At 35.4% G+C, this 247,426-nt stretch overlaps 1 protein-coding gene across 13 annotated transcripts; it reads right to left on the minus strand.

Moving 5' to 3' along the window:
- Positions 1-9,827: 9,827 nt before the first annotated feature.
- Positions 9,828-233,083, minus strand: itpr1b (inositol 1,4,5-trisphosphate receptor, type 1b). Of its 13 annotated transcripts, none has more exons than XM_030135517.1 (64): positions 232,923-233,083; positions 226,303-226,416; positions 212,185-212,255; positions 192,973-193,088; positions 190,626-190,712; positions 189,774-189,932; positions 183,764-183,862; positions 183,548-183,631; positions 183,268-183,414; positions 183,056-183,160; positions 180,730-180,774; positions 180,560-180,589; positions 178,037-178,191; positions 165,945-166,044; positions 165,704-165,864; positions 164,495-164,636; positions 163,558-163,716; positions 163,277-163,449; positions 161,641-161,760; positions 160,584-160,775; positions 159,322-159,573; positions 159,095-159,236; positions 158,850-159,003; positions 156,818-157,011; positions 156,350-156,488; positions 155,706-155,760; positions 154,950-155,115; positions 154,698-154,865; positions 153,298-153,363; positions 153,071-153,208; positions 150,785-150,910; positions 150,498-150,698; positions 148,840-149,091; positions 146,480-146,605; positions 146,188-146,316; positions 144,047-144,064; positions 143,655-143,681; positions 142,975-143,095; positions 141,990-142,174; positions 138,125-138,273; positions 135,429-135,540; positions 132,963-132,998; positions 119,904-119,939; positions 116,790-116,837; positions 115,824-115,953; positions 108,633-108,817; positions 89,118-89,301; positions 87,228-87,490; positions 84,236-84,436; positions 75,511-75,621; positions 73,864-73,959; positions 73,644-73,778; positions 72,114-72,221; positions 69,871-70,063; positions 61,473-61,595; positions 45,733-45,908; positions 43,210-43,374; positions 41,183-41,372; positions 39,215-39,328; positions 38,332-38,480; positions 36,115-36,280; positions 33,257-33,417; positions 13,593-13,754; positions 9,828-10,994 (listed from the first exon to the last, which is right to left on the minus strand). In XM_030135517.1, exons 2-64 carry the CDS (start codon positions 226,392-226,394, stop codon positions 10,908-10,910), a joined length of 8,376 nt encoding a protein of 2,791 aa, XP_029991377.1. In that variant the 5' UTR covers positions 226,395-226,416; positions 232,923-233,083; the 3' UTR covers positions 9,828-10,907. The 13 variants fall into 13 exon arrangements, with proteins under 13 accessions (XP_029991377.1, XP_029991373.1, XP_029991371.1 ...); XM_030135513.1 differs by having other exon boundaries at positions 69,853-70,063; XM_030135511.1 differs by having other exon boundaries at positions 69,832-70,063.
- Positions 233,084-247,426: the final 14,343 nt, after the last annotated feature.

Raw genomic sequence — 247,426 nt, forward strand, 5'->3', positions numbered from 1 at the left:
TAACGACTAGAATTAGACCATTATGAGGCTGCATTTTAACCCTTTCATGCATAGTGGCCACTAAAGTAGACAGTTATTCTACAGCTGTTCTCTTGTATATTCATGGATTTTGTTTTTTTAGTTCCATATCAGCCAACATATTAGACACTTATGCACCATCTCATACGCCGACATTCATACCATTACTGTAACTTTGTTGTTCTAGATCACAGGTGTCAAACATGTGGCCCGTGGGCCAAATCCGGCCCGCCAAAGGGTCTGATCCGGCTCGTGGGATGATATTGTGAAATGCAAAAATGACACTGCAGATATTGTAAAGTAAAAGATGTACAGATTAACCCTTTCATGCATGAATTATTAGAACCTTAATCAAGATTTTTTTTCCTGAGTGTTTTTATTCCTCTTTAGGCATGAAAAAAACCCCAATGTGATTGAATTTTTTTTTTTTTTTTAAATCAACCTGTTTTTCATGGAGTTACAAAAATGTCCACTCAGCTACACCATGAATTTTATTCTTGAAGCAAAGAAACATGTATTTAACCCATAAAGACCCAAACAGCCACCAGTGACACAAACCATCTACTGATCTAAACTGTTTAATACCTGTTCATCCACTAATCCTATCAATACATGTAAATAATTGGTGTAAAATACAGTCATTCATCTTTTCATGGTCATCAGATATGACCCATTTGAATGTTCAGAGGCTCAGTAGTTACCATGGAAACACCGTCATCTTCTACAACATTGATTCACCAGTAAAACCCATGGAGTTGGATCAGTTACAGTGGATGGACACACTTTATGTTCAGCTAATGATATATTTTACTGAAAAAATCAGTTTTTGCTCATTTTTCACCGTTTTCATAGAATTACTCAGAGTTTTTATGAACAGCTACGTGATCTGTGAATTAAATATAGGAAAACACAGGATTTACACCAAAAAATGCAAAATACAGAGGATAATATTGTTTAAAAAATTGGTGATAAATCAGTTAAGAAAAGTACAAATAGAGAAAAATTAATTTGGAAACTGCCACAAAAATAACACCAGGTCTTTATGGGTTAAAACCCAATATCATAAAGTGATATGAAAACAGTGAAATGAAACCATGTTTAATGCAGCTAATCTGATGTTTTCTCACATTTTAACATATTCTAATACTAGTTATTACTCACTTCATGGAGATAATATGCAAAAAAATAAATATTAACAATTGATTTCCACTCAAGAACCAATCAAGAACAGCAAAGTTACAATAATGGTATGAATTGCAGTTTATGAGATGATGCATAAGTGTCCACTGTGTTGGTTGATATGGAACTAAAACAACTAAACCCATGAATATACAAGATTAAAGCTGTAGAGTAACTGTCCACTGTAGTGACCACTATGCATGAAAGGGTTAATATGATCTAAAGTGGGTCATATCCTATCATAATTATCTATAAATGATGACAACTCTACAGTTTTCTCTTTGTTTTAGTGTAAAAAAGGGAATTAGATGAAGATGTTGACATTTATAAACTATACTTTGACAAAATATGTGAATAACCTGAAAAATAAGTGCATTTTTACCAATATTCTACCTGTTACTAAATGTTTTGCGTATCTGTAGATCCACTGTGATCTGTACGTGTATAAATGATAAACACAGGCATATTTTTGTTAAAATTGCACTTATTTTTCTAAGGACATTTCAGTTTGTTCATGTTATTCACATTTTTACAGGATAGTCTGTAGATTTTCGTCAACATTTCCATCATGTAATTTCACTTTTTTCACTGTAATTATTGATTAGTCCAGCCCACTTCAGATCATATTGGGCTGAATGTGGCCCCTGAACAAAAATGAGTTTGACACCCCTGTTCTAGATAAACATGTTTGAGTGTAAATCAGTTGCTTGTTACTGTTATTAGATTGCAATGAACAAAAAGTTGGTTTTTTTTTGCATATTATCTCCATAAATTGAGTAATAACTTGTATTAGAGTATGCTAAAATGTGACAAAACATCCAATTAGCCATGTAAAAAAAAAAAAAAAATTGGATAAGTATATATTTCATAGTTTTCACACAGCATATCAGTAAATACATGTTTCTTTGCCTCCAAAATTAAGCACATGGTGACGAGGTGAGTGGACATTTTTGCAACTCCATGAAAAATAGGTTCATAAAAAATGTTTCAGTGCATTTGTTTTGTTTTTTTTCATGCCTAAAGAAGAATAAAAACACTAAGGAAAAAATCTCGATTAAGGTTCTCATAATTCATGTATGAAAGGGTTAATATAGTTCCATCCTCTATGATACAGGAGTCAAACATGTGGCCCGGGGGCCAAATCCGGCCCACCAAAGGTTCCATTGTGGCCCGCGGGATGAAAGTGCAAAAATGAACCTGAACAGTCCAGGTTGTCCAGGTCATTTTGGTTCAGGTTCCACATACAGACCAATGTGATCTCCAGTAAAAATAACAACACAATAACCCATAAATAATGACAACGGCAAATTTTCTTTGTGAAAAATTACTTGGAAAAAATTTAAGTGAAAAAAAAACAAAAAAACGTTACAGTGTGAAAATATTTACATTTACAAAACAATTCTTTCACAATAAAATGCAAATAAATACATAAATAAAACAAAGATGAACAACCTGGAATGTGCAATTTGAACAATATTCTGCCTGTTACTAAATGTTTTTGTGCGTTTATGGATCCACTGTGATCTGGAGTTGTGTTAAAAATAAGAGATGGAAAATTGTAGAAACTGTTCAAATTTTAGTTCCAAACTCCAAAATTTTAACAATATTCTGCCTGTTACCAAATGTTTATGTAACATTGTGTGTAAATGTACATGTATAAATAATAAGTTGAGGCATTATATTGTTAAAATTGCACTAATTTTTCAAATGACATTTCTGTTTTTTCAGGTTATTCCCATCTTTTTTGTAAAATGTTAATATTTTCATAATTTAATTGTTTTTTTTTTTGTACTAACAAAAACAGAAAAACTTGGATTTGTCATTATTTATAGGTTATTAAGTCATTATTTTACTGGTCTGGCCCACTTGAGATCAAATTGGGCTAAATATGACCCCTGAACTAAAATGAGTTTGCCAGCCCTGCTCTATGATCAGTGACACAAATAAAGTGATGAATAAATTAAAACAAATAAAGTGATTAACCCATAAAGACCCAGACATCCGTGATTGTCCAGAACTATGTATGGATCTAAAATGTTCAATATCTTTTGATCCACTAATCCTATCAGTACATGTAAATAATTGGTTTAAAATACAGTTATTCACCTTTTCATGGTCATCATATACGACCCATTTGGACGTTCAGAGGCTCCGTAGTTACTGTGGAAACACCGTCATCTTCTACAACATTGATTCACCAGCAAAACCCATGGAGTTTAATAAATGACAGTGGATGGAGACACTTCGTTTGTGTTCAGTTAATGATATATTTTGCTGAAAAAGTCACTTAATCCTCCATTTTCTCTGTTTCTGATATAATAATCTTTGAATTTACTCTGAGATTTTACAACCATCTACATGATGGGTAAATTAAATATAGAAAAATACCTAATTTTTACTAAAAAAAAACATGCTAAATAAAGAGGATAATATTACAATAAACTGTGATAAATCACTCAAGAAAGGGCAAATATAAAGAAAAAATCATTTGTAAACTGTCAGAAAAGTCACATCGGGTCTTTATGGGTTAAATATAATAAACTTGGTTAAAACTAAATTTGTATATTATTCATTAAATTAATTATATAGATGTATATTAAACCTGACAGGGGTATTAATTTCCTTATTTATGTATTTATTTTTTTATTCTATGTATTTTATTTTTTTCAGTGACGTTACAATGTTTTCCGCATTCATATGTCACGCGCTCGGTATCGTTTCATATTGTTCCGTACACCGTGGCACGTGCGTCCTGCGGCGGCTCGGGAGCGTGGCCGCCGGGTGATGGTGGTGGTGTAAGGGGGGGGGGGGGGGGGGGGGGCGTCGCCGTGTTACGTTTGTGCACCGGCTGTACCGCCGCCGTTAAAGCCGCCTGCTGCTGTAATAATACAGTCACGTTGAACAGCTCATGGCCGGAGAACACGCCCACAGCGTGACGTCAAGACGAACGAGCGTCACCGACTGCTCCCGAACGGACCCGAATGGTTCCGAACGGTCCCGAGCCGAGTCGGAGTAAAGATAAACACACATGGATCCTGGATTAGACAAAATTTCACACAGTATTTTAACCACTAATGCATATTATTTGCAAATTTTTAGATTTAGAAAATAAATGTAACTTCTGTAATAATGAGTCTGACACTTTAATACACTTATTCTAATAATGCAACCATTTATTACCCTCTGGACTAAAGTGGTAAAATATATATAGTGTAAAGTCAGACACTCCATTGTAACTGATTATAAGTCTGTTATTATTATGTTTTATTCACCAAGACTGCAGCATTTAGTACATTATAAACTTATAATATTGTATTTTTTATTATTTATTTTTAATCTATTCTTGTATTTTTTTTTTTTTTTTTTCTGTATAGCACTTTGGTCCACTGTGGTTGTTTTAACCCTTTCATACATGAATTATAAGAACCTTCGTCAATATTTTTTCTTTAGTAATTTTATTCCTCTACAGGCATGAAAAAAACCCAAAACAATGCGATTGAAATATTTTTATGAACCTATTTTTCATGGAGATACAAAAATGTCCACTCAGCCGGACACCATGCATTTAATTTTTGAAGCAAACATGTATTTAAAACTCAACATCAGAAAGTGATAAACTGTGTGAAAACTGTGAAATTATTTTATTTTTATTTTTTTAATGCCGCTAATCTGATGTTTTCTCATATTTTAACATACTCTAATACTAGTTATTACTCACTTCATAGAGATAATTAAAAAAAAAAACAAAAAAAAACCCAAAACCTTTTGTTTAAGACAACTGTTAATTACACGCTTTCTCTGTTAGAGGGGTACATCTGTGGAATAATCTGGAGCAAAACTTAAAAATGTCTTCTTCAATCTGTGCATTTAAGAGGATGTATAAATACACTATAGTAACAAACTATAGAACATTAGAAGTACGCATAAAATAAGATATTATAGTTAATTGGTTTTCATGATAGGAAGATACTATCATATTTACTGATCATTGCATTTGGAGTAAATATTTGGGGTGGATATGTATATTATAGTTTATATAGAAAACGGCTGAATATTGCAAATCTGATTGTGTATGAGGTGACTAAAAAAAAAGTGTATATGAATGGTTTTTATGGATATTTTGTGTTATTGTAAAAAATATACAGAGGAAAATGTGTGTTAACAAAGTAAAGGAGGCGGATCTGGTTTGATTATTAGTTTGTAAAAAGGGGGTGGGAGTCAATAAGTTATACTTCTTCCCACTCCTTTTCGAGCGCAAAAAAAAATTGTATTTATTTGTTTTGACCATGTTGTATGATTCTTTGTTATCTGATTATTCTATGTGCTCAAAATAAACTACTACTACTACTACTACTACTACTACTACTACTACTACTACTACTAACTATTAACAATTAATTTACACTCAAACATGTTAGTGCAGATCAGGTTTATCAAGAACAGCAAAGTTACAGTACTGGTATGAATGTCAGTGTATGGGATGGTGCATAAGTGTCCCCTGTGTTGGCTGATATGGAACTAAAATGACCAAACCCATGAATATACAAGAGAACAGCTGGAGAAGAACTGACCAGTATGCATGAAAGGGTTAAAGTGCTTTACAAATAAAGTTGGATTGGATAAATGTAGAGTGTTGAAAATAACCCCCAGTTTACACAGAGTCCTGGATGAATTTGAACACTACATACAGACTCCCCAAAATATGATAAAACCATCAAACTGTATGAAAAAACGTTTAAGAATCCCTTTGTATGTATTTGTTTGTACGTTAAGATTGTTTTAAGTTCTTGTGGCCTTGTCGATTGTCCGTTTGATCTTTGTTAATTGTAATCTTTGAAATAAACATAAAAAAAAAAAAAAAAAAAAAAAATATATATATATATATATATATATATATATATATATATATATGTATACAGGGTGGGGAAGCAAAATTTACAATATTTTGAGGCAGGGATTGAAAGACAGTGTATGACCAATTAGTTTATTGAAAGTCATGAAAATTTATTTGCCACAAGAAAACTGACATAATAGAAAATGTTTTTATTCTATGTGTCCTCCTTCTTTCTCAATAACTGCCTTCACACACTTTCTGAAACTTGCGCAAGTGTTCCTCAAATATTCGGGTGACAACTTCTCCCATTCTTCTTTAATAGTATCTTCCAGACTTTCTGGTAATAGTTTTGCTCATAGTCATTCTCTTCTTTCCATTATAAACAGTCTTTATGGACACTCCAACTATTTTTGAAATCTCCTTTGGTGTGACGAGTGCATTCAGCAAATCACACACTCTTTGACGTTTGCTTTCCTGATTACTCATATGGGCAAAAGTTTCTGAAAAGGTATGGATAATAGTGTTAGGTATGATTATGACATCAATATATGTTTGGTTTCAAAACAATTGACGTAGTGCCTGCTGAGAAAAAACAACTAAATGTTCATTGTAAATTTTGCTTCCCCACCCTGTATAAATAAATTTGAATGTGGACTAGTTTTAACAGTTTCACAAACCTACATTAAATATGCACCAAATCACATGTTATATTCAACATATTCACATTTTAATAGATTTATTTTATACATGTTTGATCTAGAGGAGATTAATGAAATACAATAAATCACATGATTTTCTGTATAAATTCAGTTTCAGACCCTTTCTGATACTCCGTTTTTCTAATATTAATTGGTTTGAAATGCAAACATTTCCTGTGTCTTTAGCCTCATTTGCACAGAAGTCTGTTCAAGTTTTGTCTAGAGCTACTTAAAAAAAGAATTAAAACAAAAATAAGAATAAAAGCCTTTTGTATGTCTTTGGGTCCATTTATTGTGTTTCAGTGCTTTGAGAAGCTGGTGGATGTAGTGGTGGATTGTTTTAACATACACCGTTTCAGAATATAAAAACTTCATCCTGATGTACACTAAAAAAAAAAAAAAAAAAAAAAAAAAAAATTTATAACTGTGTCAGAGCTGTATGTATATATATATGTGTGTGTAGACACAACACTGGTGTAGGTTTTGGGGGTATGCATGATCTAAATACAGCCTATAACAGCTGCATACTGTGAAATTTTGTACATATTAAGAACTTATTTTTTATTTTTTAAATCTTTTTTTATCATTATAATTTTTTTTTTTTTTTTTTTTTACTTTTTTTTTTTTCCCGGTAGCTTTATTCTACCTTTAACAGCTGCATACTGTGAAATTTTGTACATATTAAGAACTTATTTTTTATTTTTTTAATCTGTTTTTATTATTATAATTATTTTTTTTTCCTTTTTTTTTCCCGGTAGCTTTATTCTACCTTTAACAGCTGCATACTGTGAAATTTTGTACATATTAAGAACTTATTTTTTATTTTTTTAATCTTTTTTTGTTATTATAATTATTATTTTTTTTTTTTTTTACTTTTTTTTTCCCGGTAGCTTTATTCTACCTTTAACAGCTGCATACTGTGAAATTTTGTACATATTAATAACTTATTTTTTATTTTTTAAATCTTTTTTTATTATTATTATTTTTTTAAACTTTTTTTTTCCGGTAGCTTTATTCTACCCTACTTACCGTTTATATATTCTATTTTATTCCTTATTTTTCTTATGCTACAAACTTAGACCTGGGTAACTATATTTCCTTCTATCATGTACCATTGATCGAATGACAATAAAACAGTCTGATATTTAGACCATGTATTTTAACCCTGCACCCCCCAAAAAAGTATAGAAGAAATGCCTGAACATCACTCATCGCTGACCTTTTACACTTCCTAAATCTGACAGAAAATCTGTTGTGCAAACTTTAACATGGACAACAGATTCAGTTTTAATCTGTTGCACAACCCCGAAACACAGAAATTTATGACAGTAAATTAAATCTTACTGAAACACGTTATCAGCTCATATGTTTTGCAGCTTTAGCAAATTGATGGGTCTATAAACTATAATTAAAACTCATTTATCATCATGTGAATCGGTGTTAAATGCACATTTACACTGAATTCAGTGTTTTCCTTTACATAAATATGACATTTAAGGCCTGAAAATGATACAGAAAAGGCATAAATCAGTCCATAAGTATCAGCAGAATACCTAAAATTAAGTGTTTGAAGCTCAAAATCATTAGGTGACTATTTTGGTGCAGAAGGATTTTTAATCTGTTTTAATCTATTTATCCCACATAATATATGTGCATTTACTGATCTAAACTGTTTAATACCTGTTGATCCACTAATCTGATCAATACATGTAAAATAATTGATGTAAAATACAGTTCGTCATCTTTTCATGGTCATCAGATATGACCCATTTGGATGTTCAGAGGCTCCGTAGTTACCGTGGAAACACCGTCAAATGAACAAAAATGAATAAAATAATCCACAAACTCAATAAAATAATCAACAAATTGAACAAAAATGAGCAAAACAACCAATAAAATGAACAAAATAACTAATAAAATGAACAAAAATAACAAATAAAACGAACAAAAATGAACAAAATAACTAATAAAATGAACAAAATAACAAATAAATGAACAAAATCAACAAAATAAATAAATCAACAAAAAACAAAATATTCAACAAATTGAACAAAAAAACAACAAACTGAACAAAAATGAACAAATAAAAAAAAAAATGACAATAAAAACCAATGAAAAGAACAAAATATTCAACAAATTGAACAAAAAAAAAAAAAAAAAAAATCAACAAACTTAAAAATTAACAGAATAACTCTACACCACTGATTCACCAGTAAAACCCTTAAAGTTACTGAAAAACCCACTTTTTCTTCTGTTCTGATGTAACAACCTTTGAATTTACCCTGAACGTTTATGAAAACCTACATGATCAGTGAATTAAATACAGGAAAACACCTGATTTTCACTGAAAAATGCAAAATATAGACGATAATATGTTAATAAACAGTGATAAATCCTTTTTGAAGTCACTGTAAAAACACTTTAAGGTTATATAAACGTATCTGTAGTTACATGACTTTAACATTCAGGCCTGAACCTGAACACATTTTATTTGCTGCAACATTCACTGACCCCGATTTCTCTGTTTAATGGACCCAGATTAAATACATATAGTGTTCCTACTTTTATTATTAAATGACAAACTTCAGCTGCGTAAAGTCCAGGCGTTGGACGTTTGTGAACATGTGACCGTAGTATTTCAGACTAAAAGGCAGAACGACACCAGCTCATGTGAGAAACGGCAACTTGAACGAATTCGTAGAAGAAAAAGCGGTCATGGGAGCGTCAGTAAATGAGGATGTATGCAGTTTAACACACGTCTAATTACACACATTCCACTTGTATTATCGTCATTTACTGGTTTCCGGTTCCAGGCACAGATAGTTTCTGGGAAATAAGAAGACGATGAAGCTCAGATGGAACTTTTGTTTGGTGTTAGACCTGTTTTCATTGCATTTATTTTAACATTTATGTATGTTTTCTGTATTTTCAAAGCCTTACCAGTGGCGATAACATGATATTAGACACAAACACTAACAGATATGAGTAATAACGAACAGTATTAGTCAAAAAAAAAAACCCATTCCTGCTGTTGTGTATGTTTGCAGAATGTAAAAATCACTAAAGAGACAAAAAAAAAAAGTGCAAGAAGTAAAGGATAAACACATGAGTTTTAATAAATAATTCTACTTTAATATACAAATGGACTGTGCTTCGTATTTTAATTAATCTTAACATTCATCTCATTTTCTATACAAAAGCAAAGACAAGCGACAAATTCAAAGTCGTACAAAAAAAAAATCCAACTGTAGCGTGACATCTGAATGAGGACATCAAGCGAACAGAGTCGAAATGAGGGAAAAAACAAAACAAAAAAACAAAAAAAAACAAAAAACAGGCACGTATGGAAAGTGAGGAAATCTAACGCAAATAAATACAAGTTCCACAGCTCCTGAGCAAAATGTAAAAGCATCTGTATCTGACGGACGGTCCCGACAACAATCTAAATCAGTTAAATAACGAGGAAAAAATTAGCGTAAAATAAGAAAACTATTCGTATATATTGCTCTCGCACAATATACTACCTCTAATGAGTGCACGTTACACCCAAAAGTACATGTTTTTTTTTTCGAGAAATAAGAGGAGAAAAGTAAAATAGAGAAGGCCAGCTTATTAAATATTATCTCTACATTAGTTTAAGTAAAGACAATCATAAACTCCCTATTATATCCGGTGACAGTGAAGGTAACATTGGCTTTTAATACGACGTAATTCGGAATGGATCACCGATGAGGTTGCATATTTAAGTTTATATATTGCACAACATACAAAAATAAGACATTTAATACTGCTATTCAGGCCGGAAATATATATATATATAAAAAAAAAAAAAAAATTAAATAAATTAAATCACATTAAAAAAAAACAGAACAACAAACGTCCAGTCAGATTTGTTGTGTGTTAACTAGTAAAGGCCATGTGATGAGTTTTTTTTTTTTTTTTTTGTTGGTGGTGTTTTTTTTTTGTTTTTTTTTTGTCTACGTAGAAAACATTTGGCACCAAACAGACCGAACGGGCCGGGTGTTACAGTTTACAGTAACACATGCGTGGGGTAGAGCTACACATCGCCTTATGACTAGCTAAGTTACAGTGTTTCCCTACCGTTACAAGTTACACTCACACTCAGTGCAGGTTATGTTACGTGCAACACGCCGCCGTGGCCACCGAGCCGCTCGGTCCTACGCGGGCTGCTGGGGGTTGACGTTCATGTGCTGAGGGTGTCCCAACAGGCCGATCCGCTGCTTCTGCTTCCTCTGTTCTGTCATCTGAAGAGCGAAAACAGGCTTTTAGCTTTTTAATCCTCCTGCTTCTGCACTGATTCACTCTCAAAATCATTTTACAGAAACAAAAAAAAAAAAAACCAAAAAAAAACCAAAACCAGGCGACGCTCTCGGCCGACCGTTCTCAAATCTCAATCTCTGACGAAAGCAGCAGAAAACAGTCGAGTAATACTGAAACCCGGGCGAAAGAAATTTCAGACATCGAGAAAAGCGCATGAGTCATAACAGAGAAGCAGACATTTATAACAGAGTTGAGTTTATTTAACCCTCAAAGAGTAAAAGCATCGGCTGATCTAAACTGTTCAAAACCTGTTGATCGATTAATGTGATGGATACATGGAAATAATTGGTGTAAAATGCAGTTTGTCAACTTTTCATGATCAGATATGACCCATTTGGATGTTTAAGGGCTTTGTAGTTACAGTGGAAACAGTCAAACGAACACAAATGACTGAAATGATCAACTAAATGAACCAAAATGAACAAATTAAGCAATAAAAATGAACAAAATAACCAAAAGACAAACTAAATGAACCAAAATGACCAAATTAATCAATAAAAAAGAACACAATAACAAAAAAAAACAAATAAAATGAACCAAAATGACCAAATTAATCAATAAAATAGAACAAAATAACAAAAAACAAACTAAATGAACCAAAATGAACAAATTAATCAATAAAAAACAACAAAATAACAAAAAAACAAAAACAAAAACAAAATGAACCAAAATGAATAAATTAATCAGCAGAACGGACCAAAATGAATAAAATAATTGAGAATTTGAACAAAAAGGAACATAATAATCAACAAATTGAATAAAATAATCAGCAAAATAACCAAAAAACACACAAAATGAACAACAATGAACAAATTAATCAACAAAAATTAAAAAAAGTGAGTAAAAAAACCAAAACGAATAAAATAATTGACAAAAAGAAAACAATTACAAATTGAATAAAATAATCAGTAAAATTAAAAAAAAAAGATCCAAAATGAACAAATTAATGAATAAAATGAATAAAATAAGCAACAAAATGAACAAGAGTGAATAAAAAGAACAAAATAAACAAATGCAACAAAAAAAATAAAAAAACAAAAACAAAATGAACAACATAATTCAATAAAATTGAACAAAAAACAACCAAAATGACAAAATTAATCAACAAAAACAACAAAACTGAAAAATAAAGAATAAAATAATTGACAAAAAGAAAAAAAAAATCAAAAAATTCAACAAAAATGAACAAAATAACAATCAAAATGAACAAAAATGAATAATATACTCAGGTTTGATTCAACACACATCAGATGTTTCTAATAGTTTGTGCTACTTCTCGTCCTGGGGTCAAAGGTCACACTTTAACCTTTAAAACCCATTTAACTCAGTTTATTGTATCTTTTAAGGCTGTGCACATATTTATTGTCTTTTCTTATTGTATCTGAAGAAAAGAGAATGAGAAATAAATACGTATGATCATTTAAACCCTGAAAACACAACAAAACTGAAGGTGGAATTAGACTTTTACACAGAACTGTATAGGATCAGTAAATTAAATAAAGGGAAATACCTGAAAATATTAGAATAAACTGAGATAAAACACTGAGGGTTAAACAGAAGTCGCATCTTGACACTGAACCACAGGATTAAAAGTGAAAAGACAAACAGGTTTTGTAACGAGTGTTCCGAGAGAAATAATCGTGCATTAGTGAAAACACATGTTTGTAGGAAAATACTTCACTTTTTTTTTATTTATTTTTTTTTTATAATGTTCTGATTAAGGTAATTTTCTGGAATGATTGGACACAGAGGACGTTTGTTGAACAGCCTGAATGGACGCCTCGGTCACAGATTCCTTTATAAGAAACTCAATCAGATGAAAGTTTGTGATTTCCAAGAAGCGTCCGGCGTGTGTCCGTGAACGTGTCCGGAGCTGAAGCCGTGCACGAATCTGGGCTGAAACGTGGCCGATGCTGCTGCTGCTGCTGCTGCACTCGATTTCAGCATCACAATAATCATTTCCTCTTGTCTGGGTTAAAATGTCTGTGTCACATTCACTTCCTCACACACAGTTCTCATTTCGAGGGTACAGATATTTATACGTCTCTGTTTACTAGGAACGCCGGATCGCAGAAATTGTGTAATTTTAATGTGAAAGCCGAAGTTAAGGAGCAAATTCAGCAGAATGAAGTCAGAGCGTTGTGTTTTCAAGCAGTTACGAGGGTGCGTGTCCGACGAAGATGAAGGACTGAAGGAGGAAACTGAAGTTGTTTTGGTTTTAAATAAATAAATGAGTAAAATGAGGGATGATAAAAGTCTGGTTTAAGCCAAATGTTACGAAATCAAGAAACCTCCAGATGGTTTGTTTGTTGCTGAATGATGCAACGAACGTCACGTTGACAGACTTGAACTATGACTCATCACATCCTGGATTCACTAAAATCAAAAGGTCAACAAGCGGCAAACAAACAAACAAACAAACAAACACACAGACGATCAAACCGCCGCTGTTGAAACCCCACCCCACCCACCCCATCACGGCGCCTCCACCCACCCCACCCCACCACGGCGCCTCCACCCACCTGTTCCTTGAGCTCGGTCAGCTGACCCGACAGGTTGGACACCAGCTTCATGGTCGACTCCAGCTTCTCTTGCAGGTTCCGGATCTCGTTCTGTTCGCCGTCGGCATCGCTGCTCACCAACGACATGGCACGCATCCGAGGAAACCAGTCCAAGTTATGGTCCTGGAAGAAGAATAAAAGAAGAAAAAGAATAAAATAAGAATAAGAATAAAATTAGGAATAGATAAGACTAAATAAGACAAGACCAAGACCAGTTAAGACTAAGACAAATTAATATAAGACCAAATCAGTTCGGATCAGATCAGATAAAATAAAGACGAAATAAAACAAGATTAAGACTAATATAAGACAAGACTAAGGCTAAGATAAGACAGGATAAATTAAGATGAGACCAAAATAAGACAAAGACTAAGACCAGTTAAGTTACAGACTAAATCAAACAAAATTAAGACTAATAAAAGACAAGACTCAGACTAAGATAAGAATAAATAAAATAAGACAAAGAGTAAGATAAGACTAAGACTACATAAGATTAAGATAAGACTAAATAAGATAAATTAAGACTAAAAGAAAAGACAAGACTAAGATAAGACTATATAAGATTAGACTAAGAGTAAAACAAGACAGACTAAATAAAATGAGATTAAGATAAGACTAAATAAGACAAAGACTAAAATAAGACAAAGATTAAATAAGAAAAGGTTAAGATAAGACTAAATAAGATAAGACTAAGAGTAAGATAAGACTAAGACTAAATAAAACAAGATTAAAATAAGACTAAATAAGATAAGACAAAATTAAGATAAGACTAAATATGACAAAGACTAAGAGTAAAATAAGACTAAGACTAAATAAAATGAGATTAAGATAAGACTAAATAAGATAAGACTAAGAGTAAAATAAGACTAAGACTAAAAAAGACAAGATTAAAATAAGACTAAATAAGATAAAACAAGATTAAGATAAGACTAAATATGACAAAGACTAAGAGTAAGATAAGACTAAGACTAAATAAAATGAGATTAAGATAAGACTACATAAAACAAAGACTAAGAGTAAGATAAGACAAAGACTAAATAAGAAAAGGTTAAGATAAGACTAAATAAGATAAGACTAAGAGTAAGATAAGACTAAGACTAAAAAAGACAAGATTAAAATAAGACTAAATAAGATAAGACAAGATTAAGATAAGACTAAATATGACAAAGACTAAGAGTAAAATAAGACTAAGACTAAATAAAATGAGATTAAGATAAGACTAAATAAGATAAGACTAAGAGTAAGACAAGACTAAGGCTAAATAAGACAAAGACTAAGATAAATTATGTCACATCTTATACACTGTATCGTCATAGTTAAATGTATTTTTGGAGCCAATAGTTCAATAAAAGACATGCAGTATACAAAATAAACTATAAATATAAATGTATATGTAAAAAAAAAAGTAGCTCTAGTACGCATCAACAAGTTACAGTATTAGACAAAGCAAAATCCTGTAGTTCTTTAAATAAAAATATTACATACCAAAAACCTGCATTAATTATTTCTAACAAAGTGGTGAAGAACAATAACATACTGTTTGGATCTATTTTGTTCCGTTTATTGTTCGTTTCGGTGTTTTATGAAGCTGCTGGATGTAAAAATAGTTTATTTTTATGAGCATTTTTGAAGAACATACGAGTGTGCAGATGTGACAGATGCGCATGAGGTGCATGTGCAGTGTTTTTAAGGCTCAGAGTCGAACAGAACGATGGCTTTGGGGTAAAAAACGTCTCCGTTTTTGCACTCAGACGGTGAAAAACGACGGCCAGATAATAGAAAGGATTACAATGAGCGGATATTATACTCAATTTCTGCAAACTGCTCTGACTGTTCATTGTAAATTTAACTCCTTATGTCCGGGTTGAGTAGAAGATGCTTCGTCACATCCTGTTTGTTTGGTATTTGTCATTTTGGGTCGTGGGTCGTCTGTGATTTGACACTAAAAGAGGAATCAAACGACTCATGAGGGACTTTCCATATGACACTCATGGGATACGAAGGCATTCTTGAAATCACTCGTAACAGACGGTTCACCTATCACTGATATTTTTACTCGTACAAGACTCAGTGTGGCAAATGGCAACTGTGACAAAAAACCATGGGTAAACTAAGACGGCGACAGACACTTCCTGATTTGATTTAACAGAGAAACGCAGCTTCTGACTCTGACTTCAGACATAAAACGGAATAAACCGGTGAAATCAAACTGTCTAGTCGAGCGTCTGGTTCTGATTTGGTTTCAACGCACCCTTTAGAAAGATCAACCTTGGCACTGGTTTCTATGAAGAGGAAGTCGGTTTTGTATCCACTGGAACAAATGAGACGTTTGACATATGAGGCCGATTCCGACCAAAGTCTAACACATAGACCTTATCAGTTCTGTCGAAGTTCTGCAGAAGCTTCATCAGAGTCAAACTGAAATCACATCCACTGTGGGCAGTTAATGGGTATTTAACTGAAGAGAATGGTACCTGTAGATCGGATATTGGGACTGAAAATGGGCATAAATGTGGTGAAATTATTAAATAAAAGGATGATTTGAGGGAGTTTTAATATTGTATTTAACCCATAAACACCCAGTGCTACTTTTGTGGTAGTTCCCAAATGAAGTTTTCTCTGTATTTAACCTTTCATAAGGGATTTATCTCCATTTAATATATTATTATCCTCTGTATTTTGCATTTTTCACTGCAAATCATGTATGTAGTTTCTTATATTTAATTTAGATGTTCATGAAAACTCAGTTAAAGGAGTGATATTTTGCTTTTTTTAAAAAATGGAATTATGCATCTTAAAACATTAGCACTCTAGTAGCAAAATTACTGGTTGAATTCATACCAAATTTGGTTTATAGACTGCCAGTAACTCAGAATAGATGCGGTTACATTTTGGGAAAAGCAGGTCAAAGTTCATATTTTAATGAATTTTTAAAATCTTTTTTTTTCCCCATTTACTTTCAATGGGTGAAATTTCAAATGCCTGTAGCTGCAAAACTATTGGTAGAATTTATACCAAATTTGGTTTATAGATTGCTAGTGACCCAGAATATATGTGATTACATTTTGGGAAAAGTAGGTCAAAGTTCAAATTTTTAATAAATTTCTAAAATCTTTTTTCCCTTCATTTACTTATAATGGTTGAAATTTCAAATGTCTATAAAAACATCAATTTTATTTCAATTTACTTCAAACTTGGCACATATATAGAGGCAACTGATATGCTGACATGAGCACGTGCATAGACATGATGACATCAACTGGATCGCTGCCAAATTTAGCTACAACACGTCCAAGGGGCGGGGTTTGTTGTGCCTGGTAAAACTTGTTACAAAAGAAAATGAAAAGACAGATCTGTGGAGATAATTACAAAATGGAAAGTAGACAATGAAGTGTTTTTTTTTTTTTTTAATACTGGCGTCATTACCATACTTTCCGGACTATAAGCCACACCCACCCTGTCTCCAACATCTCACCATCAAGTCATTGATGCCAAGCTTACATGCAGCAGCCCTATTTCCTTCTTCGTCAGCCGGATTGATCGTTAGCCCAGAAAACATAAATTAGCTGCGTCATTTTAGAGCCGCGGGTTCACAGTGCGTGGAAAAAAGTAGCTGCTTATAGACTTGAAAGTACAGTAGTTGCATGAAGCCCATCCAGATGGTACTGGATTTGTTTCCATGTTTGCTGTATCAGAGCCTCATCAGTGGTGTCAGTGGCATCAGTGATCTTTGGCTTCAGGTCGTTGATGTCCCGTATCTTTGTTCGATACACAATATTGGTAACATAACACCACAGAAATAAATCCAGGGGAGTGATATCTAGTGAAAGAGGTGTCGAAGCAATGTGGGCCATCCCTTCCAATCCACCGATCTGGACATGTTTGATTTAGGAACCCACCAACATACAGAACCCAATGTGGTGGTGCACCATCTACCTGGAAAACGATGGTTAGTTGAAGGTCATTCAGTTGTGGTGACACATATTCAGCCAAAAGGTCAAGGGAAACATTTGCACTAATTGAACTCTCGAAGAAAAATGAGCTGATAATTGAATTGCGTAGAGCTGCAACCGATTAATCGCCTCAAAGTGATCCAAAAAAATCATTCAACCGCAATTCTCCTGAATCAAAGCGTTGTTTCCTTCATTTCTCTGCTGTTAAACATTGGTTCCACTGTTGTGTTTCACACGGACGCTTATTGTGATGCACACAGAAGCTTCATTTCAGGAAAACTGCAATAGAATATCTCCCTTCAATCAATTTGAGTCGATTAATCGAATCAGGACTTTTTGCGTTAACTTCAAGCACCTAGTCGATTAATCGGTTGCAGCTCTGCAATTGCAAATGATCCAACAATGTGATTAAAAACTTCGATAACCATTGAGTACATGAAACAAATCTGATTAATGTATCTCATCAGTTGCTTTTGTAGTTTTTTAAAAATTAAACTTGCCACATATATAGAGGCAATTGATATGCTGACATCACCACACGCACAGACATGATGACATCAGCTGGATTTATGCCAAAAGAAGCTACGATATGTGTGAGGGGCGGGGTTTATTGTGCCTGGCACCACTTGTTTTTATTTATTTATTTATTTTTTTGACATTTGTCATTTTTATTTATCCTCCAAAAAACACAAGAGTAGGTTTTATTTGTGACGATTAACTCCCCGAACTTGAAGTGTCACAAGCTTTCGTGTGCTAATGACTTTATTTTACTGAAATAATCCAAAGCAGATGGAAAAATATGACGCTAAATGTTAATTTGGGTTAGCTTGAAAAAGTATGTCAACCCTGCAGCAGCAGAAGTTACACCGTGCATCCAAGTAAATGTGACGTGGTTGAAGTGAAGGGGTGACTTTTCATGTTTTCATGCGACTGTTGCATTCTTTCACACTTCCATCTCCTCTGACACTTGACCACGACATGCCGCTGTTACCGTCCGCCGTCTGAACCGGAGTCACGTGAACGCACCCATCTTTAACTCTCTACAACGTGAGCCCACATCCCCCTTCGCCGCCGTCCTCGACCTGCAGAAGCATCGGCGACATGAATGAAAGGGAGGATGTCGCCGCTGAGGTCACCAGACACAAACGGCAGCAGCGGCGGCGGTGGCGGCGGGGAGGCTGAAGCACCGGTCTGGAAAAGTACCTAAGGTTTCAGTGGTCGGTTTGGACTTGTAGGGTCCATGAGGTGGCCGTCAGGACCGCAAACCTGATGTCCTGGGTCAGACGGCGGGTAGAGGGGAATCACACGACAGTAAAACGAAGAGCAGCGAACAGTCATTCTGAGACGAGGACAGGACGGCTATGAGCAAGTTCCACTTCCTGAATGCAAACAGAAGCTGTGTTTACTTAGTTTACCTGCTCCCTCCCCCTCAAACACACTCACCACAGGCAAACACAGCTGCATCCTCTCACACACCAGCCTCACGTCGATCTACTTTGAACACGGCTTTAATATAAATGACAGAACGCAGGCCTTTAGACCCTACAACCACATGATTAGAATAACACACAACATTTCTGCACACTGATCATGTATGTCTTTAATTATCATATTGATAATATATTGTCTAGTGCATACTGTACATATTACTGTTCTAATTTTGTGTCTTAATAGAGTGTTTTAATATGCATATTTGGTATATTCAGTGCTATATATAGTTTTATACAGTATAGTTATATAATTATAGTATAGTATAGTTTTATATAGTTTTTGTGTTTCAGGTACATGGGCCAGACGTGGCCATTGAACAGGCCACATTTACATCTATCTATCTATCTATCTATCTATCTATCTATCTATCTATCTATCTATCTATCTATCTATCTATCTATCTATCTATCTATCTATCTATCTATCTATCTATCCATCCATCCATCCATCCATCCATCCATCCATCCATCCATCCATCCATCCATCCATCCATCCATCCATCCATCCATCCATCCATCCATCCATCCATCCATCCATCCATGGTGAAAAATAGCAAAATAGCAACACATACAGGGTGGGGAAGCAAAATTTACAATGAACATTTAGTTGTTTTTTCTCAGCAGGCACTACGTCAATTGTTTTGAAACCAAACATATATTGATGTCATAATCATACCTAACACTATTATCCATACCTTTTCAGAAACTTTTGCCCATATGAGTAATCAGGAAAGCAAACGTCAAAGAGTGTGTGATTTGCTGAATGCACTCGTCACACCGAAGGAGATTTCAAAAATAGTTGGAGTGTCCATAAAGACTGTTTATAATGGAAAGAAGAGAATGACTATGAGCAAAACTATTACCAGAAAGTCTGGAAGATACTATTAAAGAAGAATGGGAGAAGTTGTCACCCGAATATTTGAGGAACACTTGCGCAAGTTTCAGGAAGCGTGTGAAGGCAGTTATTGAGAAAGAAGGAGGACACAGAATAAAAACATTTTCTATTATGTCAATTTTCTTGTGGCAAATAAATTCTCATGACTTTCAATAAACTAATTGGTCATACACTGTCTTTCAATCCCTGCCTCAAAATATTGTAAATTTTGCTTCCCCACCCTGTAATTTATTTTTTTTGTCAGTGTAATTTACTTTGTTAACATTCTGAGCTAAATGTTAACACAGTTTGGTGTTTTTCTTAACTTTGCTGCATATTCAGACGTTGAAAAGAATATTTTATCTTATTCACGCTCTAGATTTGTGAAGTAATCTCCTCTTTTTGGAAGTTTTTGACAAATTAAATAGATTAAAACCACTGCTGGCATAATTCTGATCTTGCTGAATATGAGCTCTATCTATCTATCTATCTATCTATCTATCTATCTATCTATCTATCTATCTATCTATCTATGCATATATATATATATATATATATATATACACACACACACACACATACATATATATATATATATATATACACATACATACACACAGGGTTATTCAAAAAGAATGAACCGATTTCATGACGCATTGCTTCAGTTCTCAAGCACCATCATGGAATGAGTCCGTGACCGTTTGAAAGAAGAGTTTTCTCAGTTATGAATGGCTGAACAGGGGCGCCAGGGGTGATGGATTGGTCTGAAGGGGGCCCAAGAACTTGCTCTTTGTGCTTGACCTGTGAGATCCCCAGACTTCACCGTGTGTGTGATTTTTTCTAGTGAGGCTACGTAAAAGATCGCGTTTATATTTCACCACTACCCACTGACCTCGATGACCTTAAACGTCAAATAACGACAGCGATCAACTTGGTGGATCATGAAATGCTGATACGCATCTGGGAGGAATTCACTTATTGCATTCATGTTGTCTGTGCTGCAGGTGGTGGACACACTGAACACTTGTAAGACAGGAAATAAAAGTTGACTGTGAGTAGAATACTTGTGTCTTGGCTGGAGTTTTCTATTGCTTTTCCTTATTAAAATATTGTGTAATGAAATCAGTTCATTCTTTTTGAATAACCCTGTATATGTACTAGTGCTGTCAAATGATTAAAATTTTAATCAGATCAATCACAGGGTTGCTGTGGTTTAATTTAGATTAATCACAATTAAAGATCATTGATTTTTAAGGCATATTAATTGCGTTCCATTTTGCATGAGCAAACAAACTCAAGAAAGAAGGGGATATATCTGCACTTAACGTAATTATTAAACACCTTCAACTGTTTCAACAAAACAACTAAAAACAGCTGTTCCGTCTTGGTTTTTTTGTCCTCATATTTCCATCCAGAGGGCCGACGTGTGGTTTATTGTCTTCCATCTTTATGGGTTGGTTCTGCTGCCTGTCACTACTGGATTAACTGCCCATTTGTTCATACGCAACACTAACTCTTTTTGGAGAAACTGACCCATAAGCGTTGGCAGAGTCATTCAGTGCTGCAGATGGGTTAATTGCGTTAAAATTTTCAACCAGATTAATCGCGATGATGGATTAATCCATGTCAATGCATTAATTTTGACAGCCCCAATACATATATACATATATATATATGTTTGTATATTTAGAGTTTTATATATTTATATATTTTTTGTTCTGTTGTATTGATAATTCCTTTCCTGTGACTGAAACACCCAATAATTTCCCTTTGGGATTAATCCAGTATTCTGATTCTGATTAGATCACGTTGTAACATATTCATAGTGAGTATCATGTTGGATTTATTCATTATTTTGACTTATATTATTACCTTTGTCCCTGAAAGTAGAACTAAACACTGTCTGTGCAGGATAAAATTACACATAAACACAACAAACACTGTGTTATTTTACAAAAAGGATGAACCAGTTTTTCTTGACTTCCATGTTCTGCAAAATCATGTTGAAATAAACCCTGGTAAACAAAGATGAATTGACATTAATTAATTTAAATTAATATGGCTGTGGGGGTGGTGGTGGAGCCAAGCATACAGAGCCTGAGGGGAGGACACCATCACCTTCTCACATGACCTCAAACTGATATGAATTGATATAAATTATAATTAATATCTAATTATTTAACCCTTTTTTCTGTTATTGTGGCTGCCTTCGTCGTAGCTACAGTAACACTAGCAAATTAGACAATTAGTATTTTTTTTACTATATATTGTTGTGTCGTTATTATCATTATTCTAATAATTATTTGCCCTCTCACTCCCCTCCCCCTCTCTCACTTTCATTCATCCCCCCTTCCCTTTTCCTTATCACCCCTAATCAATCTATACTGTTTAGTTGCTCTTTACATTATTATCTTTTTTACTGTAATATGATTGTTGTTGTTTATTATTATATTTTGTTTGTTTATTTGCTTGATTTGTCTTTTATTTGTTTTTGTTTTTTTCTTCCGCTATGTATTGTTAACTGTATCACTAAAAAAAAAAAAAAAAAAAAAAAAAAAAAAAAGATGAACTTGTGCCGTCTCTTTTATTCCTCAGCAGAAATGAGTGAAAATCTAATCACACTTAGGATCACACTTATGATGTTACGCTGACATTTTTTTTAAACTTTGTGCATTGAACGCACAAGTAGTTTCTCAAGGAGGTTAGAGGAAAAATAAATAAATAGCAAAAGGCAGCGCACAAGTATTAAATGATGTTTAGTTAAAAAAAAAAAAAAAAAAAAAAAAAATCACTGGTGTTCTTGTTCTGCTTCACAACGAACACAGACTAAAATCAGATGATACGTTTTTGAATTTTAGAATGAATGAGGAAGAGGATGACGCTGAAAATAAAAGATAAGATATTTTAAGAGTATGGTCATAATGTTATGAGATTAGATTCATGATTATACAAGTTAAAAAATGAGTGTCAAAAGGATCAGTTAAACCTCAGAAGTCTGAATCTGTGGAAGTCTTTCTAACTTCTCCTACGTCTAAAAGATTATTGAGTTATTTGTGAAACCAATACTTATTTTATTTTATTCCTTATTTTAACACAAGTGACAGACGGATCTCTGATGTTTCCTCTTATTTATGACTTTATTCTTAGAAAATCAAAAGACTTTTCCATGAAATACTTGGACTTTATTTCTGCAACATTCTTTTTTTTTTCCCCTCAAAATAGTATGACTTTATTCTCATGACAATACATTTTTTGTGAAATATTATGCCCATTTTCTCACAATGTTCTCTCCTGTTTAAGGTTAATGCACTGGTTCTCAACCTTTTTTGGTTCGTGACCCCATTTTAACATCACAAATTTCTGATGACCAGACATTCAAAACGGATAATTTTTTTTTGCGAAAATGTATTTGTTTTTGATCATGTAATAGTTTGCTATACTATGCTGCAACATTAATTTTAGAGGATATTTAGTCTATATAATGTATATTATTATGGACGGAGGCAGAAAAGCCAGGTGGAGATTACTGCACAAAGTGAGAATTTGATTTTCCTTGGTCCGGATATGTAGAGTCAGTCCAGCTAAACTATGAATTATGAAAGAGCTGCAGCATCTGAAACCGACCACAATGAACATTTGACAGATAAACAGAACCACAGTGCTTCAGTTTCAAACTCACAGTTTGTCTTTTATGGATTGGGATTGTCTCCCTCAACTCACAATATATTTTTTATTAGTAAGTTTTATTTTTGATCAATTACTAGAGATTTCAGGCGACCCCATTTGAATTCCAGGCGACCCCACATGAGGTCCCGACCCCACGGTTGAAAAACAATGGGGTAATGTATATAGCACACTGTCCCTGTCTAGGTAAATAAATAAAATAAGAAAAAAAAGGACACAAAAAATTGCGTGAATATAACTTCCGCATAAAAATTGACCTAATGGAAAAATGGCAATTTCGCCAAAACTGTTGTTTTTCAATTAAAAGTTTTTGCGTTTGCAAGAGGTGGTTTTTCTGGTGTAGCGCAATTGGTTTATCACATAAAACTGCAATTTTGATGAACATTTCAGGAAATGCTGATACTGGCACAAGGAACAAATGATTAAATTTTGGTGGTGATGGGGGCGGGGGGGCACTGATCTGGCTTGGTAGACGTCTGCATTCTCTGAGTGCTTTTTTAATCTGCATAATCTAATTCTGCAAATCATAGCCTGTAGACGAGCATGCTGGGAACAATGCACCCTTAACTATGATGACTTATTTATTTATTTATTTACTGTATTTATTGTACGATGTTTGATTGATTGTTTTGGTGATATGTGAGATATGTACACTTCTGTTGCAACATTCTGTTGAGACATTAAAGATTTTTCAATTCAATTTTTCATTCATTCTGTAAAGCCCTGTGAGGCGACCTTGTTACCATATCGGGCTCTACAAACAAAACTGAATTGAATTGAATAGTAAGACCGATTATCGATTAATTCCATATTGTTTTCATTGTTGCAAGTTGTGTTTTTTTTTTTTTTTTGCAACAGCTGTGAAACTTCTGTGTGAAATAAGACAGTGTTGGTCGTTTCCCCGTTTTCAGGATCCCGAAAGCACACGTGCGTTTTGTTTGACGACATCGGCGGTGGCGGCCCGTCCCTCTTTCCATCCCCAGTGTTTACAACTCAACGCTGTTCCAGTAAACGGAGAAGCGCCGCCACGGCTTCGAGACTCAACGTTGGGCCGGTTCGATGGAAATGACGGAAGTGCATTTTTCATTATTAAAACCACAAAGGGGCCGTGACAGAGAAACAGGATGCACTGTGGTTAAAACAGCAACAGAAAACGTCACAGTCATGCCGCAAGCCACCTGACGAGCTCACAGCCCACTAATATACGCCCAGAAAATAAAACCTTCACACATCTCCTTCACGCACACGTACACACGAGTGACAAAAACACGCAGCGTTTCCAGGGTTTTGGTTTGAGTCGAGGATGTTTCGGGTCGTGTTTGGACTTCAGAGGAATTAGGGCAAAGAATGTGAGAAAGTTATCATCTTTTGGCACCTCGGACGTGACATTTCACCCAGAACCCTGCAGCATTGACGTCAGTCCCAGTCATTGTCAGACTAGTATGATTATATATACACCCCCCCTCCTTATACTGTTATTTCTCCCACATTAATACAGCATCAAATCAAGCAAAAACAGGTGGGAGATGAAAGTAGAAGAACGATTCACATAGAAACTGAGCGATCACATGAACGACAGACACACAGGCAGATTTATAGATTTATCCCACACTTCTGTAATAAATGAATCATTTCAAACGTACATTTTTGCAGGTTTATGCAGAATAAGGATCAAATATAAACCTATTTTCACATGCACTTTAATGATATTTATGCAAAAATTCTATTTTAGTTTGCACCTTACTGTTTGGCTGTCCAGATATTATTTTTTTTACCAGTTCTGTGTTTATACTTGTAATTTATTATATATAGTGTGCTCTTGTAATCTATTTTTATTCTTATATTCTACTGCTATCTATCTATCTATCTATCTATCTATCTATCTATCTATCTATCTATCTATCTATCTATCTATCTATCTATCTATCTATCTATCTATCTATCTATCTATCTATCTATCTATCTATCTATCTATCTATCTATCTAGTGCTTTTTTACTTTTTTTGTGTGTGAATTTAATTGAAACATTTTTTAAATGACCAGACATAGTTTTATTTACAAATGGCAAAAATGACAAAAAAAAAAAAAATAAAAAAAATCCCTAACGTTTTGTTTGTAGTGTATCTATCTATCAATACTGGGCATAGTGCAATATAATGAATGTGTAATGTATGTGTATATGTGTACATGTATGTGTGTATATGTATGTATATGCATGTGTGTAGATGTGTATGTATATACAGTATATGAGCTTGTTGTAGACTGACTACCTCCTTGCGGCGTATTTATTTATTTCAGTTTATTGTCTCCTGGGTTGGTTTTTATGCACTTACACATATATATATTTTACAGAATTATGTGTTTTTTCTAGTATCTTTTATCTGACTTCCTGAACGACCGTGCAAAAGTTCCTATGTGTATATGTATGCACAAATGACACATAAAATTTTTAAATCTTTGAATCTATCTCTCTATCTATCTATCTATGGTGAAAAACAGCAAAAAAGCAACACATAATTTATTTTTTTGTCAGTGTGATTTACTTTGTTAACATTCTGAGCTAAATGTTAACACAGTTTGGTGTTTTTCTTAACTTTGCTGCATATTCAGACGTTGAAAAGAATATTTTATCTTATTCACGCTCTAGATTTGTGAAGTAATCTCCTCTTTTTGGAAGTTTTTGACAAATTAAACAGATTAAAACCACTGTTGGCATAATTCTGACCTTGCTGAATATGAGCTCAGATGGCATGAATTTTGTTTCGGTTCATCTTAAATTGTAAAATCCTGCATATATTGAATTAAAATTAAGAAAATTAAGAAAACAAATCATGAAATCAGACGCTATTAAGAGTGTTTTCTTCGGTTTTCATGTGTTGTAATATTTTTAGAAATACGATTTCAGTGTTTTTGCATCTTTTAGCAATAATTTTAACATTCACTCAGGACAAAATCAGCCTTGAAATGTTAAAGAAATTAAGCAGAATTTAGTTAATTAATTTTTTTTCTCAACACATAAACTTATTATATCTAACAATATATCATATTGTTGGGTGTAATTCAGTTACTGTATTATGTATTTGTTGTGGTTTGATGTTAAAATTAGGAAAATGGTATTGTTTGGTATCAAGTTAGTGATAAAGGTGCAAAAGCACTGAGGGATAGGATTAAATAAGTTTATACTTCTTCCTACTCCTTTTCGACCATGCAAAATTTAGACTTCTATGTGCCTGGAGATAGATTCTGTCCATTTGAATGTTTTATTTATTTATTTTTTTGCATGTTTGAAATAAATAAAGACAAATTATAGTAGCAAATCCGTTGATGCCGCTTCACAAATTACACAGTGGGAATAAAATTCAAATCAAACATATCACATAAAGCTTCCTACAAACTACTAACTCAGATTAGAATTCTATCTGCTGTATTTTTAACAGGGCTGCAGTATGTGAAGTATGAGGGGGTTTTTTTTTGTTGTTTTTTGGGTTGGGCTGTTTTTGGAAGAGTCATACTATGACCAAATCGGGGGATTTCTGCTGTTGCACATGTGATTTATCAGTTTAATCAGTCTGCGTTGAAGTTCCAAACTGGCCTGAAGAATGTGATTTTAAGGACAGAAAGGCAGAATTGTGCACATGATGTCATAAACATGTAAGACAAGCGAGCGTCTGTGAACGCCGCGACCTCGGTGCAGAGTTCAGACGATAACGCACCGAGGCCCGAACATCAAACACCTCCATGTGAACGCCGAGGCCGAGGGAGTCAGCTGACGGGTCGACGGGGTCAGTCACACCTCCCGCCTCGACCTCGTTACCTAAAAACCCACCGCAGCGCAGCCTTGACCGACTCATTGAGACTCAGTGGGGGTTATCTGCTGAGAGGACGGGGTTTAATCCCACGTCAGGTGACTCCTCACAAGATGCAGACGTGAACCGAAGGCGCTAAAATGGCATCGAATGAGAAACTGTGTCACAAACCCAAATGCGTCAGGGACTCAACCACTTCAGAAGAAGGGGCTTTCCTCCAGCAGCTACAAATGCTTCCTAATCACTCACAGACGATGCATGATGCAAGAAAACGATCAATAATCTGTGTGTTTTAGATCGTTTTCATCCAGATTTCCACCGAGGCGTAAAAATCCGAATTAAAAAACGTTCATTGTTTCCGTGTTTTCGCTCATTTAAATGACGCAGTGAGTTCACTTACGGCAAATACTTATTTTATACAAAACATGACTCAAATATCTTAAACTAGCAACACAAAATCAACCACAACCTGCTACAAAAATGATTAGGTGATGCAATTTTACATCATATTCTAATATAATTTCCCTACGACATCGGCGGCTCCATATACAGGGTGGGGAAGCAAAATTTACAATGAACATTTAGTTGTTTTTTCTCAGCAGGCACTACGTCAATTGTTTTGAAACCAAACATATATTGATGTCATAATCATACCTAACACTATTATCCATACCTTTTCAGAAACTTTTGCCCATATGAGTAATCAGGAAAGCAAACGTTAAAGAGTGTGTGATTTGCTGAATGCACTCGTCACACCAAAGGAGATTTCAAAAATAGTTGGAGTGTCCATAAAGACTGTTTATAATGGAAAGAAGAGAATGACTATGAGCAAAACTATTACGAGAAAGTCTGGAAGATACTATTAAAGAAGAATGGGAGAAGTTGTCACCCCAATATTTGAGGAACACTTGCGCAAGTTTCAGGAAGCGTGTGAAGGCAGTTATTGAGAAAGAAGGAGGACACATAGAATAAAAACATTTTCTATTATGTCAATTTTCTTGTGGCAAATAAATTCTCATGACTTTCAATAAACTAATTGGTCATACACTGTCTTTCAATCCCTGCCTCAAAATATTGTAAATTTTGCTTCCCCACCCTGTACTCTTATTCCTGGTGTTCTTTTGTTGTCAGTTTGGTTTATTTTATCATTCTGAACTAAATGTTAACACAATTTGGTGTTTTTTTCTGAACTTTGCTGCACATCCAGATGTTGAAAAGAACATTTCATCTTGTTCCACCTCAAAATTTGTGCAATATTTTTCTCTTTTTGGACATTTATAAAAATTAAAACCACATCTTGCATTGTTTTGATTTTGTTGAATATGCACTCGTTTTGTTTTGTATTAATCTAAAGTTGCAAAATCCAGAAAGAAAATGAAATCAGATGCTTTTAGAGTGTTTTCTTTTGTTTTTATGTTGATCAATATGTACATTTCAGATATTTTTCATCCAGATTTCCACAGAGATGTAAAAATCCTCCTGGTGGAACATGTGCATCTGAATGAAAACTGTTCATTGTTTTCATTTTTTTGTTCATTTAAATGATGCAGCGAGTTCATTTACAGTGAATATTTACTTTATACTGAACATGAGTCAAGTATCAGATGTGTTTTTTTGGAAGTATGGTTTATTTTAACATTCTGAGCAAAATGTTTCCACAGTTTGCTTTTTTTTCTTAACTTTGCTGCATATTCAGATGTTGAAAAGAACATCTTATCTTGTCCAAACTCTAGATTTATGAAATAACTGACTCTTTTAGTTGCGAAATCCTGCATATATTGATGTAAAATGCAGAAAATTAAGATAACAAATCATGAAATCAGATGCTGTTAGAGTGTTTTCTTTTGTTTTTATGTCTTGTTATATTTCTTCTTAAAATGATTTCAATGTTGTTCATTTTGTCGGCATTCTGAGTGACAAATTTCCGCATTTTTTGGAACTTTGCCACATATTGAGATGTTGAAAAGAACAGTTTATCTTGTTGGACCTCAAAATTTGAGAAATAATCTTCTCTTTTTGGAAGTTTACGATAAAACCACTTTTTACATTGTTCTGATCTTGTTGAATACAAACTCAGCCTGTGCTTGTTTTGTTTCTATTAATTTAAAGTCGCAAAATCCAGAAAGACAATGAAATCAGACACTTTTAGAGTGTTTTCTTTTGTTTTTATGTCTTGTCATGTTTCTTTTTTTTTTTTTTTTTTTACAGGATTTCAATGCTGTTGTTCATTTTGTCAACATTCTGAGTGAAAAGGTTCTATATTTTTCACAACTTTGCTGCATATTCAAAAATTTGTGAAACAATCTTCTCTTTTGGAAGTTTATGACAGATTAAAACCACATTTGACATTGTTCTGATCTTCCACTTACTTTGTTTCTATTAATCTAAAGTTGCAAAATCCAGAAAGAAAATGAAATCAGATGCTTTCAGAGCATTTTCTTTTGTTTTTATGTTGATGCATGATGCAACAAGATAACGATCAATTATCTATTTTATACATTTTTCATCCAACTTTCCACAGAGGTGTAAAAATCCTCCTGGTGGAACATGTGCATTCAATGGAGAAATAAAAAACTGATTATTGTTTCCATGTTTTAATGATGCAGCGAATTCATTTACAGCAAATATTTGTTTTCATTTGATTTTCCGTCGACACGCCTCAACACCGCCACGAAACAAAAACCACAAGAGTCGATGTTTAGCTGAGGGTGTGTGTGTGTTTAATGATTAAAACTAGTCGTGGCTGCTTCGGGGGATTAACATATTTTATGTCGATGCCTGACTGCATCTGAATGTTAATTCTCCATTCACAAAGCTGACTGGTGTGATAATACTTTGGGAGGATTCAAGGTCACGGAGGCAGGGATTACATAATGCAGTCCTGGGGCAGATCAGGTAAAAAATGTAAAACACGCCGTTAAAAACTATATTGAGCAGAAATAACGAGTCCTGGGCCCGTCGACTCCATCCACACCGATGTAAACCTGATCTCCGAGCGTCTGCTGCTGCTGCTGAAGGTTAACCTCAGTAAAGACCACAAGGACAGCTGGTTCAGCGCTGCACGCTTCTGCAGACACAGTTCATCAGGTCTGCAGAACATTTACCTGTTATAGCAAACAGGGCAAAGGCTACGGATGAACCTCGTTACTCTACACAGAGGTTTCAGCATCTTCACTCCCTTTGAGGAAGACACGAGGCTTGATTTTTGAACTTACATACTATATGTAATTTTCAACCAGAATTAGGATCAGATTTGCGCACAAAGCTGAAGGTAAAAATAGCTCCAGATCCAATAATAATAATGTTTGATGTGGGACCAACAGGAGTGGATGTTAGTACTAAACAGAGTGTTGTTTCGAGGTTTGGGACACTACTGGCCAGACGTCTGATTCTGTTCAACTGGAAGAACAAAAATCCTCCAAGTCATCAGATTCTGTTGGAAGACATTATGCAACACTTACATTTGGAGAAAATCTAATTTTCACTAAAAAATAATGTAAACTTATTTTATTCAATTTTGCAACCCTTTATGGTTGATTTTAATATTAAGTAAGTAGGCTAGGCAGACCCCCTCCCCCTCCCCCTCCCTTTTTTTTTATGTGTGTGTGTACAGGTGAGTGCTGGTGTAGTGCTCTTGTTCTGACATCACATATATTGGATACTGTATATGACTTTTTTATATTGTCATTGTTCTAATTTCAATAAAACGAGTTTAAAAAAAGCCACTGCAAAGGACATTCAGAGAAAAAAATGAAAATGTATACGGGGAAAAAAAAAAAAAAAAAAGGACCAATGTCCCTGTATCTCAGCATCATGTTCTATCAAGTGTCAATACCAAGTTGAATGTGTCAGGTTCTGTTCTATGTTAGACTCCTGTGGTCTGGATGCAGGAGATCAATCTCCCAGTAGAAGTGGGTGGTACTTTCACTGGAGGAGAACTCCACTAATTCAATCAAAGTCCATATATGACTTCTATCAGTGATCAATAGGACCTATACTGATATCTGTAACCACTTACATGTTAGAAGCATCAAAATATGGACCATTATAAGTAAAGGCAGATGATTAATATTTAAGAAATTCATAAAAAAAATTAAAAAAATCTAAATTTCTAAAAACTGTGACCTTTGTAGACATTATCCCGAGGAAGCAACAAATAAAATTTGACATGAATCCAACCTATAGTTGCAGAGAAGAAGATTGTTGAAATCTACACACATTGGTAACCTTGTGTTTGACCCTTCAAGGTCACTCAAGGTCAAAGGTCATGGACCCAAATTAAAGTCCATATATGACTTTCTATCAGTGCTCAATAGTAATAATATTTATATCTCTAAGCATTTCCATGTTATCAACCATTAAAATATGGACCATTATAAGTAAAGGCACATTTTTAATATTTAAAAAAAAAATCATCAAAAATTTCAAAATCAAAATTTGTCAAAACTGTGAACAAACTTTGTAGACATTGTCCCAAGGCAGCTACAGATAAAATGTGAAATGAATCAGACTTGTAGTTTTGGAGAAGAAGATGTTTGAAGAAATTATAAATATGACAGTATATTAATACATAGTGATCTACTTCTCCTCATTATCTTTAAAATATTATATAATGTGTGAAAAAAGTATCTCTTTGCTATTTAATGAGCTGCAGTATGTATTTTAAAACCCCTTTAGCCCTATCAGCCCACCGGCGGGCCTAAAAAATTATATTAATATTCATCTACTATAAAAATATAATAAATCAGGACAATGGATGTTTTTTTCAACTTTTGCTCAAAGTTTAGACCCTAATGTTAATAAAAGTACATCAAAAGTGTATTTTCGTGCAAACTTTAATGTTCAAACATGATTTTTAATCTTTGTGGGGTGAAATATACGCTATTAAAAAATCTCTGACACAAACAATTAATTTATGCATATCATTGTCAATCCAGCCGAAAAAATACACAGGCGAGGATAAAAAATTCGAACTTCTCTTTTAGTTTGTTACAGTTTAATCAGGCATAGTAATAGATACAATATTTTAGACAAAGGGAATAGATTCTGTGAGGTCTCTAAATGTCCATAGACACCAAGAACATCCGTATGAACCGTATTATTGTGAAGTAATTCTTCATTTACTTTGGGTATGTCTTTTTAGGCGTTTTTCCCCTGAAAATATGGTCAGGGTTTAACAGGTTAACAAAGTAAAAATGAACATAAAGCAGAGTTTGTACCGATGCATGATAGCTTTATTGTTATATTTTACATTATTATGTAAGATGTCGTGTATTATAGTTATATTTCACTATATTAGATGAGTTATGGGTTATGTCGGCTGTAATACACTGTTGCCTATAAAGCTGTATTCATTGTATTTTTAGACACATTTCTGTTTTTACACATCAGTAATCAACTTTGACTAATGACTGAACTTCTGTCTAGTTCTACTAATTATCTATCTAGAATAAATCCCTTGGTGACAATGATTTAATGAAAAGATGTAGAAATATATTATTCCAACTTAAGGGGAAACAGTGTCGTATTATCACGGTATCTTAAATTGTATTTTTTTTTTATTGACTTTCTTTATTAGAAGCAATTTCACAGGCAATGACAGTGCAATATGATAGAGGACTTCCACATAAATTGTGTTTTTTAATCATTCTCATTTCTCTTTTATTATGTTTCTGTTTCTAAATGATGCGTTCATGCTTGTGATTCTGTAACATCTTTCCAGGAATGACTTGTTGAACTGTGGCGCATCTGCGAAAGTGTTTATTAAACCAAAAATTAAAAAAATTAAACATACACCTAATGGCGTCCAGAGTCTTACCCTGATCATTTCGGCCACGTAGCTCTCGGGGCCCGTGTACTCGGTCGAATCCTTCACCTTCACCAGGACGATGAAGAACAGGTAGTGCCACATGTTGTGTTCCACCTTAATGTGCTCCTCGAACGTGACCGTCTTATTGTCGAACTTATCTCGCTCAAGACCTGAGGGTAAAAGGACAAACAAAGAGTGCATTTAAGTATGTGACCTTTACATACCAACGTCACACAAACATTCTTGTGACAAAAATAAGAAGGAAAAAAAAAAAAAAAAAACCCCACAAGAGGAAATTGAGTCACGAGACAATGTGCTCAGTGATCCATCTGCATTCTTAGACTGATTTCTAAAGTAAAAAAAAAAACTTCTGTGATTTCTTAACATGACCTGTGGCCACTGATGCAACAGCAGTAATGCGCTATACACTATATGGACAAAAGTATTGGGACACGTTGAATTCAAGTGTTTCTTTTAACAAGCATCTGGGATACAAAACAATAACGACAAATATCATAATATAGTTTTATATTGGGATAAATATCATTGCATTGGTTCGTTTGGTTTCAATTATCTTTGCTTCCAAAATGCCTCAGAGAGGTTTTTTACTTTATGTCTCTCCACATTGATTTTTTTTTTTTTTTATCCATGACTATGATTTTAAATGTTCTACCATTAAATTTCTAAAATATTTTTCATACTCTGACTGTAAATAATAATTTTCTACCACAACTAACCATCTACTTTCTTCACATCTGACTTAGGAAGAAAAATCTCCCATTAAACTTGTAGGAAATATTGATGTTTTTATCTCAAATCATCACAAACAGGATATCTTTCAGCTGTGGGCATGATGTGTCCCAATACTTTTGTCCACATAGTTTATAAACATCAATATTTCCTGTAAGTTTAATGGGAGATTTTTCTTCCAAAATGAGACGGTTAGTTGTGGTAGGAAATTATTATTTACAGTCAGAGCACGAAAAATATTTTATACATTGTTTTTTTTTAATCCTATCTTTATTTGGAATGAACAGGTAAATTCACCAGGAGATCAACATTGTAAAATTAAAAAAAAAAAAAGAAAAAAAAAAAGACAAATGTCATTCCAGCTTTTGTTTTGAGTCCAGATGCACTTCACCCAAAAATGAAAAGCCTCAGATCGTGGAACCAAGTTCATTCGTCCTTGTAGTGACCACTGTCCTTCAATATCTTAAATTTCCCAGCAATTGCACTCAGGTAATCACAGTGGATATACATGATCCTCCAAAGGATGATCTGGTTTGCACAGAATAAACATAGCTATATGGGGCTCATATCCTCCTGAGACTCGGGAAAGTACAAGTTTTGGCTTTTTTTTTTGTATTAAATAGTTGCCTTTATTGGAAACAGCACTATGCAACAATTTTTTCATGCATTTTTAAAATTTTTATGAAATGTCCTTTGCAGTGGACAGCGTTTTTTGTTTTGTTTTTTTTTTTTTTTCCCAATAAAGCTATGAAACTCTTGTCCCCTACATGGGACAAAAAAGTATTGCTGGGTCTCAGGAGGTTAAACTCACTTAAAGAACACTCTGATACAACTTAATTAAAGATTGAACAACATATACGGAACTGTGTACAGAAATCGAGGGGTGGGGGTGGGGGGGGTGTCTCCTGCCTCCGCTGTTATAGAAATGATCATCGATAAGCAGTCAGAAATTAAATAAGTATGCTACAAAGAAAAATATTATATTTTAGAAATTTTGAGGTAGAATGAAAAAAAAAAGTCAGTGTTGAGAGAAATTAAATAAAAACCAACTCTATGGTGTTTTGGAAGCAAAGATAAAAATGTAAACTAAGCATGGCAATGCAATGATATAAAAAAAAAAAAAAAATTTCTAAAATATTTTTTGTGCTCTAACCACAACTAACCGTCTTACTTAGGAAGAAAAATCTCCCATTAAACTTACAGGAAATTTTGATGTTTATAAACTATGTGGACAAAAATATTGGGACACATCATGTCTACAGCTGTAAGATATCCTGTTCATGATGATTTGAGATAAAAACATCAATATTTCCTACAAGTTAAATGGGAGATTTTTCTTCCTAAGTGAGATGTGAAGAAAGTAGATGGTTAGTTATGGTAGAAAATGAGTAAGAAAAATATTTTAGAAATTTAATGGTAGGACATTTAAAATTATAAACATGGATTAAAAAAACAAAACAAAAATCAATTAAGTAAAAAACATCTCTGAGGCATTTTGGAAGCAAAGAAAAAAAAAATCAAACTAAACTAAGCCATGCAATGATATTTACCCCAATATAAAACTGTATTCTGACATTTGCCATTATTTTTTTGTATCCCAGATCCGTTAGAAAAGAAACGAATTCCGCGTGTCCCAATACTTTTGTCCATATAGTTTATAACTGGAGGAGGCCGGTGTCTGAGTGACTGCATCGTCTAACATGGTCAAGACTCATGGCAACAGGAAGAAACACTCCTCCACAACAGCACCTGCCATGACTAACACGCCATTCTGGGAAGAGGAGGCGTTTCATTGTTTACACTACCCAGAAAAACAGCCCCCATGTTGCAAAGAGCCCTGATGCAAAACTGCAACACATCAGCCGAGAAGTGAAGTCGCACTGTATCCGAGTCAGAACAGACCCTCGGTAAAAACGTAGGCAATCACACCTGAACCAAGATGGATTTCACACCCAAAGTATCGATTATAGCACTGATATAAACAAAGCACTTCAGATTTTAACAGTTCTTAGAAAGGAGCGAAGAAACGATACCATGAATAATGGGAAAATATAAGTCAAAGGTCATGAGTCATATTCCGTAAGTGGCGCCGCCGCTCTATATCTCGACACACTCACCGCAAATAAAACAAGTCGTCTTCAGGATTTCCTCCTTTTTCTGTTTCTCGCTCCTCAAGTCGGCGAACGTGTCGATGATGACACCGAAGATGAGGTTGAGGACGATGATGATGACCATGAAGAAGAAGAGCAGGTCGTAGATGACTCTGGCGGCGAAGAGCGGCTCCTATAGAGGCGAAGATGGAGAAAACGGACCGACATATTAACACCGTCAGAGTCAAAAACAGCACAATAAAGCATTTAATCTGAACTACACTGAATGATTATTTATGTAAAATAGTGTGGAACCCAGCGTAATATCACTCTGGAGTGACTCACCGTGCCTCGTTTGCACCGAAAACACACTCATAAAGGACATAAATCATCATTACATGTGAAACAAAACCTGACTCGACTGAAATCAGTAGAGAATTCACATGAGCGCTAATCTACCGGAGGTTTACGTAAGTACATATGAGTCACGGCCTCGTGCGGGTCAAGCTGCAGATCTAGTGCAGGTTTGGGTACCGTACCAGCTCGTCTTCATCCTGGATAAGAACCATTAATGCTTTTTCGAGCAGGTTTGGAGTTATGAAAGACTATAAGTGAGGTCACGTTAGCCCTTCAGTCTAAAAAAAAAACCCACGTGGTTGTTTCAAGTTTATAGAATAGACTTGAAACAACGCTTTACTGTCATTTTTGCGGGAACAATGAAGAATCTGTTTAGAAGCAAACACTTAAAATGCAAAAAAGAAAAAAAAAAAAATCACACAAAATACTGAGAAATATTGGCTACAAAGATAAAATATTAACTCAATTTACAAATACTACTAAAATACTAATGAAATTTACAAAAAGCTAACTCTATAGTACAGATAAAAGAAATATGTACAACATATAAGGATATATACAGGTAATAAACAGGGTTCCTACAGGTTTCTATAATTACATCTAAGACTTCTTAAGACCTTTTTCAGACTACTTTGAACAGAATTTAATGCCCATTTCATGGACATTCTGGCAAAAAATTTGCGACTCCTAGAATTCAGGAAAATGTATGTATGTAGTCCAACGCATTGATTTGTCACCGGGGGCTACAAAGTTAGCGATTACTGGTTCCCAATTTCCATATAAATTGTCAAGTTGGAACTGAGTAAACTAAAGTTACTTTCTTTGCAGCTTGGACACTTAACAGACATATTTAAAGACAATACAGCGAACATATTTATGGCAACATAACTTAAAACCTAGCACATTAAATTTAATACCTTTTAAACACTTTTTAAGGTAGTAAAAGCATATTTGTAAATTCAAGGCTTCTAAGACTTTTTAAAACCCTGTGGAAACCCTGAATAAAGGATACAGACAAGGTAAAATTAAAAACAAGGTGCATGGGTGGGATTATGAACAAAAAAATATTGGGACACATGCTGGGGCGGCGTAAAACTTTAAGGGTGTCAGAAAACTTTTTGCATATACTGTGTAATTGTATCATCACCTTCTTAAAATAATTGCCTAAAAGTAATTTTTTCACTAAAAACAAACAGAAATTGAGTATTTGATGATTTAGGCAAAAAGGTCATTTTTGTCAATTACTTTAGAAATATGACGATATGACATGTGTCTTTGTTTTTTTTGTTTTTTTTTAGTCCCGCCCCCACACCTGAATTCAATGTGTCCCAATACTTTTGTCCACATTCAGGACATAACATAATAAAACTGTCAAGAATTTAGTTTGCTTATTTTTTTTAATTAAAAGCAAAAAAAAAATCCTTTGCATTTGTTTGTGTCTGTCAGATGCAGCCATGCCTTTTTTTTCTACTGTATTTTTTCCAGATTTTGTTCTTCCGAAAGAGGAAGAAATTGAGTATTTGATCATTTAAGTCAAAGTCAATGTTATTTATATAGCGCATTTAAAACAACGGAAAGTGCCCACAGTGCTGTACAAAGTTGTAGATACGAATGCAATACTACTAAAACTACTAAAATAAGAATAAATACAACATATATTAAAACCGCTAAAAAACAAATACACAGTAATATGTAGATTTAGGATTTTAGCCTAAGAGATTGAACCAAAAAGGTCACTTTTGTCAGTTATTTTAGAAATGTGACGATAGGACATATGTCTTAATATTTTTTTTTAGCCCCGCCCCCACACCTGAACTGTCCCAATACTTGTGTCCATAAACCTTGACTGGTCTGGTCTTGTTGTTTTTGCGTTCCTGGTCTTCGTACCTCTTTGGACGGTTTCCGCAGGACGTCTCCGACACCTCCTCCACTCCTCAGGCCGTGACTCAACACAGTGACGATGCACATGAGGAGGGAGTCACATGTCCGCTCCTTGTCCTCGATCACCACGGCCGACGGCTGGACGGCGAGGGACGCTACGAGGGACACATCGGAACATTGAAGTGTCAGATAGTGTTTCTGTTTTACGGGCTGAATGCAAAGCTTTGTCTGCCACAGGACAAACACATACACTTAGACTAGAATACCAACTTAATATAACGGCCAGTTTAAGCAGGGATGTTCTGAAGGTCATCAAGTCAAGTCACCAGACGCCGTAATTAGCCGTTCTGGTGGTGATGGATAAACGAGGTCACGCCAAAACCAGGATTGGACATGGTCTGCTGGTCAATTTTAAGGTGCTGCCTGTCTTTGATGGGAAGCTTTTCCCTTTAAGGTCATGGAGTTTACAGGGTCTCATTGTTTGCAGTAAGAAGCGCCAGCCGCCACCGACCAAACCCATCGACCCGCTTACACCTCACAGCAATAAATCCTCGACTTTTGACCCCTCAAGCCCCTCCGGCGGGTTTCAGACTCCCCGGTTTCATCCAGACCCCCTAAAATCTCCCCTCAGCAGACCCAACCTTGTCTGATCCCATGACTGCTCATAGACGCCCAGATTTACAGGTCAGGGGGACGAATCAGCAAAATCAAAGACGTCTGCGAGGACATAAAGACCTTAACGTAGTCACACACAGAACCAGGCATTCGCAGACACACAGTCATGCACGTAACGCTTTGGGAATCTGCGGAGATATGTGCATGCACAAACATGTGGATTCAGACTTAAAAGAACCCGGTGACCCTGTAACTTAACCTCATCCTCAGTCACCTTTCACTTCTGTCCACGTACCATCCATCACGCCTTCTGTTGAACAGTTTTCTCCGTTTTCTTTCTGACAAACTCCGCCAGAGAAGAACTCCCCCACCATACTCGCCCCATGCTCTGTTCACATCAATCACAAAGCAAACACAAAAACACACAAGTCAGGGGTGTCAAACATAAGGGATGAATTTACAAAGTGCAAAAAATTACATTTAAGACAATAACAGTCAAGGACGTCCAACTCCTTTTATTTCAGGTTCCACATATAGGACAATATGATTTCCAGTAAAACAAGTGGTGCCAGGCACAACAAACCCCACCCCTCACACGTATTGTAGCTTATTTTGGCATCGATCCAACTGATGTCATCATGTCTATGCATGTGCTGATATCAGCATATCAAGTGCCTCTACATATGTGCAAAGTTTGAAGTAAATTGAAACAAAATTGATGTTTTTATAGGCATCTGAAATGTTGCCCATTATAAGTAAAAAGGAGAAAAAAAAGATTTTAAAAATTCATTAAAAAATTTTAAGTTTGACCTACTTTTCCCTAAAATGTAACCACATGTATTCTGGGTCACTGCAATCTATAAACCAGTGTTTTTCAACCTTGGGGTCGGAACCCCACTTGGGGTCGCCTGGAATTCAAATGGGGTTGCCTGAAATTTCTAGTAATTGATAAAAATTAAAAAAAACTTATTAATAAAAAACATATGGTGAGTTTAGAGAGACGATCCCAATCCATAAAAGACATGACAAACTGTGGGTCTGAAACTGAAGCACTGTGGTTCTGTTTATCTGTCAAATGTTCATTGTGGTCGGTTTCAGATGCTGCAGCTCTTTCATAATTCATAGTTTGAGTTCTTGTTTGTTCAGTATTAATTGTCAACCTTGTAAATCCAAGCTGGACTGACTGTACATATACTGACCAAGGAAAATAAAATTCTCACTTTGTGCAGTAATCTACACCTGGCTTTACTGCCTCTGTCCATAATAATATACATTATATAGACTAAATGTGTCTAAAATTAATGTTTATTTGCAGCATAGTAGAGTAAACTATTACATGATCAAAAACAAATTAGTTTTAGCAAAAAAAAAAAAAAGTATCCGTTTTGAATGTCTGGGGTCACGAGCCAAAGAAGGTTGGGAACCACTGATATAAACCCAATTTGGTAGGAATTCAACCAACAGTTTTGCTGTTAGAGTATTAACAAACAAACAAACAAACAAAAAAAACAACAAAGAAACAAACAAACCAAACCAAAAACAATACCCTTTGCCTCCCCTTCGGAGGGTGGGGTAGTACTAGTATAATAACCTATAAATAGTGACTCCAAATTTTCTTCTTGGTTTAATGTGAAAAAATAATATTACATTATGCCTCTAAATAAAGATAACTCCAAATTTGTCTTTGTTAAAGTGCAAAAAACCCCATTAAATTAAGAAAATACTTACATTAAGTCCCCTTTATCAATAAAATATGAACCTGAAATGTCTACAGAAAATAAAGAGAAATTTTACCAATATTCTGCCTGTTACTAAATGTTTTGTGCCTTTGTAGATTTGATCTGTAATGCACATGTATATATGATAAGTGGAGGCATAATATTGTTAAAATTGCACTGGTTTTTCTTAAGAAATTTATTTTTTTTCAGGTTATTCACATCTTTTTTGTTTGCACAGTTTGTAAATATAAATATTTTCAGAATTTAATGCTAATTTTTGCACTAAAACAAAGAAAAAAATTCGGAGGTGTCATTATTTAGAGGTTATAGTGCTATTATTTTACTGGTCGGGCTCAGTTGAGATCAAATTGGGCTGAATTTGGTGCCTGAACTAAAAGGAGTTTGACATCCCCGACATAAGTAAAAAAAAAAAAAAACAAAAAAACATTTGACTCGTCTTATTCTGTGTGTCTTCAAAGTCTGGGTCAAACAGGGCCACTCATTGGACCTGGGTTTCATCATACCTAGTGTTTTATTGGGTATCCTGTCCACAGCCAGAATGAAATCGTCTTTAAAGAAGATGTAGCCCACAATGGAGAAGAGGTAGACGAGGATGAGAGCCAGCACGGCGGTGAGGACGATCGAGCGGCCATTGCGGGTTACGCTCTTGATCACGTTCAGCAGGGTCTCCTCACGGTAAACCAGATCAAACAGCTGTTAAGAGGAGGTGTTCGGAGACACAGACAGACTGTGGTTAATCTGGGCATGAAAATCAGACAAGTGTGTGCAGTTGTCGACGTGTTGGCGAAATGGAGGCAAAGGTGAGCGATGCACAACTGAAAAGAGCTGCACATTATGGGCTTTAATGTGGTGACGCCTTTCAGATGTAACACTAGAATGTGATAGTGACTCAAACATGCACCTTTAAGACCAGTAAAGTCTAATTTTTATGACGTTTTTCAGTGGAAAGGTTAATTATGCACAAAAAAGACGCAGATTCCAACGTATGCCTGCATGAGAATATATGTATATATGCACTATATGGACAAAAGTATTGGGACACATCATGGCTACAGCTGTAAAATGTCCCGTTCATAATGATTTGAGATAAAAACATCAATATTTTCTAACGTTTAATGGGAGATTTTTCTTCCTACGTGAGATGTGAAGAAAGTAGATGGTTAGTTATGGTAGAAAATTATTTACAGTCAGAGCGCCAAAAAATATTTAAGAAATTTAGAGATAGAACATTTAACCCTTTCATGTATACTGGTCACTACAGTGGACAGCTATTCTACAGCTCTTCTCGTGTCTATTCATGGATTTTTTTTTTTTTTTTGCACATATCTTTATTAAAGTTTTAACACATTACATATGTTTGTTACACATGAATTGGTAACATTGTGTAGATCTCCCCTGAGCGTAATAGTTATAGTTTCCAAGCAATTTATCAGTAAATACATGTTTCTTTGCTTCAGCAATTAAATGCATGGTGTCCAGCTGAGTGGACATTTTTGCAACTTCATGAAAAATAGGTTCATAAGAATTTTTTTAAAAAATTATTATTACTATTTTTTTATGTTTTTTTTTTTTTTTACTTTTTAAAAATTTTTTATTTATTTTTCATAAGAAAATTTTCAATCGCATTGTTTTTTTCATGCCTAAAGAGGAATAAAAACACTAAGGAAAAAAATCTTGATTAAGGTTCTCATAATTCGTGCATGAAAGGGTTAAAATCATAGTCATGGATTAAAAAAAAAAAAAAAAAATCACTGTACCCAAATAGCCACTATTGACCAACAGCATCTACTGATCTAAAATGTTTAATACCTTCTGATCCACTATTCCTATCAATACATGTAAATAATAGGTGTAAAATGCACTTTGTCGTCTTTTCATGGTCATCAGATATGACCCATTTGGACGTTCAGAGGCTCTGTAGTTACCATGGAAACACTGTCATCTCCTTAAACATTGATTCACCAGTAAAACCCATGGAGTTGAATCAATGGCAGTGGATGGAGACACTTGCTTTTATGTTCAATTATTGATATCTGCTGAAAAAGTCACTTTTTCTTCAGCTCTCTCTGTTCCTGATATAATAACCCTCGACTTTAATCCGAGCTTTTATGAACATCTACATGATTAGTGAATAAAATACACAAAAATACCAGATTTTACTGAAAAAAATGCAAAATGCAGCAGATGATATAATAATAAATTGTGATAAATGATTAAAGAAAAGTTCAATATAAGGAAAAAAACTGCTTTGGAACTGCCACAAAAGTAGCACTGGGTCTTTATGGGTTTAGTAAAAAAACCCTCTGAGGCATTTTGGAAGCAAAGCCAACAATTTAAAACAAACTAACCAAAGCAACGCAAGGATGTTTGTCACAGCGTAAACCTATACTATGATATTTGCTATTATTGTTTTGTATCCCAGACCCCTGTTAGAACAGAAACACCTGAATTCAACGTGTCCTAGTACTTTTTGTCCATATCGTGTATTTATGTTTTGTGCTGTTTTGTTCTGATTTGTGTGCTCACGTACCAGCAGGCTGTAAAAGAACACATGGACAAAGACCCCCAAGCTACAGATGATCAGGTAGAGCAGGTGATACAGGAACTCCACGTCCATGATCATGGCTTTGTAGCCGCGAGTAAAGGTTCCACGGTTCCCAACGAAGCTCATCAGGAAGATGACTTTGTTACATAACTGCAGAACAATGGACAGAACAAAGAGGCGCTGTAATGTGTCGACTGTGGAAAAGGGAGGTTTGCACAGTGGGAATATTATTGACAGATGTGAAAAAGATTTACTAATTGCTTTTTGTAGAGTAGGGCTGGTTCAGAAACATCCAGTGTCAGTAGAGATACCCTGGCTTCCATTCATGTTCTTTAACAAAACAGGAAATTACAGCACAAACTACAGTACAAATCATGTGTTTCTATGCAGTTAAAGCAGTTTCACAGCATAAATATATAACCTAATATCTGTTTGAGTATCCTGGTGTTCATTCAGTCAAGGTCATTTTAGAGCAGAGACAAAAAAAAATCCTACTTACTACACCTTGAACTTATCTGTTAACATCATATCTAGACTCGTAGTATTTTTTTAGTGTCGGCTATAGAGATAATTTGCATAAACTATATATAATTAGTAGACGTAGGAGTTGTCACATCACGCGTTTTGTCTGAACTACTGTTTTGAAGTCAGTACTTTGTCATTTGGCAGTCATCACGTTGGATTTTTGGAGCCAGAAGTGACCATATTTGGACAAAAGGGGCAGGACTACAGCAGCCTGAGGTGAGCTAATGCTAATGCTAATGCTAGTTTACTGACTTGGTAAAACAGGGAACGTCATAAAAAAAGAGAATAAAAGAGTAATTTTAGTGGGGTTTTTTTTGGCTACTATCATTTTTTTTTGGATAAATAAGAACTTCAAAAGTCCATCTTGGCAGGTCCTAAAGCTAATTAATGTTAGAAAAAGTTAAAAACAAATACTTATTGGAGGGTCCAAATAAAACAAATGAGAACAGAATCAGTGCTGAAAAAAAAAAAAAAAAACACAGAAAGTTTAAGAAAAGTTTAGTGTAAGTCTGTGGCAGTCAGGGCGTTTTACTGCAGCATCTACTGGCTGTCAGCTGTATTGGAACTTCCAGATAATTTGCATTGGTTTCATTTTGGAGCCTCTTGGTTGTTTGTCTACTTTGCATTTCTTCAAATATTTAAAGTAATGATTATAAAAACACGACGTCTTTTCAGTGTGCAGCTGCAGCTCACAAGTCGCTTTTCCATTGACCCTCAAATTGCGCGACTATAACTTGCGCATAAAAATTTACCGAATGGAAAAATGACAATTTCACCAAAACTCTAATTTTTGCACTGGCAAGAGGTGGTTTTCCAGGCATAGTGCAAATAGTATATCATGCGAAACTGCAATGGAAAGATGTTTTTATGAAACTAAGGTCAAGTGATATTAAAAAACGTATGTTGACGGACGTTACAGCAAGCAAAGAAGAAGAGTAACCTGCTGCGGTATGTGTGGACACATAAGGAAACTAATCATTTCTTAATTTAGTACGGGATAGAGGGGTAATATATAATAATAATGAATATATCTGTAAATGAACACCATATTTATGTTCGTTGCCATGTTTATGGAATGACTTCTCCTGTCATCTTGTGATAATAAATAAACAAATCATCGTATTTGTGATTTAATAAAAAACTGACATTAAGAACTTCTGTTTTTTTGACATTTAGTAAATATCGGTAAAGTTTTACACAGATGTCCAATGGAAAAGCAGCTACAGGCTGTCATTGTGTTTTCAATGAAAAAACTTGCAGACCGTGGAGGTGAATAAAGACTGAAACAGTTGGATTATTCCAGCTGAGTACATCCTGTGAGCCAGACTTTATAAAATCCAAAAATAGACATGCATACTGCTTATACAATCTGAGTATTTATTCCAAACCTTTAACCCTTTATTACATACTTTAACAGGGCGAGTACTGGTGTAAATACAGCATTTTACAGAGCAATGCATTATGGGTTGTTTAAGCATTAATGTGGCTAGGCTAGTCCGTGTATTCAAATCTGTTTGTTGTGACTCTTTAGTCTGTCAGATCTAAAAAGTTCATTTCACTTTAACCTAGGGGAGTTTGTGTAATGTTTCCTGCTTTTGAATAGTGCAGTAATGACGGTTTTACAAAGACACTCAAAGCAACAAATTAGTGATGACTGTGTTATTATGTGAAGTTTTAAAATGACTCATGATTCATTATGACACATGCCTGCTGTCATTTATCGACAATGACATGTCTTTGTAATGTTACTTTAGACAATAGTGGTGCTTTTCCTGTATTTACCTGGAAGTAATTACGTAATTTGTTTGGTCGTATGAAACTATTCACGTTCAATACCCGCCCTGTAGCTTCTCCAAGGTTAAACCGGTGCGTCTACATGCCTTCTTTTCACGGTTAAGTGTGTTTAATGTGTAGTAAATGCGTGGTATGCGACTATCTGTTGACCTGATCGGTTTAAAAGCTCATGTTCATCAAAACACTCACATTAAAACCCCCGAGCAGCAGTAACGTGGGCTCTAGTCCGACAGAAAAGATGAGGCGCAGGATGGTGGAGGCGATGAGCGCCCGGATGCCGTGAGGCTGAGGCAGGACGATGACGATTGCCAAGGAAACCAGCATGGCCATCCAGAGGAGGGCGGAGAGGTGGGGCTCCAGAGTACCTGAAGACGAAGAGGCAAGAATTAGACTGGAATGGAGGACCGAAACTGATGTAGAAGGAGGGTATTTCCACAAAGCCAACAACAGGCTGCACCATCATGACTAATAGCTTCATATTCCCACAGTTGCATTCCCATCATACTGCACATTAAATGGCCTAAGCGAAAACAAGATTCTACCCCGTTCTCTGGACTCTGTTTTTTTGTTTTGGCTGATCATAGAAGCAGAATGAAGGCGCATATTTTCACATTCTATTGTTTTTGGCTCTTGCAGCTTTAAATAGTGATTTCCCGATCTGGATTTTTTTGCTTGCGATCCGATTTTTTTTAGGATTAGTTTTGCCGATACCGATCTGATACCAATCCGATACAGACTATTTACAATAAAAATCTGTTTTAAATTTGAAGTCATTATGTATAGGTTAGTATGCTATTATTTTACTTGAGATCATAATTGGGCTGAATGTGGAAGCTGAACAATAACAACTATGACACCTTTGACTCTGAATAACTTTAGTATAATTTTTGCTCTTTCCAAATTCTTACTGTGGGCCAAATTAGAACCTTTGGCAGGCCGGTTTTGGCCCACATGCTTGCCACTGCTGTAGCTGGTCTATGGACAAGTCCGTCCATGTTTTATATGGGGGTGCGTTCTGCACCGTACGTTAGTGATGCGCACATCAGCGGGTTACTCACGGGGTGGGTTGGAGCAGGTCAAAAGAATGTCAGTGTATTTGTGGGTTGGGTTGGGTCGGGTCGAGTCAAATAATTCCACAAAAGCCCCAAGGGATGAATAAAAACCAGACTCGTGCATCACGTTAAAGTGAAAGTGAAACCTTTAGACATTTTACTATTTCCTCTAAGCCTCCTGCTGTTGTGCAGCTAATTTTCCTTTCCCCTACCTTCGGAAACTTTAATTTGAGGGAGCAGGATGTATGTTTACCCCCGCCCCAGAATCGGGTCTGAATCGACCCGATCTCATGACCAAATCCGATCCGATCTTCTAAAAAATGCCAGATCAGCAGCTGACACCCAACTGCAGATGGAATCGGGACATCCCCAGATTTAAAGGGGTCATATTTTGCTAAACCCACATTTATTAGTCTTTGGTTCATTTATTTGTGTATTTGGACCCTAACAGTTCAAAAAGTTTGAATCTTTATATTCATTTTGGCAAAAATCGAATGGGTTTCTACAACCTGTTTTAATTGCTGATTAATTTGTTACGCTTTACAACTAGTTATGTCACAACATTTGCACATATAAGGTCAAGACTTCTGATGAACATTTCTCAGAGTACAACATAATTACTTGTCAGCAGCAGCAGCTGTAGTAAAAACTGAAAATATGTCCAAACTTCGAGGAGATTACCTAAAATGTTCAGTTGTTGGTTGTATTAACGAACACAAGTGGCTGAACGGGACAGAACAGCACGGTCAACAGCCTGGAGGGCGGATGAATTTCATTGTGTAAAGGATCAGGATTCAGATCTAAGAAGAACACAATGACCTCTGATAACACCGGATCCAGAACCAGCATTCATCTAGACCTTATACAACCACATGGGTCAGGATCACTGTGGAGAACCTTTGTCAAACTGCACAACACAGAGTTAACATCCTGTACTGTTTTAAAATATTTCTTTTTTGGGATTTTAAGTTAATGTTATCCACCTTAAGTTTATAAACAGGTACATACAGGTTCATTCTCCTTCAATAATACCTCACCGCTAATAATATGTCATATGTGTTAATGCTAATGCTGATACTAGGTACTGTATGTGGATTAAATGGATGGATGGATAAAACTTTCAGGGATAATAAAGCCAGTTAACCTTTAACCCTAAACGTGATTTAATTTATTAAAGTCCTTTCAAAAACTGCTGGTTCTCACTCATGCTTTCAACAGGTTGGGTTGAGTGGTAACACGTGTTGAAATGAACAGAGATCATCGTATTACATGTTGCATAAGGTTGGTGAAGAGGTGAACTGAGGCCCAGGACCTCAAAGCTCTGTGGAGAACAAACGACGGACTTCATCTGTTCTATTATGGACAACATCATGTGAATACACAGTGGTTTACAGTATAAGCGCCACTCTTGGTTTTTAAGTACTGCGCATCAATCCCTGCACATCAACAAAGTGCTACCATGAGCTCAGTGGATCGGTGTTGAATCCTGACCGTCACGTTGAAAGGAGGCTGCGTCGCTGCTTTGTTGATGCCAACACTTCCTCTGTGTTATGTGATTTACTGAACTTTGAAGGCAGTCGAACAGGTTTTCAGGCGTCCGATCTATGCGACTGCCTTGATTTCTTTCCTTTTGATGCCTCCTTCTTCTGTGAACAGATCACATGACAGGTAGCCGTTACATAACCCTGGTTGGCTAAAAATACACTTGGCTGCAGCTCAGTTCATTAGGGACGGTTCTGGATACTGCATTGTAAGGCCACCCGGAGTGCCCGGACTTGGCAGGAAACCCAGACACGGCAGCTTGGACGTCCCACACCTACCGGCCAAGGCCATTCATCTCTCTTACCTAGCTTACTCTGCAACTGTCAGCTGATGAGAAACTGCCCTTTACTCTAAACCACTTAACACTAGACCAAGATAAACTCCACGTACGCCCTAATGGTCCTGCTTCTTCTTGTATTATTACATCTGAGCAGAGCTGATGGTAAAGATGTTCAAGGTTGTTGGATTTTAACTGTAAATGTTAAGGGCATTCTACAGACTATTATCGGGAAAAACTGGTTCTAATCGGGAAGGGTTACTACATCGACCGCTAAATGAATATCCAGTATCGTGGGTTTTCTAGTTTTTAATTCATCTATTTACTTGAGGGAATGGATGTCAACCACAGTTACATCACAGTTGATCCAGTTACATTTAAAGTAAGGAGAGCCTAATCGCAAAATCGAGATCATTCCTCTGGAGGCTTTTCTTGCACAACAAAAGCTCAAAATGCGGCCTGTTTCCACTGGCCCAAAAAAGTCCCACACTCTAGTATTTCATTGTCAACAGAATGGATTCACCATGAAATCTTTCATGCCATGCAGTCCTTATGTAACGTCACTAAAGTTACATAAATTTTTGTCAAGATCTTGTATTGATGAAGAGGAGTCAAACCATTGTGCAAAGTCTTCTCCATCACATCCTGTAGATTCTCAATGTGGTTCAGGTCTGGACTCTGTGGTGTCCAATCTAAGTGTACACGATGTCTCATGCTCCAAACCACTGAATCCTGGTGTTTTCATCTTGGAATATGAAGGTGTCGTCAGCATAGAAAGAAATCCACTGATGTTCAGACCTGGTTATTCTGTATATTCAGGTTCAACTAAACTAATTTTATGGAACCTAGACCTGAACAGCTGAACCAACCCCAGATCATAACACTGCCCCAACAGGCTTGTACTATAGGCACTGGGCATGATGGGTATCACTTCATCTGCCCCTCTTCAATCTGGAACAGGGTCAGTCTGGACTCCTCAAACCACATGACCTTTATCCACTTGTTCTATTCTAAGATTTAGTTGAAATAAATTAGCAGTACGTAATACCGATTCATGACAATTAGTAATTCATTTAACGTTTTATTATAATATAGGGACAGATAAAAACATAAAACATAAGACTACAGTGAAAAGTTTGAGCGACAAAATGCATTATGGGATAAAAAGTGCAGATGTGTGCATGGCTGTAGTCATTCACCTTTCAGATACTGAAGTTTGTTGGTTTAATGCTGAAGGTGACATATTTAAATGAGTTAGATTTATTTTCTATGCATAGTTCTAGTTCTTTCTGCGCAAATTTATATGAACAGTGATTCATTACGATGCTGACTGGAAGAATACAGATATGCTAATTAATACCTGGATTAACAAATTGATTTGCATATTTTAATTTGCATATTGATAATGTAATGTGTTAATATCTAGTTTTAATGTAAATGTAGCATCTAGCTTTACTTTGACGGTTCATTTTATTACAACTTGTGTTAAAATAATTATTAACTTGTCATTGCTTTTCTGTTTGTTTATTACAGTTTCACTCAGCTTTTTACCTCATTTTTCCATGCATGATAATTCTCAATAAAGGGTCAAAACAGGTCTGACTGTTCAACTATGTTAAATAAAACCTGTAGCATGAACAGTTCACCACTGAAACACAGTCGAACCTTTAGTCGGTAAATGCAGTTTTATGGCAGATAGTTTTAGTTCAAAAAGAGGCTGATTTTGAGTCATTATCTTCAGAAAACCATTGACCAAAATAGTAAATTGTCCCAAAAATTTTTAAAAAGTTGAGATTTCATACATTGTCCCTGTAGCTGAGCTGTAGTTGATACTTCCATTTGAAGCTACAGCAGGAACCAACTAAAACACACTTCCTCCTGCAGCTTTCAATTCTTGGTCCAAACTGAAAAGACTAAATATAAACATGAATAACCTGATTTTCTACATCCAGAGAAGATGGTAGAAGATGGTCAGTCAGGTCAATACATAAACGAAAAGCACTTTACAAATATGAATAGATTTCAGTTTTATTTGTTTTTCCAATTTTTTGATCCTTTTTTGCATCTTCTTTGGTTATTTTCTTATCTTTTACACCTATAATCAACAAGATAGTGAGATAATGTGATATACATTATAGTTTTTTGGTTTTACCTGCATAATTTTTCTGTTTCGACTCTTTGCTTCTCTTTTTTTTAAATTGAGTAAATAAATAAAAGCAACTTGATTTGCAAAATTTTGAAACGTGTTTATGAAATTTATGCCAAAAGTGACCAAAAAAACTCCTGCACAGTGATGCTTTAAGGTTAAAATACATGAAGGCATTCCATGAAAAAGGATTTTACTGGAGTATTTGACTTCATTCAAGGGTTCGGATTCACTGGTTTTGGTTTATTCAGCGGTTACACGTTTGTTTATTAATGAGAAACATTAGAGCTTATTAAACCAGGAGCACATAGTGAGTGCTGACGTGTGCATATGAACATTAACCCACAAAGACCCAAACCTCCACTGAGGACCAAAGGCATTTACTGATCGAAACTGTTTAACAAATGTTGATTCACTAATCCTATTAGTTATTATAAACAATAGTTAAATAGAAACAATGAATAGTAATAAAATGTCATTTCTGTTAGTTTTCTCCAACTGTTTCTACTCAAATACCTGCAGTGAAGTGATCATGTAATAATTGGGATTGGCCTACATGCACAAAGATTAACCCTAAAACACCTAAACAGGCTTTACTGATGTAAAATAACATCAACCACTAATCCTATCAATACATGTAAATAATTGTTGGAAAATGCAGTTTTTTTTCCTAAATAATACAAATTCATTCTTGTAGCAGAAATAATTTTTTTCTGCAAACACCTTTAGTTTGCAAAATATTACTTCATTCTCATGACTTTTTGATGATATACTGCAACATTATTTCTTAAAAGTTGACCTGGTTTTGCAAATATCACAACTTTTTCTGAACTATTATGACTTTATTCTATAATGTTACGACTTTCTTGTCATAACATTAAGATTTTTCCTTATATTTTTCTATTTTTTTCATCTCCAGTGTGGTCTAATCCAACTTTGTACTAGTTCAGATGTGCTTTTATGCTTTTCACTCAGGGACTTATGGGACGTTAGCAATGTTTTTTAAATGTCAGAGCAAATAATACAGACTTAAAAGTGTCCCATAAAGACCCAAACAGCTGCTGGTGACCAAAATCATCTATTGATCTAAAATGTTTAATAAATTCTGATCCACTAATCCTATCAATACATGTAAATAATTGGTGTAAAATGCAGTTTTTTTTCCTAAATAATACAAATTCATTCTTGTAGCAGAACAACTTTTTTCTGCAAACACCTTTAGTTTGCAAAATATTACTTCATTCTCATGACTTTTTGATGAAATACTGCAAAATTATTTCTTAAAATTTGACCTGGTTTTGCAAATATCACAACTTTTACTGAACTATTATGACTTTATTCTACAGTCTACTCTCGTTAAACCGCCCGCCGTTATACCGCCATTTCCGCCTATCGCCATCCGCCAGCCCAGTTCCATGCACAAACAACACTTATACCATTGATTTCCCGACCGTTATACCGCCAGCGTGATTGCCATCGAGTACACATAAATTTTAACAATGCACTGAAACAAACGCGCCAGACGCTGATCGCGACAAGCTACGAGTAGGTCTACGGAACGGCCACCGTTCATTTATCGCAGAACACTCAGTAGGTCAGGATGTCGGGAAGAGGACGTGGGATTAAGCCAAAGCCTCAAGATGATGGGGTGTCATTTCCCGACACGGTATAATAATGCTTAAAATGTTTCCCCACTTTAAATGATCCCTTACAACATAACAGAATCAAGAGTTATTTAGAAACGCAATTAGAACGGGTTAACGGAGGCAGCATAGACATCATATAGTAAAGACATGCACATTATGGACGCAACCTGTTGTAACGCCATTTTCGCTATACCGCCAATTTGGCCGTGAACGGAAGTTGGCGGTATAACAAGAGTAGACTGTATAATGTTACAACTTTCTTGTCATAACATTAAGATTTTTCCTTATATTTTTCTATTTTTTTATCTTCAGTGTGGTCTAATCCAACTTTGTACTAGTTCAGATGTGCTTTTATGCTTTTCACTCAGGGACTTATGGGACGTTAGCAATGTTTTTTAAATGTCAGAGCAAATAATACAGACTTAAAAGTGTCCCATAAAGACCCAAACAGCTGCTGGTGACCAAAATCATCTATTGATCTAAAATGTTTAATAAATTCTGATCCACTAATCCTATCAATACATGTAAATAATTGGTGTAAAATGCAGTTTTTCATCTTTTCATGGTCATCAGATATGACCCATTTGGAAGTTCAGAGGCTCTGTAGTTACCGTGGAAACACTATCATCTTCTACAACATTGATTCACCAGTAAAACCCATGGAGTTAGATCAATGACAGTGGATGGACACACTGGGTTTATGTTCAGTTAATGATAGATTTGCCGAAAAATTCCCTTTTTCTTCAGTTTTCTCTGTTTCTGATAATAATAACCCTCAACTTTAATCTGAGTTCGTATGAAAATATACATGATCAGTAAATTAAATATAGGAAAATACCTGATGTTCACTGAATAAACACAAAATACGGAGAAATAATAAATGGTGATAAATCACTTAATATAAAGAAAAAAATATTTTGGAACTGCCACCACAGTAGTTCTTTGTCTTTATGGATTAAATGAAGCGATGAGTTCAGTTCTTAATGTTCTTCTTCTCAGGTATAAAAAACTCAAATATCGAAAAAGCTAAAAAAAAAAAATAGTTGCTTTTTCTTCAGTTTTCTGTGTTGCTGATAAAATAACCCTCAACTTTAATCTGAGATTTTATGATCAGTGAATTAAACATAGGAAAATACCTGATTTTTACTGAAACAATGTAATACACAGAGGGTAATATTACAATAAATGGTTCTAATCACTTAAAAAAGGTTAAATTTAGAGGAAAAAAAAATCAAATGGGAACTGCCACAAAAGTAGCACTGGGTCTTTATGCGTTAAAAAAATGTACATTTAATGTTGGCTTCCAGGCTGAAACAGACATGATTTAACTGTTCGCCCACTGATAGATGTGTCCTGGCATGAACTGCTAAGCACTCAGGAGCCCTTTGACCCGGGTAACCACATGAGAGTGGTAGATCTAAAGCTAACAACCTCTTTTCTCCGTCTCTTCGACACCGCTGAGGAAGTTCAAACAAAAGGGACCTCGCTGTTTGACCCCGGACAGAACAATTGAAAGTTTATGCGGATCACAATGTGAGTCTTCTCTCTGCGACTCTGAACTGGAACAATGGAAGCCTTCAGCGTCTGCGGCTTCTCACATCCTCACAAACACTGGCCTCAAGGAGAAGTGAGAGAAAAAGGAAAGGAAAGAGCGACGGCAAAACAAACAGAAATACGAGACGGCACGTTGTCTGTCAACCCCCCGTTTGGTTCCGTCGTAGTTACTTTTCTATCTCTGCTGAAAAACTTTATCGGGGAAGTAATCCGCTTTATTGCACCTTGTGATCCGTGGAGAATTTCTCGACCTAAATCTGTAAATTCACACCCAGATCTGAACTGAACGGGGGTTAATATGGTATGAAAGGTCAAATATGCAGATGCACAAAAAGAATGAATCACCACTGTTTTTTCTGCACTTTGCATTTTTAGAATGTTATCAATGAACATGTAAACGGACTAATTAAACTCAAAATCAAACTAATTAAACTATTAATTATAAGTCAAAATCATGATGATGAGGCATACTACATGGACAAAAGTATGTGGACATGTTGAATTCAGGTGTTTCTTTTCTAACAGGGGTCTGGGACACAAAATAATAATGACTAATGTCATAATATAGTTTTACATTGGGATAAATATCATTGCATTGGTTAGTTTGGTTTAAATTGTTATCTTTGCTTCCAGAATGCTTCTTTTTACTTAATTTCTCTCAACATTATTATTATTTTTTTTATGCATGACAACGATTTTAAGTGTCCTACCTCTAAATTTCTAAAATATTTGTCATGCTCTGACTGTAAATAATACTTTTCTACCACAACTAACCATCTACTTTCTTAGGATGAAAAAATCTCCCATTAAACTTTAAGGAAGTATTGATGTTTTTATCTCAAATCAGCATGACCAGGACATCTTACAGCTATAGACATGATGTGTCCCAATACTTTTGTCCATATAGTTTATAAACACTAATATTTCCTTAAAGTTTAACGGGAGATTTGTCTCCCCAAGTGAGTCCCTTTGCCACAATTTGCACACGTTTTATATTGGGATAAATATCATTGCATTAGTTTGGTTTAAATTGTTATCTTTGCTTCCAAAATGCTTCAGAGATGGTTTTCACTTAATTTCTCTCTAAACTGTTTTTTTTTTTTTTTTTTTTTTTTAAATCCATTGTCTCCTACCTCTAATTTTCTAAAATATTTTTCAAACATTAACTGTAAATAATACTTTTCTGCCACAACTAACCATCTACTTTCTTCACATCTCCTACTAAACTTTAAGGAAATATTGATGTTTTTATCTCAAATCATCGTGAACAGGACGTCTTACAGCTGTGGACATGTGTCCCAATACTTTTGTCCATATAGTGTACTTATATAAATGAATGTGACAGCTACTGTGCTGCTGCTCTTATATAAGTGTAAAAATAGTTTAATTATGCAACTGTACTGTTTTTCTGTTTGCTAATCCTGAACATGACAGATATGATGTCATAAAACTCTAAATAAACCATGTACGACAGCCAGAAAAAGGACACAAGTAAAAAAAAAAAAAAAAAAAAGTTAAGTGAGAAGATTTGACATAACATATATTAGAAAATTAAAAGTTAAATAGAAATGATGATAATAAAATGCCATTTCTCTTAATTTTCTCCAACAGTTTCTTCTCAAATACCAACAATAAGGCGATTATGTAATAATTGGGATTGGCCTACATGCACAAAGATTAACCCTAAAACACCTAAATAGGCTCTACTGATGTAAAATAACATTTCAACCACTAATCCTATCAATACATGTAAATAATTGGTGTAAAATGCAGTTTGTCATCTTTGCATGGTCATCAGATATGACCCATTTGGACGTTCAGAGGTTGCGTAGTTACCATGGAAACACCGTCATCTTCTACAATATTGATTCACCAGTAAAACCCATGGACTTGGATCAATGACAGTGGGTGGAGGCGCCTGTTTTACTTTCAGTTTTCTCTGTTTAGATAAAATAACCTTTGGATTTATTCAGAACTTTAATGAACATTTACATTAGATACAGGAACATACATGATTTACACTGAAAAATGCTAAATTCAGAAGATAATATAGTAATAAAATGTCGTAAATGACTTAAGAAAGGTTAAAGATAGAGAAAATTACATTTAGAAGGCACAGAAAGTCTACATCTTTAAGGGTTTGAGATATAAAATGGAAAAAAGAAAGAGGAGGAAGTCAATTTAGGGGTAAATCTCATTTTTGTTTTCAGTGGATGGAGACGGTTGTTTCTATGTTCAGTTGATGATATACAGTCACGGAAAAAAATCATTAGATCACCCCTTGTTTTCTTCAGTTTCTTGTTCATTTTAATGCCTGGTACAACTAAAGGTACACTTGTTTGGACACATATAATGATAACAACAAAAATAGCTCATAGCAGTTTAATTTCAGAGCTGATATCTATCCATTTAACATGGTTTTCTTGATAATAACCAAAATCACTTCAGTTCTTACGTCAATATCTATGGCATTGTACTGACAAAAACAGTGCTTTTAGGCATTCCATGTTTTCTTTTCGGTCTGTTTTAGTCACATGATACACACAGGAGTTAGTACTGGATTGTATAACCATTGTTTTTGATGACTTTGGATGGTCTAATAATTTTTTCCGCTGAAAAAGTCACTTGTTCTTCAGTTTTCTCTGTTTTGACACTAAGGTTTTACAAGATCAGTGAATTAAATATAGGAAAATACATGATTTACACTGAAAAAAAGACTAAATGCAGAGGAAAATACGATGATAAGTAGTAATGGATGGTTTGGGAAAGAAAAATTCGACACAAGAATAGCTCTAATGTTAACATAGTTATAAAAAGAGGCCATTTTGTGATTTATGTGCGGTCAGAATAAAATAAATAAGCGTGTGGTTCGTCCTTGTTGCGTCATGTGTATCTGCTGGTTATCAGGCAGGTGTCACTTTCAAACTCTATCTCTCGCCTAGAGTTAGTAACATGGTATTACGTTTCCTGCTGCAGATTGTGCCCTTATGAGGATACCACGGCATTTATGTAAGACAGGACACACAAACACGCATGAACTGCACGCAGACACACACCTCATTACCCCAAGTGACACACGCGGCGAGGAAGATAACCCTGTGTGAGAATGAGGCCGGACATCTGATAACATGTTAATTCACAAGTTGGTTTTCGGGCTGAGAAAAGCAGCGGTGTCAATAAACGGGTCAGAACCTAATTATGAGCAAATCCGTCTTGGTCTTTTGTGCCGGGGCTGCAGTCGGAGATCCAAATCTTCGGCTTGAATTACATTCTCATCACACCTCCACTTGTGGTGAAACTCGCTTTGGTTGGGAGGTGATAGGCTACACCCAAACCACAGGCACGGGAGGACAAGGCGTACACGGCGGCGAGCTCTGATAGAAAAACGCTACGTATGAGCGTGTTCCAGCTGCTGACAACACATATATGAGCACTCTACGGTTTAATCTTAAAGGAGTGATATTTAGCTTTTTTAAATGGAATTCTGCATTTTCAAACATTTCCCTGTGGTCTACATGAACTGTAAATGCTCTGCTTGGGTCGAATTCTTCATTAATTCAACTCCACAGGTCCATCTTCAACCCTATTTCTGAGTAATGACACCAGAAAGGTGTTTTTTATTTTCTTTTCTTCTCTTTTTGTATGGGCTCGGCTGGCTGACAGGCAGCCGTCTGTACCGATAAGGCAGCAGCCGACTCCAACTGTACTCCCAGTCATCATTGCCCATTTTTCCTGACACCATTGCTTGTGTATTCTCTTTTATTTGGACATTTTACCGGGGAGTATCTCACACTACTTTTTCTTTTTTTTCTACTTGTCTTGTCCAGCGTCCTAACAGCAGAATAGTAGTCTGGTTCCTCCCGGTGCTGAACAAATTTGCTTTGCCAAGGGTAACTTCATAAAGTATATGAAGCGCCCTTTGATATTCTACTGTGTTTATCGTGAGTTTTGTTGAACCACATTTCGATGCCGGACCTGACATGGGGGGTGGGGGGGCAGAAGAAGAAGAAGGGGAGAGAACAAGAGAGAAGAAGGTGGCGAAGACCCTCACAAGAAAGTATCAACAATACAAACAGTAACAACCATGGAGACAATTATAATGATAATAACTAGAAAGGTGGATTTGAGCGCTGGCCCCCTAAATGCACATAAGCCACTTTAGGCCCCGCCCCCTCCAGGTTGTTGCTTTCTGTCCCGTTCAACCAACAACTGAACATTTTAGGTAATCGGCGTCTAAGTTTGGACATACTTTCAGTTTTTACTACAACCACTGCTGCTGACAAACAATTATGTCGTACTCGGAGAAATGTTCGTCGGAAGTCTTGACCTTATATGTGCAAATGTTGTGACGTAACTAGTTATAGACGTAACAAATTAAGCAGGAATTAAAACAGGTTGTAGAAATCCACTTGATTTTTGCCAAAATGAATATAAAGATATTTTTGCAGCACCTGGAGGGTTCAAATTCAAACTGTATGAACTATTAGGGTCCAAATACACAAATAAATGAACCAAAGACTAATGAAAGTGGGTTTAGTGAAATATGACCCCTTTAAGACACTGCGATACACGATATAGACACCTGTAAATTCATGCCCGGATCTGAGCTGAACAGGGGTTAATATGGTAGGAAAGGTCAAATATGCAGATGCACAAAAAGAATGAAATGCCATCGTTTTTTCTGCACTTTGTATTTGAGAATGTTATCAACGAACACATAAACAGATCAAACTAATCAAAATAATAATTATACGTCATAATTGTAGTAAGATGATGAGGTACACTATATGGACAAAAGTATTGGGACATGCTGAATTCAGGCATTTCTTTTCTAACAGGGGTCTGGGATTCAAAACAATAATGGCAAATGTCACAATATAGTTTTATATTGGGATAAATATCATTGCATTAGTTAGTTTGGTTTGAAATGTTATAATTGCTTTCAAAATGCCTCAGAGATAGCTTTTACTTAATTTCACTCAACGTTGTTTTTTTTTTTATCCATGACTATGATTTTAAATATTCTATCTCTAAATTTCTAAAATATTTTTCCTGCTCTGACTGTAAATAATAATTTTCTACCACAACTAACCACCTACTTTCTTCACATCTCACTGAGGAACAAAAATCTCCCATTAAACTTTAAGGAAATATTGATGTTTTACCTCACATCAGCATGAACAGGACATCTTACAGCTGTAGACATGATGTGTCCCAATATTTTTGTCCATATAGTTTATAAACATCAATAGTTCCTTAAAGTTTAATGGGACATTTTTCTTCCCAAGTGAGATGTGAAGAAAAGTAGATGGTTCGTTGTGGTAGAAAATTATTATTTACAGTCAGAGCAGGAAAAATATTTTATAAATTTAATGGTACAACATTTAAAATCATAATCATGGATAAAAAAAAAAAAATAAAAAAAAAATCAATGTTGAGAGAAATTAAGTAAAAACCATCTTACAGCTGTAGACATGATGTGTCCCAATATTTATGTCCATATAGTTTATATTATCAATATTTCCTTAAAGTTTAATGGGAGATTTTTCTTCCCAAGTGAGTCGCTTTGCCACAAAAGGGACTGAAAAGAAAGAAATTGAAAAGACTTTGGCAAGCAGAGGTCAAAGGTCATAGTGACATCACATACATATTTGGAGTCTGTTTTATAATATTGTGTTTTTGTTACATTTTCATTTATGTTGGATTTGCACGCATTTCCTGTCCATCCATCAAATATCCCAGCATTCTTTGGGGATTCTTTTTCTAATTTGGGACAAACGTTGAGTGTCAGGGATGAATTAATTTAATTTAAGTGGCCAAAGGTCAAAGGTCAAGCTCTCATGAATGCAATATTTCAGGACAGACTGTCTTCTTTTTTGGGACAAACATTCATTTGGTACTGATTACATCTTGGTAGCCAAAGGTCAAAGGTCAAGGTTGTTGTTACCTGTGAAACACAGTTTTACTCGGAACTGAGGGAACAGCTTGAACAGATTGCGACGTTAGGGTAACAAACACATGTGACTGAACTTATGGTTGTAGTTGAAATCAGATAAAATTGATGGAAACATGCCTCCCTAGTTCTGATGAAGCTGTGTGGTTTTCATCGGTGTCCTCTTGACAGCACCTGATGGTACATGAGATAATCTACACTCGCATTAAGAAAGTACATTTACTGGCCAAACTGACTAACGTGCATCATGTTTCTGATCTATTGGTAATTCATTCGTTGCCAAATGTTTCTAGTTGTTTCTTTATGACACCATTTACTTTTACAGCCGTTTGTTTCTGCTGTCCCAACTTTTTGGAGATGTGTTAGTCATATTTTTTCTTAAAATGGTCAATTTTCTCAGTTTAAATATTTTTTTCTGTTTTAAGTATTCTACTGTGAACAAAATATAGGTTTATAAGATAGAAAAATCCTTCTGTTTCATTCATTATTAACTATTTCGTACTTGCCGTTGCATAATCCCTGCAGTTCAATGCAGAGATGACCATAAATAGTGTTGAAAAAACATTCAATTGTACGTCATTTATTTGATTTGAAACTCACTTTCCGAGGCCAAAGAGTGAGTTTTTACTCGAAGTTTCTGGATATGGTTATTTTTACTGTACATGTCTAATGGTTCCAGATGTCAGTCTCCTAAATTACAGACGATAAGGAAAAGAAGTTGATCTGAAACCTGCTACAAGTACAGGGTGGGGAAGCAAAATTTACAATGAACATTTAGTTGTTTTTTCTCAGCAGGCACTACGTCAATTGTTTTGAAACCAAACATATATTGATGTCATAATCATACCTAACACTATTATCCATACCTTTTCAGAAACTTTTGCCCATATGAGTAATCAGGAAAGCAAACGTCAAAGAGTGTGTGATTTGCTGAATGCACTCGTCACACCAAAGGAGATTTCAAAAATAGTTGGAGTGTCCATAAAGACTGTTTATAATGGAAAGAAGAGAATGACTATGAGCAAAACTATTACGAGAAAGTCTGGAAGATACTATTAAAGAAGAATGGGAGAAGTTGTCACCCGAATACTTGAGGAACATTTGCGCAAGTTTCAGGAAGCGTGTGAAGGCAGTTATTGAGAAAGAAGGAGGACACATAGAATAAAAACCTTTTCTATTATGTCAATTTTCTTGTGGCAAATAAATTCTCATGACTTTCAATAAACTAATTGGTCATACACTGTCTTTTAATCCCTGCCTCAAAATATTGTAAATTTTGCTTCCCCACCCTGTATGAAAAAATCTAATCGAGATCTGAATTTTCATGGTCCTGGATCCAGTAACAATTGCATTAACTGTCACTGTGGGGTAATTAGGAATCACAGATGATAGAAAATTAACCCGATGTTTTTTTACTTATACAACATGCAAACACAAAACCCCAAAAATTAAGTTATGTGAGAAATGTCGAACTTTGTTTTCTCTTTTATTTTGGCCATAAATGTCTCTAGATCGGCACATGAATGTTACAAGTGGTAAATGGGCTTTGTGGGATTTCAGCGCTGTTTGACCTTGATTATACAAAAAGAGTCCCATTCACCCGTTTGCACACATTCTGGGAACAACCTGGGGTCATTTCCTTCCCCAAGGGCCAGCGATGATCGATATTTTCTCTACTACTACCCAGAGAACACAACCACAAATCCCTGGAAAGCTGACTAATTATTCAACAAACTGTAATAAAGGTAACCACACTGACCTCCACGGACTCCTTCCAGTGGGTAGAAAAAGGCCACGAGCAGGTTCATGAGCACAGCCAGGTTGAAGGAGATGCTGCTCCAGAAGGACATGTTCCTGGAGCACCAGTAGAGGATGGGCTGGGCTGCAAAGGACGGCCAAGAAGCAAATGAATGCATGTAGTTGGACTGAAAGACCGACGGAACCCCAACAGCATGCACCTACATTTACTGTCTATATACAGGGTGTCCATAAAACCACTTTACAATTTAACACATTTATTAACCCCCAAAGTGGAGGCAAGGGGTATTGCTTTTGGTTCGGTTTGTTTGTTTCCTTGTTTGTTAATGCTCTAGCAGCAAAACTACTGGTTGAGTTCATACCAAATTGGGTTTATAGATTGCCAGTCACCTAAAATAGATGTCATTACATTTTGGGAAAAGTTGGTGTAAGTTAAATTTTTTTAATGAATTTTTTAAATCTTTTTTTTCCCCCCATTTACTTATAATAGGTGAAATTTCAAATGTCTGTAGCAGCAAAACTATTGGTTGAGTTCATACCAAATTGGGTTTATAGATTGCCAGTGACCCAGAATAGATGTGGTGACATTTTGGGAAAAGTAGGTCAAAGTTAAATTTTTTAATGAATTTTTAAAATCTTTTTTTTTTCCCCATTTACTTATAATGGGTGAAATTTCAAATGTCTGTAGCAGCAAAACTGTTGGTTGAATTAATACCAAATTGGGTTTATAGATTGCCAGTGACCCAGAATAGATGTCATTACATTTTGGGAAAAGTTGGTGTAACTTAAATTTTTTTAATGAATTTTTTAAATCTTTTTTTTCTCCATTTACTTATAAGGGGTGAAATTTCAAATGTCTGTAGCAGCAAAACTATTGGCTGAATTCATACCAAACTGGGTTTATAGATTGCCAGTGACCCAAAATAGACGTCATTACATTTTGGGGAAAGTTGGTCAAAGTTAAAATTTTTTCTGAATTTTTAAATTTTTTTTTTTTTTTTTTTGCCCATTTATACGGAAGCGTATAGGATTCACATGAAAAAATAAAAATCGGCCCTGCTTTTCTGAATTAACGAGATAATTACCATTTACTTACAAATGTCTATAAAAACATCAATTTTGTTTCAATTTACTTCAAACTCGGCACATATTTAGAGGCAATTGATATGCTGACATCAGCACATGCACAGACATGATGACATCAGCTGGATCGATGCCAAAATAAATTACAATACGTGCGAGGGGCGGGGTTTGTTGTGCCTGGAACCACTTGTTACAAAAGAAAATAAATAGACAAATCTGTGGAAATCATTACAAAATGGAAAGTAGATATTGAAGTGTTTTTTTTTTTTTTTTTTTTTTTAAATACTGGCACCATCAGTTGCACAAAGCACATCTATACGGTACTGGATTTGTTTCCATGTTTGCTGTATCAGAGCCTCATCAGTGGTGTCAGTGGCATCAGTGATCTGTAGCTTCAGGTTGTTGATGTCCCGTATCTTTATTTGATACACAATATCTGTAAAATAACCCCCCAAAAAAAATCCATGGGAGTGATATCTGGTGAGGGAGGTGTCGAGGGAATATGGGCCATCCCTTCCAATCCACCGATCTGGACATGTTTGATTTAGGAACCCACCAACATACAGAACCCAATGTGGTGGTGCACCATCTACCTGGAAAATGATGGTTAGTTGAAGGTCATCCAGTTGTGGTGACACATATTCAGTCAAAAGGTCAAGGGAAACATTTGTACTACTTGAACTTTCGTTGAAGACACATGGACCAAAGATTCAACTGCAAATGATCCCACAATGTGATTAGAAACTTTGATAACCACTGAGTACATGAAACAAATCTGATTAACATATCTCATCAATTGCTTTTGTAATACGTTTTTAAATTGTGAAGACACTTTGTGGACACCCTGTATTACACGCTACGAAGCTAATCACAAAACATCTTAGAAAAAAAAATGACGTGTTTCACACCAAACAGGAGATACATACGGGTTCGGATCATAAAACACAAAGATAGTAATGATTTCATTTTATTCAATTTTTTTTTACTGTCAACTGAGGATTTGGTCCAAATCTAATCAATCCAAAGCTGAGAGCTGAACTTTTTCAGGGTGAAACACATCAAAACACATTAATCAACCTCAATGAAAAGGGGATTGTGTAGTTTTACACAAACTCAAATGGTTTAAAACTGTAATGAAAGGATTCACTTTGAAGGGTGAAAATCAGGCAAAAACCTTAATCTATTTAGATGCACCAAACTAAATGTCATGTACATTCACGCTCTAATGCTCTTCTATTTGTAGACAACTTACATATGAACAAGCATATGTGCACACACAGCCTACTCAGGCCTCGGTCAGGAGATTGTTATCGTGCTTTTAAAGGCTATTTTGAGCCAAGCTGTTAATTACAAAATAGGAACTGAGGGTGGGGGCTTTTACTAACTGCTCCGACTATTGTCATGCAGTGGTTAGCACAAGAGGAACAACATATTCTCCACATTCTGTGCTGATTCATTCAGATAGTGGAGAGTTGTGTATAGTCACACGTTATCATTTTATATAGAAGCCACCTCCTTTGAGACCCGATCATGAGATAAGACACAACATGCTACTCCACCAAGACAAGAAAACACAAAAACACTAGTCACTCCGCTGCAGAAGTTGATATATAATCAGCCAAGGGGTCAAAACGAGGCCTGCTGGGAAAAGCTTTCAGCCCTACATCAAAGTGTACGCTGGTTTACTGGTTTTATGCTCATGGTTAAAAAAAAGAAAAAAAAAAAAGAAAAAAAAAAAAGAAAAAAAAAAAGGGGAATCACGAGAACTTTTATTTTTCACAAGATTGTTGCTGACTGTCTCTTTTCTGTGATAATAAAAAAATCCATTTAAGTCTTGGCTTTCTGTTTCACACGCGGTTTCACAGTCCAAAACCCTGCATTGATTTAAAGCTTTGGATCGTCAGTTAAAAGGCAGAAGTATGTGACATTTCTGGCCTGAGTTTATAAAGCAAACTGTTCAGACTGTTCATGACTAAACCGAACTGTGGGAGTGAGTGGAAAAATGGAAAAATAAAACATTATTACCTGATTATATCACACCCAAACCATTGCAAAATTCTGCAGGAATGTGCTGTCTGCAGGTTAGTGAGAGGCTGAAAGTTTGGTGTGGATGTGTTTTTTTTTATTTTTGTTTAATCTCTCATAACATAACATAAATGTAAAACGAGGAAAATGGAAAATCCCAACAAAGAGCAGGGTCTCTAAATGCACCACTACACATTGGTAGAGGGTCAGAAGGGATGATTAAGATGCTTAATGATCTATATATTTAGAATCCATTTAGAATTAACTTCGTATCTGTTTACCCGTTGGATGTATGTTTGTCCCTTGGTTGTTTATTGTAAAGCGCCTTTGAGTACTTAGAAAAGTGCTATATAAAAGTGATGTATTATTATTATTATTATGATTATTATTATGATTATTATTATTATATTTATTCTTTAAAATATTAAAATATGACCTAAAATTACCCTTAGTGCTTAGAATAAAGAGCTCTAAAGTTCTGCCAAAAGATGCCAGTGTCGTCGACTGTAGATATATGAAGTGAGTTTATTTACAATGACGGGTCGGGGGATTTTTTGTGACCACTAGAGGGAGTAGTGAGTCACTTTGTCGGTCTCCTCTGATGAGGAAAACCCTAACCCTAACACCAACTTTGACCCAAGCGTCAGAAAGTGACCACATGGATGAGAACCATAAAGAAACAACTTTTAGAGTCAAAGAAAAGAAGTGATAAAAATAGAATTATTGTTTTCTCCACAAGACTTGGCTGTAAATGTTAAAGGGGTCATATTTTGCTAAACCCATTTTTATTAGTCTTTGGTTCATTTATTTGTATATTTGGACCCTAATAGTTCAGAAACTTTGAATTTGAACCCTCCAGGTGCTGCAAAACTATCTTTATATTCATTTTGGCAAAAATCGAGTGGATTTCTACAACCTGTTTTAATTCTTGCTTAATTTGTTGCGTCTATGACTAGTTAAGTCAGGACATTTGCGCATATAAGGTCAAGACTCCCGACGAACATTTCTCCGAGTACGACATAATTGATTGTCAGCAGCAGCGGTTGTAGTAAAACCTGAAAACGTGTCCAAACTTCAAGCCGATTACCTAAAATGTTCAGTTGTTGGTTGAATGGGACAGAGCAGCACGGTGAATAACCTGGAGGGGGCGGGGCCTGAAGTGGCTCATGTGCCAGTACTCAAAACGACCTGTCTGGTGTCATTACTCAGAAATAGGGTTGAAGATGGACCTGTGGAGTTGAACTAATGAAGAATTCAGACCCAAGCAGAGCATTTAGAGTTTATGTAGACCACAGGGAAATGTTTGAAAATGCATAATTCCATTTAAAAAAGCTAAATATCACTCCATTAAGAATGGAGTTTGATGTTGAAATGTCAGCTTTTTTTCTACATGGGTGAGTTTGATTATGAGGTTTAGGATGGTATAAAGTTATTATGGGATGTTTTTATCTTTGCTAGGTTGCTGTTTGCTGATCCACTGTTCAGACTAAACTGTGACAGTTCTCACGTTGTTTGTTGGATTCCAAACAGATCTTTAGTTCAGCCACTGACAACACAAACCATACGGAAAACAGGTGATTTGCGGTTTTACTGCGGCTGTTTTCAGTCTAAAAACAGAGCTAAGCTAACAGAGCTATAATGTAAACTATCAGCTGATGCAGCATGTGAAGATTATAAGATAGTGTTATTTTAGCGACAGTTAAAATAAGCGTCTATGAGTTTTAGTTTGAAGATGAAAAATTGATGATACCATAAAACAGATGTGTGGAAACGATAAGCTTTATTATACTTAATTCAATGACTGATACAGTCTGTGGATACTTAGCGCTGATTTTGTTGGTGGTTTTGGTAGAAGTAAGTGTGTTCTCGTACCAGACTGACTCCTGTTGGTAACAGTTTGGAATATCAATACTATACAGAACCACTTTAAAGAGCACGTAGGTTAAGGAAAATGTCACATACTTTGCCTTAAAACTTTTTGATTCAAATACTAATACCTTGCTTCTGATACCTTACATTGCCCATTTTAACATACAGGAAACTACAACACACATATATTAAAATTCTGAATCAAAAGATATTCTTCAATACATGGTCATATCTAAGCAATTCAATCAGTGCTGTTTACATACTGAAGTTTGTAGACTTGCATCGACCAAGTCTGTGCTCTGTCAGAAGTGACTCTGACTTTCTAAAACTGGCAGGTATTTGAAACAGGTCGACCCGTTTATCTATTTAAGATCGAACCGGTTCAGAGTATCCTGCTGACTGTGTAAATCACAAGCTTTAACTAAATCTGGAGTTTATCAAGTCACATCTATCTCTGCACAAGACCTAAAAAGGATAGATAGGGTGGGGAAACACTGAGGAACCTTAGATCACAATCTCCTTGCAAAATATTAAGATAAAAAGAGGACAAAAAAAAAAGTTTAAGTGATTAAGAAAACACAAAAATGGACAAAGGGACCACACGTATCATGCTCATTATCCAGCTCTCACATAACAGCTTTGTAGAGTATACAGTATAATGTTAGTCCTTCTTAGCCTTTAATTAACTTATAACATATTGTAAGTTAGTAGATTTATAAGTTGCATATCAAGGTTTGCATGCTCTCTCCAATTCCATCCCTCCAGGGTTCATGTCAAAAGACGAGCCCATTTTTAACATATTGACCCTGAACCGTCACTGGCTTTAGCTGTTAGAGGTTCTTACTGAAGTGTCAGCACATTTGGGAAATTAATACAGCAAGGAAGAAGGTGGATTTTATAGGTGAAATCCATCAAATCTTTCACCTACAGGAAACACAATGTCACTGTCTCATAAAATGTCACAGTGTTATGTTGTGTTTTTAAATTATTTTACTGGAGTTCTGCAGTAAAAGTGAAGAAGTGTGTGATTTTTGTTGTTAGTTCTATAAAAGTTCCTGTTCGGCATCAGTGGAATCAGACAGTGGAGGATTTTATCTTGCATCATAGTGTTGTTTTTACACCTGATAAAGCAGGTACTGTACATTTACAGGAACCAAAAAGAAGGTTTTGTGTCTTTTCCTGCTATAAAACAGGGCCAGTAGCATCAGGAAATTCTGTTTAAGTGTCAAAATACTCACTTGAAGGAGAAATACATGTAAGCCTTTCACAGATAACTGGGTCTGATTAACTATGTTTCTTGTAAAACTGTACAGTCACTGTCCTCAGGCTGATGGGGAGTCGAAGGCTGCTTTTCCACTGACATCAGTTTACCTAATCTTGACAACATTCCTGCATTTCCAACAACATGACAGCAGATCCCGTCATATACTGCTTTTAGTACTGATTTGCAAAAGTTCTGAGCTCAACCAATACTAAATGCGATGTAAAAACGATGAAAGATCACAAATTTGTCTTCGCTGCCTTAACATATATTTATTATGTAGCCTCTTCCTTGTTAAATCTACATCTAAATTGCTGTTCTTGTACAAACTTTAACTTAGAATCTAAAGTTTCTTCTAAAGTCCACCATCGCTTCTTCACCTGTAGCTGCACTGATGACAACATGACCATAGTTTACACTGTGTTGTTATGGCAACCAGCCATGCTGAGGAAGTACTACAGAGAGTCCAAGTCCCGCCTCTTCCTATTGTGTCCCATGGGACTTTGTCGGAAAAAATTTGTATGTTCAAAAATTCATGGGAAGGAATGCTACTAGGACCAAAAAAGAGTTTGATCGAAGTGCTTTTTGGAAAAAGGGATTCATAAACTAGATGGAAGGCTGGAAGAAAAGTCCAAGGCACTCTCTTTAACCTCCTAAGACCCAGCTATGGGTTTTCCGTCCACATTTGTGGACAAGTTTCATAACTTTATACAAAAAAAAAAGAAAAGAAAACTGTCCACCACAAAGGACATTCCATAAAAATTTTAAAAACTGCATCTGAAAAAAACTGTTGCATCATGATGTTTCCAATATAGACACAAAAACAAAAAAAGCTTGTACTTTGCTGACATTTCCTGGGTCTTAGGAGGTTATGCAAGGAAGTCAAACACTTCCTGATGAAGGCTGGAAGCCAAAATGTGTAGAAGTGTTTTTAAAGGTCTATATATGACCATGCCATGAACATAAAGGCATTTTAATGCTTACAGAGTGCCTTGGAGTTATCTTCAGTTTGTCAAACAAATTGTATGTATTTGAGTCAATTTTTGGATCTTCATTGAATTATTCCATCGTGTCCACATATATTTGTCATTTTAACTTTTACAAGTGAGTAAGGTGTACACGTGCTGTAAAACTACTGAAGTATCAGGCTGTGAAAATCTGTAAATATAACGACTACACACCTGAAAGTCATGGAGGTGATGTCATAACAGTCTCCATCCATGATCTGTACAGAGTCTGAGGATGGAACCATTACAGCTGTCTAAGTCTCTCACACTAAAGGTAGAATGTTCCAAAATAGCTGTCGTTTTGGTGTTGGACTGGCCTCATGCCAGAAGAGATGCAGTCCATTCAGCTGTTTAACACTAAACTAAGTGTTTCTTTACTGTATTCTGCCACAAATGGTGATGTTATTGACTTGTAAAATTAACTTGACAAACATATGTATAACTTGTGGCACAATGGCAATGGGATCAAATTATTTTTCGTCTCTCTCCATTGAACACCATTTGTATTTTTGTGAAGTTTGGTCCCATGAAGCCAAGTGGGATGTGTGGGGCTTCGACTCTATACCTGCAGTGGAAATGCAATGTGTAGAGGCCAAACAGAACTGAGCTAAACTAAGTTAAGTTGAGCTAATATCAGTGGAAATGCAGCATACTAAAACGGTATCCATGGCACTGACTGGAAGGGGGTGTGGCCAGCAGCAGCTCATTTGCTACTGAAACGACCTGTTTTTTTTAGTAAACAGACCCAGAGGAATGACTGATCTTTAGAGCTGAAACTTAAAATCCACTTTCCACGGACATGAGAGACTTAAACTAACTTGTTGAAAGCCATGTTGTATAAAACTGTTCAAGTCTTTCTGTGTTCCCTTAACAAATTTATATCTGAAAACTGTTTTGATCAAAGATAGTGTATCCTGGGTGAAAATCTTCCTGCTGTTCCTCTTAACACACATCGCAGAAATCCACATTTCTCCGATGTGTGTTGCATATAAAGGGCTTACGTCTGTGTGTTTCATTTGGAGGTGGGGTGGGGTTGTCATAGGCCCGGGAGGGATGCAAGAGGAAAGTGTGTAAACCAGGCACTAGGAGATAAATAGTAAAGGAGGAAAACGCACAGGGAACGGTGTTTGTGTTACCAGTGGCCTCTTGAGTACCTCGCAGCTTCTTCTGCCAGTTCATCTCATTGAAGAGGTCCTCAGAACGCAAGAAGAAGTCATTAATCTTACTGCCTTGTTCGTCCCGTTCTGTGGTGTAATAGACACGAAGCTTGGACTCCTGGGTAAGAAACTCGCAGATGTTGGGGACGGGGAAGACGATCTGCTCCATGGTGCGATCGAGTCGGACGATCTGGACACAACCACAGCGACATGATAAACCTCAACCAAGCCCTGAAGTGACTGTTCACTGATGATATGAATATAGCTTCATAGGCCCCTTTTCCACCAACATTCCCAGGAACTTTTATCACCAGGAATTTATTTACCTGGCTAAAATAATTCCTGGTAATCTGTGTGGTTTGTTTCCACCTAAAAGCTCAGCTGAGTCAACTCAAAGTCCCGGTGAATTTCTTTTGAGAGTATTCGGCAAATACGTCATAAATGTCAGGAGAGATTTACGATCAAAAGTCAGTTTTGTTTCTGACTGGACTGTTTACTACACTTACCTATTATTTTATTCATATATTCCACTACTTTTGTGCAGGTAAGACTTTGGTAAAACCTCTTTCAAGAACCGAAACACTTCATCCACATGAGTGAATGTTTGTTTTCACAATAAATCTGAACATTTTCACAAATCTGACTTCAATATTTCAGCATTTGGGCTGAAATATGTCTTTCTGCTGAGTTTTAGGATATAATGGGCCTCAGTTATAAAGCTGAGATCGTCATGAACACTTTGATATAAAACACTTGAGTACTGCGTTATTTGCAAGTACTTTAAAAAGGTGAATTAAAGAAATGTAAAAATCAAGAAAATACCATAAAACTCAAAGGGTTAAATATTGCAGGTAAGTGTGGAACACAACAAGTGTGTTCCACCAATCAGCATTCTTCAGCACACAGCCCTGCCCCCAAGAATTCCGATAAATCTGAAATGTCCCACCCCCTAGTAGGAACTTAAAAAAAAAAAAAAAAAAAAGTATGGGGTCAAGGGAAAGTTTTTTTACCCAGGAAATTTCTTTGTCATCATTTTTCAAAATCCCTTTAAAGTTAAAATTCCTGCGGTGGAAAAGGGGCTTCAGATGATTAACCCTAACCCTCAAATTTACTACCCTCTGGTTACCTTCTTGGCAGAAATGTACACACAGAAAAACTGCTATAAAACCATTATACATCAATATTTTTTTGTTATAAATCTCTTAAACAATTTCAGCCCTGCTCAAAACTACCTAACATTTTACAATTTTCAGGATTTTAACCCTTTAAATGCCAATTCAATAATATGAAATAATTGAACTAGAAGCACTCGGAGAGCGCAGACCTCCGCCAAGGCTGATCAGTGGCCCCCCCCCGTGGGCCCCCCCACCCCCGATCACCACCAAAATTTAATCATTTCTTCCTCATCCCATTTCCAACAAACCCTGAAAATTTCATCCAAATCTGTCCGTAACTTTTTGAGTTATGTTGCACACTAACGGACAGACAAACAAACAAACAAACAGACAAACAAACCCTGGCAAAAACATAACCTCCTTGGCGGAGGTAATGAATGATTTGCAACCAAAAACACCACATAAAATTGCATGTCTTTCATATAATAAATTGTAGGGGGATGGAACATTGTGATTAGAGCCTTGGATATGTCAAAGATGAGGAACAAAATTGATATGATTGCATTAATATGCATGAATGTCAAGCATCAGCTTACAAATTTTTTTTTTTTAAATATTTTTTTTGCTTTTTTCCCCTCCAAAAATCTCTTTAACAACTTCGGCCCTGCTCAAAACTACCAAATAATTTTCAGGATTGTAACCCTTTAAATGCCAGTTTAATTATTTGAATTAGAAATTATTTATTACAAAGTTGTTTAAGAGATTTATAGAAAAGAAGCAAATAAAAAAGCAACAAAAATATACTGATGTATGATTTTATAGCAGTTTTATTTGTGCCTGTACATGTTTGCCATGAAGGAAACCAGATGGAGCAAAATGCATCATGGGAGTATAAAACAAATGTAAATGTAAAAGACACTGTATCTCGAAAATATAACTTAAAAAAAAAAAAGTTCTTGCCAAATTCCATGCCAAAAGTTGCAACACGGCCAAAATGATCAACAAATTACAAAGAAAAAAAAAAAAAAAAAAAAAAGAGAAAAATGTACAAAAATGGCCGATGAGGACTTCAGGGTTAACTACATGTACCAGCTGGTCTTACATGGACCTGGACCAGCCACTGACCTCAATCTGAGCCGTGTGTTTGGCGTAAAACTCCAGGGCCTCGTCGCCTTCTCCGTACGTCCCACCGGGCTTCAACATGGCCTGCAGTTCCTTGTTGTGACGCGCTAACTGCAATGACAACAGCCTCCAATCAGTGTTACTTGTATCATTTACTGTCTGTGTTCAGTCCCGGTTTCCCGGTGATGCGTTCACGTGTTGCACTACTCATTCCATTGCCGGTATTAATGAGGGTACAGTACATGTCGTTTATTCTTTCTAAATGCCGGGTGTTTTGTTCAAGGTGTGGACTGACAGCGGGTGTTGCATAACTCTAATTGTTGCCTAATTCGTGCGTTGAATAGACGCTGTGTTATTGAGCAGCTCGACGCCGTGGGCTGAGAAAAGAGATGAGTGTAGAATGGCAGGTATCACATGTCTCCGACAGCCGCAGGAAATGATGTCAACGTACAGTAACAGCAAAGACACAAATAATGCGTTAATAATTCATTAGTCACATCCTACATTCTATAGTCACGATACAGAGATTAATCAGTCAGTAGAGTTGAGAAATCTGTATTACTATTTTACTTTCATTTCAGTTTTTAATTTAATTTTTACAAGTGAAAAAGACAGTTTTAGTTTCTATTTTTATCTTGAGGAATTGACTAGTTTTTTCATTTAGTTTCAGTCTTAGTTTTTCAGGATTTATGAGGAAAACCTGGATTTACAAGAATCTACATCATATAAATGCATTTTGTTTTATATAAATATATTCGTATCGCTTCACATTTAATGAGTTTGTTCTTTTAACGTGTGTGTGATGTGTTACTGTGTACGTGTTGTGTACTTTTCATGTCTTGTGTTATTCTGTTATTCTATTAAGGTGCAGACGGAGATTAGTCTGACGTTAACTCTGGAACAGTTATATTCAATATTATTCATGGTTGGTGAAAAAGTAAAGAAAAATAAAGAAATGAGAAATTAAATAAAACTAAGAAAAATGAAAGAAAATAAAGTGAAGGTAAATAAAATACAGAAAAGGGGAATCAGAAATAAAATAAAGTGAAATAAAATTAACAAAAATGAACTAAAATCAAATAAAATCAAAAGATAAAGTAAAATAAAATGAAAAAAATACAATAAAATGGTGGCTGTGAAGTTTAGGTGATTTTCCAAACTTCCTACTGAACTAAAACACCTTCAGTTCTATGTATGTTCTTGTTCATATTTACTTTTATTCCAGTTTATTTCAGGGTTTTCTCTTAGTTTTTCTTTCCTATAATAATCCTTTTATTTAACCCGTTATTTATTACATTTTTTTCCCCTATAATAACCCGTTATTTTTTTTTTTTAGTTTTTCTTTCCTATAATAATCCCTTTATTTAACCCGTTATTTTTTAGTTTTTCTTTCCTGTAATAATCCCTTTATTTAACCCATTATTTTCTTTCTCCTATAACCTGTTATTTTTTTGTTTTTCTTTCCTATAATAATTACTTTATTTAACCCATTTTTTTTTTCCCTATAATAACCCGTATCTGTTCGTCTTTTACCTGATGTGCTAAGATATAGATGTTGTGTCCGACGTTGCGTGGAGATGCTGAATGCTCCTCCTCTCCGTCCTCTCCCTCCGCTGGCTCCTCCACCTCGATCTCACCCTGCATGTAGGCCTTTTTTATCACTTCCACCTGCAAACACACCGACCGGTCACACTCCGTCTACGTTAACACACAACCCGGGGTGAAGATGTGAACCGTGTGGAGTCGTACACACCAGCTCTTTGGGCCTCATGTTGTACAGAATCCTCTCGGCGTTCTCGCTGTCGTGACGACTCTCCATTATAGCGAGAAGCAGCTTGGAAGCGTTATTCTACAACAGATAAGACAAGTCTTACAAGCTCCGTATCACACACAATCTGTAAAAAACATTAAAGAGGAAACACAGCTTTACATATCTATTTTGTAGGTCTGGGTATCATCAGTGATTTCATTAACCGATTCAATTCTGATTCTATATTCTATTTAATTTCAGATTCAGCTCACTTTAATTCAATATTATTTAACCCTTACGTATCACTGTAATTTACTACCCTCTGGCCACCCTTAAGCCAAAAATATACATGCAAAAAACACAATAAAATCTTTATATATCAATATTTTTTTCTGCCTATTTCTGCATAAATCTCTTAAATGACTTCAACTCTGCTCAAAACTAGCAAATGTTCAATAATTTTAAGAATATTAACACTTTAAATGCCAGTATGAATATGTGAAACCACTTGTTTTATTAAAAAAACATAATACATACAATACATTGTGGAAGATTAACAATAACACTGACTTCATTGCATTAGTAGTTTTTGTTCACTGCAAGACCTTTATGGCAAAAAGTCACTCATTGACTTAGACTGAAACCACATTTTTTAATCTCACGTAAAAAATACAAATGAAATCCGCAGTGAAATCAGTATTATTGCTGATCTTATATGAGCTCATTTGAATTACTTCATATGCTGATGATACTTTAATCTACAGCATCATTTTTGGTAAGATCATCATAGTTTCGTAGCAACAACAGACTAATTATTGGTAATAATGCTTTTAATTTGATACAGTAAAATACTCTCTGCATGTCATCACTTGCAATTTCCTTATGGACACTGAAAAAATTATAAAATTACATTTCTTTGCATTAGGGATGCACTGACACTTTGACTGAACATCACTATTGGCTAATATTTGTTGATATCGGTATTGACATGTCAGATTCACCAATGGCAGAGTCACATATTTATCTCTCATGTTTTATTAAAGGTTTTTCCATAAAGTTGTATGTTTTTATCTTTTACCAAAGATAATGTAATGAAGGACTAAAAGACTTTATTAGAGAAACTACTTTTATATTTATAATAAACATTTCCTTGTTAATGGGGCATAAATAACAACAAAATCAATGAAGAAACAGAAAATAACATTGGTATCAGCATTGTGTGTCAGACAAAATGGTTAAATATTGGTGTCGGGCAAGAATTTTGCAATCAGTGAATCCCTGTAACACGGTGGTCAACAGCAGGATTATACTGTTGATTATATCATTTAAATTTGTAGAAGTGAACACTGTGCTTAAATAGCATGAGATTACATCAGAATTTTATCCATATTTATTTATTTATTATATTTTCCTGTAATTGAGAAGCTGTATTTATTCATGGTGACTTCGCCCTTGGCCTTGATTAGAAACCTGGCCTGAAACTGAACCTCGGCTTTTATTTGAGGAAATGTGGTATTTTTTTTCATCATAAATATGTCTAGTGACAGGAAATGTGACAGTTTCATGTGGAATAAGACAAGCACACAATTAAAGGACAAAAGAGAGAATAAAAAAAAAAAAAACAGTGAATGAACAAGATTTTTGACCCACTTTGAGTTCCAGGACCAGGTCCATCCTCTTCTTTCCGAGGGGATTGATGTCATTGAGGATGAGGGCGATGATGATGTCGATACCGTTGCATTCATGAGTGGCGATGCAGTTCTGAAGAAGGAATGAAATCCAATCAGATTAAAATCGGAGAAGGTAAGTAAATGCAAACAGTAGCAATAATCGGGTTAGAAGAACGATCCTCAGTACTGATGTAGAAGTAGGGCTGTTTTTAGTAGTAGTAGTAGTAGTAGCAGTAGTTTATTCCGTCCTTAATTACTTTACCCAACAAACAAAAAAACATATCCATTGTTCCATATACAAAGCAACCGAAAGGCTTTAGGCTGAAGTTTAGACTTATTTTGCCTAACCCTATTTACAATTAACGCAATGTTTCCATATGAAAACAAACAAATGAAAAAATTTTTCAATGTAATCATTGCTACATATACAACAGAAGAGAATACATATTCAATTTTATTTCAGGTAAATCATGTCCTTATCTCAACTACCAATATTGATCTAGTCTTTTAAACAAGTATTTTCTTTGGTCAATCCTGAGCTCTATATTTTTGAATAATAGTTCATTTGTACATCTTTTTAAAAGTTTTGTTTTAGACTGTTTTAATCGATCTTCCATGCCATTCCAAAGATTAACCCCTCTAATGGAAATACATCTGCTTTATTTTATTTGTTCTTGCCTTAGCTTTAAAAAAAAAAAAAAAAAAAAATGCCGGTTCCTCTGAGGCTATACTGCTTTTTCCTGCATTCAAACATCTCCTGGATGTAAGGAGGGGGGATGATTATTGTGTGCCTTGTACATCACTACCACTGTATTAAGGTCAACAAGATCATGTATTTTCAGTAAAAACAAGACTAATGACTTATTACATTAAAAATACAACTTACAGCCATGTTGGAGACTTTGTAATCACATGGATTCAGATCACACACGCACATGTTTTGGAAATGCACAAATATTCAACCCTTCTGGGTGAAAGTTCACTCAGCTCTCGGATGTGTTGGGATATGCAATCCAAAATTCTTGCCTTGTTCTTTACCTCGGACATTTGGAAGAAACAGTACATAAAAAAAGACAGACAACTCGTCAAGATCCTCCTGGTGGCCGTGAAGAAGGCCATAATAAAGTACTGGCTTACGACTGATGCTCTGTCTTCACCCTTTCATGCATGAATTATGAGAACCTTACTCAAGATATTTTTCCTGAGTGTTTTTATTTGTCCAAGGCATGAAAAAAACAATACAATCCAGTTTTGTTTTTGTTTTTTTTTTTCAAAGGAGTTATAAAAATGTCCACTCAGTCAGACACCGTGCTTTTAATTTTTTAAGCAAAGAAACATGTATTTAAAAGTTAATATCAAAAAGTGATATGGAAAACTATGCAATAAAAACATTTTTATGCTGCTTATCAGATAATTTCCCACATTTTAAGATACTCTAACACTAGTTATTATTCACTTCATGGAGATAATATGCTCAAAAAACAAAACAAAAAAAACAAACAAAAAAAAAACTGTTTTGTTTGTTGATTTACACTCAAACATGTTAGTCCAGATCAGGTTTATCAAGAACAGCATGGTTACAGTAACAGTGTGAATGTCAGTGTATGGGATGATGCATTTAGTGTCCACTGTGTTGGCTGATATGGAACTAAAACAACAAAACCCATGAATATATAAGAGAACAGCTGTCCACTGGAGTGACCACTGTGCTTGAAAGGGTTAAACAATGGCTTTCAATTACACAGTTGAGGACAAAATTATTAGCCCCCCTATGCAATTTTAAGTTTCTTCAAGATTTTCCTAAGTACTTTTTTAACAGAGCAAGGAATTTTCAACATAGCATTTCTGAACATACTAGTTTTCTTTAGAAGGCACAAATTATTTATATTTGCACACCAAAACAGCATTATTTAGAAAAAAACTAAAATAACCAGGAACTATTATTAGTCCCCTTTAAGAAATGACCATTTATTAAGTCATGGCACAAACCACTTTTGTGCAATGATGTGCTGTGACTTCACAGGTGATGTGTTTAAAAGTGATCAGGTGAATCAAGTGATTTCATTTAACATTTAAGCTAAAACATGGCATAAAAGCCTCAGTATGGCTCACTGAGCTGTCAGTTGAGAAAGCACCATGCCCAAAACTAGAGAAATCCGTTTGGACCCGAGAAAAATGATTATTGATGTAGACAAAGCAGGAGAGGGATGCACAAAGCAATCCAAGCATTTCCAAGTGTCAAGAACTGGAGTGAGAAGTATAATCCAGAAATTCAAAAACAGCCACACAGTACAGAGCAAGCCTTGCAGAGACAGGAAGTGAAAGATTTCTAAGACCCTGGAAAGAAAACTAGTGAGAGATGGGTCTAAAGACCCCAGAACAACTGCCAAGACACTGGTGAATGACTTCACCACATCAGGAATCAGTCTCTAAGAAGACAGTCACTATAGCTCTGAACTGGAATGGACTGAGAGGATGCAGACCAAGACAAACTCCACTTTTGAAGAAGAGACACCTTTAAGCCAGACTTAAATATGCTCAGGACAACCTGGAGAAACATTATGCATACTGGAAGTGTGTCCTATGGTCTGATGAGACAAAACTAGAGCTCTTTGGCCATAGAGGCAGCGTTTATGTTTGGAGAAAAAAGGGAGAGGCATAGAACCCAAAGAACACTGTCCCTACAGTGAAACATGGTGGTGGGAGTATTGTGTTGTGGGGATGCTATAGTGAATCTGGAACTAGAAATCTGGTCAAGGTGGAAGGAATCATGAACAAAGAAAGATGTGGAGATTTTGAAAGAAAACCTTAAGCAGTCAGCAGTAACACTGGGTCTGGGTCATTTTCTTCATCTTCCAATATGACAACAATCCAAAACATACATCTCTCTTGGTGAAGAGCTATCTTCAGAAGACCAAAGTGAATGTAACTGAGTGGCCTGCACAGAGCCCTGACTTAAATCCCATTGAAAATATTCGGGGTGACCTAAAAAAGAACATCCATGCCAGAAGGCCACCAAATCTGGAGGAGCTGGAAAGACTTGCCAAAGAAGAATGGGCTGGGATTCCTCAAAAAAAGTGTCAGAGACGTGTAATAAAAAAATACTATGACTGCAGGCTGTTATCCAGCAAAAAGGAAACACAATTGACTATTAGGATCGGGGGGCTAATAATTTTGACCCTGGTACTTTTTGTTTTTTGTGGAATATTTTCATTTCTGTGTGCAAACTAAAATCATGTAAGCATCCAAAATAAAACTAGGATATCTAAAAAAGCTGTGTTAAAAATGTGTTGCTCTGTGTAAAAGCACTCGGGAAATACCTTTAAAACAATGACATTTTTGTAGGGGGGCTAATAATTTTGTCCTCAACTGTAGATGTTATACTTGTCATGGAACATCTCACATGTAAACTGAAGTTGAAAGAAAATTTCTTTATATAAAAAAAACAAAAAAAAAAAACAGGGGAAAATGGCTGACATTCAGGGAAAAATGTGTCTATTATGGGACCAAATCACACTCTGACACAAACACAGGCTGTTCTTTTCATTTGTTTGTTTTTCTGTTCTTTTGTTTCTTTTCTTGCTTCTCAACCTGAGGAGATTGTATTGTATTATACTGATAAAAATGAGAAATAAATAAAAATTGTACCAAAAAAAACAAAACAATTTACAGCCACTGAATATATTATCCATTTCTATCAAAATATGTCGCAGATTTACCACTTCTGACATTACCTTTAATAATAAAAGCTCTGAATATATACACACCGTTTCATTGAATGTAGTCATAGTTTGACCCAAGAGAAATAACCACAAATAATATTAAATAGTAATATTATTTTAACAAAGGGGATACGGCCCTGAATGAACTGGACGCTGAAAGTTATTAAATGATGCAATTCTCCACCGTAAAACATCTGTGGAAACTGTTGATATAATGCAAATACAAAAGTGGATGAAATATATGACATTTATTTCATGCAGAAACGCTTCCTACTGAGGGCTTAACTGACAGCTTTGTAAACACCCAAACAGACAACACTGTCCAACAGCTGCCTATGAATATGCAACAACTTACTGACACCAGAAACGTCTGAAAACCAGTAAATAAAACATGCCTCGATGGTTAATTGTGACCAAAAAGGAAACGCAACCCACTGTTTCACTTTCCAAAGAACTATTACAGCCTTAAAAAAAACACATACAGTTTTGTTCCATTACCTATTCATCATATTAATTATTAATAGTGATATTACAGGAACACGTTTTTATAGATACTATTAAAAGGGAGTGAAAGTTAAAATTGTTGAAGTTTAAGTCAATTCTGAATCACTAAATATCGCTAAAAGTGTATTTCCTGTAATTACTTTTTGGACTAGTCACTTCATCAGGCAGTTATTTAGTTTAGTTATTTATTCTGATGTTTCTGATGATCTGAACGTTGGGGAAATGAGTTCTGAGCCTCTATGACACTGAATTTTACTTTTTTTTTTTTTTTTGCACTCTTATCATGACATGCTGCAGTGGAAAAAAGTTTTCAGACCCCCTTAAAATTTTTACAAAATTTCAAATATTATCATGATATATTTGCAGATTTTTTTTTGGTGTGCATTTTAAAAGGTGTGGGTGCATGAGACAGACACAAAAAGGCAAATGATTTTTTTGTGTATTATTAACCCTTTCATGTATACTGGTCACTACAGTGGACAGCTATTCTACAGCTGTTCTCTTATACATTCATGGATTTTTTTTGTTTGTTTGCTTTTGCATATATCTTTATTAAAGTTTTAAGACACTACAAATCTTTTCTGACATGAATTGGTAACACTGTGTAGATCTCCCCTGAGCATACTCTCATCCCCAGAACTACAACCCCCCCGAGTTTTTTACACAGTTTATTCGTAAATACATGTTTCTTCGTTTCAAAAATTAAATGCATGGTGTTCAGCTGAATGGACAGTTTTGCAACTTCATGTAAAATAGGTCCATAAGATCATTTTTATTATTAATAGCAGAAGTAGTATGTCCTTTTTTTTTTTTTTTTTTTTTTTTTAACTTTATTTTTTGTTTTTTTATATATTTTTTGTTTATTTATTTATTTACTTTTCATAAGAAAATTTTCAATTGCATTGCTTTTTTCATGCTTAAAGAGGAATAAAAACACTCAGGAAAAAAATCTTGATTAAGGTTCTCATAATTTGTGCATGAAAGGGTTAAAAAGAAAAATAAACAAATAAATTCTTCACAGTTTCCACGTGTCACAATACTTGGCACAGTTCAGTGACTTAAGAGTTTTTCTTCATGCAATATACCACAAATGCGTGGGGTGAACAACAACATTTTTCCACCCCTGCAGAGTTCTTTTACTACCAGATGTCTTCCACTGAGATGCACCTGGACAACATCTTATTACCTGACCTCACTCTATAATGATACTGGAGTTAGTGTATTTGGCACTGGCAAATTCAAAACTATACATTTTTATATCTGTACATTTTCTTAAGTCAAATTATTATTATTTCTATTTTACCGATCTAGGAGTATCTGCAAGATTACATAGAAGTAATAGCAGTAAGTTTCTGACTAAAAAACACACTAAATAACAAAATAAGTGGAGTAAAAGTAGGGTTAGATAGTAGTAAATGCTGCACAAAACTAGGATATTAACCCTTTCATGCATGAATTATAAGCACCTTAATCAAGATTTTTTTCCTGAGTGTTTTTATTCTCCTTTAGCCATGAAAAACAACAATGCAATTTAATTTTTTTATGAACCTATTTTTCTTGGAGTTAAAAAAACTGTCCACTCGGCTGGACATCATGCATTTCATTTTAGAAGCAAAGAAACATATATTTACTGATATACTGTGTAAAACTATGAAATAAAAACATTTTTAATGCTGCTAAGCTGATGTTTTCTCACATTTTAACAAACTCAAATACTAGTTATTACTCACTTCAAGGACATAATATGCAAAAAAACCCAACTTTTTATTTAAAAAAAACAAAAACAAAAAAAACTGTTAATTACAGTCTAACAACAATTAGCTTTTTTTTTTTTTTTACACTCAAACATGTTACTGCAGATCAGGTTTTTCAAGAACAGCAAAGTTAGATTAATGGTATGAATTGCAGTGTTTGGGATGATGCTTAAGTGTCCACTGTGTTGGCTGATATGGAACTAAAACAACAAAATCCATGAATATACAAGAGAATACCTTTGAACAGCTGTCCAGTGTAGTGACCACTGTGCATGAAAGGGTTAAAAATAAAATCAACAAATAAGAATAAAGTAAAGGAATAGTCTGTGAATAATAATAATAATAATAATAATAATACTCAACTTTCAATTACAGTATTTTTTGTCGATATGTTCATGATATTTAATATTTAATGCAATATAAAAAACAGAATAAGTTAATTCTGTCTTTTCTGCCTCTAAATAGTGAGTTTTGTGTGGTTTAGCGGCTGACGCCTCCAGCCCTGTTAGAGGGAATTGAAATCAGTTCAGACGGTGGCTGTTTTTAGCTCGTTTCTTGTTCAGTCATGTCAGTTTCACACCCGCCATAAAATGACCCTGTGTGAGCAGAGGACGCCGCCGTCATGTGACTAAAGCTAATGTACGCCAAAGAGTAAACACAGGCTCGGTGCCCAGAATGGGATGGCGTTGGAGAATAAAGAGAGAAATGAGATGAAGCAAAGTGAAGAGGCTGCAGAGGCTCAGATACAGAACAACACAAAGAAATAACGGACCTGAGTAAAGGTTATTATGTACTCTGCAAGAACAGAGAAAATTGGTCATGCTCTGAGAAGAAAAAAATGTAATTATCTTCTTTTGAAATGGGCATGGTTAAAAAAGGTTAAAGGTTAACTCAATTTATCATCCTCAAAGGGGAATTTAGTCTGTGCATTTTACCCATCCTGATCCACACACAGTACCTAGCATTAGCATTAGCAATTACCACACTGATGTACACTTCTCGTAGTAATTTTTTTCCTCGTTACTTCAACTTTAATAAAATAGTAACAAGAAAATCAAACTTACGGATAACTCGTTTTATTAACCCCATGAGGAATTTTGGTCTCATTCACATTTGGTCGCATTTTACCCATAATACACACACAGTACCTAGCATTAGCATTTAGCACTTTGATACTTCTTGTACCTTTTACATTACTGGTGATTTTAGTGCTAGTAGTGTTTTTAACATAGAGTTTTAAGTATGATTTCAGGACTGACTTCTACTGTGTTTTAGTATGTTTTTAGCGTGGCTGTGTGGCTGAAATTTCTACTTTCTGTAACTTCTACCGCTGCTCTCTAGGCCAGGACACTCTTGCAAAAGTGATTTTTTTCCTGGTTGAATTGAAGTTGATAAAATAATTACAAAATTAAACTTTAAGTGCAACTCACTTTATTATACCCGTGAGGAAATTTGTTCTCTGCATTTTACCCATTATATTCGCACAGTACCTAGCATTAGCATCATGATTTAGTGTTAGCATTTAGCACATTAGCATTTAGCACGATGTATAATTCTCATAACTTTTACATTATTAATGATGTTCTTAGTGATGTTTTTAATATGGCGTTTTATGTATGATTTTAGCACTGACTTTTACTACGTGTTTTAGTGGTTAAATAAAGATTACTAAAATAATAACAATAAAATTAGACTTTAAGGGTAACTCGTTATATTAACCCCCGTGAGGAAATTTAGTCTTTGCATTTTATCCATAACAAACACGGTACCTATTATTAGCATTATGAGTTAGTGTTAGCATTTCGCACACTATTTAGCACGTCGATATATATTTCTCATAACCTTTATATTCTTGGTTATGTTCTTAGTGATGTTTTTAATCTGGTGTTTTATGTATGATTTTAGCACCAACTTTTACTATGTAGTTAGTGGTTAAATAAAAGTTAATAAAATAATATAACAATAAAATTAAACTTTAAGGATAACTCGCTTTATTACCCTGTAAAGAAATTTGGTCTCTGTATTTTACCCATAATACAGACACAGTACCTAGCATTAGCATTATGAGTTGGTGTTAGCATTTAGCACATTAGCATTTAGCACGTAGGTGTATAATTCTCATAACTTTTGCATTATTAATGATTTTCTTAGTGATATGGCGTTTTATGTATGATTTTAGCGCTGACTTTTACTACGTGTTTTAGTGGTTAAATAAAGATTACTAAAATAATAACAATAAAATTAAACTTAATTAAGGGTAACTCGCTATAATAACCCCCATGAGAGGAAATTTAGTCTTTGCATTTTGTCCATAATACACAGACAGTACATAGCATTAGCATTATCAGTTTGTGTTAACCTTGAGCACATTAGCATTATGCACGTTGATGTAACTTACATTATTGGCGATGTTCTTAGTGATATTTTTAATATAATATTTTATGTACGATTTTAGCTCTGACTTTTACTTTGTGTTTAGCGGTTAGATAAAAGTTAATAAAGTAATAACAATAAAATTAAACTTTAAAGATCTCTGCATTTTACCCATAATGCACACATAGTACCTAGCATAAACAATTAGCCTTTTTTAATGATAGTTCTGTGCTTGAGTTTCTCGTGAAATATGAAATGTTTTGGCTAAAATAAAATTTATTCTTATTCTCGTCACCTCAAGAAAATGAAGCCAACTCTCTGTTCTTTTCTGTACTAAGCTGGAGCTGCTCACCTGGTTCTCGTGACAGGGACCCTGGCAGTACTCAGTCAGACTCTCCACGGTCTGGTTGATGAGGCCCACGTTCTTCTCGTTGATGTAAAGTCCCAGAAGCCCCAGCCCTCCGGTGGTGCTGCCGCAGATACAGTCCAGGAACTGAAGCGTCTCACACACCAGGTTATAGTTGTTCTTGTTGTTTTGGTTGCGCAGAAAATTCTGGAGTTAGAAATAAATAAATAAAAGCAAGGGTGTGAGAAAATATCAATAAAATGATATTATTTACATATAAAGATCAGTTCATTTTGTGTCATTGGACCAAACTTTCATTTTTACTGAGATTTTATGTGAATAGTGTTTTCTATCACATACAGTATGGCAATTTATTAAATTATAATCAAGTTGCCCAAATTAAAATCATTTATTCTCCAAACTAAGAGCCCCTGGAGGTTAACTATACCACATACAATTGTTTTTCATAATCTGCCTGTAAATTTAGTCTTTTTCCTTTTATTTGCCTCATGCTTGTTCCCAAACAAAAAACACAGAAATGCAGGTGATGTTTAGTCAAATCAGACTAAAACATTAACATTTTGAACCTTTACAAAAAGCCATACCTGCCGTCTTCATATTCTCTAACACGATGATAAAAATGTTCACATCAGCCGATAGTGACGTTTTTATTTTATCCAGTAAAGTCAAACTGGTTTACCTATAAAACGACATTAAATACATAAAAACCAATGTGAAAAATATCAGTGAAAGATTGTATTCTCATCACAGGTTATCATGATAAAAGGTAATGCTTTACTTTATTTTATTTACTTACTTTTATTTACTTAATTGTTGGAACATTTGAGAAATCTAAAAATTAATAATTAATAGGAACTAAAATGTCTGTTCAACATCAGAATTTTTTTTTTTTTAATTTTTTGACAATGTAAACCAAATAAAGACCAAAAAATATTTTATTGTAATAATAATAATAATTATAGCTGTTGATCTCGGCAACAACATAGTATAAAAATAATGTTAATTTTTATCATATTTCACTTGTAGCTGTTCTTGATCTTGCTTATTTAGTTATTTTCTATTTAAACTACCTTAATGATTCTAAAATTCTCAGTTGTTTTACAGCCTTTGCATGTTGTGTGCTGTGGTTATTGTTTAGGTTGTATCGTTGTTTCCTGTGTTTTTTCAGTTTTACTGCAAATGATGCCATCACTTCAGTACAGATGAGTCAGTAATTAAAGGTACAATCATATTTTCTATGTGATAATAACTCTACAACCACATCTTATTCAAAACTATATCGTCATCCTCAAAGGAACTGAAGATGCTGATCATATAACAGTAAGAGCCGAGCTGATCAGTCATGACCTCAGGACTTGATGAGACGTTCAGCGTTAAATTTTAACCTACATTTTTTCTACACAACGTGTGTGTGGTGAGAATTCATTCCTCTTTTGTTTGCAGTGACCACAAAAATACTACACTGATATCAAATATCACTGGTAAAAACAGCAGCATCATCTTAATTCTACAATATAACCACATAATTTTAATAAAACAACGTTTGCACACTTATTTATGTACAGTTGTGGAAAAAATTATTAGACCACCCCTTGTTTTCCTCAATTTCTTGTTCATTTTAATGCCCGGTACAACTAAAGGTACATTTGTTTGGACAAATATAATGAGAACAAAAATAGCTCCTAAGAATTTAATTTCAGAGCTGATATCTATCCATTTTCCATGTTTTCTTGATAATAACCAAAATCACTCCATTTCTTACATCAATATCTATGGCATTGTACTGACAAAAACAGTGCTTTTACGCATTCCATGTTTTCTTTTCTGTCTGTTTTAGTCACATGATACACACAGGAGTTAGTACTTGATTGCCTAACCATTGTTTTTGATGACTTTGGATGGTCTAATAATTTTTTCCATGACTGTATATTTCTTTTAACCCATAAAGACCCAGCCAGCCACCAGCAACCAAAAGCAACTACAATGTAAACTGTTTAATAACCTGTTGATCCATTAATTCTATCAATACATGTAAATAATTGGTGTAAAACACAGTTATTAATCTTTTCATGGTCATCAGATAAGATTCATTTGGACGTTCAGAGGCTCTGTAGTGAACTTGGAAACAGTCATCGTCTATAACATTGATTCATCAGTAAAACCCATGGAGTTGGATCAATGACAGTGGATGGAGATGCTTGTTTACAATCAGTTATTAATATCTTTGCTGAAAAAGGGACTTTTTCCTCAGTTTTCTCTGTTTCTGTTATAAAAACCCTCAACTTTAATCTGAGTTTTAATGAACATCTACATGATCAGTGAATTAAATACAGGAAAATACCTGATATACACTTAAAAAAAAAACACAAAATACAGAGGATAATATTATAATAAATGGTGACAAAATCACTCAAGAAAGGCTAAACACAGAGAAAAATTAATCTGGGAATTGACACAAAAGTAACACCGGGTCTTTATGGGTTAATTATCATATGATAACATACTGTCTAGTACACATTGTATTGTATTTTTATTCTACCTGAAAGGAGCAAGTGTAATGTACAATTTCCCGCCTGGCATTAATAAAGTATTCTGATTCTGATCTCAGCTGCAAAAATAAATCGATGGTTCGCCCACACTGGGTCACGGTGGGTGAGAAGCAGACACATTCGCTGTGTTTTAACTGAAGCCTGACCCGGTTTAATAGACAAACAGAATCAGTGCAAGTAGGAAGTGGAGTGTCTGGTCCATTACTAAACACCAACACACTCCTCATAGTGAAACCAGACCACGACGCCACTCATGGAAACAGCTGCATCAGGAAGTTCTGCACATGGTGCCTATTTTCACCACGGTTTCGTTTCTGTATAAGTGAGTGTGTTGATAGAAATTCAGAACAGTCAGTAAATGTAATCATGGGGGGATTTATGCAGGATGTGACACCAAACAACAAACCCCCCTGGGGGTAAATCCTGACCTGCAGGTCTCTGTTGTGGTTCTCACAGAGCAGCTGCATGAGGCGCAGGATGGGCTGCATGATGGTGATGATGACGCTCATCTCGCCTTCCTCCTGGCTCTTATCGGCGCTCGGGAGGGGGGCGCCGTCTGCCGCCGCCTGGTGCTCCTCGGCCTCGGCCTCACGGCGGTATGTGGTGAAGGCCTTTTTGGTGACGGCGGTGGCTTCGACCAGCTGCTCCTTCACCTCCTCGGTGACGACTGCCACCATGGGGACATCTTTGACTGAAACAGAGACCGGTTCAGAAAACGCTGTTCTCACTTAGACGCACGGATTTAAACTGAAATATTATCATCTGCACTTCCTGCAAACAACAAACTGTCAGATGAAGAAAAAACAAACAGGAAACCACGTGCAGCATTAAAATAGACGTTAAAGAAAAGTTCCATTCGGACAAAAATGTCAAAAACTCCAATGTGGCTTCAGGCTTTTAACTATCAACCTCAAATATTCATTCATTTGCTGAATTTCAACCCACATTTCAACCATATTTATTGGAAAAGAAAATGAAAAGAATTATTTTTAATAGAGTCTGATATTCAAAAACATCCCCCGGCAAAAAGCATTAAAAATATCAAATATTGATATTATTTTCCACTTTCATTGAGTAAAATGACCTATAGCAACCAAACATTCAGTCATTTGCTGAATTTTAACCCTAAAGCAATGTTTGTAGAAAAGAAAATCAATGAAACTATTTTTACATTTTTATTAGAGTCTGGGATTAATCTTTGATTCAATAAAACACTGATTTTGAAGGAAAAACTCAGACTTGTTAAAGGATGAAAACATCTCTTCCTAAAAACTAATCAGAAAAGCACACAAACAAAATATGAATTAATTTTCACCATTTTAACTATTTAATTCCTGTGTTTTCTCTATGGCAAATGAGGCATTCATGTCAATATATTCAGAGATTAAATAAAGGTTGTAATGAGTAAGAATAAAAATAAATATTAAATTTAATTAAAAATGGGAAACTGGTATGATTCAAGACATTTCTCAATATTACTATGTTATTATTAATTTATCAATATTATAAAATAGGTTTCAGTATTGGAGATTTCACATATTAGCAACAATAGGTATTTTAGAGACTGAAAAACTATGACTTCAGTTAAATAAAGTGGTTTACAGTCACAAAAACACTCGCTCTTAGCCAAAATTACAATCAAACTATCAAAAAAATGATTAATATTGAGACTTTTAACCCTTTAAACGCCAATTTTATGACACATTGTGCATTTAAACTGCTATAATATATGCTATATTTCTAAATATTGCTATATGTTATGCTATTACTAATGTTACTATATACTGTCAATCATTTTATTTGCAGTAACTGGTACATCTTTGGCTCATAAAGCAAACATGAAGAAAAGGCTCAACCAGAGAAAATGTATAAACAACTTGGACTTGCAGGTGAAAGCCTGATTTAACAGAATGCATGATTTTGAGCAATTTTAATGTTAAAATTGCTGTTTTAAAATGTTTAAATGAAATTTTGCCCATTATTGCAAGAGTTGTTATTATATCTGAAAACCCAAAATATTAACAAGGAAATCACAGCCTTAAGAAAACTCATGCTCCGTGCTATAAAAGGGCTGAAATGATTGACAAAAGTGACTTAATAACAGAAAAAAATAAGATTTTAATGTCACACCACTGTATACGCCTGAAGTGCAGATATGAGAATACATGAGCTGCAGGGTTTCACTTTCATCACGTAGGATGTTTCGACTTCGGGTACACAAACAGACTAAATGCCATAACCACACAGGGCGACATCACGCCCGACTCTCCCTGCGAATGTGATAAACTTCCACTGATGCCTAAGCCGTGACCTCCGACCTTTCTTTCGTGCCGGTGTGTCTTTGTCCGGCGGCTCCTCGTCCTTCTTCTTGCTGCCCAGGTCACTGGTGTTGACTGTCACCGTGGCTTTAATCTCCTGCTGGGCCAACTTCATCCGCTCATAAAACACCTTGAAGAACTTTTCAGACTTGTTGTCGCCCGTTAAACGCTGGTAGAACGAACGCTGGAGACAAACACAGGAAGAGGACGACAGTTCATTAATGAATGGGCTTTATTTACAGACACATCAGCAGCTTTTTAATGGAAGAATTAACTGAGTACTACCTTTATGAACTGATGCTGAATATTTCTTAGTTTTCTCCTTCTATTCCATTATGTCTCAGAGGTAAATTTGCCCTTTTTTTTACTCCTAATCTTTAGGATTAAATTTTCCTTTATAGGTTAAATTGAAAATTCATTTCCTTCTTAAATTAAAACTCTTACAGTCCTTTTTGGATTATCTGGAAAATGCATCGTCACAAAGCTAAGAACAGGCCTGTTTTACTGAGCTCAGAAAATCTTTAGAGGAATAGCAAAACTACGAATGAGGGGTTGACCTTTACAGTTACAGCTAAAAAATTCTTTTATCAAAACAAGGACCAAACTTTGTGGAAGCGATCATCAAATCAAATCAAATAAATACCTATTTTCAACAATATGTACTTTAGTTTTGAGGATAATACGTACTATTATATACATTACGGATGCACTGAATGCAAAATTTTTGTTAGATACCAATATTAAAAATGACATTTTGGCCCATACAGATGTTACTTTTTTTTTTGTTATTTATTCTCTTAACAAGAAAATCTTCATTATAAACATAAATAAATAAACTTACAGTCATGTTAACTTTGACATAACTCTATATTACTATTATATAGTATGTTCATTAATGTGCAATGTCCCATCTAAATCAATCAATCAATCAGTTACTTGATCAATTTAAAAAATATACTACTACCAATAATTATTCAATTGTTACTATATGTGATGCATTGCTGTAGATTACAGTATCATCTGCATATAAACTAATACAAATGAGCTCATAGACTGTATATAATTATTGAACAAAAGAAAAAACAACTGTTGTTTTGAAGTTAGTTGTTTAAATCTGGCATCACCATGATGGGTTTTTGGAACCAGAAGTGACCATATTTGGATAAAAGGGGCAGAGCTGTAGAAGTGTGAGGGGTCAAGGGTTACTTAATTCTAAACTTCATCAAACACTGCGTAAAAAAATCATTCTACAATCTGATTAGAGTAAACTATTAACCAAAATTACAGATGATAAATATTATAAATTATTACATTATAAATAATATAATTACTGACTAAATAAATAACTCGAGTGGCATCACAACCTTCCATTCAACCAAAGACTTGATCAATGGAAGAAAAATTTAATGATGGATCAGATCACTTAATGGGGGTGAAAGAAAAAGGATGAGACCCAAATGAATCCTGGAAAAAATTACAGATGTCAGCGTCTAGTGACCATCAGTGCTTCTGTCTCATTTTAGAGTCAAGGTTTGTGTCCACATTTACAACAGGAAAACACAACGAACAAATGAATACAGCAGTAAAATGAATCCATAAACTTCAAATTTAATAGTAAAACAGTGACAGGGACCGCCAAGACTACTTTGACTTTAGCAGTTTGAGTACAGTCCTGCATAAACAGATCAAGAGTAAAGGTATAAGTTAACTAGATTATTAAGAATTTGCAAACAGTGCTGCAACAATGAATCGATTAAATTGATCAAAATTGATTCTTAAAAGAGTTGGCAATGAATTCGGCAGAAGATTTGTTGGGTCTTGAGCAAGTTAGTAGTGAGGCCTGCACGCTGTGTAGTGTAACAAAGGTAAACACAAAGCAGTATGGCTGAGGCTTTGGATGCTGGGCAGCCCCGTTTGGCTGAAACATAGTGTGCCTTTTATGTAACAAAACTTGAATATGGAGAAAAAAATAGCCAAAATCCCATGGCGCAGCACGTTTTGGGTAAATGGGGCTGCTGTGGCCACCGTGAACATGATGTAAACCTATCTTAACCCCTTTAGCCCTATCAGCCCGCCCGTGGGCCGAAAAAATTATATTAATATTCATCTACTATAAAAATATAATAAAACAGGACAATGAATGTTTTTTTTTTCAACTTTTGCTCAAAGTTTAGACCCTAATGTTAATAAAAGTACATCAAAAGTGTATTTTAGTGCAAACTTTGATGTTCAAACATGATTTTTAGTCTTTGTGGGGTGAAATATACGCTATTAAAAATCTCCGACACAAACAATTAATTTATGCATACCGTTGTCAATCCAGCCGAAAAAAACAGGTGAGGATAAAAAAATTCAAATTTCTCTTTTAGTTTGTTACAGTTTACTCAGGCATAGTAATAGATACAATATTTTAGACAATGGGAATAGATTCTGTGAGGTCTCTAAATGTCCATAGACACCAAGAACATCCAACCTTATTATTGTGAAGTAATTCTTCATTTACTTTGGGCATGTCTTTTTAGGCGTTTTTCCCCTGCAAATATGGTCAGGGTTAAACAGGTTAAGATAGCCTACGTGTCGTGATTACATTAGCTTGCTAGCTAGTTAGCCACTATGATTGTGATTATAACATTTTCATGCATCTCCGTTTGTGAGGCCACCAGACTAACGTTACCTATCATTGACTGGAACTAATACAAAAAATGCTAGCTTGATAACCGCTAGCCTATAACCGGGGCTGGTTGACAACTATATCGTGCTAGTCTCTACCCATGACAAGTCTAAGTAGCGGGCTAGCGCTCACTAACTATACCCGAAGCCATTGCGGGAATGTAATCATTTGTGACTTGTCTGCAGCCTATATTGCTTTGGATTAAATGCCGATCTTTGAGAATTGAGTCTATTGTGTTTATCCGATGAGTCGATTAGTTCTTAAAATAGTCTACGGATTAATAAATGTTTAAAATCATGATTAGTTGCAGCCCTATTTGCGAAAAAAAAAGTGGTGGGAAGGCTCGTTTTGGAGGAACATGTCGACATGATGGTATTAACCCTCCGGTATCCGGGTGCGCTTTTTAGACACACTTTGCACCTCGTGTTAAAAAACTTCATATTATTTTTCACAATTTAAATAAGGTTAGAATTCAAAAGTTGTTCATTTTTGCATGATCTTTAAAATTCTGGCCACCAACTAAAATTTGCACATTGTAAACAAAAGAAAATTACGAGACTAGCATCTGTCTCCCAAGTGTGCCTAAAACGCACCATTTCTTCCATTATAACCACTGTTTTTGATCCAAAAGCCATTAAGGCATAAATCATGCTTTTACTGATACCTGAGCTTCCGTTGAGAGGTGAGGGTCTAAATTAATTTATTAATGTTGTTAATGTTGCTGTTAATCACTGACATATGCCAGGCTGCAAAAATCAAATAATATGTAATCCAGTTTATATGTAGTATTTTGAAAAAAAAAAAAAAAAAAAAAGTGTTTTTTGCATCAAAAACTGTAGTGGCATCATGATGAAAAGAGATCATTTAAAGGGTTAAAAAAATGTAAAATGCATGATTATTTGATATGTATGATGATTAGGGCTGACCTTGATTTACAAAAAAAAAATTAAATTAGAGTAGAAAAATAAGTCAATATATAATATTTAATAGTTTGATTTATGGGTGTGCATTTTACGTACACTTGGTGACAGATGCTAGTATTTTTGAACATCTGACCTAGCGCCAAAAATAATAATGCAAATTAACCAATGTTGGAGTTAATCATTGACATATGCCAGGATAAAAAAAAATCAAATAATATGTAATCCACTTTATATGTAGTATATTGGAAAAAAAAAATTGTTTGTGTTTTTTGCATCCAAAAAAATGGTTTGTTTACATTACAAACATGGCATTTAAAGGGTTAAAAAATGTGACAATTATTGAATATTTGGTATTTTATTTACAGCTCAAGTTGATGAAATAGAAAAAAGTGTAAAAGAATTAAAAACAAACTATGAAAAATTTTTTGACATTATTCCACAGGTGTGCCAAAAGGGCTCACTTGGTGCTTAGTAAGGGCCTTGCTGGACGGGATACCGGAGGGTTAAAATGAATAAATCCATATGCAACAAACTGGTACAGAAAAAAGAAACCCGCCTTTGTCAAAACCTGTGATTTTCAGGCTGTAGTTGGAGCACACACAGCAGCCAGTCTGACGAGTGAAAGTACATTCTGCTGATAATACATAATATTACATAATGTTTTAATACAGACCCTTCATAGTGAGCTATTCTTCCACATTATCAACAGTGTATGTACCCGGTTATCAACATACCAACGTTCTCAAACACAATGACACAACAGGAGGCATTTGCTATTTTGCAGCCACTTCTTATCATCGACTTATTGTATTTTTCTGCTGCTTTCGGAGCCAGTGTTTCTGTTTGAAGACGTTACATAATCCTCCTGGTGCTGCCAAAAAGCGAGCTGTAAGGGCCTCGCTGTGTTCACCTGATTTTACACTCATCTGCTCTCTGCCCTCTGGCCACAACACGGTTCCGACATCTTTATGACTACATTTGAGCGTTGACACTTACATGCAGACGAGCAAGAGCAAACAAGGAAAAGACAAGGTTTGAGATGTACACTATATGGACAAAAGTATGTGGACACGTTGAATTCAGGGGTTTGTTTTCTAGCAGGGGTCTGGGATACCAAACGATAATGATAAATGTCATAATATAGTTTTTTATTGGGATAAATATCATTGCATTGCATTTGTTAATCTGAACTGAACAGGGGTTAATATGGTATGAAAGGTCAAATATGCAAATCCAGAAAAAAAAATGAATTGCCACTGTTTTTTTCTGCACTTTGTATTGAGAATGTTACAAATTAACATGCAAGCTGATTAAACTAGTAATTATAAGTCATAATTGTAGTAAGATGATGAGGTACACTATGGACAAAAGTATTGGGACGCATTGAATTGAAATGTTTATTTTCTAACAGGCGTCTGGGATATAAAACAAATGTCATAAAAAAAAAAAAAAATATTGGCGTACATATCATTGCATTGGTTAGTTTGTTTTACATTGTTATCTTTGCTTCCAAAATGCCTCAGAGATGGTTTTTACTTAATTTCTCTCAAAACTGTTTTTGTTTTCATATATGACTATGATTTTAAATATTCTGCCTCTAAATTTCTCAAATATTTTTCCTGATCTGACTGTAAATAACCATTTCCTACCACAACTAACCATCTACTTTCTTCACATCTCACTTAGGAAGACAAATCTTCCATTAAACTTTATGGAAATGTTGATGATTATTAACTTTATAAACAAAAATATTGGGACGCATCATGGCTACACCTGAATTCAATGTGCCCCAATACTTTTGTCCACATAGTGTACCTGTGGAGATGAAGACGAGTGAAGTTGAAGATACTAATTGTTGGACACAGTGCAAGAACCATTAAAGACCCAAACATCCGCTAGCAACCAAAACATCTACTGATCTGAAATGTTTAATACCTGTTGACCCATTAATCCTATGAATACATGTAAATAATTGATGAAAAATACAGTTTGTCATCTTTTCATGGTCATCAGATATGACTCATTTGGACGTTCAGAGGCTCTGTAGTTACTGTGGAAACACCGTCATCTTCTACAACATTGACTCACCAGTAAAACCCATGGAGTTGGATCAATGAAAGCCATCGTAGACACTTGTTTTATGTTCAGTTAATCCAATCCAATCTAACTTTATTTGTAAAGCACTTTAAAACAACCACAGTGGACCAAAATGCGGTACAGAAGAATAAATAAAAATCGAAATAAAGAGTAAAATACAAGAATAATGATATAGTTAATGACATATTTTAACCCTTTCATGCACGAATTATGAGAACCTTAATCAAAAATTTTTCCTGAGTGTTTTTATTCCTCTTCAGGCATGAAAAAAACAATGCGATTGAAAATTTTCTTCTGAAAAAAAAAACAAAAAAAACATTAAAAAAATAATAATAATGAAAAAAAAATTCTTATGGACCTATTTTTCATAAAGTTACAAAAATGTCCACTCAGCTGGACACCATACGTTTAATTTTTGACGCACAGAAACGTGTATTTACTGATAAATTGTGTGAAAACTATGGGGAGGGCTTGTGATTCTGGGGGTTTATGCTCAGGGGAGATTTACATAATGTTACCAATTCATGTCAGAAAAGATATGTAGTGTCTTAAAACTTTAATAAAGATATGTGTAAAAAAGAAAAAAAAACAACAACGAAAAGAACAACAAAATTTATGAATATACAAGAGAACAGCTATAGAACAGCTGTCTACTATAGTGACCAGTATACAGGGGTTGGACAAAATAATGGAAACACCTTAAAAAATCAACAAAATATAATTTAATATGGTGTAGGTCCGCCTTTTGCGGCAATTACAGCCTCAATTCTCCGAGGTATTGATTCATACAACTTGTGAATTGTTTCCAAAGGAATTTGAAGCCATTCTTCAGTTAGAATACCCTCCAACTCTTTTAGAGACGATGGCGGTGGAAATCGACGTCTTACTTGAATCTCTAAAACTGACCATAAATGCTCAATAATGTTGAGGTCTGGGGACTGTGCCGCCCATACGAGATGCTCAACTTCATTAGAATGTTCCTCATGCCATTCTTTAACAATTCTAGCTGTATGGATTGGGGCATTATCATCTTGAGGTGAAGGTGTTTCCATTATTTTGTCCAACCCCTGTACATGAAATGGTTAATGAAAAAGTCACTTTCTCTTCAGTTTTCTGTTTTTTGACATAATAATCCTCAGGTTTAATCTGAGCTTTTATGAACATCTACATGATCAGTAAATTCAATACTGGAAAATACCTGACTTTTACTGGAAAATGCAAAATAGAGGATTATTTCATAATTAATGGTGGCTTATCACTTAAGAAATGTTCAATATAGAGAAAAAAAATCATGTGGGAACTACCACAGAGGCAGCACTGGGTCTTTATGGGTTAAGCTCACTTAAGTCTAGATAAGAGATTTATGAAGTCGAGTTGAGGAAAGAAATGTTCAGTGTATGGCTGAACTACAAAAAAGTCTAGCTTGTGCATGGATCTGTTGTTTTCCTTCAACGCGCTCAAATGTTCTGTCCCATTTTCCTCCCGACAATCCCTGCTTACATAAGACCTGTAATCAGCTGAGTGGTTACAGTGAGGGCATACTGTGCCTCGTCTCTAACGCTGTTACATCAGCCCACAGAGGCAACAGGAGAGGGAGAGACGCGGGGAGAAAGGAAAACCCTGCCCTACTTTTCGATGCCAGAACGGCACGAAGCGAGCGTGTGGCGTGAGAGGAGGAGGGAGGGTCCACAAGTGGAAGGAGAGGTGGTGGTGGGGGGGCATGAGGCGAGCAGGAGTTATCACATACATAGTTTCTGGGGCAGCTTTGAAAGTCCGTTACATAAGACTCTTTCCAGGTTTAGCTCAAGTGCCAAGTGTCTGAGAGACGAGAAAACACATGCAAACGGTGGCAAAACATGCAAAAGCTCAGCTCACGGTCACCTGATGGCACCTCCTCAGGGAAGTATGACACTTACCGCATTCACTGAATTTGACTTGTTTTCCTCCTAGTGTTTATGCAATAGCTTTTTCTTGCTTGTTTTTCCAAGATCAAGATGTTAACCTCGTGCTGTTGACGAGATAGGGTCATTCATCGATAGTGATCTGATTATGAGGCTGCAGAAAGATTATGCAAGATGGCAGACTTCACCAGACAGAAACAACAGCCACAAGACAACGGCGTTACAAGACACCCGTAAAAAAAAAAAAGACCTCATGACTGTGGTCGTAAAAACTCAATTCTGTCACCGACGCAATGGGAATAAACAATACAACACTTCTGACATGTCGGCCTGAGGAGAAAAGTAGAAAGTGCAGAAAAGTCACACTGGTTTATCGTGCTTATCAAAAGTATCAGACAGATGTAACCAATAGTATTTTAACATCAGAAATGAGAAATTTAAGCAGGAATAAGCCTCAAGTTCTAGAAAAAACATACTTAAATGTGCTTTTAGCCTCCTCATCGTGCTTTATGTGTAAAATAAAGCAATTTCCTTCAATAAATCTGCAAGATTTGGTGAAAAACTAAACTTATTTGTGGATGATACAGTGATTTATGCATCAATCAATTAAAATGCACAGATTATTCATCATTTCCATGTTCGACCGGCTTCAATGCTTTTATTTCGCATGTTTTACTTGCTCTGAATCCAGAACATCAGCAGACACCGGACCTTCACATTTCAGCCACAGGTCAGAACGCTGACACTGCATCTTGATTGATTGTTCTGCTCTACTTTCAACCCTGACAAAGTGGTTTTTCGTTTTACTTAATTAACAGTAACAGATGACAGGAGTCGCCGCAAACTGACGACGCATCTTGTGATGTGAGGAGGAAGATTTCCATAGGGACTATCTTACGTAACATAACGGAAGATGCTCCGATAAGTGACTGCTGTGAAAAATGTGCGTCGAATTGAGTCCTACTATTATCCGCTGAGTCATTCTCTGAGGGAAACGGTCAGTTTACGCTGTCAGCTTTTCCCCCTGAGACGGCTTATCGTTGTGCGTACACGTCCCACTACGTAGCCCTTAAGCCTCCTGGGAGTCCAAGTGCTGATCCGGTCATGCTCAGCACAGCAGGTTCAGGTCTGATTCTATCATTCAATACATTGGCATTGTGGGTGGGGGGTCCTTCTGCACTCTGCACTACTTTCCTTCTCTATTCCCCATCAGCTGCCACCCCAGGTTTTGGCATCAACAGTCTGGTTACATAAGGCCTGTTTATACCACCACCAGTGTCTCACTTTCTTTTTTTTTTTTTTTTTAAATTGCGTCTCCTGCCTTTCCAGCCTGACACCTTGCTGAGCGACAAAGCCACGTCTGTGGTGGTAACCACGGTGATCTGTGCTTTAAAGCGCCGCTGATGCCAGATAAGACGTGGAAATGAAAACCGAAAAACACACATGATACAGAACGTGCATCCCCAACCCCGACATGAGCGGGATATTAAGACAGTCGGTATGTTCATAACAGTCGATGCCTGGAAATGCACTTCACGCAGGCTTTTTAAAGCCTTCCGAGAGGTGAACAGTGAACTTGAACCGAGCAGAGGTGGATGGGTGGGGGGAGTGTAAATCACGCTTGGATGAAGTTGAGTGTAGCAGCATGCCACAACAAGCCTATTGAGTAAGAGCGGTGGCACCTGTTTGCTCCTGTGACAGTTGGAAATCTGAGGTCACGACATGTTGACTAGATGGATGGGCATGGCGGTGGCGATGTGTCCGCTCGTCTTCTATTACATAAGGCACATAAACAAGACTCTCTCTAAGGGCTGTTTTTGGAATGAGCTTTCTAGGCTCTAAGTATAACCTGAAGTGTGCATGTGCTGATACGCATGCAGGAGCGGGACGTTACGGTGTTACATGTCTACTCGAGTTACACTAGTAGCCGCTCACACACCGCTTATCTTCGAGATACGCTGAACAACAACCTGGAGGCCAAGAGTGGGATGTGGGTATCGCACAACGTGTTATCTACAGTCTGATCTGTGCAGCCTCAGGGTGTTTATGTCGACACATGTAGGTCAATAACTCATATCCGACAGGTGGATAGGAAGGAAAATGCCTGGATTTGTCACAGATCGATTGTTTCTGCATTATTCTCATCTTAAATCCATCTTTTCTTGTTCAGTTTTAACCCTTTAACCCATAAAGATCCAAACATCCACCATCGACCAAAACCATTTACTGATCTCAACTGTTTAATACCTGTTGATCCACTAATTCTATCAATATGTGTAAATAATTGGTGTAAAATACAGTTCTTCATCTTTTCATGGTCATCAGATATGACCCATTTGGACGTTCAGAGGCTCCGTAGTTACCGTGGAAACACCGTCATCTTCTACAACATTGATTCACCAGTAAAACCCATGGAGTTGGATCAATGACAGTGGATGGACACACTGGGTTTATGTTCAGTTAATGAGAGATTTTGCCGAAAAAGTGACTTTTTCTTAAGTTTTCTCTGTTTTAGTTATAAAACTTAAACTTTACTCTGAGCTTCTACGAACATCTCCATGATCAGTGAGGTAAATACAGGAAAATACTTGATTTTCATTGAAAAAATACAAAATAAAGAGGATAATATTACAATAAATGGTGATAAACCACTTAAGGATGGTTAAAAATAGAGAAAAATTCATTTGGGAGCTGACACAAATGTCACACTGGGTCCTTATGAGTTAAAGCAGGGGTGTCAAACTCATGTTAGTTCAAAGGGCCACATTCAGCTAAATTTGATCTGAAGTGGGCTGAACCAGTAAAATAATAACATGATAATATGTAATGTCGACTCCAAAATTTTCTCTATGTATTAGAATAAGCAAAATTAAACAATGAAAATGTTTACATCTACAAACTATCCTTTCAAACAATGTGAATAACATGAACAAACTCAAAACATAAGTGTAATTTTAATATTATGCTTCAGTTGATCATTTTCACGTGTTCATTATAACTTACAGATCACAGCGGGTCTACAAATACACAAAATATTTAATATCAGGCGGAATATTCTTAAAATTGTACTTACTTCTCATAAAACATTTCAGATTGTTCATATTTGTTCAGGTTGTTCACATTTTTTTGTGAAATTATGCTCTGTTTTAGTGTAAATACATGAAAATATTTACATTTACAAAGAAAGAAATCTGGAGTTGTGAGTATTTATAGATTATTATGATAGCATTTTACTGATCTGACCCACTTGAGATTGAATTGGTCAAAATGTGGGACCTGAACTAAAATGATTGTTAATATCTTAGTGTAATTTTTTGCATTTCACAACTTCATCCCAAGGGCCAGACTGGACCCTTTGGCGGGCCGGATTTGGCCCCAGGGCCACATGTTTGACACCTGTGCTTTAAAGTATCAAACCAACCAGCATTCATTCATGTTACTGAATTTTTTAACATTAGTTTTCACTGTAAGTGTAATAAATCTTTTAATCAACTTCAGCCCTGATGATAACTATCAAATATTCATTCATTTTTGGGGATTTTATCCCTTTAAGTGTAATTTCTCAGGTTTATGCACTGTTTTTTTAATTAACAGCTAAACTCCCCCAAAATTAAACATTATCCATGTAATACACAGTATGGGGATTTTTTTCCTACTTTTCGCAGTCTGTCATTGCTCATTGATTGGCTCAAGTGTTGATGCATTTTTATTTATTTTTCATGTCACTTTAACTGTGCTAAATGTTCTCATCGACTTCAGTCCTGAAGTTGACCATCAAATATTCATATTTTAGAACTGCAACCCTTCATGTGCCATTTTAATTATGCAAGACAGAATGTGTCACAAAAATGATCGCTGTTGCAAAATAATTCGCAATTTATTTGTGTTTAAATGGGCCGGTTCTGCGTGTAACGCGAGTGGACACGATGGGTTACACATGAAACCTGAAATGAGACTGAGATTCATGAAAAACCCACATGTCTGGATTAGAAAAAACACTAGGTTCGACACATTTAACTCAGTGTCTTTATTTGTAGCAGTATGTAAGACCATTTCAAGCCATGTTTTCAGATCAAATGGTAGCTTTTCATGTCCCAATTTTGGTCCGATTTTTGAACCCAATATTTTATTTAAGAATTCATTAATTATGGGATGGCTCAGAGAAAGAGTATAATTGTTTTGCATTTATCTGAGGTCATCATTAGCTCCATCCTGGGGGGAAATATGTCTAAATTCCTCTTTTATTATTGGGTCTAAAAAGCTGGTAAAGTGCCAGGTACCAAAATAAACCCAGTTTCATAGAAGCACCAAAATGGAGAAGTTTAGTTTGTTTTAGGTCATATTCATTTGGGACAAAACTCTAGGGGCTGTATGAACTGGAAAACATGTTTGTTGCTGCAAAGGCGGGGTCTAATAAAAAGGATAAACAAGAAAAGGGATAATTCCTGTAATTCAGCTCATGGGTCTGTAATATTTATCACCTGATGTTCCAGTATGTGGCAGAAAAACATCTGAGGAGTCAACGTGGCCTGATGTGGGCACACAACAAAAGAGGAAGCTGGGAAAAGACCGGTAGGACGGCGCCCTGACCCATTTCTGTCTGAATTCACTAATACACTTAGAGCCTCCCTCAGGGCTGCCATATCACATCCAGCTGCCACAGAGCCCTGAGCCTGGATCAATCCACCCAGACGCCGCCACACTCTTCATATTTCTTTCTTTTACTTCGCTTCTTTTCCCTCAGAAATTCGTTGGCTGGGCTTCGACCCTGGATTACTTTAAAAACAAACAAACAGACTGCTTGAAGAACTCTGCGGGCATGTTTTTGTCCTGTTTTTCATTCAGACAACAAGAACCCTTCTGTCCTAAAAAAGGGGCAGGACAGCCGTCGTTATGTAAGACGGGGAAATGTGATGCATCTGCTGATATGTTGTAAATTCACTCTGGACCATACATGATCCCTCAACAAAGCTCGCTTGTCCTTGTATCGGGCTGAAGCGGAGGAAAACACCTCACTTTAAATCATAAAACAAGAGGCTCTTTTAGAATTAACCCTCATCAAACATAATCAAGTACTGTGCTCATTAACTTCACTTTGAGGTTGTTCCTTCCATGCCAATGTGAAATGGCAAAACTATAAAGTATATGCAGACATTGGTGCCATGTAAATACAATTAAAAATCACTGACAAAAAAAAACAACAAAAAACTTGTGGATTCTTCAGCCGGCACAGACAGAAGGAGACACTGTTGTGGCAGAATTTTGTCCAAAATTAGGGCTAAACAAAATGTAAAAACTAAACAGATATCATTTTCATCTGCAATTATTTTGCAAAACACTGCAGTAAAACAACTTAGAAATAGTCTCAGACACTTGGGTATCTGTTGTAAACTCCATTATTCAAAATTGTGCAACAACATTTTGTTATGTTGCTAAACATACACCATTTCCTGTCAAGTTGGAGTAAAATATTTTTATCTCTTATCAAGAAATGATTGTGACAATGAGATATCCTGTTGATAGTTAAGTGTGACTGGGCCTTGGTATGTAATCATTACACCAGGTCAAAGGTCATTACTGATGTGTATAACCAGGAATAAAAAAACAAATGTGTCTGTAAACACAATTATTCCAACTGTGCAGTTTCAAAATGATCAATCATTAAAAACACAAAAGTAAAAGTATGAGAAAAAAACAGAAGCAGGTCTCATGTAATTAAAGGAAAATAGAAATAAAAAATAAAAATTTAGCAGCTGGAATTTGAGGTTTCTCATTTTACAAGGTGCCCCTGAATGCACCTGAACGTCCCTGTGCATGTGATGCAGCTGATTGACAGGAAATATACATTGCCTGTTAAAGGTGAGGTAGGAGATCCTGGAAAAAACGTTTCGAGCAAGCTACATTTTGAAAATACACTATTCAAAAGTCCAAACCCCTGTCTTCAGACTTCCCCCCGTAGCCATGCAGAGGGGGGAGGGACAAATGGCAGTAGAATTTGATAGACATATCACCATTCAGTCATTTTGATGGGCTGGTTAAAATGATTGGATGGTGTTTTGTCAGTCCTGTCCGTTCCACAGGTGATGAAATTATTTAATTTTTGTGTTAGAGCATTTAATTAATTGGTTGCAATCGGGGTGTGAAGGGGATTTTAAGCAATATAATAAAACATGCTCCAGGAAAACATCACCTACCCTACCTTTAAGCAGCGATCTGATTGGCTGAAAACACTCACAGCAGGTTGTATGAGCCGCTAATGAATAATACCCTGATGAAGTTAAATGTGCAGGTTCTAAAGGCGATGGATGATTATACCTAAAATCAAAGTTGGGTGATTGATCAATAATGTTTATTAACACTGCCTCTTGGGTGAGTATGTTTAATGCCTGAAGCTGAAGGTAGAGGGTTAATTTGCTAAACTTTACAATATATATTAACATGCAGTTATAAGTATTTTTATCCTCTCAATGTAACAAGAGATATTACGTAATTAAATGAAGGAAAACAAGAAAAAAAAATATAGAAACTGTCCTGTTTTAAACAACATTTTTGGGCATTTGAGTACCGATTTCTGAATTTACCTGGTGTACTTGAATGCAGCATTATGCCTAAAGCTGTTCATGGTATGGACAATGTGCAGTGAATGCATCTCTGTTCGTTTATTATTTAAAGCTACGTTCACAAGGCCAGTCTTAGTAGTCATTTCTGATTATTTCTCAGATCTGTTTTATTCTATTCACATTATACTTTAAAAAGTGTCGAACATCAGATTCCAATGTGAGCTGGTCTCAGTCCTGAACTGAACCACATCGACAAAACCAGAGGAACTACAAGTGTTTAAATCACTTTCTTCAGTAAAACTATTAAGATACCTGTGGACAAACTCAGCTGCTCATAAAAGTAGTGCATTCAAAACCTTACTTTTAAGCTAAAATATATATTATGCATATTCATTTTGCAGTAAAATGGTCTCTGTCTGTGTTTTAGTGTTATATCCAATGCATTGGACTAATTTTTCAGAGCGTCTCCTTCCAGTGCAGAGTTACACCTTATTTATTTATTTATTTTCCTAGTATTGATAACATCTTTACTGATAGTTTTTATTTTACTTGTTTGGAGCAACTGTAATACAACAGTTACCCCTGGGATTAATAAGGTATTCTGATTCTGATTTAAAGCCTCAGTTCTGATCTGACTCTGCAGACCATTCACTTTACAAAAGATCAGATCTGTGTCTGATTCAGGACCGCATATGGAAGTGGTCCAGATCAGGTTTCAACAGATCAGATTCCATGAGATTTGCTCTGTTCACACTGTCATTAAAACAGATCTGACCCATGAAAAGATCCAATTTGGGTTTTTTTTCTACATGACTACTTCATAACAAATATCCTCCTGTCTGTATATGGAACATTTACTGATCAAATGAAAAATCTACCCATACTCGTTATCATATAAATAGACGTAAAATTATTTCCATCTCGTTTGCTTGAACCCATAAAGACCCGGAGCTACTTTTGTGGCATTTTCCAAACAAATCTTTCTATTTTAACTTTTTTCCCCTCCAAGTGATTTATCACCATGTTTTATAATATTATCCTCTGCATTTTGTGTTTTTTCACTGAAAAGCGTGCATTTTCCTATATTTAATTCACTGATCATGTAGACGTTCATAATAGCTCAGTTTAAAGTTGAAGGTTATTATATCAAAAACAGAGAAAACTGACGAAAAAGTGACGTTTTCGCAAAGATATCAATAACAGAATCTAAAAACAAGCATCTCCATCCACTGTCATTGATCCAACTCCATGGGTTTTACTAGTGCATCAGTGTTGTAGAAGATGACGGTGTTTCCATGGTAACTACAGAGCCTCTAAAAATCCAAATGGGTCATATCTGATGACCATGAAAAGATGAATAACTATTTTTCACCAATTATTTTAACGTATTAATAGGTTTAGTGGTTCAGAAATTATTAAAAAGTTTAAATCGGCGACACGGTGGTGCAGTGGTTAGCACTGGTGCCTCACAGCGAGAAGGTCCTGGGTTTGATTCCAGCACCAGTTGACGGGGGGTGGGACCTTTCTGTGTGGAATTTGCATGTTCTCCCCGTGTCTGTGTGGGTTCTCTCCGGGTACTCCGGCTTCCTCCCACCATCCAAAGACATGCACTGATAGGTTAATTGGTTAATCTAAATTGCCCATAGGTGTGAATGTGAGAGTGATTGTTTGTCTCTATACGTCAGCCCTGAGATGAACTGGAGACATGTCCAGGGTGTACCCCACCTTTGCCAGTAATGCCCCATTTCCACTACGTGGTATTGGCTCGACTCAACTCGGCCTTTTTTGCGTTTCCATTACGAAAAAGGACCTGGAATCTGGTACCCGGTACTACTTTTTTTGGTATCACCTCCGCCGAGGTTCCAGGACTGGGGACCAGATACTAAAACGTGACGTGTACACACCGCAGACCACAGATTGGTCAGACAGTTTTCTCTGTGGCCCTCCGTTTTACAAAAAAACAGATGCGGAAGTTGACAGTAAATATAGCGGTACATTAATCTACATGACAACAGCCCAAAACTACACCATGGTCGGTCGAGGAGATTCAGTCTTTGGTGGCCGACGTAAAAATTCAGACGAGACAACACGCAACAAGCGAGTTTATCAGCGACTCTCTGAACAGACGACACGGAAGTAACGCGCTGCAACACTATGACGACCAGGTACTGTAAAGTCAGTAGTATCTTGTAATGGGAACGCTCTCCAGGAATACCGAGTCAAGCAGAGCCGAGTCAAGCTGGTTCCACGTAGTAGCTGGGATAGGCTCCAAGCGACCCTAGTGAGGATAAAGTGGGTTCAGATAATGAATGAATGAAAGTTTAGATCAGTAGATGGTTTTGGTTGCCAGTGGCTGTTTGGGTCTTTATTTGTTAATATAAAAAAATGCTACATGTTCTAAAATACACTTTTTTTCCCCCCATTCCTGACTGTTCTGATATTCTTTGAGCCACATGTGGCCTGCAAACCACCGGTTGATCATCACTGGTCTACAGTAACTCAAGCAAGACAAAGAGCTTCGCAAATATTTACAGTGGCCTGGGGGGGTGAAAACAAACCAACAAAGACCCACACCCCGTGAAAAATTTCTTGCCACGGGGCCACTTTCGGCTGTGGAAACTAAACTTCTGCATGATTAGAAATGAAATCAAACCCTGTTTCCGGTTAATTATTCGATCTGACCCGGGGTAAGTGAGACTGCACAGGAGGGTGGGGCTGATCCTCAGGTAACATCAAAGTATTGAATGTTTTCTCTGAGGGGCCGGGGCCGTTTATTGCCCTCTTTTCAGCAGCGGAGCGTGACCCAGTTTAAGAGTCCAGTTGGAATGTTAGGGGCCCGAGGCGTTGGGCGTCATTCACTCAGACCGGCAGCAGCTTATGTAACAGGAGTCATGTGAGCGCCTTTGTGTGCTCTCTGGGAAGTCAGCCCTTGTCAGGTAACGGCGCTATGCAAATACGAGTCGATTATGCAACGGGGCCTGTTTATGCAAGACAAAACACAAGAGCACGCATATGCAAACCACACAAACCAGAATACACGGAGGCAGCACATTCATCCACAGCACAGTCGCACACACACAATTCTAGTACATGCATGCACACACAAAAAAAACAAAACACACACACACATCAGCCCGCAAGGTTGAAGTAAATGCATCTGCAAACACAGCAGCTCTGTCCTCTCTCAACCCTTGGGCTGTGAGGTGGCGTTGCCGTGGCAACCTCCGCCTGGCTGCGGCGGTGACGTATCGGGTCGAACTTTTCCCAGCAGGCAACTGTTCCTGACGACGCTTTCTACGGTCCATCCATGAACCGAACTGCCTTCCCTTTAGATCAGGGGTGTCAAACATACGGCCCGTGGGCCAAACGCGGACCGCCAAAAGGGTCCAATCCGGTCCACGGGATGAACTTGTGGAATTTATCACACTGATGATATTAACAATGAAGGATGTTAAAATGATTTGGTTCAGGGGTCACATACAGACCAATATGAGCTCAGGTGGACCAGACCAGGAAAATACTATCATAAAAACCTATAAATAATGACAGCTCTAAACTTTTATTGAATCTTTTTATGAGGTTATTCTAATAGTCTCATTTTAACTTGCATTTACATGTGCTAAAGTGTTATTTCTGCACTATATGGCTTTGAAATATTACTTCTACTGCTAATTTATGACTTTCTTTTACAGCAGGGATGTCAAATATAAGGCCATTGGGATGAATTTGCAAAGTGTAAAAATTACCTTGAATATATTAACAGTCACAGCTGTTCAAAGGCACATTCAGTCAAGGCCACCAGTGGGTCAGATCAGTAAAATGCTCATATCATAATAATGACTCCAAATTTTATCTTTGTTTTAATGAGAAAATATGCAAAAGTAAAATCAGATTATGAAAATATTTACATTTACAAACTATCCTTTCACAAGAACTGCAAAAAAACCTATGAACAACCTGAACTTTCTTAAGTAAAACAAGTGCAGTTTTAACAATATTCTGTTTACTACTTAATGTTTTGTGTATTTGTAGATCCACTGTGATCTGTGAGCTGTAATGCACGTGTGTAAATGATAAACATAAAAATATTATGGTATTGTTCTTAGAAATTTCAGGTTGTTCATGTTATTCACATTTTTTTTTATTTTTTATTTTTTTATGAAAGGACAGTTTATGATTAAATACGTTTGGATTTTAGATTAGATTTAGTGATTTATTCCGAATATGCAATTAAATATAACATATATGTGTACAAGTAAAGCATAAATAATAATGCAAAAATCAATAATCAAGACTATCTTATAAAGAAAAACAGTACAATCGTTTCATTTACATGCATGAAAAGGGGTGGAAAGAAGTGCAACTTATTTAATCCCACCCCTTCTCCATAAAATATTAATAATATATATTTATCTCCCTCTTCCTTTTACATAAAACTTTTATATATATATTCACACACACACACACACACACACTCATACATCCTTATACACAAACATACAAATACACATACATGCATACATATATAATCTTTTCCCTGTTGTGCATGTTCATAAGGTAATTTTACTTTTTTTTGCACTAAAACAAAGAGAAAAGTTTGGAGTTGTCTTTGTTTATAGGTTTTTATGTTATTATTTTATTGGTCCGACCCACTTGAGATCACACTGGGCTGAATGTGGACCCTGAACGATTTGATTGATTGATGTATTTATTCATATAAAACATATTCAAAAAGGAGTGAGAAAAAGCATAACTTATAAACTCCCACCCCTTCTCCTTATATAATTAATAACAGTAATAATCTTCCTAGTCTACGCACATCTATACTATATATTATAATATGCCTGATACATATTATTAAATAATTTGGTTTTTGGCTTTATATTATCATGAACAAATATAATATGATTTACATGAACATACAGTACAATAACATATATATAAACACATATTCATACACAGATATATACATATATTATACTTTAATATGTTTGATGCCCCTGCTTTAGATACAGAACCAACCTCAAAGACTTTAAAGCACATACAAAGATAATCTAGTTCCCAGTTGCCTACAGGCTGCCATGTGAGTATCTTTTCTTTTTCCATGTGAAGTCATCCTCGGCCACGTCGTTTTTCCTCCCTGACAGAAAAGCAGCTCCGGGGCAACAAGTTAAACCCTTGACACCACAGCTTTAAACTCGGCAGATAACATCTAGTTGTTGGGATTCTACTCATGCCTATCTGAAGGGAATGCTTTTATTAGTCTCACTTAACTGCAGGTTAGACATGTGAGTTTTGGAGCTCATTAACACTTTACCGACTGTTTACGGCGTGAACTGCTGAACTCTGTGAACTCTGCTCACCTGGATGACCGTGTTCCCACCCTCCAGCAGCGCTATGGCCAGCAGAATGCTCTCCTGGAAGATCCGGTCGCTGGTGGCGTTCATGATGAGGTCGATGACCAGGTCGGAGGCTCCTTCTTTGTCCAGGTGGCACTGGACGTCGGCCAAACTCAGCTCCCCGCGACCGCCGATGCCAGAGCTGACCACTGAACAAACAGGTGAGAAGAGACAGAACGTTTTATGAATGCAGATGGAGGTCAGAGGTCACTTCATTGAGATTTTGGACCAATGTGCATCTGTTCAACATCATCCTAAAAATAGGACCAATGTTCCTGTATCTCACCAACATGTTCCATCAAGAATTAAGTTAAGAAGTTGAATTTGTGAAGTTGTCAGGTTCTGTTCTACGTTAGAGTCCTGTGGTCTTGAAGCAGGAGATCAATCTTCCAATAAAAGTGGGTGGTACTTTCACTGGAGGAGAACTGTACTTATTAAATTAAAGTCCATATATGACTTCCTATCAGTAGTTGCTTTTACATTGACCCTCAAATTGCGGGATTATAACTTGCGCATAAAAATGTACCTAATGAAAAATGACAATTTCTCCAAAACTGCAATGGAAAGACCTTGTTCCGCAACAAGAGTCACATCAATAAAAAAAAAAAAACAAACAGATGTTGACGGATGTTACAACAAGCGAAGAAGAAGAGTTTTAAAAGAAACATAGCGCGGTATGTGTGGACACACCAGGAAACTGAAATTTTTTTTAAATTTAGGACGGGATAGAGGGGTAATATACAGTATAATAATAATGAATATATCTGTAAATCAACACAATATTTACGTTCATCGCCATGCTTATGGCATGACTTCTCGTGTCATCTCGCGATAATAAATAAACAAATCATCGTATTTGTGATTTAATGGAAAAACTGACTTTACGCACTTCCGTTTTTTCGACAATTCGTAAATTTCGGTAAAGTTTTGCGCATATGCCCAATGGAAAAGCGACTACTGATCAATAGTAACTATACTGATATCTCTAACCATTTCTGTGTTATAAACCATCAAAATATGACCCATTATAAGTAAAGGCAATTTTTTTTGTATTTGAAAAATTTGTCAAACATTCAAAAATCTAAATTTCTCAAAACTGTGAACAAACTTTGTAGACGTTGTCCCAAGGAAGCTACATAAAAAAATTGAAAACAATCCAACCAGTAGTTTCGGTGAAGATTGTTGAAATGTAGACATTGGTGACCTTGAGTCTGACCCTTCAAGGTCACTCAAGGTCAAAGGTCATGGGCCCAAATTAAAATCCATATTCAACTTCCTATCAGTGCTCAATAGTAACTATACTGACATCTCCAACCATTTTCATATTAAAAACCACCAAAATATGGACCATTATGAGTAAAGACACATTTTTTTATATTTAAAAAAATTTGTCAAAAATTCAACAAGTCTAAATTCCTCAAAACTGTGTACAAACTTTGTAGACATTTTCCAAGGATGCTACAAACAAAATTTTCAATAAGCCCAATCAATTGTTTCATTGGCGAAAATGTTTGAGGAAATTGCTAATGAAGACAACAAAGACACAACGCCCTCAAGCTCATCGGCTGGTGAGCTAACAACAATAAACACAGTATGACGGAATATCTTTAGTAAGACCATCCCTCCAGTAAAATTCGCAGGTTTTATTACTTATACGATAAACAAACAATGTAATAAGACACTCTGTCCACGGATCTCTGTAATAAAAGTTGTTCTTTCCCTGGCAGTTCAAATTATGATGCAATAACTGTAGTATCTCAGGAACGCTTTGACAGAACGCTGCAAAATCTGGCACTGAACGTCACTTACACCAAAGGATGAACTGAAAATGGTTTGCTGTCAAAAGGCCAAAGGTCAGGGTTGTCATGTGACCTCAAGTCTGGCCATTCTAGTGATAATGAACATAAACTATGACATTACACCTCCAGCTTGTAGGACCTCCCAGTCCCATTGATGCTAAATATTATCATGATAAAAACGTTCATGTCTGCTGTTGTCATTATTAATAATAATAATAATAATAAATGTAAAATCAATATTTATTTAGATATAGTGCAGATTATATTATGACAATTACTTATTTATTATTTCTACTACTTTACTGGTTATTATTTCTACTAGTACTTTCTGATGTGCCTGTTTTTTCACTGCTGTTTTTGTATCTATTGTTATTTTACTATTTTCTTGACAAATATCTCTAAAGGAAGGAGGATGTTGTCAAAATCAGATCACTGATCTGCCTTGGGGGAAGTCTGCGCTCTCCGAGTGCTTTTCTAGTTTGTTTGTTTGTCTGTTAGATAACTCAAAAAGTTGAAATTTTCAGGAAATGTTGATACTGGAACAAGGAACCAATGATTAAGTTTAGGTGGTGATTCGGGGGGGGGGGGCTGATCTGTCTTGGCAAAGGTCTGCGCTCTCCGAGTACTTTTCTAGTTCTTATGTTGTTTTATTGCGCTCATTTTAAACTACAGCACTTTGTGATTTTTATATGTGAAAAACACTTTATAAATAAACTTTATGTACTTACTTCTTTAAATATTTCTTTTGTGTGTACATTTAGTGTTGTGCTGCTACTGGGACTTTAAAGGTTCTGCCCAAGGGATCTATAAAGTTCTATCTAATAATAATAACAACAACCTCATAAAAACATTAAAGATGCTCAAATATAAAGCATAAATAACAGCTTGAGCAGTGCAAGGCATGTTTATTTAGTTTCCCTTTCGCTAAAATGTGTACAGTGTGACGCATCCACAGGTGTCGGCCTCGGTAAACAAACCCCATAAAACGACGGGAGCACGCGGTCGGTGGTGAGTGTACGCCTGCTGCCGGTTACCACGGTCACCCAGGGAATCGGTGGTGAGATAACAGCCCCCGTCAGAGCCATCTCTGGCTGGACGAGCCTCTGAATCAACAACACATCCCATTCTAGACGGGCGCTAGGCTCTCTGGTCGCCTGGCAACAACACGGCCTACGTTATGCTGAGGAGACCGCCAGTGGGTTCGGCGGCGGAGACGACGGCCAAGGGCTCAGACGAGTACAAGGCCATGACTGTGAATACGATCTGATTCTGTGTGTGTTTTTTTCCCTCTGCTCTAAAGCATCACCAATGAAGGGTGAGTCATATCTGTGATGAGAGACACGCAGCGACCCACCGGAATGAATAAATGTCACTTAGGAACAATCTATTCAATTTGTGAATGTCAGTCTCGCTTTAGCAAAGACAGAAAAGAATAGATGGAAGGGCGGCGACAGGTAGAAATGATAATCACAGAAATTATTGTCTGCACGTGTGCATCATTCTGCACAATTAACACAACACATGCTATAACAGATGATTGTCCTGGTGGTAAATGTTGGCCAACGATAAAGTTACCCTGTGTTAGAGGAGTGATATTTTGATTTCTTAAATGGAATTATGCATTTTCAAACATTTCCCTGTGGTCTACATGAACTGTAAATGCTCTGCTTGGGTCTGAATTCTACATTAATTCAACTCCACAGGTTCATTTTCAACTCTATTTCTGAGTAATGACGCCAGAAAGGCCATTTTGAGCGCTGGCCCTTTAAATGCACATGAGCCACTTTAAACCCCGCCCCCTCCAGGTTGTTGGCTGTGTTGCTCTGTCCTGTTCATCCAATGACTGAACATTTTAGGTAACTGGCTCCAAGTTTGGACTTATTTTCGGTATGGGCTACAGCTGCTGCTGCTGATAAACAATTATGTCGTACTCGGAGAAATGTCTGTCGGAAGTCTTGACCTTATATGCGCAAATGTCGTAACTAGTTATAGACATAACAAATTAAGCAGGAATTAAAACGGGTTGTAGAAATCCACTTGATTTTTGCCAGAATTAATATAAAGATAGCTTTGCAGCACCTGGAAGGTTCAAATTCAAACTGTATGAACTATTAGGGTCCAAATACACAAATAAATGAACCAGAGACAAATTAAAGTCGGTTTAGCTAAATATGACCCCTTTAACAGTAGTGATGTCACGATCTGGATTTTTTTGCTTCCGATCCGATTTGTTTTGGGATTAGTTTTGCCGATACCAATCCAATACCAATCCGATACGGACATTTTTACAATCAAATTTTGATTTAAATTTGGAGTCATTATTTACAGGTTATTATACTATTATTTTGCTTGGGATCACAAATGGGCTGAATGTGGAACCTGAACTAAAACAAGTATGAGACCTTTGACTCTTAATAACTTCAGTATACTTTTTGCACTTTCCAAATTCAAACTGTGTTCCAAATTAGAACCTTATTTTTGCCACTCTTGTAGCGTGTCTATGGACAGGTCCATCCTGGTATTAAATGGGGGTGCGTTCGGTGCCGTGCATTAGTGATGTAGTGAAGCAGGTTCCTCACGGGTCGGGTTGGGGGGGGGTCAAAAGAATGTCAATTTATTCGCGGGGCTGGTTGGGTCGGGTCAAATAATTCCACAAAAGCCCCGTGGGTTGAAAAAAAACTCGACTCGCGCATCACAACTACACCTCATAATGAGTACTAGCGCAGAGCGAAAGTGAAACTTACAGACGCTTTACTCGCTCCTCTAAGCCTCTCGCTTTTGTGCAGCTTTTCCCTACCATCGGAAACTTTAATTTGAGGGGGCAGGAAGTTTGCGTGAAATATTTGCAGAGAAGTAATTTTTGTGTGTTAAAAGGTGTGGCTGCATCAGACAGACACAAACCAATGCAAATACACATAATGAACAGCCTTCTGGTCCATGAGGGATAGATTTACTGAGTCTAACATCTAATTAATTTATATCAGATTAAAACTGCTTAACTTTAAACTTCTAGTATTAAAAAAATATGCTAAAAAATGCCCAATCAGTGTGAAATAAGGAACAAAAACCTGGATAAAATACATATTTACACCTTGCTTTTGTCAGTCAATTAATTCTCTATGGAGCATAAATCAATAAAAGCTTTAATTTTTCAAGACCATCCAGCCCAGTTTGATCTGAAGTGTGTTGAACCAGTACAATAACAGCATAAGCCTCAAATTTTATCATGAAATATTTGTGGAAAAGTCGTTTTTGTGTCTAAAAAGGTGTGGCTGCATCAGATACATCAGATAGACACAAAAAAATCCAAATATTAACATTTTTTTCAACACATAATGAAGAGCCGGGCTGTGTGCAAACATCCCATTTTACACTGAATGGACAGCTAGTGGTCCATTAGGGATAGATTTACTGAATCTAACAATAAGTTTATATCAGATTAAAAGTGTTCACACCAACTTTAAACCTCTAGTATTAAAAAATATATACTGAAAAATGTCCGATAAGTGTGAAATGAGGAACAAACCTGGATAAAATACATGTTTAGTTCTTGCTTTTGTCAGTCAATTAATTCTCTATGGAACATAACTCAATAATAGTTTTATTTTTTCAAGACCATCCAGCCCAATTTGATCTCCAGTGGGTCGAACCAGTACAATAATACCATAAGCCTCAAATATTATCATGAAATATTTGTGGGAAAAGTCTTTTTTTGCGTTTAAAAATGTGTGGCTGCATCAGAAATAAACAAATGCAAAAGGTTTTTAATATAATAACAAAAAAAAAATTACCAAACTATCAGTTTCATCATGTCACGTCCTGGATGTGTTTAATTATCTGCTAAAACATCCAGTTTTGACCTCAATGGAACTGAGCATGTGCAGAAAGGAGGATGTGGGTTTGGAGAATCTTCTACTACTACTACTACTACTACTACTACTACTACTACTGTACTACATCAACAAAATTTGATTGACTGATTATTTTACTTATTCATTTTTTACTATTTTTTGATAATTTTGTTGAGGAAGATCTCGGACAAAACCAAACCACACATGTTCTAGTCACGAAATGTGCTGTTTTTGACACATTTTTCTTTTGTTTTCATCACATACAAATAATAGAACTGTCTGGTTTCTTAATTATTTGTAATATGAGTAAAAAAATTATACAAGAGGGAGCATGTACGTTTGGAGAATGGAACAAAGACTTAAGGGTGATTCTTAATGTAATATATCACAAATGCATGGGGTGAAAAAAATCTTTTGCCCTCCATTGTATTTTCAGTTAGGAACAATGATTATTATGAACATTTTTTTTCTCTTTTGTGCTTATTTGCTTCATATTATCAAACAAAACCAAAATATTTCAGTGTTTTGTTGTTTGGAGGAGTTTAAGACCATAAATAACCCTTATTATTAAGAGTCTGCTCTAAATGTGAAGTGTCAGGAGACAACTTTTGTTATGATTTGGTGCTATTTACATAAAACTTGATTGACTGATTGATTTTATTTATTTCTTTATTCTTATTTGGTGGAGGAAGATCTCAGACAAAACAAAACAACATGTTCTACTCATGAAATGTGTTGTTTTTGAAACATTTTTCTTTTGTTTTCATCGCATACAAATAATAAAACTGTCTGGTTTCTTAATTATTAACATTTTTTTCTCTTTTGTGTTTACTTGCTTCATATTATCAAACAAAACCAAAATATGTCAGTGTTTTGTTGTTTGGAGGAGTTTAAGACCATAAATAACCCTTATTATCAAGAGTCTGGTCTTGACCTGCTTTAAATGTAAAGTGTCATGAGTCAACTTTTGTTATAATTTGGTGCTATTTAAATAAAACTTGATTGATTGATTTTATTATATCTTTTTTATTCTTATTTGATTATTTTGTTGAGGAAGATCTCAGGCAAAACAAAAAAACAACATGTTCTATTAATGAAATGTGTTGTTTTTGACACATTTTTCTTTTGTTGTCATGCGTACAAATAATAGAACTGCCTGGTTTCTTCATTCTTCAAGTAAAAATCCTACAGAAGTGAGCATGTGTGTTTGGAAAATGGAGCAAAGACTTAAGGGCGATTCTTCGTGTAATATATCACAAATGCATAGGGTGAAAAAAAATGTTTTTCCACCACTCTATGCTGATATTTTCCTGTGAAATTTATTCACTGCATCTGAACCTAACACCACATTAACAAGACGCTCTGGCGGTAATACAATCTCCATGCACTGTTTTTAGTTCCTGTGCTGGGTGTATTTAAAAGGTGTTATTTTCCTTTATTAATGACGTGTGGCTGACGTTCGTGCCCGTTTTGTCAGAGGCGGTGAAAGCACACGTTCCACAAACCTGTGGGGGATTTTCCTTGAGCGCTGGGAGTGATTGGACCGTTGCTGAAGGTCGTCAGACTGTCACGTCGCTGTCCAGGTTTGACATTCCCGTAATATCGATTGACCAAGATCTGGCGCAGAGCTTCCCCCTGTCAGAGAGAATGGAAGTTATCAAATGGACTTCAATTACAGCTGCTGCGTCACAGAAATGGACCTGGAACCCGGTTTCAGAGCTGATGTTCTAATGTAGCGGTGTAAGATTACAAAAATAATGCAAAAATACACTTAATCAATAGGGTAGAGTTACAAAGCATTTGTATACTTCAGATATAGATGCACAAACACACAAACCCGCAGCCAGATGGGACTTTTCTGGCTTAAAAGTCTGTTTTTAAAACTATCTTTGCTCAATTAAAATGGAAACTGGAGCTGCAACTTTCAACTGATTGGTTGCTGATTATTTTCAGTTTTCTGACACTAAACTGAGTATCTGTGGATCACGAGTCACTCAAGGACATCATTTCCATCTTTTTTTCACCATTTATGGATATTTTTTTTTAGACCAAATCAATTAATCAACAAAATAAGTACAACTTTAAAAGTAAAAATATGTAAATAACAAATATAGTGCATCATAACCTTAAAACCAGATCCTGGAAAAACTGTCTGTCTTGGAACAGGAGAGAACAAAATAACCCCATCTCTCTTTGACCTCTGGCCTTAATGATAAGTGATGAGGTCACGCTTTGTGCCCCGCCCACCTCATCATATCCCACATTATTCAGTCGTCTTAAATGACCCCAAACACCATCACAGAGCATCCCAGAGGATACGAACGCCCACAGTTAACACCTACATGTCGACCTGCCTCATATGTTACATGTCACAGGGGAGTGCGTGAGCGTCATGCGGTGAAAGCAGAGTGACCGCGAGGCCAAGAAGGAGGTCTGGACCAGAGCACCAAGGGACCGAACTCAGCACCTACCCTCCTCTGATCCTCCAGTTGCTTCTGTGGCAGGTTGGGATCAAGCTCCTTAAAGGTGAGGTGAGTTAGCAGAAAGCAGTAAAATAAGAAAAAAAAAAAAAAAAAGTTGGAAAGGAAATTTGGAAGAGATTAGAAATCAAAACAGGGTGTTAATACAGTGCAAATTAGTTACTTTACTAGCATGCAGGAAACAGGGTGCAAATCAGATCGTGCAGTTAAGAGGGAAGTGTGAGGTTGAAGTCATGCAAGGCTTCATGCAGGAAGGACTGCAACTCATCATCAAACACCACAAACATTTATCATCAGGAAAGACTTAGGACTTATTCAAGACTAAAATACATCAACAATAACATGTTTTCAGCTGAGAAAATTCTGCATTAAGGTGCACATAATCATTTACTGGTTGCATATTAACACATATTTTAGTGTCATATTGGTTCTTTATTATTATTATTATTATTAGTCAAGCATTTATTAATGACTTTTCCTGCATGAACCATATTCTACAACTACTAGGCCATTAACAAAAACAACAAATTATTAGTTATTGATAAAAAGAGAGGAAGGAAGGATAATTTTATCTCAGCTCAGTTTGGGCCTTAGAAGATATAAGATACAAGAATAATTACCCCAAGTTTACAGTTTGTTATAATTATGACATAATTGTATAATACATTGTAGTGTCAATTTTATATCAGGATTAATTCTATATCCTCCTGAGACCCAGAAAAGTGGAAAATTTTAGCTTTTTTTTTACATTTAACAATTGCCTTGATTGGAAACTGCATAATGCAACAGTAGTTTCAGATACATTTTTTAAAAATTATTATTTTATGTATTTTACTTTTTTTAATGGAATGTCCTTTGCAATAGACAGCATTTTTTAAATAAAACTGTCAAACTTTTGTCCCCTACAGAGGACAAAAATGCATTGCTGAGTCTCAAGATGATATTCTTATTTTTGATATACATCAAAAACAGGTGCACATAGGTTAAATATCCTGTCAGTTTTCTTGACCTGAAGTTGGTCCCAAGATGTCGTCAATGATGCTAATGCTAAAAGTTAATGCTAATGCTAAGTGCTGTGTGTATTATGGGTAAAATGCTAAATCACTAAATTTCCCTACAGGGACAATAAAGTGAGTTAACGTAACATTTTTGCTGTCTGTAGGGTTAATTTTGTTTGCAGTGTCAAATAAAACACCAAATGGCTGAGTGTTTTGTTGTTTTTGAGGTACAACACGACCCTTCACTAAGTTCCAATAATTACAAATTGCTGTGATAAAAGTCGTAAAACGTTAGATTGAGGCTAATGTTAAGGAATAGATGAGCTATACCAACAGTATGGAGTTGATTTGACCTACAAAAATTCAAAGATATAATGTTAGCTAATGTGAGCTAGCTTAGCGTGCAGTTAGCAAAGACAGTTGAGCTTCTTTAAGTTATTAACATTAGCCTTAAGTTAGGTAGTTGTGTATCATTAGAGGTTGAATAATACTGTAACTAACACTGAGACTGTTTTCAGAAATGTTTTTCATAGGTGTGATATCCGTAATGAAAAACTAACAACTGTGCTAAGCTAGCTAACATTAGCTAGTGTTCTTAAAGAAACTGAAGGAGCTTTTATTAATCTTTATTAGGGCCAGATTATGTAAGTAGCTCTAAATACACATTACAGCTTCAGAATAGAAAAATTACTTAACTAGTAGTAGTAGTAGTAGTAGTAGTAGTAGTAGTAGTTTAGTTTGAGCACATAGAATCATCAGATAACAAAGAATCACGCAACATGGTCAAAACAAATAAATAAAATTTTTTGCGCTTGAAAAGGACTAAAAATTAAACTAAAATATATCTACTGTCAGACTTACATGTTTCATTACAGATCACATTATAAAAATAATATTAATAAATAACTGTTTAATGTCAGTGTGTCCTTACGGTCCCTTTCAGCTACATGATATTAAATTCCGACTTTAACTGTGATAAAACAGTGGCTGGTAACATTTGGAATGGATCAATAGCAAATATTAACAATTAACAACATGTATATTAAGTGACTAAATATATAAATTTATGGGTTCCGTCTTTGGTTCCTAGTTACGGTTGCTGACATAGGATTAGACACTAGCGGTTTTTGGGAGGGGCTTAGACAGTGGTCAATAACAACTGTTGGTAATGTCGTATTTATCCAGATAGTTATCGATATTTACTGGTATCAAAATTCTTACCATGATCACAGTTTGGTTTAAAAAAAAAAACAACAAAATTTAAATGTAGAAATACCTCTAAATTCAGTCTTTTTACTCAAAATATTCTGTCTAAAATGAAGGCTTGCTTAAGTAATTCACATGCGGTTTCTTATAGTTGCATCCAATTCATATTTTACAGTGTGCAAATACTGTAACACACCATCTTCTTAAGTGTTAGGACAGGAAAAAGGGTTAATATGATAGTCAGAAAAAAGCAAAAAAAAAGAGCAGATATGGCACTAATATGCATGTTAATAAGATACGGTGATTAAGTGCACCTTTATAAGCCAAGTGTTACCAAAACTCTTAAAAACAGTCCACTTTTTAATATTCCACACTGCGCACACTGTGACTCCTCCATTAATTCATTCAGACACGGTGGCAAATGAGCCCAGTTTATTTACATAATAAGATGACAAGCTGCCAAAGAGGGAGAAACACAAGCCATGAGAATGAGGAGAAAAAAAAAAAAAAAAAAAAGAAGTCCTACCCAGGTTATATAATGGAGCCGTGAGCTACTGACACACACTGTAAGCACTGATCTGGCATGGAAAATCACCTCAACCCCCCCCCACGCACACACTTAAAGAAGGTCAGGGAATAGGACTTAAAGAATCGAAAAGGTGGAGGGAAAAGATACACGAAAAGAGGAATAAATGAGACAAACAAGGGGTTGAGTCGTGGCGTAATTAGCGTCGTATACGAGGTCTGAGAGGCAGGAAACACACATGGATGGGTTATGGGTTGTGACTCTTATCTAAGTAGATAAGGAGATGTTTTACACCGAACACATGGGGTTAGTATTGATATGACCAAGCCGTGACCCATATTATCTGACCGCAGACCAACATGAGCGTTAACACACCTCAGCGGGGACTTCAGGATCTGGTGGAGGTGCCAGCTGATCAGAAAACAGAAGGATGGTGTTAGTTAGAGTTTGAGGATGTCATATTAGTTACGTTGCCTTTGCTCCTCCCCTGAAGCAATGATGCAGCAGGACCTTGATACACTCAGCATCTAGAGCTTGCGAAGCGCACGAAAAAAAAAAAAAAAAAAAAAAAATGTCGCCATCTGTGATTTTGTCGACGAATTGCTTAAAGTGCGAAGCGATTACTGCACTACTTCGGTGTGCATCTTGTATTTGTACTGTATGTGTTTTATGGACACGTTGATGAGATAGCATGGGCGACAAGCAACATTTAAACTACTGCAGCGGGAAAGCGGAAAACATGAATGCACAAAAAACAAAAAAAGAAAAAGAACAAGATGTGTCTGGACCACATCATAGACTAATGTCTGTACTTGATCTGATGTTTTTTCATGTTCTGTGGTTCAAAACACCCATTTAACCGCCTGCTGCAACATGCAAAGACCCTCTCCTCCACATGACAGTGCATTTATATGATAGAAAAACAGCAAAAAACAAAACCAAACAGACGAATGTTGAATGTTAATGTTAATTCCCCGACAATCAGCTGCAATTTTCGATCCAAAATCTGCACAAAAACAACCGTGACCTGTCTCACACAAGCTGCGATTGGTTACAAAAACACATTTCGCTTACATAATATTTTATGAAGGTATGTTTCAAACTAGACGAAGCAGCTAAACTGGTTCGACAATAGTGTAAACACAGCTCAGCTACTGGAAAATGGTATTGAAATTGTAGCTGTTGAAGGAAGTAAGCAACTCTCCTTTATTATTATACATTTATATATACGCTCATAAACAGATGAGGCCAAACATGGGCATATTGCATGTCTCTATAAGTAACTCAGTCATGCTTGTTTCGCTGATTAATTGTGCAACTGGACAGGAATTTCCCCATAACAAGCCTCCTTTTCTATGAGCGCATTGATTTCCACAGGAAAATCATGATGCATCGAGCGCAAAAACGGAAGCAGAAGTCGAGACGTCACTGTTTTTAATTCAGACTGTAATGCAGCCGGCTCTCAGATGTATAATCTGACCTGGTTTGCAAACAGTTGGCATTTGTTGTTCGTATATAAATGAAGCGTGACGATGGGAAGCTTGGCCTCGGTTCTGCAAAACATTATCTCCACTTGTCATGCTTCCCAGAATGGGCGATGGTATCTTTACAGTGGCAACAGCGGGCAAATAAACACGACAAGAACGAGGGCGTTCGTGGATTAAGACACGGTTAAGGTCATGTGAGTCTGCTCACGGGGAAAATACTGTACATTCCTACGGCACGGCGATCTGCAACTGTGAATGCTTCTTTTCCCCGCTCTGGGGAACACAAGTAAAAGCCTAAATCCTAAAATAGCCGGACGCAGAGAGGCCTGCTATACGTCATCTCAGGGGAAGTCATGAAGGAAACAGACCGCTTTATAATCTAAAAATTATCTCGAGAGGGAGAAGGCCAGAGGGACCGGTTTGTGTATCACACTGCTCAGAAAATAACACTGGCTGTCTTCCCTGTACCAGAGTCAGCCCTGGTACAATTAGCAGATGTTATGTTGGGTAAAGTCCACATTGGCAGGACCCCAACCCACCCCCCCAGCAGGAGGGAGGGAGAGAGAGAGAGAGAGAGAGAGAGAGAGAGAGAGAGAGAGAGGGGTGCACCCCAGCCACCGGCTCCTGGAAGACACTCTGCTGCACTTTTATTGCCAATTATCACTGAAGGTCGCACATCAGTGGAGAGTTTAAAATTCCAGGAAAAAGAATGAAAATTGCCGGCTCTTATGTAACCGCTGCCTGAGAGCTGGCCGCGGGCCATGAATCGTGCAGTGTTAAAGTTAAAGGAAACTGGGACAGCGCCGCGCCAGGCTGGTGAACGCCTGCAGCTCCCCCTGACGACGGACGGCCAAACGACAGGACGGATTCTCCTCAGTTCACCCACGGTAAGAGGTGGCGGGGTAAAGGAGGACAAGCGCAGTTTGGCAGAGGTAGAGGAGGGGGGGGTGGATAAGGGGATATGTCAGCCGCGTTACGAAAGAAAAGACAGCAGCGGAGCCGACAGAGAAGGCGGAGTGAACAAAGTGATAATGTTTGATGAGCAGACGTGCGGTTTGACCTGACAGAGGTTAAGACAAGAAAGGAAAGTCATTTAGAAAAGTAATGTCTCCAAATAAACCATGGTCTGAATACTGAGGCTGATATGAAGCAGGGTTATTAGAGGTAAACAAAGATGACAAAACTAAAAATACGGACGTCCATATATGGGCAAGGTCAAGGGTGTCACAGATGGACAGCCCACTACTTTTTGATTCATATCCTTTTGACAAATATTACACATAATTGTAAAGGTCTAAATGCCATCTTAAACATGCTCAAAGGGCAAAATTTAGTTTCAAATATTTTTAAATGAAAAATATCAAAAACTACTGTGTCATGGACGGACAAAAAATTAACATCTATTTTTTGCAAGAATTATGAAGTTCTCAAAAGTGAAGTTCCTATGATATTTTCATCCTAAAATGTATTCAGTGTATACCTTAAACCCTCTATTTTACAACCAAATAATTGGTTAGAAGGAAAAAAACATTTGATCATACCTAAATAGCAAGAGTTTTGACCAATGGAAGCTTCACGGACGGACGACAAAAGTAAATATATATATTTTTTTTAATTTCAATTATCAATATCATACTTTTTTTTTTTTTTTTTTTTTACAATATTTACAACATAAAAATAATATTAACATTACATCTCAATGCATTTTGCATAAATACATGCATTTATTAATTTTAAACACTGTGTTTAGAATATGACATAATATAACACTGGGTTACAAAAAAATGTTTTTTGCAAGTTGTCTAGGTTTTTTCAGCTGAATTAGGACCATTTTGCACCGCTAAATCCAAAAATGACATCTGTTTTTCTCAATCAGGTCAGGTTTTTTTGCTAATTTGATTTTGAAAAATTTGATCTTCTCACAAAATTGATTACATTTTTGGGACTTTATCAGTTGATTTTTTATATAGTTCTCACCCAAAATAGGTTTTAAGAGAAAAAAAATCAGTTTCCAACAGGATTTCTGTTAGGTACAATGGTGTATTCACCGCAGATGTAGCAGAATACGTCTGGCTTATTTTTGCAAGATCTTCTAGTCCAAGCCATTTCATTCACCTGTAATATTAAAAAAAACATTAATCATAAATTGGCAAAAGTAAAATCTTCACAACTCGTTTATTGCAAGAAATATGAAAGAATTTTGTATCATATGATGTGAAAATGCCCATAAATGTAAGCAAAAATGTTAAAAAGCCAATATGTAGCATAGTTCAGAAAGTTGATCTGATTGAGCAAAATTAATGGGATTTTTGGATTCAGCACACCAAAATTATCCTGAATCAGCTCAAAAAACTTAAACAATAAATTTGTTGTTGACCAGTGTAATAGTCAAATATCAATTAATTTGGAATAAATTTAGTTTACTTATGAGAGTTTATAGAATGAACCCTAAATGTATGCAATCAAGTCCTAACTCCTGTGTGTATCATGTGACTAAAACAGACAGAAAAGAAAACATGGAATGTCTAAAAGCACTGTTTTTGTCAGTACAATGCCATAAATATTAATGTAACAACTGAAGTGATTTTGGTTATTATCAAGAAAACATGAAAAATGGATAGATATCAGCTCTGAAATTAAACTATGAGCTATTTTTTTTGTTGTTATCATTGTATTTGTACAAAAAAATGTACCTTGAGTTGTACCAGGCATTAAAATGAACAAGAAATTGAAGAAAACAAAGGGTGGTCTAATATTTTTTTCCGCGATTATAAAAGGTTTCTGTGTTGAGTTTGCTTGTTTTAGGATTCCTCAAATTTCCCCCATCACCAAAAACAGGAGCATAAACGTTAATTCTCTTGTCAAAACATTTATAAAGACCTGGAGTTGGTCGTCGAGCGCCTTCAATTGCAGCTCGTCGCTAATGTGGTAAATGCTAATGCTAACTGCTAATGCTAGGTGCTGTGTGTATACGAATTGGTAAAATGTAGAGGTCAAAGTTGACCATTAAAAGTAACTACAATGAAATAAAATTGCTTTTAACCCACAAAGACCCAGTGGTACTTTTCTGTCAGTTCCCAATTTAATTTTTCTCTCTATTTAACCTTTTTTAAATGATTTATCACCATTTATTGTGATATTATCATCTTTATTTTGCATTTTTTCAGTGTAAATCATATGTTTTTCTACATCTAATTCACTGATCATGTAAAAGTCCATAAAAGTTCAGATTAAAGTTGAGGGTTATTTTCTCAGAAACAGAGAAAAGTGAAGAAAAAGTGGCTTTTTCAGTAGACTATATCTTTAACTGAACATAAACCAAGTGTCTCCATCTACCGCATTATGTCAAACTCCATGGATTTTACTGGTGAATTGATGTTGTAGAAGATAACGGTGTTTCCACGGTAACTACGGAGCCTCTGAACATCCAAATGGGTCATATCTGATGACCATGAAAAGATGACGAATTTCATTTTACACCAATTATTTACATGTATTGATAGAGTTAATGGATCAGCAAGTATTAATTAGTCATAATATTACCTGAATAAAGTCTTAATTTAATAATAATAATAATGAAAAAATAAATAAACATTTCCTAAATAATGAAATACTTGTTCTTTTGGGTAAAGTTGTAATGATATTCACAGATTCAGACTAATAAGGTTGTATTTTTATGACGTTATTCTTATAATACGAGGTTTTTCCTCAAAATATTGACATTAACTTCAGGATATGACTTTTTTTCTGAAACATTATTCTCAAAGTCTTTCTTTCTTGTTTTTTTCCTTTTGGATTACTTTCTTCATTCATGTATTGTATTATTGCATTGACTTTGTGAATCGCTTTGATTATTTTATTCCTTTTTGTTAATTTATGTTCATTTTGTTGACTGTTTTGTTCCTTTTTTTTTTTTTTTTTTTTTAAATCAAATTGCGTTTTTTTTTTTGTTTTTTTTTTTTTAAATAATATTATAATGCAATGTAATGTAAAGACTCAGTTTCCAAACCCTGTGAGGAGCGGTGTTCTTGTGGAAAACTGGTCATGAGAAGTTGCTTTACTGAATTTTATAAGTTTTATACTAAATAAATCGGTGAGGTAAAAAAAAAAAAAAAAAAAAAAAAAAAAAGGCGGTTTTGGTTGACAATGGAAGTTTGGGTCTTTATGGGTTAAACTCAGCTTGGGTTTCCTCAATATTGCACCTTTAATAAACAGTTTTAATTGTGAATCACATCTGATCGTGCATTGTTTCATTCGACCTTTTCCATCATCTACAGTATAAATCAATAATTTCCCCATAATACCTCATAAATTAAGACTCCCTAAACACAGTCGGTCTTCCATTTAGATCTTTTTGGATCCTGTTGGGAAGCTGTCCTGGTTTGGGTTCATGTGGACCCCTTTGCAACAGCTGACTACATCTTAGAAAATCTTGGAAGAACTCCACGCGTTCAGTGTAAGTAATCGTATGCCAGTACAGCACATGATTGGCTTCAGATTCACGGGTACAAACTGTCTCTGGTGGTATGTATGCCCTGGTCGGTGTAAACAGTCACATGGGCTTATCCATCCTGGGTGTAAACAGCATAGTTGGCTCTGGACACGTCGGTGCAAATAGCATCCGACTATAAATAACCTACAGAGATGTGAAAGCCAATGAAAAGTAGCGTCAAACTACTGAAACACTAATAATTACACTATAATGACTAATATACAATAAAATGAGTTTTTGCTTTTCGACTCACTGAAACTAATGTAAAAATCTACCACGTGAATAAATGAGTATTGGAATCAACACAAACACATTCTCCCTCCCATATTAAAATAGTATCCATTACATCGCCTACGTGTTTTCTTCTCCGTCCCTGTGGAACTGTCTGCCTCCACACATCAGGCAGGTATTTAAAGAAAAGCTGAAGACCTACTTGTTTACGACTAAATTATCCTCGAGACGAAATGATGCATTTTTTTCCTCCGTAACAGAAAAGAGTTTCACAGCCTTACATAAGAAACTGTGTCCACTGCAAAAGATATTCCATAAAAAAAATTAAAAAAAACCTAAAAAAAAAAACCCCAAAACAATACTGTTCCATTATGTTTACATTAACCCATACAGACCCAAACATCTACCGTCTACCTAAACCATCAACTGATCTAAACTGTTAAATATCTGTTGATCCTTTAATCCTATCAATACATGTAAATAACTGGTGTAAAAGGCAGTTTGTCGTCTTTTCATGGCCATCAGATATGACCCATTTGGACGTTCAGAGGCTCCGTAGTTACCGTGGAAACACCGTCATCTTCTACAACGTTGCTTCACCAGTAAAACCCATGGAGTTGGATCAGTGACAGTGGATGGACACACTTGTTTTACTTTCGCTTAATGATAGATTTAACTGAAAAACTCAATTTTTCTTCAGCTCTCTGTTTTGATATAATAACCTTTGAATTCACTCTGAGCTTTGATCAACATCTACATGATCAGTGAATTAAATATAGGAAAATACATGATTTACACTGAACAACGCAGAGGATAACATTACAATAAATGGTGATAAATCCCCTAAGAAAGTCTTACTGTCTTTACTGAACTGTATTTTTACTCTTTAATCTTTTTCTTGTGCAGCACTTGAACGGAAAGCACTTTATAAGTAAATTTATTCTTATTAAATTTATTACATAAGTCTGGTTCATGGTTACGCACTCAGAACCGTCCTCACAAAAGCTTCTTACATCACCACATGCTTGAAAGGAACACAGTTATACTTTTAGTACCTTTTAAATTATTGATGGTACTTTATATGTGTGTTTTTAGTTTAGTGTTTTATATATAGTTTTAGAACTGCATTTTACTATGCGTTTTATGTATGTTTTTGGCGTGGATGTATGGATGAAATCTCTATCGTCTGTAACTTCTGCTGCTGCTGTCCGGGCCAGAACACACTGGAAAAGAGATTTTTAATCTCAAGGTGTCATGTTTTTCATGGTTAAATAACGGTTAATAACAATAATGCTAAAAAATAATCAACAAAATGGAAAAAAAGAACAAATAATGAAAAAAGGAACAAAAAGTAATCAACAAAATGGACAAATAATGAAAAAATGACCAAAATAGTCAACAAAATGACCAAAATAACAAAAAAGAAAGAAAAAAATGACCAAAATAACCCCAAAAAGGAAAAAAAATTACCAAAACAATCAACAAAACAACCCACAAAGAAAAAAATATTAAAACAATCAACAAAATAACCAAAAAAGAAAAATATGACCAGTATAACCAACAAAATGAACAAAATAACCAAAAAACTAAAAAAAAATTACCAAAATAACAAACAAAATTAGCAAAATAACTAAAAAAAAAAGAAAAAAAGGACCAAAATTATCAACAAAATAACCAAGAAAATAAACAAAATAACCAACAAAATTAGCAAAATAACCCAAAAAAGAAAAATTTTTACCAAAATAACCAACAAAATGAACTAAACTAAAACATGACCAAAATAATCAACAAAATGACCAAAATAACCAAAATATGACCAAAACAAACAAAAAAAAACAGAAAAAGAAGAAAAAATCAGCAAAATAACCAAAACAATCAACAAAATAACCAGAAAAAGAAAAAAAATTACTACAATAACCAACATAATGACCAAAATAACCAAAATATGACTAACACAATCAAGAAAATAACCAGAAAAAGAAAAAATGAACAAAATAACCAAAACAATCAACAAAATAACCGAAAAAGAAAAATATGACCAGTATAATCAACAAAATAAACAAAATAACCAAAAAATTAAAAGAAATTACCAAAATAACAAACAAAATTAGCAAAATAACCAAAAAAAAAGATAAAAATGACCAAAATAATCAACAAAATAACCAACAAAATTAGCAAAATGACCCAAAAAAGAAAAAAAACGACCAAAATAACCAACAACATGAACTAAACTAAAACTTGACCAAAATAATCAACAAAATGACCAAAATATCCAAAATATGACCAAAACCATAAAAAATAACCAGAAAGAGAAGAAAAATTACTACAATAGCCAACAAAATGACCAAAACAATCAAAAAATAAACAGAAAAAGAAAAAAATGAACAAAATAACCAAAATATGACCAAAATAATCAAGAAAACCAGAAAAGGAAAAAATTAACAAAATAACCAAAACAATCAACAAAATAACTGTTAAATGAAAAAAAAAAATACTACAATAACCGACAAAATGACCAAAATAACCAAAATATGACCAAAACAATAAAAAAATAACCAGAAAAAGAAGAAAAAAATGAACAAAATAACCAAAATATGACCAACACAATCAAGAAAATAACCAAAAAAAGAAAAAATGAACAAAATAACCAAAATATGACCAAAATAATCAAGAAAACCAGAAAAAGAAAAAATTAACAAAATAACCAAAACAATCAACAAAATAACCATTAAATGAAAAAAAAAAATACTACAATAACCGACAAAATGACCAAAATAACCAAAATATGACCAAAACTATAAAAAAAAACAGAAAAAGAAGAAAAAATGAACAAAATAACCAAAATATGACCAACACAATCAAGAAAATAACCAAAAAAAAAAGAAAAAAAATGACCAAAATAACCAAAACAATCGACAAAATAACCAGAAAAAGAAAAAAAAATTACTACAATAACTGACAAAATGACCAAAATAACCGTAACCTCTCTCTGATTTCAATAGATCTGGACAGTGAGGGTGGCACGAGGGCCCGTGTTATTTTATCACGTTTCTATTTGTGGGAGGTTGAGATATCCCCGGATCCTGGAGGGTGATGTGGTCAGGGTAATAGGAGTGTAACGGACAGCTGCACTCATCCCATGGGGGGTCGAGGGGTCGGGCTGGGGGGGGGGGGGGGGCAGGGGTCAGAGGACACCGGGGTTACATAACAGTGACAGTGCCAGTTCGTGGTGCCAGTGTGGGTCCTGCCCTTCTCGTTCACACATGCCGCCGCCTGTCACTCGTGCACCGGCTGCTGTTGTTTACGAGGCGGTGTGGATGAATGACGGTGACACGCGGCATGTGCAGCGAGGGCGTCTGTGTACATTCTTCAGATACTGCGTTTGGGAGGAGTCGTCCAGACAAAGCGGCGATCTCTGAAGAAGAACAGGCCTGTTTTTGTGGGAGCCGGGGATTTCCACGAAGGGAGGGGGACCGAACACAGTAACCCAGAGCCCGGAGTCGCTTCCTGGCTGACTCTGGAAAGACCCTTTCCCACATTTCTCCACATTTCTCCACGGCCTCGTTCACTTCCCTTGTTCCTGATTAATTGACTCGTCCGTCGTCAGCCTGTTTCTACGTCGTCACCTTCCTTTCCTGTCCGAGCTGATCCTCATTGTCTCGCTTTGTGCACTTTTCAGCTGTGGCCACATTAGAGTTGGTGCTGGTTATTCCAAACACAACAATTCCACGCCAACTCATTTTCCACTTTCTCCGGGATTTCACTGTTATTACACAGACTTCAACACTGCCATGGGAGGTAACACCCGCCCCCCCCATCCCCCACCACCATCACCACCACCACCGCACACCTACTTCTAAAAACACAAAACAAAATCTACAAATCATCAGTTTATGAATTAGTCACCAATTATTAAATTAATGCAGTATTTGACACCAATTATTTACATGGATTGGGAGAATTAGTGGATCAACAGGTATTAATTAGTCATAATATTACATGAATAAAGTTGTAATTTAATAATAATTCAAATAAAATAAACATTTCGTAAGTTTCCTAAATTATGAAATACTTGTTCTTTTGGGTGAAGCTGTAACAATATTCACAGATTCAGACAAATAAGGTTGTATTTCTATGACGTTATTCTGATTTTATGAGTTTTTCCCTCAAAATACTGACATTAAGTAAACATTATTCTCAAATTCTATCTATCTATCGATCCATCTATCCATCCTTCCTGGTTACTTTCTTGTCATTGTGTGAATTCTGTCTTTATTCATGTATTGTATTATTGCATTATCTTTTGTGAGCTGTTTTGATTATTTTTTCCTTTTTGTTAATTGCTGTTCATTTTGTTGGTTTTGTTCCTTTTTATTAAATTGTTTTTTTTTTCCTTTTTTGTTCATTCCAATTCTTTTTTTTTTATTATTTTGTTCATTTTTCTTCATTTTATGGAATATTTCATGATATTTTTTGTTCATTTACTGTATTACTGCCATCACTTTTCTCCCTTTTATCTAAAAAAAACAATAATTTACAAAACAAAATATAGTACTGACATAAATGTTCCTTCGACATCTAAAGCCTGTGTCCATTTCTACATTCATTCTGTTGTTTCATCAGCCCAGAATGTCCCAAAAATCCTGAATTTCCCAAAAGAAACTGGATGTAGTGGAAGTGTATTGTTTTCTAAATTAGAGGTTAAGATCTCCGGTGTGTTTTCTAGTCCTCGTCTACATGTACGTTTCAACAGAGTTACGATCTGTCACATGGAGAATACAGGGACTGACCAGCAAAAAATGTCTGGAAGAGCAAATGCAACCAATGTAAAAAAAAAAACAAACGGTAATAAACAAACACAAACTGCACAGCGCTATGTTTCTATTGAAGCCACTAGTTTCTATTTCATTTCTACTGTAGTTACATCTACCAGGTGATGAAATGAGGGATCTACCGCTACAGACACTGAGGCTGTGGTTTCCTTTGGGTATCTTTTAGCCAGACTACAGCATTTTCACTCTCAAAATGGCTTAATCATCAGCTGGGTTTTGATCTGGTTTTATACAATATAAACTAATCCATCATATTTATCAGTACAAATCAGTCTGAAATTCCAATTAAAATATCTGTTGAAATAAACTATGTGTTTATTTGCTTTAAAACTTGCAAACACCGACCATTTCTACACAAGTAAATGACCAGTGGAGGTTATAAGTATACATTTGTTTTTCATCTGGATTTATATGGATTATATTGAACAGAATATTTTAAGTTCGATATCTTATTAAAACAGAGCAAACTTCATATATTAATGGTTCTACTGTTAAGACGACTGCCAAATCAGAAATATCTCAGCATTATTTATGGCTTTTCTCCCTTTCTGTCTTGTCTATATATGTTTGTGTGACTGTATGTTCTGTGTATTTTTGTAGGTTGTGTATGCATTTTTATTTTTTGTGTGTGCAATTAACCTTACTTTTCTTTTAATACCTTTATATACTAGTCAACGTTTGCTCGGGATCAGTTTTATATTGCACAATAATTGATGTTGTATAATATTTTGGGTGACATCATATATTATGTGTGTACTTTGGCTAGTCATGTAAAGAAAAATGGACCAAAAGGTAAAAAAAACATACATTTTTCTTGCACTTTCAGGCAAAAGGGTGATACAACCCTAGAAATTAGAGTTCACAACAATTACTCTTCCAATTTTGTTTTCACTGAAACCACTCAGAATGTTCTGAAACACATACGGTGTGATGTCAATAATGTGTGTGGCCACCATCCGCATCCGCAGGCTGTACTCCACTGGGAAAATAAACTGTCAAGCTTCCAGAATTACACCCCCGAATATAGCAAAGTTATAGTCCTGATCCCTAGCAAATGTTGACTAGTGTATTATCACTGTATTCTTTGGTATCCCATGACACGTTCTTATGTCTTGGGCTCACTGTTGGTATTCTTACTCTGAAAATCCGTTCCAGTAATATTGTACAACCTGAAACACCTCTGTTGGACTTAACCCTGTAAAGCCTGAACCATTTCATCACTAACAGAAAATTCCAGTTCTATGAAACTGGAGCCTTTATTGGTCCTTCTGAACAACCCAAAAAGAATTTTTTCAAATATCAGTTTCCATGTATGAGTTTCAATTTTGTATCATATTTGATCCATCGAGTCTCAATGCTCAAATATTATTATTTTTGAACAAACAAAAACATAATATAACACAGACACGTCTAACAAATTGGTAATTCTATATATATATATTTCTATATTTTAAATGTATTATTATGTCATAATAATACATATTTGAAATGTATTACGTCTATTACGTCTATTCTGTTGTTTTTACTTGGTATTTTTATTTCACTGTTTTAACTGCATAGATGCTTTTATGTCTTTTTAATCTAGTCATGTATATTAGTCAATTATTTTGCTTTTTATTCTTCTGTACAACATTGTCTTAATTGTACAGCTGTTCTATGTTTTTAATCTATTCTTGTATTTTTCTTTCATTTTTGGTTTTTTCCCTGTAAGTCACTTTAGAAAAAAAGCATCTGCCAAATGCATAAATGTAATGTAATGTAATTCCTTTTTGAAATTGGCAAAGTTCTGCCTCCCAACTCATTAATGACAGTCTTGTAGTGTCACTGGAAAGGCCTCTGGTGAACGAATTCTTCCCCCATGGTGGATTATCTGTGTATTGCATGTATCTAATTGTATACATCAGGTTTTTCATGAAAAAAAATATCACACTGATCATGTAGAGGGCTTCAAAACTCATGTATCAAATATGATACATTTGGCATTATAGGGTTAATTTGTTAAGTGGCAATGAAAATGAAAATAAAAATAAAAATTTGATCGCAAAACAGTAAAAAACAGTATTTACGGTTTTCATACAGAGGTAGATGAAGATGGATTGAAGTAGCTGTTCCAAAACTCATCTAATGGCTGTATTTAACCGAATATGCGTTAAATAAAAACAGTGATACATACTGGATCTGATTACGAACCGAGCTGATAATCAGTCAATCCCTAATTATGGCGGTGCTAGTGTTAAACATGGAGTTCAGGAGGAGCTTTTACGGGCAACAGGACAGGGAGGGATGGACTAATGTGGCCGACACATGGGGATGTGATGCTACGAAGCCTAGCTGCAGCAGAAGCACAATGAGTTAGTGGTACATCACATGAGTAGTAAAGAAAGTGATCAACCTCAGCCACATCCATCTCATCATCAAAGGCAATCAGCTGGAAGAGAAGAGGACCAGAGGGTTAGTGGAGAGGAGCGTTATCAGAGAGTTCAAGCTCACATTCACACTGGAGTTAGTGAAAACAGGGAGGAGGACGGAACGCCGGAGCTCGGAACGTCAGTGGAACACATTTACAGATCCATAGAGGTGCAGCGTCTGTGTTAAAGTATATACTAAATACCTAAAGGGTTAATGTTAAGGCCTTTTTGTGCAGACACTTGTAGATTTGAGGTCGGTGTCTTATGTGAGCATCAGTCCGTAAGATAAAATTATATTAATATTAGAGTTAAAATTAAGAATCAAGAGTTAAAGAAGTGATATTTTGCTTTTTTATTTTTTTTAAATAGAATTATGCATTTTCAAACATTTCCCTGTGGTCTACATTAACTGTAAATGCTCTGCTTGGGTCTGAATTCTTCATTAATTCAACTCCACAGGTCCATCTTCAACCCTATTTCTGAGTAATGACACCAGAAAGGTCATTTTTGAACGCTGGCCCTTTAAATGCACATGAGCCACTTCAGACCCTGCCCCCTCCAGGTTGTTGGCTGTGCTGCTCTGTCCCATTCAACCAAACAGCTGAACATTTTAGGTAATCGGCTCAAAGTTTGGACATATTTTCAGTTTTTACTACAACCACTGCTGCTGACAAACAATTATGTCGTATTCACAGGAAATGTTCGTCGGAAGTCTTGATCTTATGTGTGCAAATGTTGTGACGTAACTAGTTATAAAACTTAAATTAATCAGGAATTAAAACAGGTTGTAGAAATCCACTCATTTTTCCCAAAATTAACCCTTTCATACATAGTGGTCACTACAGTGGACAGTTACTCTACAGCTTTACTCTCGTATATTCATGGGTTTTGTTGTTTTAGTTCCATATCAACCAACACAGTGGACACTTATGCATCATCTCATAAACTGCAATTCATACCATTATTGTAACTTTGCTGTTCTTGATCGGTTCTTGAGTGGAAATCGATTGTTAATATTTATTTTTTGCATATTATCTCCATGAAGTGAGTAATAACTGGTATTAGAATATGTTAAAATGTGAGAAAACATCAGATTAGCTGCATTAAACATGGTTTCATTTCACTGTTTTCATATCACTTTATGATATTGGGTTTTAAATACATGTTTCTTTGCTTCAAGAATAAAATTCATGGTGTAGCTGAGTGGATATTTTTGTAAATCTATGAAAAACAGGTTGATTTAAAAAAAAAAATTCAATCACATTGTTTTGTTTTTTTTCATGCCTAAAGAGGAATAAAAACACTCAGGAAAAAAATCTTGATTAAGGTTCTCATAATTAATGCATGAAAGGGTTAATATAAAGATAGTTTTGCAGCCCCTGGAGGGTTCAAATTCAAACTTTTGGACCTATTAGGATCCAAATACACAAATAAATGAACCAAAGACTAATAAAAGTGGGTTTAGCGAAATATGACCCCTTTAAAATCAAGAATTAAAATTAAGAGTTGAGTTATAAGATAAGATAAGATAAGATAAGATAAGCTTTTATTAGTCCCACGATGGGGACATTTGCAGTCATGAAACCCACTGAGTTTTTTTTGTTTTTCTCAACTCAATAAAGCAGTAAATCCTGTGAGATTTACATTAACAAAAAAAAAACAACCAAAAAAACAAAACTTAATGTTTCCTGCTTAAAATGTATTTCTTCCCCATTTCTTGCAGAATTCTGAGTATTATTTCTCTTATTTTACCTCTGAAAAGGGTTTTTATTTCATTTCTAACGAACACAAACTCTAAATTCCACTCCTAAAAAATAATTGTTGAATATATAAGTACAATAAATATGTACATCCCATTTAACTAAAACAGGAAACGGCTCATGACACAACATTCCACAGAACTACACATGGTTAAAAAAAACTCCCACAAAAATCTGAAAGCAGAAGTTATCGCCTCAGTTTCAAAACACAAAGATTTAATTCAACGTTTGGCTCGACTTTGTTTCAGCCTTTGAGGCCAAAATGTGGTTATTGTTGTTATTGTTGTTGTTGAAACAAACCTGGTCCCGTTAGTACAGAGTTCATTAGTAGCTGATGGATGTTACATGAGAGTAGGGTCATGCATGTTGTTAATCATGTTATTTCAGTTAATATTTACACCTGAATTACTTGGACTGAAGCCATAGGTGAGTCTATTTACTGTGTTCATTGTGTGTGACTGTTCACCATAAAAAAAACCCAGACTAGATTAGACACAGTGTGATAATCCTACATGAAAAGCTGAATTAAACATGAATCACTTCCTGTTTCAGCGGATCCAGACGCGGCCAAGATAAAGTCATTAACCGCGGTGACTTCAGGGCAGATGTATCCTGAGACGTCAGTTACTGGACGTGTTTTCATCTGCGGTGACTCACAAAAATACGGTGGAAAAGCAGGTGAATGTGTACCTTTTCTCCGTAGCCGCGATCCTTGGTCATCATTTCCCTTAAGGTCTGCAGGACTTTAATGCACAAGCGCTCCTCGTTCTCCTCCAGGAGCTGTTTGGTGTGTTTGATCAGTCTGATCGGGGAGAAGAAATTCAAATTAATCGAATAAACACACGAAACGCAACCCCTACTATAAAACACAGGGTTATTCTGAGCGACTGCGTTTCAGTTTTAACAAGAAAATTTGATGATACCGTAATACAGATGTGTGGAAACGATAAACTTTATACTTTATTCAGTGACTGATTCCGTCTGTGGGATACACAGGGTTGATTCTTTGGCGGTTTTGGTAGAACTAAGTGTGTTCTGATAGCAGACTGACCCCTGCTGGTCAGAGTTTAGAATATCAATACTAATAACACTGGTCAACAACAAATTTATTAAGTTTTTTGAGCTGATTCAGGATAATTTTGGTGTGCTGAATCCAACAATCACATTAATTTTGCTCAATCAGGTCAACTTTCTGAACTATGCTACATATTGGCTTTTTAACATTTTTGCTTACATTTATGGGCATTTTCACATCATATGATACAAAATTCTTTCATATTTCTTGCAATAAACGAGTTCTGAAGATTTTACTTTTGCCAATTTATGATTAATGGTTTTTTTAATATTACAGGTGAATGAAATGGCTTCGACTAGAAGATCTTGCAAAAATAAGCCTGACGTATTCTGCTACATCTGCGGTGAATACACCATTGTACCTAACAGGAATCCTGTTAGAAAATGATTTTTTTTCTCTTAAAACCTATTTTGGGTGAGAACTACATAAAAAAAAAAATCAACTGATAAAGTCACAAAAATGTAATCAATTGTGTGAGAAGATCAAATTTTTCAAAATCAAAGACCTGATTGAGAAAAACAGATGTCATTTTTGGATTTAGCGGTGCAAAATGGTCCTAATTCAGTTGAAAAAACCTAGACAACTTGAAAAAAAACTTTTTTTGTAACCCAGTGTAATCAATTAAAGACCTAGAACTAAACATGGAGAATCAGCGTTCAGTTTCTATGCTCCGTATATCTGGAACAAACTACCAGAAAATATCAGGTCTGCTGAGAGTCTGAGTTCTTTTAAGTCAAGGTTAAAAACTCACCTGTTCACTGCTGCCTTTGACTAAAAGGGTTTTTACTTTTTAAATTTTATATTCTCTTTCGAAACTCTGCACTGCAACTCTTACTTTAATACGTGTGTGTTTTTATATTTTTGGATTTTATGTGTCGTTTTCTTACTTGCTGTTTTTAATCACCTTTTACACGTTTCTTTTATAATGTTTTAAATGTGTCTCTTTTTCCCTTGTCGTTGTATTTCAATGTCCTGTGTGAAGCACCTTGAATTGCCTTGTTGCTGAAATGTGCATGTAAATAAACTTGAAATCGGTCAGGAACAGACACTTCAACAGAAATTTTAATCATAATGAGGAGATTTGTGAACTGAAAGTTGGATTTTTTTTTTTTTTTTATTAACTCCTTGGTCCACTGAAAAAACATTTGGGAAACATCCTTATTACAGTCTCTGCTTAATGCCTGACCTTATTAACTCACCCTTTTCTCTCTCTTTTTTTTTTTAATAGATGTGGGTCTGTAATAATTCTTACATAATCGTCACGTCAGGATCATTTTAGATAACGGTGATAATTATATATAATTATTCAATAATTGTCTGCATTCATCTGCGTAAAAACAGCTGGAGAAATTGACAAAAATAACTGATTTTATCATTATTTCCACTTTGTTTTTCCAGTGTTTGACTGTTGCTCTTTTACAAACACCACTTCATTGCAAATCACTCTTCTTCTTCTGTGTTTTTATGTAGCAATAGTGGAGTTTGTTACATCTGCTATGTTGAGTTTTTAATCAACAAAAGGCAAATGGACATGTTTCCAAATTCAGTCTCATCTAGGTGGATAATTCAACTATTACTAGACATACAACACAACGGGTGAATGAATAATATAATTAACTGCAATTACTGTAAATGAGAATCATAACACTGGTCAACAACAAATTTATTGTTTAAGTTTTTTGAGCTGATTCAGGATCATTTTGGTGTGCTGAATCCAACAATCACATTAATTTTGCTCAATCAGGTCAACTTTCTGAACTATGCTACATATTGGCTTTTTAACATTTTTGCTTACATTTATGGGCATTTTCACATCATATGATATGAAATTCTTTCATATTTCTTGCAATAAACGAGTTCTGAAGATTTTACTTTTGCCAATTTATGATTAATGGTTTTTTTAATATTACAGGTGAATGAAATGGCTTCGACTAGAAGATCTTGCAAAAATAAGCCTGACGTATTCTGCTACATCTGTGGTGAATACACCATCGTACCTAACAGGAATCAAGTCAAAAGTTTCATAAAGTGTGCTTACCAATCTTATTTTGGTATTAATTATGATATTTTGTGAGAAGATCAAATTTTTCAAAATCAAATTAGCAAAAAAATCTGACCTGATTGAGAAAAACAGATGTCATTTTTGGATTTAGCGGTGCAAAATGGTCCTAATTCTGTTGAAAAAACCTAGAAAACTTGCAAAAAAACATTTTTTGTAACCCAGTGTAATGTGACAGCCTTAAATGCATGCTAAAAAACTAAAAAAAAAAAAAAAAAATTCAGTGCACACACGTCAGATGTCGAAACCTACTTCGATATGAAACCTCCGCTTTCGCATTTTTTGCGAGCGTCCGTGTTCTCGGGGAAGAGCAGCTCTGGACGATGCAGGACGTCCACCAACACCGAGAGTTCAGCCTGGACCAGAGGCCTCAGACGATCCTCCAACGCCGACACGATGTCCTGGAAGAGCACAGGTCCATGGAACCAGGACGTAGACAGCACCGGGAATGAACAGAATGGAAAACTAGGAGTTAGAGGAGAAAAAAACCAAACACTGACAACTAAAACAATTAAAGATACCCGACATACTTATAATAGTTATGAGAGAGGCCTCCACATGTTAGACACCATGTCACATATAAGCAATTAGCAGCATTTTGTTTGGTACATGACTAGTTTGTGAAAAAGGGTTGAACATGTTACATATGAAACTTGTGAAAAATATCAATAGCTCCTCTCTGAAAATCAGTTTGTACTCCTGTACTTGTGGAGGGCTGCAAAATGTTTTTTTTTTTTTTTTTTTTATTCAAGAAAGGAAAAACAATGTATAATGCATTTTAGATACAGTGTCTGGAATTGTTTTTCTTAGTTTAACCAAATGAATCCCGTCCCTCCCACCCTTCCCACATACATACAAACAAACAAAACAAAGTAAAAAAAACCAAAAATAAATAAATAAATGGGGGTGCACACAATAATATAACTCATGATATGGGTAAATTAAATAAAGGACACTTTCAAGCGTTGTTTCTAGCTTCCAGGGTATATGATGCTACGGGAGGGTGTTGATTCTATCAAAATACAAAATTAAGGGGTCCCATAACTTCTGGAACTTTCCAATGCTGCAAAATATTAATTAATATTAAGATTTCTACCTGTTATTTACTGACTTACACAGAGAAGTTGAACAGAAGATTATTCAGAACTGTGTTTTGTTTTGTTGTTTAATTCAAATTTGTATTCAAAACAGTCTCACAACATTTTACACAGGACATCACTGACACAAAGAACACTATTCTTTTAAAGAAAAAAAGGTGTCAATATTGCTCATTGAAAGAAAGAAAAAGAAAAAAGAAAAACAGTTAAATTGTGAATCATTGTTGCATGAATATTGTCATAAATACAGACTTTCCAGTGCAATACAGAACTTTGGAGTAATTAGTGAAAATTAAAGCTTTTCATGGTCATTCTACTTTTGCAGAACAATAACATGAATAGTATAAAAATTATATAAGTAAACAACAACTGTGGGTTTTAACATTCAAGTTTTAAGATATGAGATTTAAGACCTTTATTTGTTTCCGGAGGGGCCATTGTTTCTGTCGCAGTCACAATTAAAACAACAATTTAACAACAATAAACACCAATTAAACACAGATACACACAAACCGGAGTTTAAAAATCTTTAAAGGTCTCCATTTTTTAATTCATTTTTTAAACCTAGAACACTGTTTATATGTCGACAAGGTGAAAAAACAGAGAAAAATATCTGTTTTGCAAAATATTTGTATTAATGTGTACAGGTCCTTACTTTAGAAATATTCCTCAAGTAAATATATCACTTAAATCTTATTGAGTTTAATCTTTTCCTCCTGCTTAAACTTTTAAATTTCACTTTAATCAACCCTCACACACCATCGTATGGATATAATGGAAGCTGGCTGTATTATATTTCATATTTAGTATACTAACTCTGTATATCCCATTAAACCGGATCAGATTTTTGGCTTTTTGAAGCGCATGTAGATATAATTTAGCATATTTTATTAAAATAATAATAGTAATAATAAAATGGGATTTCTTTCTAACAAGCTTATATTTCACCCAATGCTTGCATTCCTATCATCAGTAAAAGAGATGACATGCTAATATTTTGTTATGTATATATATTATTTCTAGAATTGAAGGGGTTTAATAGACAGGACGTAACATAAAACACATTAGACGAGGTATTTTCAGTATGATGCACCTTCACATCCCACTCTCTAATGCACTTCCTGTCGAGAACTGGTGTGAAAAAATGCAAATAGGAGGTGTTGGTGCTGGTGGTTATAGTATTTCATGTGGGTTGTCTGATAAGTGTTTGAAAAAAAAAAGATAAGGAAGAGGTAAAACAAACAAACAAACAAAGCAGAAGTTTTATTTTAAATGTACTATTCTGTTGGTGGAGAACCAAGGATGCGACCCGGTCCGGACTGGACTGAACTGGTTCAATCTGGTGGAAACGTTTAATGGAAATAAATGTTGATGGCAGAGATGGAAGAGATAAGAGGAGAAGTGAACCACTGAGGGCAGAGGCTTCAGACTTCCACTGAAAACTGAGTCATGATTTACAAGAAAAAATGGAGTACCAGCCCATTTCCACAGTATTTTATTTACAACTGTTTCCAGACACACTGTAACTGTTGACGTATGTGGTGTTTCTTAATCAGTCCTCCTCTTCCTATACTGAGGAGGTGGAGGCGACTATAGATGTTTAATGTAGGCGCTTTTCCACTGACCCTCAAATTGCGCAATTATAAAAGTTTACATGATGAAAAACGCCAAAACTCTTGTTTTTCGATTAAATGTTTTTGCGCTGGCAAGAGGTGGTTTTTTGGGCGTAGCGCAAATGGTATATCACGGATAACTGTAATGGAAAGACCTAAAAAAAAAAAAAAAAAAACGGATGTTGATGGATGTTACATCAGGCAAAGAAGAAGAGATTTAGAAGAAACATGTCACGGTATGTGTGGACACACCAGGAAGCCGAAACATTTTTTAATTTAGTACGGGATAGAGGGGTAATAATATAATAATAATAACAATGAATATATCTGTAAATCGACATGATATTTACGTTCATCGACATGTTTATGGAATGGCTTCTCATGTCATCTCGCGATAATAAATAAACAAATCATCACATTTGGGATTTAATGGAAAAACCGAAATTACGCACTTCTGTTTCTATTCCGACATTTAGTAAATATCGTTAAAGTTTTGCGCAGGTGTCCGATTAAAAAGCAGCTTGTGATGACGTGAAAGCAGATGTCATCTTAACTCTGTAAAGCCTGAACCATTAAATCATTGACAGAAAATTCCTGGTCTTTGAAACTGGAGCCTTTATTGGTCCTTCTGAACAGTCAAAAAATGTCAAATATCAATTTCCAATGTAAGAGTTTCAATTTTGTATCATATTTGATACATCAGGTCTCAATGCTCAAATATTACAAACAACATAATATAACACAAATATGTCTTAAAAAATTGGTAATTCCTTTTCAAAATTTGCAAAGTTCTGCCTCCTTCCTCATTAATGACAGTCTTGTAGTGTCACTGGAAAGGCCTCTGGTGAACGAACTCCTCCCTGATTTATATCCTGGTACATATTGATATCGTCTGATATGAAAAAATTTATAGTGATATGATTTTTTTCCCATATCACCCAGCCCTAATCACAATATATAATTTTTGTTTGGAAAATATTTCAGCACTTTTGTTTTTACTTTTTTAAAAATTTAATTTTACCTTTATTTAACCAGGTAAGTTAGTTGAGAACTGATTCTCATTTTCAATAACAACCTGGACATATAGAGACGAACAACCAGTTATAGAGACAAACAACCAAACATTAACACATTCACACCTATGAGCAATTTACTTTAACCACTTAACCTATTACAGAGTGCTTGCTCTTTGTCCAAATAAAAATTCCAGACATTTCAAAACTGCTGCAATAAAATTTCATCTTATATTATCTTGAATCAAACAGGATCAATAAATTCTTTGTCTCTGTTGACACTGTTGAGGTTTATGTCCCAGGAGGCATAGCAAATGGGCGGGCTTCAACTTTCTATAAGCGTCTGAATAACGTAAGAGGTTTAGAAATAAATAAAAGTAGACTGGTGACCGACCTGCAGCCTCTCGATAATATTCCTGTAGTCTTTGGAGGTGGTGATGCCGGAGTCTCGTCTGGAGGTGTTCTTGGCCGACAGCCTCCAGTTCAGGATGCTCTTCTGAACCACGTTATTGGACTTGACAAACAGGTTGTTGACCTGACTGTCCAGGTCCACCGGGATGGCGATGGCTCTGCTCTTAGCTGGACAGACACAACGGGCAGTTTAATGACTTAAAACTAATCACAGAAGAAGAATGGTATTGTTGGTATAATTGCATTTTGATGGTTTAATATATATTGATGTAACATAAATATATGTAATAATATATGACATAATAGTATAGATGGAGTAATATATGGTGTATATTTGTATGTATGTGCGTGTGTATAAGTATATATCTATATGTGTGTATGTATGTATGTATGTATGTATGTATGTATGTATGTATGTATGTATATGTATATATGTGTTTGTGAATAGTTGTATATAAGGGGATGTACAGGAAATGTATGTAAAGATATAGTGTATATGGATATATGTATGTATGTATGTATGTATGTATGTGAATATATACGTAAGCACGTACTATATGTATGTGTATATATGTATGCATGCATGTATGTATGCAAGTACATATGTATGTATGCACGTGTACGTATGCACATATGTATGTGTATGTATGCGTATGCCTGTACGTATGTATGTATGCATGTATATGTACATGTATGTATGTCTGTGTAAGTGTAATTTCAGTCCTGGATGTTTTTCTATATTATTAACTGATAATGTACTCATAGTCTGTGAACTGTGGGAGTAGGACCATGTAAGGACAGGCTTCGTCCTACTCCCTTTCAGACAGAACTATTGGTACTGTCTATACTATGTTTGTTTTCTTCTTGCTGTTGTTGCATGTTTGAAATAAACAGTAAACAATAAACAAACATACAGTAGAGTTTGTAGAGTTGAATAATCCACAGTTGGAGGTGGTGTGGTTTCTTACCTACGTCTGACAGGACTTTAATACAGGCCTCCACTGATGCCTTCTGAACAGGGTTCAGCCAGTTACAGTGATAAACCCTGAACACACCCTGAAGCAGCTGCACAAAGACCGGCTGACGAGTCTGAACATAGAAGAAAAACTAATTACAGACCAGCGTAACGAAGCTCTGGGCCATGACACGACCATCATGTGTCATACTGTGTTTGACTTTGCCTTTAGGGTTTACAGGCCTGTGTACAAGTCCAATAATCTGTTTGTTGGTTTAGTAAAGTTCACACATATGCATTTGTCTGTGGATTTAGATCCAATCTGATTTATGTCAAGTATAAACAGCAGGAAAAACACATTTCATTGACCCCCCCCCCCCCCCCCATTTGCAAACCTTTTGGTCACGATTGTATATATATTTATATTTTTGGTCATATTTCCCTGAATTACAGTAAAGACCACAAGACAAACACATGTAAACAATAGGTGTAACCTGTGAAACCAACCATCCAAGTGTTCAGAACCTCATTTGTGTCAGAGTGAGGGTACTATGGTGGATCCTACGGTGGGGGGGGCGGGTCCTTTAGGTCCATCCGAATCCCAACACAACTCACCAAACCCAGTGTAAAACTACCACCACAGAACAACAGTACATCTACCAGCGGACACAGCCCTAGGGTGCAAATAAATACCTCCGATATCTTTCCGAGAAAGGCCGCCTGTTGCAAGAGAGAGAGGGTTGCAGCTGGTAAAACCTCATTATGCAGAATTCTGAGAAAGTCTAATTAGTTGCGTAAAGGTCGGTTAGCTAGTTCTACTGCAGCCGATCATATGGTCAGAGTTAAAGGGATTTGGCATTCTACTGTACGAAGGATTAGTGGAGAAGTTGTGGGAAGTAGGGCACTACCTCAGCATTGCATCAGTACGTCATGTGCACCACATCCCAGAAAACCTTGTGCAACGCAGCACAGATCTGGGAACAGCTGAGTCTGTGTGTGCTGACTAAGCTATGAAAATAAACCACGTAACTTTACACCAATAACAGGAAAACACGTACAGTTTGAGGGCAATCACTGATACTTACATACATATACCGGGCCATCTATGCAGGCGGAAGAAGGTCATAAATAAAGGATATGAAGCACAAGTAGAACTGTTTACACACACTTCTGTTATTTATGAATGAATTTCAGGTCTGTGTCATATTTACTGGGCTATATCCGTTGGAATGACTTTAATAATTATAAATAAAAGGATATAGTTAAAAAGGATGTGTTTTATGGAGAGATTAACATTTATACTGAGGGTGCAAGATGAACTTTACATAATAAGATGAGTCATGCTCTTAAGTATATTTGCCTTCATTCATGTTTGCTGTGGTTCAATATTGTTATTGAACGTGTGCCATGCTGCTGCTACACTGTCATTTCCCAGTTTGGGATAAATAAAGTACATCCATCTATCTATCTAAATGGATTAGTTTCTTTAAACACAATTAATATGCGGTTTGTCTCATAGTCCTGTGAAATACTATATAAACTGCTGTTCTAAAAATGCAATTAATTAACTTGATTGCTATTTAAAACCTGTAACCTAAATTATCATTACTATTAGACTGTGACTGTTATCTGTTGCCGATTGTTATTTGTTGCCGATTGTTATTTGTTGTGTTCTGCATGACAAAATGATAAATCCCTAATAAAAACTAAGTGTCCAAAAAAAACAAAAAAGATGTGTTTTCTCCGTGTTCCAAAAGTACAAACAGAACTGGGAGAGAAATCTGTTAAATGTTCTGGTTCCACTACCTGAAAAACCTACAGAAAGAGACAAAAATGAAGGATCTGGTGTCTTTAAAAACATTGAAACTCATTTTAAACGAATATGAAAAGAATGACTCTGGATGTACACGTTTTCAAACTGACTGAATCGGGTTCTGCTTTGAGATGATTTTAAGGAACATTGTTATACTTTTCGTACCTTTACGATTACCGGTGGTGTTTTAAATGCATGCTTTAATTTAATGTGTTATGTATGGTTTTAACACTGAGTTTGACTGAATTTTCAGTCTCAACAAGTCATTTTTTACTGGTTAAATAAATGTTAATAGGAACAATACTACAAATAATGATCAAAATGAACAAAAATGTCAACAAACTGAAAGAAATGAATGAAGTAACAAAAAAATGAAGTATGGTTTTAGCCCTGCATTTTACTATGCGTTTCATGTACGTTTTTAATGTGGATGTATGGCTGAAATTTCTACTTTCTATATCTTCTGCTGCTCCTGTATTAACCAGAACGCTCTAGAAAAGACATTTTTAATCGCACAAAGTAATTTTTTTCCTGGTTAAATACTGGTTATTATTATTATTATTATTATTATTATTATTATTATTATTATTATTATTATTAATAATAATAATAATAATTCAACAAAATGAACAAAACAATAAAAAAAATCAAAAATGACCAAAATAATAAACGAAATGAACAACACCCCCCCCCCCAAAAAAAGAACAAATATGACCAAAATAACAAACAAAATGAGCATGTATGTAATGAATGTTTTTGTATCGTTTTAGCTCAGTGTTTTACTATGTTTTTCCCTTGTCTGGAAAACACATTTTTAATCTCTAGTAATAATTTTTTTCCTGGTTAAATACAGATTATTATTATTATTATTATTATTATTATTATTATTATTATTATTAATAATAATAATAATAATAATAATAATAATAATAATAATAATAATAATAATAATTCAACAAAATGAACAAAATAATTCTACAAATCAAAAATTAACAAAATAATAAATGAAATGAACAACATAACACCCCAAAAAAGAACAAAAATGACCAAAACAACAAACAAAATGAGCATGTATGTAATATATGTTTTAGCACGGTGTTTTATTTACTATGTGTTTTTCCTATGTCTGGAAAAGAGATTTTTAATGGTTTTAATGGTATTTTAATCGTATTTTGCATTGTAAAGCTCTATACGACTCACTCTCTGTATAAAGCGCTCTATAAATAAAACTGACTAACTTACTTAATCTCAAAGGGTAATTTTTTTCCTGGTTAAAGAAAGGTTATCATCATCATCATTATCATCATCATCATCATCAACAATAATAATAATAATAATACATGAGAATTTCTCTAAACCGTGGTATTTGTAGACTCCGGTGTTAATTGTTGTGTTACTAGTGTATCCGATTACCTGCAGACTCGTGCTCTGGTCAGAGAAAGGCGAGCTGAAGAAACACGTGACAATGCTCATGACTGTCTCAGTTACATAACGCTCCAGCATGGTGTCCGCATGCTTCCTGTCGCTGGTGTTGTTGCACACCTAAGGCCAAGACAGAACAGATATGAGCATGACGCACAGCCAACGGCTCACACTTCCTGCATGTGGGCCACAGGTAGCATATGTTCACAACAGGCCGCCGTGACATAATCGACTCACAACGACACAGTTCAAGTCCAACTTTGTCCGACGTGTGGCGTCTTACCCGACAAATGTCCACCAGGAAGTTCTCAAACAGCTTCCACATGTGGTTGGAGGTGTAAATCTCCTTCATCTCCACCTCGGTGTCCACGTAGCAGTGGTTCAGGAAGTTGATATAAGCGATTTTCACCTTCAGCCATGGACAAAAATAAATACAGTCAATAAAAATGATGAAGGGCATCCTGCAGAACCTACATTCCTGTCTCACATCATACGTGCAGTAGAGGTGTGTATTGGCAAGAATCCGGAGATACGATACAAATTGCAATACCCGGATCACGATACGATACATGCCGATATATCACGATGCCGTTAAGAAGGCAATATTTTTTTGTTTGTTTTGTTTCAAACTCATTTTAAACGAATGGGGAAAGGATGAATCTGGATGTAGATGTTTTTCTAACAAAATCTTTTCTAAATCTGTGATTTCTAAATCACGCTGCTTTTAACTAGGCAATATTTTTTTGTTTGTTTTGTTTCTTGTTTTATAAAGATTATTTCCTGGAAAAATTTGATTACAACAGAAATATGCACAAATACTAAACAAATTTGTGTTTGATAAGAGCAGGATCTAATTCTATATCATAAAACCGTCCTCTGTTTTAAAAAAAAAAAAATCTAAAATATTTTACCAATAAATAACACTTTAACATCTGGCTTTACCAGTACAAAAAGCCCACACAAAAATGAATAAATATTATGTTTTACAGACATTACAGTTTAGGATCCTGCTCAATTGGTCATATTCTATTTGAATGCATAGTGTACCTTCTGTGAATCACCCGACGTCATAACATTTTTGTGCAAGGAACTAACATCTGCCTCTTTCAGACAATAAAAAGTATAAATGAGATTGCCAGCAAAAAAGTGATCACTAGGAAATGGTTGACAGACAAGACACCCTCGCTGGACGAATGGAAGGACCTTGCTAAAGAAATCGCTCAAATGGAAGAACTCACCTTTACACTAAGACTGGACCATGACAAATTCAAGGAATGCTGGAGACCGTGGATAGACTTTATAAATACTTAAAAAGAACATACTTGACGCCCATTGTTCAATTGCTACTCAATTGTTCTCTTTGTTTGTTTGTTTTTTTGTTTGTTTTTTTTTGTCTTGTTTTATAAAAAACAAAACTATCAATGTATAAAATATGTAAATCATGCATTCTAAACCAAATAAAAACTTGAATAAAAAAAAAAAAAGTATAAATGACTTAAGAGTTACATATCACAAATGCATGGGGTGAACTACAACAATTTTCCACCACTGTATGACGCATATTTGACACTGGTTTTCTTTTCCAGGTCATGTAACACATTTCCTTCAAATCATTCGTGCTACAACTTGTATTATGTTGTACTTAGGAGATATTTCATGTGATAACTGGACTCTGAAAGATTAAAAAAAAAACTGTTGTTGATGCTTTTGGCAGTGAGTAAAAAAGACTATCACTAGAAAATGGTTAAAGCCTGAAGCACCCACAACTGAAGAATGGATCGATATCATACAGCACATTTATATTCTGGAGAAGTTGACATTTTGTTTTAAGGGTCAAAGGGAATCTTTCTTTCACTATTTGGTCAAAATGGCCAAACTGTGTAAAACCTGTAATTGCTGTGAATTGAATATATCGGTTATGTGAAATCATTTAAATGATATACATTTCTGTTTAGGTTAGTGTAAACATACACACCTTCATGTGTTTTATCTTGATGATGATGATGATGGTGAAACGGTGCAAGCCCTCTCCTCCCGCCAAACTTGTTATATTTGTTCTATATTCTACAAAAAAAAAAAACTTGGACTAACGACTCACGCTTTCATTCACATTTGAGGTGTGGACAATGAATTGTACCCGAAAGGGAAGTTTTGTATGATTTGCTTCTCTGAATAAACAAAGAATGGAAAAAAAAAATACAAAAAACTTGCATTATGTTTGTGAGTCCTTGGAGAATATGTTATAAATACTCAATTAAGTAATAATTATTGTATGAATCTGTGTGTTATTTAAGTCTCTTTTAGGGAAAGTTGCATATTTTGCCTAAATATTCAATTCAAGGACTCAGATTTTTTTTATTGTAAATTCACTAGATGACATGCAGAGAATTGCGATACCTTTTCCCGCCTTATTACTAATAAACATGATTTTTTTGGTTTAAAAGGAGGTAAAAGTAGAATAAGAATAAGTAGTGGCGTAAAGAATAAATTATAATAGAATATAATGCGTACATATAAAAATCTAAATTAGCTTAAGATGTGGAGAAAACCCATAGTTGGTGAGTTTCTATGAAAGTTTTTACACTCTCCTGACGTTATCGACTGAACACAATAAAATAAATGAGTAAACGTCGTTGTTCCCACCTCGGGGATGCAGTCTTCATGTGTGACCACCCGTACGATATCATCCAGGGGAAGCAGTGAGTTGCATTTGATCTCCGTGTAGACGTTCTTGCCCTCGGTGCAGACGGCGAGCAGCTCCACCAGGTGGATGTGGTACATCAGCGGGCTGTTTTCATCCATACGGTCCCGCTCAGATCGCATCATCTGGACCAGCGTCTGGAAGGAGGCGCGGTCGTTGTAGAACACCAGAACGTCCTCGCCAGAGTTCACCAGCTGAGGAGAACGGATGAAGTTAGTACTGGAGTATCACAGACACCATCACTGTTATGATTAATATTCTACATACTATTGAAGATATAACAGTTCTCTGTAACCCCCCCCCATATCACACCATGTGCAAGTGCAATTATACTGTAAATATGTATAGAATATTTCAATTTAAATCTAACTTTATATAAACAGATTTCTTTTCTCTCTTTATATTTCATGTTTCACACTATATTTTCAGCCTGTATTCCTTGAATTTTATTTAGTGTATTTCCTGCCGTTAACCCAACAGTGGGGTCAACAAAGTCTTATCTTATCTTGGCCTTAGTCTTGTCTTATTTCATGTTTGTTTCATTTTATTTAGTCTTTGTCTTGTCGTATTTAGTCTGAAATTAATTAGTCTTTGTCCTATCTTATTTAGCCTGTTTTTATCTTATTTAGTCTTAGTCTTGTCACCTTATTTAGTCTTTTTTTTTTAAATCTTAATTAGTCTTTGCCTTGTTTTATTTAATCTTAGTCTCATTTAGTCCTGTCCTATTTAGTCTTTTTTTTTTTTTTTAAATCTTATTTAGCATTTGTCTTGTTTTACTTAATCTTAGTCTCATTTAGTCTTGTCTTATTTAGGCTTCGTCTTTTTATTTAGTCTTAGTCTTGTCGCCTTTAGTCTTGTCTTATTCAGTTTAAGTCTTACTTTACTCAGTCTTAGTCTCATCTTATTTAGTCTCGTCTTAGTTAGTCTCAGTCTTGCATTATTTACTCTCATGTTATTTAATCTAATCTGATTTAGTCTTAGTCTTAGTTTATTTAGTCTCATGTTATTTAATCTCATCCTATTCAGTCTCAGCCTTACGTTATTTCGTCTTAGTTTTGTCTTAGTCTTATCTTATTTAGTTCTGTCTAATTTAGTCTTTTCTTATAGAGTCTTATCTTTTTAGTCTGGTGTTATTTAGTCTTAGTCTTGTTCTATTTAGACTAAGTCTTATCTGATTTAGTCTGGTCTTATTTAGTCTTACCTTATTTAGTCTCATTTTATTTAATTTCCTCTTATTTAGTCTTAATCTTGTTTCATTTAGTCTTAGTCTTGTCTTTGTCTTATCTTATTTAGTCTTTGCCTTGTTTTGTTTTGTTTAGTCTCATCTTATTTTGTCCTATTTTATTTAGTCTTAGTCTTGCCTTATTTAGTCTCATGTTATTTAAATGTATTTTATTTAGTCTTATCTTATTTAGTCTTAGTCTTGCTTTATTTAGTCTTAGTCTTGTCTTTGTCTAATCTTATTTAGTCTTTGTCTTGCCTTATTAAATCTCATCTTATTTAGCCTCGCTTTAGTCTTATCTTATTCAGTCTTAGTTTTATTTAATCTCATTAATCTCATTATCCACGTCTTGTCCATTTCCTGTGGTTTGAGACTCACCTCGGCCATAACGATGTCCTGACACTTCTTAATGAACTTGTTTTCGGCTTTTACGATCGTCTGCAGGAACTTGAGATACTGGACGTGTCGACCGTGAGACTCGATGCAGTGGACGAAGTGTTGAACCACGCGCTCGTTGATTTCACTGCAGAGCTGGAAGTTGTTCATGAAGATGTGCTGCATGGTGACAGCCTCCAGGATCTGACAACGACAGGGTGGAGGTTCAGACATGACAGGAAACCATCCATCTACAACAGTATCCTGAGGTAGTTCTGTTTGTTCCTCACCCCCGGGTTCAGAAAGAGGTTTATATGCTTATGCAGGAGAGCCTGGTTCTGCTGATTCCCTGCACAGAAGTTCTGCAGGAACTCGTGAGCCAGTTTCATGATCTCCTGCATTCGGACGTCCTCACCCTGTTACACAGAAAAACACAGTGGTGTCACACTCATTCTAGTTTAGGCGTCACGTTCAGCCCAGTTTGATCTGAAGTGGGTCGGACCAGTAAAATAATAACATAATAACCTATAAATAATAATGACTACGTTTTTATCTTTGTTTTAGTGTAATAAAAAAAAAACAATAAGAAAGTGGTGCCAGGCAAAACAAACCCCGCCCCTCGCACATATTAGTCGCTTTTCCATTGACCCTCAAACTGCGCAAATATAACTTGCGCGTAAAAATTCACCAAATGGAAAAACGACAATTTCGGCAAAAGTCTCATTTTTCGATTAAAAGTTTTTGCGCTAGCAAGAGGTGGTTTCTCAGGCATAGCGCCAATGGTGTATCACGCAAAACTGCAATGGAAAGACCTTTTTTCGCAACTAGAATCAGGTGAATTAAAAAAATGGATGGTGACGTACGTTACAACAAGCGAAGATGAAGAAGAAACGTGTTGGTATGTGTGGACACGCCAGGAAACCCAATCATTTTTTAATTTAGTACGAGATAGAGGAGTAATATATAATAATAATAATGAATATATCTGTAAATCAACACCATATTTACGTTCATCGCCATGTTTACGGAATGACTTCTCATGTCATCTCGCAATACATAAACAAATCATCGCATTTGTGATTTAATGGGAAAACTGACATTATCCACTTCTGTTTTTTCGACATTTAGTAAATATCGGTAAAGTTTTGCGCAGATGTCCAACGGAAAAGCGACTAATGTAGCTTATTTTGGCATCGATCCAGCTGATATCATCATAACTATGCATGTGCTGATGTCAGCAGATCAATTGCCTCTATGCAGTCGTGGAAAAAATTATTAGACCACCCTTGTTTTCTTCTTATTTCTTGTTCCTCTTAATGCCTGGTACAACTAAAGGTACATTTGTTTGGACAAATATAATGATAACAAAAATAGCTCATAGTAGTTTAATTTCAGAGCTGATATCTATCCATTTTCCATGTTTCCTTGATAATAACCAAAATCATTTCAGTTCTTCCATCAATATCTATGGCATTGTACTGACAAAAACAGTGCTTTTAGGCATTCCATGTTTTCTTTTCTGTCTGTTTTAGTCACGATACACACAGGAGTTAGTACTTGATTGCATAACCATTGTTTCTGATGACTTTTGATGGTCTAAAATTTTTTTCCATGACTGTATGTGTGCCAAGTTTGAAGTAAATAGAAAAAAAATTGATGTTTTTATAGACATTTGAAATTTGGCCCATTATAAGTAAATGGGGAAAAAAAAAAGATTTAAAAAATTCATTTAAAAAAAATTTGAACTTTGACCTACTTTTCCCAACATGTAATCACATCTATTCTGGGTCACTGGCAATCTATAAACACAGTTTGGTATGAATTCAACCAATAGTTTTGCTGCTCGAGTGTTAACAAACAAACAAACTAACCAAAAACGATACCCCTTGCTTCATCTTCAGGGGGTGGGGTAACTATGAAAATATTTTCATTTGCAAGCTATTATTAAAAAAAAAAAAAAGATGTGAATAACCTGAAAGAAGAGAAATTTTGTAAGAAAAATAAGTACAATTTTAACAGTATTATGCCTTTATTATCATTTAAACATGTGCATTACACACAATGTTATACAAATATTAGGTAACAGGCATAACATTGTTAAAATGTTGAAGGTTGGAATTAAAATAAGAACAATTTCTATAATATTTCATCTCAGATTATAATCACAGCGGCTCTACAAATACAAAAAACATTTAGTAACAGGCCGAATATTGGTAAAATTGCACTTTATTTCAGGTTGTTCATATTTTTTCAGGTTATTCCCATTTTATGTAATGTAATTTAGAAAGTATTTTCATAGTGTAATGTTATTTTTTGTACATTAAACCAAGAAAAAAAATGGGAGTAGTCATTATTTATACCTTATTATGCTCTTATTTTACTTGACATCATATTGGGCTGTATATGACTCAACATCCTTGATTGTTATTATCTTCGGTGTAGTTTTCGCAGATTGGAGATTTTGCCAGATTGGAATCTTTGGCGGGCCGGTTTTGGTCCACGGGCTGCATATTTGACACCTTTGACTTACATGTGTAAATTATGCATATTTGAGGCGTTTAGTTGTGGGTTTGTACCTTTTCATATGGGATCTGTAGGAGCTCCAGGACCACACTGTGAGCTCCCATGTTCCTCAGTAACCTCTGCTGCTGCTTCTTACTCTTCTTCCCTGAACTTCCCTCCTGGACACACAGCTTACTGAGCCTCAGCAGGATCTGAACACGCACACACAATCAGGATTTAGACTAAAACAAGCAAAGCACAAACATAAGGAAATACACCGTGGAAATGCAGACGATCCTACCTCTTTAACAACCCTGTAGTTGTAGCTGCTGGTGCTTTCTGTTTTCTTCTTGTCCAGAGAATCGCACTGTTGAACAAGGAACAAAAAATGGGGAAATTTTTTTTTTTAATATATTAATGCACATACACTGATACAAACACAGGCAAAGCGGTTTTAATGCTGATTATCTCATTCCAGTGGAGCCTGTTAGATATATTAGACACCAGGTGAACATGCAGAGCTTCAGTTTTGTTCATTTAGTTGATGACTTTCTTCATATTTGTTAATTTTTTTTAACACTCTCTTTTATTGTTTCTTTTTTAAGAACATTGCAGCAGATATGGACATACAGAAGGAAGACAAAAACAGTGGATTGTCATGTCACTACAGTTTGCTCCAGTGTTATCAATAAGATCGTCCTTATCCTGTCGTTGTATAAACAGACCATTTGTCCCACTTTTGTCCACATTGTTCTTCTTTAGTCCTTATCTTATGAGTCAACAGTTCCATTACATACATCGCACTCATAAATTTTTGCCAGTCATGCTGTGTTGGCGAATCTGCTTTGTTATATTTGTTCATTTTTTTATTTTTATTTTTTTTACGTTTTGTTGACTATTTTCTTTATATTTGTTCATTTTGTTCATTTTTATATATTTTTTTCCTTTCATATTTGTTCATGTTGTTGACTCTTTTTTTATATTTCATTTTGTTTATTACTTTGTTCATTTTTGCATTCCCCCCCCACTTTCATACTTGCTCATGTTGAATATTTTCTTTATATTTGTTTATTTTGTTGATTATTTGCTCACTTACATCAAGTTTTTTGGACTATTTTCCTTTAGTGTTTAATATTTAGTTCATTTTATGGATTATGTACTTAATTTGTGTCCATGTTCTTGATTTTTTTCCCCCACATTTTTATTTATTTTGTCAGTTATTTTGCTCATTTTGGATAATTATTGTCCTAATTGATTATTCTGCTCATTTCTTTTTTTTTAAAATTATTTATTCATTATTGTCCTTACTTTTGATTGTTTTTATTTATCTTTTCTTTTGAATTATTTGGTCATTTTTGCTCATTTTTGTTTCTTAATTTTTGTTGGAGGTGGACCTTCATGGATCAGATTTATTTGTCCAAAACCTCCCACAGATGCTAAATGGTCCTGGGATTGGGATGTCCTTCCTTAGTCCATTTTTGGTCGGTGCTAACCACTGCAGAAGAGGAACAGGAAATATACAAAAAGCCAAGCTACTGACAGAAGCAATAGACATATTATATAAAAGGATATATTCAGGCAGTATAGGATATGTACAAGGTAGAATTAAAAATAAGGTGCATAAAATAATCAATATCATTAACTCTTCTCCTGGCTGGTTAGTGTCTGTTGTAACGATTGCCCATTAGTTGAGTTCAGTACCTTCTTTTTGCTATCAGACTCTGACGGTCCATCTCCATCCATCCCATCTTCTCCTTGTCTCTTATAAACCCACAGTTCAGATTTCTCCACAATCGATCTCAGCTGGTCGAGGTCGGACTTGATCTGCTTGTAGTTGTCCACGTCCTGACTGGTCACCAGCAGCTGGACCTGCGTTCAGATGGAGGCAGAGTATGAAGAAGCTCTGACGTCCATGTGGAGGTTGTGTTGAAGTACTAACGTGCCGATTTCTACCTGTTTAAAAGCCATGAGGACTTCCTGTCTCTGGCTGAAGTGCCTGAAGAGCAGGTGAAGGGCTCCGGACACGAGGGGGGGGTAGTCGTGCATGGTCAGGTGCAGCAGGACTCTGAGGAAGGTCCGGCCGCCGTGGTCATCCAGGTCCAGCGGAGTATTCTCCTCACTAAACACACATGAAGTCATAAAGACCCAAATATCCACTGGAGAAACAAACCATCTACTGATCTGAACTGTTTAACACCTGTTGATCCACTAATCCTATCAATACATGAAAATAATTGGTGTAAAATGCCTTTTCTTATCTTTTCATGGTCATGAGATATGACCCATTTGGACATTCAGAGGGTCTGTAGTTACCATGGAAACAACATCATATTCTATAACATTGATTCACCAGTAAAACCCAAGGAGTTGGATCAATGACAGCGGATGGAGTCACTTGTTTTTACGATTAGTTATTGAAATATTTGCTGAAAATGTGAATTTTTCTTCGGCTTTCTCAGTTTTAATACAATAACCTTTGAATTTACTCTAAGTTTTCATTAAATATTATAAACTAAATAAAAGAAATTGCATGATTTATGCAAAATACAGTGGATAATATTATAATAAATGGTGGTAAGTCATTTAATAAAGGATAAATAGAAAGATTCATTTGGGAATTGACACAAAATTAGCACTGGGTTGTTATGGGAGAAGTCAAAGTCTATGTTGGTTGGAAACGTTTTGAGGTAAAAGTGAGCGGTGAATTACCTTCCTCCAAAGATCCCCTCAGCCTGTTCCTCGATGTTCTCAAAGTCCAGATTTCCTAAAGTAAAAACACAAAACATGACTGCAAAGACAGACCATATTTTCAGCTCACACTTTTTTTTTTGTTGTTTTTTGGTAGATTTTTTTCTTTATTGAAAAGCACAGGTTATCACATGACCTTCAATTACAATCTGACAAAACAGGAAAAACTAATAAACAATAACATAATACAATTGTTGTAGTACAGGATTGTATATAGAACAGGTTGGTTGGCATAATAACCATGATCATGCAAAGAAAATTACAATGAAACACTTAAGACTTTTTTTTTTTTTTGACATATACTGTCTACTTCTTTCAGAAATTTCAGAACTATTTTCCCAGAAGTTTTCTTTTGTAATATCACTGAAAATGCTGTAGTTCCATATGCTGACTGCCAAAGCTTGCCAGACGTAGCAACAGTAACTAAGGAGGGGTGGTGCTTAGTGAGGGGTCAGTTGAGAGTGTAAGAAAATGTAGAAACAGACTGAGGAGCCCCATGAGAAAGACTAAGTTTAAAGAACAATCTAAAAGAGGAGAAAGTACCTACAGCAGGAGCACATTTCAACATCTTAATGGTTATTATTTTAAGTCATGTGACTCCATACCGGGCATCTGACCCGCCACATTATTGGTTCCATTCTGGACAGTGGTGGTTTCAGCCTGTTGGTTGTTCTCATCGAACTCGCGTTTAAAGATGCAGAGCAGGCAAGAGATTCTGTAGTCGAGTCGTACGTTCAGAATGAACTGAGGGAGAAGAACAATGGAATAAAGCCACCATTAAAGCCATTGTAATTAATTAAACTGTAAACAATATATAAAACAATGATAAAAGGAAGGTTGAATGAAACAATGATACAGAAAAAAGCAACATAATGATAAAACCAAGTAATGTCGGATACAAGTGCAACATTAATAATACACTGAACTAAACTGTTAGAAATAAATAGAACATATACAAAGAATAAATACAACAAAATAATTTACTGTAAGAAGTCATTTTAAACCAGCCTCCTTATAAAAACATGTGAGTCTGATCTAAGTATGTTGTTCTGTTTAATTCCCTGTAGTTTCACCTGCAGGATCTCGATGATCTTCAGCTTCGTGTCCATGACCATGATGTCTTCTCTCTCCGGCTCCGTCTGGGTTTTAACCACGTCGCCCTCAGGCTGATGAGTGGGCGTGGTCGGCAACAACCCGCCCCCTCGCAGAACCACCTGGGTCATCAGCTCGCCGACACCGTGGATGGACTTCATCACATTACTGCCTCCTGCGAAAAAGATTGAGATTCATGTCAAATTTTACGGAACGATCCAGTCTTTTATTCTACTCTGCAGGGGCGAAAATATTGATACCACTTTCTAATCAAGGGGTGTCAAACTCATTCAGCCCAAAATGAGCAACTGGGTCAGACCAGTAAAATAGTATCAGTGAAAAAAGTTAAATTACATTATGAAAATGTTTACATCTGCAAAACATCCTTTAAACAAGTGGTGTCAGGTACAACTAACCCCGCCCCTCGCACATGTTGTAGCTTATTTTGGCATCGATCCAGCTGATGTCATCATGTCTATGCATGTGCTGATGTCAGCAGATCAGTTGCCTCTATATATGTGCCAAGTTTGAGGTAAATTAAAAAAAATGTATGTCTTTATATACATGGGAAATTTCGCCCATTATAAGTAAATGGGGGAAAAGATTTGAAAAAAAATCATAAAAAATCTTAACTTTGACCAGCTTTTCCCAAAATATAATGACATTTATTCTGGGTCACTGGTAATATATAAACCCAACTTGGTATATATTCAACCAAGAGTTTAGCTGCTACAGTGTTAACAAATAAAACAAACAAATTAAACCAAAAACAAACAAAAAAACTTCGGGGGCAGGGTAAAAATGTGAATGAACAACCTGAAATTCCTTACGAAAATAAATGCAATTTAAAAAAATATTACTCTTCATTTTATCATTTATACATGTGCATTACAACTTACAGATCAGAGTGGATCCACAAATACACAAAATATTTAGTAACAGCCAGAATACTGTTAAAATTACACTTATATCACTTAAGACATTTTAAGTTGCTCATATTTGTTTAGGTTATTCACATTTTTTGTGAAAGGATAGTTTGTAAATGTTAACATTCCCATGTAATTGTACTTTTTTTTTTACACTAAAACGAAGAGAAAACTTAACGTTGTCATTATTTATAGATTATTATGATAGTGTTTTACTGGTCTGATCCACTTAAGATCATATTGGTCTGAATGTCGAACCTCAACTAAAATGAGTTTTACATGTTCGACTGTTAATATCTTCAGTATAATAATTGGATTTCACAAATGTATCCCACGGGCCACGCTGGACACTTTGACAGGCCAGTTTTGAGCCATGGGTCATATATTTGGCACCCCTGTTTTAGGTGATCAGAGAAGAATGATGACAGGGAAATAGCGTAGAGGAAGACGAAGCATGAAAGTACTCCACTACATGTAAAATTTCTATATTTCAAGTAAAAATCTGTGAGTATTATCAGAAAAATGTACTTAAAGTGTGAAAAGTAGACACTGCGCAGTAAAATAAATATTATACGTGATGTTTTTAGATTCATTTTACCGCTGTATTGCTTAAGTGACGGGTTGAGCTAATTTGTGGTTCATTATTTACACAAATATAAGACAAAACATCAGGAACTCAGACTCAATGCAAAACTTCAAATCACGACTCAAAACTCACCTGTTCAAACTTGCATTTTCTTGAGCCCCTCTTTTCTCTCTGTTCTTTTTGTCTTGTTTGTTTGTGAAGCGTCTTTGAGTGTCCAAAAAAGCGCTACATAAGTGTGATGTATTATTGTTTTTATTATTATTATTATTATTATTATTATTATTATTTTTATTATTATTATTAGTAGTAGTAGTAGTAGTAGTAGTAGTAGTAGTATTATTAGTATTATTATTAGTAGTATTATTATTAAGATCATCATAAGATATAAGGACAAAAATATTGCCGTATGTTTGACACCCTTGGTCTAATCAGTTATAGGATAATGACCTATTCATATTAATAAAGAACGTTGATTAATAAAGTGTAATTTGTGAACGTTACCTTTGTTTTCCTCGCCCTTCTCCATCTTGTTTATGGGGTAGATGGTGCTGACATGAACACAGTCTAAAATGTTCAGTAATATCTTCGTCAGTCGGAGCAGGTCGCTGAAGTTGTAGAAACCGAAGTAGATGAGGTTTCTCGCCAAGTTTACGACCTACAGGAGCAAATATCACAAACATGATTTATGTTTTCGTTAAACCGATGTGACTCGCCGTTTGTTAACGTCGATCCCGAGGAGGCCGTACCTCGAAGGTGAGCTTGTTTTTCTCCTTGTCAGAGAAGGGAATGTTTTGTGAAACCACCTCCCGCAGGTAATTTTCCACAAAGTCCATGGTGAGGCAGAACCGCTCTTTGATTTCATCCCTGGAGGTTCCGTCGTTGTCGTAGCTGAAGGTTACAATGAAAATTACATCCAAAGACGCGCACTGAGACTCTTTGAAATCATCGCTAAGAAAAAAGAAATTAAACTTACTCGTCAATCGCAATTTTGGAGGGAATCTCGGACCACAGACGAGCGTATTTGACAGGAGTGACCTGTTCCTGAGGGTCTCGGTCGACGTGCATGTGCAGCATCAGGCGGCAGAAGGATGCGCGGAGGTCAAAGGGCAGGTCTTCATCGGACATACAGCGAAGGATCAGATCCACATCCAGCTGACCCGAGATCTTATTGATGGCCAGGTACTGACGGTCCAGACACATCCTGGCAAACAGGTTCAGCTGACACCTGTGAGGAAATCAAATGCACGACTGTAACTATCACACAATATCAGAAGTAGATGCTCTTCATCTTTACGATCTTTGAGTGTTAATTTGTGACTGAAACCGGCTAAAACCTCATTATTCTGTAGTTTCTGTCATGGGGTTCCACAAGGTTCACTACTGGGTCCTGTCTCAATTACAATCTAATATAAGTGTAATATAAAATGTATAGTAAATTTTAACATATCTATATGAAGAGGCCTCAGTTTGTTAAAACTAATGTTACAATAGTTTCTGGGTCTAAACAGTCAATAACAGCGAAGCCAGTATATTTGTTTAATATGACTGTTTTCTTTAATGAGACACCAGTTCGACCTGAATTCTGTTACATAACTCAAATGCAGTGATTAGTTTCCACTGTCAGTGTTTTACCTGCTGTAGATTTTAAGTCTAAGTTTCTTAAAGGGGTCGTATTTTGCTAAAACCCACTTTTACTAGTCTTTTGTATATTTATTTGTGTATTTAGTGACAATTCAAAAAGTTTAAATGAAGATAAATTAGAATAAATTACATAAAATCCAATGTCTATCACACCTGTTGGATGGAGAGGGCCATTCAACTTTAGAATACAGGTCTGTATATCCATATATCTAATAATGTTGAGTATTGTAGCTGTCATTTGTAATAACCTCCTGAGACCCAGCAATGCATTTTTGTCCTCTGTAGGGGACAAAAGTTTTACTTAAAAAATGCTGTCCATTGCAAAGGACATTCCATTAAAAATAAATATATAAATAAAAATAATTTAAAAATGTATCTGAAAAAACTGTCACATTATGTAGTTTCCAATCAAGACATTAAGAATTGTTTAATGTAAAAAAGCTAAAACTTTAATTTTCCTGGGTCTCAGGAGGATAAATCTCAGGGCTGAATTACAAACAGCGTCAAGGGAAGCGGGTCACAGTGGGTCATGAATTAAAATGTTTTAGATCTGTGTGTCATGTATCATCTCCCTACACCTACTAAAAGTTTTACCTGTAGTAACTGACCACCTCCTGGTCTTCCTTCTGGCCCTCCTTGGCGTCCTGGGCCAGTTCCCTGATGCTCTTACTCCTGATCTCCTTACAGTTGTCTTTCCAGAACAGCCACACCTCCTCCTCATCCTCCGCCTCCAAAGGATTCTCCCCGTTCGGTGTCGCCTCAATCTCAAACCTGGACAGGACCAATCTGAAAAAAAACAACACATTTTTAACACTTGCACAATCATGGGGATAAAATAAATTGGCTTTTATTGTCATTGTGTGTGCAATGAAATTAGGAGTGCTGCTCCAGTCAGTCCAACAATATGAAGAAAAAAAAACATTACATAAAAAATAAGACTAGAGTGAGTATAAAATCACAAAAAGGAAAATAAGAAAATAGAAAATTGTTGCTGTCAGGCAGAAACCTCGTAGGTCCATTTATGGTCCTTTTTTTTGTTGTTGTTGTCATAAAATTATTCAGTTGGTCAGTCTTCATGTTGGCCTGATGGTTTTAGAACTATTTAACTAATGAAAAGTGTTGAAAACGGCTTGTGACTACAACTCTTAACTCCATTCATTTATTTACAGTATACATCATGTTTCCAGTTTCCTGAAAAATAACCATTTTGGACATAAGAGGTTTCCACCCAACAGCACTGATGTTGAAATTTTACAATAAGTAAAATAAGAATCAAACTAAAGGTAAAATAAAATACAAATAGACATAAAATATGAATAGACACAATAAAAGCAATATTAACAGTATGTATATCTATTAGTGAGTCTATAAAAATAGTACATTTATGTGTATGAAAAAACAATATGAATAAAAAAACAATAAGTAAGAAAATAAGAACAGAGAGAATATAAAATTACAAAAACTAAAAATTAAAATAAGAAAACAGAATATAAAATTTTACAAAAAGTAAAATAAGAATCAAACTAAAAGCAGAATAAAATAAATAGACATAAAATATGAATAGACACAATATTAACAGTGTGTATATTTATGAGCAGGCCTGTAAAAATGGTGCAAAATGTGTCAAAACCACATAAAGTGAAGCTCTGACTTGGTTTCAATGAGGATGTCGGCGTTGGCCGGGTCCAGCACGGCATTGCAGATCAACTCCTGCGTTACAGGGATGGATTTGTTCATGGAAACGCAGAGATCAGACAGGTAGTCCAGAAACCTGGGCACAAACCACAGAACACCACACAGAGTAAATATTTAATTCATAAACGAGTACTGTACATGTCAGGACGACGTTACTGAACCCATGAACCTCATTCAGTTTTTTAACAGGTGAAACTGTCGAAGCCGCCTTCATGTCGACATCTGGATCAGCCCCAGTCACATCTCATTAACAGTCCATGACAGAACTCAAACACACACAGAAAGTGTCAGAAAAATAACAAAAACTGCCAAAGACACACAAACATGTTCATTCATACTCTATAAACAACAGAATACATTTTAATTTTTTAAACTCCATAGATGACTGTATCTGTAGGTTTGAGGAAGATGAATTTCCAATGTTTTAAGATGTTTTTCAAGGCGACTTTGGTCAAATTTCAGACGTTATATGCACATAAATAAAAGTCCAAAGAGCCTCATACTATTTAAGATCCAAAAATAAATAAATGCACTACAATACACAAAAAATACACGCAAAAAAACACTAAAAAGAATCAACTAAAATATACAAAAAATAGCTAAAATACACTTTAAAAAAAAAGCAAAAAAAAATGCATTATAGATATTCTGAAACACTTCAAAAAAAAAAAAAAAAACTATGAAAAAGATGTTTTCAAGGCATCTTTGGTTCAATTTCAAATTCATTCATTCACATAAATAAAAGTCCAACAAGCCTCAAAGTATTTATACTCTAAGATCCAAAATAAATGAATAAATGCACGACAATACATGAAAAATACACACAAAAAACAGTCAACTAAAATATACAAAAATTAGCTAAAATACACTAAAAAAACAAAAAAAATGTACTAAAAATATTCTAAAACACATATAAAAACTATAAAAAAGATGTTTTTCAAGGCATCTTTGGTCCAATTTCAGATTCATCCATTCGCATAAATAAAAGTTCAACAAGCCTCATAGTTGTTATACACTAACATGCATAAAAATACACAAAGAAAACAGTATAATACACAAAAATCATTACAAAATAAAATAATAAATGTAAATTTACCAAAAAAACACTAAAATGCACTAAAATACACAAAAAATATACAAAATGCAAAAATACACACCAGCATATACAGTACTACAACAAAAAAATATACTAAAAATATGATCAAATACACTAAAGTACACAAAAAAATACTCTAAATACACAATCTGTATCTACAGGTTGATGAGGCTGATTTCTGACATTATTCTTGTTGCCTTTCTTTTATTTCATACACGATTACTAATTTGTAGCATATTAATTTATTGTTGTCAGGACTGTGTTGCTGTAAATTCATTGACGTGCGGGGGGGGGGGGGGGGGGGGGGGGCTGATTTATGTATTTTTTTGTTAAAATGAATAAATATATATCTAAAAAAAATAAAACAAATATTTTCTGTTTGTAATGTGCGAGAACCATGCGATGATTTTCTGAAAAGTTGTTCCTTGAGAATGATGGACTGGTGAACTTTCAGCCCAGTTCTGCTTCCCTCCTCTGCTTCTACCTTAAGTCTCACCTCGGCTCCCGGTTCTTCCTCACTAGAGTAACGAATGTGTCTATCTCAGCAGCCGTGATGTGTTTCTCCAGCAGCTTCCGGTTGTTGTGCAGCAGAGCGGTGATGGTATCTTCTGCCAGGACGTCGTATCCGATCTGTTTCTGCATGAAGCGGAATTGTTTAGCGATGTATTCCTGCAGAACAAAAAAAAAAAAAAAAAGACACAGACGGATGAGTGTGAGTGCTAAGTGGGTCGGTGTATTACAGGAGCGGGTGTACCTGTGGTGACCCCCCCCCCCCACCTGGTTCTTCCTGTAGTCCTGCTGTGAATGGCGCAGGACTCTGTAACACAGCCTGCAGATGTGCCTGAACGGAGCGTGGCGCTGGTCTCCGAGCTCCTCCAGCCGCAGCATGGGTCCATCACCGCTGTCTGTGAACGGGGCCTGGAGCAGCTTGAAAATCTGCAACGGAGACGGTTTGAACATAGTTAACGCTCAGACGTGTAAGTAAACATGAGCTTTATATGAGGAATCTTCCCTGGCAAGTGTACAATAAAGTCACCTCCAGTCATAAACATACACTATATGGCAGTGGTTCCCAACCTTTTTTGCCTCGTGACCCCATTTTAATATCATAAATTTCTGGCGACCCCAAGACATCCAAAATGGAAACTTTTTTTTTTTACCAAAATTAATTTGTTTTTGATCATGTAATAGTTTGCTATACTATGTTGCAAATAAACGTTAATTTTAGATGACGTTTAGTCTATATAATGTATATTATTGTGGGCGGAGGCAGTAAATCCAGGTGTAGATTACTGCACAAAGGGAGAATTTGATTTTCCTTGGTCAGGATATGTACAGTCAGTCCAGCTTGGATTTACAAGGCTGACAATTAATACTGAACAAACAAGAACTCAAACTATGAATTATGAAAGAGCTGCAGCATCTGAAACTGACCACAATGAACATTTGACAGATAAACAGAACCACAGTGCTTCAGTTTCAGCTTCATAGTTTGTCATGTCTGTTATGGATTGGGATTGTCTCTGTCAACTCACCACATATTTTTATGACTAAGTTGTTTTTTTCATCAATTACTACAAATTTCAGTAGACCCCATTTGAATTTCAGACAACCCCAACGTGGGGTCCTGCCCCCTAGGTTGAAAAACACTGCTACATGGACCAAAGTTTTTGTATGTGCGAGTAAACATCAGCACAGACGTTGTCGGACGAACCTGCTTCAGGATGTTTTGTTCTCTCATGAGTTTCTGTCGTTCTCTGTTGGGTTTGTTGACCATGATCTCCAAAACATCCTGCCCGCTGTTAGGGATGTCGACCACAAAGAAAACTAGATCCTCCAGGAGTTTGGTCACAAACCTGGAGAGAGTTCAGATGTGAACAGAGGAAACACAAATCAGAACCGACCAGTATGAAAAGGTAACGAATCTACGAACAGTATCAAAAACAACAAAATAAAGAAAAGACAGAGTGAAAAATAAAGAAAGACAAAGAAAGACAGATATAGCCCTAAATATATATATATATATATATATATATATATATATATATATATATATATATATATATATATATATATACATACATATATATATATATATATATATATATATATATATATATATATATACATACATATATACGGGGTGGGGAAGCAAAATTTACAATATTTTGAGGCAGGAATTGAAAGACAGTGTATGACCAATTAGTTTATTGAAAGTCATGAGAATTTATTTGCCACAAGAAAATTGACATAATAGAAAATGTTTTTAGTCTATGTGTCCTCCTTCTTTCTCAATAACTGCCTTCACATGCTTCCTGAAACTTGCGCAAGTGTTCCTCAAATATTCGGGTGACAACTTCTCCCATTCTTCTTTAATAGTATCTTCCAGACTTTCTCCTAATAGTTTTGCTCATAGTCATTCTCTTCTTTCCATTATAAACAGTCTTTATGGACACTCCAACTATTTTTGAAATCTCCTTTGGTGTGACGAGTGCATTCAGCAAATCACACACTCTTTGACGTTTGCTTTCCTGATTACTCATATGGGCAAAAGTTTCTGAAAAGGTATGGATAATAGTGTTAGGTATAATTATGACATCAATATATGTTTGGTTTCAAAACAACTGACGTAGTGCCTGCTGAGAAAAAACAACTAAATGTTCATTGTAAATTTTGCTTCCCCACCCTGTATATATAAACCAAATACAGACATTAAATACTCTTCAAAATAGTTACAGCAGCAATTTCTACATTAAGTACTAGACACATATTATCAATATAATTAAAAGAAATGTAAATAAATAAGTGAAAATGACAGTTTCAGAAAATAAAACCTAAAGCAAACTAGCACAGCCTTGAAAAAAAACATAATGAAACTGAAATAAGAAAAAACCTAATAAATCCTTCATGTTGTCATCCGTACCTCCTTTCATTCTGCGTTATCGTTCCTTTCTCCAGTTTCCCGGCGATAGACGCCAACACTTTACTGGCATCGTTGGCGAAGTCTAAATCCCGCACTTCAGCTGGAGGCACTGGCACAATGGCGAACGCTTCTTTATCTTCTTTCACTGCTGACGTTCCAATCTGGATAAACGACAGGTGTTTATATGTAGAATCTGATCCGAATATTCAGACTGTTAACGTGGACCTGCGTCACCACTCACCCGTAACATCACAGGTTTTTCCTCCTCTTTGTCGATGGGGTTGTTGGTGCTGTGAACCCACGTGTTGGTGCATAAATGTCGTAGCCTCACGTAGGAACTCCTACAAAACACAAGAACTAGTTTTAGATCAGAGGTCACATTCAGCTCAATATGATCCTAACTGGACTGGACAACAAATAATAACATAATAACCTATAAATAATAACAATGAAAAACTTTTCTTTATGTTTTAGAGTGAAAAAAGTTAAATTATATTGTAAAAATGTTCACATCTACAAAGTATCCTTGTGAACCACATACAACCTGAAAAATAAGTGCAATTATAACAAGATTCTGCCTCAGTTTATCATTTACACACATGCATTACAACTTACAGACAACAGTGGATCTACAAATACGTAAAAAATATTTAGTAACAGGCAGAATATTGATAAAATTGCACTAATTTATCTTAAAACACTCTGGGTTGTTCATATTTGTTTAGGTCATTCACATTTTTTGTGAAAGGAAAGTTTGTAAGTGTAAATATTTTTATCTAATTTTACTTTTTTACCCTAAAACAAAGCAAAAAATTTGGAGTTATCATAATGTGTCGGTTATTAAGATAGTATTTTACTGGTCCAAACTACAATAATTTTGACATCCTCGACTGTTCATATCTTCAGTGTAGTTTTTGCATTTCACAAATCCATCCCATGGGCCAAATTTGACCATTTGCCGGGCATCTTTTGGCCCATGGGCCTTATGTTTGACACCCCTTTTAGATGATCAGAGAAGAATGATGATGGGGTAAGAGAGTAGAAGAAGAGTGAAAATACTCCAGTACATGTAAAAGTTCTGTATTTCACGTAAAAATCTGTGAGTATTATCAGCAAAATGTGCTTTAAGTGTGAAAAGTAGAAAGTGTTTAGGAAAATAAAAAAAAAAAAATCATAAAAAATTTTAACTTTGACCTACTTTTCCCAAAATGTAATCACATCTATTCTTGGTCACTGACAGTCTATAAACCCAGTTTGGTATGAATTCAACCAATAGTTTTGCTGCTTAAGTGTTAAACAATCAAACAACCAAACAAACCAAACCAAAAATAATACCCCTTTTGCCTCCCCTTTGGGGGGCGGGGTAATAAATGTCACATCAATATTTCATATTTAATTGTCAGAAAAATGCAGTGGAATAAAATGTCGAATATTTATCTCTGAGATACAATTAACCCTTTCACGCATAAATTATGAGAACCTTAATCAAGATTTCTTTTTCTCCTAAGTGTTTTTATTCCTCTTTAGGCATGAAAAAAACAATGTGATTGAAAACGTTTTATGAACTTATGAACTTAGTTACAAAAATGTACACCCAGCTGGACACCATGTGTTTAATTTTTGAAGCAAAGAAACATGCATTTACTGACATACTGTGTGAAAACTATGAAATAAAAACAATTTTAATGCTGCTAATGTGATGTTGTTTCACATTTTAACATACTATAATACTAGTCATTACTCACTCAGATAATATGCAAAAAAAATAACAACTTTTTGTTTAAAAAAGAAACTGTTAATTATACTCTAATAACAATTAGCAATTGACTTACACTCCAACATGTTACTGCAGATCAGGTTTATCCAGAACAGTAAAGTTACAGTAATGGTATGAATTTCAGTGTATGGGATGATGCATAAGCGTCCACTGTGTTGGTTGATATGCAAGTACAACAACAAAATCCATGAATATACAAGAGAACAGCTTTGAATAGCTGTTCAATGGAGTGACCACCATGCATGAAAGGGTTAAGTTGCATAAAATGGAAATACTCAACTAAAGTATTAAAGAGGGGTCATATTTTGCTAAACCCACTTTTATTCGTCTTTGGTTCATTTTTTTGTGTATTTGGACCCTAATAGTTCATACAGTTTGAATTTGAACCCTCCAGGTGCTGCAAAACTATCTTTATATTCATTTTGGCAAAAATCGAGTGGATTTCTACAACCTCTTTTAATTCCTGCTTAATTTGTTACCATTTATAACTAGTTAGGCACATCATAACATTTGCAAAAATAAGGTCAAGACTTCCGACGAACATGAGTATGACATAATTGTTTATCAGCAGAAGCGGTTGTAGTAAAAACTGAAAATATGTCCAAACTTGGAGCCGATTACCTAAAATGTTTAGTTGTTGGTTGTGTTAATGAACATAAGAGGCTGAACGGGACAGAAAGCACGGTCAACAACCTGGAGGGGGTGGGGCATTTAAAGGGCCAGCGCTCAAAATGACCTTTCTGGTGTCATTACTCAGAAATAGGGTTGAAGATGGACCTGTGGAGTTGAATTAATGAACAATTCAAACCCAAACATATTTACAGTTTATGTAGACCACAGCGAAATGTTTTAAATTGCGTAATTCCATTTAAAAAAGCAAAATATCACTCCTTTTAAACTTTGCCCATGAGTACATTCCACCACTGCACCATAGTCACATGTCTGAGCTCTGGCCCTCAGTCATTTATCAGTGCATCTTTTGTCTATATTACGACTTATTTGTGCTATTTAGTCTTTGCCAGAGGTCTTTCTTTCTTACTGAAGACATTCATTATCTAAACTCCCTCCATTTGGGTTGCACGTGCCCTTTCCTTTAGTCATCCACGCTGCAGATATCCAACCACAAAACGGGCAAACCGCCAAGAAAACTGATAAGCGTGTTATTGTTCCCAGAGGAATAAACCTTGTAATTTAACAGCCTACTCAGGATGAACGGGTTATGCAGCCGTGGGTTTGCTACGAGCCAAATTGTTAGTTTCCTGAAATAATAAAAGGATGTGTATGTTACTAATGTCAGCAGCTACATGTCACGGCATGACTGGTGGGAGAACACAACAAAGAGCCACAGTTGAACAGGACATAGAAGAAACTCCGACGTCTTTGTGTCTCCACCTGGTGGTTTCATTAGATTTAGTTCTTATATAGTAACTTTCAGACGATAAAAAGATCCTTGTTTAAAATTTACAGGTGAAATGTACAGGATATCGCAAAAACTGTTCTACAATACAGCCTCATCGACCATCAACCAACAATACAGCCACCACTAACCAATCAGCAAAGTGAGAACTGCATCATAAAGGTCAGTTTTATTGATGGTGGAAGTGCTGTTTTTAATCGGAGTGAATGAGGATTAGTTTCCGTGTTTGTTTTAACCCTCAGAGACTAAGTTTTCAATTATCAATACTACCCATACGTGTCAAAAAGTAAGAAAAAGTAGAGTTTTTAGTTTTCCAGGGGTACCACATGTGTCATATTTCGGCCCACTGAGGTTCTACATTAAATATATTTAAGCATTAGCATCAATTCATTAGAACGCCTTAATTTGAGTCATTGAACTTTACTCATTTATATAGTCATTTGTTTATTTATTTGACCATTATTTAACCAGGTAAGTCAATTGAGAACCAATTCTCATTTACAGTGACGACCTGGCCAAGAGAAAACAAAGCAAACGGACAACAAAAAGAGGAAAATATCCACAACAAACAATACTAAACCAGTCAGAACTGTCATGTGTATCAATTAAAAGTGGCTAAAAGCAGATGCAACGGTCACAAAACGTTGCTTTCAGTGATTTTTAAAAGAGTCGAATGAAAGGTTAGATGTAGATAAAAAATAATCCTTTGCATGTGGGTGCTTCTATAAAACTGGTCCCTAAAAACAGGACAGAGGGGCTAAAAATTCAAACCAGATGAAGACTAATGTTATGAAGCAAGTTTGGGTCAGTTTTAAAAATAAATATTTACTCAAAGAAAAAAGAAATAATTTTTCAGATAAAACACATTTTTATACAAAAATCTGCATGTAACACAGTAAAAAGGACACAAAAATTACACACTACTATTTTTTGGAATATCTTTTTTTTCTCTCACATGTACATTTTGGGAATCAAACTAATTATGCAAGGCAGAGTGTTTCACAAAAATGACCACTGTTGCAAAATCATTCGCGATTTATACGTGTTTAAATGGGCAGGTTCTGCATGTAACACCAGTGGACACGATGGGTTACACACAAAATCTGGAATGAGACTGAGATTCACGAAAAACACGCATGTCTGGATTAGAAAAACCACTAAGATCGACAAATTTAACACAGTGTCTTTATATATATATATACACATATATAAATAAATAAATAAATAAATATATATATATATATATATATATATATATATATATATATATATATAAAGACCATTTACAGCCATGTTTTCCAGATGAAATGCACTGACACCCAGGTAGATTTTCCTGTCCCAATTTTGGTCCTATTTTTGGCCCCAATATTTTATTAAAAATTCATTAATTTTGGGATGGCTCAGAGCAAGAGTATAATTTTTTGCATTTATCTGAGGTCATCATTAGATACAGCCTGGGGGAAATACAGTACGTCTACATTTCTCTTTTATTATTGGGTCTAAAAAAAGTTGGAAAAGTGCCAGGTGCCAAAATAAACCCAGTTTCATGGAAGTGTAAAACATTGTAATAAAGGTGTGTGATTAAATAAGTGTTTACTTCTTCCTATTCCTTTTCTGATGCACCAAGTAAGACTAAAATTGTATACATTTCTTTTTTGGTAAATGTTAATTTGCTTCAGGCATTTGCTTTTGTTATTGGTTGGATTGTGCTTTCTAGAAGTCACAAATAAAACATTAATTCACTCACTGTTCAACTGTTTAAATTAGAAAAGCAAAAACAACTTATTTCAGCGCAAATTTTTCTTCCTCTCTAGTAAGTTCATTCATTCTCAGACCATGCAAATGCAAAACTGTGACTGAAAATGAACCAGAATGAGACGATGATTGAATCCTGATGCTAAAGGTTAAAAACACTAAATGAACTCCACTCATGTCCTGAACCACAGAAGGTGATTTAGTTCTCGGTAAAAGGTACTAGAGATAAAAACAAACCACTCAGGCAGGAAAACAGCCTGCTCACATCCTCTTCAGCAGAGTGTGGACTGATTACAGATTAACCAGCACTGACCTGAACAGTATCATCTCCCTAAACCTTTACACATACTAACATCTGTGCCAAGTACGGCGGCGGCAGCGGCGGCGAACAAAGCGCCCACGCCGCTCCACATGTGCGTGAGCTGGCCTTCAGACTGCAGCCGGCGGTCGTATTCTGGGCAGGCGTTACGTAACAGGCTTACCTTTGTGTACTAGTTCTTCCAGGCATTAATTAGTGTCTGAGGGGAAGGGTTATCTCAGGTAGGACTAGGGGGGCGGAGCTCTAGTAACCTCCGCCTGAACAATAACGGCTTTGACACATGGCAGAGGCTGTGTTCTTATCTCATGTACGATAAAAGGACAAACACAATGGTAGTTTTGGAATTTACCCAGTAAAATGTGAATTATGTGCACTTAGTGGTCCAATAATCCACTGTCATTGCAATAATAATGCAATGTCTTTTTAATTTATTCTACTTTTAGTTCTATTCTTATTTTACTTTATATACAATTTTATATTCTGCTTTCTTATTTTAAGTTTTAGTTTTTTCAATTTTATATTCATTCTATTCTTATTTTACTTTATGTACAATTTTAAGTTTTAGTTTTTGTAATTTTATATTTGCTCTACTCTTATTTTCTGACGTATCGGTTCTTTATTCATACTAGCGGCATTGTACCCATGGTTCCATTGTACGATAGCACCCTCCCGTGGTGCAACAGCGGAATTGTACCCGTACGTCCTCCCCTGCTGCAACATCAATCACACAATGATGGGGGGCGGAGCTCTAGTAACCTCCGCCTGAACAATAACGGCTTTGACACATGGCAGAGGCTGTGTTCTTATCTCATGTACGATAAAAGGACAAAAACAACGGTAGTTTTGGAATCCACCCGGTAAAATGTGAATTATGTGCAATAAGTCGTGCAATAATCCACTGTTCTTGCAATAATAATAATAATACAATATTTATTAAATATTTATCAAACATAAATGTACAGATATACATACTGTTAATACTGTTAATATTATGTCTATTCATGTATTATATTTATTTTTAATTTATTCGACTTTTAGTTCTATTCTTATTTTACTTTACGTACAATTTTATATTCTGTTTTCTTATTTTAATTTTTAGTTTTTGCAATTTTATATTCACTCTGTTCTTATTTTACTTTATGTACAATTTTAAGTTTTAGTTTTTGTAATTTTATATTTGCTCTACTCTTATTTTCTGACGTATCGGTTCTTTATTCATACTAGCGGCATTGTACCCGTGGTTCCATTGTACGATAGTGCCCTCCCGTGGTGCAGCTGCAGCATTGTACCCGTACGTCCTTCCGCGCTGCAACATCGATCGCACAACAATCACACATCGATGGGACACAAATGTTTAAAATGTTTATATGTTTAAGCTTTCACACAAACATTACAAATATTTGGCTTTTTTAAAATCGTATATTAGTTCCATGTTCAGTTGTTTGTAGGTTGGATCCAAATGTGTTGAAGACTACAGTACACGTCATTTGCCTTGATTGTTGTTGTTTATATCTAATGGATTAGATTTATATAACACTTTTCTATTAACGCATATTCAAAGCTCTTACAATTGATCCATTATTCATCTGTTCTCACATTCGCACTCTGGTGGTGGATAAGTATGTTTGTAGCCCTGGGGCTGCCAGTACGTACTAAAGGCCCCTCTGACCACCATCAAATATTCACATGCATTCATACACCAGTGTGAGTAGCAGTTTTCTCTGTTTCTGATACTATAACCATAAATTTTAATCTGGGTTTTAATGAACGTCTACATAATCAGTACATTAAATATAGGAAAATACCTGACATACACTTTAAAAATGCAAAATACAGATTATAATATTATAATAAATGGTGATAAATCACTTAAAGGAGTGATATTTAGCTTTTTTAAATGGAATTATGCATTTTAAAACATTTCCCTGTGGTCTACATAAACTGTAAATGCTCTGCTTGGGTCTGAATTCTTCATTAATTCAACTCCACAGGTCCATCCTCAACCCTATTTCTGAGTAATGACACCAGAAAGGTGGTTTTGAGCGCCGGCCCTTTAAATGCAAATGAGCTACTTCATGCCCCACCCCCTCCAGGTGCTTGACCGTGCTGCTCTGTCAGGTTCAGCCACTTGTGTTCGTTAATACAACCAACAACTGAACATTTTAGGTAATCGGCTCCAAGTTTGGACACATTTTGAGTTTTTACTACAACCGCTGCTGCTGACAAACAGTTATGTCGTACTCTGAGAAATGTTTGTCGGAAGTCTTGACCTTATATGTGCAAATGTCATAACATAGCCAGTTATAAAACGTAACAAATTAAGCAGGAATTGAAACAGGTTGAAGAAATCCACTGGATTTTTGCCAAAATGAAAATAGAGATAGCTTTGCAGCACATGGAGGGTTCAAATTCAAACTTTATGAACTATTAGGGTCCAAATACACAAATAAATGAACCAAAGACTAATAAAAGTGGGTTTAGTGAAATATAACCCCTTTAAGAAAGATTAAATACAGAGAAAAATTCACTTGGAAAATGCCACAGAAGTAGCGCTGGGTCTTTATGGGTTAATCGAAGCGAATATAAAAATCGATAGCTGCAGTTCTGGTGTAGCGTTAACATCTAAAGTGAAGAGCAGATTTCTATATAAGGATGATTTCGTCTGCAGAATGACTTGTTAGTCAGAAGTATTTACACATCTGGTTTGCGGTTTTGTGCTTTTAAGCTAAACCAGGATCTCACAGGGCATTCTGAAACACCGTTTTTCCCCTCTATGGCCACTTTCCATGCCTACTCAGCCTCTTGACAATGGCTTCCTGTTTCACACTGTACTGGGACTTTCCTTCCTCTCCTTAGCTGGTATGAAAACATCTAAACATGAAATTCACAGACGCACTGGCATCAGAAAGTGTCCACCTAAATGTGCAAAACTTCCCCTTGACATCATTAAAAAGGTATGAATAATAGAGCTGCATGCGTCTTTCAGTTTGGTTTTTGATGTCAATGAAAACTACTTTCATTTTTAGTTTGAGGTTTTGGCAAAGGTTTACGTGTTTATGCTGTACACTCTTTAATTAGTTTTAGTTTTTTCAGGCATTAGGAGGACAGCCTTAGTTTAAAGAAGCCGGATGGATTGATAAAACCATCATTTAGAGTTATTATTATTATTATTATTATTATTATTATTATTGTTTTACCTATTAAAAAGGTCTTGTGCAAAAGTGTTATATTTTCACACAATCAGTCCTAAAACAATCATATGGAGCAAAAACAAAGCTATTTTTTGCTTTAATTTGGACAGATCATTACACTTTTAGCTCATATCACCTAAAATCAACCCACATGAACACTAGAAACATACAAACAGCTCATGAACCAGACACATCAGACTAAATCCACCTGATATTAAAGCGTCAAAAGATGACAAAGCATTAACCCATAAAGGCCCAAACGGCCACTGGCAATCAAAATCATCTGAATTAAAATGTGTAATACCTGTTGATCTACTAATCCTATCAATACATGTAAATAATCTTTTCATGGTCATCAGATATGACCCATTTGGATGTTCAGAGGTTCCATAGTGAACGTGGAAACACTGTCATCTTCTACAACATTGATTCGCCAATAAAACCCATGGAGTTGGATCAATGACAGTGGATGAAGACACTGGGTTTATGTTCAATTATTGATATCTTTGCTGAAAAACTCACTTCTTCTTCAGTTTTCTCTGTTTCTGATATAATAACCCTCAACTTTAATCTGAGCTTTAATGAACATACACATGAACAACAAATTAATATATGGGAAAACACCTGATTTTTACTGGAAAAAAATGCAAAATATAAAGGATAATATTAAAACAAATGGCGATAAATCACTTAAGAAAGGTTATATAGAGAGAAAATTCCTTTGAGAACTGCCACAAAAGTAGCACAGGGTCTTTATGGGTTAAATTCACAACGGCATCAATAAGCATTTACTTAAATGTGCAAAACTTCCCCCTGACATCACTAAACAGAGACAAGAACAACAGAGTTATACTTCAGAAATTTCACTTTAGTTTTACAGAGAATAGAAAGACGTTTCAGTTTCATTTTAAACAGTTGCCAAAGGTTTAGCTGACTTCTTTTTTTCAGGTGTTCTATGAGTTTTTCAAAGCTGGACGGAATAATAAAACTATCATTTAGAGTTAATTAAAAAGGTCTTATCTTGTGCAAAGATGCCTTATCCTTGTACACAAATAGTCCTACTATATATATATATATGTATATACACATCCCAATCACATTTTCTTTTGTATTGTCCTCTATATGATGAACTGAGAGCCCCTTTGTTTGATGATATGTGTATCCGAAATCCTGATTTGTTCTGGAGCACTGATGATGACAAGATGAAATGGTTGTTTAGTTTTAATGTATATAAATTAGCATTATTTGTTTGTAAAGCCTGAAAAAAGCGGCAGATGTGTTTGTTTAAATAGGTCAGTATTTTGTTTTGTTCATATCTATTGTGCCTATTGTCTGATGTTTGATTTTTGGTTTGTATTTTTGGTGTCTTATAAGCCCATGTAAGGGCTGGGCATGCTTTTTTAATGCAAGACACAATAATAAAAACATTCATTCATTCATTCATTCATTCATTCATTCATTCCCATATATTTTAAGGCATGAACCATGTGTCATTATTGTTTTATTCTATTTGTCGTCCTTTACTTATATTCTGTGTCATGATTATGTACAGCACTTTAGGGGAGTAGTGTCTGTTTTTAAATGTGTTACATTAATAAACCTGGAGTCTTTTACATATAGGGCAAAGCGCTGGATCAAATACACTGGAAAAACTCAAAATCTTACCAAGCGTATTTTTCTCATTTCTGATCAAAATATCTCATCACACTTACAATAAGACAGAATCACCTAAAGAGGAACTTATAAGAACTTATTTTTGGACAATAGATCTTATTTCAAGAAATCTTACCAAGATAATTCTCACTTGTCCCATTGGCAGATTTTTTTTTTGCTTAATTCAAGATTATTTTAGTTAATTCAAGATTTTTTTCTTGCTTGAATTGAGCAAAAAAAAAAAAAAAAAATCTTGAATTAAGCAAAAAAATCTGCCAATGGAACTAGTTAAAATGATCTTGGTTAGATTTCTTGAAATATGATTTTTAAGATCTACTGTCTAAAAATAAGTTTTTATATCTCACTGAGAAGTTCCTCTTTAGGTGATTATATCTTATTTTAAGTGTGATGAGACATTATGACTAGAAATGACAAAAATACACTTGGTAAGATTTAGATTTTTTCCAGTGTAACATGCAAAACCAGTTTCACCTGCAATCCTATTTCATTTAGCGTGGATCGTTGAGCTTTTTATTTTGTTAAGTAAACTTTGTTCTCGTCCGTTGCTGTAATTTTAAACAGAAATTCCCTCCCCATCAATGCTCCAAAAACTCCCCTCATATCTACACATGAGTCAAATGTTTGCTGTTTGATGTGACTTGTTGCTAAGTTGTGACATCACCGTGGGTTTCATGGTAAACACCGTGGCATTGTTCTGTTATTCATCATTCATCATATCCTCCATATTTTCCAGCATCCCTGATTCTTCGTTTTTCCAATGAAATGCTCAAACATGTCTTCACTGGAGGGTTCTCTAATGCTGACACTGATATTTAATATGACTGAACTGTCACGCCTGGAGCAATTATACTTGAAAACTAAAACACAACTACAGATGTGAACGGAAGGAGACAAATGACGTGACGTGTCTCATGGATCTTATCGCTTAAGGCAAATTAGATTTAAAGTAAACAAGCTTCCCCTACCGTCTTGGACAGTGTCTGTGTTTTTAATTGTTTGCTGATCTCCACCAAATATTGCACTTTAAGACATTTGCTGGTGACCTAAACTACATTGACCTTTAAAAGACAGAAAGATAAACACTGCCACAGTGCTTCAGTTTCAGCTTCACAGTTTGTCATGTCTTTTATGGATTGTGATTGTCTCTCGACTCACTATATGTTTTTTTATTAGTACATTTTTATTTTTATCAACTACTAGAAATTTCAGGCGACCCCATTTGAATTCAAGGCGACCCCACGTGAGTGTCCGACCCCAAGGTTGAAAAACACTGCCTTACAGAGAGTAAAAGCATAAAAAAACAACATCAAATCAATATTAAAATAAAATATCAACCTAAAAACAAGTGTAGTGCACAGTGACCAGTCAGACTGAGTATACCAGTTTGAACAGATGGGGTTTGAGATTGGATTTGAATGTTGTGATTATGGGTTGTAACGATTACCGGTATAAACCACGGTAAAATTCCTGACGGTTAGTATTACTGTTTAAATTCTAATTATCATGATAACCGTGTTTGATTACCGCACTTCAAAAGAGAGAGAGAGAGACCCTAAAACAACTCAAACTTGATCTGGAAAATGGTCCCACAATGGCCATAAGGTGCCATCTTTAGTGCACATTCATTTGTATGTTTGATGTTTACATATTAATATTTGAATGTTTCTGCCAACAGAAAGTACATTGCGCCTATTATTTTATTTTATTTTTTAGTTTTGTTTTGTTTGTTTTTTTCAAAATACAACTTGGTTAAATTATTTGAGTGTGTGCATAAGTACTTTTTGAACATTTCGAGCACATTTCAACAATACCGTGATAATAATGATGATCGTGATAATTCTGGTCACAATAACCGTGATACGAAATTTTCATATCGTTACATCCCTAGTTGTGATGGAGTCTGACTGTCTTATGCGTCAGGGGGAGGGAGTTCCATAGTCTGGGTGCCGAGCAGCTGAAGGCTCGGGCACCCATGGTACTGAGGTGTGATGCAGGGATGGTTAGTAGTCCAGTGGCGGTTGAGCGGAGGGTGAGGGAGGGGCTGTATTCTTGGAAATGTCATGTCAAAATGTGTCAGATTTGCATCCTACACCAGGTGATTTTAATTTGAGCCTCAGAATAATACTTAATCTCATCAGTGTGGACGCTAATGTGTTATCCCTCTAGGTGTGGACTATCTATCTGTGTGTTGACTTTGTACCTGGGCACCATGGAGTCCCCTCCCCTCAGAGTGGTCGGGTCCAGCTCAAAGATGGAGGATATATCCATGCCGTCTGGAACCGGCACCAGGGTGTACATGATCTTCTCTTGTGGCGCCCGGAGACGACCTCTCAGAGCTTCATTATCTGCATCCAACTGCAGCGAGAAAACACTGTGAGACGGAGAAAAACCACTGGCTTCGAACTTAGGTGAAGTACACAGAATCTACAGAAACCACAGACAGAGTATCTGCGGTCGAGGCTGAGGAGTTTGCACATATTCACTTTAACCGATAAGTCAAAGAAGCTGATTTATCTGATGGGATTCAAATGTGCACATCAGTCAAATCAGCTTCGGTTTACAGCAGGGGTGTCAGACTCATTTTAGTTCAGGGGTCACATTCTGCCCAATATGATCTGCAGGGGGCTGGACCAGTAAAATAATAACATTATAATATATAAATAATGACAACTACACATGTTTCCTCTCTGTGTTAGAGTGAAAAAAGTACAACTGCATTGAGGAAATGTTTACATCTACAAATTATCCTTTAGAAAATGTGAATAACATCCAAAACTATGAACAAACTGAAATTTATTAAGAAAAATAAGGGTAAATTTAGCAGTTTTTTTGGCTCAGATTCTCATTTACAAATGTGCATCACAACCTACAGATTAACCCTTTCATGTATAGTGGTCACTACAGTGGACAGCTGTTCAAAGGGGTTCTCTTCAATAATCATGGTTTTTGTTGTTTCAGTTCCATCTCAGCCAACACAGTGGACGCTTATACATCATCCCATACACTGAAATTCATACCATTACTGTAACTGTGCTGTTCTAGATAAACCTGATCTGCAGTAACATGTTTGAGTGTAAAAAAAATTGCTAATTGTTATTAGACTGTAATGGATAGTGTTTTTTTTTTTTTCTTTAAACAATTTTTTTTTTGTTTTTTTGTTTTTTTTTGGCATATTAGCTCTATGCAGGTATGCTAAAATGTGAGAAAACATCAGATTAGCAGCATTTTAATTTCATAGGTTTCACACAGTATATCAGTAAACGCATGTTTCTTTGCTTCTAAAATTAAATACATGGTGTCCAGCTGAGTGGACATTTTTGTAACTCCATGAAAAATATGTTCATAAAAAAAAAATCAGTCAAATTGTTTATTTTTATGCCTGAAGATGAATAAAAAAATCCTGATTAAGGTTCTCGTAATTCATGCATGAAAGGGTTAAAGTGGATGTACAAATACACAAAACATTTAGTAACCGGCAAAATATTGTTAAAATTGCAGTTATTTCTCTTGAGGGATTTTATGTTGTTCATATTTGTTCAGGTTATTCTGATTTTTTGCCAAAGGAAAGTTTGTATGACATTAACATTTTCATGTAATGGAACTTTTTATTTTTTACACTAAAACAAATAGAAAATGTTGGAGTTGTCATAATTTACAGGTTATTATAATAGTATTTTACTGATTGTTAAGTTCTTTGCTAATTTTGATGTTTCCTGCCCAAACTTGAAAGGGCCAAGAAGACTAGAAATGACGCTTTGACTGGAATCCAGCAAATGACCTTTATTTACACCATTTCAGTCATTTAGGATCACTGATAGGTTAATAACCTTGAATAAAAGAAACAGATAAACACATCCAAGAAAGGGGAGGCAGCTTTTAGTGTATATGTCCCACAAAAATGGAACACCCTGCCTAAAACAATTAGACTTGCCACATCAGTAGCCATTTTTAAAAACAGGTTGAAAACGTACCAGTGTTCTGTTGAGTTGTGTGTGTACGCGTGCTTGTGTGGGTATGTGTGGATGTGCGAGTTTAAGTGTGTGCACATATGATTGTTTACTTGCAATTGCACTTATGATTGTTTTTATAAGTTATATACCTGTTATGAACCACATTAAGTCTGCCTTGTACATTGAATGTGCTCTATAAATAAAGTTGAATTAAACTGATTAATAAACATTGCCAAACAAACAAAAGAATCATAAATTACTAATCACATACAGATGAAAAATAAAATTTATTCTAAATTTAATTAAGAATACATTAACTAAATCAACCGCAAATTAATACTGAAATGTTAATTTGTTTCCACTACATAGAGAAACCAAACTGCCTACTGAATGTGGCCCTTAAACTAAAATAACTGTTAATATCCTCAGTGTAATTTTTGCATTTCACAAATTCATCCCAGAGACCAGATTGGACCTTCTGGCGGTCTGGGTTTGGCCCACGAGCCATACGTTTGACACCCCTGGTTTGCAGATAGTAACTTGCATAATGTCGCCACCTACAGGCGGTTTTCAGTAACACATGCATCAGCTGGGATGATAGCATGGTGACACCCTGTGGTGATCTACTGCTACTAGAATGAAAACACACACAACCTAGATGGAAAAGAGATATCGATGATTAAAAAGGCTCTGAGGAGAAACCGGGTCAAAAGGTCAAACAAAGCAGCAAATGACTGGTTTTTCCTCTAGGGTTAAAGATTAGATGACAGTACCTGGAAATTAAAGGGTGTAAAGTCCACCACCTAGAGCGGAAAGCAAAGATCCAGCAGAGTATTGAACAGATTAGATCAATAACAGAGGAGAAACAGGCGTGACGTTGCTAAGCAGAGAAGGAGGATATAATGTGGATATGGTTGAAAATGAAGAGTTGAGGCGGACTTACCGAGGATCGCTGCTCCGCGCTCTCCTCCTCAAAGTCTGGGTTCACCTGGAAACGCACACCATCAGTTAGGAAAACAGCCTCCGTTCACATGTTTATCAAATCAATTCCTATATATCTGCAGCTTAAGGCTCTGGATTTATATCAGAAAATTCTGTTCAATGGGAAAAATCTGTCATTGTCTACTTCACATCACTTGTCCTTTTGTTCCACATGTGTAATGTTTTTCGAGTGGTTTTTCTTGGATGATTTCATAAAGCTGTTTTTATTTTTATATCCTATACTCAGTCTTTTATAGTTCTATAAATGTTGTCCATTCTTCCTTGTACCTACTTTTAATTTAAGTAAAATATGTTTGAGTATCTTAAACAGCGCCATAATAACAAAAACATAATATAATATATTCATAAAGCACTTTCCATTTAGAAAATCTAGTAGTAACTGTGGTAGTAGTAGTAGTAATAGCAGCAGCAGTGATAGTAGTTGTAGTAGTAGTAGTAGTAGTGGTACTGGTAGTAGTAATAGTCATAGTAGCAGTAGTAGTAGGAATAATAGCAGTAGTAGTAGTAGTAGTAGTAGTGGTGGTGGCAGTACTAGTAGTAGTAGTAGTAGTAACAGTAGTAGCAGTAACAGTATTAGTAGTAGTGATAGTAGTAGTAATAGTAATAGTAGCAGTACTGGTAGTAGTAGTAATAGTAGTCGTAATACTAGTAGTAGTGTAGTAACAGTAGTAGTAGTAGTAGTAGTAGTAATAGTAGTAGTAGTAGCAGTACAAGTAGTAGTAGTAGTAGTAGTAGTAACAGTATTCGTAGTACTAACAGTATTCGTAGTAGTAATAGTAGTAGTAGTACAGTGATCCCTTGCCAATTCGCGCTTTAAGTTCCGCGGTTTTAGTTATTTGCGGATTTTTCAGAAATATTCATCAAAAAAAAAAAAAAAAAAAATCAAGAAAAAATCGTGGAAATTCCGCGAAAATCCACCCCACAGCAGACGAGAGGCCGCAGCTGCCAGAGAGAGTAAGAGAGAGAGAGAGAGAGAGAGAGAGAATGTAGAAATGTCAGTTCATGCATGTACGTGTGTTTGTGTGTGTTGATGCTCGAGACCAGAGAGAGAGAGAGAGAGAATTGATTCGTTTCTTGTGCGTATGAGAGGAAAAGAGAGCTGGGAGTAGATGTGCGTGTGTTCGTGTGTAAATATACTATGGATAAGCGTCACGAATGAAGACAGGAGAGAGTACGTATCAGCTGTTAGTACGTATGCACGTGTGTGTGTTTTGTTTACTTTCTACATTCTTTTCTTTCAGATGTTTTACAGTACGTACATGTATCCGATCTATACATATGCATGTATACATGTACTAATCATTGTTTTCTCATATATTTATATATATATATATATATATAAAATTTATTTCATAATTATTACATTTGCAGTACTTATATACTATTTATAGATACACACATACATGTACCTAGGTCTAGGATAGGCTCGGGGGGCTCCGGCTCCAGTTTGTGGATTTTCGATTTTCGCAGGGGGCGCCGGTCCCCATTAACCGCGAAAAATAAGGGATCACTGTAGTAGTAGTAGTAATAGTAGTAGTAGTAGCAGTACAAGTAGTAGTAGTAGTAACAGTATTTGTAGTAGTAACAGTATTTGTAGTAGTAATAGTAGTAGTAATAGTAGTAGTAGCAGTATTAGTATTAGTAGTAGTAGTAGTAGTAGTAGTAGTAACAGTATTCGTAGCAGTAATAGTACTAGTAATAGTAGTAGTAGTAGCAGCAGGATTAATAGTAGTAGTAGTAGTAATAGTAGTAACAGTAGTAGTAGTAGCAGTAGTAACAGTAGTAGTAGTAGCAGTAGTAGTAACAGTATTCGTAGTGGTAATAGTAGTAGTAATGGCAGTAGTAGCAGTATCAGTAGTAGTAGTAGCAGCAGTATTAATAATAGTAGAAGTAGTAACAGTAGTAGTAGTAATAGTAGCATTAGTAGCAGTAGTAGTAGTAGTAGTAGTAGTAACAGTCGTAGTGGCAGTAGTAATAGTAGTTATAGTAGTAGTAACAGTCGTAGTAGCAGTAGTAATAGTAGTAGTAACAGTAGTAGTACTTATAGTAGCAGTACCTAGACCTACTTTTGTCTGGACTCCCATTCACTGACTAAATAACCCTGTATGTTGTTGTTCCAGATCATGACTGTTTGGTCCAGATCTACTGGATCTACTAACAAAGTACAAATAAAACTGCAGCGGCTCCAGGAGCAGGTACATATACAACCTGCAGAACTCAGGTATGAACCTGTGTGATGGAAGGTGAAGGTGAAGGTGGTCACATACCTCCCCGACCTCTGCAGCCAGGTAACATCCTGTGGCCAGGTGTTTGAACCTGAACAGGCTGTTCCAGTACCCTGCCCCCCCTCTGCATGGGTCATGGTGGACCACCTGAGGACAGAGGCAGTGAACCATGAGTGGAGCCCGGTCCACACCTGGGACTAACATAAGACACGGGTTAATACAGAGATCCAGGTTCTGTCTGACCGTGTACTGACCTCTACTTCCCAGAGTGCTTTGCTGCTGGTGGCAGACGTAGCCGACTGCCGGCCGGTCGTTCTGAGGAAAACGTACTGTTTCTTCCTGTGGTCGTCACAAGTCAGGAACTTTTCCTGTTCTGCGTGGAACAACCTGACCACGTCACCCTGCAGCAGCAAACATATAAACGAATAATGGATCAAACACAGAAAATAAAGACATGGAGCTTTAAACCAGATTTTACACTATTTTACTCTATAAATATGAAAATGAGTATAAAAGAAATATTTCAGTACATACCCCTTTGAGTATCGTTTCCTTGTTGTCGCTCCATTTCATGAACAGAACCACTTTCCAACTTGTGTTACAATTTACAGAATTAACCTGTAAATTAAAGGAGTTGAGATGAGAAACTGATAAATATTGTGATGAAAATTAACTTCAGACAAGTACATTCAAGGGTCAAGAACAGAGTGAAGTGAATAAATATTAATAAGGAAGTGGGGGCTGACGTACCTCGTTGCATCCTGGGTTGTCGACCAGCTGGTGGCTGCTGGCGTGTAGAGGCTGACCTGCATTGACAGGGTTAAGGACCACTTTATCTCCAATCACCACCTGCAAGAAACAGATAAATACACAGATCAGACCTTTTAATACGTAATCTGACACAAATGTTCACGTGATAATAAAATGGGCTGTCAGGGTGTGATGCACTAGTAAAAAAATACATTCACTTTTACATTAATAATAGAAAATAAGAATTTATTTATTTATTTTTTGTTATTTATTTTATTTAATATTATTTATTAATTTATATTTAAATATGTACACACACATATACATATATACACACACACACACTTTTTTTCCTTATTGATTTTTTTTTCTTATTTGCCCAATTTTTTTTTACTTTTGGTTGAATTGTTTTCTTTAACTATTTGTCTTTTGTTTGAGTTTTTAGTGATTGGCCTTGGGTGGTGGGTGGGCTGGCATTCAGGTGTGGCAGTCGATGTTTATTCTATATTTTTGTACTTTATGCTGTGCATCACTCTACCTAAAACGTTCAAAATGTTCAATAAATAAAGTTACGATAAAAAAAAATAAAATAAAACAAAAATTAAAATGAACACAAAAATGTGCTTGGATACACTAAAGTATGCTAAAATATGTAAAAATAAGTTAAAAATAAATAAAAGTATGAAACAAATACACTAAAATGCACAAAAATGGGCTAAAATATACAACAAAATATACTAAATACAGTACGCAATACACAAGAAATATACTGAAATACACAAAATATATCCTAAAATACACTAAAATGCACAAAAATATGCTAAAATATATAAAATACACAAGAAATACATAACACTAATCAACAGCAACACTAATTTTGTATTTGACTTAGAATAGAATAGAATAGAATAGAATAGAATAGAATAGAATAGAATAGAATAGAATAGAATAGAACAGAACCTTTATTGTCACTGTTACAGGAACATTGAAAACCAGTTTAGCAATTCTGTTCTGTTAGCAACATTTTAAGGATTTAAGGATTAATAATCAGTTTTAAGGATATTTAAGGCCTGAATTTAGGACAATCACATTTCTGAGGATACCCTGAAGGCGCATGCACAGAAAACAGATCTCCCCTGGATGATGTGAACCTCCAGATAAACACTAGAGGGAGCTGTGGACCATATTATCGATGACTCCACACATTTCATCCTGCAGATTTCAGTGAAACAGTTGAAGAACTTTAACTGTAACTTTAGCTTCAGTTTGTATGGTTTTGTAAATTAGTACGAAGTCTGAAACAAGTGGAGATGAAGGTGATCAGTGTGAAAAAAAGAGTAGTTCAGGTTCATCCGTTCAAAAGAGAATCACCGAACGTTAATGCCGGAACATGTAATGCTCTGAAAGGTTTAGTTTGAGTTTTTCTTTTTGCTTTACCAGGTAGTAAGGCTTGCCTAAAAACATTTGCACCCTAAAAAAAAACTTTTTCTTGCCATCATTCTGTTCTTTTCCATGTGGAACTGATTTGAATTATTTGTGTAAAGGAGATTTTCCATCTAAAATCCAGGAACATAAAAACATTAAAGGGAAAATCTTAATATATTTATATAAATGCTCTCATGGTTAGAACTGTTTCCTGCTGTTGCAATTACTGAAATACTGTGTTAACCTGTATATTACGTAATTATTGACATTTTTTGAAACTAGCATTGTAGCATAGGGGTACACGGAGAAACGTTTGGTAGAAGTATTGACCTTAAATGTGTAAATGTTGTGCTGTAACTAGTTACAGACGTAACAAATTAAGAAGGAATTAAAACAGGTTGTAGAAATCCACTTGATTTTTGCCAAAATTAATGCAGTTTTGCAGCACTTGGAGGGTTCAAATTCAAACTATATGAACTATTAGGGTACAAATACACAAATGAATGAACCAAAGACTAATATAAGTGGGTTTTGCAAAATATGACCCTTTTAAGACATTTTGCCAATCTAACAACATCAACATCTTTCAGCTACAAGAACCTGCACCACCACTCGATGAAATAAGAGGATCTATAGTGGACTGATAACAATGCTAAATATATTACGTCACAGTGTTTCCTCACACTTGGAAGGACTAGATATCTTCCAAAAAAGCAGAAGAAAGGTTAACATGCTCTCGGAAGCGGTGGTGTGGTCCGTTACAATCATCTTGCAATCGTCATACCACGGTTTTTTTCATCTCACCACGATTATTTTGCATAAACTGCCACTATTTTACCAACGTCATCTCATTGGAACCGCCTCATCTCAAAGCGTTAACTTCACTTTTGTAGCCATCTTCATCTGTAATTTCTTTGTATATATTCAGTCATTTTCATATTTGCAGATAATGGAGGATGTGTTCTATGTACGCTGAGGATGCAGTATTGTTTGGTATGAGACAGAAACCAGAGTTTTAGGAGTTCGACAGTGACATTCTAAACATGATGTTAGAATATCCAGTTAGAAGAGACTCCGTTCACTCACAGAATCAGTTGTACAATTTGACTGATGACACTTTCAGTCAAAAAAACCATATGATTTGCTCTGAATGTGTTTTTTAAGAGGTAGCTGATGTTTGTTTTATTAACTGCTTGTACATTTCTCGTCAGGTTGTTTCATAACTGCTGTCTGTGTACGAAAAAATTTCTACTTCTGCAAGTCAATAATGATCTATTCTGTTCTATTGTGCATTTATCTGATTATATTTGTTTACCATATTTGATACGTTTTTTCAGTGTTTGCCATTTTCCTTAAACATATGCAATGACATCACCCATTGGTTTCTGAACTTTCATTATAAAACCAGTAGCATGTGAAATGGAAGTAGCCAAGTTGTCAAAGTGATCGTATTTAGACAAAAAGGGCAGAACTATGGGCCTTTCAGAGGTCAAAGGTGAGCTAATGCTACTTGCTAGCTTACTGACTTCGGAAAATTGCAAACTTAATCAGGCATCAAGTATAAACTGGTTTTACAGTCATGTTAGTGGAACCTATTAACCACAACCACAGTAGAGGTGTCTGTCAGGAAAAAGTGCAATTTATCAAAGGAGTGATATTTTGCTTTTTTAAATGGAATGATGTGTTTTCAAACATTTCCCTGTGGTCTACTTAAACTGTAAACGCTATGCTTGGGTTTAAATTCTTCATTAATTTAACTCCACAGGTCCATCTTTAACACTATTTCTAAGTAATAAAACCAGAAAGGTCATTTTGACCGCTGGCCCTTTAAATGCACATGAGCCACTTCACGCCCCGCCCTCTCCAGGATGTTGACCGTGCTTTCTGTCCCATCCAGCCACTTGAGTTTGTTTATACAACCAACAACTGAACATTTTAGGTAATGGGCTCCAAGTTTGGACATATTTTCAGTTTTTGATACAACCGCCGCTGCTGGTAAACAATTATGGCGAACTCCGAGAAATGTTCGTCAGAAGTCTTGACCTTACACGTGCAAATGTTGTGACATAACTAGTTATAAAACGCAACAAATTACGAAGGAATTAAAACAGGTTGTAGAAATCCACTTGATTTTTGCCAAAATGAATATAAAGATAGTGTTGCAGCACCTGGAGGGTTCAAATTCAAACTTTATGAACTATTAAGGTCCAAATACACAAATAAATGAACCAAAGACTAATATAAGTGGGTTTTGCAAAATATGACCCTTTTAAGACAATTTGCCAATCTAACAACATCAGCATCTTTCAGCTACAAGAACCTGCACCACCATTCGATGAAATAAGAGGATCTATAGTGGACTGATAACAATGCTAAATATATTACGTCACAGTGTTTCCTCACACTTGGAAGGACTAGATATCTTCCAAAAAAGCAGAAGAAAGGTTAACATGCTCTCGGAAGCGGTGGTGTGGTCCGTTACAATCATCTTGCAATCGTCATACCACGGTTTTTTTCATCTCACCACGATTATTTTGCATAAACTGCCACTATTTTACCAGCGTCATCTCATTGGAACCACCTCATCTCAGCGTTAACTTCACTTGTGTACCTGTCTTTATCTGTAATTTCTTTGTATATATTCAGTAATTTTCATATTTGCAGATAATGGAGAATGTGTTCTATATACGCTGATGATGCAGTATTGTTTGGTATGAGACAGAAACCAGAGTTTTAGGAGTTCGACAGTAACATTCTAAACATGATGTTAGAATATCCAGTTAGAAGAGACTCCGTTCACTCACAGAATCAGTTGTACAATTTGACTGATGACACTTTCAGTCAAAAAAAACATATGATTTGCTTTAAATGTGTTTTTTAAGAGGTAGCTGATGTTTGTTTTATTAACTGCTTTTACATTTCTCGTCAGGTTGTTTTATAACTGCTGTCTGTGTACGAAAAAATTTCTACTTCTGCAAGTCAATAATGATCAATTCTATTTTATTGTGCGTTTATCTGATTATATTTGTTTACCATATTTGATAAGTTTTTTCAGTGTTTGCCATTTTCCTTAAACGTAAACGATGACATCACCCATTGGTTTCTGAACTGTCATTATGAAACCAGTAGCATGTGAAATGGAAGTAGCCAAGTTGGCAAAGTGATCGTATTTAGACAAAAGAGGTAGAACTATGACCTTTCAGAGGTAAAAGGTGAGCTAATGCTAATTGCTAGCTTACTGACTTCGGAAAATTGTAAACTTCATCAAGCGTCAAGTATAAACTGGTTTTACAGTCGTGTTAGTGGAACCTATTAACCACTGGTAAACAATTAAGGCGAACTCCGAGAAATGTTCGTCAGAAGTCTTGACCTTATATGTGCAAATGTTGTGACATAACTAGTTATAAAACGCAACAAATTACGAAGGAATTAAAACAGGTTGTAGAAATCTACTTGATTTTTGCCAAAATGAATATAAAGATAGTGTTGCAGCACCTGGAGGGTTCAAATTCAAACTTTATGAACTATTAGGGTCCAAATACACAAATAAATGAACCAAAGACTAATATAAGTGGGTTTAGCAAAATATGACCCTTTTAAGACAATTTGCCAATCTAACAACATCAGCATCTTTCAGCTACAAGAACCTGCACCACCACTCTATGAAATAAGAGGATCTATAGTGGACTGATAATAATGCTAAATATATTACAACACAGTGTTTCCTCATACTTGGAAGGACTAGATAACTTCCAAAAAAGCAGAAGAAAGGTTAACATGCTCTCGGAAGTGATGGTGTGGTCCGTTACAATCATTTTGATATCGCCATACCGAGGTTTTCTTCAACTCACCACAATTATTTTGCATAAACTGGCACAATTTTACCAACGTCATCTCATTGGAACCACCTCATCTCAAAGTGTTAACTTCACTTTTTTACCTGTCTTTATAATTTCTTTGCATACATTCAGTCATTTTCATATTTGCAGATAATGGAGGATGTGTTCTATATACGCTGATGATGCAGTACTGTTTGGTATGATACAGAAACCAGACTTTTTGGAGCTTGTCAGTGACATTCTAAAGATTATGTAAGAATATCCAGTTAGAAGAGACTCCATTCACTCACAGAATCAGTTCTACAATTTGACTGATGACACTTTCAGTCAAAAAAACACATATGATATAAAAAAAGTGATAAAAAAAAAGTGCAATCCACACAGCGTCATTGACAATAGCGTGAAAATGACACCGAAACTTAACATACTTTCAACGTTTCCCTCCCGACTTCTATAACTCTCTTATACAGCGGATCTTACACGAAATTTTCACAACTTCTAACCTGTATCCACTGGGCCCCCTCCACTGCTCTATGGGCCCCCCACAAATACTGTGCCCTATGAATTTGGCATGTTAACTTCCCCCTTATCAGCAGCCCCGGGAATACATGTTCTAATATGCTGCTACATGTCAGTTCATGTGACTTCTGTTTCCAATCCCTATGAAACAACCAAATCTAAAAATACACCTTTGATTTCTCCTACAGAGTGTAATTAACTCCGGTCTCACAGCCCGTTCTACCCACACTGTCTCCCAGGGACCGGAGCTTGTAGAAGGGCTGGATGTAGAACCAGGAGCCCTCATTTCCCGCCGAGTCCAACGTCACCCTCATGGCATTCTTCTCCAGCAGCGCAGGTAGGCGCTTGTTCACCGTCAGGTATTTATTGCTTTTCAAGTGCAGCAACTGTTGGCAAAACAAAGAACTCACAGTTACACAGTTACAAGACACATGGTCGACAGGCAGCGGAAAGGAGTACCGAGACTGAAAAAATAAATAAATAAAGGATGCTAATATGTCAGACACTGGCACAGCAGGACCCGAGGGAACACTTGGCTGAAAATATGCATCTCTGCAACGCTCTGTGTCTTAACTTCGCCTCGGATTTAAGTGCTGGAAATATCCTATCGTTAAATGCTTCTCATGACCTGTTTCCGATTGGGTTCAGTCATTTTATCAGCAGTTCCCAGACTCGCGTAATCTGTTAATAGATTACTAGACTGGAAAGTAAGAAGCTCTGCACATTTCCACAGCTGCATTAATTACAGTAAATCCTTCAAAAATTATCCCAAAGATGTCACATGCATTTTTTGTATTAAATTAATCTAACAATCATGTCCTACACTTGTTCTGTTTTACTAAGATGATGATTAATTGTACTTGAACACTGTGCATGTAATCGAGCAGGAATGCGTGACCGTTGTTTGGATACAGATGATCTCATACATGTGTGCAACTATGCCTGGTCAAATGAGCAAAGATAAGACCGCAGAACTCAAGGCTTTGCAGCATACCTTTGTGCAGTAGCAGTTATTTCAAACTGAATTATAGAGCGTTAAATACTGCGGCAGTTCTGTCGGCCGAGATATCTTATCATACCTGAATAACATTTCCATACTGGATGACGGTTCCCAGCAGCTTGCGGTTTTCAGACTCATTCTGTTTCTTCTCCAGGTCAGCGGCATGCTGCAAAGCAAACCAGGGCACAGGGACACTTAGAGAACTGAAATATACTGTACATGTCACACAAATACTAGGCTGCAGTTCTACATCTGCTGAAACACTAGAGGGATCATGATTCTCCTGTTACATGGTTTGGGTCAGATGTTGTTTTTCGAGGTTTCTTTTTATTAGGCGTCATTGTTTGTCTTTCTCCTTTTTATTTGTTTTTTGGGATTGGCTTGTGGGATGATTAATAAGAAGAAGTTCCTGAATTTTATTAAATCTAGGGATGCAGAAATACATCAGCCAAACACTGGCTTTATTGACAGACATCAGCGATCGACCAATGAGATTTAATTTCACCGATGGCAGTGACAATATTCATCTGTTGGGTTTTATGTACAGTTGTTTCATAAGTTCTTTTCCATTTGCAAATACTGTGATGAATAAATAAACCTTGAAAACTACTCTCTATGTTAACGAATTAAACATATACAAATAAATGTAATTAAACTTTTCTCATAAGAGTCTATACATTACCTTAACCAAAATGAAACACGGGAAGAAAAAGAAGCATTTTAGTGAAAAAGTATTTATAAACACTGAAATATCTCGAGCTCTTTACGTTTTTACAAATCATAGACTACTAAATTAACTTGGAAATACCATATTGAACTCTTATTAATTTTGGAGTTTTTGACTTCAGTTATTTGACTTTATATTGAAGATTTTTTTTCTGCACAGAAGGAAAACTTTGTGTTGCAAATGAGCCGAGGCTATAAATGCTTTGGTCTGTGGCGATTATCTATGATACATCCATACACAAAAAAAACACTAAATCAATAAATTAATTAACTGCCATTCAGATCCTTAACCACAGGCCACAGACAATCCATCAACAGCTACAATTCCTTAATTTAAAAGCATATGTCAGTAGAAATACTTTTTTTCCCAGCAAAATGTTTAACAATTTTCAAGTATGAAAAGTAAAAGTAGGGCCTAGTCATTCTGCAGAAAGACTCTACTCATTCAAATTTTAAAATATTATGGAGTTTAACACTAACAATTATACATGAGTGTATTCCACTGTTGTAGAAAAGTTACATAATTTGTAAAAGTAGTAAAGTACTGCATCAAATTAATTATTTTTTTTATTTATTATTTATTTATTTTGTTAGAAGTTAAATAATGTGGAGGAGTAAGAAGTACAATTTATTCCCCTGACATGCAGTAGAAAAAAAGTTAAGAAAGGTTGAAGTAAATGGTTATTAATTTTTATTATCCAAGAGAGGAAAGTCATCCATCCTAACACAGAGCACCTAGCATTAGCATTAGCATTAGTGATCAGCATTAGCATTTAGTATATTGGAAACAGTGAGCTGCCATAAAGAGCCTGAATAAATAAATATAAATACTCTATTACAGTTCTAGGTACAGCTTTGTATGCGCAATGTTCACACTGGAACATAACATTAAATGAAGGGTTTGGAGAGAAAAAACCCTAATCTGACTAGGAATCAAACCCTCAGTCTTCGAGCTTTAAGGTAATTGCTAATTGCTACATCACTGTGTATTAAATCAACATTCATATGTAACAAACAGCATGTGAATTTCAGATGTAAAGGGACAAAGATGAATGTATTGGGACACACTGAACTAAGGCGTTTCATTTAATGGGGGAGGTGGGATGTAAAATAATAATAACAAATGTCATTAACTAATTTTATATTGTAATAAATACATAATTACATTGTAATAAATAATGACAGCGAAAATTTTTATTTCACCTTATTTTTGTTTATATTGTCATATACACTTAGAACATGCTTCATAGTTCGTTTTTGTTTAGTTTTTCCCTGTGTTGAATTTTTTTTTTATCATAATAATTGCTTTTAAAGGTTTTATTTCTGTAGATTTCTGAAATATTTATCAATTTCTGACCATAAATAAAAATTTCAAACCACAACTAACCTTCTGGTTTATTCAACTCTCACTCAGAAAGAAAAATCAACCATTAAACTGGAAAGAAATATCAATTTGACATTTGTTTTAATAATTATTGACAAAAGCTGACATGGATATTCTTATCATGAGAACATATTAAATCAACAGGAATGGGAAGTTCTTCAAGCTGTAGGTTTGACGTGTCCTAATTATGGTGGACCTTTTAATGTACTTAAATTCCATCCTACCTCTGCATTTACAAAAATTATACCTCATGTCATAGTATTTTTATTTATTTTACTCTGCGCCTACAGAAAACGGGAGTTGATGTGAGTCTTACGTGGAGTTTGTTGAGGAGGACGGTGTCGGTGGTGCTGTTTCCTCCGGGTTTCGCCGCCTTCCAGAACTGTTTCTGAGCCGAATATCTGTTCATGGGACACAGTTTGAAAAGGCAATCTGTGGAAAAAGAGACAGTGATGGAAAAGATTCATCATTTAGTTTAACTAGTCACTTTTTTTTTTTTTTTTTTTTTTTTACAGATACAAGGATCATTAATTTGCAATTCACAGACACAAAGATCAAACACCATCAACGTTAGTGCTTTGCATAGAGTCTTTTACATTTATGACACACTTAATCTTAACTGTAACTAAATGTAAATCATATGTGATCCAATGAAAAAAAGTAAACGCCTTAATTAGTCAGACTGCTCTCCCTCCAAAGCCTGAGGGGAATTCTGAAAATATGTGACCTTTCACATGACATTCCTCAAGTCCTGTTTTGTCCAATAATATCAGTAAGAGAAAGACGATAATTCTAGGTTACATATTTCCTACATAAGTCTTTATCAGTCCAGTTTTACTGAAAATATTAACAGTAGTCAGTGAATGAATCCTAACATTTGTGATGACCCCTGCTTTATAGGTCACAAAGAGACTAAAATGGTCAAATAAACATTAAAATCTACTGGTGAAGTGCAAAACTTACACGGAAGATATTAACAGTCACGGGGGATGGAGTCATTTTAGTTAAAAGGAGTGATATTTTGCTTTTTTAAATGGAATTATGCATTTTAAAACATTTCCCTGTGGTCTGCATAAACTGTAAATGCTCTGCTTGGGTCTGAATTCTTCCTTAATTCAACTCCACAGGTCCATCTTCAACCCTATTTCCGAGTAATGACACCAGAAAGGTGGTTTTGAGCGCTGGCCCTTTAAATGCACGTGAGCCACTTCAGGCCCCGCCCCCTCCAGGTTGTTGGCTGTGCTGCTCTGTCCCGTTCAACCAACAACTCAATATTTTAGGTAATCGGCTCAAAGTTTGGACATATTTTCAGTTTTTACTACAACAGCTGCTGCTGATAAACAATTATGTCGTACTCGGAGAAATGTTCATCGGAAGTCTTGACCTTATATGTGCAAATGTTATGACGTAACTAATTATATACGTAACAAATTAAGAAGGAATTGAAACAGGTTGTAGAAATCCACTCAATTTTTGCCAAAATGAATATAAAGATATCTTTGCAGCACCTGGAGGGTTAAAATTCAAACTTTATGTACTATTAGGTTCCAAATACACAAATAAATGAACCAAAGACTAATAAAAGTGGGTTTAGTGAAATATGACCCCTTTAAGGAGCTGCATGCAGACCAATATGATCTCAAGTAGGTCGGACCAGTAAAATAATAACTCCAAACTTTTCTCTATGTTTAAGAGCAAAAAAAAAAAAAAGTAAAATTTCATGACAAAAATGTTTACACCTATCTTTTAAAAAATGTGAAAAACATCAACAACCCCGAACAACATGAAATTTCTTCTGAAAAATAAGTGCAATTTGAAGAATATAATGCCCCAGTTTATTATTTACACATGTACATTTACAACTTATAGATCACAGTGGATCTGCAAATATACAAAACATTTATAAAAGGGCAGAATATTATTAAAATTGCACTTTCTCTTAAGATACTTTATGTGGTTCATATTTATTCAGGTTATTCACATTTTTGTGAAAGGGCAGTTTATACGTCAGTGGTTTCATCATGTAGTTGTGGTTGAATGCTAGAATTAGGAACAATGTATTGTTTGATTCTTGTATTAAGTTAGTGATAAATGTGTAAAAGCACTTGAGGGGTAGGATTAAATAAGTTTATACTTGTTACTAATCCTTTGCACGTAGTTGAAGATAAATTCTGTTAATTTAAATGCTTTTTTTTTTTTTATTATTTTGCTTTGTTTTGCTTTATTTTGTTTCTTTGCATGTTCGAAATAAATCAATAAATAAATGTAATTTTAGTTTTATACTAAAACAAAGAGTCAAATTTGGAGTTGTCGCTATTTATAAGTTATTGTGATAGTATTTTACTGGTCTGACCCACTTTAGATCACATTGGTCTGTATGTGGAACCTGAACTAAAATAACTATTTATATCTTCGGTGTCATTTTTGTATTTCACGAATTCATTTCACGGGCCACCCCTGATGTAAAGTATCCTTCAGGTAATGCATTAACCATGAGCAGAGCTACTGTAGTTTACCCTCAGTAGGTCCAGAGTCGCCTTCATCAGGACCGACACACACTAAATATATTCTGACAGACTCTGGTTAAAACGAGAACAAACAACATCCGTCTTCTTCCCGTTCTGTGACATATACTATATATGGTGTGGCTTATACTGGGATATACGCTAACTGGTACAGGGGACCCAGTGAGCTGTAACTGTGGTAAAAATAACCGCTCTGGCAGACTCCGACGGAAACGCGGCCAACATCGGAGCGTCCAGGGACTTGCCATCAATGGAGGGATGGATAGGCAACGAGAGACGAGTAAAGAGGACAAGAGGAGACGAGGCCAAGGACCAATGGAGGAAATGGGGCACTGGGAGAACATCTGTCTGACGGAAAAGTAAAAAACGGGGTTATGGAGATGAGAAGAAAACACTGGAGGGTTTAATGGGACTAAGGTTGTGTCTTTGACGGTGGACAGAGGACACGTTTGTAGAACAGAGACGATAAGTGATGAAATTCAACACGTAAATCAGCTATTTTTAAAGCAATAAAACCGAAAACACACTTTTATGGAGGAGTTTCACACAGACCAGGGATGCACCGAGGTTGTAAAATCGAGCACATGTCATGTATTACAGCCTGAAAAAGACTAGGATGTTGAATGATGCTGTTACGACAGATAATAAAGGACTTTTTTTTAACTCTTTCGGTGCCAGACAGTTAAGGGGCTAATAAGCCTTAAAAGTGCCACAGAATTTGGCCGTTTTTCAGTATTTCGCGTCGTTTTTATAATATTTGAAGAATCCTGCAGGAAACCGCTCGGTAACATCCGACCGATTTCTGATTAGAGTCAAAACGCACCGGACGCAGCCGATTCATTATTGATCGTAATTTGCATAATTTATAATAATAATAATAATAATAATAATAATAATAATAATAATAATCTTTATTTATATAGCACTTTTCATACATTAAAAACTGTAGCACAAAGTGCTTTACATATCAGTTTAAAAATCAGTACCGCCCCCCACCCACACCCACCCACTCACCCGCACACGCACACACACACACACACACACACACACATACATGCAAACCCACAAGCTCACACATACTTAAGAAGACTGACTGAGCACGGGTAGACCAGAACAAAAATGTACAAGTAAAAGTAAAACATCAATTTAGGAGGCGCTGTCTCAGGGAGCCATCCGCACCAGGATGCAGCTGCCGACCCCGGCGACCAGGCACCAGCAACACATCCCCGCATCCCAACTAGTGGGAGAGGGCCAACTGGGACCCCCACCCACCAGAAAGGAGCGGACCCCAGTGAGAGAAGGCGCCACAGCCCCCGGAGTCCACAGCCGCCCCCCGGCATGGAGGGCTCCCTCTGATGAAACACCGGAGAATAAGAAACATTAAAAAGATATAAAAATATTATTCGGTCGCGTGACCTCAAATTCCCGTCTGATTGGTCTCAAAAGGGGGACACAGAAAGAACGTCATCGAAATGTGAGAAAGAAATGGGGGTGGATGGTTTGTTTGTACACAAATATGGCGTGTTCTCCAAAGCCGATCTGATCGGCCCGTGGCACTTTACAGGTTGTTTTCGTAAAGCCGATTTAATCGGCCCATGGCACTGAAAGTGTTAAACCAAGTGCCTTGGATTTGTTTCTACTGTTGCACTATTTATCTTTACTCTAGTCTTTAAGTACTTTTGGTTCATTACACTGGGTTACAAAAAAATGTTTTTTGCAAGTTGTCTAGATTTTTTCCAACTGAATTAGGACCATTTTGCACCGCTAAATCCAAAAATGACATCTGTTTTTCTCGATCAGGTCAGGTTTTTTTTGCTAATTTGATTTTGAAAAATTTGATCTTCTCACAAAATTGATTACATTTTTGTGACTTTATCAGCTGATTTTTTATATAGTTCTCACCCAAAATAGGTTTTAAGAGAAAAAAAAATCATTTTCTAACAGGATTCCTGTTAGGTACAATGGTGTTCACTGCAGATGTAGCAGAATATGTCAGGCTTATTTTTGCAAGATCTTCTAGTCGAAGCCATTTCATTCACCTGTAATATTAAAAAAAACATTTATCATAAATTGGCAAAAGTAAAATCTTCAGAACTCGTTTATTGCAAGAAATATGAAAGAATTTTGTATCATATGATGTGAAAATGCCCATAAATGTAAGCAAAAATGTTAAAAAGCCAATATGTAGCATAGTTCAGAAAGTTGACCTGATTGAGCAAAATTAATGTGATTTTTGGATTCAGCACACCAAAATTATCCTAAATCAGCTCAAAAAACTTAAACAATAAATTTGTTGTGGACCAGTGCTATTATCATTACATTTCTACATGAATGCAATTTGTCGTCAAGACCATTAACAGAATTTATTTAAGTTTCTTTTAATCTTAAATATTATAGATATCTAAAATAAAATACAATAAATAAAAAATAATAAAAAAAAAAAAATCACTGTACATGATTAGTGAATGTGTTCAAGGGCGAGGTCAAGGGCATCACAGATGGACAGCCCACTACTTTTTTGATTCATGACTTTTGACCCAGACAAGTTTAAGACAAATATTACACATAATTGTAAAGGTCTAAATGCCATCTTAAACATATTCAAAGGGCCAAATTTAGTTTCAAATATTTTTAAATGAAAAATATCAAAAACTACTGCGTCACGGATGGACAAAAAATTAACGTCTGTTTATTGCAAGAATTACAAAGTTCTCAAAAGTGAAGTTCCTATGACATTTTCATCCTAAAATGTATTCAAGGTATACCTTAAACCCTGTATTTTACAACCTAATAATTGGTTAGAAGAAAAAAATATTTTATCATACCGAAACAGCAAGAATTTTGACAAATGGTAGGATCACGGATGGACAGTAAAAGTAAATATCAAATTAAATATTTTTTATTTCAATTATCAATATCATATACGTTTTTGTTTTTTTACAATATTTACAACATACAAATATTAACATTATATTCAAATGAATTTTGCATAGATATATGCATTTATTAATTTTAAACACTGTGTTTAGAATATGACATAAATAATACAATAGTGAAATATAAACGTATTTCGAATAAATATAGTTTATTTATGAGAGTTTATAAAATGAACCCAGAATGACGGCACAAACTTTGTCACTTTCCAAACATTCACACCCAAAAAACTCCTGGAATTTTTTTTTTCACAAATTATTTCTCATTTCAAAAACATAAGTAATTATCTACCCAAAAATATAAGTTTGGTGTAGATTATTGTAATTTAATTTTTTTGACCAGATGTTAACCTTCCCTTGACTTCACCCTAAAGTTAATATCTGATCTGGCTGGTTTTCACTTGGTCACCTTTGTGGGAATGGTGACCAAGTGAAAACGAGCCAGATTGCGACAACGTAAAATTCTCCAGTGCACCGGGGTCGTTTTAAAGAATGAGTATCGTCGGTGGATGGAGGTAAAGGCGACATTTGGGTTCAGCACTCACAAAGAGACAGTGAAATTGCTGCTGTGTGGAATTTCCATTCCCACAATGCACTTTGCAACAAAATTTCCAAAAAGGTCTGAGTGACTTTTAGGTTTGTTTTGTAAACAAGCGGACTGTGTTTATGATGGAGTCATCTTCCAAGTTGTTCACTGTGAAGGAAGTGATTAAGGTACACAAGCACAGAAAGACTAATGGATTGGTGATAATTAGGCTATCACTGGGGTTTTACAAATTTGAAAAAAAAATTTGTGATGAAATTCATACGCTGCTTTAACAATATTTGTCAAACTAATCCCAATTCGACTCTTTTGCGGACAATTTCAGCCCTAGTATTCTCCTGTGAAATCATTCTCCTCCTCATATATAAGTATTTGTCCAAGCATGTTGAATGTTTTCCATGTGAATCACTTAATCAGACCTTTTCTATTTAGGTCGTCCCTTACTATCCACTCCTGCCTCTGGCTGGAAGTCGACACGTCAGCCTTTAGAATTGACCATTTCCTCCTGTACAATGTAAAGAAAACACAAAAACCTGAAAAGACAGAGCTAGCCATTACCCTCCGACGAGTTAGCAATACTCTGGAAGGGTTGCAAGAGATTTGTTTTCATCTTGTACGAGATACAGTGTTTATTTCATCACTTCATTTTGTTTCTGTTTTTCTGTTTTAACTTGTTTTATTTGATTTGATTTTAATGTTTTCAATGCTTTTATTAATTTGTATTGTGCTTTTATTCTTCTGTACAGCACTTCGGTCCACTGTGGTTGTTTTAAAGTGCTTTATAAATAAAGTTGGATTGGATTAGTGTATCCTAAGATTATATTTTACAGGTGTAGACCTTGGCACCACTTGGGATTCGTGTAATTTTTTTTTCCTTTTTTTTGTTGTGGTTGAATTAATATATTAAGCTATTCCAACACGGTGGTGCAGTGGATAGCACTGGTGGGTTTGATTCCAGCACCAGCTGATGGGGATGGGAGTTTGCATGTTCTCCCTGTGTCTGCGTGGGTTCTCTCCAGGTACTCTGGCTTCCTCCCACCATCCAAAGACATGACGGTTAATTGGTTAATCTAAATTGCCCATAGGTGTGAATATGAGAGTTATTGTTTGTCTCTATATGTCAGCCCTGTGATAGCTGGGATAGGCTCCAGCGACCCCCGTGACCTTAGTGAGGATAAAGCGTGTTCAGATAATGAACGAATGAAGCTATTGCATGAGAAACAAGCTCATGTGCATTGATGAGGAAATGGATCAAGGAGATTTTTTTTTTCCCCTATCAGCATAATATCAATGTTCCTTGTCTTGCAGATGATCATAAAAACAACTACAAATGTTCACCAAAAAGTATGACGAAGAATTCTACGACCTTTTGAAGACATTTCCTTACAAGGAATATTCAAATGTGCCGTATATTCCTGAAAATATTACAAATATTCCAGTCGTGACAACAGTTATTTAATATGCGTCTAAATGGAGCTGCAAAAATCCCGGAGCCGAGTGATGATTTGTGCACAGAGATCTGGATAATCCTCATCATGCACACTGTCACGCCATCAGAGGGGGAAGTAATTACTAATATGGCAATCAGCGTGTAATGAACCTGTACATGATCGCAGACGCACAGCAGTTAGCGTTTCATTCACTGTATCACCACCGTCTGCATGAGGTAAGACTTAAACTGCGCTAAAGCCTCCTTCCTGACATGCAGACTTTTAAAATAGCTTAACTGAGCTATTAATACCCAGCGGGGTTGTTGGGATTTAGCCCCGACAGACTTTGCTTCAGGTTAACGCAGGCAGGAGTTAAACAGTAACTGTGATTCTGTGCATCGTGTCACCACGGTAACTGTAAAATTGTAATACTGTGTTATGCATGCACGTAGGTTAATAGCGTCAGTGCCTCCTAATAAACTAATATGCTAATGCTAGGTATTGTTCCCTAATGGAGTAATAAAATGGCTTAACCTTTAACCTTTAACTGACAATTCGAGAGGACGACACTGTCATTAGTCTAAACAACCAGCTGTACTTCCAACTGAATTTATATCCTCTTTTTTTTTTTTTTTTTTTTTTTTTAATATATATTTTTATTTAAAAGTATGGCACAACAAAGACAAACTCAACAATTCAGGAAGTACAAATCTGACAGGAAAATGTAATAGTCACTGTCCTGTCAAATAAATAACACAACAACAACAACAAAAAAACCTGAATTCAGAGCCACACTTAGCATTTTTCTTTTTTTTTAACAAGGTGTACAAGAACCAAACCCACAATGAAAATAAGAAAAAGAATAAATTAAAAAAAAAAAAATAAATACCCTGAAAACCTAAAGTGAAATCACATATGTACAGGAAAGAAAATTCTGTAGTAAAATGGATATGTGTTCATTTATTTATTCATTTTCTGAGCCTGCAGTTGGGATAGGCTCCATGCAAAGAATACATACAGGGTGGGGAAGAAAAATTTACAATGAACATTTAGTTGTTTTTTTCTCAGCAGGCACGACGTCAATTGTTTTGAAACCAAACATATATTGATGTCATAATCATACCTAACACTATTATCCATACCTTTTCAGAAACTTTTGCCCATATGAGTAATCAGGAAAGCAAACGTCAAAGAGTGTGTGATTTGCTGAATGCACTCGTCACACCAAAGGAGATTTCAAAAATAGTTGGAGTGTCCATAAAGACTGTTTATAATGGAAAGAAGAGAATGACTATGAGCAAAACTATTAGGAGAAAGTCTGGAAGATACTATTAAAGAAGAATGGGAGAAGTTGTCACCCGAATATTTGAGGAACACTTGCGCACGTTTCAGGAAGCGTGTGAAGGAAGTTACTGAGAAAGAAGGAGGACACATAGAATAAAAACATTTTCTATTATGTCAGTTTTCTTGTGGCAAATAAATTCTCATGACTTTCAAAAAAAAAAAAAAAAAAAGGGTGGGGGGGGGGGGGTCCATTAATCCCAAGAAAAGGAAGGAAGTGATTCAAAGAAAGTTACGAAGGGCTGCCATTTATTATAGAACTTAGAAGGGACGGCTTTCAAAGAATACCCAATCTTTTCCATTTTTAAGAAAGACATCGTGTTACCACGGTAACTGTAAAATTGTAATACTGTGTTATGCATGCACGTAGGTTAATAGTGTTAGTACCTCCTAATAAACTAATATGCTAATGCTAGGTATTGTTCCCTTATGGAGTAATAAAGTGGCTTAACCTTCAACCTTTAACTGACAATTGGAGAGGACGACACTGTCATTAGTCTAAACAACCAGCTGTACTTCCAACTGAATTGATATCCTCATTTATCATCCAATCTACTTTTCATAGCTAACACACAGATTACTGCATAAATAAATAATTAGAAGCGCAATCCAAACTTGTTTAATCCACTTATGTTCGTTTTTAAAAAGGTACTGAGTAAGTGTAAATACCGTGAGCATTGCATTATGGGTGTTATTATTAATGTTGTGAGTCTAGTACATGCATTTAAATCCATTTAACATGATTTTAAAGTGAAATTTTCTGTCTTTGCTTCAAACTGTGACTTTATTGATTTATAAAATCATCTTTTTAAAAAAATCGACAAACATCGCACGCATAATAGCTTTTACATCCCTCCTTGCAAGACGACGTATCTTATTTTTGTGGAAGTCTCCTAAACCCCCGTTTATTTCATGTTGGCTTAGAGATGTTATGTTTTTTCTTAAATTAGAAAAGATTAGACTCTCACTACAAGGCTCCTCAACTAAGTTCTTTAATAAATGGCAATCTTTTTTAGATTACTTTCAGTCTTTACAAACGTTGCCTTCAGATTGATCTTTCACACCTCCACCCTACTCTGTTTTATTATTGTTTAGGTATTGTTGGTTTTTTTTGTTGTAATTTGTTCTGTCTACTAATTATTGTCACATTTGATACATCTACGTAGGTAATGTCTAATATTTAAAAGTAAACACAGGTATCTACAAGCTATGATTTTTTTTTTTTTTTTTTTATTTCCATTAGCTCAATTAATATTCTTGTACACCACAGATTTGATACTGCTTGTACTTATTTGATTTTCTACTGCTCAGAGACTGTTGTGATGTTCTTGTTTCTGCTGTTGCCCCTTCTCGGAGGGCCTTGGGGTTGGATTGGGAATGGGGAAAAATGATATAAAAAGGCAATGTATAATGAATGCATTATATTTATGATCCTTTGTATGCTCTGTTACATTGCTCATAAAAAGATAAAAAAAAAAAAAAAAAAAAAAAAAAAAAAAACAAACCATCGCACGCGTAAATGGTGGAATAATTTAAATACAATAAAACAAACTATTTGTGCCTCGCCATTAATATTTTTCTCTGACGTTAAGTTCTGGGACTTAAGTTCTCTACAAAAAAAATCAGTTTGAGTTCTGATAAAAACATAAATGTCACTTCAAACTGTTGTAGTGAAAGAATAATAAATACATGTAAAAAAGCAAAGCGCTGAAATAATTACTTCCGCCAAGGAGGTTATGTTTTTGCCGGCGTTGGTTTATCTGTCTGTCCGTCTGTCCGTGTGCAAGATAACTCAAAAAGTTATGGACGGATTTGGATGAAAACTTCAGGAAATGTTGATACTGGCACAGGGAACAAATGACTAAAATTTGGTGGTGATCGCGGGGGGGGGGGGCTTTTCTAGTTTATAATTGTTTTAGATTTTTATATATACTTTATTTAACCAGGTCAAATCTTCATTATCATTAAAATCTCTTTTCCAAATTCAGAATACAATAGAATACAATAATCTGAAAAAAAAACTAAATAAAGCCTAAAGATGAAAGAAAAATGATAGTTATTATAATATAGAAATATACTGCAATAGCTAATTATTGGAACAATGCTTGATCAGCCTTACAGTGTAATAATCTACATGCAACAGAAGTATTTGGTTTGCCCACTCTAACCTGCAGGAGTTTGAACATAATGTGTTTTCTGCTATTGATCAAAAAAATGTACCATCTTACTACAGCAACTCAGACAACCAGACTTAGTGAGAACAGAGATTTTTAAAAATATTTTGAATTCGTGATGAAACTTTGGGACAAATGAGAATGTGACAATTTATCAGACTATTGTGGGAAATAACCTTACTATACACTTAATTCACATTCAGACGTGTCTTTCTTCTGTGTTTAAACAGGAAGGACACAGAATACGATGCTGCTGTTGTGATTAATGTGCATGATGCGTTCAATGCCACCTCGAACAGCGCAGAGCTACAGCCACATGGTGTCAAACCACACCTTTGCATGTGATTTGTGTAGCTCAGTTACAACACAGACAAGAGAATTTGCATCTTTGTACCCTTGAATAGGAGAGCAACACCTTGTTTAAATCCATAAATCGCCGTTTCCATCTGTTAACACGCTGAGAACGACGGCCCAGCCCGACGACACGCAACTTTACAGCACCTTTAGTCGATCGGTCAATGTTGTTTAACCATCTTTTATGAATTTACAGCCGAAACTAGGTTGTAAAAAGGAAGAAAGCAAGTTGTTATTTTTATTTAAAGCAGCGTAAGTTTGGACAAAAGCTTGTAAATGAGGAATAGAATGAGGAGAATATTAGGGCTGAAATTATACACAAAAGAGTCAAATTGGGATTAGTTTGACAAATATTGTTAAAGCAGCATATGACTTTTTTCACAAATTTTTTTTTTTTTTTTTCAAATGTGTCAAATCCTAGTGATATCCCAATTATCACTAATCCATCAGTCTTTCTGTGATTACTCACCTGAATCTCTTCCCTCACAATGAACAATTTTGAAGTGTACTCCACCATAAACACAATCCATTTGTTTGCAGACAGGGCTGGTAAATCACTCGGGCATTTTTGGAAATTTGTCGCGACTTGCTTTGTTGGAAGCGGATTATTTATGGTGGAGTACACTTCGAAATTTTTCACCATGAGGGAAGAGATTCAGGTGCGTAAGTCATACACAGCTTTAAGTGATTTCAATCGTCTTTCCTCCAACCAGCAGCAATATTTGCACTTATTATTCTTGCTGCATCTACTTCTTACCGTGTTTGTTTATCCATTATATTATGTGTGTCAGTCCTTCCAAGTATTTGTTCGTACATGTTTCTCTGCTATACAGCTGCACAATATATCGTTTGAGCATTGTCATCGCAATGTACGTGTGCACAATAGTCACATCGCAGGTCCTGCAATGTAGGAGGCAAATGAACTCAATGTGCTCTAATCTGATTTCAAGAATCTCTGACACACACTGTGCGCAGCGATCCACCAGTCACAACTGTTCTTAATCAGTTTGGAGTGAGTCGCTGGTAACAACATTGAAAAATGAGCAACGAACAAGAGAAAATCACCGTAAATGAAGACTTGGTGCCAAAAAGAAAAGCAACATCAGTTATCTGGAATTATTTCGGCTACAAGAAGGATGATACTGAAACACGTGTTCTGTGTTGACAGTGCCTTGCACCTGTTGCCACAATAAGAGCTAACACAACTAATTAGACCATTTACATCGACAGCACACTGAGTATTTTTTCATATCGCAATATATATCACAGGGTTTAAAAAAAAAAAAAAAAAAAAATTGCAATGTCAGCTTTTTCCAATATCATGCAGCCCTGCTGTTATATCACAATTGTTAGAGCCTCAAATGTTTATGTTTATGTTTATGCATTTGGCAGATGCTTTTTTCCAAAGCGACTTACAGGGGAAAACCAATCACATCACTCAATCAATCAAATTTTATTTATATAGCGCCAGATCATAACAAAAAAAGTTATCTCATGACACTTTATATACAGAGTTGGTCAAAACCAGACTCTAAGCCAATTTACAGAAACCCAACAGAATCCTCCAGGAGCAAACACAAATACTTGTATCATATTTTTTTATGTACCAACAGTTTTCTTTTTTGTTGCATGTTTGTTATTAGTCTGTTAAAATGGATGTCACCAGCTTTCTGCAAAACAGAAGTACTGTGTAGTCTGCAAATGTAAGTCAAACTCAGCTTTATTGTCAGTTTTGCCATATGTACTGCACATATAGAAGACTGAACTCACAAAACTCACAGTGCAACAATGAACATAGTGGAAAAAATATCATATAAAAAAAACAGAATAAAATATAACTATTCAGATAAAATGTAACTATAACTATATAAGCTTGAAAAGTAATTGCCGATACTGTTAATTAACCACATTTCTGAGCCAGAATTAAAAATACTGCATAGACTAGAGTTAAACAGCTAAGCCAATCAAGCTTTTGCCGTACATAATCGCTATTTGCCACTATTTTAAAAGATGAGTTTTCAAGATGATGCTTTCACACCCTTAAGGGTCAACTATAAATGAATACAGGAGCATAAACGGCGCTGTTCAATCATCACGTTTGCCTGTTGGTCTGCCATGTCTCACAGCGTTTTCTCAGTTCTGGGAAACATCCATGACTAATAATCTCACCTCTGATGATCAACTATCGGCCATTCCTGCTGTGAACTCAGGAATGCATCAGTTATAATCGCCGCAAACGGCTGCACCGTGTCACAGTGAGCAACGAGAAATAGGAGCTGATGTAAAACAACTTCTATTACAGACACACATACTGATTTACTGAAAGACACTGGTTCACCATCAACAAACGAACTTGTCAGAGGGGACGCGCAACAATAATTCTGCAAAGGACAACACCAGGGATAATCAGAAGCACAATACTTTATTAAACCCTGGGGAAATTAAGTAAGTGAGTAAGTAAATTTTATTTATAGAGCACTTTTCACAGACAGAGTCACAAAGTGCTTTATCAAATCAAAATCAAATAAAATTTACAGAAACCCAACAGAATCCTCCAGGAGTAACCACTTGTGACTGGTGACAGTGGTGAGGAAAAACTTCCCTTTAACAGGCAGAAACCTCAAGCAGACCCAGACTCCTGAAGGATGGCCATCTGCTTATTAAATTATTGTGTATTACAGTTGCTCCATGCAAGTATAATTAAAGAAATAGGAAAAATATAGATATATATATAGGGTGGGGAAGCAAAATTTACAATGAATATTTAGTTGTTTTTTCTCAGCAGGCACGACGTCAATTGTTTTGAAACCAAACATATATTGATGTCATAATCATACCTAACACTATTATCCATACCTTTTCAAAAACTTTTGCCCGTATGAGTAATCAGGAAAGCAAACGTCAAAGAGTGTGTGATTTGCTGAATGCACTCGTCACACCAAAGGAGATTTCAAAAATAGTTGGAGTGTCCATAAAGACTGTTTATAATGTAAAGAAGAGAATGACTATGAGCAAAACTATTACGAGAAAGTCTGGAAGATACTATTAAAGAAGAATGGGAGAAGTTGTCGCCCGAATATTTGAGGAACACTTGCGCAAGTTTCAGGAAGCGTGTGAAGGCAGTTATTGAGAAAGAAGGAGGACACATAGAATAAAAACGTTTTCTATTAAGTAAATTTTCTTGTGGCAAATAAATTCTCATGACTTTCAATAAACTAATTGGTCATACACTGTCTTTCAATCCCTGCCTCAAAATATTGTAAATTTTGCTTCCCCACCCTGTAGCTGTAAATGGTATGGTATGGTATGGTATGGTATGGTATGGTATGGTATGGTATGGTATGGAATTGAATTGAAAAATCTTTAATGTCCCCAAAGGGCAATTTGATTTGCAACAGAAGTGTACATATCTCACATACCACCAAAACAATCAATCTCACATAGTACAATAAATACAATAAATTCAATAAATACAGTAAATAAATGAATAAGTCATCATAGTTAATGGTGCATTGTTCCCAACAGGCTCGTCTACAAGCTATTTAAAAACTTAACGGCAGATGAGTATGGTATGGTATGGTATGGTATGGTATCGTATGGTACTGTTTTCTTTGTACAGGGACAGTGCACAACAATACGTTGACCCAGACAGAGTCAGAGGAAAGATGCTTAGTGCCAGGTTATAGCATGAGTGCTAATTTACACCTGTAGTCCCTGGACAGTTTGATGGTTAAAAATAAATGAATAAACAAATAAATGTTGCCAGAGTTACATACTGTAACAACTGGAGGTACAGGGGTGTGTTTCATAAGTGATGTAACAACCGCAACGGCTGTGAAAACACAAGTAAAACAACTTTGAACGTCCAACTCCCACCTTCTATGCCTCTCTTTCACTGCGGAGTTTATACGAAATTTTCACACCTTCTAACTTATACCCACTGGGCCCCCTGCAAATGCTGGGCCATATGAATTTGTCATGTTTACCCCCTCTTTACGGTGCCCCAGGCCACATCAATCCAACAGTTACTCTAACATCATGGGTTTAAGACATTACATGCAATTCTTATCATTCGGAGCCACAGTCATCCCTAATGTGTACAATCTTGATTTGACAGTGGCCATGTCTTTGTCAGGCGTGCTAACATTTGAAATCCAGAGCAGGTTAGGATCTCTGTTGGCAAACTGTTCCAGCAACAGAAGAAAAGGCCGATTTAGTGAGACATACATTTAGGGACACTGCACTGTCCTCTGGAGGACGAGCATGTGACTCCAGTAGGTTTTTCTGAGGTCAACGAGACAAAACCTCTCAGGGGAGGAGAAGCGCCATGAATAATTTTAAAGAGTAAAACAGAGATTAGCATAAATCAAATGGTTATCAAAATTCAGAAAGTCTTATTTAGCAAATATATATATATATAAATACACATACACCAAATATATGTTAAACACTCTATTAAACACAGTTAGAACAGCAACTTGTACAAAATGTGCAAATTGAATGCTAATTATAGGAAATGTAGATAAATAAGCGTGCGATAATATAGGCTGATAATAACAGTTTATCTACCGTATGTTTGTTTGTTTATTTATCTAAAATATTTGCAATAAAATCAAACAAAAATTCCTTTTAACCAAAAATCTAAAAATACAACTGCCTTCACCACTCTTCTAGCTCGTACACTAATACTACTTAAATGGAAAGATAAACAACCTCCAACATTTAAATCTTGGTTTCTGGATCTTTTACATCATTTAACATTGGAAAAAATTAGATATTCTATAAGAGGATGTGCCAAAAAGTTCTTCAGTACCTGGCAACCTGTTCTGAATCACATAAAAGAGGTAGATCCCTCACTTATTCCAGAGGAGTCTTATTAATACAAGTCTGTGACTAATATCTGTGTTCCTTATTTATTGATTGATTGATTGTCAACGATCATCTTTTTATGGTGCAACAGGGTGGGAATGTTCATGGGTTTGGGTATAAAAAAAAAAAACAATGACTGTATTATACTTTTCTGGATGACTCAATATGTAATAAAAACACTTTGAAAAAAAAAAAAAAAAAAAAAAAAAAAATCAAACAACAAAACAATTCTATAAAAAAATCAGGAACAAAATTCTACCCAAAATTCTTGGCATGTACTTTGCTACCATCTCCACCTTCGGCCACCATTGAATTTGTTGCCTATTTATATGTCACATTTATAATTAAACTCAAAGTAATCAGTGATTGAAATTTGCCGACAGGCAGAGCATATTTAGCTAAAGCAGATCAAAATGTATTTTGTGAGTCCTGGTATAAAGAATAACCTTGTGTAAACCATATGCAGTGTTTATTTGCTGGTCCTGCATCTATAAATGAAGGTTTCTCTCTGACAGAATGTCACCTAGAATTATAGTAAACATCAGGCGACAACCATGACGACAACCTGCCATTATGACTCAACATGTGATGGAAGGCTCCAGCCTGACAGCATCAACATGCACACAATTAGCCGGCAGCTGCATGGCTGAAAACACAATGCCTTCTGTTCTTTGGACTTAAATATAGGTCCGGTGAAGTTGTGTTGTTGACTGGTTAAAGCTTTCACTCATTTCTGATATGTAATGACTGCACTTTATTTGGACCAATGAGCAGCAGCGGGAGGCAACCCAACGATAAAACAGCAAGCAGTAGGTTTACAGTCAAACCAATATTCCACTGTGCATTTATTGCTTTATTTGACAGAAATATTGTTCATTAAAGTGGTTCTGTGTAGAACTGATAGTCCAAACTCTGACCAGGACTGAGAAAACCACCAACAAATCAACCTACGTATCCACAGACTGGATCGCTGACTGAATAAAGTATAAAACTCATCGTTTTCACATATCTGTATCATTGAATCATCAAGTTTTCTTCTTCAAACTAAAATTCATAGATGCATAGATTTTGACAGTTGATCAAAATAACACCTATTATGTTGACGTGCTGTCTCAGCTGATAGTTTACATTACAGCTCTGTTAGCTTAGCTCTGTTTTTAGACAGAAAACAGCCACAGTAAAACCACAAATCACCTGTTTTCTGTACAGTTTGTGTTGTCAGTAGCTGAACTAAAGATCTGTTTGGAATCCAACAAACAAGGTCAGACCTGTCACAGTTTCGTCTGAACCGTGGATCAACCAATGGCAACTTAGCAAAGATAATAACATCCCATAACAACTTCATACCTTCCTATGCCTTAGAATCAAACTAACGCTGACATTCCAGCATCAAACTCCATTCTTTTCATTTACAGCTGAGTCCAGTGGAGAAAACAATGACCATTTTTATCACTTCTTTTCTTTGACTATGTACGTTGTTTCTTAATGGTTCTCATCCCGTATGGTCACTTTCTGGTGTTTTGGTCAAAGACCCCATGGTGTTCGTTTCCTATCCATGGAACACCGGCAGACTGTATTTAATTACAACACAAATCACAATAGTAGTGAATTTTCCAATGTTTGACAGTAGAACCACTACATACTGTCCCTTTAAACAAACAAACAAAAAAAACAAGTATTTTTAATTCATATGTTATCATCAGGTCAAGGTCAGGTAAAAATGGGGTGTAGCAAAAATGCAGCCTTGTAAGAATGAATGGTACTGTCAAATTTGTACAGCCTGATTGAATAAACCATTTCTTTGATGAAAAATTTTGTGCGTATGTCTCCCAGAACGTGTGCAATAAGAACAAAAACTAGAACTGGAAATATAATCCATCAATTAAAAGTGAAAAGCTCATGAATTTCATTGTGCCTTTTTAAAGTTACTTAGGCTACGTTCAGACAGCAGGTCTTAATGCACATTTCGGATTTTTTGGTGAAATCCGATTTTTTTGTGTACTCATTCATATTCCACATTAAATGCGACTTCTATCAGTTTTGAGTATGAACAAAATGCGACCCTGAAGTGACCCACATGTGCTAAAGAGGTCCTGACGTAATACGTGACCATGCAGGCACGCACTGTGTTTATGGAAGTAAATGTTTTTCCCACTGCTCCTCCTCCTGGGACGCAGAATAGTGACATTTGCCGGATTTCAAAGATATAAAGGTTGGATAAGTGCGACCTGGCCGTTCAGACTGAAGTCGCGTTGCAAAATATCAGATACGTAACGGATTTGGGAGCACATTTGAAAGTGGGCTGGGTCGGATTTGAAAAAATTTGATTTGTGCTGTTCAAAATGTCTTTAACAGATCAGATACAGGTCACATATGGGCAAAAAAAAAAAAAAAAAATCAGATTTGGGCCACATTTGGCTGCAGTCTGAACGTAGCCTTAGTGTACATACAGGGTGAGGAAGCAAAATTTACAATGAGCATTTAGTTGTTTTTTCTCAGCAGGCACTGCGTCAATTGTTTTGAAACCAAACATATATTGATGTCATAATCATACCTAACACTATTATCCATACCTTTTCAGAAACTTTTGCCCATATGAGTAATCAGGAAAGCAAACGTCAAAGAGTGTGTGATTTGCTGAATGCACTCGTCACACCAAAGGAGATTTCAAAAATAGTTGGAGTGTCCATAAAGACTGTTTATAATGTGAAGAAGAGAATGACTATGAGCAAAACTATTACGAGAAAGTCTGGAAGTGGAGGAAGCAACAAAAAAACGTACCAAACCTTTTGTTAAAGCTCTCAAATCCAAAATCCTAAAGGATCCAACCAAATCCATGAGAAAATTGAACTTGAGGTAGACAACAAGACCGTTAGAAAAGCAGTAAAATATGATTTGAAGATTTAAATTCTCATGACTTTCAATAAACTAATTGGTCATACACTGTCTTTCAATCCCTGCCTCAAAATATTGTAAATTTTGCTTCCCCACCCTGTACGAGGGCTGTTCAATAAGTTCATAGCCTCACCCAGAAATACTGGTTGTTATAATACAGGATGTTACATTCTTTCGTGATGGGATAGTGATGCTTGAACATCGATGGACCAAGTGCATTGCTGTAAATGGAGATTATGTTGAAAAAGTTAAATATCAATTATCAGTCTGTGTTGTTCTGTTCTGGGTGTGGCCATGAACTCATTGAACAGCCCTCGTAAATGGACTTATTTCAATCCAATTCCCTTCCTTGTTTCCTACTCCCAACACAATGGAGTAAAAGGCCAACTTCTAAATACTATGTGATGCTGCAGATGTTATAAACCACTCCCTTTTGTTGAAGAGTGTGGCTTTGAGGCCTTACCTCTGAATTTCTTGGGTGGGTTGTTGAGGTCGCCTGTGTCCGGTTGCACCACACATCGGTCATCCACAAGCCTGAGGACACAGATAATCATCAGTCACACACCAACGAACAGAAACAACAAACCTTATGCTTTTATTAGCAACCGTAGGAGAGAAGCTTCAATGTCAATCAACTGAAAATAGTTCAGAAATAGCCACCGGATCTGTCCAAACCTCTGATACCTGCTGAAATACTGGAGCTCCACCAAAAAACACTGCCCAAACCTGACTGTGTAAATATACAGAGCAAACGTTGGTGGTTTCCTGCATTCCTCCCTGAATTTAATACTTGAATGAGCATCAAAGCTGTTTGTTGACCAGGCAGAAGTTGAAGATTTAGACGTCTAGACCACAGGTGTCAAACATACGGCTCGTGGGCCAAAACCGGCCCGCCAAAGAGTCCGATCCGGCCACTGCAATGAATTTATGAAATACAAAAATTACACTGAGGATATTAATTGTTTTAGTTTCCCCTCCACATTCACCCCATTTTCCATCTCAAAAGAGTCAGTCAGTAAATTACTATTTAAACAATTCCAATTTTTTCTTTGTTTTAGTGTAAAAAAAAAAGTAACATTACATAAAAATATTTACATTTACAAACCTTTCAAAATAAATGTGCATAACCTGAACAACCTGAAATGTCTTAAGACGAGCAAGTTTAATACTTATTTTACATTTATGAATTTGGCAGATGTTTTTTTCCAAAGCGACTTACAGGGGAAAAACCAAAATAAAAAATACAAGAATAGATTAAAGACATAAAATAGCTGTACAATTAAAAACAGTGTCGTACAGAAGACTAAAAAAAAAAAAGCAAAATGATAGACTAAAATGCAAGAATAGATTAAAACGACGTAAAAACAGCCGTAAATCAAAAACAGTGAAATAAAAATACCAAGTAAAACAACAGAATAAACACAAAAATGCATTTAAAATGGAATGTTTGAAAGTGCTAGGATAGGAGGTGTTCTCTGAAGAGCTGGGTCTTCAAGAGCTTCTTGAAGATAGGCAGGGACGTCCCTGTTCTGGTAGTGTTTGGTAGATCGTTCCACCAACATGGAACGACCCAAAAAGAGCCTGGACTGTCTTGTACAAGGTTTTGGGACTGCCAGACAACATTCCATAGATGAGCAGAGTGGTCGTTTTGCCAGTTTCTACACGTTTTGTGTATTTGTAGATCCACTGTGATCTGTACGTTGTAATGCACATGTATAAATGGTAAACTGAGGCTGAAAATTGTTAATATTTGGGCTTATTTTTCTTAATAAATTTCAGTTTTTTCATGTTATTCACATTTTTTTCAGAGAATAATTAGTAAATGTAAACATTTTCATTATGTAATTTTACTTTTAAAACATAGATAAAAGTCTGGAGTTGACATTATTTATAGGTTATTGTGTTATAATTTTACTGGTCAGACCCACTGAGTTGGACACCCCAGGTCTAGACCAAGGCCAAGCACTGAAAGGACAACATGGGCCGAGGCAGCGTCTTATTTTTCTAGTAGACATCGTGGTTTAATCCTTCTCTTTCTTCCCGACAACCTCACACTGCCCTCGCTAATAAATACAGAGGGCGATGACGCACAAGTCCTGACTGAAGACAACTTAGTCTCTACAGAAGAACAATGGGCCAATTATCTGGAGGTGGTTTGCGTCCCACAGGTCAGAAGAACGACGTTAGTGTGTAATCTGTGGAGGATACTGCAAAGAGGTGGTGTCAAAAGGTGGGGACATTACCAGCATTTTGTAATGTGAAATAATAAGACGGTGGAATCGTTCGTTTAAAATGACAGACAATAAAATCAATAAGAAATGGGGTAAATTTTCCTGTTTGTCTTTTTTAGACATTTATTTACATTTACAGGTTTTTATCTTGTGTGTTGCAGATGTCATTTTTTTTCTATTTTACTTATCTTCTTAATCATTATTTAAAAAGCATCTGAAAAGGACTCCAATTCATGAAAAAATGTACGGCTGTATATCATTTAATTTGTATTCGATGATTTGTAATTTGATTTGCATTTTTACTGTTTTTACTTTAGTTTATTATTTCAGTTATATTGTATTTTTAATTCATTTTTCTCCGTTTTTTTTTTCCCGTGTATTGTTTATTTCCGGGGAGGTATTCACATAAGCCTTTTTTGGCTTCTGCACAATGATGTTACTTGTTTGACTGTTGTTTTTTTATTTTCTCTTGATGCCTTGTGATGTGCAAATAAACAAATAAATAAAAACTAAATAAAAATTCTGCTCATGCTGCCAGAAAAAAAATGGATGAAAATCATAAATTGTCCATAACTTTGGAAAACTGATTTAGTTTTTTACCTATATCACCTGTAATTCACTGAGAAAATGGTCAGCATCGTGGACTACAGCTTACCTCATCATATTTATTGTAGCAATGATTAAAATATACAATATGCCGGTGAAACACTTTACATCACAGGTGTCAAACATGCGGCCCGATACCAGCCCCCCAAAAGGGTCCAATTTGGCCTACGGGATGAAGTCGTCAAATCCAAAAATTAGAGTGAAGAAATAAAAAAGTCATTTATTTCAGGTTCTACATTCAGCCCGATTTGATTTCAACTGGGTCAGATCAGTAAAATACTAAAATTATATTATGACAGTATTTGTATTTATAATCTATCCTTTCACAAAAGAGTGACTAACCTGATACAAATATGAACAACCTGAAAATTCTAAAGAGAAATAAGTGCAATTTTAACAATATTCTGTCTGTTATTAAATGTTTTGTGTATTTTTAGATCCACTGTGATCTGTACGTTATAATGTACATGTGTAAATGAGAAGCTGAAGCGTCTTATTTTTCTTAATAAATGTCAGTTTTTTCATGGTTGTTCAAAGTGGGTTTAGATAAATATGATCCCCCTAAGGGGCTGCAAGCAGACTAACACGATCTCATGTAGGTTGGACCAGTAAAATAACATAATAACTCCAAACTTTTCTCTGTTTTAGAGCAAAAAAAAAAAAAAAAAAAGGAAAATTACATGACAACACCTAAAAAGCATCCTTTAAAAAATGCGAAAAACATGAACAACCATGAACATGAAATTTCTCATGAAAAATGACTGCAATTTAAAGAATTTAATGACCCAGCTTATTATTTACACATGTACAACTTACAGATCTACATGTACAACAGTGGATCTACAAATACATAAAACGTATAAAAAGGTAGAATATTGTTAAAATTGCACTTTCTCTTAAGACATTTTCTGTTGTTCATATTTATTCAGGCTATTCACTTTTTTTTTTTAAAGGATTGTTTGTAGATGCACATGTTTTCATAACATAATTTTACTTTTTTCACTCTAAGACTGGGATCTGCAAGCATTACAATCTAAAGAGCCATTTTTGACTCGAAAAAGAAGGAAAAAATGTGACCGGAGCCATAAAAAAATATATATTTATACTCATCTACATTTTACCATGAGGGGGCTGTAACCTATTTATGATTAGTTTGTTATTAAACTATTTTACTTTGTATTTCCACTACAATAATGCAATGTTTGGTGCATTTATGAAATTATACAACTACAATAAAGAAAGCATTCAAGATTTGTACAATTTTTTTTATTAAGTACACTATTTCCAAACAAAATTACATTGTGTAGCTAATAGACAAAAAACTCAACTTTCATGCATATGGGCTGACTTTTAAACAGCCAAACTACTAACAAATGCAAACGGAGTATCTTGTATTAAATTTGGCAAGAAAATAATGTAGTGCGACATAAATTCTGGTTTATATGCTGTTAAAAAATTATTTGATTCGATGTATAGCCTGCACATTTTTGCAGATGGACAATGTTAGAATTGATTTAGGCCTAGAACAGTGTTAAAAAGTAATGGTTCATTCAGTTCATTTCAAAATGCTCATAGGCCATACCCATAGGTTGCGGACCCCTGCTCTAAAACATGAAGAAAAGTTTGAAGTTGACATTATTTACACAAGATTACGTTATTATTTCACTGGTCTGACCCACTTCAGATCATATATGGAGGATGTGGCCCCTGAACTAAAATGACTTTGACACACCTGCGTTACATTTATTGCGTCTTAGGGAAACCCCTGGAAATGCCAACAGATAGAGTCAGTCTGTGCTGTTTTTGTGCTGATCTACAAAGTCCATCCAGTCGGTCGTATCTTTTTATAGCTTCATGCAGTTTGCGTAGTTCAACACGTTGTGGGAGTGATCATAAAGGATGAAAACAAACGGTGCAAGGTTCTTTTCAGCCACAGCCTCGATCACACTGATACAGTGATGGCAAAGACCCAAACTGAACCAGACTGTCAGGGATTATATCTGCATTCAAGGTGAAGAAAAAAAAAAATTAAAAAAAGCTTTCACATCACGTCTTGGCCTGAACGATGTGAAGAAAATCAGCAGCATTGTTCGATATGTGACGATGAAAACGACCAGGGAGTAAACTCAAGGATAGAATTAACCTGAAAGCATGATACGTGGAATATTTGAGGTCTTCGAAATCATCATCATGCACTTCTATTTTATTGCACCTTTCCCATTTCTGCATAAAATTAGAATGTTTTTAATGAAAGAGTCATGGATGAAGTGACTCATCACTGATTCACTGTAATTAAGATATTCTTGGCGTCCTCGTCCAAGTGTGGTCATAAATTATCATAAACTCCACTCACTTTAACTCGAAAATTAAAAAGGAAAAAACGTTCTTGATGCCAACGATCATAAAACATCCCTTCATTCCTTATTAATCGTATTACCAATCGTGATAATGACATATAAAGGCTAAATCAAGCTTCTGTTCACGTTTTCAGCAACAGGAATAAACAGAGAACAGAATAGAAATCGGATTTTCATTTCTAAACCCACAAGCAGCAGATACAACATTTATATGAGACTTGATTTCCCCTCTCGCTGTTGGAAAACACAAAGAAAGCACCAATAAAGTTCAGTACTATTACTACTGAAACAAACAGTGCCCCAGTTCTCTGGTTCTGAAACATGCACAGAAGATCTAGTTGATGTTGTTCCTCTACGACCAAGACAAAAAAAAAAATGCAGAATTTTTGCGGACACTTCAGTTTTTTTCTTTCAACATCAACTCAATGCAAAACGCAACTGAGATGTCACGTCACCAATAATAACAATTATTTGCCATTAATTGGAAAAACATAGCCCCAATAATTAAAGCAGGCTTACACTGTCGGGGGCTGTGAAATTTAGACCAATAGAGACCTGAAGCCCCGCCCCTTCTGCTATGCTTCATGGGACATAACTTCAGAAAAAAACATGAACAACATCAATGGAGAGTGACAATTTGTTTATCCTGTTTGAAAGTGTGTTACCATCTACACATGTGATGTTTGTCACTTTAAAAGATCATTTTACAAGTCAAGAAAGTCTCTATGTCTATGAAAGAACGTTCACTACACTCATAGGCCACTATATTAGGTACACCCTGTCGGTACAAGGTGTACACGCTACTGCTGTAGTCCATAGTAGTCCTTCTGCTTCATCGTTCAACATATTCAGAGATGCTCTTCTACATACACAATATTGACAAAAGTATGTGGACATGCTGAATTCAGGTGTTTGTTTTCTACCAGGGATCTGAGATACAAAACAATAATAACAAATGTCAGAGCATAATTTTATATTGGGATACATGTCATTGCAGTGGTTAGTTTAAATTGTTATCTTTGCTTCCAAAATGCCACAGAGATGGTTTTTACTTGATTTCTCTCAACACTAATTTTGTTTTTTCTTTTTTTTTTTTTTTTAGCCATGTCTATGATTTTAAATGTTCTACCTCTAAATTTCTATAATATTTTTCGTGTTCTGAAGGTAAATAATAATTTTCTACCACGAGTAACCATCTACTTTCTTCACATCGCACTTAAGAAGAAAAATCTCCCATTAAACTTTAAGGAAATATTGATGTTTATATGTCAAATCATCGTTGTTGTTTTTTTCCATATAGTTTATAAACATCAGGATTCCCTTAAAGTTTAATGGGAGATTTTTCTTCCTAAGTGAGATGTGAAGAAAGAAACACCTGAATTCAAAGTGTCCGAATACTTTTGTCCACATAGTGCATTGCACTTGTAAGATGTAGTTATTTCAGTTCCTGTCGTTTGTCTGTCACCTCCTACCAGTCTGGACATCTGACCCCTGGCATCAACACAGAACTGTCACTCACTGGATATTTTCTCCTTTTCACATCATTCTTTAGAAAACATAGAAATGATTGATGTGAAAATCCCCGTAGGTCAGCTATTTGTGAAATACTCGGACCAACAACCATGCCACAGTTCTGATGATGGGTTAGATCATCTTTAGACCAGGGGTGTCAAACATATGTTTCCTGTGTGTATGATAAAGCAGGGGCGTCAAACTCATTTTAGTTCAGGGGCTGCACCCTCCCAATATGATCTAAAATGGCCGCACCAGCAAAATAATAACATACTATTCTATAAACAATGACAACTCCAAACTTCTATCTTTGTTTTAGGGTGAACACAGTAAATCTGCATTATGAAAACCAAACATCTACAGACCTATCCTTAAGGTTCCAGGCACAACAAACCCCGCCCCTTGCACATATTGTAGCTTATTTTGACATCAATCCAGCTGATGTCATCATGTCTATGCGTGTGGTAATGTCAGCATATCAATTACCTCCAAATATGTGCCAAGCTGCAAGTAAATTGAAACAAAACTGATGTTTTTATAGGCATGTGAAATTTCGCCTATTAATTTTTTTTTTTTTTTTTAAATTACAAAAAATTTGACCTTTTCCCAAAATGCAACCACATCCATTCTGGGTCACTTGAAATCTATAAACCCAATTTAGTATGAATTCAACCAATAGTTTTGCTGCCACAGATATTTAAAATTTTGCCCATGATACGTAAATGGGAGAAAAGAAAGATTTTTTAAAAATAATAAAAAATGTGAACTTTGACCTACTTTTCCCAAAACGTAACCACATCTATTCTGGGTCACTGGCAATCTACAAACCCAATTTGGTATGAATTCAACCAACAGTTTTGCTGTTAGAGTGTTAACAAAGAAATGAACAAATAAACAAACCAAACCTAAAACAATACCCCTTTCCTCCCCTTTGGGGGGTGGAGTAATAAACTGAATTGAATAACTTGAAAAAACTGAAATTTATTCGAGAAAATAAGTGGAATTTTAACAATATTCTGCCTCAGTTTATCATTTACACATATACATTATAGCTTACAGATGACAGTGGGTCTACAAATGCACAAAACATTTAATAACATGCAGAGTATCAGCATAATTACACTTATTTCTCTTCAGACATTTCAGGTTGTTCATATTTGTTCACTTTATCAGGGCTCAAAATTAACTTTTTGACCTAGAAGCACTGTGCTCCTAACCCTAAAAAGTTAGGAGCACAGGCTAAAATCTAGGCGCACCACTATTATATAAAAAATTTGGAGAACAAGCAAAACTCTTGGCCATACCAAGTAATATTCCTATATGTATTTAAGCAATGTTAACAACCTAGAATAAAGTATTTGAATAGAGTTTGAAAGAAAAAGCTTACATTGACACAGGTGCAAAACAATTGTCAATGTGTGGTATATACTTTAGTTGGTTCTTGGAGAAGAAAGACGAATCACACCATTATTTGCAGCAACCAACTTTTTTATTTCATGGCCTAAAGGCCCTTAGTCACTGTGGTCTACACCACGCCTGAAGTCAGGTCTCCTTGACCTGGTGCCCCTTAGTAAACTTTTGACGAATCATGTACACGTCTGGATACCGCTTGTTGTTTATTCATTAGCCCCTCGATTCGCTGGTTACGGTCAGCTGATCGTGTAGCAAGTTGATTCGCGCAACATGATCATCTGACTTGCAGGATACATTACGTCATGGGAAAATACTTGGAACAACGCCAGCGCTACTAACCGGGTTTGGCGGGAGATTGTTTCAAACGTCGGTGGAGTTATTTGATCCCTTTGTTTATGCTGCCTGCGCACGCGAGGGGGCGGGGACTAGATTTCCGCTTCAGTCAGCGGGGCGTGGAGCTTGTTTATTTTCGGCTGACGAGTTACTTCTGCAGCCATTATTCTAGGCGCATGTATTAATTTTCGCTCATTATTTTATTGGCGTACCGTGCGATCGTAATCTCAAAAACAGTCGCACTACTGAAATTCTCAGGCGCATGCGACCGTAATTCAGTCGCAGTCACGAGCCCTGTTTATACACAGTTTGTGAAAGGATACTGAGGAAATGTGAACATAAAGTGAAATATTTGCTGTTGTCATTATTCATAGGATATTATAATACAGGGTGTCCCATAAGTCTCCATACATAGGAGGCATAATACATTCCATACATATATGGTTCTAACATGTATTTCTTTATATTTCTTCTTTATAGTTCTTCAGCAGACACGCACTGAAATGTGTTTCCGACAAAATGGCAGTCATATAGAGCATATTATATAAATAAGAATGGTTTATGTCAAGAAACGTTTATTTTTCCTATGTATGGAGACTTATGGGACACCCTGTAGTACTTTACTGGTCTGACCCACTTTAGATCATATTGCTCTGTATGTGGAACCTGAACTCAAGTGATTTTAACATCACTGATTGTTAATTTCTTCAGTGTCATTTTTGCCTTCCACAAATTCATCCCACGGGCGGGATTGGACCCTTTGGTGGGCCGGTTTTGGCCCGCACGCCGTATGTTTGACACCCCTGTGATAAAGTGTTATTTCACATATATATCCGTTTATGTCCATTTACCCAATAGATGTGTAAATGTTCCAGTATAAAGAACCTTGAAAGTGAATGTATTGTCATGTACAGACAGTGTTTTGCTCTGACTCTTTGGAGTAAAACCCATTCTCTCATCAATTCTCACTCATTTCCCATTTTGACCCTCGACCTGGGGTGTCAAACTCATTTTCTTCCGGGGGCCACATTCAGCCCAATTTAATCTTTAGTGGGCTGGACCAGTAAAATAATAGCATGACAGCCAATAAATAATGACAACTCCAAATTGTTTTAGTGCAAAAAAATGACGCTCAATTATGCCAATATTTACATTTACAAACTATCCAAATAAAAAGGATGTGGATAACCTGAAAAAAACGGAATTTGTTAAGAAATATAAGTACAATTTTATCAATATTATGCCTCGACTTATCATTTATACATATGCACAAAACATTTAGTAACAGGCAGAAAATTGTTAAAATTGCACTTAATTTTCTTCATTTCTTCATTTTGTTCAAGTTATTCACATGTTATTGTTAAAGGACAGTTTGTTAATGTAAACATTTTCATAATTTAATGTTTTTTGCGCTAAATCAAAGAGAAAAAATGGGTGTTGTCATTATTTATAGGTTATTATGATATTATTTTTGAGTTCAATGCCCTAACTTGCGCTTTGCAAATTCATCCCACGGGCCGGATTGGAACCTTTGGCACCCGGGCCACATGTTTGACACCCATGCCCTAGACTGTATCTGTGAAACCACAGCCAACCAGTATTTGGACTGAATTCTTCTTTGTTAGTGACTCAAACTTTATTCTGAGGGTATTTTACTCATATACCTGTGTATTTGAAAGGCCAGGGAAGATTCACACCTCTAATGCAGGGATGTAAGTATCCAGACTTCTCTATACGATACATAAACACCATATTCTAGGCTCCAGCATCCATGTAAACCTGGTGGTAGTCCAGGTGGGGTCAGTACAATGACAGCAGGACACAACACCTAATACAATCCAGCTATTTATAGCTCTGTCCTCTAAGTTGTCTCTATAACATCGGGTGCTCACAGCTGGCGGAGGGGAATGATTACGAAGCACAACCGCATGAGATGAGACGTTTGACAGACGGGCTCTGTCACGGGGGCAGCCTTCAACGTCGCACTCACATTGTGTTGCTATGGCAGGTGACGCACAACGCTAAACTGTGAAAGAGCAGGGTTTCTGGGAAGGAGGAGGAGAGGGAGGAGGGAGGAGGGAGGAGGGATGGACGCTGCCTCAAGTTAAAAGGCATACAGAACAGCCACATGGAGAGAGGATGGAGATGGGAGGACTTATATCGGAGAGGACATACACTATATGGACAAAAGTATTGGGACATGTTGAATTCAAGTGTTTCTTTTCTAACAGGGGTCTGGGACACAAAACAATAATGATAAATATAATATACAGGGTGGGGAAGCAAAATTTACAATGAACATTTAGTTGTTTTTTCTCAGCAGGCACTACGTCAATTGTTTTGAAACCAATTTATATTAATGTCATAATCATACCTAACGCTATTATCCATACCTTTTCAGAAACTTTTGCCCATATGAGTAATCAGGAAAGCAAACGTCAAAGAGTGTGTGATTTGCTGAATGCACTCGTCACACCAAAGGAGATTTCAAAAATAGTTGGAGTGTCCATAAAGACTGTTTATAATGGAAAGAAGAGAATGACTATGAGCAAAACTATTAGGAGAAAGTCTGGAAGATACTATTAAAGAAGAATGGGAGAAGTTGTCACCCCAATATTTGAGGAACACTTGCGCAAGTTTCAGGAAGCGTGTGAAGGCAGTTATTGAGAAAGAAGGAGGACACATAGAATAAAAACATTTTCTATTATGTCATTTTCTTGTGGCAAATAAATTCTCATGACTTTCAATAAACTAATTGGTCATACACTGTCTTTCAATCCCTGCCTCAAAATATTGTAAATTTTGCTTCCCCACCCTGTAATTTTTATAGTCATACTATAATTTTACTATTGTGAGAAAAAAAACTCCCATTAAACCATAACTGATTGTTGTTGTTCACTTTATTACCACCCCCCGAAGGGGAGGCAAGGGGTATTGTTTTTGGATCAGTTTGATTGTTTGTTTGCTTGTTTGTTAACACTCTAGCAGCAAAACTATTGGTTGAATTAATACCCAATTGGAATTATAGGTTGCCAGTGACCCAAAAAAGATCTGATTACATTTTGGTAACAGTAGGTCAATGTTCAAATTTTTTGTGAATTTTTTAAATCCCCCCCCCCCCCCATTTACTCATAATGGGTGAAATTTCCCATTTGTAGCAGCAAAACTATCGACTGAATTCATACCAAATTGGGTTTATAGATTGCCAGTGACCCAGAATAGATGTGGTTACATCTAAAGTAGGTCAAAGTTCACATTTTTTCTGAATTTTTAAAATCTTTTTTCTTCTCCCATTTACTTACAATGGCCGAAATTTCGTGAAACTTAATGGCGAATTTAAATAAATATGCAACAAAACAAAGTAATCCTACTTAAGTCCTTAGAAATCCAACCGATTGCAAGAAAACAGAGCCAAAACACTTGATGGCGAAAATAAACAGAAACTGAAGAAAATATTAATGTTTATAAACTATATGGACAAAAGTATTGGGACACATCATGGCTACAGCTTTAAGATGTAATATTCATGATGATATGAGATAAAAACACCAATATTTCCTCAAAATTTAAAGGGAGATTTTTCATTTCGGAAGCAAATATAACAGTTTAAACCAAACAAATCAATGCAATGATATTTATCACAATATAAAACTATATTATAGGACATTAGTCATTATTGTTTTGTATCCCAGATCCCTGTTAGACAAGAAACCCCTGAATTCAACATGTCCCAATACTTTTGTCCATATAGTGCACCATCATCAAGCAGGGAAAACAAACACAGAACCAGGCTGGATGCAGAGGAACAACATCTGATTTATGCTACAGTGACTCGGAGATTTCCTTAATGACGCCCTTTTAACTCGCCCAGTACAATTAAGGAGGCGGCAACATGTCAAGTCCTTAAATGAATGGTGTTGAGCATGTGGCAGGAAGAGACAGGGTAATTCCAGGCCGACAAAGCTCTGGGTGCAGTGGAAATAAAGCAGGATGCATGATGGGACGGCTCACATCAGACCACATTACTCTTTATATTCAGCCGACGCGTTACCGACAACAACTCATTTTACTGAGGGAAGAAAGACATACGAGAGATGCGGAGTCTCTGACCTCAGCATAAGCTCCTAAATGTAATCCATATACATTACTTTACAAAATACTGCTTAGAGAGTTAATCCTCAAGCTGCTGACAGCAACTTAGAAAGGTTAGAGGTTAGTCTTTTCTTAATAATCTCAAAAATAAAGTCTGCAGAGGGCCTTCGGGTGCATTTTTAGGGCTGAAGTCTGCAGTTGGTGCTAAAATACAGCAAAAAAACACCTCCTTTCTCAACTTGTAAACATCAAAATTCATTATAGCCACATAATCTTTAATAACACAACAATATTTTTGCACTTATTTCTGTATATTTCTTCACTTATCATACTGATAATACATTGTCTAGTACATATTGTACAAATTACTGTTCTAATTGTGTCTTAATAGAGTGTTTTAACATGCATATTTGAAGGGATCAGACACACTTTTCAAGGTCAAATTGAAGCACTTTTAAGGGTCATTTTCACATTTTTTCCCAGCACAGCACCTTCACCTACAGGAATACATATACTCATGATTATTTTTTTCACTTTTTATCATAATAATGCACATTGTATTATGCTGTAAACATCTAAAATGGTGTTTCAAAAGAGGCAAAAAGTTTAGAAATTAAAGAACACAAAGTTTTGTCCAAGAAAAGGGAAGCCACATGCCGTTGTTCAGACACACTCGCACCGAGACAAAGATTAAAATAAAAATGTACCTGAAGTCGGCCTGAGAGCATTAGGGATGGGAATTGATAAGAATTTAACGATTCCAATTCCATTATCGATCCGATTCCTTATTGATTCTCATTGGGTGAGGGAATAAAAGAGTACGAACAGGTTTGTTTGCATTAACTGTCTTTTATATTTCCATCTCTGCACAGAAAATATAACATATACAGTATGCACAAAAGATACCAACATGTGACAATGGGCCCAGTTTGGGTGGGGGGTGGGGGGGTGTCACACCATACGACCAAACAAAGTGAAAGTGAAACTTAAGACACTTTACTAATTCCTCTATTTCTCCTGCTGTTGTGCACCTCATTTTCCCTATCTTCAGAAACTTTTATTTGAGGGGGCAGGACCTTTGTTGCCCCCTCCCCCAGAACCAGGCTCAGATGACGCCCTGGTGTTTGCTCTGCCGCTAGATTCACAAGCGTCGCTAAGTAGATATACATGCTGTGTGGACAAATGTTCGTGCATATTGGAGGGATTTCCCCCCTTTGAAGAAATGGAAGCTTCGGAAGTTTTACAAATGACCCTGGTGTCGTCTTTTCGCGTGAAATATAGCCATACTTTGGAGCATTTCTGCCTCGACGCCATGTTGGCTAAACCAAAACAATGCATCGTACATGTGACGTCATCAAGCATGTGCAACAAAGGCGAAATCGATAAGCAGAATCGTCAAGCAGCCAGGCAAACGATTCCAAGGAACTGAGCTACTGGGAACCAGTTCTAAAAAGAACCGTTTCTCAATTCCCATCCCTAGAGAACATGCTGTAATTTCCTTTTTTGACTTTAAGTTTTATTTTTCAATATGTATGACCTCTCTGTAAGTAGCTTTGGCTTGGCATCTAACCTGTAAATATTAAAGAGTAAATATTAAGAATAAATAAATAAATCACATCACAGAGTTATAATTGCAAGTACTTTCAAGCGCTTTTCAGACCTTGAAAACACAACATTGAAATTCAAGCATTTTCAAGGAATTCAAGCACCCGTACCAACCCTGATTTGGTATAAATATTCAGAACTATATCTAATCTGATTCTGATACATGTCTCTGCACGAGGAAAGTGAATGTATTCTTGCATATGAGACAAAAAAGAAAATAACTTTGAGTGCAACCACATCTCCAAGACTCATTTTACCAACAATTAGTTCTAACGAAAAGAGTCTGAGTGAAAGCCACCAGATGCATTAAACCCATCAGTTCTGAGAATCCACACCCCATCCACTCAACGCTACCAAAACAGGAAGTTGTGTTATTGTGTTTATGATGTGTTCAGTTACACTCCGACGACCCCAGTAAATAAGACGACTCACCCTAAAGTGCTGATAAATCCACTGGTGGATCCCTCAGCGTACAGGGAGCAAATGTCCCCAATGTGGAGGAAACTGGACATCTTATCCGACATGGTTCCTCAGAGTGGACGACACCTGGAAACAGACGGCAACACCAGGAGTTAAAGCAGGGGTGTTAAACATACGGCCCGTGGGGCCAAAACCTGTCCACCAAAGGGACTGAAATGCAAAAATTACACTAAAGATATGAACAATCAAGGATATTAAAATCATTTTAGTTCAGGTTCCTCATACAGACCAATATGATCTCAAGTAAAAGACAATCATAATAACCCCAAAATTTTCTTTGTTTTAGTGTAAAAAAGTAAAATTATGTTTTCAAACTATCCTTTAAAAAAATTATACAAACCTGAACAAATATTAACAACCAGAAATGTCTTCAGAATAATAAGTGTAATTTTACCAATATTCTCCCTGTTATTAAATGTTTTGTGTATTTGTAGATTCACTGTCATCTGTAAGTTTTAAAGGAGTGATATTTTGCTTTTTCAAATGGAATTATGCATTTTAAAACATTTCTCTGTGGTCTCCATAAACTGTAAATGCTCTGCTTGGGTCTGAATTCTTCATTAATTCAACTCCACAGGTCCATGTTCAACCTTATTTCTGAGTAATGACACCAGAAAGGTGGTTTTGAGCGCCAGCCCTTTAAATGCAAATGAGCCACTCCAGGCCCCACCCCCTCCAGGTTGTTGACCATGCTTCTCTGTCCTGTTCAACCACTTGTGTTCGTTAATACAACCAACAACTGAATATTTTAGGTAATCGGCACAAAGTTTGGACATATTTTCAGTTTTTACTACAACCGCTGCTGCTGACAAACAATTATGTCGTATTCAGAGAAATGTTCATCAGAAGTCTTGACCTTATATGTGCAAATGTCGTGACGTAATTAGTTATAAAACGTGACAAATTAAGAAGGAATTTAAACAGGTTGTAGAAACCCACTTGATTTTTGCCAAAATTAATATAAAGATAGCTTTGCAGCACCTGGAGGGTTCAAATTCAAACTTTTTGAACTATTAGGGTCCAAAAAATACACAAATAAATGAACCAAAGACTAATAAAAGTGAGTTTAGATAAATATGACCCCTATAAATCGTTATCTTTGTTTCCAAAATGCCTCAGAGATGGGTTTTTACTTAATTTCTCTCGACAATGATTTAGTTTTTTTTAATCCACAACTATGATTTTAAATGTTCTACCTCTACATTTCTATATTAATGCACAAGTGTAATTGATAAACTGAAATATATTATTGTAAACTGCACTTAAATTTCATCAAGGAGCTAATAATAAATAATCATTATCAAAAAATAAATCAAACAAAAAACCAGCTACAAGACGTCCACCTACAACCATTAGATCTGAGAAAAGACATTTAGGTTCATTTTGATGCTTTTTAACACTGGTTTATGTGTTATCCTTAATGGTTTTAGAGCTGCACCCAAAGTTTAAGTCTTAAAATAACCAGAAAACCCCTCATGAAGTTTATGATGACAGTATAAAACATGTTATTTTTGTCTTGTTGAATAATATTACATTAATTTATTTTATTTTATTTCATTAGGTGCAAAAGCCAATGAATAAAATACAAAAATCAATCATGAAATCAGACCCAACAGATGTGTTTTGTTATATCTTACATTATTTCCATCTTGTTTTGTCTTTTTTACATCTTTAACGACCAACATACTCAAAAAACCCCATCATGTTTCTTCAGTTGGATTCTGGACTGAAAACCTGCCTTTAAACTGGAGGGAAATCAGGCATTTACGACGATGATTGCAGATATCGACTTCGCCCCGTTTCTGGCCGTATCGTCCTGTTCTACTGTTCGCTATTCTTAGTCTGTGTAAAAACCTCATGTACATTAAATATAGGTCAACACACTTTAGTCGGACTGAGGTTAAAAGAAGAAGTAGTTAAGTGTCTTCTGCCCTGGTTGAACTGAGGTGATGCTATTTTCAATCAACACTGCGATTCTGTCGTTATTTACACCTAAATATGACAGAAATTCAACTCTGACGGATGCTGATATTGACATATGCCGCAACAAACTTCAGATATGACAAAAGTCAGCTATTAAGGATGCTATTTTTCATAAATACAACTGTTAATTTAACTATACTATTATTTAGGCCTAAATATATGGCAACAATTTAACTATTAAGAATGATTCCTAATGGTTAAAATGAATTCTATCATTAAGGCTGAAATACGACATTGAATTACTAAGGATTCGATACTGACTTAAATGGTTAAAACGTCATTATATCATTATTTAAAGCGACAAAATGACAGATTAATCTATCAAGGATGCCATTTTTAATTATTATTTCAGGCTAAAATGTGACAAATACCAACCTATTAAGGATACTATCTAAGTTAATGTAACTCCAACTGATTTTTGCATTATTTAATCCTAAAATATGACGGAAATTGAACTATAAGGGGTGCTGTTTTTGTTTAAAATGGAAAAAAACAACTACTAAAACACCATTCTAATATTATTTCAGACTAAAATGTGACAGATTGATATATTAAGGATGCTGTCTAATTGGATTCTTTCATTATTTTCATTTAAAATGTGACTTAAATTCATGTTCTGTTCTCGATAAACACTGCTACATAGTTCAGTCATTATTTAAGATTAAAATATTATAAAAATTGAACTATTAATGATGCTGTTCTTCATAAACGTCATTAAATACTTAACTGTATTATCATTTAAGGCTAAAATATGACATTTAATATTCAGAGTAGTGTTTCTGATTAATATCACTGTGAAACTTAATTCTATCGTTATTTGAGGCTAAAATATAACATAAATCAAACTCTGAGGGGTGTGATTCTTCAAAAACACCACTACAAACTTGATTTTCCTATTATCTAAGGCTAAATTATGACAATATGTTAGCTCTTAAGAGTGGTGTTCTTGATAAATACAATTATAGACTTTACTCTATCATTATTTAAAGCTAGAATGACATAAAACTGACAATTAAGGATGCTCTTCTTGATAAATATCACTATAAACTCAATTCTAAATGAAAAAAATTGAACTATGTGTCTCATACATATTATTATAAACTTCATTCTGTCACTTTTGAGGCTAAAATATGGCATAAATTAAATTATTAAGGACTCTATTGTTGAAAAACTTCATTGTGTCATTATTTAAGGTTAAAATATAGTATAAATTGAGCATGACAGATCCTGTTACTGATAAATTCCACCATACGTATAAACTTGATTTTGCTATGTTTTAAGGCTAAAATATGACATTATACTAATTATTAGGAGTGGTGTTATTGATAAATACGACTACAAACTAAATTCTGTCATTATTTAAGGCTAAAATATCATAAAAATTGAACTATTAATGATGCTGTTCTTAATAAATGTCATTAAATATTTAACTGTATTATCATTTAAGGCTAAAATATGAAATATTTATTATTCAGAGTAGTGTTCCTGATAAATATCACTATCAACTTAATTCTAAATGACAGAAATTGAACTATGTGTCTCATACATATCATTATAAACTTCATTCTGTCACTTCTGAGGCTAAAATATGGCATAAATATAACTATTAAGGATGCTGTTGTTGAAAAACTTAATTCTGTCATTATTTAAGATTAAAATATAATAAAAATTGAACTATTAATGATGCTGTTCTTAATAAATGTCAATAAATACTTAACTGTTTTACCATTTAAGGCGAAAATACAACATTATATTAATTATTAGGAGTGGTGTTCTTGATAAATACAACTACAAACTTAATTCTGTCATTATTTGAGACTAAAATATTACATACTTTTAACTGTAAAGGATGCTGTTGTTGAAAAATGTCATTGTATCATTATTTAAGGTTAAAATATAACATGTATTCAACATGACAGATCCTGTCACTGATAAATACCATTATAAACTTGATTCTACAATGCTTTAAGACTAAAATATGACATTATATTAATTATTAGAAGTGGTGTTCTTGATAAATACCACTATGAAACTTAATTCTATCATTATTTGAGGCTAAAATATTACATACTTTTAACTGTCAAGGATACTGCTGTTGAAAAACTTTGTGTCATTATTTAAGGTTAAAACATAATCAAAACTGAGCATGACAGATCCTGTTACTCATAAATACCAGTTTAAACTTGATTCTGTCATTATTTAAGGCTAAAATATAAAAAAAAAAAAAAAACTATTAATGATGCTTTTCATAATAAATGTCAATACATACTTAACTGTATTATCATTTAAGGCCAAAATATGACATTATATGAATGACTAGGAGTGGTGTTCTTGACAAATACAACTACAAACTTAACTGTCATTATTTAAGGCTAAAATATCACATAAATTGAACTATTAATGATGCTTTTCTTAATAAATGTCAATAAATACTTGATTGTATTATCATTTAAGGCTAAAATATGACATTATATTAAATATCAGGAGTAGTGTTCTTGATAAATACAACTACAAACTTAATTCTGTTATTATTTAAGGCTAAAATATAAAAAATTGAACTATTAATGATGCTTTTCATAATAAATGTCAATAAATACTTAACTGCATTATCATTTAAGGCTAAAATATGACATTATATTGCTTGTTAGGAGTGGTGTTCTTGACAAATACAACTAAAAACTTAACTCTGTCATTATTTGAGGTTAAAATATGACATACTTTTAGCTGTAAAGGATGCTATTGTTGACAAACTTCAATGTGTCATTATTTAAAGTTAAAATATAATAAAAATTGAGCATGACAGATCCTATTACTGATAAAAAAAAAACTACTGTAAACTTGATTCACTTATGTTTTAAGGCTAAAATAAGACATTATATTAATTATTAGGAGTGGTGTTCTTGATAAATACCACTATTAAACTTAATTCTGTCACAATTTGAGGCTAAAATATAACAAAAATTGAGCATGACAGATCCTGTAACTGATAAATACCACTATATAAACTTGATTCTGCTATGTTTTGAGGCTAAAATATGACATTATATTAAATATTAGGAGTGGTGTTCTTGATAAATACAACTACAAACTTAATTCTGTCATTATTTAAGGCTAAAATATCATACAAATTGAACTATTAATGATGCTGTTCTTCATAAATGTCAATAAATACTCAATTGTGTTATCATTTAAAAGGCTAAAATGTCACATTACATTAATTATTAAGAGTAGTGTTCTTGATAAATACAACTACAAACTTAATTCTATCATTAATTAAGGTTAAAATATCATACAAATTGAACTATTAGAGATGCTTTTCTTAATAAATGTCAATGAATAATTAACTGTATTATCATTTAAGGCTAACATATGACATTATATTAAATATTAGGAGTGGTGTTCTTGACAAATACAACTACAAACTTAATTCTGTCATTATTTAAGGCTAAAATGTAAAAAAAAATTGAACTATTAATGATGCTTTTCATAATAAATGTCAATAAATACTTCACTGTATTATCATTTAAGGCTAAAATATGACATTATATTACTTATTAGGAGTGTGGTGTTCTTGATAAATACAACTACAAACTTAACTCTGCCATTATTCAAGGCCAAAATATCATACAAATTTAACTATTAATGATGGTGTTCTTAATAAGTGTCAATAAATACTTAACTGTATTATCATTTAAGGCTAAAATGTCACATTATATGAATGATTAGGAGTAGTGTTCTTGATAAATACAACTACAAACTTAATTCTGTCATTATTTAAGGCTAAAATATCATACAAATTAAACTATTAATGATGCTGTTCTTAATAAATGTCAATAAATACTCAACTGTGTTATCATTTAAAAGGCTAAAATGTCACATTACATTAATTATTAGGAGTAGTGTTCTTGATAAATACAAGTACAAACTTAATTCTGTCATTATTTAAGGCTAAAATATAAAAAAATGTGAACTATTACTGATGCTTTTCATAATAAATGTCAATAAATACTTAACTGTATTATCATTTAAGGCTAAAATGTCACATTATATGAATTATTAGGAGTGGTGTTCTTGACAAATAGCACTATGAAGCTTAATTCGATCATTATTTAAGGCTATAATATGGCATACTTCTTAACTGTAAAGGATGCAGTTGTTGCCAAACTTCCTAGTGTCCTGGCTTCAGGCTAATATTTGACAGAAGTTCATCTGTGGGTCCTGGTTCCATCAGTAGAACACACTCAGAGAATAAAAACACTGCCTCTAATGTGAGTTTTTTTTTTCTAAATATTTCTACAGTTCTGCTCCATTTAGTCCAGTTCCAGATCCTTTACATCAGTGTAAACATTAAACCTCTGTAGATAAAGTTTATTTTGTTAGCTAAAGCCTGATTCTGCAGCTCTGGGACTCATGTTTAACTCTTTCTGACAAAAACACAATAACATTTATGCGTAAAATAATCGCGAGCGCAGGTTTGTTCATCAACACATGAGCGCGTGGGCCACTTCCTGACGAAGATGATGAACAATGCAGAAAAAAAAAAAAACACAGGCAAAAAAAAACACAGCAGACACGGACGGACACTTTACCTGGTGCTAAAGAAACACGGCGGCACAAAGAGGAGGAAGAATGCGGGCCGAAGTGGGTCAGCACAGGATCATTTCCACAGCGCTATCCCGGGTTAAGTCCATGGCAGTGAAAGTCCAGGTGAGCCGTGCTATCTGTGACAGTGAACGCGCCTCAGCAACAATCCGCTTCTTACCTCCTCCACATGTCACCAAGGGAACGCCCCTTCACGGGCTATTTATATGGCCGCAAGGCTCTCTGGGAAATGGAGTCCCAGCGACTAACTGCGCTACTGCGAGTCTTCTTTCTGCCGGTTTCGGTCCAGACTAGAGGCGGAGTTTATTTAGGGAGGATAAAATAAAATAAAATAAAATAAAGTCGTTGAAAAAAATGCATGAGAACACAGGTGTCAAACATGAGGCCCGGGGGCCAAATCCGGCCCACTAAAGGATCCAATTTGGCCCCTGGGATGAATTTATGAAATGCAGAAATGACACTGACGATATTAACGATCAAGGATGTTAAAATCATTTTAGGTCAATTCAGTCTCTAGCAGTGCCGGTGCTAAGGGGGGGGGCATGAATAAATTAAGTATTACCTGATTTTACCTAAAATTGCCCTCTATATAAAGTGTAACGGATACATACATAATACACACACACATACATATACATTATATATATATATATATATATATATATATATATATATATATATATATATATATATATATATATATATATATATATATATATATATATATATATATATATATATGTACAGGGTGGGGAAGCAAAATTTACAATGAGCATTTAGTTGTTTTTTCTCAGCAGGCACTACGTCAATTGTTTTGAAACCAAACATATATTGATGTCATAATCATACCTAACATTATTATCCATACCTTTTCAGAAACTTTTGCCCATATGAGTAATCAGGAAAGCAAACGTCAAAGAGTGTGTGATTTGCTGAATGCACTCGTCACACCAAAGGAGATTTCAAAAATAGTTGAAGTGTCCATAAAGACTGTTTATAATGGAAAGAAGAGAATGACTATGAGCAAAACTATTACCAGAAAGTCTGGAAGACACTATTAAAGAAGAATGGGAGAAGTTGTCACCCCAATATTTGAGGAACACTTGCGCAAGTTTCAGGAAGTGTGTGAAGGCAGTTATTGAGAAAGAAGGAGGACACATAGAATAAAAACATTTTCTATTATGTCAATTTTCTTGTGGCAAATAAATTCTCATGACTTTCAATAAACTAATTGGTCATACACTGTCTTTCAATCCCTGCCTCAAAATATTGTAAATTTCACTTCCCCACCCTGTATATAGATAGATAGATAGATAGATAGATAGATAGATAGATAGATAGATAGATAGATAGATAGATAGATAGATAGATAGATAGATAGATAGATAGATAGATAGATAGATATTGCAGCCACTAAAGCACAAAACGTTAATTTCACGCTATGTGCAAAATTTTTTGGTCCGCCCCACCAACATTTTCTTTGCCCTTCAGTTGCCCCCCCCCCCCACTTTTAAAATCCTGGTGCCGCCACTGATCTCACGTGATAGTAAAATACTATCATAATAGCCTATAAATAATGAAAACTACAATTTTTTCTCTTTGTTGTAGTGTAAAAAAAAAGTAAAATTACACAAAAATGTTTACATTTACAGACTAGCCTTTTGCAAAAATGTGAATAACCTGAAATTTCGTTAGAGAAGTATGTGGAATTTTAACAATATTCTGCCTCATACTAAATGTTTTGTGTATTTGTAGATTCACTGTGATCTGTAAGTTGTGATGCATACGTATAAATGATAAACTGAGGCGTAATATTGTTCAAATTGCACTGATTTTTCTGAAGAATTTTCAGGTTCATATTTGTTCATGTTATGTTCAAGTACAGTTCATAGATGTAAACACTTTCATTACAGAATTTGACTTTTTTTCACTCAAAAATAGAGAAAAAACTTTGGAGTTGACATTATTTATCAGTTCTTATCCTATTATTTACATTATTTTACTGGTCTGGCCCACTTTAGATCATATTAGGCTGTATGTGGCCCCTGAAGTAAAATGAGTTTGACACCCCTGCCTTAGAACCTCATAATTCAGAAGATTATATATTTTAATAGGATTTATAAAATAAAATAAATAAAATAAGTATTTGAAAGCATGTGATATAACAAATAAAATGAAATATAATTCATAGAAAACATGTGATAGCCCCACCCCCAAAAATAAATCAAATAATGCAAAATCGTTATAAATAAATACAAATAAAATAAACAAGTCAAGAAACCATGAGGCCTTGTAAAATAAAAATAAAAAAAGATCAAATAAAATACAATCCATGCATTCATTCATGTTTTATTAAAAAAATAAAATGAAATAAAATTCATACATTCATTCACATTTTATTTCATAAAATAAAATTCACATCAAATATTCATGTATGTGTCTGTGTAAGTTCAGGTCTTGGAAAGTCGTACTGTAAATAAAAACATTTCCAACATGAACCAAAGCTGAAAAGGCACAGATTAATTCATGAAAATCCACCTGAAAGAAGGAAATTAAACATTTATATCTTAAAATTACCCAGATTTAATGTGTTCAACCCAAGAATTTTCAATCAAAGTACATTTCTGTGATATTTTTATAGAATATTTTATTCAAAATAAAGGTCAGCAGCTGTGTAATAGCTACGTACACCACATGGACAAAAATATTGGGACAAATTATGTCTACAGCTGTAAGATGTCCTGTTCAAGCTGATTTGGGATAAAAACATTTTATCCAAGATTTTTCTTCCTCAGTGAGATGTGATGAAAGTAGATGGTTAGTTGTGGTAGAAAACTATTATTTACAGTCAGAGTAAGAAAAACATTTTAGCAGTTTAGAGGTAGAACATTTAAAATCACAGTCATGGATGAAAAAACTAAATCACTGTTGAGAGAAATTAAGTAAAAACCATTTCTGTCCCATTTTGGAAACAAAGATAACAATTCATTGGGGTCATATTTTGCTAAACCCACTTTTATTAGTCTTTGGTTCATTTATTTGTGTATTTAGACCCTAATAGTTCATAAAGTTTGAATTTGAACCCTCCAGGTGCTGCAAAGCTATCTTTATATTCACTTTGGCAAAAATTAAGTCGATTTCTAAAACCCGTTTTAATTCCTGCTTAATTTGTTATGTTTCATAACTAGTTACGTCACGACATTTGCACATATAAGGAGTACGACATAATTGTTTATCAGCAGCAGCAGTTGTAGTAAAAACTGAAAATATGTCCAAACTTTGAGCTAAATGCCTAAAATATTTAGTTGTTGGTTGAACGGGACAGAGCAGCACAGCCAACAACCTGGAGGGGGCGGGGCCTGAAGTGGCTCATGTGCATTTAAAGGGCCAGCGCTCAAAACCACCTTTCTGGTGTCAGTACTCAGAAATAGGCTGGTAAAGTTTCATACTGTCTTCCACATCCAATTATTGTAGATAATTCATTTATCAAGACAGGGGTAGTTGTTTGTTTACCTACTTTACTAGTTTCAGCTACTTCCTGTTGCCTTTGTCAGAACTAGTGAACTAGTAAAGCAGGTAAACAAACAACTCCCCCTGTCTTGATAAATGAATTATCTACATTACTCAGAAATAGGGTTGAAGATGATGGACCTGTGGAGTTGAATTAATGAAGAATTCAGACCCAAGGAGAGCATTTACAGTATATGGAGACCACAGGGAAATGTTTTAAATTGCATAATCCATTTTTTTTTTTTTTTTTTAAAGCAAAATATCACTCCTTTAACCAAAATCCTAAGTAATGCGGAAGTCAGAGCACGAACAATATTTTAGAAATTTAGAGGTAGAGCATTTAAAATCATAGTCATGTAAAAATGCAAACGTTTTGGAACCATGTTGTTCAGACAATGGAGAATATTTTAAATTACAAAATTCCAATGGACCCCCAGACAGTCTACCTTGGTCTAATACCTGATGACATAATTAAAAGAGAAGACACTTACTTATTTAAAATTTTAATTCTTGCCTGCAAAAAGGTAGTCACAAGGAACTGGTTAAAAAGTGGCCCTCTTCAACCACAACAATGGCTGGACATTATAGAGGAAATATAATCCATGGAAAAATTAACATTTCAATTAAGGATTAAGATGGGAACTTTTAAGCAAAGATGGGAGAAACAGATCATATTCAAGGACAGAAATTCTTGATATCAGATTGAGTATGGAAAAGCAGTCAAATGTATAGGGAACAACATCCCCCTTGTTGTATTGTGTGTGTTTCCCCTTTTTTTTTTATTTAGTGTTGTTACTGCACTGTAAAAGTGATTTAAAACATTAAAATAAAGAATATACAAAAAAAAAAAAAAATCATAGTCATGGATACAAAAAAAATCTTAATAAAACAATCAATTTTGAGAGAAACTAAGTAAAAAACCATCTATGAGGCATTTTGGAAGCAAAGATAACAATTTAAACCAAACTAACCAATGCAATGATATTTATCCCAATATAAAACTATATTATGATATTTGTCAGTGTTGTTCTGTATTACAGACCCATGTTAGAAAAGAAACACCTGAATTCAACGTGTCCACATACTTTTGTCCATATAGTGTATTTCTAATCACACCCCACCACTATGACATTATAAGACGATGTCTGAGTGTGTAGTTGTTGATAATTCAGAGATCAGATCGAGTAACGCTGACATTCCCCGACATAGAAACCAGATCCCAGGCCATCGGATCATGTGCTGCGGTAACTCCTCTGGACATGTGACTGTACTAAACATGTTTCTGAATGACCGTGACCATGTGACTGATGGGTTCTGTTGATGTCTGCGTTCTGTCCGTCTGTATATAATGTCAGAAACAGAAGTCTATGTTCAGCTTCACAAAGACAGGACCGTGCTGTGCCTGTCATTATGTGAAAGGATGTGAAATAAAGGCATTGTTTGTTTGTCAGAAACACGAACGCAGACGAGGAATCCTGGGTTTGTTCATGTGTTGGTGGAGAATGAATGTGGAAGACAGTTTGGATACTTTTCTTTCTTTTCTATCACAATAAAGAGGATTTTTATTTCCACTTTAATGCTCTTTATGTGTGATTCTGAATTATTCATCAAAAAAAAAAAAAAAAAAAACATGCAAAAAGATGTAAATGATTTTTAAAAATGTGGTAAAAATGACAAAAGAAATGTATTAAGTGAACAAAATTACATAAAAAAACAGGTGTTGGAAGTCAAAAACAGACTTGTTCGCTGTGATTTTATGATTTTTTTTTTTATGCTATTTTGTGAATTTTTTCATAATAACTTAAATGAACACAAGTTCAGAGTGAGATAAACAGCAAATGATAGAACGGTTTCACAAATCTCGAGACTAAACAGTCAAAACTCTTATAATAATAATAATAATAATAATAATATAATAGTTCAATATAAATATATGAGACAAATAATTTAGGTGACAATATAAAGAAAACAGCTCTATATCTTTCTTCATTGATTAATTGATTCATTCATTCATTTGTTTTGAGCAGAAGAAAAAAAATAACATTTTTTGGGTACAAGGAACTAACATCAGAGCTAATACAAATAAATAAAGAAGATCAAGACAAATAGTAATAGTAACAATAAAATGAATTCAATATGTACTGCTCAAAAAGGAGTGGGAAGAAGAAAACTTAGTAAATCCCACCCACCCACCCCCTCACATTTATACAACATAACACATTACTTTTGCTTCCTTTATGATAAAGTTACATCTGTTTAGAGTCCTAATAATGTAAATAAGATAGTAAACAGATTAGGAAAACTGAAGTATATTACACTTAGCAACTATCTAAATGATAGCCTGCATAACTAATAATACAATATATTTCAACAATAATCGCATACTAACGATGGTAATGGAAGTGACACATACCAACATGGTAAACAACGACAAGCACATACCAACAAATGTAAGAAAGAGCCAAGGATGGAATGGCCCAGCCTGTCTTACTTGTTTTCTTTATATTTTACAGTTGAATATATCCTATTTTCCATATTTGTGTGTATTACTGAGTAAAATACTCTAAAATACCACAGTGTTCATATTGGTTGATATCCGTAACACTGGTCAACAACAAATTTATTGTTTAAGTTTTTTGAGCTGATTCAGGATAATTTTGGTGTGCTGAATCCAAAAATCACATTAATTTTGCTCAATCAGGTCAACTTTCTGAACTATGCTACATATTGGCTTTTGAACATTTTTGCTTACATTTATGGGCATTTTCACATCATATGATACAAAATTCTTTCATATTTCTTGCAATAAATGAGTTGTGAAGATTTTACTTTTGCTAATTTGTGATTAATGTTTTTTTTTAATATTACAGGTGAATGAAATGGCTTTGACTAGAAGATCTTGCAAAAATAAGCCTGACATATTCTGCTACATCTGCGGTGAATACATAATAAATAATAAATACATCCTGTTAGAAAAGGATTTTTTTTCTCTTAAAACCTATTTTGGGTGAGAGCTATATAAAAAAATCAACCGATAAAGTCACAAAAATGTAATCAATTTTGTGAGAAAATCAAATTTTTTCAAAATCAAATTAGCAAAAAAACCTTGCCTGATTGAGAAAAACAGATGTCATTTTTGGATTTAGCAAAATTTTGCAAAATGGTCCTAATTCAGTTGAAAAAACCTAGACAACTTGCAAAAAACATTTTTTTGTAACCCAGTGTAATCATTCACGATCAATGTCAAATTAACATTTTTAAGGCTGATTTTTGGTCTGGAGTGAAAGTTGAAGAAGCACGACACTTACATGCAATGATAAATTCTAAGGAAAAAAAGAGGAGAAAAAAAGAGGCAAGACATAAAAGACTATACGAAAATAAGGCAAAAATTGGGTAAAAACATGCAACAAGTCAACAAAAGTACATAAAAGTCATGGTGTAACACATAAAATAGTCCATAATTTCATGATTCGGTGCTTATTTTGCTTATTTCTTCACAATTTGAGTTCTAATTCAACATGGTAAAAAGTACAAAAACTTCTTTAGAGCAATTAAAGTGATAAAATGTTCAATATCATAATACATGAGGCGAATATTTTAGGTGAAAATGTAAAAAAAACAAAACAACTACCTTATGTCTTTCTTTATTCCTTCATTAGCTTTACTTTACAGTCGAATAGGGTCTACTTACCGTATTTTTTAAGTATGTAAGTGTCAAAATGCTCAAAAACATTATCCCTTTAAAAATGACATCGGTTGATATCAATAATGATCTTGATACATGTCAAGACAACATTTATAAAGAGTTTTAAGTCTGTTTTTTTTCCTGAGCAAAAGTCGGAGAAATTAGATGATTATGTGCGGTTTTAAATGAATCGTAAAAAAGCTGCAACGAGATGAAAAGTGATAAAATGAGAGCCATAACAAAAGATGCAACAAGTCAACAAAACTACATAAAAGTCATGGTGTAACACATAAAATAGTCCATAATTTCATGATTCGGTGCTTATTTTGCTTATTTCTTCACAATTTGAGTTCTAATTCAACATGGTAAAAAGTACAAAAAACTTCTTTAGAGCAATTAAAGTGATAAAATGTTCAATATCATAATATATGAGGCGAATATTTTAGGCGAAAATGTAAAAAAAAAAACAAAAAAAAAACAACCTTATGTCTTTCTTTATTCCTTCATTAGCTTTATTTTACAGTTGAATAGGGTCTACTTACCGTATTTTTTAAGTATGTAAGTGTCAAAATGCTCAAAAATATTATCCCTTTAAAAATGACATCCTGAGCAAAAGTCGGAAAAATTAGATGATTATATGCGGTTTTAAATGAATTGTAAAAAAAAAGCTGCAACGAGATGAAAAGTGATAAAAATGGCATAAAAGATGTAATGAAACATTATGTAAAAGACAAGCCAGCAAAATTACATAAAAAAAACAAGTTGTAATAGGTAAAAAAACACATCCATAGTCCCTAATTTTATGATCTAGTGCTTGTTTTTCGTTAATTTCTCTACAATAAAATAAATGAACACAACCTGAGTTCTTATTCAATAACAGAAAAGGGACAAAACTTGGTATGAACATGATAAATACTTATTAAACAGAACATTTCACTAATCTAAACATCCAACTATTATAATAATATACTCAAGATCAATGCACACAAATATTAAAAGCAACAATTAAAGAAAATATCCTATATATTGACAACAAACCTACATTACCAAAGTGATAAAACGATCTTGTGATATAAATAATTCTACTTTAATCCTCTCCTGTTCTGACTTCAGACTACATTTAATACCAGTGTCTTTAAAAACCTCAGTCTGTCAAGTTAGACTGATCTGGTTTATTTGCAGGTGACCTATTAAAACAACACTGTGACATTTCCAGCGTCTGTAACTGGATCAGACTCTGCTACGTATAAACTAAAATATAAAGAAGCACAGAACAGCTCTGGGAAAAAAAAAACAAAACAACTAACCAGTTGTAAGATGCAATTTCCCAAGAAGCTTTCAACGTCCTTTCTTATAATGACACGCAAATGTGCATAAATTGAATTATTTGCAATTATTTCTATTTGGGAGCCAGAATCCGAGGAATAGAGGAGATAAAAGGAGCGTTTTCATCCTCAAAATGGTATTAGCGTGTTAAATAATCCCATATATTTGCTGTTAATTAGGTTTCTTAGCTACAAGATCTTGGCTGATTGTAGAATAAGTGGGGATACATAAGTGTCCATTACCATGAGAGTGCTTCTTTTCTCCGTTTGCATTCCACATCTGTTTTTCCCCTGATAAAGCGAGGTCTTTTCACATGTAAATCCTGCAGATAGCCACAATTCACAGTAAAAGACGCACTCTTAAAAGCCCTATATTTCTTGTGTCATTTAAAGTGCTGGTACGATGCAGGAGGGATATTTAAAAAAAAAAAAAAGAAGTACTTATTATGCATGTGACGCCACTTTCAGCACTGCCAGACACTCTTAGCTCTTCCCGGTTATGCAATCGGTCATCGTTATGGAGTACATTCGTGACCGCTGACGTAAAAACATCGTCCCTTTGCTTCATCGTGACAAATGAACCCGCTGTGCGTATACGTCTGCGCACCTTAAGTACACATATGACAGGATAACCTTTACAGTATTTCCAGGCTGTGGTTATATTTGACATTAAGTAAAGTTGAATACAGATCAGAGTACTCAGTTGTCATGGATACGGTGTACAGACTGGCTACCATTCTATCACAGAGGAAGGGAGAAAAAAAAAAAAGGTTTTTATATAGGAAACTGGATACAACAGCTGCTTGTGATTGTGAATTTACAGCCACACCGGTGTCAGAAATAGCCCGATTCGCTGTTTGGTTATTTTAGTCTGAGTTTTATTATGTTGTGGTTTTTTTTTTTTTTTTTTTGGTCCTTTAGAGTATACGACCCCAGAGAGAAGAGATACTGCTAAACAGAAGATGAATCCGAAGGGTCACGACTTTAGCGCGGAGTCGTAGAAGTGATTCATCCTGACTGTAATCCGAGCCCAATCTGAACAGCTGCTTTTTGTTGTTAAATGGGAGGATGTCCGTGCATGGTCGGAGTGCACCGCAGACAGAGGGATGACAAAATGCACCGGCCATCTGTGTGGGTGCGCAGATTGTGAGATTCATCGGCGTGCATGTGTTGCAACTGAGTATATTCTCATAACATTGCAGGCCTTCCCTCAGCAGCAACGTGTGTGTGGGCACAATGCTCAGTAGTTTTCTGGTCTGAGGCTTCGTTGCTCCTGTGTGTGGGCCATGCCTGCAAACTCTTCCACACACATTCACACAAAATGTCAGAGCGGCGATACGTAAACAAATCAACAACAATGAAGCCCTTTTTTTTTTTTTTTCCATTTTTAAACAATATCTTGATTAAACTTTATATTACAGGGTGGGGAAGCAAAATTTAAAAATGCTTCAGAGATTAAATGTGCTAAATGTCATGTATTTTAATAAGATTAATTGGAAAATAAATGACAAAAGTGCCGGTTTGCTGATGTTTTCAAGGTACATGATTAAGTGTTATTACACATATATATTAGTTTATGTACATTTATATAATAGTTTTATAAATCTTCCACTAAATAGAACCTGTAAAGTGAATGTATTCCAATGTGCAGACAGTGTTTTGAAGTAGATCTTGTAGCTCTGAGACAAATATTCCTTTTGAGTCAAACCCATTCTCTCGTTAATTCTTGAATTTCACATTTTGACCCAAGGCTGTATCTTGGAAAGTTCAGCCGACCAGCATTTTTGACTTGATTTTTCTTTATCAGTGACTCTCATGTGGTAAAATTTCATTACTTTTATTCTGGAAGCATTTTCCTTGTAGACCAGTGTTGTCTGTGTGTGTCTGAATAGATATATACAGGATGGGGAAGCAAAATTTACAATATTTTGAGGCAGGGATTGAAAGACAGTGTATGACCAATTAGTTTATTGAAAGTCATGAGAATTTATTTGCCACAAGAAAATTGACATAATAGAAAATGTTTTTATTCTATGTGTCCTCCTTCTTTCTCAATAACTGCCTTCACACGCTTCCTGAAACTTGCGCAAGTGTTCCTCAAATATTTGGGTGACAACTTCTCCCATTCTTCTTTAATAGTGTCTTCCAGACTTTCTGGTAATAGTTTTGCTCATAGTCATTCTCTTCTTTCCATTATAAACAGTCTTTATGGACACTCCAACTATTTTTGAAATCTCCTTTGGTGTGACGAGTGCATTCAGCAAATCACACACTCTTTGACGTTTGCTTTCCTGATTACTCATATGGGCAAAAGTTTCTGAAAAGGTATGGATAATAGTGTTAGGTATGATTATGACATCAATATAGGTTTGTTTTCGAAACAATTGACGTAGTGCCTGCTGAGAAAAAACAACTAAATGTTCATTGTAAATTTTGCTTCCCCACCCTGTACACAATTCACAATATACTCAACATCAAGCAAACAATAAGCAACATATCCCCCCCCAATAAATAAATGAATGACAGCAAAAAAAAAATAATAAAAAAATAAAAAATAAAATAAGCATAAATAAACAGCATACAGCTCCATAAATCAGCACCATTGTCAAAATTAATTGGTCTCATAACATCTGAGAAACTCAATTAAAGGTGACCATATTCTCACAAAATCCCCTCCCTTTCCTTTAACCCTCCGGTATCCCGTCCAGCAAGGCCCTTACTAAGCACCAAGTGTGCCTTTTTTGCACACTTGTGGAATAATGTCCAAAAAAAATTCATACAGTTTGTTTTAATTCTTTTACATTTATTTCTATTTCATCAACTTGAGCCATAAATAAAAATACCAAATACTCAATAACTGTCACATTTTTTAACCCTTTAAATGCCGTGTTTGTAATGTAAACAAACCTTATTTTTGGATACAAAAAACACACAAAATTTTTTTTTTCCCCAATACACTATATAAAAAGTGGATCACATATAATTTGATTTTTGCAGCCTGGCATATGTCAGTGATTAACTCCAACACTGGTTAATTTGCATAATTATTTTTGGCGCTAGGTCAAATGTTCAAAAATACTAGCATCTGTTACCAAGTGTGCGTAAAATGCACACTTATAAATCAAACTGTTAAATATTACATATTGATTCATATTTCTGCTCTAATTTGATTTTATTTTTGTAAATCAAGGTCAGTCCTAATCATACATATCAAATGGAAGAAACAGTGCATTTTAGGCACACTTGGGAGACGGATGCTAGTCTGGTAATTTTCTTCTGTTTACAATGTACAAAATTTAGTTGGTGGCCAGAATTTTAAAGATCATGCAAAAATGAACAACTTTTGAATTCTAACCTTATTTAAATTATGAAAAATAATGTGAAGTTTTTTAAAATGAAGTGCAAAGGCCCACCCGGATACCGGAGGGTTAACAATACAAGTGAGTCATTCCAGCACAATACAAGATGCCATCTCCCTCACCCACATGCAGGGGTTGGACAAAATAATGGAAACACCTTCACCTCAAGATGATAATGCCCCAATCCATACAGCTAGAATTGTTAAAGAATGGCACAAGGAACATTCTAATGAAGTTGAGCATCTCGTATGGCCGGCACAGTCCCCAGACCTCAACATTGTTGAGCATTTATGGTCAGTTTTAGAGATTCAAGTAAGACGTCGATTTCCACCGCCATCGTCTCTAAAAGAGTTGGAGGGTATTCTAACTGAAGAATGGCTTAAAATTCCTTTGGAAACAATTCACAAGTTGTATGAATCAATACCTCGGAGAATTGAGGCTGTAATTGCCGCAAAAGGCGGACCTACACCATATTAAATTATATTTTGTTGATTTTTTAAGGTGTTTCCATTATTTTGTCCAACCCCTGTATATCCTCTTGAAGGTCGGATCTCCATGCATCCAGCCTATCTGAGGTGGTTTCCTTTTCATGTACCAATAGAGCTGCATAAAATAAAGAAATTTGACCTTTTTTCTCTAAGTTTTGGAGTGTGAGGCTCTCCAAATTTGATAATGGAGGTTCAGATATAATGTGTTTGTATTTTGACATGATGAAATTTTTACTTGTAAATATTTTTAAAAAAATGTTTCTTTGGAATGTCATATGTTTGACATGGAATGAAGCCCTTTTTAGTGTTCATTATGAGGGGTGTTCAGTCTAGATCGGGGGTGTCAAGCATCCGGCCCATAAGCCAAAACCGGCCCGCCAGAGGTTCCGATCGGGCCCGTGGGATGAATTTGGGAAGTACAAAAATTACACTGACGATGTTAACACTTTAAGCGCCAATATTGTGATATTGCAACTAGGGATGTCCCGATCCAATCTAAAGATCGGTATCGGCTCCCGATATTTTCATAATTTAATGAGGGGGTTTTGCACTAAAACAAAGAGGAAAAATTCCAACTTCCATATTGTCCACATGAAGACAAAACTTGGAGTTGTATCAGATAATACGCGTGCATTTGTTTAGGTTGTTTTTACCCACAATGCCCCACCAGAATTTACTTCTTTGATCCACACCAGACTTGCATTGTGCGTTCACACCTCCCAAAACAAATCCGATGATCTGAGACAATGAACTACAATTCAATTAAACACTGCTGGTATGAATAATGATAATAATAATAATAATAATAATAATAATAATAATAATAATAATAATAATAATAATAATAATAATAATGGATTCTACAGTGCTTTTCAAGGCACCCAAAGCGCTTTACATTATTGATCCATTATTCATTCACTCACACATTCACACTCCGGCGGTGGTAAACTACCTTTGTAGCCACAGCTGTCCTGGGGCAGACTGACAGAAGTTTGGAAGTGTGGACATATTTTCAGTTTTTACTACAACCGCTGCTGACAAACAATTATGGCGTACTCTGGGAAGTGTTTGATGGAAGTCTTGACCATACATGTGCAAATGTCGTGACGTAACTAGTTTTAAAGCATAACAAATTAAGCAGGAATTAAAACAGGTTGTAGAAATCCACTTGATTTTTTATCAAAATGAATATAAAGATAACTTTGCAGCACCTGGAGGGTTCAAATTCAAACTGTATGAACTATTAGGGTCCAAATACACAATTAAATGAACCAAAGACTAATATAAGTGGGTTTAGCAAAATGTGACCCCTTTAAGGAAGGTTAGATATAGTGGAAATGTCATTTAGAACTGACATTAAAGCAGTGCTGGGTCCTTATGGGTTAAGAGTGTTTACACTGTTTCCGTTACACCCAGCAGAGGTAAATGCAGAGGTTGTCTAACCTGTAAGACAACAGGTATTGGTACGTCTGCACCATCATATCAGGTAGAGATCTACCTCACTAAAAATAAAAGACAATTATTCTGGTTTAATGGCCTGCATATTCCCAATGGAAAAAGTCTGATTAGACCAGCTGCATAGATATTCTAATTAGGCCTTATGATTTTGTAGTGTAACTTCTTACAAATGTAGGAAAAATAAGTTTCCGTTCTGCATCTTTTTAACTCCACCAGGCCTCGTGTGCTCATACAAAGTTGTGGAAACAGAGTGATTCTGTGGCATTTTCCAGATATCCATTTCCTGTGAAGTCCTTTTACCAGTAAACCGAGTCGACAGAATAGGGCCGCTGCAATTACCCGGTTTCCTCTTCACCATAAAGTGAAGGATCACTTCACCACATCCCCTTGGTTACGGTATAATCAATATGCCAGACCGTCCACATACGCCACAGGAAATGATCTGCCAGGTGTTGCATCTGCGGTTGCTTTGCACACACTTGGTCTTCAAACACTTCAGAGCTAATCCAATAGGAGGGGAATGGTCCGAAGTCACCTGTTGATCCTGCAGAACATGTTGTATAAGCTGCTTTAAGGGCAGGTAATCCATTAGGACGAGCAGCGAGGGAGGATCCCAGCCTCACTTTCACTCCAACCTGATTACCTCAGTCACTGTGCACGAATATT

Source organism: Sphaeramia orbicularis, chromosome 5, assembly GCF_902148855.1.
Source record: "Sphaeramia orbicularis chromosome 5, fSphaOr1.1, whole genome shotgun sequence".
In the NCBI taxonomy this organism is placed as follows: domain Eukaryota; kingdom Metazoa; phylum Chordata; class Actinopteri; order Kurtiformes; family Apogonidae; genus Sphaeramia; species Sphaeramia orbicularis.

What these genes read in the sequence shown, in the direction of transcription:
- itpr1b (XM_030135511.1), bottom strand. Translation starts at nt 226,394, where the DNA reads ATGTCGGATAAGATGTCCAGTTTCCTCCACATTGGGGACATTTGCTCC. An exon ending in AAAAACCTGTGATGTTACGG is followed by an intron (nt 165,865 to 165,944) that starts GTGAGTGGTGAC and finishes TCGTTTATCCAG; the next exon opens with ATTGGAACGTCAGCAGTGAA. An exon ending in TGTTCTTTTACAGCCTGCTG is followed by an intron (nt 41,373 to 43,209) that starts GTACGTGAGCAC and finishes TCCTCTTAACAG; the next exon opens with CTGTTTGATCTGGTTTACCG.